This window comes from Carcharodon carcharias, chromosome 2, assembly GCF_017639515.1.
Source record: "Carcharodon carcharias isolate sCarCar2 chromosome 2, sCarCar2.pri, whole genome shotgun sequence".
In the NCBI taxonomy this organism is placed as follows: domain Eukaryota; kingdom Metazoa; phylum Chordata; class Chondrichthyes; order Lamniformes; family Lamnidae; genus Carcharodon; species Carcharodon carcharias.
The window spans coordinates 24,559,050-24,847,407 of NC_054468.1; the positions used below are offsets into that span (position 1 = coordinate 24,559,050).

Consider the following 288,358-nt stretch of genomic DNA (forward strand, 5'->3'; position numbering starts at 1 on the left):
TCATCCAGGCAAGTGGCGAATATTCCATCACACTCCTGACTTGTGCCTTGTAAATGGTAGATAGGCTTTGGGGAGTCAGGAGGTGAGTTACTCATCGCATGATTCCTAGCCTCTGACCTGTTCTTGTGGCCACAGCATTTATATTGCTAGTGCAGTTCAGTTTCTGGTCAATGGTAACCCCCAGGATATTGATAGTGGGGGATTCAGTAATGGTAATGCCATTGAACATCAAGGGGCAATGGTTGGATTCTCTCTCATTGGAGATGGTCATTGCCTGACACTTCTGCATGTGCTATTGTTACTTGCCACTTGTCAGCCCAAGCCTGGATATTGTCCAGGTCTTGCTGCATTTGGACATGCTTCAATAACTAAGGAATCGTGAATGGTGCTGAACATTGTGCAGTCATCAGCGAACGTTCCCACTTCCGACCTTATGATGGAAGGAAGGTCATTGATGAAGTAGCTGAAGATGGTTGGGCTGAGAGCACTATCCTGAGGAACTCCTGCAGTGATGTCCTGGAGCTGAGATGACTGACCTCTAACAACCACCTTCCTTTGTGCTAGTACAACTCCAACCAGCGGAGAGTTTTCCCCCTGATTCCCACTGACTCCAGTCTTGCTAGGGCTCATTGATGCCACACTCGGTCAAATGCTGCCTTGATGTCAAGAACAGTCACTGTCACCTCACCTCGGGAGTTCAGCTCTTTTGTCCATGTTTGAACCAAGGCTGTAATGAGGTCAGGGGCTGAGTGGCCCTGGTGGAACCCAAACTGAGTGTCAGTGAACAGGTTATTGCTAAGCAAGTGCCGATTGATAGCACTGTTGATGACCCCATCCATTACTTTAATGACGATCAAGAGTAGACTGATGGGGCGGTAATTGGCCAGGTTGGATTTGTCCAGCTTTTTGTGTACAGGACATACCTGGGCAATTTTCCACATAGCCCAGTAGATGCCAGTGTTGCAGCTGTACTAGAACAGCTTGGCTAGGGGTGGGGCAAGTTCTGGAGCACAAGTCTTCAGTACAATTGCCGGAATATTGTCAGGGCCCATAGCCTTTGCAGTATCCAGCACCTTCAGCCACTTCTTGATATCACATGGAGTGAATCAAATTGGCTGAAGACTGGCATCTGTGAGGCTGGGGACCTCCAGAGGAGGCCAAGATGGATCATCCACTCAGCGCTTCTGGCTTAAGATTGTAGCGAATGCCTTATCTTTTGCATTGCTGTGCTGGGTTCCTCCATAATTGAGGATGGGGATATTTGTGGAGCCTTCTCCTCCTGCGAGTTTAATTGTGACAGGACTGCAGAGCTTAGATCTGATCCATTGGTTGTCGGATCGCTTAGCTCTGTCCATCGCTTGCTGCTTATGCTGTTTGGCACGCAAGTGGTCCTGTGTTATAGCTTCACCAGGTTGACACTTCATTTTTAGGTATGCCTGGAAACAAAGTAAAAAAGATAAAGTTGAAGGGGGGGAAGGGGGAACACTCACTCGATAATAAGCTGTATCGAAAGGGAAAAAAAATCATCTAAGACTAGGGATAAATTAGGAAGTCACACTGAAAAATTACAGACTAGGGAGGTACCTCATGTGAGCCAAATGCAGCACAGATTAGCGAAAACCAAGACAGGCTTGGGCATGGAGGGTAGTACGAACATTAGAGAGTAGGCCAAGGAGTACTGTGGCAAAAGGGAGTACTGTAAACATCAGCTCCCCTGAATCAAGCATCAAAAAGGTGACAAGTACTTTAACAGATGTTCAAAAAGTATTGTTTTTATATAAGATTTCAGAACCTCAAGACTTACATAACATAATTGGAAGGTTACAATAGGCTCCAAAAATATAAGCAATGTGATAAAAACTATGTGAACTGTCAATACGGAGTTGCATTTCTTTAATAAATACTCTGCTTCTGGTTTTAAACAATTAAAATTTGAATAAAAGTAATAAAAAGCATTACATTTCAGGCTGTAAGTATAAGCAATTGGGCCCAGTAGTCTATCAGTTTGAATTCCTGGTCCGTGTTGCCTTAGTTGATCTGAGCCAGTGTGGAAATAGGTGTGTTATAATTGGCTTTAGGAAAGTGGGAAGTTATCCAGCTCCAGATAGATGACCAGGAAATCCTTTTGAAAAGATGCAGGCTGAGGAAATAATCAACCTTAGATATGATATTCTACATGGTCAAATAGCCTATTGACACTCATGTTTAGACTCTCAAATGAAAAATAACAACTTGGTTCGGATAGTCTAAGGTGTCCATGAAACCATAATTCTGAGAGAGAACACTGTGTGAGGGAATAAAGTTCAAAAATACGGCTGGTAGATTGAAACACTAGTATGGAGATAGTACCACATTTCACTATTATTCACTCAAGCAAATTTGAATTTAATTAATAGTAAATTAATAGCAACTCTGTAAAAAGTAATTGGACAGGTTTTTACAAATTCTGTTACTGTAATTTGCTGTGTTAATTATGAGCTCTGGCTTTGCTCCTGCACTACATTTCAGTCCATGAAGAAACAGGATGTCCTTCAAATATAATAGCTGCACAGTGGAGCAACTCAACAAAATTGTATGCTGAGTTTGACAACCTATGTTCTGGCTCTCCCTGAGATTGTTGGTTTCTAATCGTTCATCAGCTTGAGGTGAAAGCGCAACTGAAATGGGAAGGAGAAGAATGCGGATGGAATCAAATGGTGAACTCCACACATCTGTGACTGAAAACAAGAATATTAGCAGAGATCAAGTAGGCTCAGCACTGGCAGTACAGATTATTGATGGGGCAAATTGGGGTCAGAGTCAGCAAGGCTGCATTAATTTAGCATCGCTACAAAGTTGAGGTTTAAATCTAGACTCAGCCTGGCTTGAAGAGATTCAAGTTTGAAATCTTATGGAATTCCAGTGCAATGTAGAAAAGGATTTAAAAAGTGGTAACGTTTCTTTGACTTGTTGGATGTTTCTTAAAGCTACGACAGTTAATTTATATTTTTAGAAACTGAACACTGCCACCTGCATTTTCTAAACCTATAAATTTTAACTGCTAATAAAGAAGCGTTGTGCAATAGCAGAAGAATAGTTGTGCTAGTCATGCAGTGTAAATAAAGCACTGCCTAAGGGAACACATAATAGAACTGCCAGTCTCTGTATGAAATAGAAGGTAACTTATTCAAAAATATGGATTTCTGCTTTCCAAGGGCAGCACCCACAAGAACATTTTAATAAGTAAAGTTTTATTATATGAATCCACCTTAAGTTATAAAGACAACTTTTGAATGAAAGGCACAGTGAGTCAAACAAATATGATAGAATATAGAAACTAAATGAGAACATACAAAAAAAAGTGAAGACAACATTTTCCAGCATTTACAAACCTCCAAAAATCCCCATCTGGAGTAAACCATATCATCACTAACAAGTTGTAAGTACACAATAAAAGCTACATTTGCACCTTTAAACAAACTATCATCTGATTACTTCAGTGTCTGAGGATTTTTTTTTTAGAAAAAAAGAAAAATAAACACTATTGCTTTCTACTGTATTTTGTGGTGATATTGCAGCATTCAATTCCCTGCAATGAAGCCAACTCAAGCTAGTTTTAGAATCAAAAGCATCAGCGTGATTTAAAATGGCATTTAAAGTCACAAAATTACTTTATGGGGAACAGCTTAACATTTATCCAGATTGAACCACAAGCATGAAAGTAGCTGGCAATGGTGTCACTGCTGCACTCCAGCTAATCAGCAAGAAAAGCAGATTTTCCACCCCATTTCCACGCAAACCATGAGGCTTTTTGTTTAATGTGCCAAACACACACAACTGTTTTTTTTAAACTGGAAACAAATTAATATAGTTTAGTTAAACAAATGGAAAACGCTCACCCTAAACTAAATTCAAATTACAATACTGTACCAACATGTAATATGGAACAGAACGCAATTGCCATCTATGTCAGCCCAGTATATCAATAAAAAAACCAGTCAAGCACATATAGCAAATGTAAACTTGTGACCAAAAACCTTATCCCAGTTTTAGTTAATGCATTTTTAATATATAAATAGCCATTGAAAGACTTGCTCATTGTACTTTCACTGGTGTTTCAATTAATAAATAGGTTTCTTCTCTTCTACCAAGGGAAGGGTAATTTTGGGACAATTCTTATTCTTTGGTATATGCTCAAATACTAGACGCTTTTCTGTCTGCCTCCTTCACCCCTCTTGGAAAGAAAGTTCTCCTAATTTTATTTATAGAATAGTCAACTTGATTCTCTTTGAAGTACCCTCTAAAGGTCCTCAAATGATTATCCTGGTCTTTTAGTTTAATGTTGCTGCTTTGAAACAAATTAACCTCATGTCACTATTTCATGCTCACTGATGTCTTGTACAATAATTACAAATAATGAGGTTTTTCCTCTTCCTATCCTTTGCAAACATGAAATTATTGCTTAATGGTGATGAGGGAATGGTTTAAGGTTTTGGACAGTATACCCCAATGCCATATTTTCTCAGTGCTTCAGTTCACAGATAAATTAGAAATATGTTCACATATTTGAAAAGGAGTATGGGCAAATGTGTATCAAAATTTTGCACATTCATTTTGATGGCAGTATATGTAAGTTTTTTAATACAAACTGTTTTAATACTTTCCTTATTTAAAATATAGACAAGATCAAGACAACATCAGTAGGTTAAAGCCTTTAAACAGACTTTCAAGTTAAGCAAGGTTTCCTCAGTAAAGGCATCAGCCTCACAAATTGTGACAGTAATGTTGTGTTCTGTCAATTGCCCTTTGACACATGTGCAATCATTCAACCTGTCAGGGTCTATTATCTCCAGTGACCTGCTGGTCTTCATCTGAACTACTCTGCAGGCAATCAGAGAACAAGTCAATAATAGCTCAATGCTCTAATCAGATAATCAGTCCCCCACACTGGTTTGCAGATGTCCATTGTTGTTCCAAGCATGAATTATAATGCTATGCAGTGGCATTTCTGCGTTGTATTCTTCAAAATACGTTTACATTCTACACAGGAACAGCTCTCATGTTCAATTCAAATCTCAAATCTATAGTGCGAAAAACAACAGATCCCATATTGAGCTACCTTACATTATTGTTCAGCTTTGCAAGGTAGTCTCGCAATTCTCTTGCTGCCTGGAAACGACCATATTCTTTCTTTGGGTTGGCACATTCTTCAAGCAAGGCCTCCAGTCTGCCAACTCTGACTATTTCTATTGGAGGATTATGCAGGAGCCCTCCTGTTGTACCACGCCAGGTGGCATATCTAGAGAGCAGGTTCTGACAAATAGCATAATAGTTATGGTCAACTGTAACACGAGAACACAAAACGTCCTTTGAAAATGACAGGCAGGCTTCTTTTCCACAATCGTCAAACTTGCTCTCGTACCATATGTCCCAGTTTTGAGGCTTATCTGCAGGGAACAAAATTGAAGAAACTTAATTACTACTTTGTGAAAACTTTGTTTATTCTAATTTTATCATTAGCATTATAACTTCAGTTAAAGCTATATAGCTAACACTAACAACCAAAAATTAGAACCTAAACGGCGTTTCTTTAGCATGAAAGAAGAGAACAAGTATGCATAACACTTAAAGTGGTAACTCTATCTGCAATACTGTGGGAGATCTGCTAGCAGTTATTGGAACCTGCTAACAGTTAAGAGTGCACCTATATTTAGTTTGGCATAGTGATATCTTAACTTTCCAATGTCATTTTAGATTATATCAAATTGCTAACATGTACAGATAAGGCCCACATTTAAATAAGTACATCTCAACTGTGCATTAATTTTAAAATAGGGTGCAGCTAAAAATGTTGACAACCTGATTCCTGTGAGTTTTCCCACCATGAAGCCTTGCTTCCTGATCCAAAGCCATATTTCAGACATAGTAAATTCAAGCATTGAATATCCTCATAATAGCTGCTTATCCTGTTGGATCACGAATCCAGCTTCAGTGAAAAATCAATTAAGAACACTTGATTGCCTTTTAGCTAGTTTATGCAAAAGTCCCAACTCCCATATAAATGAGTGTGGATATAAAGCAGACTATGGTAATGGTGTGTGGACAATCAAGGTTTGAAGTGTCAAACATTGTCAGATTAAGTGAGATCATAAATCACAAGTTATGATGCAACAAGGTATCTCAGTTATGGGAAACTGAATCAACAAGATCATTAATTCAATCTCTGGTGCCCTTGTTTAATTAATAAAGCAAAACAAAAGGAAAAACAAAAATGTACATTAATGATCATTAATGGGTGCTAGGAACATATTTTGGAAATGTCATTTAGACTATACACACTTAAATGAAATTAGATTCAGTCCTGATTCAGTGTTATCACTAAAAATATAGTATTGGGAGTGTCTGAAATGTAATGACTTGGTTGAAGGAATCTTTAATGTAGCCAAATTTACTGATGATACAAATATAGGTAGGAAAGTAAGGTGTGAGGAGGATGCAAAGAATCTGCAAAGGGAGATTAAGTGAGAGGGCAAAAATTTGGCAGATGCAGTATAATGTGGGAAAATGTGAGGTTGTCCACTTTGGCAGGGAGAGTAGAAAACCAGAATATTATTTAAAAGGAGCGGGATTGCAGAATGCTGCAGTGCAGAGGGATCTGGATGTACTGGTAAATGAATCATTCACACCACTCACGTGTCAGGCGATGACCATCTGCAACAAGAGAGAATTGAACATCGCTGCTTGATATTCAATGGCATTACCATCCCTAAATCCCCCACTATCAACATCCGGGGGGGGGGGTCCACCATTGACCAGAAACTGAACTGGACTAGCCATATAAATACTGTGACTACAAGAACAGGTCATAGGCTAGGAATCCTGCAGTGAGTAACTCACCTCCAGACTCCCCATAGCCTATCCATAACCTACAAGGCACAAGTCAGGAGTGTGATGGAATACTCTCCCCTTGCCTGGATGAATGTAGCTCCAACAACACTCAAGAGGCTTGACACCATCCAGGACACTTGATTGGCACCTCATCCACAAACATTCACGCCCTCCACCACTGACGTACAGTGGCAGCAGTGTGTACCATCTACAATATACACTGCAGAAACTCACCAGGGCTCCTTAGATAGCACCTTCCAAATCCATTCAATAAGGTCATGGTTGATCTGATTGTGACCTTAACTCCACTTTCCTTCCTGCCCCCAAAACTCGACTCCCTTGTAGATTAAAAATTTAACTCAGCCTTGGACATATTAATGATCCAGCCTCACTGTGCCTGCAGCAGCCCCTCTTGTTTGCTTTATTGGCACAAGCCAGCAGGAGCAGGACAAGTACCACCTGATGGAGGAACAAATGATAAGGAAGATGTGATCTCTGACTATGAAGCTATCCTGGAGTTTCAATTTCAGCACTATCATATTCAGGTCAGGTATTTAAAATTACAGCTTTCAATGGCAGTCAGTGGCATCCTCAGCAAAGTATAGATATCAAGCCATTAAGTAAATGCCATGGCATTTGCAGAATGCAGTGAATGTTGTCTAACTGAATCCTCTGCAACAGGTCCAACTGGCTGTTGCAATCCTAAGTAGATGCAAAAGTGTAAGTAATGATCTTATTGACGTATAAAATAATTGGTTTGAAACTCAGCCCTGAGTTAAAGATGTACTGAGCTAAGTACTGAAATGAAAACTAAATACTGCAGATGCTGTAAATCTGAAATAAAAACAAAGTGCTGGAAATACTCAGCAGGACTAGCAGCATCTGTGGAATGTGAGAGTAACATTTTAAGTCAAATATAACTCATTTTCAGAAGTCATATCTGACTTGAAATGTTAACTCTGTTTCTCTCTCCACAGATGCTGCCAGACTGGCTGAGATTTTCAAACACTTTCTGTTGTTATCCAAGGTACTGCCTGGTTCAGTGCAAGTGGCATCCAGGTAAGTTGATGGAGTTGGTGACAAGCATGCAAAAATTTTGATGAGGCTCAAAAGCAATGGCTTGATTTTCCTGATGTTCAGTATCAAACAGATGTGGTCATGGGTCAAGCAATGTGGTAAATATCTAGAGCCTGGGCATCATCAGTATCAATATGGATATTGACTGCATGCCTAAAATTATATTGCTGAGGGGTTGCATGCATTTGACGGAGGGAAGTAAGCCAAGAATGGATTCTTGAGGAACTCCAAATAGGACCAAGTGGGGGATGAGGATAAGTCACTGCTGGAGGCACAATGACTGCATCAAGATAGATGTGATGGAAAGCATGCAAAAGATTGTCCAACTGAGATTGATCATAGAGGAGAGATGGAGGGGAACAAGGTGGGACAACATCCCATGGTCACAGTCAAAGAGGATGACATTGGTTCCTTTGACCAGGGTGGTCTCAGGACTATGGGAAGGGTGGTAGCTATACAAAGGAACTTGAAAAGACTTGTGAGAGAGATGAATATAGAGTTGGGAGGTGATTAGAGAAGTTAGAGATGAAGTTGTAGTTGAAGAGGACCAACAGGTCGAGGGTGGGCTTTTTGAGGCAACAGACGACGTGTCTGGTTTTCAAAAGCAGGACGGTGTCAGACAAAAAACAGGTCTTTTTATTCATTCATGGGATGTGGGCGTCACTGGCTAGGCCAGCATTTATTGCCCATTCCTACTTGCTCTTGAGAAGGTGGTAATGAGCTGCCTTCTTCAACCACTACAGTCCATATGGTGTAGGTACACCCACAGTGCTGTTGGGACAGAGTTCCAGGATTTTGGACCAGTGACAGAAAGAATGGTAATATAATTCCAAGTCACGATGGTAAGTGGCTTAAAGGGGAACTTCCAGGTGGTGGTCTTCCAATGTGTCTGCTGCCCTTGGTCTTCTAGATGGTAGTGGTTGCAAGTTTGGAAGATGTGTGAAAGGGGCTTCGATGAATTCCTGCAGCACATCTTGTAGATGGTACACACTGCTGTCACTGTGCATTGGTGGTGGAGGGAGTGAATTTTTAAGATGGTGGATAGGGTGCCATTCAAGCGGACTGCTTTATCCTGGTTGGTGTTGAGCTTCTTGAGTGTTGTTGGAGCTGCATTTATCCAGGTGAGTGGAGAGTAATCCATCATACTCCTGACTTGTGCCTTGTAGCTGGTTGACAGGGTTCAAAAAGTCAGAAGGTGAGTTACTCTTCGCAGAATTCCCAGCCTCTGACCAGCTCTTATAGTCACAGTTTTTATATGGCTGGTCCAGTTCAGTTTCTGGTCAGTGGTAACCCCCAGGATATTGATAGTGGGGGATTCAGCGATGGAAATGTCATTGAATGTCAAAGGGCGACGGTTAGATTCTCCCTTGTTAGAGATGGTCATTGCCTGGCACTAGTGTGGCACAAATGTTACTTGCCACTTATCAGCCCAAGAACCCAGGTCCCCAGATCATTACCCTGGGTTTCTGGATTGCTAGTCCATTAACAATACCACTATGCCATTGCCTCCCATAGCAATTAGTAATATGGAGAAGTACTGGTGTCAGGAAAGGTAGCTGCATGCATAGGAATTAGATAGAGAGGGCATTCAAGGGGGCAGGAACTGAGAGATGACAAAGAGAAACTGCAGTGTGGCAGAGTGATTGTGCAGCTGGTGCTACAGCATAAATTACCGTTAGATAACCATATACCATTAATAACACATGCCAGCTAATGTATAGGACATAACCAGTGTTGCAACAAATGTATTGTGCGACACAATTTTTAATCTACAATGAAAATAAGTGATTTAAACTCCTCTGTGTTGGTAATAAAGGTTAATAAGGAGTTTAAGATAGATTTACAATGCCAAAAGCTACAGAAGGTAAAATGGATAAATAATCCTTTGTGTCACAGAATCCTTAAGAAATGAGAAAGACAGAAATGTAGATGGGCAATTCTTAACTTCCACTAGCCAAAGTGCTGATATTGCATAAAGAGTACAGGTACAGATCAGGATGCTGCTGGGATGTGCTATTCTCCAGGCCGAATGCCATTAAGGGACCCGATAATTTAGAATTCAATTTTGAAAATAATAAATAATAAATTTACCTTAACAAAATCTGCATTCTGATTCTATTGTACTGCTGAATTCAAGAAAACATGACTAAAATTTTATGTATATTCATGATCACAGGAGAATGGACACAAACCCCAGTTTATTTTAGTGATCAGTGAGACTGACAAAAGAACTTAGCAAAAAAAGGCATTGAGATGATTAAAGAGACTGATCCTTCAGTCTGGAACGTTGAAAGAAATCTCTAGCTTTCAGTACACCGCATGGAGCCTTTAAAAGGAGATTTTCTACAGGCACATTACTTGCGATAGTGATATGACTCTCAAATCCTTGGACTCATTGATTACCTTGGAATCGGTCAGAAGTGTCATGTTCCTCAGCAGGGAGAGGAAGATGATTTATCCTAGACACAAAAACAGAAGCAGCTGGAAAAACTCAGCAGGTCTGACAGCATCTGTGGAGAGAGAAACAGAGTTGACATTTCAAGTCCATATGACCTTTCTGTGGCTCTGGAGAAGGGTCATACGGACTCGAAACGTCAACTCTGTTTCTCTCTCCACAGATGCTGCTAGACCTGCTGGGGTTTTCCAGCATTTTCTGTTTTTGTTTCAGATTTCCAGCATCCACAGTATTTTGCTTTTATCCTAGGCACATACTTGTTACTGCACTCTGCAATCCATTTCCTGGCTGGTTCACTGGAGTTAAGCTTGCATTACAGGAAAGAATGCTCTTGCCCTCTTTAAATGATAGGAACATAGGACTTAGAGGAGGGGGCCATTTGGCCCTTTGCACATGCTCCGCCGTTCGATAAAATCATGGCGGATCTGATTGTGGTCTTTCCTGTCTGCCTTCCATAACCCTTAACTCCCATGTCTGTCAAAAATCCATCCAGCTCATTCGGTAAACTAGCCCCTGGGGAATCCATGATACAAGGTGCCAGTAAGACTGCAGGGTTTGTACTTCACGCTCTGTGGATGGGCTCAGGCAATTGTATTATAGCAGAGGTTTATCTGTCTTTTCAAATTTGCCTGATATAGGCAAAAAGCTTATTTTAATATTTCTCTACCAATGAGAATGTACTTTAATCCCTTAAGACGTTTATCTTTACAGAAGTGAGTTAAAAAGGCAAATTTCATACTTTTAAATTCTGTACAGTAGAAAAACTGGAAATGGATTTTTGAATAAAACATACAACCTAGAGAAAAACTTACTTTGATTGCTAAAAAAAGTTGTACTGATAAAAGTGAGTTATTTTAATGCTTGGGAATAAACTTCACCCATTTCAGACACCTGGGTCAGCATCAAACCCTCAGATATAGCACAGTTAAATGAGAGTGAAGTTCTCTTTACTCTGCCCCAAAACATGCCACATTCCCATCCTCAGCAGGATAGCCCTACTTCCACCAATCTTAATTTTTTTTCTTCATTTACCGCACCAGCTATCCTTTAGCCTCTCTGATGGAGAGAGCTAATTACTGGCAAATTGGGGGCAGTTTTATGCTGTAATCCCTTGCACATTAGTAACTGGATCGACAATTTCCAAATACATTTCACAAATGACCAGTCATTTTATTTTTAGATTTTTCAGCTCATCATAAGACCTTCTCATAGGCGAGACCCAACTTCCAATGACTTCAACAGTATCTTCAGAAGCCCTTAATGTCTTTATGGTTTATCCTGGCAATCCTTTGGATGGCACAGCATTTATACCTCAATAAAGCTACCAAGATGAAGCACCTTGAGGGGCCACATTGCTTTGCCTTTGCCCACTCCTTTGCTTCCTTTATCTCTGCCACACATAATGGTTTTTCATACAAACGGCAGCTGACTATGGATAGGAACCTGACTGTAATTTGTTTTAAAGCAAATAATGTGGTTTATGATTGAATTAAAGGCACCACCACAAACCTAAAACAAAACAGAACTGCCTCATTTTGTAACAGGACCTTCACACCCAGTGTACAATGGAATTTGTTTCCTCATCAGTCTTAAAAATAAAAATTTCTGGCTATAAGTGAGTCAGCTCCTGCTAAGTAACAGAATAAATACTCTGTTTAATGGCATAAACATTGTCTTTAAAAAATAAAGTCAGTGAGGCCACTGTTGGTTAATTTAGAAATCAATTTGGAATCTTGTATCAAAGCATTGTGGATAACATTTCGAAGTATTTTAACATAGAAGGAAGACAATCAACTAGTTCTGGAAGAATTACCTTGGTTATATTAGAAGAGAGTCTAAAAATAAAATCAGCAGGTTTTAAATGATACCTTTATTTTTTTTAAATATTAATTTGCTTGTTTCATACATTTGTGGCATTTAATTTAATTCCTCTCGTGTATAATTTATATCATTGTGGGATGCAGCTCCTATTTATATTGTACTTTACCTCCACATTGTTCCATCTGATGGTGATCCAGCCAAATAATGTACTGATTCTTGCAACAATCTTGAAATGTATACCTCATTTTACTTCCAGTCATAAACTACATATAACTTATCACCCTGTTGATACCCAACAGCAAGCTAAGTCCCACAATTTTCCAAACTGAGCAAGCAGAGAGGATTAATTAATGACCTCAGAGTAAAGGCACCCCTAGGTAGCAGCGACCATTATATGGTTGAATTTTACATCCAGTTTAAAAGGGAGAAGAGTGGGTCTAACTTAAACTTAAATAAAGGCAACTATATGGAGAGGAAAGCTCAGCTAGCTGAAGTGAACTGGGAAACTAGGCTGGAAGGTAGGTCAATAGAGTAGCAGCGGCAGACATTTAAGAGGATATTTCAGAGTATTCAGAATAAGTACATTCCTATTATAAAGAAAAATTCTAAGGCGAGGACCCACCATCCGTGGTTAATTAAAGAAGTTAAGGAAAGCATCAAACTTAAGGAAAAAACATACAACTCCACAAAGATGAGTAGCATCAGATGATTGGTTAGAATATAAAGAACAACAGAGACTGACTAAAAGGTTAACCAGGAGAAATAAGTTAGAGTATGAGGAGAAGCTAGCTAGAAATGTAAAAACGGATAGCAAGGCGAGAATTTTGACATCAGTGTGTGAGGGCGGGCTTGGCACGCTGATGCGTAAAATGACGCACAGTGAAGTCAGGTATGCGCCCCGATGTCACCGCGTGTCATTCTGATCTTTCATTTGGCGGGCACGTGCTGGAAGCGGCTGCCCGCCCACCAAACCTTTGAAGTCCTATTAAGGCCATTAGGAAACTAATTTAGATAATTAATAGGGCTGCCCGCCCAACCTTAAGGTTGGCGGGCAGGTGAAGAGACAAGCGGCCTTCACGTTTTTCAGGAAACCTCATCCCTGAAAGTTTTACTGAGTAAATACTTTTTTCACAATTCATAAACATGTCCCAGTTCATGGGATACTGTCATATGAGGGGATGTCTAAATAACTTTTTATCTTCCTTTATTTAAAAGTTTCAATATGAACTTAACCTCCCTGAGACAGCTCCATGCTTCAGGAAGATTTCTGCACTCTTGCACGCGTATGCGCGAAAGAGCGCAAGCCCTGACTCTCCCTTCTCCCCCTGCCCGCACAGGTAGCGCTGAGCACTACTGGCGGTGCGTCACATTGGGCGGGCCTTAATTGGCCCGCCCACGTAAAGCCGATCGCAGGCAGCGATTGGCTCCACACCCGCCCACGCCTGCTCCCAACCAGCCTGCCCGACAGGCAGAAAATTTTGCCACAAGAGTTTTTATAGGTATTTAAAAAGGAAAAGAGTAAGTAAAGTGAGTGTTGGTCCTCTAGAGAATGTCAGTGGGGAGTTAATAGTAGATAATAAGGAAATGACGGATGAAATGAACAAATATTTTGCTTCTGTGTTCACTATTGAGGATACAAAAACATTCCAGTAATCACTGCAAATCAGGAAGTAGTGACTTAGGATCATAGTCAAAGATGGCTGCACATTTACATCACTACTTCTATATTCCAAAACTATTAAAATGGAGACAGCTTGTCTGCAAAATAACACCGGGAACAACTGCCTTGAAAGAGATAAATGGTGCTCATCTCCTATCCGATTAGCAAAGCATCCAGGCAATCGCCTGGGTACTCAACTGGGCGGAGACAAACCATTAGACAAAATCACTTGGACAATGGGACCTTGGCTGAAAGAAGAATTCTAGCCAAGGTAATTGGAATACATGAGTCACAACTATATTTGGGACACTGGACAGTGAGTAAGAGGTCATGTGGCAAGCTAGTCCTTTGTGTAATTAAGCACTGGATTTCTCTGCAGACCTGGACAAGCAACTGAGACACTGAAGGAACAAGATCTCGAGTGGGTTCCTCCCGTCTCTCTCTCTCTCTCTCTCTCTATATAACTTGCAAGCTGAACCTTGCCTGCTGATTTTAACTAACCACATGCCACAGGAGAGATTTTAAGAACTCAACCCAATGCTGTTGTCTTTAGAATAGATAAATTGCCTGCCCACAGCTTTAAACTACCTCCAAATGATTTAATCTATCTTCCCCACTCTGATCTGTGTGTGTGTGCTTACTTCAAGGCAGAGTGTGTGTACGCACGTATGCACACTCATGCGTGCAAGTTGGAGTGTTTTTATTATTTATTTAGACCAGGTTGAGTGCAAGAAAACCTATCCTCTTTTTAAAAACTCAACTGTCTGATCGTATCTTTTATGGCCATAGTATGTAAGTAATTAAATATTCACTGAATTGGCAAGTATATCTGCTTTTTTAAAAAACCTGCTGCGGTCAAATGAGGAAAGGGAAGAGGTGGGAGCCATTCGACCCCCTCCTCACCTGATCATAACAATATTTCATGCTTTTGCATTAAGAGGTAGCACCATTTTGGCGATGTCTCAAAAGATGCTTTTGAGGTTCAAACTTTTGTGATATAGAGTTTTCAAATTAATTTCTACAGTGCTGACTGAACATCCACTTGCTTGACATTGGTAAATACACTCCCGAAGTTGTTGCTCAAGCTGCGGATGCTGAGCCTTTCTTCCATGTCCAGGGTCCTTGGCTTGCTTGCCTTGGAACTTCAGCTTGCCCTGAGTTTCACCAACTCTTAACATTTGCCTTGTTAACACTGAATTCCTGCACTGCTGCTCTGTTTTCAGAAACTTCTACCAGCATAAGTTTGAAAGCTGTTGTGTAACCTGCTCTTTCTCTGCCATGCCAATCCTGCCTTGTGTGTCTCAATTACTATGTTTAATTGATCAATAAGTGGAAGTTGGTGCTCAACAAACTAGGGTGGGTACAAACACTTTGGGTCTAATTTAAATGCATATTTCAGGTTATTTTGCCTTATTACAATATCGATTGCAGGTGAGCAAAAAGGAAACTTTAGTGCATTTCTTATGGATAGACACAGCTAGGTCAAATGAAGCACATTCCACCAGGAATTTTTTTAAAAAAATGGACGGAAAGAAACTCATAAGAGAAAACGAAAGACATTGGGAAGAACAATTTTGACTCAAGTAAATTATGCAAAGCAAGCCTTGGCATTTTACATTTTTGACTGTCTATTTGGGTGCAACAGCATTCTATGCTAATTTGGGCCACTTTAACAGTGTCAAGTTTGCTCACTACTTTCGTCAATAAAGGGCCAGTTTGACTGCAGCAATGCAAAAGTCCAGGTGCCTGTTATACACTGTGATAAGGTAATTTGGACTTTTGTTCATTGAAGTTTAAGTGTGTATTATATTTGGGGGTGTTGTCATGAAAATATAATAATTTTCACGATATTATTGTGATTTATTGTAAAAGTAGGTTAATAGTGGGGTTTGGATTAGTTTGTGTGTGGGGGGGGGGGTTTAATTGAATTACAGACAGCTGGTCTGGAGCTTTTGAGTTATCAAAGGAGAAGCTAGGTTTGAAATGCTAAATCTAAACATGGCTGAAGTTTTAGGATGTGAGATGTGAGGAATATTTGCATCTTTAGATAAACCAGAGTAGTTTGAATTTCAAAGAGATGATGAGATGTTACACCTAGCCCTAAGAAGTTAAGCCAAACAGCTTGTTTATTTTTCCCAAAGATTACTGATAATATGAGTACCATGAAAGATTTATATTATGGAAATAGTGAAGTTTCAAAGACATATTGGGACAATGGAATTTACCTTAAAAAGGGAGAAACCTGTATAAAGGAGATGAGGTAATGTGTAAGGGGAAGGCATTTAAGCTGCTGTCTACAGGAACCAAAGCTTCGAAAACGCACTGTGAATATCACTGTTCAGGATATTGTGTGCTTTGCCTGGGTCTGTTGAAATCTATTTTGTTTTACTGTTGCCTTAACGGAGGTGTAACTGGGAGCTAGATTAATTAGGAGAGTTAGGAGTTATAGTAGTGTTTTATAGACCTATGTGTGTACTTTAAATTTTTTCTTCAATTAAAAAATGTTTAATTTGGTTTTGTAAAAAACTTCTAAGACCCGGTGGTCTTATTACAACTGAATTCAAGGCATGCATCTAGAAATAAAAATACAAATTGCAAAACAGCTGTGGCATCTGATTCAAGTTTCCCTCTGGGGTTTGAGCAGCTCATCGTTTACTAACCACTGTGCCATAACAGTGTATTATATTTGGAAAATTACAATAATTAAGTAAACTGCTTGAAAAGTTGCAGTGAATATTAAGTTTAAAAAAAGAACCTAGACAGGAAACCATCTACATTTCAGCATAAAAGTATAAATAGACTAGACATATAGAAAAATATATTTTAGATTAGCAATTGAGAAAAATGTACAACAGACATTTAAATCATGAACTTTTACATTTGAACTAAAATAAAATATTGGATTTTCTTCTGTCTCCATTATACTTCTGCTCAAAACCAGCACATATATTGTTGTCCCTGCTGGGATGCCGCAATTATTTCAGAATATTAGAGTTGCTGTCAGATTTTGACATTGCATTCTGATTTATTATTGGTCCCCAAATACACTAGTCACGTCTTTCTATTACATTCTGTGCTTCAGTGAAGTAATGTTTCCAAGATGTCCTTTACAGTCAGTAATTCTTTCAATAATTAACTGAGCCCATTGTTCAGAAAATAAATCCTATTTACACCATGACAGTATGTCCTTTTATCAGAAATGTTTCTTCCATGGACATATCTAGCTTCTTACAAAACAAGGTCATCCTTCTCTGGACTTGGTTATCAGACAAATCCAGGAACTGCCTCCTTCAAAGGCACAGGGTGCTTACTTGAGATTACAAGGTACTTAATGAAGATGACAAAGTTCTAAAAGGCCTTTCCATATAATGTCTATTACTTTCAGTTATGTATAATAATAAAACAAATCATGCGAAGTCTGTCAGGCTTCACACAATTAGCTCAAATTTCACATTCATAAAACTTTTTCAACAGATTGCAGCTAAGCAGGCAAGGCAAATACATAAAACCTCCCACAAAATTGAGACTTCACTAAAAAAGATCCCACATGCTAAACAGATGGATCACTGAAGGAAAATAATTGCTCCCCATGATGTAAGTATAAAAAATACAGTAAATAAAGCTAATCATTTTCTCCTGGTTTACTTTGACTTGATGATCTCGATAACTTCCCTCAGCGGCAGCAGATAGTTTCCAATTTACCTCAGTGTCCCTATTTACAGCAATTAAACTTTAAGGCCTTGATGGAACAGGCCAGTTAAACATGGGTTCATTTTTGCAGCAGAGTATGTTGGGTGTAACCCTCTGACTAACCATGAGTAAAATCACAGAAGATTCACAAGTATTTTTGTATAACCATGTACAGATTACATTGTCTTGGAAAGGAAAAAAATAAACTATTTTTAAATCATTTTTTCTTCTTGAATTACCACTCTGATATCTTCTTGCTGCAGGTTTTTCAAAAAAGCTGCTGGCTTCACTTTATAGATCACAGCATTACTGTCCATAGAGTATTTACCAATATCCTGATTCACCTCGTGCAGTTCTCCTTCCTGTTATGTATCCTTTAATCTAAAAGATTTTTGCAAGTAGACTGCCACTTCTCACAATAAAAACCTAATGTTTTTCAAAGTTGCCTGGCCTCACATTTAACTCTGAGGACATGCAAGGTACAGAATTGCTGCCAGAAATGACATTGAAATAACACTACTCACATTCCAGAATAATGATTTGACTGCACAAAATTGTAATTCTTCGTTCTGCTGTCACACATTCTTTTCAGTAAAGCACATTCATTTCAAATTTCCATTTATTCAACCATTTTTCAAAATATTTCCTTAACAGTCACTGCTCCAAATCGTGACATGTGTGAAAAGAAAATTCTAGTCACCTATTGGAGTCCTAGTTCTCTAAATGAGCTGTTATTCCTTATTATTTAAGGGATTGAACAAAGGACGCACATGTGTTCCCTTTAAATGTTCAAAATGTCACAACAGTAAACTGATCTCATAAATCTCACTCATTTGAAGTGAGGCATCATAATTCCAGTTTAAAAATGTTACCCATTTTGACATATCTCGCCACACAAAAAAAAATCTTAGAACAAAACAAAATTCTGGAAATTTGAAACAGAAACAGAAAATGCCTCAAACACTCAGCATTTCCGGCAGCATTTGTGGAGAGAGAAACAAAGTTACCATCTCTGGACAATGACCTTTCACCACAATTGAAAAGTCAGACACGTAACAGATTTTAAACAAAAGGAAAGAGCTCAAGGTGGGGGAAGGGGTAGAGCAAAAAGGGAAGATCTTGTTGGAAGACAGGAGAGATTAAAATGACAAAAGGATGGTGCAAGGTGAAAGAGGGTAGAGTAATGGGACAAGAAACAAAAGATGGGTCTGGAAGAGCTGTAAATGGGAATAGCTGGAAATTGTAAAACCCCTCGGACTGTATGTTTGATAGGTAATGAATATTGTAATTATTAACTGTAGTTGCAACGAATAACATTCAGTATTGAAAGAAACTGATTTGTTCTGCATTTTGTAATGTTTACTTTGACTGCTTTGGAGAAGGAAAAGCAAAACTATTCAGAAAAGGCTGCCATGCTTGTCTTAGGCTGCACCAGCGTCCACATTCAACAGATCATTCTCCACTATTTCCTCCACCTCCAGCGTGATGCCAGCACCAAGCACACCTTCTCCTCCTCTCTCAGCTTTCTGAAGGGACCATTCCCTCCATGACACACTGGTCCACTCTTCAATCATATCAAATAAACCCTCCCCTTCCCATGGCATCTTCCTGTGCAAATGCAGATGCAACACTTGCACTTTTGACTCCTCCCTTCTCCACCCAGGATCCCAAACACCCCTTCTAAGTGAAACAGCGATTTACTTATACTTCTTTCAATTTGATTGCTACTCACTTGCAAACTCCTCTAAACTGGACACCCCTAAATGCAGTTTGGGTGATTACTCAGCAGAGTACTTCTGTTCAGTCTGAAGGTCTGACCCTGTATTTCTGCTTAAATGCTCTTTTGAGCTTCTACCCCATTCCCACTCTGACCTCAGCCTCCTATGCTGTTCCAATGAAGGTCAATATAAGCTTGAGGAACAGGATCTCATCTTTTGATTAGGCACTTTGCAGCCTTCCAAACATCTCCGGACTCAATATTGAAATTAATGAAATCAGTTCATAACATCTATCCCCGTTTTTTCGGACTGCAGCTGCTGGTAACTATTCTGCTGTTCCAATTTACACCTCCTATAGATCCACCTTTTGTTTCTTACTTGCCCCAATAACATCCCTTTTTGTCATTGAATGACCCCTGCCTTCCACCCTATCAAAAACCTCCCTTTTGTTCCCCCTTTGGCTCTGTACTTGCTTAAAACCTGTTATATGTCTAACTTTTCCCAGTTCAGACAAAGCTCAATTTGAAATGCTAACTTTATTTCTTTTTCCACAGATGCAGCCTGATTTGATGAGTTTGTCCAGCATTTTCTGCCCAAATTTTAAAAAGCAATATAGTTTATCTCACTTCTAATCCTTGCCTGATTTTGAAAGCTCAGTGTTTCTTATTCCCACAGAAGCCCCTCTTTAAAAGGCGGGAAAGTGCTAGAGTTGGACTCAGTGGCAGCACTTTCACCTGAGTCAGAAGGTTGTGGGATCAAGCCGCACTCCAGGGACTTGTGCATGCAATCTAGGATGACATTTAACTGTAGTTTCTTTAAGGTGCCCTCATGGCCGAGATGTTAAACCGAGACCTTATCTAACCTTTCAGGTGGATGTAAAATATTTTGCAGTACTACATGAAGAGCAGGACTCCAAGCCAATATTTATACCATAACCAAAGACACTAAAATAGATTATCTGGTCATGTAGCTCATTGCTGGATATGGAATCTTGTGGTGTGCAAATTGATTGTCGCTTTTATACATTTCAACAGTGACTACATTTCAAAGTGCTTCATGGCTGGAAAAGAGCCATGGGATGTCCTTGCACTATGAAAGATGCTATTTAAATGCAGCTTCTTTCTCTTCCAAAATGCAGAGAAAAGCACGTATCCTCTTGAGCACTAGCAGCAATGGGTGGAGAAGGTTTTGATGAAAAGTAAGGGAACAGCAAGAGTCAGCCAGCAGGCCTCAAATATAAAAGCCATTATATGCTGTGCCACTGATTTAATGAGTTAGATAGCGTGCAACTAATATAAATAACTGAAATTTCAAAGCAAGTTTGAGTAGAAAAATGGATTATGCAAAAACTTGAATATCCATGTTCGCTGCCAAGCCCAGTTTTTGATGTCATCTCATTGGTTTTGTTATAATAATAGAAAGGAAACCAAGAAACATGAAACACTTCGGTATACACGCATACTGCAGTGCTCTACAAAGCTTCCCTGTGATTAACTTTAACAAGGTCAGGTTTCTCTCCAGGCTAAGGAGAAGCTAAAAAAAAAAACATTGCCTCCCCATCTGACTGCTGGAAAGCACATGGAGGTGTTAGGTGAGGGCAGGGTCAGCCTGGGTTATGATGCTTTTACAGTCTGCCACCAATAATCACTAATCCTCGCACATTAAGAATGGTTACTTCACTGGGGCAATACAGGGGCCTACAATTAAAAATTTCTCAATTACCAATGCCTATGGCACTTTACAATTTATTAGAATACCTCAAGCGTTGGCATCAGTCTTTATAGTTGACACATTGCATGTCTTGGTCATTCAACATTCTATATTGTGTTTACTGCCAAACTCAACTCTATCATCTCATTAGTTTTGCTATAATGATAGAAAGGGAACCAAGAAACAAAATATTTCAGTAGATACACATGTTGCAGTGCTCAATAAAGCTTCGCTGCAATTGAATTTTACAAAGTCAGATTTTGTGAAACTAAAAGTAGAAAGGCAGCTTGTACAACTTTAAATTCTTGCAAAGCAAAACAAGTTGTTTGAGCAGTATTTAATTAGAGCTTGTGAACCAAATGACTGTAAGGCAAACTGACGGCTATGATTAAACAGAACAATGAATGCAGTGGTTTTTGCCTGAATCCATACCTAAGCTCAATTTATTAGCTGACACAGGCTGAATTTATCTCAGCAGCTGTACCCTTGCTCAGAAAGCAGAACCATCTTGTTTATCATATAATGTAAGTTTTCCTGTGGGCAAATGATGAATAATCCACTGACTAAAACCTCTGGTGCACAGGGGTGCCACGATATGTAATTTACACACACTTCAGAGAACTCTATCCACCTATGCAGATTTTCAGATTTTTATTTTATATTTATCTTTATTTGTGGGCGCCATTGGCAAGGCTACATATAGTCACTTCTAGTCACCCCGAGATCAGTAAGAGTCAACTACAGTGTGGAAACTGAATCATACATAGCAAAGAGAGAGTAGGGTTCCAATGCTCCCCACCAGTTGGGCTTTTTTATTTTCTTGGAGTCAACCCACAACCCAGATTTGTTGAATTCAATTTCACATGGTAGGAGTTGAATTCCTAACCCCAAGGTTATTAGTCCAGTACTGCAATCACTAGACTGCCTTATCCATGAAGCATGTCATGACCATTGCTTTGCATTATTGAAGTTTTGGCATTGCCTTCAAGTATATTTCTCTTCATGCTTTGCCTCCCCTTCACATTTACAGCGTTGAAATTGGGACTCAGCACAGTATTTTACTCTCATCTTTTCTAGGACTTCAAAATTAAGACTTTCCTCTTCCCGAAGTTGTTCATTTCTTCTGCAATTCACAAGCTTTTAAGGTGGTGCTAAATATTTACTACTTCATTTACCTCATCCAGCATTGTCAAACATTTAATGCGTACTGGCACATATGTAATCGTGAAGATTGAGAGTAGCTGCGTTTAAATGTGGCCTGCCTCTGGATTTACTGCAGCATCAGCTGTTGCTGAATGTGGCAACAGCTGAGTACAGTTTTTCAGCTGGGCACAGTTTCTTTCTAAAAATGCTGTTAAGTTGAAATAAGTCTATTTGAAATGTAACAATCATAGAATAACTTAAGGACCAAATGGAACAGAGCATATTAAGCACAGACGGCCTTTAACACAGCAACACTGATGTTGGTGTGAAATTGAGTAATCCAAAATGACTCCCTAGTTAATAATTTAAAAAAAATATATTTTTTCCTCTCTAGTCTTCTATGGCATCAAACTGATTATGGTCGACCTGTTGATCTCTTCCCAGGATTTCTTCAAAGATTATCCCTTTAGACGGTGACCACTGCTTTCCCATCCTTTAGCCCTAATTTACCATTATTGTGCTGCCGTGGCTGCATTACTATGCAAACATTACAACACATCATGCCAAATTCACACTCATTAGAAACAAAAACAAAAAGTGCTGGAAAAACTCAGCAGATTGGGCAGCATCTGTGGAGAGAGAGAGAGACAGAGTTAACGTTTTGAGTCCATATGAGATCTACTGAGTTTTTCCAGTACTTATTGTTTTTGTTTCAGATTTCCAGCATCCACAGTATTTTGCCTTTATCACACTCATTGCCTTCCCCACTTTTGTTACAAGAATCTCTTGTGAAGATAGTAAGGCCATCATATCTTCACAAGAGACTATTTCATGCAAAACACCAGGAATCTAGTAATTCTGTAGTATTTTGGATTAATAAACTAATTTTAAAATCTTTTATTTTCAAGGCGATCATTACTGTTTTGGAAGAACACTTGCCTAGCAAAGTCCAGCGTCATTGTAGTCAGAAATGAAACAGTGTCACATATTTACAAACATAACTGGGAAGCATAACTCTGCAAAAGGCTTTTGCAAGCATTTTTATTTTATCAATATTTTTATTATTGTTTCAAGCATTTCTGTGTGAAGTGAATATTGTTTCATCACAGTTTAACTCACTAAGTTTTCGTCATGTAGCTCCTTTTAAGAGCGTGAGAAATCCTTTCATTTCTACTCACCTCTGTGGTTTTCTAGGCCGTGTAAAAGAATAGGTGGGTGGGTGGGTAGCCTGGGATAGACCCTTGCAGATACTGCTCAGGCTCAATAATAGAAGGCATGGAAGAAAACAACACTCTTCTCTTAATTTAGTTCCAGTCACCATTGGGGAGATCATGACATCCCCAATTTGTGACATAATTAGGAATGTCCTACCTACGTCAAGAATCGGCAAGTACGAACTTGCTGTTGAGCTCAGTCTAGTTAGCTTACTTTTGAGGTGTAAGAGGTACATCCGGGAGTGGTTCGTCTTTTGTTGGTCCTCACCAGACCCCAGCTTTCATCTGTGGCTCCAAGCAGTTATTTGCAAGTGACAGCAGTGACACCCCAATAAACCATCTCAACAAGTAGGCAAAGCCAGGTGAGGGTAGCCGAAGTGTCGCCCCATCAGTGGGTTAGAATTTGCCTATCCTTGCATGCGTACTCTTATTCGGTAGAGTGGGCAGAAGAGTTCAACACAAACTCAACAGCCATAAGGGCAAGCAAGTAAATGCTGTGGAGTACTAAGAGTGTGGTTAGGCACTCAAAATACCAATGTCATCCGCAGCATCCAGAATCATCTCCAGCTAAGTCCTGGAATTACCATTCATTAACACTCATCAGTATACTTGTGTCCACTTGTTAAGATGTCCTAAGCATTATTGGGAATGGGGGGCTTCCTAACAATTGTAATAAATGTTGAATTGGTAAATTGAACTGCCAATGGACAAAAGACAGGAGATACAGCCCACAGTTTCAAAGTAATGGAGAACTGAATGCAACATACCACCCTGCCCCACCCATCGACCAGGCCCTTCTCCCCAAATCTCCTGCCACCCTCCACAGCATCCAAAGCTCCACTATCCTCCAGTTCATCAGTCCCATCAATATCACAGAATCATACAGTGCAGAAGAGGCCCTTCGGCCCATCAAGTCTGCACCGACACGTGAGAAACACCTGACTTACCTACCTAATCTCATTTACCAGCACTTGGCCCATAGCCTTGAATGTTATGACATGCCAAGTGCTCATCCAGGTACTTTTTAAAGGATGTGAGGCAACCCACCTCCACCATCCTCCCAGGCAGCGCATTCCAAACCGTCACCACCCTTGGGTAAAAAAGTTTCTCCTCACATTCCCCCTAAACCTCCTGCCCCTCGCCTTGAACTCATGTCCCCTCATGACTGACCCTTCAACTAAGGGGAACAGCTGTTCCCTATCCATCCTGTCCATGCCCATCATAATCTTGTACACCTCGATCAGGTCGCCCCTCAGTCTTCTCTGCTCCAACTAAAACAACCCAGGTCTATCCAACCTCTCTTCATAACTTAAATATTTCATCCCAGGCAACATCCTGGTGAATCTCCTCTGCAACCCCTCCAGTGCAATCACAGCCTTCCTATAACGTGGCGACCAGAACTGCACACAGTACTCCAGCTGTGGCCTCACCAGGGTTCTATACAACTCCAACATGACCACCCTGCTTTTGTAATCTATGCTTTGATTGATAAAGGCAAGTGTCCCATATGCCTTTTTCACCAACCCACTAACATGCCCCTTCGCCTTCAGAGATCTATGGACACACACGCCAAGGTCCCTTTGTTCCTCAGAACATCCTAGTGTCATGCCGTTCATTGAATATTTCCTTGTCAAATTACTCCTTCCAAAATGTATCACCTCACACTTTTCAGGGTTAAATTCCATCTGCCCATTTGACCATCCCATCTATATTTTCCTGCAGCCCAATACACTCAACCTGTTAACCACCCAGCCAATCTTTGTGTCATCTGCAAATTTACTAATCCCACCCCCCACATAGTCATCTATGTCATTTTTATAAATGACGAATAATAGGGGACCCAGCACGGATCCCTGTGGTATGCCACTGGACACTGGCTTCCAGTCACTAAAGCATCCTTCTTTCATCACCCTCTGTCTCCTACAATTAAGCCAATTTTGAATCCACCTTATCAAATTACCCTGTATTCCATGTGCATTTGTCTTCTTTATAAGTCTCCCATGTGGGAACTTAGTCAAAGGCTTTGCTGAAATCCATATAAACAACATTAACTACACTACCCTCATCTACACACCTGCTCACCTCCTCAAAAAATTCAATCAAATTTGTTAGGCATGACCTCCCTCTGACAAAGCCATGCTGACTATCCCTGATCAAACCTTGCCTCTCCAAGTGGAGATAGATTTTCTCCTTCAGAATTTTCTCTAATAGTTCCCCTACCACTGATGTGAGACTCACTGGTCTATAGTTCCCTGGCTTATCTCTACAACCCTTAAACAGTGGAACCACATTAGCTGTTCTCCAGTCCTCTGGCACCTCCCCCGTGGCCAGAGAGGAATTAAAAATTTGGGTCAGAGCCCCTGCGATCTCCTCCCTTGCCTCCCTCAGCAGCCTGGGACACAAATCATCCGGACCTGGAGATTTGTCCACTTTTAAATCTGCCAACACCCCCAATACCTTGTCACTCCCTATATCAATTTGCTCAAGAACCTCGCAGTCTCTCTCCCCGAGTTCCATACCTTCATCCTCATTCTCTTGAGGTGAAGATGGATGTGAAGTATTGGTTCAACACTCTATCGATGTCCACTGGCTCCACCCATAGATTGCCCCCTTGGTCCCTAATGGGCCCTACTCTTTCCCTGGTTATCCTCTTCCCATTGATATACTTGTAGACTATCCTGGGATTTTCCCTACTTTCACCAGCCAGAGCTATCTCATACCCCCTCTTTGCTCTCCGAATTGTTTTCTTAAGTTCCACCTTGCATTATCTGTACTCCACTTATGCCTCTGCTGATTTCCTCCCCTTGTACTGCTAAAAGCCTCTTTTCCTTCTCATCGTACCCTGAATATCTCTGGTCATCCGTAGTTCTCTGGGCTTGTTACTCCTTCCTATCACCCTAGAGGGAACATTTTGAGCCTGTACCCTCCCCATTTCCTTTTTGAACGCCCCCCCCACTGCTCTTCTGTAGATTTCCCCACAAGTAGCTGTTCCCAGTCTACCTTGGCCAGATCCTGCCTTATTTTACTAAAATCCACTCTCCCCCAGTCTAAAACATTTTTTTTTTGCAACTTGTCTATTTCTTTGTCCATAACAAGCTTAAATTGTACCATGCTGTGGTCGCTATCACTAAAATGCCACCACCTCAGCCACCTGTCCAGCTTCATTCCCCAGAATTAGGTCCTGCGCTGTCCCTGGTTGGACCCTCTACATATTGACCTAAAAAGTTCTCCTGTATATATTTCAAGAAATCCACTCCATCCAAGCCCTTTACATTGTGTCTATCCCAAATAATGTTGGGAAAGTTGAAATAATTAGCATACTGTAGTTGTTTTTACATACCTCTGCAAATTGTGCACATATTTGCCCCTCAGTTTCCCGCTATCTGGGGGTCTATAATAAACACCTAACAATGTGGCTGCCCCTTTTTTATTCCTAAACTCTACCCACAAAGCTTCATTCGATGCCCCCTCCAAAATATCATCTCTCCTTACTGCAGTAACTGACTCCTTAACTAATAATGCAATGCCTCCTCCTCTTTTACCCCCTCCCGTCTCGCTTGAAGATTCTATATCCTGGAATGTTGAGCTGCCAATCTTGCCCCTCCCTCAACCACGTCTCAGTGATGGCTACTGTATCACAACTCCACGTGTCAATCCTCAACCTTAACTCATCCGTTTTGCCTGTAATGCTCCAGGCATTAGAGGCCATCCAACCTTGCCTTCCTCCCTTGAAACTTAATGCAGCTGTACTCCCTCTGACTTGATTGTTTTACTGTATTATGATGTGTCCCTATTCTGCTAACATTGTGTCCCCTCCCCCTGCCAAATTAGTTTAAACTCCTCCTAACAGCATTAGCAAACCCATCGGCAAGGATGTTAGTCCTGCTCTGGTTCAGATGTAGACCTTCCCACTTGTAAAGGTCCCACCTTCCCCAGAAATGGTCCCAGTGATCCAGAAATCTAAAACCCTCCCTGCTGCACCAACTCTTAAGCCACGTATTCATCTGCACTATTCTCCTATTTCTGTGCTCGCTAGCACGTGGCACTGGGAGTAATCCAGAGATTACAACCCAAGAGGTCCTGCTTTTTAATCTACTACCTAACTCCCTGAATTTTTGATGCAAGACTTCATCCCTCTTTCTACCTTTGTCATTGGTACCAACATGTACCATGACCTCTGCCTTATTACCCTTCCCCTTCAGGATGCCCTGCAACCGTTCAGTGACATCCCAGACCCTGGCACCAGGAAGGCAACACACCACCCTGGAGTCACATTGACAGGCACAGTAGTGCCTATCTGTTCCCCTGACTACAGAATCCCCAATTCCTATTGCTTCCTCTCTTCCTCCCCTTTTGTACAGACAGGCTGCTTGTGGTGCCAGAAACTTGGCTCTGTCTGCACTCCCTGGAGGAACCAGTGCTCTCATCAGCCTCCAAAATGGAATACCGATTTGCAAATGGTACCCCAGGGGACTCCTGAACTACCTGCCTGTTGCTCTTGGACTGCCTGGTAGTCATCCATTCCCTTCCTTCCTCAAGTCCCTTCAGCTGCGGTGTGACCACCTCTCTAAACGTGCTATCCACGATGCTCTCAGATTTGCGGATGCTCCATAGTGTCCCCAGCCACCATTCCAGCTCTGAAACCTGAGCTTCCAGGAGCTGCAGCTGGATACACTTCCTGCACACATGCTGGTCTTGGGCACTGGAAATGTTCCGGCTTCCCACATGGAGCACACCACAGCTTTGAGCTCTCCTGTCATGACTCATCCCTTTAAATCAAACTTTTTAAATCAATTACTCTAGGGCCCTTCTTTCCTGATCCTCGTTACTACAGAACATACAAACATAAACCACAAGTAAGACCTTAAACTATAAGCGATAAAAGTAGTAAATACTTACCCGACCTCACCCACTACTTACCAGTCATTCCTCTCCCTTGTAGCCTCTACTGCGGCAGCAGGGCAAGACCGTTCTTTGAAGATTTAAGAAGTTCGACAGTAAGGAAAAAATGCAAATAGCACCTGTTCCCCTCTGCACTGAATTCCCACTGTGCACCAAATTGCCAATGCCCACACTCAGTCTGGCTGTGTCTCACTCAGGATGAGGTCTCTCCCCTGCTCGTGTCCAAGCACACTGATCATATCAAAGAAGAGCCAGAGGTATTGGAGGGGAGGGGGTGGGGGGCACGGAGGCAGTGTGGTGGGGGGCATGGAGGCAGTGTGGTGGGGGGTGAAGGGCATGGGAGAGAAGCCAGGGGACCTGCAATTAAAAGTGCGTTAAAGAAAACATTTTTTTTGGTGACAGCTTTCTGTCTCATGAGAGAATGGCTTGCTGTGGAGTTCGAGTCTGTGTTAAGCATCGCCTGGTGGCACTCAGGAGCCCAACTCTGGCATGGCAGTCTCTGCTGCCTTTGACAGTGGGCTGAGAAGGTACATGATTTGCTGGCCTCTGTTTTTTCTGGCCTTTCTTCTCGGCCAACTGAGCTTTCCGTTTCTGCATGCCTCTTCCAGTCAGCCTCCAAAAGTCATGGCCATGAGCAACGGTCCACTAGTTAACAATGTTAATATCCGCCATAGTCATGTGTCACCTGCTGGTGTCCTTGTAGCAGAGATATGGATGGCCAGGAAGTCGTGACCTAATGGACAGTTCACTCTGCAGTGAACTTTGGATATTCAGCAGCCAACCATCCAATGAACAGGGCTGAGCCAGTGCAGACATTAATGGCTTAGCAAGAGGTCCATGCTGACGGAATTAGAATGCTCCAGGGCCTGAGTTGGTGACCTTGTCCTGCCAAGAGATGTCGAGGATACGTCTGAGATAGTGAAGGTGGAAACTGTTCAGCCTTTTCTCCTATCCTACATGTTGTCCAGATATCACCACTGTAGAGGTGTGCACTGAGGAGGCAGGCTTTTCAGACTCGGAGTTTGGTGTTCTCAGTCAGGTTCCGCAATCTCTTACTCAGCTTAGGCAAAGCATCTGCAGTGTTTGCTATGCGTGTGTTGACTTCAGCACCAAGTGACAGATTATTGGTGATTTTGGAGCTTAGATGTGAAGCTAACAACAACCTCCAGTGTCATAATGTCAATGATGACAGACAGTGGTATGTAGTATGGCAACATCCTGGACCATGACATTTGTCTTCCTGATGCTGATGGTAAAACCAAACTCTTTTTACAGACATGAGAGAGTCTGTCCGTTTGCCACTGAAGGTATCAAATGCTAATGTGTCATTGTCAGCATACAGCAACTGCCTGATAAGAACCTGGCAAACCTTGTCCTGGATCTCAGGCAAGCTAGGGTGAACAGCTTTCCATCAGTTCTGGTATGCAAGTAAACACCCTCTGTGGATGGTATGAAGTCATATGACAGCTGCAAAAAGAAGAATATGCCGAAGAGGGTCAGTGCCAGAACACAACCCTGTTTGACCCCACTGTGGATCTAAGGGATCTGATGTTTCCCTAACATAGCTGACATTATCTTAGACGTAAAATCATTAAAAACACTCACCTGTTATTGAGCAGAAGGTAGACCACAAGTGGCTAGCCTTCAGCCGACAACAAAGGGGGTGTGGCTTCATCAGAATTCCCCACTTACCTCACCGATGGGCCCACTTCACCACTGACCGGCTCAGTGTTTCAAAGTTCAACATCCATATTCACCCCAAGAGTAGCCCCGAAGGGAAAAAAGTTACGATGAGATTCAACATCTCAGGACTCAAAATGGATATTGAGACACAAAACCTCACAGAAAGCCTGAATTGTCACCAAGATGGTCTTAAATTTGTCTCAGTGTGGAGGATTATTGATAGCCTTTACAGACATGGTGCACTTCACCACCTAGAACATCTGGGATCCACTACCTGGAAGCACCAGGATTGGTTTGGTGAAAACAATGAGATTCAGTATGTGAAGCCAACTATTAAGAGTCAATGGTCAAAGGTTTGAAGCAGTCAACAAATTTACCTCTGTAGCACCCTCTCCAGAGCAGTTCAATTTGACAATGATGTCAGCCCCAGAATAGCTAACACCAGTGTTGCCTTTGGCAAGCCACGAAAAACTGTCTAGGAGCGAAGGGGAATTAGTTCCTCAAGAAAAGCGAAAGCAGACAAAGAGCGTTTGTCCTTCCTCTTGTATGCTTTTGAGATGTGGACAGTTTATTCTAGAGATGAAGACAAGCTACAGCTACTTGTGGAGACGACTCATGATGAGATGGCAAGCCAAGGTTGCTAATACTGAGATTCTCTCCCTGCCTGACATGCCAACTAACATCCGCACTCTACCAACGAGATAGGCTGGACAGGACATGCTGGCTTGATGAGCACTTGCCAAAAAAGCTCTTCTATGGCAAGCTAATTCAATGGAAATGTTCATTTGGAAGCTAGAAGTGTTTCGTAAATACTATGAATGTCTCACTGAAGAGTTTCAGCATCGCCCGAGACATGGGAGAACCTCACACAGGATCGTTCCATATGGCGCAGTCTTGGCAGCAAAGGCACCACCTTCTATGAAGAGGACAGCATCACACTGACCAACAGGAACATAGCTTTCCAAGTCCTGAGCCTAAAGCACCTCTTTCACACCAACAATACATGCATGTCTTTTCCTGTTCAAACTGGACTGATTAGTCATCTTCGAACACATCACACCTGAAATTTAACTCAATAGTCACCTTTGATTACAAAAGATAAACGAGCAAGTCTACTTTGCTTTCTTTCCTCAGCAAGCATTTTTAAATATACATGTTGCACAAAACACCAACTGCTTCATATTGTATTACACAGTTTTAACTTCAGTTAGATATTTGCAATGGCATATCTTTGGCGTGTAGCCAATATTGCTGCAGTTTACTGTACTCCAAGATGATACATAAATATTAATATAGCATGGCACAGTCAACATTGTTACTGCATATTAAGTGAAACATCAACCAGGCATATTAAAGTCAAACTGAATTTTAAAACCTGGAAAGTCATTCGTAATGCACCAAAGGATTTTACTCTTGACAGACAATTGATTTCTGTGCGTATTTCTGCTATTGGTTCAAAGACTGTGCAAGTAACATTAATTTGTTCAGCTTGTGACATGCTTCTGACATATGGTGCGTTATATGACAAAGCAAATAATAGTTGTAAGTAAAATCTTTTTATTAACTATTCAATACCTGAAGAATGATACAAGCTTCCCCTAATGGTTCACTGGGTAAATGCATCACCCAGGTTAGAAGGATATCAGGATCAGCTGCTCACGGGCCAGGGTGCTGATAGAGAGAGCAATGCGGTTGGTGTCCGCATTTCTGGGTCAGAGAGAGGACAGACCAGCCAGGAATTCCACTCCTGACAAGTTATCCAATGACCCCTGCTGGGAAGTATTTGTGTGAATGTCAGGTGAAAATAGGAGTGTATTCAGGTATGATGTCTGCCGTGCTGAAAAAGCCTGCAGGGTTAAGTTTCTACATGAATAACAGCAATGTGAGCAAGTTATGCCATGTCTTGAGCAACTTAGCCTATTCCTGTTCCTATGTTCCTCCCAGTGCCCACAGAAATACCTCCAAGTCAAAAAGGTTGTAACCACACACCCACACCACTGCAACAGTGAGGGAGTACTTCATTGTTGGAGGTACCATCCTTCAACTGAGGTGTTGAATAGAAACCCTGTCTGTTCTAAAACAAAAGCAGAAAATTCTGGAAAAACTCAGTAGCTCTGGCAGCATCTGTGGAGAGAGAAACAGAGTTAATGCTTTGAGCCCAACACGACTTCGTTGGAACTGGAGAGGGAGGTAGAAATGTGATGGGTTTTATGCTGTTGAAAAAGACCGGGGGCGGGGGGCAAGTACAACAAAATAGGAGATCATGGATAGGTTACAGGATGGAGAAGATTAAATGTTAAAGATGTCATGGAACACAAGACAAAGGGAGTAGTAGTGATAATATTAAAGACTAAAGCTTTGATCCAGAGCAGGTGTTAATAGCAGAATAAAAGTCAGCGTTGCATGAAAGCAAAATAGAATGTGCTTATAGCAGAAAAAGGGTCAGCGCTGTCTGAAAGCAAAAACATGAGAAGAAGATACACACTGACACTTGGAGGAGAAAAAAATTCAAAATGGAGGACAGAGTCCATGGTCTGAAGTTGTTGAACTCAATGTTGAATCCAGAAGGTTGTAAAGTGCCCAATCAGAAGATTTGTTGCTGTTCCTCCAGTTTGCATTGGGCTTCAGTGGAACATTGCCAAGTACAAAAACGTGAGCATGAGAGCAAGATGGTGAATTGAGATGGCAAGTGACCGGAAGTTTGGGGGTCATGCTTGTGGACTCAGCGAAGGTGTTTTGCAAAGTGGTCACCCGGTCTACTTTTGCGCTTCCCAATATAGAGGAGACTGCATGCAAACAGTGAATACAGTAGACTAAATTGAAAACACATACAAGTACATCGCCGTTTCATCTGGAAGGAGTGCTTGGGGTCTTGGACAGTGATGAGAGAGGAGGTAAAGGGACAGGTCTTACACCATCTGCAGTAGGATGGGAAGGTGCTGTGAGAATGGGATGAGGTGTTGGGGGTGATAGAGGAGTGAGCCAGGGTGTCACTGAAAGAACAGTCCCTTCACCTTTGGAGTGTTGACAGGGCAGGGGAAGGGAAGATGTATTTGCTGGTAGCATCATGTTAGATTTGGCAGAAATTTGGAGAACGATCGTCTATATAGGGAAACTGATGGGGTGGAAAGTGAAGGCAAGGAGAACCCTGTTGTGATTCTGGGAGGGGCAGAAAGGGGTGAACACAAGAACATAAGAAATAGGAGGAGTAGGCCATTCAAACCTTCGAGCCCACTCCAACATTCAATGAAATCATGGCTGATCTTCTACTTCAATACCATTTTCCTGAACTATCTTCATATCCTTTGATGTTTTTAACATGTAGAAATCTATCGATCTCAGTCTTGAATATACTCCTCTACAGGGTGAGGACAGAAGTGTGGGAAATGGATCGGACACAGTTGCAGGCCCTGTCAATAATAGTGGGGGAGGGGGTGAATCCTTGGCTGAGGATAAAGGCAGACATGTCGCAAATGCCTTTGTGGAAGGTCGCACCATCAGAACAGACACAACGGAGACGGAGAGACAGGGAAAATAGAATGGAATCCTTACAAGAAGCAGGGTGTGTGGAGGTGTAGTCGAGGTACCTGTGGGAGGCAGTGGACTCGTAATGAATATTGGTAGACAGTCCATCACCAAAAATGGAGACAGAAAAGTCAAGGAAGGGAGGGGAAGTTTCGAAGGTGGACCATGTGAAGGTCAGCAAGGATGGAAATTGGAAGCAAAACCAGTTAATTTTTCCAGTTCCAGAGAAGGGCATGAGGGCACTGATACAGTCATTGATGTACCGGAAAGAGAGTTGTGGGAGGGGGCATGAGTAGGACTAAAACAAGGATAGGAGAGTGTGAAAGGAGGACACTTGGACAGTCAGCAGCACCTAAAGAGCAGAAGAGCTTTAAAAACAACACGAAAAGTGGTGGGAGTTCGAAACAGAGGTGACTGCGGGAGTTCGGTAAGGACAAAGGAGGTACTCATTCCCTTTTTTATCTTTCCTCAGGAAGAAGAGCGGCGACCTTGGTAAGTAGGGCCTGGTGAGTAAATTAGCAAAGTGTAATATTTTTAACCAAGTTACTGTACTTGGGTTTAACTGAGAAGCGCTAAGAATAAGGGAAATTTATATCTAATATAATAAAGTAATATAAATAATCCAAAGTAGGATAAATGGAAGTAGAGGTGAGACACGGCAGGGCAGCTCAGTTGAGTGGAATGCGTGTCCTGTAATGTGTGTGAAGTCATCGATGCTACCAGTGTCCTGGACGACATGTGCAGGAAGCACTACCAGCTGCAGAAACTTGAGCTCCAGGTTTCAGAGCTTGAGTGGCGGCTAGAATCACTGTGGTGCATACACAAGGCTGAGAGCTATGTGGATAGCACATTCAGAGAGATGGTCAGACCGCAGCTTCGGGGCCCGGAGACAGAGATGGAATGGGTGACTACCAGGTTGTCCAAGAGAAGTAAGCAGGTAAGGCAGGAGTCCCCTGGGGTCGCACTCACAAATCGGTTTTCTGTTTTGGAAGCTGGTGAGGGTGCTGATTCTTCAGAGAAGTGCAGTTAGAGCCAAGTTTGTAATGCCACGAGCGACTTGGCTGCACAGCTGGGGAGGAAGAAGAAAGAGCAAGCAATAGTGATAGGGGATTCATTGGTCGGAGAGCAGTCAGATGTTTCTGTGGCCATAGACGTGACTCCAGGATGGTATGTTGTCTCCCTGGTGCCAGGGTCAAGGACGTCATAGAGAGGCTGCAGGGCATGCATCTGGGGAAGGGTGAACAGCCAGAGGTCGTGATCCACATTGGTACCAGTGACTTAGGTAGGAAGGGGGATGCGGTCCTGCAATCAGAATTTAGGGAGCTAGGTAGAAAATTAGCAAGCAGGACCTCTAATGTAGTCATCTCCAGATCACTCCCAGTATCACGTGCCAGTGAGTACTGAAATAGGAAGATAAGGCACATGAATGCGTGGCTGGAAAGATGGTGCAGGGGGAGGGATTTAGATTCCTGGGGCACAGGGACAGGCTCTGGGGGAGATGGCACCTGTACAAGCTGGACGGATTGCACCTGAACAGAGCTCAAACTGAGCTCCTTGCAGGGCATTTTGCTAGTGCTGTTGGGAGGGCTTTAAACTAACTCAGCAGGGGTGTGGGAACCAGGAGAGAATATTAGCGAGAAATACCAGGCTGCACAACATACTGGGAGGGACAGATAGCACTAATACAGAGAATAGTAAATTAATAGGTGAAATCATGGTGAGGGAGAAAGTAACAAAATCTAAATCAGGGTCACTATGCATGTATGTGAATGCACGGAGTATAGTAAATAAGATCGGGGAGTTACAGGCGCAGATTGCCATGTGGAAATATGATGTTGTGGCGATAACGGAGACCTGGCTTAAGGGAGGGCAGAACTGGGTGTTAAATAGTCCCGGGTACAAGGGTGCAATTACATTGCTGTGTGTAGTCTATAGGCCGCCAACTAATGAGAAAGACATAGAAGAACAAATCTGCAGGGAAATCACAGAAAGATACAAGCATTATAGAATAGTTATAATGGGTGACTTTAATTACCCGAATGTAGACTAGGATAGTGGTAGTGAAAAGGGTGGAGAGGGGCAGAAGTTCCTACATTGTGTTCAGGAAAATTTTCAGCACTGTGTGTCCAATCCAGTAAGAAAAGATGCACTGTTGGACCTGGTTCTCAGAAATCAGCTGGGACAAGTAGATCAAGTGTCATTGGGGGAACCTTCAGGAGACAGTGATCATTGTGTTGTACATTTTAGGATGACGATAGAAAAGGACGATAGGCAATCCAGAGTAAGAATAGTTATCTGGACGAGAGCCGACTTCCAGGTAAACTGAAACAAAAGATTGACAGGAAAAACTGTAGCTGAACAATCGGCTACTTTCAAAAAAAAATTGGTTTGGGCATAGTCAAGGTATATACCATCGAAAGGGAAAGGTAGGGTAAACAAAACCAGAGCTCCCTGGATGAAAAAGGAGATAGAAATTAAGATAAAAAAAGAAAAAGTGTGCTTATGACAGGTGTCATGAAGAAAATACAATTGAGAACCAAGAGCAATACAGATGGTTCAGAGGGGAGGTGAAAAAGCATGTTAGAGAAGTGAAGAGGGATTGTGAGAAAAGACTGGCAGCCAACATAAAGGGGAATCCCAAAGTCTTCTATAGGTACACAAAAAGGGTAGTAAAAGGAGGGGTAGGGCCAATTAGCTAATTTACACCTGGACGAAAGGGCCATGGCTAAGGTGTTAAATGAATACTTTGCATCCATCTTTACCAAGGATGTAGATGCTACCCAGGCCATGGTGACAGGCAAGGAAACTCTGTCACTAGAAGGGTTCAAAATTGATAAGGAGGAAGTGTTGAATAGGCTGTCGGTACTTAAAGTTGACAAGGCACTGGGACCAGATAAGATGCATCCAAGGATATTGAAGGAAGTGAGAGTAGAAATTGCAGAGGCACTGGCCATAATTTTTCAGTCTTCCCTAAATTCAGGGGAGGTGCCAGAGGACTGGAGAATTGCAAACATTACACCCTTGTTCTAAAATGGTTGCAAGGATAAGCCCAGCAATTACAGACCAGTCAGTTTAACCTCAGTGGTGGGCAGGTTTCTCCGAACAATTATTCGGCAATGAATTAGTAGTCACATGGAAGAATATGGGTTGATAAGGAACAGCTAACATGGATTCCTAAAGAGTTGGAGAGAGTGCATAAGAGGTTTACAAGAGCGTTTCCAGGGATGAGAAATTTCAGTTTCAAGGATTGTTTGGAGAGGTTGGGTCTGTTCTCCTTGGAGAGAAGGTGGCTAAGAGGAGATTTGATTGAGATGTTCAAAATAATGAGGATGCTGGACAGAGTAGATAGGGAGAAGCTGTTCCCGCCCATAAAAGGATCAAGAACAAGAGGGCACAGATTTAAAGTGATTTGCAAAAGAAGCAAATGTGATGTGAGAAAAACTCTTTCACACAAGTGGTTCGGGTCTGGAATATAGTGCCTGGATGTGTGGTGGAGGCAGGTTCAATCCAGGCATTCAAGAGGGCATTAGATGATTATTTGAATAGAAACAATTTGCACGGGTACAGGGAAAAGGCAGGGCAATGGCACTAGGTCATAATGTTCATTTCAAGAGCTGGTGCAGACACGATGGGGCAAATGGCCTCCCTCTGGGCCGTTAAAATTCTGAGATTCTGTGAACAAGGAATGTTCCACCTACCCCACAAAAAGGCAGGCATAACTGGGGCCCGTGTGGGTACCCAGAGCCACACCTTTAATTTGGAGGAAGTGAGACAAGTTAAAGGAGAAATTGTTCAATGAGAACATAAGCTCAGCCAGGCGGAGGAGGCTGGCGAAGGATGGGAATAGTTCAAGGAAGAAGCAGAGAGCCCTCAGACCGTCCTGGTAGGTGATGGGAGTGTAGAGAAGGTCAGATATCCATTGTGAAGAGGTGATGGTTAGGGCCAGGAAACTGGAAATTGTTGAAATGACAGAGGGCACCAGAAGAATCTCAAAGGTAGGTTTGATGAGGCTGGACAAGTGGAGCAAAAATAAGAGTCAAGATAGGAAGAAATAAGCTCAGTGGGGAAGGAACAGGCTGAAACAATGGGTCGACCATGGACAGTCCTGTTTGTGGATTTTGGGAAGGAGGTAGAAGCGGACTGTGCAGATTGGGAGATTATGAAGTTGGAGGCAGTGGAGGGAAGATCTCCAGAGAAGATGAGGTCAGTGGCAGTCCTGGAAACAATGCATCAGTTTTCGGTAGTGGGGTCATGGTCCAGGATCAAGTACAGAGTTGAGTCTGAGAGTTGGCGCTCAGCTTCTGCGAGGTACAGGTCAGTACGCCAGACAACAGCAGCACCGCCCTCACAGCAGGTTTGATAACAAAGTCAGGGTTGGACCTGAGAGAACGGAGTGCAGCAACTTTAGGGGGAGGCAGGTTAGAATGCTTGATGGTGGTGGTGGTGGTGCAGGTGGGGGGGGGGGGGTCGAGAAATTAAGACGGCCAATGTCATACTGACAATTTGCAATGAAAAGGTCAAGAGCAGGTGACCATGGAGGCGAAGGCAACGGAAGAAGACTCAATGTCGTGCCGAGCCTGAAATTTATTGAGGCAGGGGCATAAGGGGATAAAACTGAGTCCTTTGCAGAGCACAGGTTGTTCGGCATCAGAGAGGGGAAGGTCAGAGAGTATAGTGAATACACGGCAAAAACTGGGATTAGGAAGAGGAATGGGGTCAGAGAGAAGGGAAGAGAAGAAGGGGTCTGGAGAGACATCGGTACCAATAAGATTTTGAAGCTTGTTTTCCTTAGTGTTAAAGTGGCAGATGAGATGAAAAATGTAATGGAACTGGGTACAAGGACAGCTTTGAGATGGGGTGATTCGGTGCTGCTGGAGGGAGGGATTGAGTACGTACATATGGCAGTGCATGACATGGATCTCAGGATGTAGTGAGAACAGCAGTCCATGGAGTGTTCTTGGAGATGCCTGTAATCCTGGGTGGATTCGAAACAAAGGATGGAACTTCAGTTGAAATCCACATGGGGTAAGTGTATTCTAAAGGTTCATGCATTTTGTGTCTGTTCTAGTGGGTCAGATGGACTTTAAATAAACCTAGCATTATTCAAAACAGAGTTTTTTCCAATCTCGCGCACAACATCCCACCCTCAAGCAACATCACTAATTCATTTCATCCCTGTTTCTGACATTTGTGATGCACAACATGGTTGTCATGTTAGCCCATGAAAGAAATTAATGCATTATTCTTGAAGCATTTAATACATTTCAGAGAGCTGCAGTCAAGTCAGATGCTACATAAACATAATTTTTTTTTTCCATAAACCAACACAAGTCAGCACTTTCAGAAAAGGATTGGAAACAGACACTATAAAATGTTAAGATGCCTGTAACATATAGATTCTTAAATTATTTAAAATCCTTGAACAATAAATCAACTAAATGCCAACTTTTATGGAGTCCATTTCAAACAATTTGAAGATAATTTGACTTGAGAAGGATTTAGTTCAGTAGTCAAGCTAATAGCAATATCAATAGCTTCATGACTAACACCGGTCATCTTTTTACCTGTTATAATGTACTTGGTTACTGTTTCACTCTTTCACATAGTTCCAACTGGGAACGAAATCAACATTGCTGTTTTGATTTATTACCGCACTACAATGAACAACGCATAAATGAAAACCTGATTCAGTCCTGACACCACGAAGAAACTATTTCCAACAATGCTAATAAGTCAGTTCCTGCAGGGCCAGTTAGAAGTCACCTTTTACACTGTGCTTCTATTTGACTAGAAAAATGGAAACATTATTAAAAAGTTTTGCTTTTGATCAATGTTGTATATGAATTGAATCAATATACATTTAAGATCCCTGGAGCAAAATCTGTGATCTGTCAGCAAAAACAGTTCAATATGGTATAGATTGCAACAAAAGCACATAGGAATAAATGAGAAATCAATATTTTGATAATGGTTAGACCAATCGATATTCCCAGAAAATGGAATTCAATTATGTTGTAATGCTGGCTGTAAATGATTGTAAATAGACAGTAAAAAGATACATTTTAATATGTTAGTCACACAAGCCATGCAGGCATGCTCACATAGATGTTACTTCAATTCACTGCCTCTTCCTTAGTCTTGTATAATTTGCTGAAATGAATATTTTCTTCCATTAACTTTTCTGTCCAAATTTGTGTCTTACAAAAGCATCAGCTGATAGGACCGAAAATAAGCTGCACTAGGAAGTGGGGTCTTTCCATGTGATACAACTGGGAATATGGCAACGTTTTTCTCCAGGGTATTGAGATACAATTCACTTACATTTCACTTGGCTATTTTGCAGATTCCCACAATCAACAAGTTCCCATAAGCAGGGCCCAGGAGAGGCGGGTGCAGATGGTGCCAAACACCAGGGCCCAGGTCTGGGGGAAGGGGTGGTGCCAGGCTCAGTGTTTCAAACAGTTTTGTGTTGCCCACGCTGAGCAGCCAAAGCTGCAGGCCTGAAAGACCAGCTGAAAAAAAACGGGTCTGTCAGGCTGAGTGTTCTGATTTTTTTCAGCTGGTCTGTCAGTGTCAGGTCATTTTCACTAGTTGCTGCTGCTTCCGAACTTCAGGCAGCTTTGCAATTCTGATTTTTTTTTTAAAAGCCTGCCAGGAAACCATGAACCTGTACGAAGGTGAGAAGCGGCAGCAGCAGCAATTGAAAATGCTCGTGCTTGAAAAATAATAAGTCAAATAATCCCTGTAATTTTGCAACCAATTGGATACAATGCAGGGGAGTTGGGAGTTTGGAGGGGAGATTGGAAGGGGGTTTGAACGGAGGTTGAGGCGGGTCAATTAGAATTGTTTTCGTAAATGTAATGATTTCTTTGTAGCCACTTTCCGAACATCAGTTGATTGCTCTGTGATTAATTATCCTTGGAGAATCAGCATTTGGCCTCCAATTTCACCATTGTTACAGTCACTCTGCCCACGGCATGCAGATGTAATGAAAGAAAGACAAGACCTACATTTATGTAGCACTTTTCATGATGTCCCAAATAGTTTCACAGCCAATTAAGTACCTTTGAGTTGTGGTAGTCACTGGTATAATGTAGGGAATGTTATCAAATGGTAGTGCAGGCTCGAGGGACCAAATGGCCTACTCCTGCTCCTAATACATATGTTCGTATGTCATTCTGGAATGGATGAGATGAACTGGGCTAGATGGTCTTTGTCATCCATAACTATCTTGCGAACAAAGGATGGAATTATGGCTGGAGGTCTGTTTAGTTTGTTGCGAATGGAAGTTTACTGTGAGCAGGCTTTATGGGGTGAGATTACCAGGATAGGAGTGCACGATGGGCTCCGAGTGAATCAGCAACCTGTTTTACACTGCATAAGATTCTCAAGTCTTTTTCATTGACTTCAATCTTTCCCTTTTGTCTACTTACCTATTATCCCACTCTTATATTGGAGCTTTTTATGAGTTTTTTGAGGTGTTGAAATATCGTGATAAAGTGTTGCATGATACTGAAAATATATTGCAGTGAGAAGTAGAAATCAGCAGGGTCTTCAGACTTGTTGACCACGAAACAGGTACAACTGTGAAACATTCAGTCTTTGTTCTCTGGCCTCTTGAAAGTTGTGTTGCAGGGACACCTGCAGGGCCTGGAAACAGGAGACGAGCCAGGGCCCATGATTTCTCACCAAAGTCTGTTTCTGGGCAGGGCCAGGGACTGGAGGAAACTGAAATCTGCATCTTTATGTTCTGTTGCTCTTGGTTAGCATAGCCCAAGACTATTTAAACCTAATCACGATAAATTGCACAGGAGTATATATGGGATGTTCTCGGTCTGCTGTCATTCAAAATGATGGAAACTATAAATACCTGTAGACCACACCATGCATGTTAAATTGCTGTTCTGGATTTACTTACAAATAAAGTAACAAACAAAAGCAAAAGGCTGATGGAATACGAAACAGTATAATACTTTCATGGGTGAACAGGGACAGATGACCAGGGTTAATGTAACTTAAGAAAGTTGATTCTTCATAGTTTCTCATAATATGACAATCCTTACAGACAAATCTTCATACACCTTCTACAATCTCAAGATGTATCTTTCAGGATAAAATGTTACACAACCTGTATCTATGGAATGGCTTCAACTTAGAAAAATATCCCAGGGTACTTCGGAGAAGGGGAGGGATTTGGCTAGGTAAAAGGTTGGCAAAAAACTGATTTATACCGGGCTTTTCATGAACACCGGATATCCCAAAGCACTTTACAGCCAATTAAGTGCTTTTTGAAGTGTGGTCATTGTTGCAATGTAGCACAAACATCAATGTGACAATGACCAAATAATCTGTTTTTGTAATGTTGACGGAGGGATAAACATTGGCTAGGACACCTGGGATAACTTCCACTTTGAACTAGTGTCATCCACCCGAGCAAGCTTTTGGTTTAATGCCTCATTTGAAAGACAGCATATCTCCAACAGTGCAGCACTCCCTCAGTACTGCACTGGAGTATCAGTCTTAATTTTTGTGCTCAAACGCTGGACTGCGACTCGATTATGGAACCTTGTGACTCAAGATTTGATAGTGCTACCAACTGAGCCACAGCTGACACAAAGAAATGTATTTACAATATGCATGAGCCTACAGCGCTCAAGAGGCCTGCACTTGTTTATTTATCCTCTGGAACCTTCTTGATGTAATCTCAGTTTTGTTTAAAGTCAACAAGCAAACAAGATACCAATCAGCACTTCACATGTTTGCACATAATGGAGTAATGCACTATTGCAAAGCTATATTTACTTTGCATTTCTCTTGGATTATTTTTAACACATGACCTAAACTAGAAATGACAGGAATCTGTCAATGTTACCTTAATTAACATTTTTAAACATACTGATTGTTATCAAACTATCTTTGCTTCAACAAAATCCCAATCAAAACTTCTGCTTTCACATATTGGGGCTGCTTGCTGTCCTTCTTTCCAGCACTGAATAACACTGGAGTATAAAGAGCTAAATTATGAGGGCAGGTTGCATAAACAACTTTAATTTCTAAGTTCAAGAATCTATGTCAAGGGATGCGACAGGGTAGTTGCAGAGAAATTATTTCCTCTGGCGCAGAAATTCAGAGCAACAGCACGTAATGTTAAAATCAGACATAGGCCACGTAGGAGTCAAGTACAAAGCACTTTTATTTATACAAAAGATAGTCCAAATCTGGAACTTTCTTCCCCAAAAGGGCATGGATCCTGGGTTAATTGAAATTTCCAAGACTGAAATCGATTAGATTTTTATGAGATAAAGGTATCAGGAGACATAGAGTAAAGGTGCATAAATGGAGTTTAGGTACTGCATTTTAAATCTGTTCCACAGAAGAGTCATATTCGACTTGAAATGTTAACTGTTTCTCTCTCCAGATGCTGCCAGACTTGAATTCTTCCAGCATTTTGTCTTTATTTCAGATCTTGAGTATCCACAGTATTTTTGCTTTAATAAATTATTTCTACATGAATTAAATGAACATGAAGTATTTTTGCATGACTGTCCAAACATCTTTCCCACTTTTTAAGCATGGTTAAAAATGTTTTTTCCTGTTTTCTTCATATTCTGCATCATCCCCAAAACTGGACAAACAGCTCTTTAGGCCTTCAGATCACTGATCATGCATCTTTCAGCTGAATTAAAAAATATCTAACTTATATTTGGTACAGAGATAAAAACAAAAAACTGCGGATGCTGGAAATCCAAAACAAAAAGGAATCGAAACATCAACTCTTTTCTTCTCCACCGATGCTGCCAGACCTGCTGAGTTTTTCCAGGTAATTCTGTTTTTGTTTTATATTTGGTACTGTAGGTTAAAAAGAAAAGATGGACCGAGTGGCATTGACATAAAGAAAATGCGTCCCTTACTGTCCACCCATCTATGTCACACATAGATCTGCATAATTGACCAGGTTTGCTTCAGCAAATGGCAATGTATTTGTGAGCATGTGGGAGAACACTTAACATGAGTCCTGGGCATGAAGTATGCTGATTGGCTCAAAATCACATGCTTGCTTAAGGGCACTGCAAACACTCCATCTCCCTCTAAGATCCTTAAGACCTTCCATATAACTTGTTGACCAAACATTTGATCGCCTCATCAAACAATCCTCTCTTACCTCAGCATCCAATTTCCTTTACTCTAACAATCAAACGCAGTGGTAAAACTTTCTAATCCTCACTGGATGCTGGTGTGGTGCTGGAGGATTGGAGAACTGCTAATGTACCTTTGTTTAAAAATGGAGCAAGGAATAGACCAAATAATTACAGGCCGTTAGTCTAGCCTCAGTAGTGGGCAAATTATTGGAATCAATTCCAAGAGACAGGATAAACTGTCGCTTAGAAAGGTATGGAGTAATTAAGGACAGTCAGCATGGATTTGTTAAGGAAAGATCGTGTCTGACTATCCTTTTCTCCAACCCCCGCAGCACCACCCTCCACAAGGCCATCTGTCACTTTTTTATATGTTGTGCTTTCACAGAGCGCTGACCCTCATTCTGCCATTAACATATTCTGCTATCTTACTTTTATGCCACTCTCAGCACCTTCTTTTATTCTTTAACACCACATAAACACTCCCTTTGTCTTGTGTCCATGACTTCTTTGTCAATCCCTCCTGAATTCCCACCTATCCCTGACCTTCCATTTTGCTCCACCTGCTCCATCCCCCTCTTATTAAACATTATAAAATCCATCGCATTTCCACTTCTCTTTAGCTCCAAAGAGTCATACAATTTGAAATGTTAACTTTGTTTCTCTCTTCACATATGCTGCCAGACACGCTGAGATTTTCTAGCATTTTGTTTTTATTTCAGATTTCCACAGTATTTTGCTTTTATATTATTGTGTCTGACTAGACTTGATCAAATTTTTTGGAGGTAACAAGTAGGAAAAGGGTAGTGCAGTTGATGTTGTCTACATGAATTTTAGCAAGGCTAAACCAGTAGCAGACTGGTTAAAAAAAATAAAAACCCCGTGGGATTCGGGGCGATGTAGCAAGCTGGATATAAAATTGGCTCAGTGGCAGGAAAGTGTAATGGCTGACAGGTGGTTTTGAGACTGGAAGGCTGTTTCCAGTGGGGTTCCACAGTGCTCAGTACTAGGCCCCCTGCTTTTTGTGGTACATATTAATGACTTGGATGTAAATGTAGGGGGGGGTGATCAATAAGTTTGCAGATGATACAAAAATTGGCTGCATGGTGGATTGTGAGGAGGGGAGCTGTAGACTGCAGGAAGTTATCAATGGACTGGTCAGGTGGGCAGAAAAGTGGCAAATGGAATTCAACCCAGAAAAGTGTGAGGTGATGCACTTGGGAGGACAAACAAGGAAAATGAATACACAATAAATGGGAGGATACTGAGAGGTGTAGAGGAAGTGAGGGGTCTTGGAATGAATGTTTACAGATTCCTGAAGATAATGGGGCAGGTCAATAAGGTAGTTAAGGCATATGGAATCCTTTCCTTTATTAGCCGAGGCATAGAATATAAGAACAGGGAGGTTATGCTACGGCTATATAAAATACTAGTTAAGCCACAACTGGAGTCCCGCATGCAGTTCTGGACACCTCATTACAGAAAGGATGTTCGAGAGAGGGTACAGAAGGAAGTAACGAGGATGTTGCCAGGACTGGTAAATTGCAGCTATGAGGAAAGATTGGATACGCTAGGATAAAAACAAAAAAACTGCGGATGCTGGAAATCCAAAACAAAAACAGAATTACCTGGAAAAACTCAGCAGGTCTGGCAGCATCGGCGGAGAAGAAAAGAGTTGACGTTTCGAGTCCTCATGACCCTTCGACAGAACTTGCGTTCGAGTCCAAGAAAGAGTTGAAATATAAGCTGGTTTAAGGTGTGTGTGTGGGGGGCGGAGAGATAGAGAGACAAAGAGGTGGAGCGGGGGGGTTGGGGGGGTGTGGTTGTAGGGACAAACAAGCAGTGATAGAAGCAGATCATCAAAAGATGTCAACGACAATAGTACAATAGAACACATAGGTGTTAAAATTAAAGTTGGTGATATTATCTAAACGAATGTGCTAATTAAGAATGGATGGTAGGGCACTCAAGGTATAGCTCTAGTGGGTTTTTTTTATATAATGGAAATAGGTGGGAAAAGGAAAATCTTTATAATTTATTGGAAAAAAGGGGGAAGGGGGAAACAGAAAGGGGGTGGGGATGGGGGAGGGAGCTTACGACGCTAGGGTTGTTTTCCTTGGAACAGAAGAGGCTGAGGGAAGATTTGATTATGGTACTCAAGGTTGTTCGGGACCTGAATAGAGTGGATAGGTAGGACCTATTTCCCATAGCAAGGAGGGAGAATAGATTTAAAATGATTGGTAGGAGGATTAGAGGGGAGACGAGGAAACATTTTTTTCACCCAGAGGGTGATAGAGGTCTGGAACTCACTGCCTAAAAGGCTAGTAGAGGCAGAACTCCTCAACTCATTTAAAAAGTGTCTGAACATGCATATTGAACATGTAATCTCCAGGACTATGGTCCAAGTGCTGGAAAATGGTATTAGGCTGGGAGGCTTGTGTCTCGGTCGGCACAGACACAATGGGCAGAGTGGCCTCCTGTGCCAAAAATGTTTCTACATTTTCTAAATATCTGAAAAGGAGGAATGTGCATGGGTGTGGGGAGAGGGCGACGAAATGACAGTGTGCAAACTGTTCTTTAGCGGAGTCTGCGTGGAAATGATGTGTTGAATGGCCTTCTTCTGTGCTGTAATGATTCTATGACTCCAATGGCACTAAATCAATGCAAGATGGTGCTCCTGTTATGCAACAAGGAACAAGAGAGTTGCAGATACAGAACAGATAGCAGTATGTAAAGGAATAGAGAATCATTTAATACTGAAACAAATCCTCTTCAAGGACCTGCTAGAAGTGCCTTTGAGAGAAAATATACAGAATAATTTAGCTTTATGGTTTTTGGATTTACAGTATAATGCCATTAAATCTTACAAATTGGAATTATCAGGTGATAGAAATTTCCTTGCATAAACACTGAAGATGATTGATTGCTCTGATGTAGTGGGTATTTCCACTGAAATGACAGGATGAAAAGAAGAAGAAAGATGGGCTGAAATGAAGTATGCCTTCAGGAGCAGCTACAGTTGTTATTTAGGCCAGTAATATGCACAGGAAGAAATGTGACAGCAACCTATTATCCATTGTTTAGATTCATGGCACTGAGTACTGAATTTCCTTTGATGCACATAAGGAAGGATTTTGTTGGTTTCCACATGAATAATGCCTCTGTGATGTTACACGGCTTAATTATACAAATGGGAATTAATTAACATAAAACAACAGTGTTATTATACCATATTTAGAATAAAATTCTAAAATGACTTGTAACTGACTAAAAATATTTCTGAACAGTACAAAATATTTATTCAGGCTTTACTGATCTCTCTCGGGTCTGCAGAAATAGAAACTCTGAACATTGCTTCATGTCAACGTGAAAAGCAATCGAAACTTCAAGAGGTGTTGATGGTGTGCAGCCAATCCTCAGAAAGTGACAGACCATCATAAATTCTAAGAAAGCACAAAGGATGCTCCTCTTCCACAGAGAAAGCAAAGGAGAGATAATGGAATGCATGCTCAAAAAGTTGTTTTTTGTTAAATAAAAACAAAAAATTCTAGACATACTCAGCAAGATTGGCAGCTTCTGTGGAAAAGAGAAAAACAGAGTTAATGTTTCAAGTGGATGACGACCTATTGTCAGAATTGGTTAAGAGTAGAGAAACTTCAAGGTGGGCACTCCTGGAAGAGAAAAGTGGCAGTGAATTATTTTCTTTTATTTCAGATATCTCGCATCAACAGTATTTTGTTTTGGTTTTTTTTGAAGTTTGGAAGAAAGTGAAAACTGCTCGATTGTATGGGGTTAACCTCAGCAATGTTGTTAAATTACGTAAAATTAGCAGAGTGAAAATAACTAAGAACAAAGTTATGAAAATTCTGAAATAACAAAGTAAACTGCCAGAAATACACAGAATGGTCACCAATACCCAATTAGAGAAATTACAGACCAACAACAGATGTGCAGAGTGCTAGCCACAATTCACCTCTTTTCCTCCAGATGATGACAAACTCACGTGTCCCAAGCATGCCCATCTTTTAAGGAAATGAGAGATTGGAAAGGCCAGAAATTGCTAACATCAATATTCAGACTAAGTGACTTCAGAGTCCAACAGGTAATGGTACTCCCAAACAGTACAGAAACCCAAAGGAGTTAACTATTTGGGTTTAGGAAAGGGGAAAATTTGAATTGGTGAGGCATGAAAAGGCAGAATCAAACTTGCAGACATAATGGTGGTGCTTAGCAAACATTCATCCAATTTGCATTTGGTCTTCTCAATACAGGAGAGCACATGCCACTAGATTGGAGCAAGCAAAACAATTTGCCAGCTATTACAAAATGCAAATTTAGATTCCTGGAAAGTACAAAGAGTAGGGCAAGATGCACTTAGTACTCAGATAAGGTTGTCAATGTCAGAAATACGAATATACGAAATAGGAGTACGCCATTCAGCTCCTCGAGCCTGCTCCGCCATTCAATAAGATCATGGGAGATCTGTCTGTGTTTCGAATTCCACATTCCCACCTATCCCCAATAGCCTTTGATTCCCTTGCCTAACAAGAATCTATCTACCTCCGCCTTAAAAATATTCAATGACCCCACCTCTACCGTCTTCTGAGACAGAGTTCCAAAGTCGCACAGCCTTCAGAGAAAAAAATTCTCCTCATTTCTGTCCTAAAAGGGCAACCCCTAATTTTAAAACAGTGTCTCCTAGTTCTGGGCTCACCCACAGGAGTAAACATCCTTTCCACATTCACCTTGTCAATACCATTCAGGATCTTACATACTTCAAACTCCAGGGGAAACAAGCCCAGGCTGTCTAACCTTTCCTCATAAGACAACCTGCTCATTCCAGGTATCAATCTGGAAAACCTCCTCTGAACCATCTCCAACGCATTTACATCCTTCCTTAAATATGGAGACCAGAACTGCACACAATATTTGAGATGTGGCCTCACCAAAGTCTTGTACAACTGAAACATAACATCCTCTTTTTATAATAAAAACAGAAAATGCTGGAAAAACCAGCTTAAAGGATATTACTTAATCAGATGGGTTTTTACAACAATTGGCAATGGTTTCATGGTCACTTTTAATTCCAATTTTTAAAAAATTCAAATTCCACCACCTGCCATGTGGGATTTGAAGCTGGGTCCCCAGAGGATCACCCTGGGTCTCTGGATTACTAGACCAGTGACAATACCACTATGCCACTGCCTCCCCCTTGCATATTAACTTTTTGTGACTCATGTACTAGAACGCCTAGATCCCTTTTCATCTGGGATTCTGCATCCTTTCTCCATTTAGGTAATACTCTGCTTTTTTATTCTTCCTGCCAAAGTGAGCAACTTTCACGGAAAATGAGGCAGGTTATAGTTTGCACATAGTATGTCACAGAGGCAGCTACACACATAAAAGAGCAGTTGCCTTCAAACAGATGTAATTTTCATTAGTCCAAAACACGATACTTGGCTTTAGACATTTGAGTAAAAGGTCTAAAGCTGCCAGAGTTATTTGGAGAGGTAGGGCAGGTGGAGTGCCCCTTTGGGAGAGGCCAGGTGCCCCTTTGGGACAGGCCAAGTGGAGCGCCCCTTTGGGAGAGGTCAGGTGCCCCTTTGGGAGAGGTCAGGTGGGGTGCCCCTTTGGGAGGGGTCAGGTGCCCCTTTGGGAGAGGTCAGGTGGGGTGCCCCTTTGGGAGGGGTCAGGTGCCCCTTCAGGGTTGTTAAAAGAAGCATGAGTGTGCATGAAAAATGGATAAACTCAGTGGAACTGTCAATGTATTAAAATACCCCAACTCTTTAGGTTTTTGAAAACAGCCTGCAGATGAAAAAAAATCAGATCTTCCAATTTCTTCTAAAGAGAGAAGGAGGATTGTATTTTATGAGGAGTAGGATGGGGTGAGGGGGAGGGAGACTGCTAAGGTTCAGGATCAGGCTTATAGGATATACAGAAATATTGTAAGAGGCTCAATCAAACTACGAGATGGAGCTTGAAAGAGTTTTCAAGAAAGCACTGGTTTGAAGGTTTGATTTTGTAATCCTCATATTTCTAGCATTCAACCCTGTGACTTCCCAAAGGCAAGCTTCAACCTTGGCCAGACTATCAAAGGAAAATTCTGAGCAAAGGACAGAATGAAAAGTGAAAATGGAAAGAGCAGCATGCTTGCAGGCTCATGCAGGTTAGCTGCCTTCATTCTAAATTGGCAAATCATAATCAAAACTGAGGAGAAGAAATACATTAACATTTTTAACTTGCAATCCATTCACATCAAAATAATTTGTGAATTGATTTATAATACTTCTTTCATCTTTGGGACCTGGTTTCAAATCCAGCCCAGAGTGCTCGGATGAAAATCTCATTGATGGAAAGAATCTGATGTTTGGCATTCAACAGCTCCCTGTGGACGAGACCAATGCACCAAACTAATTGCCAAATAATTCAGCACTAACTGGCATTAAATTAGACCCTCTCAATTACTCTTGCCTTAAGGGTTCAGACTGAAAATGGAAACACTGTGCACACGATACAGGTGATGTTTTGACGCATTGTTGGAATGCACACACGTTATTTGAAACTGCATCCAACCCATAATGTATTTCTCAGTTTATCACTGCTTTCAGAAACATCTCAGTATTTCAGACATAATGAATAAACAAAAAGGATAATTACATTGCCAAATACACTATGTTTTGAATGGAGGGATGTTGTCCAAATTTGCAGGTAACACTAAATTGAAAGGTGTGGTTAATATAAAGAGTGATTGTGACAAAATACAAGATGATAATAAATATGCAGAACAGGCTTTGAATTGGTAAAGAAATTTCAGTAAATGTGAAGTAGTGCATTTTGGTAGAAAGAATAAGGAGCTATAGACTGGATAGTTTAAATGAGGTCAAGTAGCAAAGGGATGCATGTAGCTTTGGTCACCATAGTTAAAGAAGGATATATTTGCCTTGGTGGGACAATACAAGCAAAGATGAACTAAATTGGTTCCTGGGGTGAGAAGGTTATCCTATGATGGGAGGCTGAGTAAATTGGGCCTATATGCTCTGGAGTCTGGAGAAGTAAAGTGATCTCATTGAACATAAGATTCAGAAGGGGCTTAACAGGCTAAACACAGAGGTTGTTTCTGCTGGCTGGGGATTCCAGAACACAAGGGCACAGTCTCACGATAAGGGGTCAATCATTTATGACTGAGATGAGGAAAAACGTCTTCACTCAAAGGCTGTGAATCTTTGAAATCCTCTACCCCAGAGAGTTGTGTTTGCTCCATCGCTGAATATATGTAAGGCTGAGTTAGGCAGATTTTTGATCTCTTCAGGGAATCGAGGTATGAGGGGAGAGGGTGGGAGAGTTGAGTTGAGGCTGATCAGTTATCATTGTATTGAATAGCAGAGCAGGCTTGACAGATCATATGGTCTACTCCTGCTCCTATTTCGTATGTTCTTATATAGGACATAGACAGGGTGGTGGAATGGGCGATGCTTGGTAGATGAAATCTAATGCAGAGAAGTGTGAAGTAATACATTTTGGGAGGATGAATGAAGAGAGGCAATATAAAGTAAAAGAATACAATTCTAAAGGGGGTACAGGAGCAGATTGACCTGGGTATACATGCACATATTGTTGAATGTGGAAAGGCAGATTGAGAAAGTGGTTAATAAGGCATAATGGGCCCTAGACTTATAAATAGGGGCATAGAGTACCAAAGCGGTGAAGTTATGACACATCTGTAAAAAGAACATTGGTTTGGCCTCAACTGGAGTATTGAGTCCAATTCTGGGCACTACACTTTAGGAAGGGTGTGAAGACATTGGAGAGGGTGCAAAAAAGTTTTGCAAGAATGCTTCCAGTGGTGAGGGGCTTCAGTTGTGTGAACAGACTGAAGCTGGGGCTGTTCTTCTTAGAAAAAAGGTTGAGAGGAGATTTGATAGAGGTTTTCAAAATCATGAAGGATCTGGACAGATAAGACATATTGTCCCGAGGTGTGAGAATCGAGCAGAGGTTTGGGTGCTCCAGCTATCTTGCCATACTGAAAATCTTTCGGTATGTGACCATCTTCCATCCTGCAACCAAGACCGAGCCAGCAGTCACCTCTGCTTGATGAGTGCCCACATACTTGGGAGTTTTGCTTTTGAAAGACTGCAGCATTTGTGATTTTGTCCATCCATGTGGCACCAAGTATGTGCTGCAGTGTTAGGAAATAGAGACAGTTTAAGCAAAAAACAGAGATAAAAACAAAAAACTGCGGATGCTGGAAATCTAAAACAAAACAGAATTACCTGGAAAAACTCAGCAGGTCTAGCAGCATCGGCGGAGAAGAAAAGAGTTGACGTTTCGAGGAAGGGTCATGAGGACTCGAAACGTCAACTCTTTTCTTCTCCGCCGATGCTGCCAGACCTGCTGAGTTTTTCCAGGTAATTCTGTTTTTGTTACAGTTAAAGTAAGTTATACTGATGTTCGTGGGTGTTAGGAATGAGTTTTAGCTTTAAAGTTTAAGTTTGATTTGTATTTCTGTATTTGCGTGTTAAGAAAAGGTCAAGTTGAGTTTTAGTTTCACTTTAAAAGGTGAAGCCTAGGGTTTAGTTTCATTTTTGAGAGACGGCGGGTCTAAAGCTGTTTGTATACCTGCATTTCTAATGACTTTTTTCACAACTCTTGAAGAGAAGCTAAAGCAAACACAAGAGTAGAAAAACTGTGCTGTTGACTAGCAACAGGGGCCCTGAGAGGCAGGCCCCACCCACCTACCCGCAAACACGAAAACTAAAGAGAAAGCAATGTGAGTTCAATTGAAAACTGCTGCCAGGGAGAGACTGGAGCAGAGGGGCAGAAAGCAAGTCCCAAACTGAAGTTAAAGTCAGACTCCAGAGAGACGAGACACTGGGAGAGGTAGCTGCAGAGTGAGAGCAGATTTCCCAAAAGGCCAAGGAGTGAGAGTGGAACAGGGGAAAATCCCAAGAAGACCTTCTAGTCAAAGGAAGGACAGGAACCTGGAAAAGGAAGCAGATTTAAAGCGAGAGGCCAGAAAGATCCAAAGAAACGGCTGAAGGTCTGTACCTCTTTGCTATCGGCATGTGAAGCAGTGGTGTACTAATGACAGCTGAGTCAGTGAGAGAGTGTGCATAGAAGAAAGCTTGAATGCATGTGGTGACCCAGGGAAGAGGAACATTGGAAGGAGAGTTCAAAACCCTTAAGGTGGACCCTTGCGGAAGGTGTCAGAGAAAGCATCAGTGTGCGAGAAAATTCCAAAGCGTGTTCTTGGAGAATGGAGATTGGAAACCCTCATGTGAAACACGAAGTTCAGTGAGACTGGTTGGCTCATGGTGTAACAATTGTCTGGTGTAGAGGTTGGTGGGGGGCAGCTGATGAGAGAATCATAGGTTCTGTTTGGAGTGACATTTGTCACTTGGTTTCAGAGTGTGGTGTGTCTGACCACAAGTCGCCTTTTGGTTTACATGGACTACACTTACTGTGAACATCAGAGTTTAAGATATGCTTGCAATGAGTAACTCACCTCCTGACTCCCCAAAGCCTGTCCACTCTCTATAAGGCACAAATCAGGAGTGTGATGGAGTATTCCCCACTTGCCTGGATGTGTGCAGCTCCCACAACACTCAAGAAGCTTGACATCGTCCAGGACAAAGCAGCCAGCTTGACTGGCACCACATCCACAAACGTTCACTCTCTCCATCACCGACGCACAGAAGCAGTGTGTACCATCTACAAGATGTACTGCAGGAATTCACCCAGGCCCCTTGAACAGCACCTTCCAAACCCACGACCACTACCATCTAGAAGGGCAAGGGCCGCAGATAGATGGGAACACCGCGACCTGGAGGTTCCCCTCCAAGTCACCCACTTGGAAATATAACGTCATTCCTTCACTATCGCTGGGTCAAAATACTGGAACACTGCTCCCAGCAGTACTGTGGGTGTACCTACACCACATAGACTGCAGCAGTTCATGAAGGCAGCTCACCACTACCTTCTCAAGGGCAACTAGGGATGGGCTATAAATGCTGGCCCAGCCAGCGAAGCCCACATCCCGTGAATAAATACAAATAAAAAATCAACATTGAAGAGTTCTCTGATCCAGACGTGCTGTATTTTTGTCTTCTTTCAGTTGTAGGGCTTGCTTTCTGACCTAGTATGCAGTTAAACTCCTTCCATTTTTTGCAGGGAAGGCAAAGGTCAGAAGCATGGAGAAGACAACAAAGTGGGGACCAGGACACACGCTAATCTTCACGCTAAAACTGTCAAAAGTGGGGCTATCAAACTGTATAGCACATGTTGTGATGAAAAGAGTGAGTAAGACCAAGGGGCTTTAGTGGTCAACCAATTTCCCTAAAATCCTGTTGAGTCCTGCCCTGCTGACATTGTCAAATGCTTTAGTGAGATATGAAAGTAAGGTAAAGGGGTATTTCCTGTTCCCCACACTTCTCAGGTTAATAAAGCCATGAGCAAAAGCAAACCAAGTATTGGGTTTTATTCATAGATGGAGAGAATTGAAAAGTAGGGAAGTCATGCTAAATTTGTACAGAACTTTGGCCAAACCACATGGAGTACTGCTTACAATTATAAAAAGCATATAGAGACATTGGAGAAGGTGTAAAAAAAATTTACAGTGTCAGGAATTGAGAGGTTATAACTATCTGAAAAGACTTAACAGAACGAGGCTCTTTTCTGGAGCTTGTGAAAAGAAGGCCGAGAGCTGATCTCCTAGAGATCTTGAAAATGAAATGGTTCGACAATGTAAGCAGAGATGATGTTCACATTTGTCTGAGATTCAAAAACTTGAGGACATAAATGTAAGATAGCCACTAATAAATCCAGTCCAAAATTTAGGAGTAACACCTTCATCCAAATAATGATTAGATTATGGAACACACGGCTGTGAGGAGTGACTGAGGCAACTAGCATAAATGTATTTAAAGGAAGTCTAGATAAGCACAAGGGATATAAGAATAGTAAGATATAAGGTTAGATGAAGAGGGGTGGGAGGGAGATCTTGTGGAGCATCAACGTCAACATAGACCAGTTAGGCTGATTGATTTATTCCTATGCTGTAGACTTAATTTAACTCAATGTAAGACATTGGAAGAGAATTTCTGTATTTTTAAAAAATTGTACCTAGACATCAAAAGCAAATTACTGCGGACGCTGGAAATCTGAAACAAAAACAGAAAATGCTGGGAAAACTCAGCGGGTCTGACAGCATCTGTGGAGAGAGAATAACAAAGTTAATGTTTCGAGTCCGTATGACCCTTCTTCAGAGCTAATCAAAAACACCATCAGACAGATAGGTACCTCCACAATACAGCACTGCATTAGTTTAGATTGCATGCTTAAATTTTGACGCAGATACCAGAATACTGACATACTGGTCATGTTGCACACCAAACTGGGAGCGCTTGTTATAGATAAAAGGAAAGTTTGATTGCCTACCATTAGCACTTGTAAGAACATATGCTTCCTCTTTGAACATATAAGCAAGATTATTGCTGAATAAGGAGTCATGTCTTGCACTCATCAGGACACCTCGCAAGAACACCAACATAAGGGGAAAACAACAATTTATACTGCATGTGAAGAGTTTGCTGTTGGTTGGCAATTGGACTCTGAATGGTAAAGGTGTTGCCATGGAGAATGCACCAGTGATGGTGACTGACAAGTTAACTGCCAAACATTGTTTGAAATTTAAACCAGACAGCTTGACTGTGATTGGTCAAGGCACTGCCCTGAGGAATGAGTCAGTGGATGGCGGTCACTTTATTTAGCTGAAACAGGCACAGTGTGTGTAAATTTGAGCAACAGGTGAAGCTAGCTGTTTCATGCAGTAGCAACAAGTGGTATGCGCCACTAATAGGATGTTGCCGTCAAGCCAAAAAGACTTTCTGCCTATCACACAAATGAGTAATGTGGTATATGGATTTCAGTGCCAGTGTGATGCTAGGGACGTAGGCTGTATCCCAAAGGCTGGTGAATTGTATCAAATAGCACGCCCCAGCCACTGTTTTCAACGGGCAAGGTACAGGCCTACCAACCAGCCTGTGCTTGCAAAACTCAAAACACAGTGTCCAACATTTTTCCAATAAATTATATAGATTTTTCTTTTCCCACCTATTTCCATTATTTTTAAATATTTTAAAATCTTTTATGCTCCCCCCACCCCAACTAGAGCTATACCTTGAGTGCCCTACCATCCATTCTTAATTAGCAAATTCGTTTAGATAATATCACCAACTTCAACACCTGTGTTCTTTTGTCTATAACATCTTGTGATTATCTGCTCCTATCACTGCTTGCTTGTCCCTACAACCACACCACCCCCCTCCACTTCTCTCCCCCCACCCACCCACCACCACCCCCTCCCCCCACCACGCACACCTTAAACCAGCTTATATTTCAACCCGTCCTTGGATTCACCTAGTTCTGTTGAAGGGTCATGAGGACTCGAAACGTCAACTCTTTTCTTCTCCGCCGATGCTGCCAGACCTGCTGAGTTTTTCCAGGTAATTCTGTTTTTGTTTTGGATTTCCAGCATCCGTAGTTTTTTGTTTTTATTTTTATGTCCAACATTAGATGTGATTCTGTGATTGGACAACATTTGCTAAATAATCGTCAGTGAGCTAAGAATTACACTGACAACCAATTTACGATCATCAGTCAGGCTCGCAGTGTGATGGATTTGCAAATACTGGAAGCTACATATATTAATACACAGGGCCCAGTTCTTTGCAGACAGAAAGAACATGTACACACATTGCGCCTGTTTCAGCTAAACAAAATAAGTGACAGCCATTTGCTGACTCATTCCTCAGGGCAATGTCTTGACCAATCAGGATCAAACTGCCTGGTTTAAATTTCAACGAATGCTTGGCAGCTAACTGTCAGTCACTATCACAAGTGCATTCTCCTTGGAAACGCCTCTACTAGAGTGCACCTGCCAATCAGCACTCTCTCCGCATACAGTATAAATTGTTGTTTGTCCCTTATATTGATATTCTTGCAAAGTGTCCTGACAAGTGCAGGGTCAAAAGCTTTGACATGCCTCTTTTTTCAGCAATACTCAAGTTCTGTACTACCCAATGACTATAAGCAAGATTAGGAAGTTCAAATTATGAATAGAGTTATTATAACATTTGAGATTGGCAATAGGAAGTGCACTAATCTCAAGTTATATCCAAAGGGGTAATGTGCAGAACAAAAATGATGATTTTCAGCTATTCCATCTGTGCCAACGAGCACTGCCAGAGGTATAGGCAGCCAAAAACCATAGCTGCACATTGGGTTCAGCAGCTGACATGCTCCTAATTGCCTCTGAAAAGACAGCAAAGTCGTTGCATTACTGCTGCCCTGCACAGATTTATCCTACCCTCTGAAAAAATGGAAGAGAGGAAGAAAATGCTTCAACCAATTTGCACAGAGCAAGGTCCCACAAACAACAAAGAGTTCACAAAGACCAAATCGTTATTATTTTCCTATTGAAGGCAAAAGGCCAAAAGAACAAGGACTGGGGAGAGGTGCGGGGGGGTGGGGGGGTGCAGGGACACTATTCAATGTTGAAACAAAGGTACAGAAGATAAGGACTTGAATCATTGAACTGGCGGTGAAGAAGGGTGGGGAAACTAAAGTGTTGCCCAGGTATTAACGTTATGTTTTAGAGTAGCAAAACATTCTGCACTCCTGAGTTTGGGTTTGTACACTGGATATCTTCTTTGGCCCAGTATCATTGGTCACTCCCATCAGTGGACCACAGAGCATCTGTGATCCCAAGTGTATCCTTCTCTGACCAATCTCTAAGTAAGCAACAGTGAGAACCAGACATCTTAGCAGAGACCCCTTATTTTTTACACCACTTACTGGAAGGTATCATGCTGCCTCATAATGCTCCTCACTTCAAAAGACTGAAGACACACTCTCACCAGACTGAGACCCAGGCTTTCAGCCAAGTGTGTTTACTTACACAAGGCAAATGAATAAAGAATAAAGAGCATAATAGTGATACATGTTCTTTTCACATTATAAATAAAGACACCACTTATCTTCATGCCAAAGAATGAGGAGAAATGTAACAGACTTCAGGAGGACATAGACTGGTGAAATGGCCAGATAGATGGCTGGTAAAATTTAAAACAAAGTTTGAATTGACAAATTTTGGTAGGATGAATGAGGCACAATAGAAGTTACATGGCACAATTTTAATGAGGCGTAGCAACAGAGATCTGGGATGTGAGCAGACAAATCTTTGATGGCAGGGCAAGCTGAAAAAGCTATTAGAAATGCATCACTGGCATTATAAATAGAGGCAGAGTACAAAACAACAACCATTGGATTTATATAGAACCTCTAAATTTACTAAAACATTCCAAGATGCTTTAATGGGAGTGTTATCAAACAAAATTTGACGCTGAGCCATATAAGGAGGTATTAGGATAGGTGACCAAAAACTTGGTAAATGAGGGTCTTAAAGGAGGAGAGAGAACCAGAGGGATTTAGGGAGGGAATTTCACAACTTAAGGCCTAGGTAGCTGGAGGTGCAGTTACCATAGGTGAAATGACTAAAATTGGGGACGCTCAGAGGGCAGAACTGAAGCAAGGAAGCTATGCTAAATGCTTTTTAATACACTGGTTAGGCCTCAGTTGGATTCAGTCTCCCTCTGTGTCCTTCCTACCAAAATGAATCACTTCACGTTTCTCTGCATTAAATTTCACCTGCCACTTGTCTGCGCATTTCATCAACTTGTCCATGTCATTTTTAAGTTCTACACTATCCTCACAGTTCTCAATACTTCAAGCAGTGTTGCACAAAGGTCAACACCAACTACAGAACAAAAAAATGTTGAAAAAAGGTGACATATCAGGAATAAAGAACTTTTGTATTTTTTAAACACCTTTCATATCCTCAAAACATCTCGATGCACCCGACAAGCAATTAGTTATTTTTGAGGTGTAGTTACTGTTGTTTTGTAGGCAAATATGGCTGAATTTTTGCATGGCAGATCCCACAAACAAATGAGATGAACAGAAACATTTCTATTTTTAAGTTATCACTGGAATACAGCAAATTTGTGGAAAATGGACAGAATTAATGTTGTTAAAAGAAAGATCAAGAAAGTACAAAGGTTATTTGCTGGAGCAGCAAAAGTTGAACTTTGAGGCATACATTTTTAATTTAAAAGGAGCAACTTACTATTTGGCCAAAAATATATCTAGCCTTTTGAGCCATGTAAGAACAAAGCACATGCACAGTTACAAACAATCTCCCTGACTATTTAGTTAGCAAATGCACGGAGGCATAAAGATTAAACCAGGGGCCTTCCTACAGATATTGGCATAAAAACTATCTAAAGATTCTTCGGCTTTCTTGATTTTTATCTCTGAAGATAAATCAGTAATGTAATATTCTTTGATTTTCTTTTTCTGTTTCTCCCTTCCCCCCACAACACAGAACAACCATTTTCTGTCAATGACTTGGGTACAGTTCCAGTAAGTGCTACAAAATGTTTTCTCCTTGACTGATCAGAGGTGGGAATTGTTGATGGGGTATTCAACTGTGAAGATGTTAATAGCCACACTCTACCCACAGTTCACAAGTGCACTTTCCACCAAGGATCCTGGATCTTTGTTTTTTCTCCTCCCATCCCACCATTACTCAGAGCTAGCTCAATTCCAGAAATTAAACCAGGGGCCTTCCTAATTTCTGGAATTGAGCTAGCCCTGAGTAATGGTGGGATGGGAGGAGAAAAAGCAAAGATCCAGGATCCTTGGTGGAAAGTGCACTTGTGAACTGTGGGTAGAGTGTGGCTATTAACATCTTCACAGTTGAATACCCCATCAACAATTCCCACCTCTGATCAGTCAAGGAGAAAACATATTTTGTAGCACTTACTGGAACTGTACCCAAGTCAACAACAGAAAATGGTTGTTCTGTGTTATGGGGGGAAAGGAGAAACAGAAAAGGAAAATCAAAGAATATTACATTACTGATTTATCTTCAGAGATAAAAATCAAGAAAGCCAAAGAATCTTTAGATAGTTTTTATGCCAATATTTGTAGTGAGGAATTCAGAGAATGGGCTGCACGCTTAGAAACCACCTTAAGCTCTAAACCTTTTGATTAGATTTGCAATTCATCTGTAACTAACATGCTTGAGATCTCAACAATCACATATTGGGATTCCACTTTGATTGCACTTTTATTTACTTATAGACAGGATTAGTGACTAGAAGCAGACAGCCTCATTGATTCTGGCACAATTTAATCTTGTCGAACCAAACACTGCTGTGCAGAATGCTGCTGAAACTGTGCAAAGATATCTTCTATTGCTTTCATCAGAGTCTTAGCCTGAATGCAGTTTGACGCAGTCACTAAAAAGATCCAGATCAATGCACCTTCATTCTCTAAAGCTCGTTCACAATGTCAGCTAGCTCTTTGATCAAATTCCAGTGATCACCACTTGTATTACACATTAAACATCCTGTAAATTTCACCTGATCAAGCTCACACATATTCCTTATAAGGCTGTTACTAGACGATTAAAAGTAAAATAGAGGTCCAGAAATTTCCCAGGGGTTCTCTGCATCTCCCACTGCATCATCAGTGGGGCATTGGAACAGTGTCTTAAGAAATGGTTGCTTACACCACTTAGAACATGAAGAACGTAAGAAATAGGAGAAGTACACTGTATGACTCATTGAGCCTGCTCTGCCATTCAATATGGTCATGGCTGACCTTCAGCTTCAATTCCACTTTCCCACCCCATCCCATATCCCTTGATTCTACAAAAGACCAAACATCTGCCCATTTCAGCCTTAAATATATTCAATGGTGGAGCATCCACAGCCCTCTGGGGTAGAGAACTCAGGAGATTCACAACCTTTTGAGTTAATACATTTCTCATCTCAGTCCTAAATGATCAGCCCCTTATCCCTAAAGTGTGGCCATCTGATCTTCTGCCTACCGACACTACATTTTTCCTTTATCATTCTTTCCAGCAGCATGGGATGAGAGTGACTGCCCTTGACATCAAGGCAGCATTTGACCGAGCGTGGCATCAAGGAGCTCTAGCAAAACTGGAGTCAATGGTAATCAAGGGGAAAACTCTCTGCTGGTTGGAGTCACACCTAGCACAAAGGAAGATTGTTGTGGTTGTTAGAGGTCAGTCATCTCAGCTCCAGGTCAACACCGCAGGAGTTCCTCAGGGTAGTGTCCTCAGTCCAACCATCTTCAACTGCTTCATCAATGACCTTCCTTCCATAAGGTCAGGAGTGGGGATGTTCGCTGATGATTGCACAATGTTCAGCACTATTCGCGACACCATAGATACTGAAGCAGTCTATGTCCAAATGCAGCAAGACCTGAACAATACCCAGGCTTGGGCTGACAAGTGGCAAGTAACTTTTGCGCTACACAAGTGTCAGGCAATGACCAACAAGAGAAAATCCAACCATCGCCCTTTGACATTTAATGGCATTACCATCACGGAATCTTCCACTTACAACATCCTGGGGGGGGTTTAACCATTGACCAGAAACTGAACTGGACTAGCCACATAACTACTGTGGCTACAAGAGCAGGTCAGAGGCTAGGAATAATGCGACAAATAACCCACCTCCTGAATCCCCAAAGCCTGTGGACCATCTACAAGGCACAAGTCAGGAGTGTGATGGAATACTCCCCACTTGCCTGAATGAATGTCGCTCCCACAACATTCAAGAAGTTTGACACCATCCAGAACATACCCGCCAACTTGATTGGCACCATATCATCAAATATTCACTCCCTCCACCACCGATGCACAGTAGCAGCAGTGTGTACCATCTACAAGATGCACTGTAGGAATTCACCAAGGCTCATTCGACAGCATCTTCCAAACCTACAACCACTACCATCCGGAAGGACAAAGGCAGCAGATGGCTGGGAACACTTCCACCTGGAAGAGCCCTTCCAAGTCACTCACCATGCTGACTTGGAAATATATCGCCGTTCCTTTACTGTCACTCAGTCAAAATCCTGGAACTCCCTTCCTAAAAGCACTGTGGTTGTGCCCACAATATGGACTGCAGCGGTTCAAGAAGGCAGCTCACTGCCACCTTCTCAAGGGCAACTAGGGATGGGCAATAAATGCTGGCCCAGCCAGTGAAACCCACATCCTGTGAATGAATAAAAAAAATATTTTCTATGCCATCGCTTTGTGCCACATGCCTTTTGCCTGTCCACCATTGATAACAATCTGTCCATGTTGTCAACTACCACCTGTTATATTACTCACTCATTTGTAAGTCTATGTCCATTTCACCCTGAGCTCCTTCACAAACAGCAAAGCTCAAAAGAATTGATCTTTTTCCTGTCTATTGATGTGCAGATGTACAATAACAGGACCTAGGATAACATTAGGATCCAAATGGGATACATTTAATTAAGATGCAACCGTAAGCATTATGAATACACATTTTGAAATGAGAAGTTTCTAAATAGATCTGAGTAGAGAGGAAAATTTATTCCTGTTTATATAAATTGAATACCGCCAATACAAAATCACTTTATAACCACTTTAATTTATCATGCTTTGTTGGCAGAAGCCAACACTAATGAGGCAGAGCTGATGCCTCTGGAGGGCTAAGATTAGTAAGTTTGCGGATGACACAAAGATTGGTCGGGTGGTTAACAGTGAGGTTGAGTGTCTTGGGCTACAGAAAGATATAGACGGGATGGTCAAATGGGCAGCTAATTGGCAGATGGAATTTAACCGTGAAAAGTGTGAGATGATACACTTTGGAAGGAGTAATTTGACAAGGAAGTGTTCAATAAACAGCATGACACTAGGAAGTTCTGAGGAACAAAGGGACCTTGGCGGATGTGTCCATAGATCTCTGAAGGCAGAGGAGCATGTTAGTAGTGAAAAAGGCACCTGGGACACTTATCAAGCAAGGCATAATTACAAAAGCAGGGAGGTCATGTTGGAGTTGTATAGAACCCTGGTGAGGCCACAGCTGGAATACTGTGTGCAGTTCTGGTCGCCACGTTATAGGAAGGCTGTGATTGCACTGGAGGGGTTGCAGAGGAGATTCACCAGGATGTTGCCTGGGATGAGACATTTAAGTTATGAAGAGAGGTTGGATAGACTTGGGTTGTTTTAGCAGAGAAGACTGAGGGGTGACCTGATTGAGGTGTACAAGATTATGAGGGGCATGGACAGGGTAGATAGGGAGCAGCTGTTCCCCTTAGTCAAAGGGTCAGTCACAAGGGGACATAAGTTCAAGGTGAGGGGCAGGAGGTTTAGGGGGGTGTAAGGTAAATCTTTTTTATCCAGAGGGTGGTGATGGTCTGGAATGTGCTGCCTGAGAGGGTGGTGGAGGTGGGTTGCCTCACATCTTTTAAAAAGTACCTGGATCAGCACTTGGCACATCATAACATTCAAGGCTATGGGCCAAGTGCTGGTAAATGGGATTAGGTAGGTAGTTCAGGTGTTTCTCATGTGTTGGTGCAAACACGATGGGCCGAAGGGCCTCTTCTGCACTGTATGATTCTGTGAACCCCACTTAGTGAACATGGTTTTTGCCAGGACCTCTGGAAGCAGCCATCTATGGGTGACTGTTGCTTCACTCACCCCTACAGACTAGTGATGCAGTTTCTGATTTGCAGGTCTGTACAGACATGACCCATGCAAGTGAAGAGGCAAGGATCAGTGGGTAGTAAATTAATTCATGAACAACTTGCAAACTACCGTGCATGTTCAATCACACATATATAATTTGATGTCTGTTGATTCGGCGCTGCAGAACTTTTCCCATATTAGTCATGCATCACTGGAGACAGAAATTAAGATAAAGAAGAAAAAGTATGCTTATGACAGGTGTCAGGTAGAAAATACAACTGAAACAAGCAGAATGCAGAAGGTTCAGAGGGCAGTTAAAGAAGTAAATAAGAGAAACAAAGAGGGATTATGAGAAAAGACTGGCAGCCAACATAAAGGAATCCCAAAGTCTTCTATTGGCACATAAATAGTAAGAAGTTGGTAAAAGAAGTAGGGCCGATTAGGGACCAAAAAGGAGATTTACACATCGAGGCAGGGGGCATGGCTGAGTTGTTAAAGGAATACTTTGCATCTGTCTTTATCAAGATGCTACCAAAGGTACAGTGACAAAGGAGGAAACTCTGTCGCTAGACGGGTTCAAACTTGATAAGGAGGAAGTATTGGATAAACTGTCGGTACTTAAAGTTGTCAAGGCACCGGGACCAGTTGAGATGCATCCAAGGATATTGAAGGAAATAAGAGTGGAAATTGCAGGGGCACTTGCAATAATCTTTCAGTCTTCCCTAGACTCAGGGAGATGCCAGAGGACTAGAGAATTGCAAACATTACGCCGTTGTTCAAAAAAACTTGGAAGGATAAGCCCAGCAATTATAGTCAGTTTAACTACAGTGTTGGGAAAGCTTCTAGAAGCAATTATTCAGGAATGAATTATTGGTCATATGGAAAAATGTAGGCTGATTAGGAAGAGCAAGCATGGATTTCTAAAGGGGAAATTGTGTTTAATTAGCTTATAGTTTTTTGAAGAGGTAGCGGAAAGGGTAAATGAGGGCAATGCTGTTGATGTGGTGTACATAGACTTTCAAAAGGCATTTGATACAGTGCCACACAATAGCCTTGTGAGAAAAGTTATAGCTCAGTGCATAAAAGGGATAGTAGCAAAGTGGATACAAGATTGGCTGAGTAATAGGAAACAGACTCTAATGGTCAATGGATATTTTTCAGGCCGGAGGAAGGTTTGTAGTGGAGTTCCACAGGGGTCAATGGTGGGACCTTTGCTTTTCCTGATGTATATTAATGATCTAGATCCTGGTGTGCAGGGGACAATTTCAAAGTTTAGGGATGATATGAAACTTGGAAGCATTGTAAAATGTGAGGAGGACAGTGTAGAACTTCAAAAGGACATAGACAAGTTGGTGGGGTGGGCAGATAGGTGGCTGATGAAGATCAATGTGCAGAAGTGTGAGGTGGTGCATTTTGTTAGGAAGAACTTGGACAGGCAATGCAAAATAAGGGGTGCAATTCTTAAGAGGGTGCAGGAGCAGAGGGACATGCGTGTGTATGCACATAGATCATTGAAGGTGGCAGGAAAAGTGGTGAGCAGTTAATAAAGCGTATAGTATCCTGGGCTTTATCAATAGGGGCACAGAGTACAAGAGCAAGAAAGTTATGCTGCACTCATATAAGACACTACTAGTTAGAACTCTGCTGGACTATTGTGTACATTTCTGGGCACCACACTATAGGAAGGATGTGAATGCATTGGAGAGAGTGCAGATGAGATTTACAAGAATGGTTCCAGGATTGAGAAACTTCAGTTATGAAGATAGATTGGAGAGGTTGGGACTGTATTACAGTATTAACATTTTCTCCTTGGAAAGAAGGCTAAGAGGAGATTTGATAGAGGTGTTCAAAATGATGAGGGGCCTGGATAGAATAGGGAGGGAGAAACTGTTCTCGCTTGTAAAAGGATCGTGAACGAGAGGGCATGGATTTAAAGTGATTTGCAAAAGAAGCAAATGTGATGTGAGAAAAAATGTTTTCTCAATCGAGGCATTCAAGAAGGCATTGTTTCGATTCAAATGATCATCTAATGTGCAAGGATACAGGGAAAAGGCAGGAGAATGGCACTAAGTCATAATGTTCATTTGGAGAGCTGGTGCAGACAAATAGGCTGAATGGCCTCCTCCTGTACCTAACCATTCTGTGAGATTGTACTGAACTAACAGAATTATTCAGCATATTGGAGGCCAAAGACCAAAATACAGATATTTATTCTCTTCATTATGGGATAGATTAAACCAACTGAATGACAAAAAAAAAGCTGTCTGACAGATTCTAAAAGAGAAATGTCTCTGATCATTCTTCCATGTTAAAAAATGCAGAATAGCAAATTAACTCTGCTCCTACGTACCTATTACAGCACATTTTATTTATTTTATTAAATACACAACAGTTTTTAAATAATCACTGGGCATTGGAGACATGCTGAAATTTTATCACCTTGCCTCAAGTCTCTAAATCAAACTGTTGAGAAATCCACATAAGTGAGAATTCCATTTGCCTGACATGGAGTCTATACTTAATGCCATGGAGACATACTACACCTACATACACCAAAAGAATCTGCAACCAGGTTGACGAAAGCTACAGTAACTTGCATTTATAAGGCACATTTAACACAATAAAATGCCTTCATAAGAGTTATTATAAAACAAAATCTGAGCCAGAGACATTAAAGCATGTGACCAAAAGCTTGGTCAAAGAGGTCAGTTCTAAAAAGTGTCTTAAAGGAGGAAAGAGGGATAGGGAGGTAGAGAGGCAGAGGGGCTTAGGGAGGAAATTCCAGAACATAAAACATTGGTCAACTGAAGGCATGGCTGCCAATAGTGGGGCAATTAAAATCATGGATGGCCAGAATTAAAACATTCCAATATAGAGGCTGTAGTAGTAGAAGGATCTAGTACAGAGAGGACAGAACATTGTGGTCCCGTCAAAGTCAATGGGCTTTTGAATGGCTCGCTGCATTTTATGGCCCTGCCCCCACCACGATGGGGCTGTAAAATTCTGCCCAAAGGGTTCTTGTGGGACTGAGTACAGTACCGCCATATAATGATATAAGAAAACACCTGACCCAGAGCAGGGTCAGCCTGGAGATGAACATAGCTGGGTTATGACCTAGAATGGGGTCAATTCCATACCTATACCTTCTATTGTAAATATGTGTATAGTTATGAGGTGTAAAGATTTGTTGTTAACATACCCCAAACTGGACCTACTTTTTGGTGTCCGAAGCAGGATTCTTTATTGTGGCAGCCTTGGGATTAAAATACCCCCATCCTCAAAAGAATGCCGAGGAACCAAGAAAAAGGACACCTTCAATGGATTTTGCACTGAACCTAGCTCCCAACTGAAGCTACAGATGCTGAGAAAATTCACCAGAAAGAAAAAGCTCCAGAAACACAAGGGCCTGGAAGCAGACAAGAAAGGTAGAAACTTTACTCAAGCAGAAGACTCCATTGCACCCCCCCCTTGGAAGTCCAGCTTCAGCAAGCAGCGCTTGCAGCCTGCAAGGGTGAGATAATACTTTAAAATTCCAGGCCAGTTAGTCCTGCAAAACCCCTTTTAAGTCATTAAGTCAGAAGCACTGCTTGAAAGCAACTGGTCGCCAAATGCCATTCCAAGCTCAGAGTCTCAGTGTGTGGCGAGTAAATAATTCATTTGGCCTGCTCTGGGTACTGTGCAGCCGTCAAGGTTCAGAAACAGCAAGCCCGCAGCTCTTTTTTAAGAGCCCTGACTTGTAAGGTGTTGCCGCCAAATTAATTAAGTCGTCAGCCAGCCAATCTCCACCACCACTGTGGTCCCTTCTTCAAGCTGTAATGCGCTACCATTTTGAAAAGCCCACCAAAATATTGGCAAGCGCAGGAAGGTCCTTTGTTCAGCAGTAACCAGCGACACCACCTTGGATGCCTGTAACCTCTTAAAGCTGTACTCACGCTCTTTAAAATGTTTAAAAATGGATTGCAATTCCACACTTCCAGCCCCACTGAGATTCACCCATGGTCCCAGACCAGGCACACAGCTGGAGTCTTTGGAGGAGATGATTTTTAAGATACAGTGTTGCTGCAGGTCTCATTAAAAAATCTGAGGTAGAACAAGTTAGTTGGCCCAATAGCAGATGACATAACTGCTCAACAATCAACTGTCAAATCTGATGATGGTTTGAAATCTTTCAATGTCTATTTCAACTGGAGACACAACAAAATACTGGAGAGAGAGATAAACTTAATAAGAGTCTAGCTCCCTGGGGAGCCTGTCAATTCCTTCTTTAACAATCTCTATAGGGTGGCAGAAGGATGTGAATATAGTGAATTAACGTCGGAGCACATCCGAGATGGAATCGTGATGCAAATAATTCACTCTCTGACCTCCTAATAAGCTAAATATGATCTTGCCCTGACAAGTTATGCAGCTAGCTAGACTGAGCTACGTGAACAACACAGGAGCCTCCAAAGGGGAGAGGACACTTCATGGGGCAGAAACCAACCCTCTGTCCACCATATCAGATCACAAAAACACAGGTCCTGAATCGCCCAGCAGGGTGATCTTGCCAGCACTGCAGTGCGAGGCATCCTCACAGGGAAGATCAGTGTCCTGCGAGTATAGCTCAATGCTTCCCCTGCAATAGAGAGGGACACTTAGGTAAACTCTGCAAGTCAAAACCTCAGCGCCTCACAGACATCACAAAGTTAATCCACAAGGTCGAGACCGAAGACCCAGGAGATGCATAACCATTCTCTTTGGTGACATCGGTTCTTCGTTTTGGAATGCCGATATCCTGGTAAATGGCCATCTAACCAATTTAAAATTGGAGTTGGATGCCAGTTGACAGTCTTGTCAGAAGAGGAACCATGGCTCAAAGGTCACTGGATTCGAACAACAGATACTCCACGGTATAGAGCAGGGGGAGTCCGACTCCCAGTCTTTGGCATGATCCTTGGACCATTGAGGTATGGTGACACTCAAATCTTTGAGCTGATGTATGTCATCTGCAATCAGCATTTCTCGTTTCTGAATGATTGAAAATCTATAAGGTTGCTGTTGCCAAGTAGCTTATTTGTGTGTTCTGACTAAGTGAGTTTTTTTTTGGGGAGGGGGGCCGTAAGATGTTTTATAGGACTGTTTCAACTGTGTAATTTTAATCGTGCGCTTAAATTTTTCTTTCTTGTTAATAAATCTTTTAATGTTTTAAAATCCTAAAGGTGTTATTGGAGTTCAATACTTCTGAGATCAGTAGCTTTTCCTTATCTTTAAAATACGAAAAAAAAGTTTATGATCAGCAAGACAGGTTTCCCCCTGGGATCAGTTTTACTTGGCAAATAACATCGGCTGTGATCGTAACACTACTCAATCTTCTTACCACAGGAACACTCCTCCTCAGCCATAATGAGCTTCCAGACAGCTTAAGCAGAGAAGGAAAAAGAAAAACCACAAGTCAAGTAGACGAATACCATTTTCACCCACGCCGCAAGAAATGGTCAAGAGTAACAGCAGCCATACACTGCCAAACCAACCAGGTGTGGTTTAACCTCAAGCAATAGAAGAAACAGATGAAATCATATCCAAGCACCATTCCAAGCCAACAAGAACGAGAACACCAGAGCATACCATTCTCCCGACAGAATGGCAAACAAGATCTAGAGGGTTATAAAGTCTCCAGACTGCCTGAACCTCTAAATTCAATGACTTGGAGGGAGGAGCTGGGTTGAGAGAATGTTGAGAAAATGTTAATATTAATACTGTAATAGCAATAATGTTAGAATAGCATCAAGGTTGTAACTATAAGATTAAAACACAAGACTTATAACAATGTAAGACTTTGAAGTAAACTAAAGTCACCCTATATCCATGGGATAAAGATTTGGTGGGATGTGTAGTAGAAAGGCCTGGTACGTAATGGGTTAAATGTGGGACTGAGTGCAGTACCGCCCACATAGTGATGTAAGATGACACCTGACCCAGAGCCAAGGTCAGTCTGGATATGGACACAGTTGGGTTAAGACCTAGAATGGGGTCAACTGTGTACCTGTACCTTATAACTATGTACATATTTACAGGAGTTGTTAACAAAGACTTACTGTTAACATACTCCAGGCTGGAAGCCTATTTCATGGTATCCAAGGCAGGGTTCTTGAGTAGCCAAAGCCTCGCGATCTTCTTAGGAATGTTACTGAAAATTAACTGGCTAAAATCAAACAACTTCATGGCTGTTGCCTATCCACTTATGTTGCAGCTTCTGAGTTTTACCAGTTGTCATTCATGTAGGAAAAATGTAGGCTGAAATTGTACCATAATGCACTGAATATCTCTCTGCTGCCCATGCACAATGGTTTAGTAAACAATCGATGCAGTTGCTTCAGATGGAATCCTTCAATTGTCCAGGAGAGAAGAACTTCTTAGTTGTTGATATTGGCTGCAAAGAAATTGCTGAACTAAAGAGGAGGTGGTTTAACTAATGCTGCTCAGCTGATCTGCAGTTTGCTGAAAGCATCTTATTTATGATTCAATTAATAATTTAGCGCAGGTAACATGAGTTATCATTGGGATCAGTTCAACAATACCAAAGTCGTCCAGTTTTCACCCAATAAACAGGTTTCGTTATAAAAACAAAAAACTGCGGATGCTGGAAATCCAAAACAAAACAAGAACAGAAACAGAATTACTTGGAAAAATTCAGCAGGTCTGGCAGCATCGGCGGACAAGAAAAGAGTTGACGTTTCGAGTCCTCATGACCCTTCAACCTGCTGAGTTTAAACAGGTATCTTTGTTCACTTTAATATCGCTGAAGAGAGATATGCTGCAGAAGCTTTACATCTTGTACTTATCAGGACAAATACAAGGCGGCCAAATTTCAGATGATCACAATTTATAGTAAAAGTTGCATTCATTTGAAATTTGACATTTGTCCTGATGAGGACAAGGCAAAGCTTCAGCAACCTTTCTCTTTTCAGCAATATTCTATACTACCAAGTGACTGTTTGCTCACTTTCTAATCTTTTGTGTTTTTCTACACTGTACAGTATCCACTGATTGCTGGAAGAGAAAGGCAAAGCAATCTATTTTCCCAATGCTTACAAAGCAAATCTAATAAAGCTGCTGATAATAGTATATATATTTATCAATGTCTACACAAATGCTGAAATAAATTGGCCAGACCTCAAGTATCACACTGTTTCAAGGTTTTGTTACTAGTTACTAAAGGCACATAACATACATTAAACTACAAAATACATACAAGCTACATTAAAACATGCCCTTTACATATATGTGATGGAGAAGTAGTGTTAGAGATCATTTAAAAATGGCACAATTTCCCAAGGGTAAATAATGGTGCATGGATTTTCCAGGATCAGACTTTGAAAAGTTGGTAGCGAATTTCCATGGAGAGCATCACAACTGTTCATCCTCAGTTTGTCCTGGATTTTCACTGCTCTTCCACCGAGATTACACCAAACAAGAGGATGAGCCTCTGAAAATTCAATCCCAATGTTTCATTGCTCCAGGGCTAAGAAGCCATCATAGTTGCCATCAATCTGCTTCTAGACTGTCGCTCCCTCCTTCTAAATTCACCACTGCAAAAATTGCACTTTTGTGTATTCACAATAGAATTGATGGAATATTAAATTTGGTTGTTTCTTAGTTCATGTCCTATTTTACCTATCTTTCGTAAAGTATATGTGAGAATACGAGTTTCAGTTTTCACAGAAAAACAAACTGATTTGTGAAACATAATTCCAAAGCACTAATGAAATCTGATGCAATATAAATAAATTAAAATTATTCAGTGTTCTGAGGCAATGGCTTTGGTCTTAGGCTCTTTAAAGGGGCTGTTGTTCAGTTGTGTATTTTTTCAAGTTATCATATTCTGAAAAACTGCCAGCTTTTATGAAGCTACTGATCAGCCTTTCTGAACTCTGTAGATTAACACACATTTACTTTCCCAGATCATTCCATTGGTAAAATTCCTGATTTTTAGCCAGCCAGGATCACTTTGCATCAGGGCATTGGCTCACAATGGCTGGATCCAGGAGGGAAGAAACTTACACTCTTATGATCTCTTGAAACGAAGAAAGCAAGGAAGAAGCACTTGCATTTATATCATGCCTTTTATGACTATTGGATGCCCCAGTGTTTTTTTTAAATTTGTACACAGGATGTGGGCATCACTAGATGGGCCAGCATTTATTGCCTATCCCCAATTGCCCTAAGAAAGTGATGAGCCACCTTCTTGAACTACTGCAGTCCATGTGGTGTAGGTGCACCCATTGTGTTATTAAGCAGCTAATGGTGGGATGTGAACCACAGCATTAGCCTGAGCCTCTGGATTACTAGCCCAGTGACATTACCGCTACACTGCATCCCAAGTACAGATAATAAAGTATTTTGAAGTAGGCAGTGTTGTAATGTTGGAAACAAAACAGCAACCCCGACAAATAGCAATGTGATAATGACTAGACAATCTGTTTTGTGATGTTGATTGCGATATAAAATATTGACTAGGAATCCTGGGATCCCCTCCTCTTATTCCAAATCCATGGGAATCTTTATGTCCACCCAACAGGGCTTCAATTTAACGTTTCATCCAAAACATGGCACCTCTAACAATGAAACAATCCCTCAGTAATATACTGGAGTGTCAGCCTTGAATTTTGTTGCCCCAACAAAAGCGAGAATGGCTAGTCAATCATCTGTAGCATTCTGTAAGCACATGACTGATTCATGTATTGGATGGTTAACTAGATGCCAAGTGCAAGATCTTTCATCTTGGAGCCAAATTAATTTTAAACAGAATCAAATGGCTAATCTAGTGGAATAGTTATTTAAGAGTGTATGACAGACCCCCCCCCATCCTCTCAACCATGACTTGACCACTATTGTGTCCAGATAGAGCAAACAGTAAGTCTCCGGTGAAAAGCCAATTTGGTATACTATTGTATAATATCTGCCAGCGGACATCAGCCTCCAGCTGCCTCAAATACATTGTAGAACCAGGTGTTAAATTCTCAGTGAAACAAAACTGGAATTGAGAAAAAATATTACCAGTTTTTAGGTAATTATGAAAAACCCAGCGATTAATCAATATCAAGGCTCAGGAGGCTTTCTGCACACCCCTGCACAGGAAGTCCTATTTTCTCAAAATGCTATTACTATTGTACATTGACATTATTAATGATGGGCTTCTAACTGCACAAATACATAGGTGAAAAGAACATTCCCTACCCCAATGTTGCTTATGATAGGATTGCCTCAATCCTTAGAAGCCTTCAAAGATGCAGATGTTTCTTGGTCAAGCTACTTTATTGTTGTGCCACTTCTCTATCCTCCATTTGCTCCACAACAAATCAAAGTTTCATGTCCTTCTCCAGATAATCTCCTCCAAAACAGCTAAACACAATGGCTCACATTTGTAGTAAAAATAACAATGAGGCTATTCAGGCTCAGTGTTGCTCAGTACCATCCTTCAATCTGACTGATGAAGATAAATATTTGCTTACCACAGTTTTCAGATCCCCAGTAGGGAACCCTGTGCCAAAATGGCTTTCTAATTACAGCAAATTCTTGTGCAAAAGGCCATTGAAAGTCTGTGGCAAGTAGAAGTGTAATGAATGGTGGGCATTCTTTGCAAATGATCCAAAATTTGAGCCAATGTTTCCTCACCCTCCCAAGCCTGAAGATGTCATTTAAAACCAGCGTCTAACCTTATTTCAATACCAAGAGTGGTGTTTTTCCCTTCCTATATCTGTCTCTCCTCTGGTCTCCAGCTTTCTAGTTCTGTCTTCCATCGCCCTCTGTATCACATACTTTCTCTCAGTTTGTCTCTGATTTTTTTTCTCCCTGATTAGGTATCATTATCCTTTTCTCTTCCTGTTATACATCTCTCCACAACCTTTTCCTCTGTTCATATCTTGCATACTCTGGTTCATTCAAACTTCTTTTCTCTGTGCACTGGAGAGCAGATTTTATAGGCTACAATTACTCGTATGTGCTTTTGAGAATCAGGAGCACATATCAAGGCTTCAGATACAGGGGTAAGTGGGCGCTGCAACATTTTTCACCCAGCCTCAAATTTCCAGTAGGCATTCTTGGCATACAAAGTAATATCCTCAGAGTGTAAAATAGAATCACAGAATCAGTATGGTGCAGAACGAGGTCAGTTAGCCCACTGTGCCTGCATCAACTCTCCAAATGAGCAATGCATCTAGTACCATTCCACCAGCTTCTCTCTGTAACCCTGCACATTCTTCCTTTTCAGATAATTGTCCAATTCCCTTTTGAATGCTTCAATTGAACCTGCCTCCACCAGGCGCTCAGGCAATGCATTCCATAGTTTGACAGGCAATATGATCGGCGCAGGCTTGGAGGGCCGAAGGTCCTGTTCTTGCGCTGTACTTTCCTTTGTTCTTTAAACCCTAACCACTCTCAGTGTGCAAAAGCTTCTCTTCATATCACTTTTGCTTCTTTTACTAATTACTTTAAATATGTGCTCTGTCGATCCTTTAATGAGCGGGAACAATTTCTCCTTAACTAATATGTCCAGACCCCTCGTGATTTTGAATACCTCTATCAAATCTCCTCTCAACCTTCTTTTCTAAGGAAAATGGTCCTAACCTCTCCAATCTAGTTTCATAATTGAAATTCCTCATCCAGGAACCATTCTTGTGAATCTTTTCTGCATCCTCTGTAACGTCTTCACATCCTTCCTAAAGTGCGGCACCTAGAATTGGAAGCAATACTCTAACTGAGGCTGAACTAGTCACTTATACAATTTCAACATAGCCTCCTTGCTCTTGTACTCTATGCCCCTATTAATAAAGTGCAGGATACTATCTGCTTTATTAACTGCGCTCTGCACCTGTCCTGCCACCTGTAATGATTTATGCACATAAACATACAGGTCCCTCTGCTCCTGCACATCCTTTAGAGGGTGTACCCTTTATTTTATATTGTTGCCCCAAATTATTGTTTCTCTAAGATTCCCCCCCATCGAAGTTAAACTGACTGGCCTGTAGTTGCTGGGCTTATCTTACACCCTTTCTGAACAAGTGTGTAACATTTGCAATTCTCCAGTCCCCTGGGACCAGGCTTGAGTCTAAGAAAGACTGCAAAATTATGGCCAGTGCCTCTGCAATTTCTACTCTCACTTCCCTCAGTATCCTTGGATGAATCCAATCCAGTCCTGGTGCCTTATCAACTTTAAGTGCAGATTACCTAGGCAATACCATCTCCTTCTTAATTTTAAACCTATATAGTATCTGAATTACCTCACCTTTTGCCATAGGCTTGATCATATGTTCTTCTTTCGTAAAGACAGATGCAAGGTATTCATTTAGTGCCTCAGCTATGCCCTATGTCCCCATGTGTAACTCCCCTTTTGGTCCCTAATCAGCTCTACTCCTCCTTTTACCACCCTTTTACTATTTATATACCTATAAAAGACTTTGGGTCAATCCTTGTAAGCACATAATATATTCACAGGTTTATGATTGCTATATTTAGTGCAGTTGGCAATTGCTTCCCCTCCTCCATGTATTTTGCTTTATGCCTCACATTCTTTTTCTTCTCCCCTCCCACAGAGGTACAAACTTGGGGCTTTAATCTTCAAACAGAGAAGAAATGGCCTTGCTTTTGCCTAGATATTAAGTCATATCTCTCCAATCTCTTCATCTGTCCAATCCTCAAAACCTTTTCAGAACAGTGCAACCACCACAAGAGTCAAGGAAGGGAATGAGCAGAGCAACTCTGAAGGGAGCAAAAAGCTGTGGGTTAAAATAGTAGCTGTTAAGTTAGAAGATGTGTCTTAATATTAACCCAGTGGCAGTGAGAAATTTCTGTACTTTATGCACACAAAAAACAAATAATTTAGTCATGTAAAATTTATCTTCATTCACCAGATAAAAAGTAATTTGTTCATAGCCACAATGGTAGTAGATTATAAACCATGCTCCCTAATTTAGTGGAACATGCTACTACAATGATTCACTTATGTTAAGAGTATGGAGAGGAGTATAAATCAAATAAAAACTGCTGACAGTAAGATACAGGCAATTAAAAAAAACAATAAAACAGTTCATAAAATCTACAGTATCTTTACTGAAATATGAAATGAAGCCTATGTTCGCAGTATTTTTGAACTGTAATTAAAGACAGATAACCTATCAATTTTATAAACATGTTAAACAATATAAATAATTTAATTCTTGTGCTGCAACGTATACACTATTGGTGTTCATGACATTGAGCAAATACACCTCATGATGATGTAGTGGTAATCTCACTGGACTGGTAATCCAAGCTAATGATCTGGAGACATGGATTCAAACCCTAGCATTTATATTATCAATTAATAAAGAGCTGGAATATAAAGCTCATCTCAGTAATCGTGGCCATGAAACTATCGATTGTCGTAAAAGCCCATCTGGTTCACTAATGTCCTTTAGAGAAGGACGTTAGCCATCCTTACCCGGTCTGGCCTACATGTAACTCCACATCCACAGCAATGTGGTTGACTCTTAACTGCTGCCTGCAATGACCTAGAAAGCCACTCAGTTCAAAGGCAATTAAGGGTAGGCAACAAATGCTGGCCTTACCTGCAACGCCCACATCCCATGAAAGGATAAAGAAAAAAAGTTGGTACAGGTTCTGCCCAATGTGGCACAGGGCCATAACAACAAGGAAAGTTCCATGTTTGAACTTTGGTTTGTACTGAGTTAACGGATGCCAGCCAGGTAGCAAAAAAGCTCACAGGGATCTAATCAAGGTGCCTACTTTTCCAGTAAATCCTGCTGGAAAGTGCAAATATGGACAAAATCAGGCTGGGATGTAATGCACCAAATTTTGTACATTCCAACACAGTTTATCACAGGTTAAAATTAGATGCTTAAGCAAGAAGGCTTCTGCTACCCGTGGAATCACGTCCAATTTAAATGCATAGCTTCAGGAAAGGAAGGGAACAAATAGAGTGGAACAGTTTAAATATACAGTGCATCAAAATGATGCAAAACAGGCTTCTGAAATACTATTAATATTTAGGACATTGCCCCTAATGTCAAGAGCCTCAACCATTTCAGTGGCCAGTATATTCCAAACGTTCATTGCCTTCTGTGACCTCAACAATTCAGTGTATTCATGAACAACTCAGATGATGGGATAGAATATCCAAACTTGCCAATGACAAATGTGGGCAGAACTGTAAGCAGCATGGTGGAAGTGTAAAATTGGGAAGAGATATTGACAGATAAAATAGGCGAAACTGTGGCAAATTTCAGTGTAAGCAAATGTGGAATTGTCCACTGCGGACCTAAAAAGCATAAAACAAGGTATTTTCTACATGACAAAAAGATTAAACCAGCGGATATCCAAAGAAATTGGAGGTCCAGGAACACAGTTCATTAAAATACCATAGACAGGTACAGAAAATAATCAAAAATGCTAATGAAATGCTGGCCTTCATATCTAGAAGAACAGAATACAAGGAGATAAAAGTCGAACTTCTAGCTATACAAAGCCCTGGTTAGAACAGACCTGGAGTGCTGTAAGCAGTTCTGGACACCATGCCTTCGGAAGGATATATATTGGCCTTAGAGGGTGCAGTGAAGATGTACTGGTATGATACCTGGATTCCAGGGGCAGCATATTACACGTTGGCGAGCGGGGGCAGGGCCTGCTCACCAGCATGTAAAATGACGCGCGGTGACATCAGGGGGAATTCCCGACGTCACCACGTCCCATTTAAATTTTCAGGAAGGCGGGCACGCAGCAAAATCAGCTGCGCGCCCACCGACCTGTCAATAGCCAACTGAGGCCATTAACAGGGTCAATTAAGTAATTAAAGGACCTGGCCATCCAACCTTAAGGTTGGCGGGCAGGCCAGGAGCCCCGGCGGGAACTAAAAAAAACATAAAACCTCATCCACGGGCTGAATGAGATTTCATGTCGTCTTTTAAAAATTTTAATAAAGGTTTTGTAAAAACTATGGACATGTCCCAACTCATATGACATTGTCACGAGGGGGCATGTTATGGAAATTTTATTTTTCTATTTTTATCTTTTTTACATTTACAGCTGATCTCCCTGAGGCTAAGTGCAGCCTCAGGGAAATGAGTACGCTCTTTCATATGCATGTGTGAAAGAGCGCACTCTCGACTTTGGGATTCCCCCCCTCCCCCCAACCACCCCGCCCGCACAGGGAGTGCACAGCACTTCTATGCAGACGTCATGCTGGGCAAGCCTTAATTGGCCCGCCCATGTAAAATGGCGGCGCACCTCCGATCGGGAGAGCTGATCAGAAGCTCGCCTGTACGTGCCTGCCCTTCAACTTCTCCCCCAACAGGGGGAAAATTCAGCTCCAGTAGTTCAGTAGAGATATTAAACAAATTAGGATTGTATTCCATTAAATTTAGAAAGTTGGGGTGATTGGGTCGAGGTTTTCAAGAACAGATAGGGTAAATTTGGGGAAATTCTTTCCACTAGTTGGGTCTACTCCTGTTTCTATGCAATAGTCATATCTGATCACTTGTTCGTGTTCTCCCATTCTAAGTCCTGGAAGGCTTGCGAACAACTCCATAGGATATCTACAAATTACCTATAAAAAATCTTTTGAAGGTTTTTAAGCCTTTCATCTTTTTCACCAAAATGAATTAATCATTTCAAAATATAATATATTCCCACATGAAAGTTTATTGTAATGTCTCAGTATAACAGTCCTCAGTTCCCCCATCTAAGTACACCATCTAATTTTGAGGTGAAGTCAGAAAGTAACCATAGGAGGAAGTGACCATAATATGATAGAATTTACCCTGCAATTTGAGAGGAAAAAGCTGGAATCAGATGTAACGGTAAGTCGTTGGTAAGATTTTAGAGTCCATTATTAAGGATGAGATTTCAGAATACTTGGAAGTGTATGGTAAAATAGGGCAAAGTCAGCATGGTTTCATCAAGGGGAGGTCATGCCTGACAAATCTGTTAGAATTCTTTGAGGAGGTAACGAGTAGGTTAGACACGGAGAACCAATGGATGTTATTTACTTAGACTTCCAGAAGGCCTTTGACAAGGTGCCACACAGGAGGCTGCTCAGTAAGATAAGAGCCCATGGTGTTAGAGGCAAGGTACTAGCATGGAAAGAAGATTGGTTGTCTGGCAGGAGGCAGAGAGTGGGGATAAAGGGGTCCTTTTCAGGATGGCGGCTGGTGACTAGTGGAGTTCCGCAGGGGTCAGTGTTGGGACCACAACTTTTCACTTTATACATTAATGATCTAGATGAAGGAACTGAGGGCATTCTGGCTAAGTTTGCAGATGATACAAAGATAGGTGGAGGGACAGGTAGTATTGAGGAGGCAGGGAGGCTGCAGAAGGATTTGGACAGGTTAGGAGAATGGGCAAAGAAGTGGCAGATGGAATACAATGTGGGCAAGTGTGAGGTCATGCACTTTGGTAGGAAGAATAGAGGCATGGACTATTTTCTAAATGGGGAAAGAATTCAGAAATCTGGGGTGCAAAGGGACTTGGGAGTCCTGGTCCAGGATTCTCTTAAGGTTAACTTGCAGGTTGAGTCGGTACTTAGGGAGGCAAATGCAATGTTGGCATTTATTTCGAGAGGACTAGAATATAAAAGCAGGGATGTGCTGCTGGGGCTTTATAAGGCTCTGGTCAGATCACATTTAGAATATTGTGAGCAATTTTGGGCCCCGTATCTCAGGAAGGATGTACTGGCCCTGGAGAGGGTCCAGAGGAGGTTCACGAGAATGATCCCAGGAATGAAAGGCTTAACATATGAGGAACGTTTGAGAACTCTGGGTCTATACTTGATGGAGTTCAGAAGGATGAGGGGGGATCTGATTGAAACTTACAGAATACTGAAAGGCCTGGATAGAGTGGACGTGGAGAAGATGTTTCCATTAGTAGAAGAGACTAGGACCCGAGGGCATAGCCTCAGAGTAAAGGGGAGTCCTTTTAGAACAGAGATGAGGAGAAACTTCTTTAGCCAGAGAGTGGTAAATCTATGGAATTCATTGCCTCAGAAGGCTGTGGAGGCCAGGTCATTGAGTGTATTTAAGACCGAGATAGATAGGTTCTTGATTGGTAAGGGGATCAAAGGTTATGGGGAGAAGGTGGGAGAATGAGGTTGAAAAACTTATCAGCCGTGATTGAATGGCGGAGCAGACTCGATGGGCCGAATGGCCTAATTTCTGTTCCTATGTCTTATGGTCATATGGCCAATTATGTGGTAATCTTTTAGATCTGCAATGGGTACTGTGTATTTCATTAAGTTTCCACTCTACACACCAAAGCAAAGGACTACATGTTGAAATTACTGATTGAAACCTGGCCACACAATACCAAACTTTAGGAAAAGCAAACTTGAGTTTTATCCATGTTACACTAAGTAGAAATACAGATACAGTACATTGGAAAATGCTGAAACAAAATTCCACGTGTTACAGTTAAGGATGAAACTTGTGTTTTAAAAGCATAACACCCAAATGTTAAAAAAAATCTAAGAGAGTAGGTAGTGAGCTAGCATTCACGGTGTTTCCTCATCTACTGGAATTAAGAAGCTGTTTGGCAACTTAATAAGCATTTCACAAAAACAACTGATCTCACTCTACGAACAGTCAGAAATAAAACATGAGTCATTGACACGTAAAAGGCAGGCTTGCTTTTACAACAGAGAAGCTGCTGAGGCAGAAGGAACCCAGAAACTCAGGCTCAAAATTGGAATGCATGGGAGCTGATTGTTTTAAGTCAGCCAAAATGATTCTCTGGAATGGCATGCTTTAAGTTAATATGTGTAGATACTTTACGTTGATTCAACTAAACAAAGTTGAACTTAAACTATCGATCTGTATGTTCATTTCACTGTGGAATAAAACAGTTTAATGATTCAACCCAAGCTGTGCATCATCTGATGGTAATTCAGTCCACTTTGTACACATTGAAGAAACACATGTGCCATGACAGAAGATTCTGGTCCAGATCAAAGTCATTGACACATCCTTAAATTGTGTTACTTTTAAGTGGGAGCAGAGTAGTGTTACTTAAGGTCTGTAACGATAAGATTCTCAGACTGCTTAAGAGAGTGAATGATGTAATTGAACTAAAAAAAGTATTTATTTATAACAGACTCGATTTGTAACACCATAGAAAACCATGTAATATATGTGGGCTAAAAGTATGCAATCCAATGATTACAGAGCAGAGTAATTCAAAGTTTACAACAGGGGCTTAAAAGGCATGGCTATCCTGGAAAATTACATCCATTTTTTATATATATATATATATATATATATATACACACACACACACACACACACACACACACATATATAGAGCCTTCAACAAATGACACTGAGTCACATAAGTAGATATTAGGTCAAATGACCAAAAGCTTGGTCAAAGAGGTTGGTTTTAAGGGCTCTCAATGGAGAATGGTAAGATAGAGGTGCATGGAGGGGGAAATCCAGAGCTTGGGGCCTGGGCAACAAAAGGCACAGCCATTTAATGATGGAACAATTAATACTGAGGATCCTCAAGAGACCAAAATTAGTTGAGTGCAGATCTATCACAGGGCTGTGGGGCTGGAGAAGATTAGAGATGGCGGTGGGCGAGGCTATAGGGGAATTTGAAAACATGGATGAAAATTTTTAAATCAAGATGTTGCTCAACTAGAAGCCAGAGTCAGCGAGCACAGGGATGATAGGTGAAGGGGACTTAGTGTGAGTTAGGACATGGGCAGAAGAGTATTGGGTGACCTCTAGTTTATAGTGGGTAGAATGTGGAAGACCAGTCAGGGGTACATTAAAATAGTGAAGTCTAGAGGTAACAAAAGCACAAATGAGGTTTTTAGCAGATGAGTTGAGGCAGGGTGAAGCCAGGCAATGTTATGGAGGTGTAAAAAGCAGTGTATACAGCACAAAGGTCATTTAGCCCAATAGATTCATGCTGGAGAAGAAGAGTTGACGTTTCGAGTCCTCATGACCCTTCGACAGAACTCGACAGAAAGGTCATGAGGACTCGAAACGTCAACTCTTTCCTTCTCCGCCGATGCTGCCAGACCTGCTGAGTTTTTCCATGTAATTCTGTTTTTGTTTTGGATTTCCAGCATCCGCAGTTTTTTTGTTTTTAGATTCATGCTGGTGTTCGTGCTCATTACAAGCCTCCTCCTGTATTTCTAGATCTAAATCCATCAAAGTTTTCTTCTATTTTTTTCTCCTCCCCTCAAATGTATCTGGTTAATCATCTCAATTACTCATTGTGATAGTGCCTTCCATATACTAACCACAATCTCAGTTAAAAAAAATCTCCTGAATTCCCTATTGGATTTATTAATGGTTATCTTATAATTATGGCCCCTAGCTCTGGTCGGTCCAGGAATGAAACATCTTCTCTATGTTTACCCTAACAAACCCTTTCATAATTTTAAAGACTTCTATTAGGTCACTACACAATCTCTTTTTTAGAGAGAGGAGCCCCAGCCTGTTCAACCTTTTCTAATAGGTATAACTTTACAGTTCTGGTTTCATTCCAGTCAATCTTTTTGCATCTTCTCCAGTGCTTACATCCTATGATACTGAGACCAAAACTGTTCACTGTACTCCAAGCGTAATCTAAGATTCTATAAGAAACACAAGCTAAATGAATTTAATTATTTTTAACCAGATTCATGAGTAGGAGTATGCAATAATAGAAGTGGTGGAGCACTGGCAACATTGTATCATCTCCATAATCAAAGTCGTTTACCTATATTGATAAAAATTAAGAAAGAAGAGTAAACAGACATTTATATAGTGTCTTTCACAGTCTCAGGACATCCCAAAATGGTTTGGGAGCATGTCAGTATTGGTTACAATCCCAGTAGAGACCAATTTAAAAAGTGATCTGAATTTTCCAGTAACCAATGCAAATAATCACACAAGGTTTCACACTGAGATTTTACTGCAACAAACAAATGAACATCGACTACACAATATTTAGTAGGCAACTAACACATTAAACTACAGAAAAGGTGTTCCCTATTAACTTTTTAATACAACTGAAAACCCTACATCACGTTTACACATTGTACCACACTCTGCAGAAATATAGTCTTGTTTTAAAAGTCCTAAGCTCCTCCTGGCTTAAACAAGATCTTTTCTCCCTGTCCCACTAGAGTGCATTTTCAAGCGGTCTATTAAACAAAGTCCCCTTCACTCAACCCTTTGAGCATAATCGAATGAACTACCAGTAGCATGGCACCCTTAGTGATCCCATGCTCTTGCATTCTTCATAAATCTTGTTTCTTCAAACTGGGTATCCATATTTGCCAGCCCTTAGTTCTTTTTTCTTGCATGGCAGCACCTGTTGTGGTTCTTCTTCCCCAACTCGCTGTGGCTGACTGCCTCTGAGAGTCTGAGTTTGTGTGCAAGCAAGAACAGCTGCCTTCTCTTTTGTGTCCAGTGTTGAACTTACTTGTGGTAAGTTTTGACCTGGGTCTCTGTCCCATAGCAACCAGGTCACAAGGGCTTGGCTCTGGGCAGATTTCGTAGGATGTCACATCCCCCACTCAACTACTCCATTATACCTTGAATTAAAAGAGACAGTTTAAAACAATCTTATGATGTCCAGCAGTCATGATGCCAGATAATTTGTTTATTTGATGGGGTTGGCAAAGGGGAGTACTTCAGTCACAACACAAGAGAGCTTGCTGTTCTTTTACAGTTTTAAAAATTCATTTACAGTGTGTGGACTTTGCTGACTAAGCCAGCATTTATTGCCCATCCATAATTGCCCTTGAGGTGGTGGTGAGCTGCCTTCTTGAACTGCTGCAGTCCATGTGATGTAGGTACACCAACACTGCTGTTAGGGAGGGACTCAGCAACAGCGAAGGAACAGTGATATATTTCCAAATCAGGCTGGTGAGTGGCTTGGAGGGGAACTTGCAGGTGGTGGTGCTCCCATGTATCTGCTGCCCTTATCCTTCTAGGTGGTAGCAGTTATGGAGATGGAAGGTGCTCCCCAAGGAGCCTTGGTGAGTTCCCACAGTGTAGCTTGTAGATGGTACACATTGCTGCCACTGTTCGTCAGTGATGGAAGGAGTGATTGTTTGTGGATGTGGTGCCAATCAAGCTGGCTGCTTTGTCCTGGATGGCATCAAGTTTCTTCAGTGTTGTTGGAGCTACACTCATCCAGGCAAGTGGAGAGCATTCCATCACACTCCTGACTTGTGCCTTGTAGTTGGTAGACAGGCTTTAGGGAGTCAGGACATGAGTTACTCGCTGCAGGATTCCTAGCTTCTTAACTGCTCTTGGAGCTACAGTATTTATATGGCTAGTTCAGCTCAGTTTCTGGTCAATGGTAACCTCTTGGATGTTGATAGTGTGGAAGACAGCAATGGTAATGCCATTGAATGTCAAGGGGTGATGGCTGGATTCTCTCTTGTTGGAGATAGTCAATGCCTGGCACTTGCATGGCACAAATGTTACTTGCTATTTGTCAGCTCAAGCCTAGATATTGTCCAGGTCTTGCAGCATTTGGACATGGACTGCTTCAGTATCTGAGGAGTTGCAAATGGTGTTGAACATTGTGCAATCATCAGCGATCATTCCCAGTTCTGACCTCATGATGGAAGGAAGGTCATTGATGAAGCAGCTGAAGATGGTGGACAATACCCCGAGGAATGCCTGCAGTGCTGTCCTGGAACTGAGATGATTTGACCTCCAACAACCGCAACCATCTTCCTTTGTGCTAGGCATGACTCCAATCAAACAGGTAGGGGATGTCTTATTCATAGATTGACACCTCACATTTATGCATTCATTAGGTAATGGCCAGACGCTAAGGAGGCTTGAATATATAAGATAGGAAAGCTTAAGATGGGAAATGGCCACTTCGTTGATAAAGTTAATTTTAGAGAACTCCTACTCTTATGACTGGCAAGCAGAGAAGAATGAGGCACCTGAAAAAAATGTGAACAGTTCAACCTTCAGTGCAGCACAAGGTACAGGTATAGGTTAGTAAGAAAACTTACGTTAGAAAGCATTCTTTTAATGCAAAAATAATCAATAGCTGGAATAGTATTCAGGGTAGGGTATTAAGGCAAAACCTCTGGATTCATTCAAGGTAATTAGTCACTGTAATAGTGGTCTTTAGGAATTTAATTGAAAAATTAGGAAAACAGACCAAATGGGCTCCCTAATCTGCAATTACAATTAGAACCATAGAACACTACAGCACAGAAAACAGGCCATTCGGCCCTTCTAGTCTGTGCCGAAATATTATTCCGCTAGTCCCATTGACCTGCACCTAGTCCATAAACCTCCAGACCTCTCCCATCCATGTATCTATCCAATTTATTCTTAAAACTTAAGAGTGAGCCCGCATTTACCAGTCAGATGGTAGCTTGTTCCACACTCTCACCACTCTATGAGTGAAGAAGTTCCCCCTAATGTTCCCCCTAAACCTTTCCCCTTTCACTCTAAAGCCATGTCCTCTCGTGTTTATCTCTCCTAATCTAATTGGAAAGATCCATTTAAGATCTTGGGGAAAACCAACTTGAAGTACACAGAGAATGCAAGAAAGAATTAAAAAGGGATGTTACAATCAATTCTACTGTAACAAAAACTTGCATTTATGTAGCACTCTTAACATAGTAAAACACCCTAGGATGCTTCACAGAAGCATTATTAAAAATAAAATTGCCAGAGGAGAAGATGTTAGGGCAAACAAAGAGGTAGGTTCTTAGACATGTCTTCAAGGAGGAAAGAGAGTTAGTGTCAGCAAAGTTGCAGGAGGGAATTCCAAAAATTAGTGCCAAGACAGCAAGTACGGCTGCAAATGGCAAAAGTGAACTGACGAATTGTCAAAGTTGAAATGTAAACTCCACAGATGATGCAAGACTTGTTGAATATTTCCATGATTTTGTGTTTTAATTAAAATTGATAATGTGCAAAAGGCCAGAATGGGAACAGCAGAGATTTCGAAGGGTTGTAGGGCTAGAAGTGGTTAAAAATGGGTGGGGTGTGGAGATGAAGGGATTTAAAAACAAGGATATGAATTTTTCAATCGAGGCATTGCTGGACCAGAGCCAATATAGGTCAGGGAGCACAGGGCTGGTGGGCGAACAGGACTTTGACCAACTTAGGTTACGGGCAGCAAAGTTTTGAATGAGCTCAAGTTAATTGGGTGGGTGGGGTGGGGTTGGCAATATGGGAAGTCAAGCACAAAAGCATAGGAATAGGCAAGTCTAGAAGCAACATAGGCTTTAATGAGGGTTTCAGCAACAAATAAACTGAGGCAGGGGCAGAGTCAGGCCTATTGCTGAAGTAGAAATAGGTGGTCTTGGTGATGAATATGATTGCAAACAGGCTGGTTCTATCTCAGACAGCTGCCGGGGAGACGGATGGAATCAGAGGCTAGGGAACTGCATTTCTGCTGAGGGCCGAAGACAATGGTTTCCCAATATTTAGTTGGAAGAAATTTCTGCTCCCCCCAGTAAGGAATTTGGACAAGCGGTGTGAAAAGTCAGAGATAGAGGAGGAGTTGAGAGGAGTGGTGGTGAGGTACAGCTGGGTTTCATTAGCTTACATGTGCAGCCTTACTTGTTTTCAGATGTTGTCACTGGGGTGAAGTATGTAAATGACAGATAGGGGTTGTTGGGGGGGGGAGGTGGTCAAGTTTAAGTACTTTTGGCAGTGGGGGCGGGGTGTGAACTTGAGATAACGGTTGCAGAAGTTGGTTAGAACATACAATTTGCTTCAACAACAGTTTGTGGGAGATAAGTCCATGATTATTTTAAAAGGAAATTAAGACAGATTCTAAAGTAAGAGGAATATTGAAATGAGCAAGTAAGACAATGGGATTAGATGAGGTGGCTCATGTAGAGAAAAAGAGATTTGATAGGTCAAAATTACCTTTTTCTGTGCTAGAACATTATGAATCGGCAGAAATGGTTTGATGTTGCTGTGTAAACGCTCAAACATATAATCTTTTGAATGCACTGATATATATAGAAAGTTTTTTTTAGGCGTCTGCAGGGCTGCCCCATGCATCATTTCCTTAAAGGGCAATTCTCAATAGAAAGCTATCAACTGGCAATGTTATATTTTGTGGGTGACTTTGTTGCTACAAGATGTAATTTATATCCAGAGCAAACATATTCAGAGTGAAAAAAATAACTTTATTTGGGTAACATCTCTTGCTGGTTGATATTAAAGATTGTACAGAATAATATTGCATTTTGAGCTTGTCTCACAGTTTGCAGATGAATCCACAGGAACTCTGGAGAGCTAATCAATCATATAATAATACAAATTTATTCTTTATTCCCTCAGTAATTGTTATTGAACTACAAACTTAAGCAACTTTTTAATAATATTATGAACTAACTTAAGTGTTTGAGAAGCTGGGTAATTTGATGTTAAAACTGGATGAAAGGAAGATTTCACTGCATCTGATAGATTATCAAGTAATTTTGTTGTTGGTGCACAGGAAATTTAAGAATTATAGTTGCTTCCTCTACTGTAAAACAGCAGCTGCCAAGTAGCATGAAAAATAGCACATCTCCACCTGTCGTTATATAAAAGTACATTATTTATTCATCTACATACAACAGAAGAAATTAAATGAATTTGCAGTGACAGCTAAATATAGCAGCTAAAGAGGAATTATTGGAACAGTATGCAGGTGCTGTTTCTAAAGCTGTCTACAATGAATTATGGCTTTTGCTTTGCAAAATTTTGCTGCTCATAGCAATAGCTGCAAAAAGGGAACTTTTTATATTAACTCTTCAAACAGAGGAGCACCCCTCATATATCGGTTGAATGTTAATATTAACATGTAGGAAATTGGGCATTGAACTTTAGCCCAAGGCATATAGGGGTTATAGTATGAATTTGGTCAAGCAAGAAGAGCTGACTGTATTCTTCTCACCACAGAGATACCTCAACTAACACTGTGGATATGCCTAAACCACATGGACTGCAATGGTTCAAGAGAGCAGCTCAGCCCCACCTTCTCAAGGGGAATTAGGGTTGGGCAATAAATGCTGGCCTCGCTAGCGACACCCATGTCCCATGAACAAATACATTTTAAAAAAGAGTTTTCTCTCTGCCTACCTCGAATGTTCTAAGGCCATTTTTAGTGCCCCTACTGCAATCTGTTTAGAGCAGCTAGCTCAGCACAGGTCAGGGAAAAAAGCTCATCTTCCTTACATGAAAAACTGCAATACATATAGTGCAATCACCTACTCAATCATCAAGAGATCCTTACAAATATGCTTGCACTTAAAAATAAAACAAGTTGATTCCAGGCACATAGCTAGAAGATGCTCAAAGGGTTATATACGTCTGAACCAATATTTCCTGCTCCATAACAATCTGCAAGTTCCCGTGCAGAAATTAGTCCCTTGAAATTAACACATGTAGATGGCCAGACCAAAAAAAGGGTCACGCAGTTAAACAAACTGCTAATGTGCCTCCACAAAAAAACTGGCAGGAATATTGGACCAAAGTAGTGAACGTTACACATTTGAAATGTTATACATTTATAAGTCACTTGCATTTTTTAATGTACGAAGAGGACCAAAATATATTTGTGTGTTCTTGACCTTGGACCAGTGTTTGCAGAAAGAAAATAGATGTTAAAATTCAAAGTCATTAGTTCAGTCATTATCAATACATCTATTTCTTTGTGACTGAGAACAAAATTTCCACCAGTCTCATGATGTTATTTGGCCTCCTTAACAAATACATCCCTTGTTTACTACTTTTGATAAACAGATCATTTAGGCTCATGTTTTACTATACCTAACTCCCATCCTTGGATGTCAATGCAATTTGGTAACAGATTGTAGCACCAGCACAGCCTTTGAGAAACATTGTTTAAAAATTAGTCAATATGCTACAGTTCTTGATTGCTGAAGTTTGCACATGTCTGAATATACAAGATGAATATATTTTGATGTAAAAGTTCTGAATAGAACTATGAATCAAGAATTAGACTTTGGAGGAAGATTTTTTGATGATTGGGAGGAAAAAATTGTACAATTTCCAGAGAACCAGCATTCTGAAGTGACCATTCCGTCTGTGACGCCCTGGTCCATTTTTTCATCACCATCAGCTCCCCTTGCCCCATGAACACAAGATGCAAACACCTGCCCTTTCACCTGCTCCCTTTCCACTGTTCAGGGCTCCAAAATCAATTAACATAAAATTGTATCTCCTTTTCGATTTAGTATACTAGATTCACAGCTCAGAGGGTGGTCTGATTTACACTGGGGGGGATAGAAGCAGACTGGGTGACAATTTTGACAAACATTTTTGTCCAGTCCATAAGCATGATGCTGAGCTTCTGGACACTTCAATTCATCTCCCCAATCATACCACGGCCCCTGTCCTAAGCTTCCTACACGATTTAATAAAGTTCAATGCAAGCTAAAGGAACAGCACTTCATTGTTCAGTTAGACACCGTACAGCCTTCCCACCTCAGCACACTGCCATTTTCTTGAACAACAGGCAATAGTAATGGTCCTGCAGCAAACATTTACACCTCCTTTGGATCTATCTTTTGTTTCTTTTTGCCCTATTCCCTTGTACAACAATTCCCTTTTGTCATTTAATCACTCCTGCCTCCACGCTATTACAGACCTTCCCTTCTGTGCTTTTTGCACCATCCCTTTCCTTAGCTCTATACTTGCCTATACACTGTTAAATCTCTAATTTCTTTCAATTCTGATGAAAGGTCAATGACATGAAACGTTAATTGTTTCTCTGCCCAGATGGTGCTTGACCTACTGCGTGTTTCCGGCATTTTCTTTTTTTATTATGAGATTCATTTATTTCTTGAAAACATATACAGCAGTTTTAAAAATATACCATTTTAAGAGGGGTTTCAACAGCATTAAATTTCAACGTAGCAACAATATTGCAATTCACAAAGTGATAACATTAAAGCATTGTGAATGTAGTGTGTGTGGAAAGTACTTGAAAGGAGTGGGTCACAAGGACCTGGTTTTGGATTTTAAAAATCAGATTTCTTGTTCCTTTATCCTGGATCAAAGCTTCTCTGATCAATGCCCAGATGGACACTGCCTTAAACAAGCACAGTAACTGTCAGTCAATCACCAAAGGTAGATTGTTATTAAAAGTACAAAGTGATTGATGCACTCACATAGGCAGAGTACACCTTATGTGAAACAGGTGATTTTTTTTTTTTATCATTTTGTTGTGGGGGAGGCAAGTGAGAAAGCCACACAAAAAAATCAAGAGAGGAGAAATGAGAAGTAAAAGAAAATAAAAGCAAGAGAGCAATGCATGCAAGCTCGAAGTATATTGTTATTTTTGGCTTCACTATGCCCTTTTTGGTTTTTAGTCTTACATTTCCTCCACTGTCAAAGCTGCTCTGAACAACTTGGTTTCCTCTCTGTCAGTAGATAATTCAGAAACTCTTCACATCTGTTATAGAAAGCCCAAACCAAAAGTTCCCCTTTATCTAGGAAGTTCCATCTTTGCACAAATGGGCAATCCTCTCACTGCAGCCTTCAGCTAGTCCTCCTCGATTTTATCACTACCACAATGGGAAATACTTTAGGTTTCAAACATGGGAATTGTCACCCCTAAATTCTGCTCTGCTCTGTTATATTAAAAACATGCTCAGCAGGGGGTAATTAGGTTTGTAAATCTACTGGTCCAAGGCCTGACACAGGCAAATGCCACCAGCCCTTAAATCACTTAAAAATATCGCTTCAGTGCTCAACTTTGGAAAATTACCAATAGAGGCCTTCTACAAACAATTAATCCTGAGATCCCTCTGAGAAGCTGAACAATGGTACTGCAGTATTTTCTAATTTTATCAACAGGAATCAGAATCTGACCATGATCACTACCTACCCCTCTTTCCCACCAACACCTTCAGATTTCGGAAATATTCCAAATGGAATGTGAACTGGATTATAAATATTACTTTCAGCTGTGAGAGACTTTCTTTTCACTCATCTGTCAAGAATGGAGGTTAATGTTATTGGACAGGCAATCTAGAAACCTGGGGTAGGATTTTACCCTTGGCGGGGATGCTCAACGGGGAGGGCTGGAAGCCGAGTGCCGCCTGCAATTTCGCACAGGCGGGCCAATTGAGGCACACCCTGAGTGGATGGCGAGCAGCAGCGCTGAGCACTGCCTGTGGGGGCAGGGGGAGGAAAGGGAGCACGCAAATTGCTCATGCACGGAGCTGCCTCAGGGAGACTGAAGAACTGTGTAAAAAAAAAATGAAGAGAATAAAAATTTAATAAAACATGTCCCCTCATGTGACTCTGTCACATGAGCTGAGACATGTTTTTAATTCAAAAATAAAGTTTTTATTTAATGTTTATTTGCTTTAGGGAACCACATCTCGCTTGTAGATGAGGTTTCCTAAAAAATGTAAAGGCCGCTTGGCTTTTTTGCCTGCCCGCCAACCGTAAAATTGGACAGGTAGTGTAAATTTGAATTTGATTAGATTGTTAATAGCCTTAAAAGGTTTTTAAATTATCGCTGGGCTCGCAGCCAACTCTGGCGTATGCCGGCTGAACGAAATATCTCGAGACTGCACGATGACGTCGGGCTGCACGCCCAACGTCATCGCGCATCATTTTACGCGCGGGTGTGTCGGGTGCGCACCCGCATGCTGAGCAGAATATTTTGCCCCTGGACTAATTAATCCAGGGAACAAGCATTCAAATCTGGAAGTAAAAAGCTCAAAAGTGACTACGAAGCTGCAGAATTGCTGCAGAAACATATACACCAGTAAAAGTCAACTCGTGTTTATGTTACTAGTCCCACAACAACATGGTTGCCTGTTAACTGCCCTCTAAAGCAGCTTAGTAAGCCATTTAGTTGCATCAAATTTTCTAAGGACAACTAGCAATGGATAATAAAAACGGGCCTTGCCAGCAATTATGACAGCCTGAGAATTCATTTTTAAACATACTTCACACTAGTGCTCAAAATTTCTTTGCAGGATATTTAGTTGGCAGAGTTCCACAAAGAATGATTAATTTGTCAGAAAGTGTACTCTGCCAATATTTAGTTGTGATCCATTCAATAAGTAACACTGTAAACTTACTTTGACGAAAACAAAAAAAGTATATAACAGTATTTTCATTAACCTCTCTCAGGTGGCTGCAAACTACTCAAATCTGTATACTCAAATTATACCACTTGCAATGTTTCTCCCTTTTAAAAGTTTCGCATAAATACACTTGCCTGGTTTGAGTTCTGGATAGCAAGTTGATCTTTAGGGCCAAGTTTAAGACTGGTGTTCTCAGCACCCTGCTCTACGATGGTGAAATATTGATGACTTACAGCTATCAAGAAAAGCTCAACAATTTCCATCTTCACTGTCTGTGGCAGATTATGGGTATATCATGGCAGGACAGTTTTTCTTTTATTCCTTCATGGGATTTGGGCATCGCTGGCTAGGCCAGCATTTATTGCTCATCCTTAATTGTCCTTGAGAAGGTGATGGTGAGCTGCCTTCTTGAACCACTGCAGTCCATGTGTTGTAGGTCCACCCACAGTGCTATTAGGGAAGGAGTTCCAGGATTTTGACCTAGTGAGAGCGAAGGAACAGTGATCTATTTCCAAGTCAGGATGGTGAGTATCTTGGAGGGAACATCCAAGTGGTCGTGTTCCCATCTGTCTGCTGCCCATATCCTTCTAGGTGTTAGTGGCTATGGGTTTAGAAGGTGCTAAGGAGGCTTGGTGAGTTCCTGCAGTGCATTTTATAGATAGTATGAACTGCTGTCGCTGTGCATTGACGGTGGAGGGGGTGAATGTTTGCGGGTGGGGTGCCAATCAAGTGAGTTTTTTTGTCCTGGATAGTATCAAACTTCTTTTGTGTTGCTAAAGCTGCACTCATCTAGGCAAAAATCACAAATGCAGCAGTTCTCTCAAGGGCAGGGCTCCCAAATTTGTTGGCACTCATCAACCAGAGGTGATTTTGTTGACTTGGGCATGTCTGCTAAATGGAAGATGGTCAGATGTATGGTGAGGTAGCTGACAACCAGTTGGATGCCCAAAGCTCTGCTTCAAGGATCTTTGCAAGCATGACACGATGGCCTGAAAAACATCAACTATCGCACCTTGGGGTCACTAGCTGACGACAAAAGAAAATAGAAACACCTCCTGTGGGTAGCATGCACCACTCCAATGATAAGTGGCTACAGCGGCTTGGCAACAGATGCTAACATGGAAAACCACCCACAACACCACCTGATAGCTTCATGTGTGGCACTTGTAGTAGAACCTGTCTTTCAAGGATTGGCCTCTTCAGCCATCAGTAAAGGTGTGCCATATGAAGACACTCCTTCTGAAACGGATTGTTTGTTACATCTTTTCTAGGTGGAAGGATGCCAATGAGAGATAGCATTAGGTATTTCTGGGGAACTGTTCTAAATTAGAATTCTCTAGCCTTTCCTGGGAAAATGAGAAGTCAAAATAATTCAGAACCTTGGTATTCCAGAAGCAATTTTGTCTGCCATCACAGTCCAGTAATCTAATCAGTCCCACTATTTCTGGCCATTGCATTTAATTAAAATTGATTTCCTTGAACTATAGCAAACCACAAATAGCTTTTCAGGAGCCTATTATGCAGCTACACAAAGAAATATTGAAAATACTCAGTACGTCTGGCAGTATCTGTGGAGAAAGAAACAGCATTGATGTTTCAGGTTGATGGCCGTTGCTTATGAATACGTAGCAAAGGTTCAATTCTAATGCATGAAAACAGTAATGTTACAAATTCAGTTAAGTATCTTTAGGAGATGAAAAAAACTTGCAATTACATAGTAACTTTTCACCTGAGGAAGTCCCAAAGGACTTCACGGCCAATTGAATTTTTTCAAGCTATCTCCACCTAACATAGGAAAATGTAGCAGCCTATTTCCATACAGCAAGGCCTCAGAACCAACAATATATAAATGATTAGGCAATTTGTTTTAATGATGTTGGCTTTTTTTTCTTTATTCTTTCATAGGATGTGGGCGCTGCTGGCAAGGCCAGCGTTTGTTGCCCATCCCTAACTGCCCTTGCTAGGTCATTTCAGGGGGCAGTCAAGAATCAACCAATTTGCTGTGGGTCTGGTGTCATATGTAGCATGGCAGATTTGCTTCCCCAAGAAGCATTAGTGAGCCAGAAAGGTTTTTATGACAATCAGTGATACCCTCAGTAATGGTGACCATGAAACTAACTTTTAATTCCAGATTTAGTAACTGAATTCAAATTCCACCAGCTGCTATGGTGGGATTTGAACCCACGCCCCAGAGAATTAACCTAGTTCTCTGGGTTACGAATCCGATGACATTACCACTATGGCAACATCTTCCCCTAAATGATGAATGTTGGCAAGGACACCAGGGGGAACTCCCTCATTGCTCTTTAAATAGTGTCATGGAATCTTTTACGCCACCTGAAAGGGAGACAGGGCATTGATTTAACGTTGCATCTAAAAGGCAGTACCTCTGATAGAGTAGTACTCATTCAGTACTTCACTGGAGAGTCAGCTTGGTTTACATGCTCAAACCCTGGAGTGGAGCTTGACTTAGACAAGAATACTATCACTGGGCTAGGGGTGATTCACAAGAATTTGTTCCTGTCTTAGACGTAAACGGTAAAGTGACAAAATATGAATCTTGAGATCTGTTTTCACGTAAACCTATTGTGACTGTTTCTGTTTAACAAAAGGCCTAAATTAACTTATAGTGATAACTGAGTATCTGAAATCAGTGAACAAAGTTTCAAAACAACGTTCCTTCTAAGCTGCGTGTCAACACTTAAGACAACTCTTAAGTTATGGCCCTTGCACGCCCATGCAAAAAAATGAAAGGGCTTGCACACTCAAAAGAGTACATTGGTCACGAGGCATTTTCTTTTAGTACAAAGCACAGCTACAGTTACCAGTCATACTAGATAGCAATTCGAATAATGTGCACAGATGTCCCACAAGCAACTTTTATTGTGGCCTTATTACAATAACAAATTCCTACACTGCAGCCCTAAAGTGAAAAAAAAAAACTCTTGGGAGGAATTCAATTTTGGAATACAATGTCAGGGGCCCAGAGGTTACTAAACCAAACAAACTTCACTTTTGTGGTTTATAACTTATCTGAATAGCTTAGCTGTGCAACAACCTCCTTGCTATCTCATCTATTAGTTTACCAAGTTCTATTATATTGTGTCAGTGCATTGGTGTACTGGCTTCTCTTGCATTGTGCTTTCAATATACATATAATAAAATATCTTTAATCATAAGCACTCTGGAGTCAGGGAGTATAGAGTCTTAGGAACATAGCTTCCAAAGGTCAATCATTTTTTAATATGCAAAGTGGTCTATCGCCACAATCCTTTTAGTAAATATGCAGACACTTTCTGACTTGCCCATCCATGCTCAAGAACTAATCACAATGTACAATTTAAAATACGTGGCACTTCCATCTTAAAATAAGCCAGAAGTTCTTGCTGAAATGCAAACTGCCTCTTCAATGTGTGACAAAATGTAATTACATTTCCTTGCATCCAATTATGACTGAATGACCTGGATGATGTGCATTCTATATACTTTCATTAAACAGATTGCTGAAGCAGAACAAAAATAATTTTGTGGTGGTTCACCTTAAACCATAAATTGTTCCCATGCGACTGAGTCTTGTAATGCTACATTCACTGTTAAATTATAGTACTCGCTATGCAGTTTACTTCCTTAGATATTTAAGTATTTCTTGGGATAATCCAATTTACTCATTATTTAGTCATCCTACGATTAGTTAATGAGAAGTGGAGGTGTTCACAGTAAATGAAAGACCACGAGAGTTACAGCACATAACAATTAATACAGAACAATTGTACTCAGTGGATTTTAACATATCACAAAAGTGCCTCAGTCAGTTGGAAATCCTTACTTGGGATTACATAGGATATATGATACAGAGACAGCTAATGACATTACCATTTAATGATATTACCATTGCCGAATCCCCAACTATCAACATCCTGGGGATTACCATTGACCAGAAACTGAACTGGACTAGCCATATACATACTGTGGCTACAACAGCAGGTCAAAGGTTAGGAATCCTGCAACGAGTAACTCACCTCCTGGCTCCCAAAGCCTGTCCACCATCTACAAGGCACAAGTCAGGAGTGTGACAGAATACTCCCCACTTGACTGATGAGTGCAGCTCCCACAACATTCAATAGGTTTGACACCATCCAGGATAAATCAGCACACTTGACTGGCAGCCCATCCAAACCTGCACTCCCTCCAGCAACAATGCACAGTGAGAGCACCATGTACAAGATGCACTGCAGGAACTCACCAAGCCTCTTTAGACAGCACCTTCCAAACCATGACCACTGCCATCTAGAAGGACAAGAGCAGCAGACAGATGGGAACGCCACCACCTGGAAGTTTCCCTCCAAGCCTCTCACTATCCTGACTTGGAAATGTACTGCCATTCATTCATTGTCACTGGGTCAAAATCCTGTTGCTCCCTCCCTAACAGCACTGGGTGTACCTACACCACATGGATTGCAGCGGTTCAAGAAGTCAGTTCAACACCACCTTCTCAGCGAAATTAGGGATGGGCAATAAATGCTAGCTGAGCCAGCAATGCCCACATACCATGAGAGAATCAAAAATAAAATTCCACCCAACTAGTCCATGCCAGCTTCACCAGAGCCTCTTCCCATGTTTCCTCATCCAAATCTATCATTGTAATGTCATGATCTCAGCTGATGTTACTACTGAACAAGTCGGATCCCAGGGTGGAACCTGGCTTGATAGATCCTAACTTTAAATTTTTGTTTAGAGACATGGAGGATAGCTACTGAACAGAGTCACAGGACTCAACTGATGAACTTTTAACAAAAGAACAAAACATTTCTTAAACCAGAAAAGAGAGCCATATTACAATATTCCTTCACCCACATCTATACCTTTACAGATATATACAGATTCGTAAGGATAACACAAGTTTAAAAAGCTAGCTTATACTCCAATGTTCACAGTAAGTACACAGTCTATGTAAACCAATAGGTGACCTGTGGTCAGACACACCACACCGAAACCAAGTGACAGATGCCACCCCAAACAGATGCTATGGATCCCTCATCAACTCCCCTTGGACACTTGCCACACGGTAAGTCAACCAGTCCCACTGAACTTTGTCTTTCACATGAGAGTTTTCAATCTCCACTCTCGAAGAACTTGCTTTGGAATCTTCTCCCAAACAACACTTCCTCCTGGATGCCTTCCACAAGGGTCCACATCCAGGGTTTAGATTTTTCTTTCTGATGTTCTTCTCCCCTGGATCACCACGTGCATTCAAGCTTCACCTTCCACGCACTCTCTCTCTCTCAGATACTTAGCCATGCCAACAGAACACCATTGCTTCACATACCTATAGTAAGAAGTCACCAATCTTTGGCTGTCTCCTCGAATATTCTGGCTTCTCGCAAGCCCACTTTGTCTCGATTCTGCTCCCCACAGCTTTCTCTCTTTAATTTGGAGTCTTTTCCCCTGCTTCTTAATTTAACTTCACTGAACAGGATCTGTTCCAGATTCCCTGTCTCTTGACTTAGCTGATGTCTTGGGGCCTTTTCCTGTCCCCATTCCTGGTTTTTAGGCTTACTGCTTTTCTTTTTGGACCTGCTGCAGCTCCCTTCCTGCTTGATCTGGCAGTCTGTGTGGAATTGCCCGACCACCTGAACTCAAACTGCCTGTTTCTTTCTGTCTCCGTGTCCCTGCCCTGTTGCTAGGCAATAACGCAGTGTTTCCTACTTTGTTTTAACTTCCCTAAACCACTTCAAGAGTCATAAAACCTCATTAAAAAGCCAGTACACAAACAAACCCACAGACTTGCAGGCAACATTCTCCCAGAGAAAACTCTAAATGAAACTAGACCCAGGTTTCACCCATTTAACCCACAAATGAAACATATAAATTAAACTTAAAGCTTTTCTTTGCTCCTAGTGCCCACAAATACAAATATAACTTAAAATTATCTCTATTTCTGAACAGTAAATATTCTATTTTCTTCTCCCTCATATGCCTGTCTATTCACCTTCTCCTTAAATGCATCTAACACTATTCATTTTAATCACTCACTGTGGCAACAAATTCCACATTCTCACCAAGCTTTGGGTAAAGGAGTTCCTTCTGAATTCCTAATTGATTTTTGGTTACAATCTTATATTGATGACATCTAGTTATGCTGCTCCCCACAAGCAGAAACATTCTCCATGTATCCATTTGATCAAAACCTTTCATAATCTCAAAGGCCTCTTTAGGTCAGCCCTCAGCCTTTTTTTCTCAAGAAAATGGAGAACAGTTTATCAGGTTTTATTTTAAAGGGAAAAGAATTGCTAAAACAAGTGTTCTGATTTTCAAGTGTTAGCCAATAGCTTTAAAGCATAACTTCACATAACCCAAACAATGAAACAACATGTGGTAATTTAGGTAATGCAACAATATCAGGACCCAAACATGGGAAATGAGGTTGAGGATGCAAAAACCTTAGAAGAGGAAGACATCACAAATAAATGAGATAACAGATGAAAAGATGATATTGAGTTGTGACTAAACGTGAGGTAGAGCCTTTGTTTATAAGCCAAGAAAGAAAAGCAATTCTGTCAGGACTAGATAAGCAACCAAGTAACTGATTCACAAATCAATTGTGCACAATTTACTGCAGAATCAACTTTTTGTGTCATGACAGAAAATGCCAATTACCAATATTTTTGCAAAGGATAAGATAATTGTACACGTCCTTACTAAGGTTGACTGTGGGGCAGAAGTAGCAACATGGACTTGATATTCACCCTAAAGTTGGACTTAATACAGCTGTTCGTGGACTATGTTATTTCGAAGAAATAGAAATATCTGAAGAAAAGAACTTAGGATGTTAATGCAAAACCACCTGGAAAAATCAAGAGATCATTATAAAGTTGCAGCATCAGAGAAGATGGTATAGTAATCAAACAATTCGAAATTAGGATAGAAAATTTGAGTACAGTCTTCCTACAGTTTTAGTATTAAAGGTGATTACCTTCACAGCCAAAGACCAAGAGGGATAGATTCTTTGCACAGGGCTACAAAGAATCTAACTCATAGAAATGAGCCATTCGGCCTAACTGGTCTACCTATGCCAGCGTTTATATTCCACATTGACCTTCTCCACAGTGCTTAAGAGCCTTTCCTTCATATATGCATGAAGCCTCCTCTTAAATGCTGTGACACATTCTCACCATTGTGTAATGAAATTCCTTCTAAATTCTTTATCTAATTTGCTCCTGGCTATCTCATATTATGTCCCATGACTCAATCACAGATGGTAATAATTTATTCACCCACCCTTACAAATCTCTTCAAAATTTTACAGATCTTTAACAAGTTCTTTTCATCTCCTTCCCAGAGAAAAAAAGTTGCAAATTATTCAATCTTCACCGATAGTTGCATCCTTGTACATCTTTAACATATATCGCCAGTGCCTCACTATACTTTTCATAGAATGGAGACAGGAACCAAATGCAGTATTACAAGTGAAGTTTAATAAAGATTCTAGTAAAATTTTAACATTACCTGCCTGCTTTTGCATTCTATTCCTCTAGAAATGAAGCCCAATACCAGGTATATTAGCATAGTACTTACGCTAGTGGTCTAGCAATCCTGGAGCCTGGATAAAGCTACAGAACATAAGAACACCATGGCAGTTTGGGTACTTGAATATTACTGAAAAGAGAGGCATGTTGCAGAACTTTTTGTCTCGCACTTAGGACAAATACAAGAATGCCAAATTTCAAACCATCACAATAATTTATATTAGAAGAGAAAAGGGTGCTGATTGGTTTGTAATTCAATTCTGGTTGGCCAAGATGTTGCAATGGAGAAAGCCATGGGAACTATAGGCTCCACAAGCTCCCAGGTAATTCAAAAAGATTCAAGGCTTAAACATATTCCTTTTGTTTGCAGAGAACACGCCCCTGCGTATGAATGTTTTTCACTTCTAACAAATGTAAATCAGCCATGTTACGAGTTTGACTAATTATCTTAAATTAGTTGTTAGTGTAGCTATTAGTGCACTTCGACAAATGCTGCCCATCCCTAACTGGCTTGAGAAGGTGCTGGTGAGCCCCATTCTTCAACCACTACTGTTCCAGGATTTTGTCACAATGACAATGAAGGAACGGTAATATATTTTCAAGTCAGTATGGTGTGCGGCTTTGCAGGTGGTGGTCCAATGTTCTGTTGCCCTTGTTCTTCTAGGTGATAGAGATTGGGGGGTTAGAAGTTGATATCCAAGAAGCCTTGGTGAGTTGCTACACTGCATCTTGTGGACAGCGTATACCGGTCACTGGGCACTGCTATTATAAGGTAGTGCCTCAGGTGTCAATTAAATGGTCAGTTTTGTCTTGGATGGTGTTAAGCTTCTTGAATGTTGTTGGTGCTGCACTCATCCAAGCAAATGGAGTGTTTTCTATCATGCTTCTCACTTTGTGGGGGGAAGGCATGTGTTACTCACCCCAGATTATCCAATCTCTCACCTGCTCTGCTCTTGTAGCTACAGTATTTGTTTCTGACTTTATGATCTCTGGAATGTTGATAGTGAGGGATTTGACAATGTTAATGCCATTGAATGTCATGGGGAGGCAGCTATATTCTCTCTTGCTGGAGACATTCATTGCCTGGCAGTTGAGTGACAAAAATTATTTACCACTTAGGAACCCAAGCCTGGATGTTGTCCAAACCTTGCTGCACCTGGCATGGACCGCTTCATTTTCTGAGGAATTATGAATAGAACTAAACACTGTGCAAGCATCAGCAAATATTCTCACTTCTGACCTATTTAGCAATGTGTGAATATCAACAAACAGGAGGAATTGGAAGCAATAATTAGAAGTGAGCAAGTAGATGTAATAGCGATGGTAGAAACGTGGCTGCAGACAGAACAAGATTAAGCTACACAAACATATCCTTAGCAGTTTCCTTGCACCCTCCTCACCACTTGCTTTACCACCTAACTTTGTATTGTCAGCAAACTTGAATACATTACACTTGCTTCCCCCCACCCAAGTAATTGATATGGTTTGTAAGTAGTTGATGCCCAAGCATTGATTTTTGTAGCACACTTCCAGTTATAGACTGCCAACCTGAAAATTACACATTTATTCCTTGTTTTCTGTCCATTCACCAATCCATAATCCATGCTAATACATCGACCCTCAAACCGGCGAGTCTTAATTTTGTCTAGCACTCTAAGGAACCTTATAGATTACTTTCTGAAAATTCAAATAGACCACACCCATGGTTTCCCCCTGTTAGCTACAACCTCAAACAGATTTTTTCCAAATACTATTTCCTTTTCATAAATCAGCATTGACTGTGCCTAATGATATTATGATTCTCTCTTTGGCAGCCTTCCATCTTGAGACAATGGTTTACGCCTTGGTTATCAATTCATGTTAAACATTGCTTGTTGTGACTTTGGGGTCCCCTTCTGGCATGGCAGTCACTGCCGCATTTGCTGCAGATTAAAACAGGAGGAGCTAAGAAGAAGTACAATTCTGTGGGCTCTCTTCGTGCCCAGCTAAGCTTTACATTTCACCCCGCCTCTTCCAATGCCTCTCCAAACAGTCAGCCTCCAGAGATGATGGCCATAAGTCGCTGTTTCCCCGTCGTCAGTGTCAATGTCAACCATATTCAGCTTGTCTTTTTTTATTTGTTCATGGGATGTGGGCATCGCATTTATTGTCCATCCCTAATTGCCTTTACTCAGAGGGCATTTAAGAGTCAACCACATTGCTGTGGGTCTGGAGTCACATGTAGGCCAGACCAGGAAAGGACAGTAGATTTCCTTCCCTAAAGGACATTAGTGAACCAGTTGGGTTTTCACGACAATTGAAAATGGTTTCATGGTCATCATTGGACTTTTACTTCCAGATTTTTATTGGGTTCAAATTCCACCATTTGCCATGGTGGGATTCAAACCCAGGTCTCCAGCGCATTACACCCTGGGTCTCTGGGTTACCACTCCACTGACAGTACCTCTACACCACCTGTGCTCTAGGTGTCTTTGTAGTTAATGTATGGATGCCCAGTAGGACATGACCTCATGGCCAGTTCATCATATGAAGGCCTTTGGGTGTCATCATCCAATGAATGTGGCTGGGCAGACATTGTTGATTTCGCAATGAGTGTATACTGATGGAATTATTATGCTCCAGAACCTCTGAGCTGGTGACCTTATCTTGCCAAGAGATGCCAAGGATATACCCGAGACAGCTGTCACCGATAGAAAATATCTGCTCTCTTACTGCCCATGATCACTATATTTAGAGTGTATATTCCAATTAAATAATTCAGCAAGCTTTTGAGAGTTTAACAATGAAGGTTACTTCTTCTTACACACTTACCTCGAATTAAATAAAATGTCCAATGCACTGGTTCTCACATTCACACAGATTAGATATAGATAAAGGTCATACGCTTCTACAAATTACAGATATCTCAGTCTCTAGTTTACAATTTCCAGTCTTTCATCTGACAGGCCTGTAGTTTCTTGGAGGTTTTGATGCTTTCAAGTCGAAGGGAGGGTCTTGTAAAGCAAAGGTTCACAGTAAGTTATAAGGTTTCTTATAGTTGAATAACCAGGAAGTTGGTTCTCAGGCAAACTGTAAACTGGAACAGGTTGGGCGTGTGGGGGGTTGGTCCTCTTTGTTAGGATCTCCCACTTTCAAGGTTTTGCTGTTAATTACCTTAGCTGCTTGCAGACCTGCAGCTAGTTTGTGGTCTGGCTTCCTGACCAACTGATGACTAACTGCAAAGAGCTCTTAGTTGATTTTTAAAAGCAGACAAAAGCATGAGTGCCTGCATGTAGCTTTTCACAAGTTCAAGTCATTTTCCAAATAAGGGTGGTGTTGATTCCACGTTCTGTATTGTGGGTTTTGATTTTCCCTTTTGGTGAGACATGCAGAGAAGCAGTTTGATAATTTCATAGTCTTTTGTGTTGGCCCATCGTTAAACAAAGATGTGTGAATTCCCCGGATGGCTGTGGATGTCCATATTTAATTAGGTATTCAACTGTGACTTGCTACTGTCTGTAGCTCAAGTGCCAAAGGTCACAGGGTTGAGCCATTTTAATAGCTCATGCCCAATTTTTTAAAAAGTGCTTGGCTGAAATTCATAACATAGTGGGCATGACGGAGCAAAGGTAAAAACTGTTCATAAAAGCAAAATACTGCAGGTGCTGGAAATCTGAAATAAAGAAAGAAAATGCTGCAAATACTCAACCAGTCTAGAAATATCTATGGAGGGAGAAATGGAGTTAATGTTTCAAGTTAATTATAGCTTCTCCTCAAAACCCTGAAGAATCATGTTCCAGTGGAAACTGTTCAGCCTATTTTTCCTGCCTAGCAACTGTTGTCCAGGTCTCACTGCAGTAGAAGAGTAGAGGATGCGAGTTTGGTAGATTTGCAGTTTGGTGTTCTTGATCAGGTTGCTATTTTAATGAATTTGGACATAACAGCTCCAGCTTTTGCAATACACATGTAGATTTCAGCATCAAGTAACAGATTGCTGGTGATTGTGGAGTATGGATAAGTGAAGCTATCAACAACCTCCAATGCCATATTGAGTGTGCTGGCGGCATGTCAACATCCTTGGCCATTCCTGACATTTGCCTTCCTGATGGTCAAACCAAACTCTTTACAGGTGTGAGAGAGTCTGTTCATTTACTACTGAAGGTATGTCTCAGTATGGGCTGCTAGTGTGGCACCATTAGCGTAGTGCAACTCCCTGATGAGGACTTGGTGCATTTTTGCCTTGGATCTCAGGTGGGCAAAGGAAAACAGCTGTCAGTTCTAGTATCTAAGTAGATATGCTCTATGGAGAAACTGAACAACTATGTCATTAACAAAAAGAGAAAAAAATGCCAAAAAATGTCAGGGGTTAGAACGCAACCCTGTTTGAACTTACTGCGGCTCTCAAAAGGTACCAATGTTGCCCTGTCATAGATGACCTTACCAATCATGTTATCATGGAAAGAGGAGAGGTTATGCTGAGCACCTTCAGTGGGCAGCCAATTTTCTTCAGTGAATTAAACAGGCAACTTCTGTGGCGAATGCTTTGACAAGATGAACGAAGGTGATATACAGTCGTCTCCTCTGTGAATGGAATTTTTCTTGCAACTGCCAGATTGAGAAGATCATGTCAATTGCGGATCTTCCACTCCTGAAACCAGGCTAGGGTTCGGGATAGATGCATTCAGCCAACATCTGCAGTCTGACATGGGCAACATGGGCAAATACTTTTCTCTCAACGCTCAGCAGAGTGATCTCAATAGATGTTGAAATAATTGTGGTCACCCTTTGTTTTTGAACAGGGTCACAATCTTTTGAATCACGTATCCTGAGCCACTGCCCCCTTCCTCTAGTTGAGACAGTTCTTGCAGATGCTGGAGTGCAGGTTTCCTGTGCTTGATGAATCCAGGCCTTACAGCATCAAACCTGGAGCTTTGCCAATGGCAAGCAAGTCAATTGCTTTGCTAAGCTCCTTCATCACGGGTTCAATATCCGGCTCTTCCATGACAGGCAGGCTTTCTAGGGTGCCGAGAGCTTCCTCAGAGACTATATTCTCCTCGAGTACAACTCAAGGTAATGTTCATTTCTCTCTCCAATTTTGATTGCAAGCACTGATGGCCTCTCCTTTCCTTTGTTACCAATGGAGCTTTTTTGGTGGCTGGTGGGCCTATTGCCTTTTTGATCCCATTATACATACCCCTAGCATTTCTTATGTTGAAGGACATCTGGATGTTCCAAGTGCTCTGCAACCGCATACCTACTAAGAGATTCTAAGATTTTTCCTAACACGGATGTCAAGTTAACTAGCCTATAGCTACTTGTTTTCTCTCTTCCCTCCTTTCTTGAATAATGGATTTTGAGTTTTATAAATGGGGACATAGAATACAAGAGGTAATGATAAGTTTATACTGAAGCGCTGGTTAGAGTACTGTATACAGTTTTGGATGCCTCAAACAGGAATTAAAGCCAAAGTGCATAAAAAGTAGAAAAGCAAAGTACCATGGATGCTGGTACTCTGAAATAAAAATAAAAAATGCTGGAAAAAACTCAGGTCAGGCAGCATCTGTGGAGAGAAACAGAATTAATGTTTCTGGTCCAGTGACCTTGCATCAGAACATCATACATTATCAGTTCTGATGAAAGGTCACGCAACCCGAAACTAATTCTTTCTCTCCACAGATGCTGTCTGACCTGAGCTTTTCCAACAACATCTGTTTTTACTGCATAGAAAGTACTTTCACCTGGATGATACCAAGGATGGGAGTACATAGTTAAGTGGACAGACTTAAGATACTCCGATTTTAGATACTTCTAAAGGTTGAGCAGATATCACAGGGGAGTTTAAAATTATGGAAGATCTTGATAGGATCAATAGAAAACTACTTCCTCTGGAGAAAACAGTGATTAATTTAAAATTGTCACTAACACTGAAGAGTAAGTTGAGAGGAAACTTATTTATCCAGAGAGTTCTTTCTTGAGCCTGGCATAAAAACAGAAAGGGCTGGAAACACTCCGCAGATACACAGAACTCTTTTGAAGGAGAGTCATATTTGACTTGAAACAATAACTCTGTTTCCTTTGCTGCAGATGCTGCCAGGCCTGCTGAGTATTTCCTGCACTTTGTTTTTATTTCAGATTTCAAGCATCTGCCATATTTTACTTTTATGTTTTTGAGTTTGGATTGCTTTTGCAAAAGGAGCAGCTGAGGCAGTGAACATTGCATTATTTAAGTGAAAAGATGATAAATAATTTAAATCAGCAGCAGATACAAGCTCTAGGGAGTCGGGTGGCGGGATTAGTTTTGGATTGCTCTATCGAAGATCCAGCACAAACTCAACCTGCTGTACAGGGTGCTTCTGCACTGTATAAAACATATTAGCTGTGTTTTATTTCTTATTCAGCTGTAAATATCTTAACTTTTCAACTTCATGCCTCCATATATGGAACTTTAAAAATGGCATGTCTTAGATAGTTAAAGTCAACACTCAAACTCATTGGGAATGGTTCAGAATCAACTGGTTTAAGAACTGTTCATGTCAGAAGCTGTTTAAAAATAACTATATAAAATACTTCAACATCTTCTTACACGAGACAAAAACTGAAAATGGCTATTTGGGCCATGTCACATATGGGATCAATTCACATTCAATAATTCATAGATCAATTTCTGTGCAGAGTCTAGCGTAAGTAGTTATTCAACAAACACGTTAAGAATGTACCTTGACCATTTTGGATTTCTGGTGTATGTACTGGCCAAATTTCATAGATTGAAACAAATAGCTAGCATAAATAATATGGTCAATATATTGCTACCAAAAATCCATCCTTTAGGATGGGTTATGTTACAACTAAAGAGCAGCTTTATGCCTGCCAAAATCAAGGAAGTTTTATCTCCGGTCAATAATTTATTCTGTTTAATGTTGCAATTCTGACTGTACTAACGAGATTGATCTCATCTTACCTTTGAAGTAATTGGTCCAAATAGAAGGTAAGTTGGAATGAGATCTTTATTTTTCACCCAATTTGTTGGTGAGAAAGCAAAACTCTTTTAAACCATAAATCAATGACTGCTATTAAGAAGCTTTCCAGCAATTGATTTAATTAATATGTTATTGAAGTTATGTCATGAATTTTACATGCAAGTGTATGGGATGTCCTGATGGGATTTAAATGCATACAAGATAAAAAATATAAAGAAAGGAAAATTCTCCCCAGTGGAGTTTTTTTTCTGGATTATGGGCACCATTGGTAAAGCAACATTCATTGTCCATCCCAAGTTATTATGAGGGTGTTAAGTCAACCAGTTAGTGTGGGAACCAAGTCAGGTAGGCTAGGGATGGTAAAGTTGGCAGTTTTCCTTTTTTCAAGAATATTAGTAAAGCAGTTATTAAAAAGTAAACTATGCTCCATCTTATTTGGATCTGGATAGTCTCTTCCTTTTCTTTTAGGTCTTTTTTTTTTGTTTTGCACTACTTTCATTCCAGCTAATTTGCTCCAAAATATTGCTTTTCTTCAAGTATTTTCCAAGATAGACCCTGGGAATCTTCAAATACCATATCTAAACAGTTGTATTTACACTTCTTACTACAATTTGCTCACGGTCTGATTGTTTCCCCAAAGTGCTTTTGTTAAGTTCATGTTTGTAATAACTAGCTCTCCTGAGGCTCTGTTCACCACTCATCCAAGGCACTGGCTGGGAACTACAGTAGATACTTCGAGTGCTATAGCTACATTAAGGTGAATGGTCCATTAATTCCAACATTTTCATTTTGGCTAAAGTTTCCTTTCCCTTATTAGAAACATAATAAAAGCTATTAATTCTACAGTGCTAATTTATTCAATTATCAAACATTTGCATAAACATTTCCATTTTTTGAATACTACTGACAGCCTAAAACAATAAGGATAGCCAGAGAAATGTTTCTGTAAAATCACCACCCAGTACATTTCTTTAGTATTCTGACCCACACATGTTGTTACTTCACAATTCAAGCCAGGAAGCAGGTACACTTCAAAGTTTTATGTTCCACTGCTGTGGTGAACAATCAGATTCATTAATCAAGAATCTACTTCATTTTTTGGTCAATGTAACAGCAGTCACTGCAGTTCAAAAAATAACATTACATCAAATGCTCTGAATCATTTCAACATGGCCATGTGCTGTATTATTTAATTACCATGAGATCAAGTGCCCAACAGTTAACGCAGGTAGATTCACCCCATTATAGCTTTCACAGAAACTGAAAGCAGCAAACCTATAGTCATGATGAAATAATAAAAGCAAAATACTGCAGCAGCTCAGGCACCATCTGTGGACAGAAAAATAGAATTAACGTTTCGAGTAGAACATGACTCCTCTTCAGAACAAAAAAAGAGAGAAATATGATGGGCTTTATGCTGTTGCAAGGTGGGTGGGGGAGGGGGGAGGGAGAGGAAGAACAAGAGCTAAGGCCTCAGATAGGGTGGAAGGCAGGAGAGGTTAAATGGCAAAGATGCCATGGAACCAAAGGAATGGAAATGGTTGTAGTAACAGCCAGATTTTCCGCACATGCCCACCGCCGCGATCTTCTGGTCCCGCTGCAAGCCAACGGGCTTCTGGCTGGGGGCGCCGCCTCGTCCGGGGCAAGTGTGAATGGCAGAATAATGAACAACTCTGCCTGAAAGCAAAAATTTGAAAAGCAAGATTCAGACACTAACATGGCAAAAAAAAATTCAAAATGGAGGACAGAGCTCATGGGTTGAAATTGTTGAAGTTCAGCAGACATCAAAGTGCCTAATCCGAAGATAAGATACTGTTCCTCGAGCTTGCCTTGAGCTTCACTGGAACATTGCAGCAGGCCAAGGTCAGAAACGTGGGTGTGAAAGCAAGATGGTGAATTAAAATGGCAAGCAACTGGAAGCCCAGGGTCATGATTGTGGACTGAGCGGAGGAATTACACAAAGTGGCAACTCAAACTGCATTTGATCTCTCCAATGTAGAGGAGACCACTTTGTGAGCAGTGAATACAGTATGCTAAATTGAGAGTAGTACAAGCAAATGATTGCTTCACCTGGAAGTAGAGTGGGGCCTCAGATGGTGAGGCGAGAGGAAGTGAAAGAGGCGTTACATCTCCGCCAATTGCATGAGAAGGTGTTGGGAAGGGGACACAATGTTGGGGGTGATTGAGGAGTGGACTAAGGTGTCACAGAGGGAACGGTCCCTTTCGAATGCTTACAAGGAAAGGGAGGGGAGGATGCGTTTGCTGGTGGCATCGTGCTGAAGGTGGCAGAACTGGCAGAGAATGATCCTTTGAATGTGGAGGCTGGTGGAGTGGAAAGTGAGGGCAAGGGGAATGCCACTGAAATGCTGGGAGGGAGGGGAAGGGATGGGAGCAGAAGCGCAGGAAATGGGTTGGACACAGTTGAGGGCCCTGTCAACCACATGGGGGATGCTTGGGTCAGGAAAAAGGATAACATCTCAGAAGCGCTGTTGTGGAAGGTTACAACATCAGAAGGAGAAAATGGGAGAATGGAATGGGGTCCTTAAAGGAGCAGCATGTGAAAAATTATAATAGAGGTAGTTGTGGGTGTCAGTGGGCTTACAATGAATATTAGTAGACTGTCTCCATTTCTGGGAATAGACCAAGGAGTCATGGAAGGGAAAGGAAAGGAAGGGAAGTGAAGTTTTGGAAATGGAACATGTGAAGGTGAGAGAAGGGTGGAAGTTGGAAGCAAAATTGAGGAAGTTTTCCAGTTCCGGGCGAGAGCAGGAATTGTCACCAATAGAGTCATCAATATACAGGAAAAAGAGATGGGGAAGGGGGCCTAAGTAGAACTGGAACAAAAATGTTCCACATGCCCCACATAAAGACAAGCATAACTAGCAACCTTGCCGGTACCTAGAGCAACACCTTTTACTTGGAGAATGTGAGATAAGTTAAAGGAGAAATTGTTCCATGAGAGAACAAGTTAAGCCAGGTGGAGGAGGGTGGAGATGAATGGAGACTGGTTGGGCCTCTGTTCAAGGAAGAAGCAGAGAGGCCTCCTGGTGAGGTTGGAGCTGTAAAGAGATTGGACATCCATAGGGAAGGAGGGGGGTTAGGGCCAGAAAGGTGGAAATTGCTGAAATGATGTAGGGCAGCAGAAGAGTCATGAATTCATTCATGGGATGGAGTCACTGGCTAGACCAGCAGTTATTGCCCATCCCTAATCGCCCTTGAGAAGGTGGTTGTGAGCTGTCTTCTTGAACTGCTGCAGCCCTCATGTTGTAGGAGCACCCACAGTGCTGTTAGGGAGCTCCAGGATTTTGACACAGTGACAATGAAGGAACAGCGATATAGTTCCAAGTCAGGATGGTGCGTGGCTTGGAGGGCAAATTGCAGGTGGTGGTGTTCCCATGCATCCGCTGCCCTTGCCCTTCTAGGTAGTAGAGGTTATGGCTTTGGAAGGTGCTGTCGAAGGAACCTTGGCGAGCTGCTGCAGTAGACACTGCTGCCAGCTCTTTTGTCCATGCTTGGACCAAGGTTGTAATGAGGTGAGGGGCTGAATGGCCCTGGAAGAACCCAAAGAGGAGACTGGACAAGGGGAGAAAAAAAAAGTCAAAATTGGAAGAAAAATAAGTTCTGTGGGGCAGGAACAGGTTGAAACGATGGGTCTACCAGGACAGTGCTGTTTGTGGATTTTGGAAAGGAGGTAGAGAGGTCTGAGGTGGGAAGCTGTGGCAGGAAGATCTCCAAAGATGAGGTCAGTGACAGCCCTGGAAACAATGGCTTCATGTTTAGTGGTGGAGTCATGATCCGTGGGGGAGTTAGAAAGGTTGGTGCTTAACCTCTGCAAGGTAGAGGTTGGTACACCAGACAACAATCACCACTTTTGTCAGCAGGTTTGACAATGTCGAGTTGGACCTAAGAGAACAGAGTGCAGCAAGTTCAGAGGGAGATAAGTTAGGATGAGGGGTGTTGAGAAATTAAGGAGGCCAATGTCATGCCAACAGTTCTCAACAAAAAGGTCAGGAGCAGGTAAGAGGCCAGAGGGAAAGGTGCAGTGGAGGAAGAATACTAGAAATGGGTGAAGCTGTTTAGGGGGAAGACTCCTGGCCGAAGAAGTGAGAACAGAGGCGAAGGTGACAGAAGAAGTACTCATCTTCGAGCTGAGATCAAAATTCATTGAGGTGAGCCATAAAATAATAAAGCTGAATCCTTTGCTAAGTGCCGATTGCTCAGGGTCAAAGACTGGAAGGTCACAGGGTATTGTGAATACACAGCAAGAAATGGGATGGGGTCAGAGGAAAGTGAAAGGGTAGATCTGGAGGGGCATTGGTACCCATGAGTTGTTGAAGCTTGTGTTCATTGACATTTGAAAGGAAAAGAAAAGTTTTTTTTGTTAAAGTGTCAAATGAGACGGAGGATGAAATAAAACTGCAGACCAGGTTGGCTTTGAGATAGGGTGAGCCAGTGCTGCTGGAGTGAGAAAGATCGATTGCATACAAATGGCAGCACATGGCACTTGGTGTGGAACTCAGGATGCGACGAGAACAGCAGTCTGAGGTGTGTGGATATACCTGCAATGCTCGGTAGATTCAAAACATGAAGGATGGAACTTCAGCTGAAATCCACATGGAATAAGTCAGAGCCAGAGACAGTCACTGAGGAAGATGTGGCTGTGAAATTGAGTTTTGGTAGACATCTTATCAAATACCAGGAGAGAAATGGAAAGCAATGAAGGTGAACAAGGTAAAAGATATAAACGGAAATCCTGTTGGAGAGAAGACAACTCCCCCCATGCCCCCAAAAGGTCAGCCTCCCTGGAAGAGAAGTAGCAGTGAAGATAGTTATGATTACAGATTTGCCTGATAAAATATATAGAACTTCATACTACTGATCCAAATTCTCAGCAGTTCTACCACAAATTCAAGAGCCAATTGAAATTTCAAGACTCTACTCTTTCTGTATTATATATAATACTGCCTGAAATTAACGTAAAGGGCTGTATTTTTCCTAAATTGGATCTCCAATAGCCCCCTTGTTAAAACACCAAGTAACTTTTAAACAAACAATCCCAGGAGCTAAAGTTCTGGATTAACGCAAACTGCCCTATCAAAGCTGAAGTTATTTACACTAACTGTAATTTTAATATGATCTAATGATTTAAATAATATATTCCTTGATCAAATATATTTAACTTTTGTTATTAATAGCCAAACATGAACTACATAACAAAACTGAGGTGGGGCAAAAGAAGGGGAAGACATTACATTAGAAGTTTAATTATTTTGTTAGCAAGTATAAGATGAGAACCCTAATGCTTTCAAATTAAAGTCTCAGAGGGATATTTTTTCCCTTTGGGAGAACTCCATAAGTAAACTGAGCAGAAAGCTATAATGTACAATTAGTCTTCTCAAAGATCCGCAAAGATCTTGTGAGCAGCTAAAACACCTACAGCCATGAATCCTCAGGCTAAAGCAAAGGCCAACTGGAACAAATCAAATACTCACTTCTTTATTCTCCTGTGCTAGCAATGCAGAAGTCCCCACTGTTACCTTCCGTACTGCTCCTGTCAATTTGAGAATACTTGAACAGCAGCATTTTCTCGAATGCTTTGTAAGCAAAAAGGTTCAATACAGACATAATGGCCAAAGAGCCCTCTTCTTTGCATTATTCTATGATTGTACATGATAAGCAAAGTTACATTATGATTATGACGTCTGTTTAAAATCATCTAGGAAATTATTACAGAATCTAAGGTAGCATCATTCCTGCTTTTCTTAAGTCTTACTGGAGCAGGGACAGGAAAGAGGAGTAAGGATTTTAAAGGCAGCATACTGTGCCTATTACTAACTGGTCCCAGCCTAAGAGTGCAGATAATTTGTAAAATTTTATTTATTTTACTATATAAAGATTAGTTTTATGGTAATAACCTACTTCCATCTCTACAGTAAATCTGAATTTTATAACTCTAATTGCGTTACAGTAAGTGGCATTCAATGCTTGTTTCATATAATTTTCTGATTGCCTGTGGTGGTACAGTCACCAATTCCATTCCATCATAGAGTTCCTTAATAATGTTTATGTACTTCTACCTTAATCTCTAATGGTGTAACATTTGCCTGACTGTAACAGGTCTATCATGGTTACAAAAGGCCACTCCAAAATCCCATGAATTAATGTTGAAGCTAACATCTGATTTATTCACAGCTGAGTCCAGAATATGAGAATATAACGATTGGTTTCATTGCATGGCTTTCAATTCTATACCCAACTTGTGCTTCACATATTCTACTGAGCACAGCATCACTAATCCTATTCATCATGATGTTAAATATCTTTTCGGGTATTGTATTTAACAGAGCCAACTACATGATTTTATAAAAAAACTTCAAGGCAAATAGCAAAAGGATGCCTCAAGAATTTAAGGCACAATATTAAATAAACTGTCAACTTACCACACTATTGCTTCTCCATGATCAAACTTACTTGATCACACAAGCCTACAGCCCTCTGAAATACCTTCACTTCTGGCCTCTTCAGTATCCCCAATTTTCATCGCTCCACCATTTGCAACCATGCCTTCAGCAGCAGAGGTGCTAAACTCTAGATTATTCTCCCTTAACTTGCGTCCTTCACCTCTTTCGCCTCATTATGATGTTCCTCAAAACCTATCTTACTGACATAGTCTTCGGTCATCTCTCCTAATATCTCATGACTCAAAATTTTACTTGAAGTTCACTCCAGTGAAGTGCCTTCGAATGTTTTGCTATGTTAAAAGCACTATATAAATACAAGTTTATGTTGCTGATAGCACATCTACCTATCCCAATGAATTTAGACAATACCTCTCTAGCAATGGCCCCTCCCTCAGTCCCTTCCTCCCTCCCTCTGTCCGTCCTTCCCTCCCCTCCCATGATCACACCCATGACCAGCTCAGGGTTGTCATGGTTGCCATCTTAACATCAACTCAGATGATCCAGAACTTATTCTCAATGTTCACTAGGAAAATCAAAACCTTTGTTTTACTTCTACAAAATCTCTTCACCCTTCGCCAACTCTTTGCACCTCAATTTCTTTGTCAGGGTGAACCAAGATAGTATTCAACTTTCATGTCTACTTTTAATACCATGTTTTATCCATTACCAATAATATTTACTTCCAAGTTTGCAACATTGCCCACTTCAACCCCGTTGTCACTGAAAACATTAATTTATATTACCTCCAACTCAATTTTTCCAAAACATTCATTCAAGCTCTGTTCTACAAAAACTGCAACTTGTCCAAACTACTGTCACCGGCATCAGCCCTGCATTAAATCCTGCACATCTTAACATTTTTGTCCCCTCAGCATTCATTAAAAATTTTCAACCTCACTTACAAAACTTGCCCTTTCCCTGTCAGTTCTTGCAGCCTGAACTCCCAACCCATGCCTTTCAAAAGCAAGAAAGAATTTGCACTTTTAAAGGGCCTTTCACAATCTTGAGATGTCCTACAGCACTCTACAGCCAAGGTACTTGTGAAGTGCAGGCACTGCTGTAATATTGGAGCAAACTGTGCACAGTGGCCTACAAACAATAATAGGAGAATAACCTAGTAATCTTGTTTTTTCAGGGATGTTGGTTGAGGGATAAATATTGACTAGGGCACCAGAAAGAATTCTCCAGCTTGACCTCAAATAGGATCTTTTACATCTGCTTGACAGGGCAGACTGTGACATCACCAGTGAAAGATGGCATCTGTGACAATGATCACTCCTTTAGCATTGTACTGAAGTATTAGCTTAGAGCATGTGCTCAAGTTTCTGGACTGCGACTCGAACCCACAACCTTTTCACTCACAGCTAAGAGTGCTAGCCATTGAGCCAAGACTGATGCACATTTGCTCTCTGGTTCTGGACCCAATTGCATTTCCCCTTTTTCCTGCTTGGGTTTCCAGTCTGGGGAGCTCCCTCCCTGAAAACCTCATTATGGCATTCCCCTCTCAAATCAATGGTCATCCTGCTCCACAGCTGCAGGTAAGGTCTTTAGCCACCTCAGCTGTACTCTGGAACCTTCTGCCTAAAGCCACTACATTTCTCCACTTCTCTCTGGGTTCTGGGAAAATTTTTAATGTCAAAGTGTTCAATAATTCCTCCTAACTCTCACACCACACTTGGTATCTGCTCTTTTAACTATTTTTTCCTTCCTCCTCATATACAACACTGGAAACATTTTCTATACTGAAGCAGGCTACATAAAAACAAAATGAAACTCTTACTGCTCATGTTGCCTGACTACTTAAAGTCCTTCCTTTAAAAGTCTCCTCCGAACCATCTTTTTGGCCATGCTTTTCATCAACCTTCCCAACCCTTGTACTACGGCCAGCCATTTGTTTTGTCCTCTGCAAAATGCCTTGGGTCATTAATTTATATTAAAAAGACAAGATAAGTAAAAGTTGTTATCCATTGACTTAAGTTTAATGCAAAAGTGGGATATGCCGTGTCTCATGATGATTGTCAATGTAGTACATGATCAAATAGAAGTCTCCTGCTGACAAGTCAACATTGCAGATACGAAATCACTAAATACAATACACTTTGAACCTGCCCGATGAGCTTCAGTAACTTGAGAGCAAAACAGACAAGATACAGATAATTAATTTTAAACAATAGGTCATCTGTCAATTATGTGTGAAATATACACAAACAGGAAAGAGCACAACAATTATAATGGGCCATCTAATGCATCCTTCCAAAGAAGTCTTTGCAATATCTATTTGGTTCTTAAATATTTCCTCTATTCAGATGCCCATTCCAAACATTCACTGAAGACTTTCTTGATAATCACTGCTAAATCTACCTTTTGTGTCCCCTTCTCTGCTCTTGCAATGCAAGTTTCTGAACTTGCCTTTTCCATATTATTTACCAAGTATAAACCTCAGCAACAGCATCTCTCAGGCTTCTCTTTGCAAGGCTGAAATGACAAAGAACTGTTATTTATGTGGCACCATTCATCCTCAAGATGTTCCAAAGTGCATTATGGCCAAAGAATTACTTCAAAATGTTCTTACCACTATTGTGTGGGTAAATGCAGCAGCCAGTGTATAGGAATTCTCCACAAACAGCAAAGAGAAAAATGACTAGTTAATCTATTTTGGCTGTGTTGAGTTGAAGGTTAAATATTGGATAGAATACCAAGCAAACTGCCTTGCTCTTCTTTGAATCATGCCATGGAGCCTTGACATCTACCCAATCAGGAGGAGCCTGAGTTTAACTTCTCATCTGAAAGATGGCAGTTCTGACAACAAAACTCTTTAAGACTACACTAAGTTGTTGGCCTCAATTAAATCATCAATTTCTGCAGTGAAGCTTGAGCCCACAACATTGACTCAGGAGTGAGTGTAAAACTATGACACCAAAGTCCAAGCCTCTCCAATCTTTCCTCATGCATCTGACATTAGAAATCAGCCATTTCACTCTACTGGGCACTGCCTCTCATATCTCCCTTATTTCTCAGTAGCCAGAATCGGAAAGTATAATTTAATGTGCAGTCCAACCAAACAATTTTACAATTTGATCACAAGTTCCTCTAACTTTTTCATCTACATAGTTCAACATTCTATGTGTTTTGTCAACTGCTGCTCTGCATTGGTAGTCATGTTGAACTTTGAGTCTACCCTCAACTTTATCCTCAGCTATTTCAATACCTTTATTTGATAAAGATGTGAGAGGTCACAAGTTTGGAAGGTGTTATTAAAGGAGCCTTGGCAATTTGTTACATTACATCTTGTAGATGGTATACATTGCTGCCACAGTGTATTGATGGTGGAGGAAATGAATGTTTAAGATGCTTTGCCCTGTATGGTGTTGAGCTTCTTGTGTGCTATTGGAGCTGCACTCATCCAGGCAAGTGGGGAGTATTCCATCACCACTCCTGACTTGTGCCTTGTAAATGGTCAACGAGCTTTGAGGGAGTTAGGTGTTACTCGCCACAGAATTACTAGTCTCTGACCTGCTCTTTTAGCTACAGTACTTATATAGCTGATCCAGTTAAGTTTATGGATATTGATGGTGGGGAATTCAGTGATTATATAAAGGCATTGACTGTCAAGGGGAGATGGATAAATTCTCCTCTGTTGGAGATGGTGATGCCGAACACTTGTGTGGCATGAATGTTACTTGCCACTCATCAGCGCATGGGTGAATGCTTTCCAGGACTTGCTTCAGTATCTGAAGAGTTATGAACAGGTTGAACACTGTGCTATCAGCAAACAACACTACTTCTCCCCTTATGATAGAAGGTGGGTCACTGATGAATATCTGAAGGTGGTTGAAACTAGGCCACTACCCTGAGACACGCCTACAGTGACAGCCTAAGGCTGAGATGACTGCCTCCAACAACCATAACCATCTTGTTTTGTGCTAGGTATGACACTAGCCAGTGGAAAAATTTCCAATTCCCATAGATTCCACGTTAAATTTCATTAAAAAATAATTAAGTGGGCCAAACAAAGGCCGATGGAACTGTCTTCAACAACTTAAAGATGAGAGTAGGTGAAGCCAAAAAGGAATCAGGTACACATTATAGTGCAAAGCACAGCTGCTTGAGTTGGGAAAATTATAGCACTTTTTATGACTTGTGTGAAATTCAAATGCTCCTAAGCAAATTCAAATGGATGGAACTATTGGACTTAAGTGCATAGAAACATTAGTTTTATCTTCACCTTCTATTGCCATCAAAAGCTGTTAGTATGGACTTCATCCTGTATTACATGCACTAACAACAGAACATGACTATGCTGGATTACATACATGTAAAGCAAAGCAAAGATGACAGAGTAGAGGTGGTCAGAAAAACATTTCAAATGGCGGAATTCCACCAAAAGGTGGAAATGTTTCATCCTTGACAATTCCACTGTCTGTCCTAATTTGGTATAATCTGAAAGTCTGAACAATTTGCAAGTATTTACCTCAGTAATTATGGTTTAGAAATTCAAGCAATGGTGGTCCCAACATCTATCTCTTGGGCATCTGATTACCACTTCCCTCCAACTCAACATAAATTTGCCAACAAATATGAATTGGTTTCTACCCTTCAGCAGATTCTTATTCATTCCTAAGTTTTATCCCGAATTCTCACAGCCTTGAGTTTAACTAACAGTCTTTCATGTGGAACTTTGTCTGCTGAAAGTCAAGGAACATCATGTTGTAAAGCTTAGTTACTTTTGCTCATCACTTCCTTAAAGAAGCTCGATCAGAAATTATCTCCCTCTTATGAATCCCTATTAACTGCTGTTTACTCATTATTGTATCTTCAGGTTGCACCTGATCCCATTATTTTACACAGATTTATCCACCTTGATGCAAAGATTATAAGGTAAATTACCCATGTCAAGGTTTCTTAAGGCTACAAAAAAGTGAAAGACTTAAGAATCTCATTATCTTCACCACTCTCAATGCTGAAATGATGAGGTCTCAGTAGGACTGCAGGACAGTGAATGTGGTACCATTATTCAAAAAAAAAAAGGATAGTAGGGATAAACTAGGGAATAAACCGGGCCAGTAGTAGTAGGGGAAACTACTGGAAAAAATTCTGAGGGACAGGATTAATCTCCACTTGGAGAGGCAGGGAATAATCAGGGATAGTCAACATGGTTTTGTCAGGGGAGATCATGTCTAACAAATTTGATTGAATTTTGAGGAGGTGACTAGTTGTGTAGACGAGGATAGTGCAGTTGATGTAATCTACATGGACTTCAGTAAGGCTTTTGACAAGGTCCCGCATGGGAGAATGGTCAAGAAGGTAAGAGCCCATGGGATCCTGGGCAATTTGGCAAATTGGATCCAAAATTGGCTTAGTGGCAGGAGGTAGAAGGTGGCTGTTTTGCGATTGGAAGCCTGTGACAAGTGGTGTACCGCAGGGATCATTGCTGGGACCCTTGTTGTTTGTAGTGTAATTAATGATTTAGACGTGAACATAGGAGGTATGAGCAGTAAGTTCGCAGATGACACGAAAATTGGTGTCATAAATAGTGAGGAGGAAAGCCTTAGATTACAGGATGATATAAATGGGCTGGTAAGAAGGGCAGAGCAGTGGCAAATGGAATTTAATCCTGAGAAGTGAGAAGTGATGCATTTCTGGAGGGCTAACACAGCAAGGGAATGCACAATGAATGGTAGGACCCTAGGAAATACAGAAGATCAGAGGGACCTTGGTGAACATGTCCACAGATTCCTGAAGGCAGCAGCACAGGTAGATAAAGTGGTTAAGACGGCATATGGGATACTTGCCTTTATTAGCCGAGGCATAGAATATAAGAGCACGGAGGTTATGTTGAAGCTGTATAAAACGCTAGTTAGGCCACAGCTGGACCACTGTGTGCAGTTCTGGTCGCCACACTATAGGGAGGATAAGATTACACAGGAGAGGGTGCAGAGGAGATTCACCAGGATGTTGCCTGGGGTGGAGCTTTTCAGCAAATGAAGAGAGACTGGATAGGCGAGGGTTGTTTACCTTAGACCAGAGAAGGCTGAGGGAAGACCTGATAGAGGTATACAAAATTATGAGGGGCATAGATAGGAAGAAGCTTTTCCCCTTAACGGAGGTGTCAATAGCCAGGGGGCATAGATTCATGGGAATGGGTAGGAGGTTTAGTGGGGATTGGAGGAAAAATCTTTTCACCAGGTGGGTGGTTGGAATCTGGGGGTCATCTTAAATGTTGTGAGGGTTCCTGCCTCTACTGCCTGAGGGGGTGGTAGAGGCAGGAACCCTCAACATTTAAGAAGTATTTAGATGGGCACTTGAAACACCATGACATACAGGGCTACGGGCTAAGTTCTGGAAAATGGGATTACGTGCTTGATGGCCAGCAGAGACATGATGGGCTGAAGGGGCTGTTTCTGTGCTGCATAACTCTATGACTCTAGGAGGTAGAAAAATCCTGCACAAGAACACAAATAGGAGTAGGCCATACGGCACATCGAGCCTGTTCTGCCATTCATTACAATGTTTGATCTTGAGCTTCCTGCCCGCTCCCAATTTCCCTCAATTCCCTGACAGACCAAAAATCTGTCTATCCAGCCTTAAATATATTCAATGATGGAACATCCACAACCTTCTGGGGTAGAGAACTGTAAAGATTTCAAAGATTCAAATTCTTTGAGTGAAGTAATTTCTCATTTTGTTGTAAACGATCAGCCCCTTATCCTGAGACTGTCACCTTGGGCAGAATTTTGCCCTTGTCGGGTGGGCTCAGTGGGGGCGATCAGGGCCGGACTGGAAGCCAACTGCCGCCTACGATCGGGGCGGAACTGTGATTTCACGCTCAGCGCTGTTTGTGCGGGTAGGGGAGGAGGGTGAGTGCGAACTTCGCGCATGCACACAAGTATACACTTCAAAATCCCCAAGGCACAGATCTGCCTCTGGGGGATTAACAGTTTTCAAAAAAATTTTTTAAATGTAATAAAACGTGTCCCCGCTCATGTGACTCTGTCACATGAACAGGGCCATGCTATAAATGAAATTTAAAGTTTTATTTTATTTTTATTTGCTGCTGGAAACCTCATCCCACCCGTAAGGTTGGATAGGCAGTGAAAATTTTAAGTTAGCCATCTTTTTAATGGCCTCAATAGGACTTTTAATTGTCAGTGGGTGTGCTGCCAATTCCCGCGCGCGCCCACTGACTGAAATATCACTCGACTGCAGGTTGACATGGGGATGCTCATCCGATGTCAATACGCGTCATTTTATGCTCGAGTGGGTCGGGCGTGTGAGCGCCGAAGCAAAAATTCTGCCCCTTGTGTTTTAGATTCCCCGACCAGCAGAAACAAACAATCTCTCAGCGTCTACCCAATTATGCCCCTACAGAATTTCCCATCTTCCATCTTGTTGCCACTCACCTTGTCTATGTCTCTTTGCAGCTTCTGTGTCCTCCCCACAGCTCGTTACCATCAGCCACCTTAGATACATTACCCTGCCTCTTCGGCCAATTCATTAATATAGATTGTAAATAGCTCAGGCTTCTTCGCTGATCCTCGTGGCATTCCACTAGTCACAGCCTGTCAACTTGAAAATGCCCCATTTATGCTCACTCCATGCTTGCTGTCCATTAGCCAATTTTCTATCCATGCTAGTATACCCCCAACTCCACGAGTCCTTATCTTGCCTTCTATGTGCAATCTTATTGAACATTTTTTGGAAATCCAGGTAAATTATATCTACTAGTTGCATCCTCAAAAAAAATACAATAAATTAGTCAAGCAGAATTTCCCTTTTGTTAAAACCATGTAGACTGTGATTTATTCAATAATACATTCCAGCATTTTTCCAATAACTGATGTTAGGCTAATAGTCTACAGTCCTGGTTTAGAGTCAGCATCGGTACCAAAAGTCTGTTGCAAATTGTGTTTTTTGCCACTTCATGAGGCTATGATATAAAATGTCATTACAGTATCTGTTTAGAAAAAAATCCATGACAAATGAACAGCTGATAACCAGCATACATATGGTATAATATAGCAATTCATAGGGATTAAATTGATTAAAATCCTTTACATTCAATTGAGATGCTTGCTTATTGCACTGGTGAGGGGGCCCATGTGAAAATTATGTAATTAAATGTCATTCAGAACAGTACAAGAATTGCAGTGATTTATATCAGGATACTAGATTAATATAATGTAAATGAGGGATTTGCCATATAATTTCCAAGTAATGTTTGCAATTGCTTGCTATCATTTTTTAATGACAGTCTCAAGCTAAATGGTGATCAGAGTAATGACTGGTATATTTTTTACATTTAAAAACAGACTGCTGAAATAAAACCCAACCAACAGGTGTCATGACCATGACTAGAAGTGTCAGAAACAAATCAAAAGGCTAGCCAACTTCAAACAATAACATATCAATACTGTATACACTTTTCCCTTGGTAAAAGGCATGCAGGCATGCCTTCATGGATTTATTGATTGAACACATTACAATGTACTAAATGGTATGATATTGAATTGTACAGACATTCATCTATGCTGAACTAGTTGATCACAGCCAAAACAATGTTGGTAAGCTATGGAGGAGACAGATACCATTAAACTAGGCAGGATTCCCAATACCGATAATCATCTAATAATCTCAGTCAGAAAGTATGCTTGTGCGGCTGTCAGCAGAGGAATGAATCAAGCATAGCTGTGATTGTCCTCTCTAGCGAGAAGCCTGCAGATATACGATGCACATAACCAAGTTTCCATTCATGTATTAACGAGACACAAAGTCTCCTGGTACCAAGCCCTAACAGCATGAGGTGCCACCTTCAAATGAGCAGCAAAGAAAATTATTTTGGCAGTTAATTTTGGACCAATAAAAGAATCCACAGCTACCAAATTTTGTTTTTTAATATTGGTGATGAAATAAAAGTCAACATTTGGGGAATGAAAGAGTGCATTTGAACGAGCAGCAGCAGTAAGACCAACATTTACACAAACTACAGTGTGAGCCAGTTCCTTTGTAAGTGACTTTCCATTTGCTTAACAGAAGTCACCATAACTCATTTGTGACTTTGTGCATCAACTTTGCTCAGTGGTGGCACTTTCAACTGAGTCAGGCAGGCATGGCTTCAAGCTCCACACCAGAGATAGCACATAATTTAGGCTAGGATTTCAATGCAGTACTGAAAAAGGTACAACAATGTCAGGGGTGTCATCTTTTCAATGAGATGTTAAATTGAGGCCCTACTTGTTCATTCTTCTCAGGTGTCTGTTTAGGAAACAATCCATGCCAAATGTACAGCCGATAACCAGTATACATTTGGTATAAAATAGTAATTCATAGGGATTAAATTGATTTATGGTACTAAGTAAAGGATTAATATAATGCAAATGAGGAACTTGCCACACAATTTCAGAGTAATGTTTGTGGGAGCTTGCTGACAGGAAATTAGCTACCATGTTTGCCAACAGTACAACAGTGATTACATTTCAAAAGCATTTCATGAGCTGCAAAGCACTTTGGAATGTCAGGAAGGCAGGTGAATTTCTTCCTCACTTTTTTTCCTATTTAAAAAAAAATTACAATTTTCATCCACGGAGTAAGCCTTCCTGCTATCTAAATGTGCTGATCCAATAATTCTAAAATTCTATAGTTACTGCTTATGCACGGCAGGCCTGAGTAGCAACTTAAAAAGGGCCAGCTTGTGTGCAGCTGTGCAATGTAGAGGAGTTCGCAAGATGCTGGTTGGCTGTTTGGGGTCGAGATAGGAATTTCCACACTCAGTTGGGAGTCATTGGAATTCTCTGCTCTGGAGGGCTGTGGATGCAAGGCTGAGATCAACAGTTTTGAACTTTAAGGGAATCGAGGTTTATGAGGGAACAGACGGAAAGTGGAGTTGATGTCAAAGATGACATGAAACAGCAGACAGCAGGCTCGATGGGGCATATGCCATACTCCTGATCCTATTTCATAAATCATTTATCTCAAAGGAATAATTATTCTGCCAGAAACTGGCAAATGACACTAATGCTGAAAAATAAATGCTTGTGCAGTGAATCTGGTAACGTTATTTAAATATATGTATAAAATTAAAGCTGAGTACCTGATTCAAAAAATTAAACTTGAAAGTATTTGAAAATCCTAATTGGCAAAACGTTGATCCACCTTGTTTTTGTGATGCAGTTAAATGAACAAAATTTTATGGCACATTTTAAAGTTCAGTGGAACACGTTTATAAACAGTCAAATAGGTTCAGGATTTTAAAAATAAGTTACAAGTCAATAAAAATAAAACATTTTTTTTTAATGGGAAAGAACACTGTCTCTTCATCCAATTCATTGCTACAGATTTAAATAGCTAAGGCGCCATCACTGATCCTTGTGGTATTCCACTAGTCACAGCCTGTCAACTTGAAAATGCCCCATTTATGCTCACTCCTTGCTTGCTGTCCATTTTATGGGAATTATTGTAATACATGACACCTAAAATTTAGCTGCCAAGTCAAGTTCCCTGTAAGTGAAAGCATACCAGGTAACTTCACCACTAACTGTGTACACTTAAAACCTATGGCTATTCAACTGTGAGATACAATAATCTGAATTGCTCTTTCAAGTGACCACCACAATGCTTGAGTGGATCTTAACCTGACCAAAGGAATGTCTCCTTACCACATGACTAAAATGCAGCTTGCAAAAACTCTGCAATCCTTGTCATTTTATTTGCTCAGACACCCTCAGACATGGCACATAGTTCAGCTGCACTTGTGCAACAGAGTAAGAAAGGGGGATTTCTAAAGACTTGAGAGTTAGTACAAATTGGTTCTAAAATGGCTGTCCACAAAGAGGAGGAAAATGAAGGACCTTGAATAATTCAACCATTTAGTTTATGAAATACTTTCTTGATGGATAATTTCTAGGTCTTCAGCCATCTAAGCACTAAATTGTTTAAATTATAACTTATTCAACCAGTGTAAAAGGCTCAAGGGCATCTGTTCGAGGCAACTTCTCTCTCTTGTACAACGCATTGTCCAAAGGTTTTGCTGTTCAGAGATGTTCCCATTGAGAATATGATTACCACAGGCTTTGCAGTTCCATATGCTATGACAAAATTTTACATGAAAATCTACAATTTAATCTCAAAGTGTGGTAATTCAGCAAAAATCTTGGTATAAAAAAACTGGTTAAAGACAAGGAAACAGAAGGCACTTTTTGCAGAAACTACGATAAGTGCAAGGCTCAGGGTAGGGGTAGTGCAATGCAGTATGAACCACATGGGTTTATGGCGACAATCCAGAAGTTCCAGGATAGTGGAGGATGCCCAAGGATCAGGACTAGAATTGCTACCGATTCTGATTTAGTCAATGAATATGAACATATGACAACGAAAGGCAGGAAAGGATCCACCGGTTCAATCAGCCTGCTCCACACAACTACAATGGATGTCGTGTATTTGGATTTTCAAAAAGCATTTGACAAAGATGCCACACAAGAGATTATTAGACAAAATTAAGACTCACGAGGTTGGGGTAACACCATAGGGTGAAGATTTGTTAATGGACAGAAAACAGAGGTGGAAAAATCTGACCATTTTCAGGTTGGCAGGCTGTAAATGGATCAGTACTTGGACTCAGCTATTTACAATCAATTTTGTTGATGGACCTGAATGCATTGTATCCAATTTTGCTGACGATACAAAGTTAGGTGGGAAAGTAAGCAGTGAGGCGGACACAAAGGGGTTGAAGGGGGATATATAGGCAGGTTGGATGATGGGCAAGAATATGGCAGATGAACTAGAATGTGGTGAAGTGTGACATTATCCACCCAAGTAGGAAAAATAAAAGAGAACATTTTTGAATGGTGAGACAATGGTAAATGCTGCATTAAGTGGGGCCCGAGTGTCCTTTCAGATGAGTTAACAGCAGAGACAGTGGTGTAGTGGTAATGTCAATGGACTAGTAATCCAGAGGTCATGGGTTCAAACCCCCGCCACGGCAGTTGACGGAATTTAAATTGAATTAATAAATCTGGAATTAAAAGCTAGCCTCAGTAATAGTGACCATAAAACTATCAGTTGTCATAAGACCCATCTGGTTCACTAATGCCCTTTAGGTAAGGAAAGCTGCCATCTTTACCTGGTCTGGCCTACCCTACCCTACCCATGACTCCAGACCCACAGTAATGTGATTGACTCTTAAATGCCTTCTGAAATGGCCTAGCAAGCCACTCAGCGGGCAACAAATGCTGGCCTTGCCAACAACACCCACATCCCAAGAGCAAATAAATAAAAAGGTACAGAACGTAACTTGGAAGGCAAATGCTATGTTAGTTTTTACAAAAAAGGTGGAGTTATGGTCGATCAGCCATGATCTTGTTGATTGGCAGAGCAGGCTCGAAGGGTCAGTGACCTATTTTTTTTATGCTGATTGCTGGTCTTTATCCCCCCATTTTTTTTTGTCAAGAACGAATAAATAGGAACCGTATTGCTTTATCTGAGATTGTTGCACTTTAAGTGGTTTTTGATTGCCCACTTTATTTAGAAGGTAGCAATTGCTCCCTTATGGTTTTGAAATATATTGTGGTTGGTTTTACAAAATCACATAGCATATCGCTATATAAAGAAGTGACACTTCAGAGTCTGGTGCTAGAACTTCAGATGCCAGAGACAGTTATTATATGGAATACATGTTCTGATTATAAATTACACATATTAAATACTTGTTAGTGATATTAGCCATCTTACAACTTGTTAACTTTATTTAATCTACGCTCTCAAAGTCATAAGCTGCTCTGAACTGCACTACCTCTTTCTCCAAGAGTTAGTAGTGGCAGCTCAGTTTTGTTTTTTTATAGTGATCATAACCTTAACGTAGAGAAAAAGCTGCATTAGATGGCACCCTTGGGCAGGCGCAGGCACAGTTCGTGTTCTACAGTGATATGTCACTGCCAGCGAGAAAGACAGGCAGCAGCCAAGGTGGCACTGCTCATACCTTCACCACTGTTTTTAATTTCTAATTGTTATATCTAAAGCAGATTGGCCGGAGCACCTGTGACTCGGTGAGGGAGGTGGTTTCTGGGGCATGGCCTCCATTGGGCTCCATTGAACCTCATGCGGAGAGTTTTGGGTGAGTAGGAGTGAAGTGTGGTAGGCGAGGGTGGTTAAGGAGAAGGGGGTTTGTGTGCCTGCACCGACTAGTGTGCATGCACAGATAGCTATCGGTGGCTATGTGTATTGCTGGTGCTGATTTCCTAATTTGGTCTCACATGGTGTGCAGAATAAGCAGCTAAAATCTTTATAGAATCTTATTATTCTTATTCTGGACATTAAAAATAACCAGATTTCCCAGAAATAGCAGGGTTAATGAAATTCCACAGTCTCCTGCTAGTTATGTCATGGTCATGTCTTATGCTTGTAAAGCTAATTGGAAGGTGGGTACTGCTTTTTAAAGGCAGCCTGAAATATGGACAAAAATTGCCTTCACAAAATGGACTCCATGGAGTCAAGTGACTTCTTTTGTGCTTTCTATACAGACAGGGACTAACATGGCTGAACATGTCTCTGAAAAGTCATTAAAATAGAAATGGCCTCCCAAATGTTGATGGCCACCCTCTCCATTTCAACTGAAGAAACCTAAAATAACAACAGTAGTTAGATTTGCTGGCTGGTCCCATGAAGATGGGATTTCAAAAAGACAATCAGAAGCTACTCATGGCTGGAATGTTTATAGGATGTCTTTAATTCTCCATTGTTTTTCAATTACATTTGCTATTAACTCATTATGTGGTTAGTGGAATACATCGATACTGTTGTCAAATGACTGAAACTGGCGGAAGACAGCCAATATCTTGTTTATCCAGCAAGGGCAGCCCAGTGAGTCAGTCTGGGATATGAAGGGAAGAGGAAAGCAATCTCTTGCCCAGCATTAGGAAGCACCCTGCATCAAAATTACCATAAGCGAGAATTGGGGCTTATTTGTTTTACCTTCAAGATGTATTGTTCTTCACTGCTGGGACTCAGCCAACTTAAACTGGAAATCCAGAAGCTTGCTGCTATTTGGCGTGAACCATTATGAATCCATCACCAGAAATCTCCAATCTTTCATTTGTCTTCTGCGCATCAAGAAAGAATCTTTCAGGCTTCAACTATCATCTTGTGGGCTGATTTATAGTCACTTTTTTAAAATTCTAAGATAATTAGGAGCATGCTACATCTTTAGGAATCATTTTGTGTGTATTTAATGTGAATGCATTTATATCTTAGGTGTTGTGAAAAATAAACACATTCTTTTGATTAAAAAAACCCTGTTTTGTGCCCATTCTTTAAGAGTTACAGCACTCAAGAGGTTAAAACACACCTTCTCAAAAATATATCTGATTTCAGTCAGCCAAGATATGAGAAAAGGGGAAAACTATCCCACATCTCTCACCTCATCTATAACAGTTACATATTATTTTCTGCCAAAGGAAATTTGATATCAAGGAATATGGGACTGAAATGGGGAAATTGCACCCAGAATTTGTTTGTCACTGCACTAGTTTTGGAGCAAACTCATTAGTATATAACCCAACGTAATAATGAATCAGCACACACTAGCATTGTAATCAAACATAATTGTTTTGTGACCAGAATAGACCCAATGGTGACTTTAGTTAGGATGAAAAAAATTTCCCTTCAGAGTGAGGCTGCAGACCACCAGGTAAGCAGCACTTCCCTCTCTAAACGAATTTATGATTTCTGCAGCAGCAGAGCAGACTTCATTTGACTGATCAGGTAATTAACGTTGGATTAATCTGTCCAATTGTGCAAGTCCACGATATGATGAACTTTCTCCCTGCTCCACTACCATCCCAAGAGAGTGCTATAGATGAAATCTCACCTCACACCTGGAAGTGTGAACGGTTTTGCAGGTGGGGACTGGATCGGGCTAAGTGTCTGATGAACTAGCATAAAATATCTCTAATTCAGTTTCTGGTCAATGGTTACCCAAGAACATCGGTGGTGTGGGATTCAGCAATTATAATACCATTGAATGTCAGGGATGATGGCTAGGTTCTCTCTTGTTGTAGATGGTCATTTCATAGACTTGATGTATCACTCAAGTCACTTGCCACCTATCAGCCCAAGCCTGAATGTTGTCTAGGTCTTGCTGCACATAGGCACGGACTCCTTCAATATCTGAGTCGTTGTGAACAGTGAACACTAATTATCAGCAAGCATCCCCACTTCTGGCCTTACGATGGAGGGTAGGTCTGTGATGAAGCAGCTGAGGATGGTTGGGCCGAGGACACTGCCTTGGGGAACGCCTGCAGCGATGACCTGGAGCTGAGATGTTTGACCTCCAAGTACAACCATCTTCCTTTACATGCCAGGCACGAGTCCAACCAGTGGAAGGTTTTTCCTGATTCCTAGTTACTTAAGTTTTACTAGGGTTCCTTGATGCCACCCTCAATCTAATGTTGCCTTGGTGTCAAGAGCAATCACTCACCTCAGCTCTGGAATTCAGATTGTTGTTCATGTTTGAACCAAGGCTTTAGTGAGGTCTGGAGACAAGTGGAACCCAAACTGAGCAGGGAGCATGTTATTAGTGAGTAATTGCCACTTAATGGCACTGTTGAGGTCAACTTCCATTACTTTGCTGACAAGGGTAAACTGATGGGGCAGTAATTGGCCAGATTGAATATTTCTTGCATTTTGTGGACAGGACATACTTGGACAATTTTCCTCTGTTGGCAAGATTCCAGCGTTGTTCTAGAGCAACATGGCTAGGAGCACGGCTGGTTCCAGTGCACAAGCCTTCAATGCTACAATAATATAAAAGCAAAATACTGCAGATGCATTTTTTTGTTTTTATTTCTCTTTGGTGATACAGCTGGGATGTTGAGACACATAGCCATGGCTGTATCCAGTTCGCTCAATCATTTCTTGGTAACACAGAGTGAATCAAACTGGCTGGATCTGTGATGTTGGGGACCTTGGGAGGAGGCAGAGATGGATCAGTTTACCCTTGTCAGCAAAGTAATGGAAGCTGTCCTCAACAGTGCCATTAAGCGGCATTTATTCACCAATAACACGCTCGCTGCTCAGTTTGGGTTCCACTAGGCACTCTGACTGAAGGCAGCTGCAAATGCCTCAGCCCTGTCTTCTGCATTCACAGCTGGGCCCGCCACCATTGAGGATGGGGATTACGTGGAGCCTATTTATCCTAGTTTAATTGTCCAGTAACTTCCACAAATAGATGTGGCAAAGCTTTGATGTGATCAGTTGCTTGTGCTGTTTAGCATACATGTAGCCCTGTGTTGTAGTTTCACAGTTTAACATCTCATTTTTAGGTATATCTGATGCTGCTCCTGGCACACTCTCCTACATTCCTCATCGAACCAAGGTTATTCCCTGGCTTGGTGGTAATGGTACAGCGAGACACATGCCAGGCCAGAAGCTTTCAGATCGTGGTGGAATATATATTCTACTGCCACTGAAGACCCATAGCACCCTCATGAATGCCTACTTTTGAGCTACCTGATCCATACCTGTCCCATTTAGCACAGTGGAGTGTTGCACAACACAATGGAGCCTTCAGTGCGAAGACAGGACTTCTTCTCCGCAAGGACTGTATGGTGATCACTCCTACCAATGGACACGTGTGTCGGGGGAAGGTAGATAATGAGGACAAAGTCAAGTAGGTTTCTCCCTCTTGTTGGTTTCCTCACCACCTGCCACAGGCCCAGATAAGTCCTTCAGGAATTGGCTAGCTTAATCAGTAGTGGGGCTACTGAGCCACTCCTGGTGATGGATATTGAAGTCCCCCATTCCGAGTATATTCTGTGCCCTTGCTACCCTCTGAACTGCTGCTTAGAAAAAAATTCAAATATTGAAAGTGATTGCTGATCTAACTTGAGTTTATAAAAATTCTACTACAAAATGCTTGCAGTTTGAGTTTGTGTTGGTTATATTTGAATTTTTCACTTGATTTTTTTGAGTCAACACCATTGTAGCTCTGTAAGCTTCAACTTTATCTTTAGTGTCTTGCCATTTTCAACTGGGGATATGAGATATTATTTCAGCAAAGGATTAAATATGTATTACAATCATGAATAATACAGGAATTTTCAACTTTAGTGCTAGTCTTATCAAGTGTATGACATGTGAAGAGGGAGTTTTTGGCTATCGCAGAGAATCCTAAGTGGGTTACTGTAAAATTCCTTTGTTTTATTGTTTCAGTTTTTTTTTGAAAAAGTGATTTACCACCAAACTTTCAAGCCTTTTGTTTTCAAGTTGTTGGATTGTTATATCACAAAACATTAACTTTAATGGTAGATCGATTGATAAAACAATGTGTTATCCTGATGGAGAAGATGAATGTATGACTGAATTGTTTTACAGCATGTTTTTATTACCTACACGCTTTAATTTAATTTGCATTTTAGTTTTATTGGATCTCTCCACAATCCAGGTATGATTTCATGCAGTTTTAATTTCAAAACAAAGTAAATTTGATTCAGTTTTTGCTAAGCAAGTACAGAAACTTGCAAATGTTATGACGTGGCAGATGATGTGCGCCAGGCAGACCAAATTCACAAGGGAAACTTGGCCACGCTATCACAACGGTTTTGCGATTTGTATTTATTATGAGATGATGTGTGCAATGAATTCAGAAGTAATGAGTCCACCAAGACCTTGAGATTTTAAAAATTAAATTAAAATATTTATTAACAAAATAAAAGATTTCAAGCACATACATATGACTACAATTACTTAATACTATAATAAATCCTAAAATTCCTAATCGCCCTGACTCCCAGTTACACACTTGGCAGTGGAATTCCAAATGGCTTTCCCCAACTTTAGTTACTGGACACAACAGACTTACAAACAAATGGCTGAAAGCTTCTTCGCCACACTCCTGTTAGATCTTAAATGGCCCCTAACACAGCCTTTCATTCTCCTTTATATATGTTTCTCTTAATGTAAATTTCATTGTTCCATATGTCTTTGAAACTGTACCTTTCCCAGAAAGTAAAAAACTGTCATGTTGCTAATATTGTCAGTAACCTTTGGGGGAAAATAAACACACTGCTTAGCCTTGCTTATCTGGCTAGTTATAAACTAACATCCCTTTGAAATCCAAACAATCCCTTCACTTATCTAAAACTGCAAATTGCCGTCACACCTACATTCATGTTTACTCATAAGCAAGTACATTTCTACACATAGCTTTTTTTGATAATTTCAAACCTAGTCTACCTGACTCCAAAAGTAATTAAAGCACACATACGGAATATCTACACTTGCACTCATAAACCTACTTTACAACAAACCAGATAAATATTATGAAAATCATTATACCTTCGTAACAATAGCTTGTTTATTTTGATTTGAGATTGACATAAAAATATGCTTAGAGGGCTCAATTATATCTAGATACACATATAACTTAGTTGCATTTATAAGCTGTTTTCTAATTCAAGTAATTTTTTTCATTTCAAAATTTCATTAACTAGTCATTCAAATTAAAGAGTAAATTACGCAAGTTCAGTGTTTAATTCACATAATTCAAATTACAACTATAAATTAAAGGTAATCTGTATATCATGTAAAGGTACAGCATCGGGGTATATCCATTTACGAACATACATGCCAATTAGGAGTAGGCCACTCAGATCCTCAAGCCTGCTCCACCATTCAATAAGATCATGGCTGATCTGAACGTCGCCTCAATCCCACATTTCTGCCTCTCCCCGATAACCTTTCACCTTGTTAATCAAGAATCTATCTAGCTCTGCTTTAAAAATATTCAAACTCTTCTTCCATCACCTTTTCAGGAAGAGAGCTCCAAAGACCCACAACCCTCAAGAGAAAAACTTTTCATCTCTATCTTAAATGAGCAACATCTTATTTTTAAACAGTGACCCCCAATTCGAGATTCTCCCACAAGACGAAACATCCTCTCCACATCCACCCTGTCAAGACCCCTCAGGATCTTAAAGTTTTCAATTAGGCCACCTCTTACTCTTCTAAATTCCAGTGGATACAAGCCTAACCCATCCAGCCAGGAGGATAAATGAACTGACCATGGCACCATGATACAGGGAGACATTCAAGTTGGGGAAAGAAATAGGCATGTGGTAATGGTAGGGGACAGTATAATTAGGGGGGTAGATACTGTTCTCTGTGGCCATGAGCATGAGTCCCGAAGACTATTGCCTGCCCGGTGCCAGGGTTAAGGACATCTCTCCTCAGGGCTGGAGAGGAACTTGGAGTGTGAGGGGAGGGATCCAGTTGTCATCGTCCACGTTGGTAGGACTAGAAAGGAGATTCTGCTGAAAGAATTTTAACAGTTAGGGGCTAAATTAAAAAGCAGTACTTCCAAGGTAATAATCTCGGGATTACTACCTGATCCACGGGCAATCTGGCATAGGGTAAATAAAGTCAAGGAGATAAATGCGTGGCTCAAAGATTGGTATGGAAGGAATGGGTTTCAGTTCTTGGGGCATTGGCACGAGTACTGGAGTAGAAGGGAGCTGTTCTGGTGGGATAGGCTTCACTTGAACTGTGCTGGGACTAGTGTCCTGGCAAATCGAATAACTAGGGCTGTAGAGAGGCTTTAAACTAAATAAAGGGGGCAAGGGTTCAGGAGCAGGGATACATGGGTTTACAAAGCTGAACAATATCGCAGCATTGCAGGACAGCTATTTAGGTCATGAGGCCCAGAGTATAACAGGCAGGGATAGAGTGTACAAACAATAAAAAAAAGCAGTAAATAGAGTCAAAGGGGGGAAAAAATGGTAAAAAAGGCAAAACTAATCATTCTTTACTTAAATGCACGTAGTATTCAGAACAAAATAAATTAACAACATAAATAGAAGTTAGTGGGTATGATCTTATTGCTATTACAGAGGCATGGTTACAAGGTGGTCAAAGCTGGGAACAAAATATTCAGGGGTGTATGGCTTTTCGAAAGGACAGGCAGGAAGGAAAGGGTGGTGGGGTATTTTTGTTAGTACGAGATGGAATAAGTATGGTAGCAAGAAATGATCTTTGATTGGATGATGTAGAATCTATATGGGTGGAGGTAAAAGCTAACAAGGGAAAGACGACACTGTTGGGAGTAGTCTATAGGCCCCCAAACAGTAGCTATACTGTATGGCAGAGAATAAATCAGGAGGTAATAAGGGCATGTAAAAAAGGTAGTACATTAATCATGGGTGACTTTAATCTTCATGTAGATTGGGAAAATCAAATTGAGAGAAGTAGCCATGAGCAAGAATTCAGAGTGTATTCGGGACAGTTTCCTAGAACAATATGTTGTGGATCCAACCAAGAATCAGGCTATTTTGGATCTGGTAATGAGGAAGCTTTAATAAAGGATCTGAGAGTAAAAGATACCCTAGGAAACAGTGACCATAACATGGTAGAATTTAGCACTCTGTTTGAGTGAGAGAAACTTGGGTCAGAAACAATGGTGCTAAACTTAAATAAGGGTATTACAAAGGAACGAAGACAGAGCTGGCTAGAGTGGACTGGGAAAGGATTTTAGCAGAAAAGGTAGTTGAGGAACAATGGCAGCCATTTAAGAAAATCGTTCATGACTCACAATAAAGTTATATCCCAGTGAGGAAGGAGGATTCTAGGAAGGGGATAAACCAACCATGGTTAACCAAGGAAGTTATTGATAGTATCAAATCGAAAGAAAAAACACAATGTGGCAAAGATTAGTGGTAAGCCAGAGGGTTGGGAAAGTTTTAAAAACCAACAAAAGATGACGATAAAAAAAGGGAGAAAATAAACACAGACTAAACTTGCAAGTAACATAAAAAGACAGTAAGCGCTTCTTTAAATATAAAAAGGAAGAGAGGCCAAAGTGAACATAGAGAACGAGGCTGGGGAAATAATAATGAGGATCCAGGAAATTGCAAAGGAGTTGAATAAATACTTTGCATCAGTCTTCACGGTAGAAGAGACTAATGGCATTCCAAAAATGCTAAATAATCAAGGGGAAAAAGGACAGGGGGAGGGGGAGGAAATAAATACAATAACTATCACAAGAAAAAATGTACTAGGGAAACTAACTGGCCGAAAGGCCCCTGGACCTGATGGGTTGCATCGTGGGATAATAAAGGAAGTAGCTACAAGATAGTGGATGCACTGGTAGTAATCTTCCAAGAGTCCTTAGATTTTGGAAAAGTCCCAGAGGATTGGAAAGTTGCCAATGTAACACCTTTATTCAAAAAGGGAGGGAGACAAAAAGCAGGTAACTGTAGGCTAGTTAGTTTAACATTGGTCATTGGGAAAATGTTAGAGTCTATTATAAAGGATGTAATAGCAGAGCATTTAGAAATGCATAATATAATCAAGCAGAGTCAGCATGGCTTCATGAAGGGGAAATCATGCCTGACAAATTTATTAGAATTCTTTGAGGAGGTAACATGTAGGATAGATAAAGGGGAATCAGTAGATGTAATATATTTGGATTTCCAAAAGGCGTTCAATAAGGTGCTGTACATAAGACTACTTAATAAGGTAACAGCCTATAGAGTTGGGGGTAGTATATTAACATGGATAGAGGATTGGCCAACTAATAGAAGACAGAGAGGGAGGCATTTTCAGGATGGTAACCTGTAACTAGTGGAGTACCACAGAGATCAGTGCCGGGGCCCCAATTATTTACAATATATATTAATGACTTGGATGAGGGAACTGAATGTACTATCGCCAAGTTTACGGATGACACAAAAACAGGTGAGAAGGCGAGTGGAGGATGACAAAGTCTACAGAGGGATATAGACAGGTTAAGTGAAGGGGCAAAAACTTGCCAGATGGAATATAATGTGGGAAAATGTGAAGTCATGCACTTTGGCAGGAAGAATAAGGAGCTGAATATTATTTAAATGGATAACGGCTGCAAAAAGCTGCAGCACAGATTTGGGGGTCTTCATGCATGAATCACAAAAAGCTAACATAGGTTCGGCAGATAATAGGGAAGGCAAATGAAATGTTGACCTTTATTTCAAAGGGAATGGAGCATAAAAATAGGGAAGTCTTGAGGAAACTATACAAGGTACTAGTTAGAACACACTAGAATAGTGTGAATAGTTTTGGTCCCCTAATCTAAGGAAAGATATTCTGGCATTGGAGGCAGTTCAGAGAAGGTTCACTAGGTTGATCCCAGGTATGGAAGGATTTTCTTATGAGGAGAGGTTGAGTAGGTTGGGCCTGTACTCATTGGAGTTTAGAAGAATGAGAGGCGACCTTATTGAAACATATAAGGTTCTTAGGCAGCTTAAGAGGGTAGATGCTGAGAGGTCATTTCCCCTCGTGGGAGAGTCTAGGACCAGAGGGCATAATCTCAGAGTAAGGGGCCATCTCTTAAAGACAGAGATGAGGAGGAATTTCTTCTCTGAAGGTAGTGAATCTGCAGAATTCTTTACCATAGAGGGTTGGAGAGGCTAGGCTGTTAAATATATTCAATCGAGGGTTATGGGGAAAAAGGCAGGAAAGTGGAGTTGAGGATTATCAGATCAGCCATGATCGTGTTGAATGGCAGAGCAGGCTCGATGGGACAAATGGCCTACTTCTGCTCTTATATCTTATGGTCTTAGCCTTTCCTCATAAGGCAACCTGCCCGTTCCTGGTATTACGCAATAAACCTCTGAACTGCTTCTAATGCATTTACATCTTTCTCTAAATAAGACAACCAGCGCTGTACACAATAATCCAGATGTGGTCTCACCAATGCCCTGTACAACTGAAGCATAATCTCCCTATTTTTGTCATCAATTCCCCTGATAATAAATGATAACATTCTATTAGCTTTCCTAACTACCTGCTGTACCTGCATACTAATCTTTTGTGATTCATGCACTAGGACATCCAGATCCCTCTGAATCTCAAAGCTCTGCAATCTCTCACCACTTAGATAATAAGCCTCTTTAGTCTTCCGCTCAAAATGAACGATTTTCACATTTGCCTACATTATACTCCATTTGCCAGATCTTTTGCCACTCATTTAACCTATCTATGCCACTTTGTAGCCTCATGTCTTCTTCACAATTTAATTTCCTACCTATCTTTGTGTCGTCAGCAAATTTAGCAACCACTCCTTCGATTCCTTCGATCCCTTCATCCAATCCACTTACATAAATTGTAAACAATTGAGGCCCCAGCACTGATCCCTGTGGCACACCACTCATTACGTCCTGCTAAGCAGAAAAAGACCTGTTTATGCCAACTCTCTGCTTCCTGTTAGCTAGCCAATCTTCTATCCACGCCAATATGTTACCCCCATACCATGAGCTTTTATTTTTTGCAATAAAATTTATGTGGCACTTTATCAAATGCCTTCTGGAAATCTAAGTACAGTACATCCACCAGTTCCCCTTCATCCACAGCATGTGACTCCTTCAAAGAATTTAACCTATCATTTTAGATTATTCCACTTTAAGTAATCCTGCACTCTGTGTCTATATGTATTAAGGTGCATAACACCATAATCCATTCTGATATGGCAAAAGTATTTTGTCACTATAAGGTTCCCTAATATAAAGACAAACATTAATTATGTATCAAATTATACTTTCAATTGAATTCTTTTGGGGCAAGTGGAATGAAAGAGAAGATGAAAATAGAAGTAAGAGCATCTGTGTTCGCTACAACTGAGGATGAACAGTAGCTTTGGGAAATATGTATCCTATTCTTTTATCAGCTGCTTCTTCTACCTTTATCACAACCTATTTCCCTGCTCTGAAAGCCTACTACTTTCCTATCAATGCTTGCCACAGGACCAGATGTTACAAACATTGTCATGGCTGTTACTAATGCCCAAGATGTTTGATTGAATATTTCAAAATAAGCTAGAACATTAGGATCTGGAGCATTAGGCACCAAAGGATTTGATGTTTGCAAAGTTCAATAGAAGTTTTACATCTTTAAAATTTAAAACAAAAGTGATTTTTAAATTCATGCGTAGAAACAAGTACAACTAACGGTCACATACTAATTTAGAATGGAAAGGCCATACAGCCCATCTTTGTTCATCCACCCTTGCATTTTCCCCACTGCACCATTATTACTTAAATAATTTTAGGTTGCTGCTTCCAAGGTACTTCAAAATCCATTGTGTGTTGGTCACTGAAGGATTTTCTTGCATCATCTTCTAAATTTGCCTTTGACGCGTTTTAAATTTGTTTCTCCTTATTGCCCCTGTGAAACGTAGCTTGCAGTAATACTGAGTTTATCATAATTTCTATGAAATCATCTCAAGGTCTCTTCCTTTTAAAGATGAAAAGTCTTAATACTTTTGTTCAGAGATCTCAGATCTCTGAAGCTAAGGGTCAGTTGTATGGTTCTTCTGTGAACTGTGTTGGTTGCCTTTTATATCTCAGTGACCAGAACCAGATGCAGTACTCAAAATGTGATCTGACTGGTCTGTGCAATTTGAGCATGACTTCCTTTGATTTGTACTATCTTCTTTGGTTGTATACTTCAGCATTTTAATTGCTTTGATTAGTGCTCTGCATTGGTTAAACATGTTGAGTTTAAATCTACTGAAGCCCCTAGGTCACTTTGACTTTTAGGTCGCATTCATGAATTGTTTATATTGCCTATTGTTAGTTATCCATATTGATTTTTATCTGCCATTATTCTCTGACATTTGATATTTGATGATCAACAACCTAGAATCAATTGTTGTTTTTAAAATAACCTGTAGTTTTTACCCAATTGCATTGTTTCTGATTCCAACTCCTTCAAGTGACAGCTAGAACTTTTTCTGGCTAGGGCAGAAATCACCTCATAACATCAAACATGCCAGAGCTGTTTTGATTGCTTAAAAACAGTGATCTTCACTATTTTTCAAGCAAGGGCCACTTCAGCAAAAAACCTGCCATGTGAGAGCTACATCGACTACTAAATGATTATATCATGAAGGAGTAGTAAGCAACGTTACAGGGTGACAGATGTAACTAAAACAAAATCAAATATTATACTTAAAATATAAACACATGTACAATTAAAAAATACAGCATTTATAAACAATTACCAAGAAAATTGAAGGAATTAAAATGTGCCAATGCAAGAAAACATTTTAAAAGTTGAATAATGCAAAACTTACTTTAAAACTGGAAGAGCTAAATTCCTACATTGGTAAATGAAATAATTTTTATATTTTTAAATTTATTTTATTTTGAAAGAAGAATATAACTTTCTACTTAAATTACCTCCTACCTGCCACCAATCCTGCTTCCTGAATCTCCTGCTCCCTGATCCTCCTGGTTGCTGCAGATCCTCCTCACCAACTCTCAGTACTGTGGTCTCTCCCCTTCCCCGACCTTCAAGTTGTAGCCTCTTTCCCCTCTCTGACCCACCCTCTCACAGAACCTCCCACGCCCTGACTCACTCTCTCACCGCTCCCCTCTCCTGAACTTGTGTTCCTATTCAAAATCCAGATCCAGATCCAGGTCCAATCCAAAGCCAGAGCTCCAATATAGTGAAACACAAGAGCTGATGGTGCAGAAGTACCAACCAGGGGCTGCTACAATCCATGTGTTTTTTTTAAAAAAATGCTCCCACTTGCTGCTTCCCTCGCCTGAAGCCTCGCTCTGAGCATGGCAGGGGCAGCTTCAACAGTTATTTTAAAAAGGACATGAATTGTAGCTGACCAGCTCGATACTGCTGCACCATCGGGACTCGTACTTCCACAAATTTGGAGTTCTGGTTTCAGTTCGGATCTGGATCTTGAAGGGGAACGAGGATCCAGGAAAGGGAAGTGGCAAGAGGGTGAGTCAGGGAGCAGAGGTTTGGCGCAAGGGTGGGTTGAGGATAGGGAAGAGGCTGCAACTCGGAGATCTGAGGTTGCGCGAAAAAGGCACCAGTCACACAGTAAATGATGTTAAAACAAATCTCATGAAGCTCAAGAGATTACAAGCCCATTAACTTACCAACATGGAGATGGGGAGCTGCACTTAGTTGATGGGAGCTGCCACTGGCTTGCAGACTTTGCAATGAAGAACAGTGGCTTAAAAGGTGCCAGAGAGAGATTTACTATATTATTCTTCCTAACTGGCCTTGATTTTGTTTGTTTTTCTCTTCTCCCAGGAGATAATATAACTTTCAGGAGAGTATATATTGTGGTGTATAAGGCATTACATTTAACAATATAAAAAATTTGGAGTAGGCTTTTTGAACCTGCTCTGCATTTAACAAGATCGTGGCTGCTCTTCCAACTCAGTGCATCTCCATATCTCCCAATTCCCATTGCACCCAAAAACCTATCAGCCTCTGACTTAGCATCCATCGTTCTCTTTGATAGAAAATTCCAAAGATTTGCAACCTTTGGGGGGAAGAAATTTCTCATCGCAGTCCTAAATGATCGGCCCCTTATCCTGAACCTATGCCCTTTTGTTCTGTTTCCCCTGGCAGGGAAAACTAACATTTCAGTACCCACCCTGTCAACCCCTTTCATCATCTTGAATGTTTCAATGTGACCACCTCTCATTCTTTTAAATTCCAGAGAACCTATGGCTGTGCAGTGTTCCTTCAATACTGCACTAGAGTGCCAGCTGGATTGTTGTGTTCAAACTTTGGAGTGGAACTTGAACCCTGAACTTCTGACTCAGAGACAAGGGTGTTGTTAGCTGCGGCTCAGTTGACACAAACGGCTTTGGGAAGCAACATGTTTAAGGACTTGAGAGAAAAGGAAGATTGGAGAAAGGGCAGCAGTTCGCACTGACAGTAGAGCTCAGGGTGTTATTTGAGAAGCGGGATGATGAGAGGAGTTATGAAAGGCAAGGGGCAATATCTTAGGAGAAAGTGCCAATTACAATATCAACTACACGCAGTCAAGGAGGGAACATACACTTTTCTCTGAGAATCACTGGCAAGTCTTTTCCTCTCTCTCCTGACCCTAGGAATAGAAGTCAATTGTTATGCAACTGCTTGCTCAGCCAAGAGAGCGAACTCAATACAGATCAAGAACTAAACATGGGAGCTTTTGGTCTGAATAGCTCAGTATCACAATGGTTCATTAATTCATCAAGGGAGCTCTAATTAGAGCTGACAGTTTGTAGACAGGTCATTGATTGGCACTTTTGTTTCTAAGGTCTCAATATTCAATGAGATGAGAGTTAATTACATTATTTGTAATTTAAGATTTTATGGCAGTGCTTCTAAACACAGACATGGCAAGCACATTTCTACTATACACAAACCAAAAAACTGATAACTAAATTTGGTGAAAATCAGCCAAAAGCAAAACAAACAGATCACATCTAGTGAAGGTTTCTCACTCATCCATTTTCCAAAGGAGAGAAAAAATCAGATACAAAACAAATATAAAAACCTAGATACCACATCCAAATTAAACAATGTATGGCAACTTCCTCCAACAGTTATTTATAAAGCCAGGCTCCATTACTTGATAGCAAAAAGACATTTCTGAAAGTCATATTTGGAGGGAAAAAGCAGTCTGAGTTTTCACCCTTTTCCCCTCAAGTGCTGATTCTTAACAGAAAACAGTTTCACAGGCAACAGCCACCAGAACCAGTATTATGCTGAAGTGGTCACTCTTCATATGAGCCTAGACAGTATGCAGTAGATACACCATTCAAGTGTAGAGGGCATCTCCAGATAATAACATACACCAATCCTATCTTCACCCAACATCAAAACACAACCTTTCCAATAAGAGTAACTGGATAGCAATAATTCCCTTTTCAAGTACGGGGGCAAGAAAAACTAAGTTCCTCAGTTGCTGCATCATCGGAGAACAAATTACTCATCGCAGATTCAGATCGGATGTAGGGCTTGCTGTAAAGCATGTAATTCTAAATAAATGTAGTACAGCTGGATTAGAATACAACGCAGTAGCTCAGGACAGAATTCAACCAACTTACAGAAATTAAGTGAATCTTTTGACAGCCATGTTACAGTTATTAATTCACAATCTTATAGATCTAACTGGGTTATACCAAGTCAGTAAGGTAGAAATATTTTTGTTAATGAGAAATTACATTGGTTGTGGCACACAGGTATAATCAGGGCATGTCTGTAATTCTGGAATCAATGTGATCATATATCCACATAAAACAATATATAACAATTGCTCCAATAGCAATTCCAATCACCCTGCATTGATCTAATTTTGTACATTTCATTCAAATAATGAGGTCCATGAAAATTTGGCTGAAATTTACTGTCCATTTTATATGTGGAACTGTCCTCCATTTCTAGTGTTCTGCAGATTTTACTTTAGTGTAATTTTTAAAAAGTCATTTTGGATAAGTTGAGTAAGTGTGTGTAAGTACATTGGAACATAGGACTTAGGAAGAGTAGGCCATTCAGCCCTTCAAGCCTGCCCCACCATTAAAATCGATCATGGTCGAACAGGTTGTGGTCTCTACTCCACTTTCCTGTCAGCCCCTCTTAACCCTAGGCCCCCTTGTCTATCAAAAATCTGTCCAGCTCTGCCTTGAATAAATTCAATGGCCCTGTCTCTGCTACTCTCTGGGGAAGAGAATACCACACTAACGACCTTTGAGAGAAAAAAAATTCTCATCGGTCTTAAAAGGGAGACTTATTCTTAAACTGTGTCCCCTATTTCTAGTCTCCCCGAGTGGAAACATCCCCGCAGTATCTACCCTGTCAAGACCTCTCACAATATTACATGTTTCAGTAAGGTCCCCTATCATTCTTCCAAACTCCAATGGGTATAAACTCGACCAGTCCAACCTTCAAATCATAGTATATGCCCTTCACCCCAGGAATGAGTCGAGTGAACATTCTCTGCGCTACTTCTAACGTAATTATATCCTTTTTCACATAAGGAGACTAAAGCTGTACAGTGTTCCAGATGTTGTCCAATGCCTTGTAGAGCTCCACTAAAATGTCCCTACTTTTATGTTCCGTTCCCCTTACAATAAACACCAAACATTCCATTTGCCTTCCTAATCACTTGCTGTACCTATATACTAACTTTTTGTGACTCATGTACTAGGACACATAGGATCCCTCTGTACTGAGCTCTGCAATCTCTGTCCATGAATAGTATAGTGCTTTTCCATTCTTCCTGCCAAAATGTTCAAATTCACATTTTCACACATTATACTCCATCTGCCAAATTTTTGCCCACTCACCTAATCTGTCTAAATCCCTTTGCAGCTTTCTACCTCCTCTTGTGGCACAATGGGCAGACCTGAACAGCTTCAATCCATCTAATTTCATACCTCTCAGCTTTTATATAAGATCTGGTGAATTGCCAGTATTATGAGGGGGAAAACGCCTGTTGCATTTAAAGTAAGTAAATTTTACACAAACAATCACAAGTAGTAATTCAACTCTGCATAGCTGAATACAAATCAAAACGGTGTTCATGCCAACAGAACTTTCCACACAGGCCTTTCTTTTGAATCCAACAGCAACCACTTTAATAATTTAACACGTAGCAAGTGGATAGGATTTTTTGATTCTGCAGCAGCATGTTGTAAACAGTTATGACAAACGACTTGCTAGCTTCAATGAACTCAAAACAATTGTATTAACCATCTTTACAAGAAATCAAAAAAGACTACCAATAAATTACAATTCTTTTTGAACAGAGACAAACAAAAGACTTACTTTGTTTGATTAATCTTTTGTCTGCCACGATTATGTTTTCAGCATCAATGACTATGACTTTTCCATCCCGAGGTCCAACAGCAAAGTTGTCAAAGCTGACATCGAGGAGATAGAGAGCAAATTCAAAATCATTGTTTGTGAGTTGTTCAGCAATTTCCAGCAACTGCCAGGCCAAGTCTACTCGTTTTTCCCAGGGTGCATTATAGAAACTCCAAAGTTCATTGCCTACATAATTTACAGCCACCATTCTCCCACAGGCTCCAAGGTACTTTGCAAAAGGCCATCCTTCATCTGATGGAAAACTCTGTAGAGACAAGGGGGGAAAAAAATGTTCAAATATCATCACGTTGAAGCTTAATAATTTATAATATAGCCTACGGGCTATGTGGTTTTGGACTTTGTTACACCACAGAGGCCAAGGTTCAAGCTCCCATATAGTGCTTGCAATGTTGTATTCTCTCAGCTACACTATATAACAACTGCCTTCAGGAACAGAATCACATATCCCTCAAAGCAAGACTGACTTGCTACATGGTACAACAATGTTACAAAGGAGGTTGCTGCCATTTTCAAGGAGAACGTATGGAAGGAGAAGTAAAAGTATAAGAATGCAAATAACATAATGGAGGGGAGCCTAATCCGTAGGCTAATTTATCTGGAGTTACTCTGCAGTGATAAGAAACTATAAATCCACCAATTGTGCCTCTGTTAGAACCAATTCCCATTTGAAACTATCAACCCTCAACCCATTATCTTGCCTGCTCCTTTGTGCAATAACATTCTTCCTTTTCAAGCAATTATCCAATTCCCTTTCAGAGCAAACTGGCCATTTGGGTAATTGGGAGATTTCCTCAAATGCCCTTCAAATGGTAGTTTATCAGTAACACCTGTCCTTCCCCACATCCACATCTGCCCCAACTTTGGGAGGCTCCTGCACCTTTCATGGAGAGAGGGGCAATCCACACCTTTTCCCTTTTAATAAAATATTATTGCTTCTGCACAGTTGTTACACATTACAATAACCCATTTCCAGCAACCTTACCATTTTTCTAGTTTATTCTTTCTAGTTACTGACTTTCCTCCTATCAGAATCAATCTTCCTCCATTAACCTAATATCTTAAAGAGGCAACTTAATTCTACAGTTAAATATAATGTAGCCCTCCCTGCTGGTTCACTTATAACTCTCCAGAAATCAATGCATAAGTCCTCTGCAGACACGGGTTCATTTCACAAGGTTGTGCTCAGGCAACTCAGATTAAGAGGATTCCCATGTCACAGACCCTTTACCTGGCAGAGTAATAAGTTTATTTTCCTAATTTCCAGACGTTGAAAAGAAAAAAAATATAAAAACTAAGCTCAAACTAAAGTAAATTATTCCATTATAATTAAGGGGATTTGAAGAAGAAATTCTGATCGCAGCAAAAAAAAAAGGCATAAGTTTACAACAATGTAATGCAATGTTCTGCAGGAGTATCTTTGAGGCCAAAACCGTATGATACACAACAAGAGCATGATAACTTCTAGAATCTACGTACAATTCCTTTAAATATGCCACTCATTTCTTATGAAAATTTTTCTTCTAAGATTATCACTGGACCAATACATATTTGTCTTGTATTAAATTCTGAATGAAGTCGACTGAATTATGCACATTGCAAAAGTTAAAACTAATCTAATTCCAGGATTTATTGCAACTTTTCAATTATTCCTCCACAGTCTCACGTCTCCATATTGGTAGAAATGGTGAGTATATCAGTTTTAGATATTGGATGCCACTACCAGAAGAAAGAAAAAAGGAATTTGTATATTTAAATTAGAAGACTGCACTTTACTGCCTAGTCACACTACATTTCCAACCTGGAGAGAGTGCAGTTCTTGGCCACTCACTTGCTCTACTAAATGGTCTAAATGAGGCCAATTCCACAGAAACTTTTAGTGTGTTTGAAACAAAAAATGCTGGAAGTACTTGGCAGGTCTGGCAGCATCTGAGGTGAGTGAAACAGCTAACATTTCAGGTCTGTGACCGCTCACCAGAATAGTTCTAATACAAGGTCATCAACCTAATTGTTAACTCAGTACCTCCCAATACAGGTACTGCCAGGCCTGCTGAAAGTTGCCAGCATTGTCTATTTTTATTTCAGATTTCTGGCATACACAGTATTTTGCTTTTGCAGGACAAGAATACATTTGGGCACTATAAAGTAATGCTTTGCAGCAGTAAGTGCGACAGATTACATTTAAGAAACAAATTTACCATCAATGGCTAATGTCAATCGTTCTGTATAAAGGAATTGTGGCCAAATACACAATTATTTGCTTTGTTCTGCAGGAGTAATTGTCATTCCAATTCCTAATTTAGAGAGTAAAGGCCATCACTATTGGTGCATTTTCATAGATACATATTGCATCATACACCTACAATATGTGTTCTGAGATTGCCTAAACTGACACCAGGTCATTTATTCTACTGGCACAGCATTCACTTAGTGACTGTATTTTAGAAGTAACTCATTGCGTTGAAACTTTTGGCGGCATTTTCCGCACCCGCCCACCACCACAATCTTCCGGTCCCGCTGCAAGTCAATGGACTTCTGGCTGGGGCACTGCCTCGCCCACGATGGGGCCGGAAAATCCCAGCCTTTGACTTGAAAATCAGTATATAAATACAGGTGTCATTAATGCTCTAATTACTTTCATTATCCTTTATAACATTTGTTTAAATTTGAAGTTTCAACATCAAGCATATACATTACCACCACTAGAAACGTAAGCTCAATCAACTGAAAGCGTATAACCATTTATCGCTTTCAGAGACCAATCACTTTGCTGCACATTTGTTTCTATTCCTAATTGGAATATGATGAATTTGGTTGCTATTTTACAGTCTTTTTCAAAGATAAAATTATCTCCGACATTTATCCAAGTGAATACTTGTCTCTTTCTGCCAATGGTATCGTAACCGCACTACATGCTGGGCCAAGATTATGTAGCTGTCGAGTTATTTTTGCTTTGGCAACCAGTGAGGAATGTAACACATTTATGCTTGCCTGTTCAAGCATTGCATATAAATGAAATTAGGTTTCCATTGAAATGACTGTCATGGCTCCTATCACAAAATGATATTTATTTAATATTTGAAAGAATGATCATCACAAATAAATTAATCTTGTACATTAAGAGAACATCTATAAAGAGAGCATCTCTTTAATATCCACTTCATGTAAAGTTTAAATGCTTAAAGACAAGTGTGGTACAAAACAGCTATCTTGCCATTTAAAACCATAACACAAAAGCATTTATGCATGACACCAGTGTAACCTGTTTATGATTGCAAAATTATATTTTTTTTATGTACAGAAGCCCATATTACACCGTTATATTTGCAAAATCTTTAAGGTAAGTCAATAATTTGCCATGTTTTTTGGCATTGGTGTACAGCCAAGGATTTAGAAACAGCTGCAACTCTTGGGAGAATCAATCACTTTCCAATTGACCTCAGGATGTAACCAAGAGGAATTAGCTTCTAATTGTCCTAAAAATGTGCTTATATGCAACAATTAAACCTGTCTGCTTCAAGAAAAACAACTTCACTTTCACAACAGAATAACACATTATGACTTACTCATCATTATAAAGCGCCTATCCACTGAATTACCACATGCAACATTTTAGAAGATTTGCTCAATGCAGATATTAGAAACCAAATCCATTGCCAGAACAATTCTAACCAACAAAATGCTAATCCAATTTTCTTCCATCCAGACATCGACAGGCTCCTAGGCATTTTAAATATTTTCTGTCACAAACCAGGTATGCTTTGAATTGTGTTTAACTTAATTTCCCCCCTCTCCAATTCAATTTAATAGTTTTTCATTCCTTTTATATAAAAATCATAAAATGTGACAACACAGATACAGACCATTCAGCTCTTGAAATGTGTGCCATTTTTCTCCAGCCACTTGTCCAAACACCCTCCTGCTCACTTCTGGTAACTTTTAATATCTCTGTCAAGCATAACATAAGAAAAACGAGCAGTAAGCCATAAAGTCCTTTGAGCCTACTCAGCCATTCAATTAGATTATGGCTGATCTGATCTTGGCCTCAGCTCCACTTTCTGGCCTATTCCCCATGACATTTGACTGCCTTCTACCTCAGCCTTTAATATATTCAAGGACACGGACTCCATAGTATTCGGAGTTAGAGAATCTCAAAGATTCACAACCATCAGAAGAAATTCCTCCTCAGCTCAGTCTTAGATGGGACTCACCTTATTCTGAAGCTGTGCCCCCCCTGGTTCTAGATATCCCCCCATTATAGGAAACATCCTTTCAGCACTGATCCTTCAAGTTCCCTCAGGATCTTATATGTTTCAACCTCTCATTTATCTAAACTCCAATGAGTACAAATGCAACCTGCTCAAGCTTTCCTAATGAGACAATCCCTTCATCACAGGAATCAAACTCGTGAACCCTTTTCTGCCCCGTCTCCAATGCAACTACATCTTCCCTTATTTAAAGGAGACCAAAATTGCAAACAGTACTCTAGATGTGGTCACACAAACACCCTGTACTGTTGCAGCAAGACTTCCCTACTTTTATATTCCATTCCCTTGCAATAAGGGCCAACATTCCATTTGACTTCCTAATTACTTGCTGCACCTGCATACAGTCTGTGTTTCATGTACAAGGACACCTCTGTACCACAGCTTTCTGTATCTCTCTTTAATATTTTGTTTTTCTTCTCTTCCTACCAAAAAGGATAACTTCTCATTTTCCACATTATGCTCCATCTTCCAAATTTTTACCCCTTTACTTAACCTCTTTTTGTATGTTCTATCTATAACCTATGCAGATTTTGTGTCCTTCTTACAATTTGCTTTCCCACCTTTGTATCATCAGGAAATCTGACTACGATGCACTTGGTCCTTTCATCCAAGTCATTATTATAGACTGCAAATAATCAGAGACCCCAGCACTGACCCCACTATTTACAGTTTGACAAATGAAAAATTACCCCTTTATCCCAATCCTTTGCTTCCTATTAGCCAACCTTCTATCCATGCTAATATATGATCCTGAATACCGTGGGCTCTTGTGTAGTAATTTTAGGCAGCATCTTCTTGAATGCCTTTTGGAAATCCAAGTACACCACTTCTACTTGTTCCCCATTATCCACCCTGCTTGTTACATCTTCTCAGAACTCTACTAAATTTGTCAAAAAGAATTTCCCTTCAGTAAAACTGCGCTGACTCTGCCTGATTGCGTTATAATTTTTTTAAATGCCCTATTATCCCCTTAATAACAGATTCCAACATCTTCCCAATGACAAATGTTAGACTAATTGCCCGAGGGTTCCCTGTTTTCTGTCTCTGTCCTTTCTTGGATAGGGGTGTTACATTCTTAGCTTTCCAATCCACTGGGACCTTCCCAGAATTTAGCAAATTTTAGAAGATTACAGCCAATGCACCCACCATCTCTGCAGCTACTTCTTTTATGACCCTAGGATGCAGGCCATCAGGATCATGGGACTTGTCAGCCTTTAGTCCCATCAGCTTGTCTGGTTTCTCCTCTCATGATAAGTTTCTCCCTCTCTTTTGCTTCTGATTTTGTATTACTGGAGGCATTAAAGGGGGATAGAGAGCCAACAGGGAATTATAGACCAGGCCACCGGACGTCAGTGGTGGGGAAAATTCTGGAGTCCATTATAAAAGATTTAATAGCTGAGCACTTGGAAAACAGTGGCAGAATCGGACAGGATCAGTATGGATTTATGAATGGGAAATAATGCTTGACAAATCTAGTGGAATTATGCGAGGATGAAACCAGTAGAGTTGATGAGGGAGAGCCAGTGGATGTGGTTTATTTGGACTTTCAGATGGCTTTCGACAAAATTAAAGCACATGCGACTGGGGGTAGTTTATTGAGATAGATAGAAAACTGGTTGGCAGACAGGAAACAAAGAGTGGGAATAAATGGGTCTTTTTCCCAATGGCAGGCAGTGACTAGTAGGGTACCGCAGGGATCGGTGCTGGGACCCCAGCTATTCACAATATATATTAATGATTTAGATGAGAGAACTAAATGTAATATCTCCAAATTTGCAGATGACACAAAGTTGGGTGGGAGGGTGAGCTGTGAGGAGGATGCAGAGATGCTTCAGTGTGATTTGGACAAGCTGAGTGAATGCGCAAATGCATGGCAGATGCAGTATAATGGATAAATGTGAGGTTATCCATTTTGGTAGCAAAAACAGGAAGGCAGATTATCTGAATGGCTATAAATTGAGAGAGGGGAATGTGCAATGAGATCTGGGTGTCCTCGTACACAAGTCGCTGAAGGTAAGCATGCAGGTGCAGCAGGCGGTAAAGGCGGCAAATGTAAGTTGGCCTTTATAGCCAGAGGATTCGAGCACAGGGACGTGGATGTCTTGCTGCAATTATACAGGGCCTTGGTGAGACCACATCTGGAATAGTGAGAGCAGTTTTGGTCTCTTTATCTGAGGAAGGATGATCTGAGGAAGGAGTGCAGTGAAGGTTTACCAGACTGATTCCTGGGATGGCGGGACTGACACATGAGGAGAGATAGAGGGGGTTTGATAGAGCTGTTCAAAATCATCAGGGCTCTGGACAAAGAGAGAGAAACTGTTCCCATTGGTGAAATGGTTGAGAACCAGAAGACACAGGTTTCAAATAAATACAAAAGAAACAAAGGTGACATGAGGAAAATTTTTTTTTAAATGCAGTGGGTGGTTAGGAACTGGAATGCACGGTCTGAGACTGTGGTGGTGCCAGATTCAATTATGGCTTTCAAAGGGAAATAGGATCTGAAACCTTTTACAGAGTTACAGGTATAATGCAGGGAGTGGGACTGAACAACTTGCTCTTGCAGAGAGCCAGCATGGACATGACAAGCCACATAGCCATCTCCTATGCTATAAGGACTCTATATTTTGTTACATACTTATCACTAACATGGACAAACTGCAATGAAGTTCACTGGACCATTCACTTCAACCCAGATCTTTAATAAACCAAACTTTAAGTGATAAGCTGGTTTTTCATTTATTATATTTTGTAAATAACGTCAGATGCTTTTTCTCAGGGCTGCAAATAACTATTGAAAATTTATGGCACAGAAGGAAGCCACTTGGCCCATCGTGTCGGCGCCAGCCAAAAGAAAAGAGCCACGCAGCCTAATCCTACTTTCCAGCAATTGGTCCATAGTCCTGCAGGTTACAGATCTTCAGGTACATACAGAGACACCTTTTAAATGAGTTGAGGTTTTCTGCCTCTGCTACCCTTTCAGGCAGAGAGTTCCAGACCTCTGCCACCTCCTGGATGAAAATTACTTTCCTCATCTCCCCTCCATTGTATAAATACAACCAATATTTCCCCCAAGCTGAGGCCACAAACAAGTCTGCCCCTATAATTTACTAAGCAATTTAAAGAGGCTGTGTACTTAGTAAAAAAAAAAAACCCCATGGACTCAGGAAAAAATATTGCTGGTATGTTGATTGCAACCATGAGATTTATTTTAGAACTGAGTCAAATGTCTATTGTATTCGTTTAACTGCATTTGATATCTAATAAGCTTGCATTAAAAATTGGAAAAACAACAATATGGGAGGAGTAAAACAAGACTACCACACACATGACAGTCCAGTGCGCAGCACAAAAAAAGAGATCTCACTGAAGCCCAATGTCCTTACAAGTTGTATCCCGTAACACATGTATATTTAAACTGGTAACGCAATGGCACAACTGGTTATTCATTTTCTTTAATAATTGCTTTGCAAAAATTATGGCTCCATGTAAAGAATGCAATTCCACCTATAAAATTTTAATTTTCAATTGAGTCATTGACCAAATATTTTTTCAATTAAAACTAACAGCAAGGAAGGAAATTTAAAATCTGTAAAATGACAGACACAGAAAACTTAATGAGATGCAAAAATCTCTCCCAACAGGAGGTTAAAAAGAAAATTAATTATTGTACATTTAAGAACCACATCTGGTACACATGCATATGATTCATAGAATGTCAAAAGGGTACAAAACATCTCCATAGTAAAGTAATAAGGCAGTAGTACAACATGAAATCAATTTTGTACACCCCAGGAGGCATTTTGTTTCAATCTCAATATACTCCCCACTTACAGCATGAAAGAGATTTAATTCCCAAAATTACTCACCATTATCAATTCAATTCATCAAAATACCTCTGGAAATACTTAAGCAGTTTTTGCAAAAGCTGAGGCTACTTGCATTAAGCTTATGCACAGGAAGTACATGCTGAAGTTTGAAGGCAGTCTACTCCAGTTGACTGGAGGGACAAACAAACAGTCTTGGCTCAAAACCAAGCAGTATTTCAGAACACAACATAAGGTATATTCATATAAATTATAAAAACAGGGTAACCAAGGAAAGTGGGCCCCAGATATGAACTGAAAAAGAGAGCAAGAGATTCAGGTGAGAAAAAGGGAGACATACAGACAGGCGCACAGAAGACAGAAAATATGCATAAAATAGAGAACAGGAAGAGATAAAAGTGAGAGAGTGGGATAAGACAGAGTAGGGGAGAGGGGTGAAGATTAAGTACAGAAAAAAGTATACAAGTTTCCTTCATTCGAATTTGATGTCCTGGTTTGGAAAAGAACAAAGTGAGGTGTCAAAACAAAGTCCTTCTGAGGAAAACAAATGGTCAGTGTAGGAGGGAAACTGGATGATGGTGAGAGGTTTTCTGTTCTTTTGACACCCATTATTCCGGAGATCAAACGGGAAGGTTAAGAGCAAAGTAAGTTACAGTGGAGCAGGTGGGAGGAGGCAAGTAGTCAAAGGGAGAAGAGATTGGGGTAGGCAAGTCTTTGGGGACATGGAATTAGTAATGTAACGGGTGGGTAGGGGAATAGAAAGGGAGCCACTGTAAGTCACATTTTCCTGCAACCCCCATTCCAAATGCAGGCAGCATTTCCCCCATATGCTGGCATACCATGTCCCACCCAAAAGGAAGAAAAAAGACAGAGCAGAAGATGAGAGCAAAGAAGCAAAAATAATCAGACAAAATAAGTGAACAGACAGAAGCAAAGAGCAATACAAATTTCAGAGACAGGTAAGATTACAGCAAGATGGAAGCCAAACACTGGATGCTAGAAATCTGAAAACAGCAAACGCTGGAAAAACTTAGCAGGCCTGGCAGCATCTGTGGAGAGAGAAACCGAGTTAACATTTTGAGCCTGTATTGTTCTTCTTCAGAGGTTATAGTAGATTACAGAAAGTCCTCGTTTTAATTCGCCCTGCTTTAAGTTGTTTTGCTTTAGACCCATTTTCCGCGATTTCAGTTGCAACTTCCTCTGTAGAGTCATTGCATGCACATGATCGCACATCATCGCCACCTGTTATGTACCATTGCCATCTGTTGTCAACACATCAGATCCCGCAACCCAGTCAGCTCCATTGTTAAGGATCCTGTTTGTACTGTACTTGAAGCAACATCGATTTTCAAAAAAGCTCAGAGGCATCCAAAGCCAGAGTTGTTTTTTCAAGCAAAAAAGTTAGATTTAAATTTGATACCAATTTTGAAGTTTCAGGAGTGCCTGCTGTGGGTGAGCCTTTTAAATTATTTTTAAACATGAGCAAGAAACATCCATTAAGTGCTGGTAGTGTGCCTGCTGCTGCAAAGAAAGCAAGAAAAGCCATCAGCCTAGCAGTGAAATTGGGTGTTTTAAAACTGCTCAAGGCTGAGTGTTACCTAATTTGAAATTAGAAAATTTATTTTATATTTAGTGATTTATTTTGTTTTGCAAGTTATTTCAGCCAGGAATGCACAGTGCTGCACCCGTATGATACAGTATTTCAATTTCTCCATTGGTTCCTTTGGAAACCTTTCACCCAGAAAAAAACAAACTCCAGCTTTAACACTGTGAATCATGGGTTCCCATAATTCACAAAGTTGTTTAAGTTGTGATTTCCAGAAACACAATGGCAATTTAAAATGAGACTTGCTGTAGTCTTGTCGCATTGTATGTTATATAGGATATATTGCTCAGAAACAGGCCATTCAGTCCAACCAGTCCGTGCCTATGTTTATGCTCCACTCATGTCCCTTCCCAGCTTTTCTCATCTAAATCTATCATAACAATGTATTCCCTTCTCCCTTGTATGCTTGTCTAACTTCTCAAATACATCAATACTATTCATTTCAGTCACTCCCTAAGGTAATGAGTTCTACGTTTTTACCACCCCGTGCAACGTTTCTCTGAATTCTGTACTGGATTTCTTGGCCATCTTATATTGATGGCCTCCAGTTATGCGCTTCCCCACAAGAGAAAACATTCTTTCTGTATCCACGCTATTGTTATGGCACAGCGGATGGTAAAATGGCTGCTCAAATCCCAGAGGGAAACTTGAAACAAATGCCACAACTGTTTGGCAATTTGTATTTTTATTTCGAGATGCAGGCCTTGAATTCAATGATAATAAGTCCACCAAGTTTTAGGGTTTTTTTTTTTACAAAACTCACTTAAACATTTATTAATAAAATAAATAATTTTAAGCACATATCTAGGTCTACAAATTACTACGATAACTCCAAGCGTCCCTAATTAATCTGGCTCCCAGTTACACCCCCATTAAGGCAACAGTAAAATCAAAATAGATTTTAACAGACCCAAGCAAAGCACATGATACCCTAGACAGGGATGTTCATAGTCGCTTCAGTTCCTATAGGCAGCTGCTCGGTACAAAGAGGATGGAGGATTTTCACACTTGTTAGATCTTAGAATGCCCTTTCCTTACACATAACCTCATCACTCATACATATTTCACCCTTTTTAATGTAAATCCCACTGTTCTAATATGTTTTTAGACTTTACCTTTCTAATGATAAAATCCTTTCATAGAACCAATTTTATCAGTAAGCTTCGTAAAAAAAATAAACACACTGTTTGGCTTCTTCTGACCAAGTGTAACATTTCACCCTTTCTTTTGAAATTCAACTATTCTGGTTCATCTAAAATTGCAATTTTTTCTATACACCTCTCATTCTAAAACTTCAGCCATGTTAACTTATTTAGCATTTCAGACTTAGCTTCACTTCTGATACATCAAAGCCTTCAGACCAGCTGTTTTTAATTCAATTAAATTCCACACACAAAGACACAGGCAATCCAGGCCCCACTATTCTTACTTCGAAATAAATACCAATAACGTTTTGAAAATTATTATATTTTCATGACACTATCAAAACCTATCATAATTTTAAAGACCTCTATTCGGTCATCCCTCAGCCTTCTTTTCTCAAGAGAATGGAGTCCCAGTCTGTCAATCTTTTCCTGATATGTATAGTCATGCATTTCTGGCATCATCTTTGTAAATTGTCTCTGTACCCTATGTGCCTTTATATCCTTTTATAATATGGCAATCAGAGATGCATGCAGTGGTCAAGCAAAGGTTCAATGCAGGTTTAGCACAACTTCCCTACTTTTCTAGGAGGTAAAACGTAGTGCTTAGTTTGTTCTTTTATGGCCTTGCTATGCTTGGCACACCTATTAAGTGATTCAGCATTATGCATTTTCTTCTTCCATGGGATATGGTCATCGCTGGCAACCCCCAACTGCCCTCGAGAATGTGGTGGTGAGCTGGCTTCTCAAAATCGCTGCAGTCCACCTGTTGCATGCACACCCACAGTGCTTAGGGATGTGCGAATACAAATTAGGAATGGTAGGTGGCCATTCGGCCCTAGTCTGCTCACCAATTAAGCAAGATTATAGCTGATCAGATTGCAGTCTCAACTCCACCTTCCTTCCTATCTCCGATACTCTTCGACTCCCTTGCTAGTCAAGAATTTATATACCTCTGCCTTAAAAATATTCAATAACCCTACCTCCACCAGTCTCTGGGTAAGAAAGTTCCACAGATTCATGACCCCAAGGTAAAAATCCTCCCCATCTCACATCTTAAACGGGAGGCCCCTTATTTAAAACTGTGCCCCTTCCCAGTTCTAGTTTCCCTAGGAAGGAGTTCCAGGATTTTGACCCAATGACAGTGAAAGAACAGCAATACAGTTCCAAGTCAGGATGGTGTGGAACTTGCAGGTAGTGGTGTTCCATGTATCTACTGCCTTTGCTCATCTAGATGCTATTGAAGGAGCCTTGGTGAGTCGCTGCTGTGCATCTTGTAGGTAGCATGCTGCTGCCACTGTATAAGAGTGAAGTGAGTGCAATGTTTAAAGGTGGTGGATGGGGGTGCCAATCAACAAGGCTGCTTTGCCTTGTACGGTACCAAGCTTCTTGACTGTTGTTGGAGCTACACTCATCCAGGCAAGTGGAAATTATTCCATCACACTCCTGACTTGTGCCCCGTCGATGGCTGAAAGGCTTTGGGAAGTCAGGAAGTGAGCTACTCGTCACAGAATCCCCAGCCTTTGACCTGCTCTTGTAGCCACAGTATTTATATGGCGGGTCCAGCTCAGTTTCTGGTCAACAATAACCCCCAGGATGTTGATAGTGGGGGATTTAGTCATGGCAGTGCTATTGAATGCGATGGGGAGATCGTTAGATTCTCTCTTATTAGAGATGATCACTGCCTGGCACTTAAGTGGCAAGTAACATTTGTGCGACACATCAGCCCAAGCTTGAATATTATCCAGGTCTTGCTTCATACTGGCACAGGCTGTTTCAGTACCTGAGGAGTTGTGAATGGTACTAAACATTGCTCACTGATGATTGTACACCACTTCTGAATCTTGGATGGTGGGAAGGTCATTGATGAAGCAGTTCAAGATGGTTAGGCCTGGGACACTACCTGAAGAAACTCCTGCAATGATGTCCTGGGACTGAGATGATTGACCAACAAGCATAACCTTTGAGGTCGATATGACTCCAACCAATGGAAATTTTCCCCGATTTTCATTGACTTGAATGTTGCCAGGGCTCCTTGATGTAACACTCAGTAAAAATCTTGCCCTGGTGTCAACAGTAGTCACTCTCTCATCTCACTGAGCTAAAGTCTTTTGTCCATGTTTGGAACAAGGCTGTAACAAGGTCAGAAACCAAGTGGCCCTGGCAGAATGCAAACTGAGTATCAGTGAGCAGGTTATTGCTTTGTAAGTGCTACTTGATAGCACTATCAACAATACCTTCCATCACTCTGCTGATGATCAAGGAGATTGATGGGTGGTAATTAGCCGGATTGGATTTGCCCTGCTTTTGTGGACAGGATGCACCTGGGAAATTTTCCACATTGTCAGGTGGATACCAGTGTCGTAGCCATATAGGAACAGCTTGGCTAGGGGAGCAGCTACTTGTGGAGCATAAGTCTTCAGTACTATTGTCAGGGTGTTGTCAGGTCCATAGCCTTTGCAGTATTCAGTGCCTTCAGCTGTTTCTTGATATCGTGTTGAGTGAATTGAATTGGTTGATGATCGCTATCTGTGATGGTGGGGACCTCAGTAGGATGCAGAGATGGATCATCCACTTGGCACTTCTGGCTGAAAATGGTTGCAAATGCTTCAGCCTTCTGCACTGATGTGCTGGGCCTCACCGTCATTGAGGATGGGGATATTTTGTGGAGCCTTCTTTCCCATTAGTCTTTTTTTAAATTGTCCATCAACATTCATAACTTGATGTGGCAGCTTAGATCGGATCAGTTGGTTGTGGGATCATTTAGCTCCATCGCATACTGCGTCTGCTGTTTGGCATCTAAGTAGTCTTGTGTTGTAGCTTCACCTGATTAACACCTCATCTTTAAGCATACCCAGTGCTGCTCTTGGCATGGCCTCATGCCTTTTCATTGAACCAGGGTTGATCCCTTAGCTTAATGGTAATGGTAGAGTCAGGGATATGCCAGGCCACGAGGCTCCAGAAGTACTTTTACCAAGCCACTCTTGATAAGACATTGAAGACCTGACCCATAGTAAATTCGGTGCTCTTGCCACCCTCAGTGCTTCCTCCAAGTGGTGTTCAATATGCAAGGGTGCTGATTCATCAGCTACGGAGGGCAGTAGGTGGTAATCAGAGAAGATTTCCTTGCCCTTGTCTCTTGCTGAATCCCAGAGGAAAATGCCTGTTAGGAAATAGAGATAGCTTAAGCTATACTGGTATTTGTGGGTGTTAGGGATGAGTTTTTAGTTTTAATGTTTAAGTTTGATTTGTACTTCTGTATCTGTGTTAAAAGGTCAAGTTGAGTTTTAGTTTCACTTTAAATGGTGCCTGCATTTCTAATGAGAGTTTACGACTGTAAGAAAAGTTAAGCAAACACATGAGCAGAAAAACTGGGCTGGTGCCTAGCAGAGAGGCAGGTCCATCCCACAGACACACAGAAGAAACTAGAAACAGCAAATTTTGAGTTCAATTTTTGAAGACAACTGCAAAACAGAAGCAACCTAAAAGGGGCAGATAGCCAGTCCCCAAGCTAAAGCTGGTTGGAGTTAGCTGCCAGGGAGAGACTGGAGCAAAGGGGACATATAGCCAGTCCCAAGCTAAAGAAGAAAGCCCCCAAGAATCCAGGGATGTGGAACAGGAGAAAGCCCCAGGCAGACCTTCTAGCCAAAGGGAGGACAGGAACCTGGAAAAGGTCCTGTTAAGTGAAATTAAGAATGAGGAGCAGAGAAGGCTCCGAACTTTAAGCTTAAAGATAAAGGCTTGTGAGAGGCCAGAAGGTCCGAAGAGGCAACTGAAGCTCTGTAACTCTTTGCTATGGGCATATGAAGCAGTGGTGTACTGTTGACAGCTGAATCAATGAGGGGGCGTGGAGGAAAGCTTGAATGCGTGTGTTGACCTGGGGAGGGGAACATCGGACGGAGAGTTCAAAACCCTGGAGGTGAACCCTTGCGGAAGGCGCCTGAGGGAAAGCGTCGGTTTGGGAGAAGTGTCCAATGTAAGTTCTTGGAGAGCAGAGATTGGAAACCATCATGTGAAAGACAGAGTTCAGTGACACTGGTTGGCTCAGAGTGTAACCAGCATCTGCGGGGGGAAGTTGCTGAGATCCTTGGCATCTGTCACTTGGTTTCAGAGCGTGGTATGCTTGACCACATGTCACCTAGTGGTTCACATGGACTGTATACTTACTGTGAACACTGAAATATAAGGTAGCTTTTGTAACTTGTGTTATCCTTACAAATTTGTATATATCTGTAAATATATAGTTGTGGGTGAAGGAGCATCATAATATAGTTCATCTTTTCTTGTTTAAGAAATATTTTATGCTTTTGTTAAAAGTTCATTAGCTGACTCCGGTAACCCTGTTCAGTAGCCCCTCTCCATGTATCTAAAACAACAAATAAAAGTTAGGGTCTATCAAGTTGGGTTCCACCTTGGGATCCGACTTGTCCAGTGGAAACCTCAGCTAGGAATCATTACATTGTGGACAGAAGCGGGATTTGGGGTGCCAATTATCGCTGCCGGGCACCTAAAGGCACAGTCACTAATACTCAGGCAAGTGGTTGGAGGTGGACGGGGTAATCCCATAGTTTCCTTCTGGGACCTGGAGGGACACCTCTGCTTCATCTGGCTGACAAGGAAGCAAACAAATATAACATTATCTCAGATCTGCAGCTTCTTCCCATCTCAGTTCTTCTTGCAGCCAAGGCTGGCCTGATGACGAAGGTATGGCCACTTCCTCTCGTAAACCTTGGTTAAAATAGCAGTCGGGCTCCCGCATTTATAGGAGCCAGAGAGTTTCCAGCATGCATCTGTTCTGTCTGCTCAAAAATAAATTGCAACTTGCAGGAATGCAGTAGAATTGGTGGACAGCAAGTAGCTGCAACAATTGTAACTGCCTGCCCATGTGCTTTCAAGCAGGGGTGAAAGAAACCATAGAACCATATGGTCCTTCATGGTTCATTGTACGAACAGGATAAGAGTCTCTGCAAAATTATGTTTTTACATCCTCAATTTAGTAAAATTGTCAAATGTATTTCCAGAGACGTGCTAGCAGTAAAGATGGCTTAAGTTATATAGCCACCATGGTGGAAAACATATCCATGGATTTAATAGTCAAAGCCAACCTCCCAATTCCCTTACAAACACTGGCAACTTGCCATCACTGACAAAGGTAATGATATGCATGCACAATTCTGATTGTTGTACCACTGTGAAATATTGTGGAGGGCAACTAAATAGATACTGAAGATTCAGCACTTGAACTACAAATAGAGCCTGAATGGCCAGGAATTTTTACACTAGAGAAAGGAAAGCTCAAAGGAGACTTTGAAGTATTTCAAGACTCTAAAGGCTATTGATTAAACTGAATTGTGATAAATTGTTTAACAGAACCCAAAACTCAATAACTGGGGTCACATACTCAAGCTCAGAAAAGGGAAGAAATTTAATTATTGCACACATTAGGTGGTAAATCTATAGATCAGACTGTCCAGAGAGATAATGGAGATGGATAGTGTCAGCAAGTTCAAGAGGAAGGTGCAGAGTTTCTTCTGGTAAAATCAGCCGAAGGGTTTAAAGGATATATGATCCTTTTCAACTTTAGGATGGACCTGATGGGTCACAATGATCTTTCTCCATCCTATGGGCATGGTTGTCACTGTGATCACTTTTTACTGTTAGGCAAAAAATAATCACTCGCTTAATTCTGTATTGTAAAATAGCTTTGCAACTCCCCATTGTAACTAATACAATAGTTAATCATTGTCACTGTAGATTAAACTGTAGTTTAGTCCCCTAAAGATTCGTTTTATATATAGAGGCAATATATTCTAGAGTTTCCTGTAAAGTAGGATTTATTGTGTGTGGTGTACAGTCTTGGCAGCGGAGGGCTTCTCTTTAGATCAGTAACACCGTGGATGACACGACAGATGCTGCTTGACGTGCAAAATGGCATTTGTGGAGTATGCAAATACTTTTGGGGCAAGTTGCACCACTTATTGGTGGTGAATGCATTAGCAGGCACAATGAGCAGCTGCCAAAAGTATGTAGAGCACACAACCCACGACATCAATCAGCTGGCAAAGTTTACTTAACCCAGCTAACATACTCAACATTGCAAAGTCCGACATGTGAGAAGCAGCAGGAATGATCGGAGGCACCTGCGCTTCAGTAAAGAAATCTGCCATTTGCTGCAGCCATGACTCCAGCTGATCTGGGCAAGGATTGCATTGCCAGTAGCCATGAAAATGATATGGTAATGAATCTTTTATATGTCTGGCTCCTTCTCGACTGGAGCTACCTGTAACACGTCACAGTTTGCTATCTGCTGATATTTTCTATTCAGAGCGAACTACATTTTATTCTCACGTTCTAGAGATAAGTAGGTGAAGCAAGCATTTGGTTTTGCTAGGATTGGAGCCCCTGGTACAGCATGCCTTCATTCATTGTTCTTGGGATTTGGACATCAATGGCAAGTCCAGCTTTTATTGCCCATCATTAATTGTCCTTCAAAAGGTGGTGGTAAACCACCTTCTTGAACTGCTGTAGCCCATGTGGTGTAAGTACACCTGCAGTGCTGTAGGGAAGAAGTTACAAGATTTTGACCAAGTGACAGTAAAGGAAAGGCAATATTTTCCAAGACAGGATGGGGGGGGGGGGGTGTTGCAAACATTGTTCCCACGCACCTGCTCCCTTTATTCTTCTAGGTGGTAGAGGTTGTGGGTTTGGAAGGTGTTGTCAAAGGATCCTTGACAAGTTGCTGCAGTGCATCTTGTAGATGGTACACACTGCAACAATGGTGCATCTGTGTGGATGGGGTGCCAATCAAATCAGGCTGCTCTGTACTGCATGCAGGTTTTCACTCAAACTTGCCTTTAAATTCCTACATTTCTCCAGACAAGAACAGCACATTTCTTCACTGGGCTACATTTTAATAAACTGTTAAGACCCTGCTTTTATAAATTGCTGCTGCTCCCCTTGTTATACTGATTTTCCGCTTCAGTTTGTTCCTGGCCAGAAAATAATTTGTCTGAGTCAAAGCGCGAACCACTGCTGCTTCTTGATTTTATGGTGACCTCGAAATTCGCCACCACCCTTCTGAACCTGCAACTAACTCTTACATCCTTATTCCCATAAAAATACCTCCATCTGCACTTCCTCCAACACTCTACCCTCAAACACCCTCTGGACTTCACTCGCGACACCAGTTTCCCAAAGCAGACAACAGCTCATTGATGCACCATGTGTATCGCACCATACCTACATCAACTGTTAAAACTGTTAGCCCACCACAGGACCTCTTAACTTCAACTCTGAACTGCTTCCTATTACCTCCTATCCATGCCCATTTGCTATCAGGTCGTGTATCCTAAGTTTTTTGTAACAAGGCCAATTTTACTTGAGCTTTCAGAGTCCATTTGTGCAATCATTTTGGCTGTTGCTCCAGGTCCAAGCCCATCACACTGTTTCACATTTTCTCTTTTTTCAAAAAGTTTTTCTCTTTACACCTCCTAGACCCCTCCATTTTATCATGCCTTCTTTCACTTCTCCGATCTCAGACATTCTGCCTTCCCAATTCCTTACCTCAACCCTTCGGCACTCAACCTTCCTGCTCTCTTACTGCCATCTCTGGGTCAGCTACCATCTTAGATAAACCTACAGCTTCCATCCATAACTCTCTTGGATTCCTCAGAGTACAAGCTTGCCAATCTCTTTCCTGTCTAATTCGCCCCTCCTACTGTTGACCTTGTGGAATCTGCCTGCAATTCACCACCCCTCCTTATACCTCCCTCCAGAATGTCCATGCACTAGTGAGCAAAGCCCTTGCCATCCATTAAATTATTGTGGATAATTGCATTGACATCATGCTCTTAACAGAAACCTGGTTGAGGATGATTACACCTTTTCACTTAATGAAGCCTCCCTACCTGACTATATCTTCCACCACTTTCACTATCAACACCGTCATGGGGGCAGTGTGGTGTGCTCAGCACCAGATCCCACCTTGGTCTGACCCACATTCCTCTGGCACTTTCTCCACATTTGGGCATCTCACCTCGTTCTACTCCCTTCACCCCTCATTCATAATTATCATTCTCTAACCCTCCCAAATACTATAAAGATTTTCTCAAGTATTTTCACTGCTTTTCTCCCTCAGCCTCTGCACCAAACAACTTCTCATCCTTGGTAGTTTCAAACTCATCTCCATTCTCTCTCAAGTGTGTTCATCGCCCTCTTATCCTCTCTAAGTCTCTCCTTCTTTGTAATCTCCCCAACCCATATTCACAGCCATCCCCTTGACCATGTCATCTCATGTGGTCTTGCTAATCCTATTGTCACAACCATAAATAAAGTCATCTCTGATCACTTCCTTGCATCGCTTTCAATCCACATCCCCCTTCCACAACCCAACCTTACCTCCTGTACCTGCCCTCGAAAAAGCTGTCTCCAATTCACTTAAAACTGCACTTTCAAAATCTCAACTACATAGCCTTTGGCCCTCTGTTTGTCACAACATTTCTACAGCTAGATTTGCTCAACCATATTTCATCTCAGCTCCACCTTTGATTTCCTAGCTTCCTCCCACCAATCCCCCCAAAAAACCTCTCACCCTGGCAGTTCCTTCCTGAAGGCCCTCATCTCCACTCCCTTAAGTCCAAGCAATGCAGACTTGAAGGAAATGGTGGAAAACTGGTTTAGCCTAGGCCTGGACAATGTAAAGCATTTTTAAGGTCCTGCTTTCATCTGCCAAAACAGCTTACTATTCCAAAATTATCCTGCAACATCAAGATAACTCCCGGCTTTTCCTCTACTGAAAATTGTTATCTTAATTCCCTCTCCCATCCACACGACCCTCACCTAAAACAATTTCAGTTTAAAACAGCGAGAGGAGAGCCAGGGTTTTTACCATTTAAAACAGCGAGAGGAGAGCCGGGATGTTCACAAATTAAAACAGCTGAGAGGAGAGCCAGAAGCACACAGAGAGCGGACCTGCGTGAGAAGGGCAGTGGAAGATAAAACCAGCGGCAGAGAGCCCCTTCAACGTTTTTCTGCCTGTCAGAGCTAAAGTGTGACGTCACAGGAACACAGGTAGGTGATTGGTAGGTATCTCTTCCCTGTCTCTTTTGATTGGCCAAGTGGTTTAAATCAGGAGATATTATTACAGCTGTATAGTTAAGAAATTCACTTAAAATATTTAACATCCAAATTAATTAAATAGAATAGAGATGGCTGGGCAGGCAATGTGTTGCAACTGTAGTATGTGGGAGCTGGTGGACGCTGGTGAAATCTACGGTGACCACATTTGCAGCAAGTGTTGCCTGCTCAAGCAACCTTGACTCAGAGCTGATGAGCTGGAGTCCGAGCTGCAGGCACTGCGACACATCAGGAAGAGGGAGTGTTATCTGGACATTGTTTCAAAAGGCAGTCACACTCCTTAGATTAATTACATCAAACTTGGTCCATGGTCAGGGACAGGCGGGTGTGACTGCAAATGAGGGAGGTATGGGGATCCAGAATTTAGCTTTGGAGGAGTCCCAGCCAATGCCCTTGTCTAATAGGCATGAGGTTCTTGCTCCCAGTGCAGACTGCAGAGAGGAAGAGCGAGCTAGCCACAGCACCGTGGTACAGAGCACCATTCAAGTTTGGGAGGGGGGGAGAAAAGAGAAATGTAGTAGTAATAGGGGATAACATTGTTGGGGGAAATAGACACTGTTCCCTGCAGCAAAGACAGAGGCCCGAAGGCTGGGTTGCCTACCTGGTGACAAGGTTAGGGGCATCTCATCTGGGCTGGAGAGGAAGGGTCCAGTTGTCATGGTCTACGTAGGTACCAATGACATGGGTAGGACTAGGAAAGAGATTTTGCTGAGCAACAAAGGGCTAAATTAAAAAGCAGAACCACAAAGGTAATAATCTCCAGATTACTACATGAGCCATGTGCAAATTGGCGCAGGGTAAACATGATTAGAGAGGTAAATGCATGGCTCAAAGATTGGTGTGGGAGAAATGGGTTCCAATTTGTGGGACACTGGCACCAGTACTGAGGATGGAGAGAGCCGTTCCGTTGGGACAGGCTTCATCTGAATCATAAAAACAAAAAACTGCGGATGCTGGAAATCCAAAACAAAAACAGAATTACCTGGAACAACTCAGCAGGTGTGGCAGCATTGGTGGAGAAGAAAAGAGTTGACGTTTCGAGTCCTCATGACCTTTCAGCAGAACTGGTTAAATCCAAGGAAAGGGGTGAAATATAAGCTGGTTTAAGGTGTGGGGGGGGGAGGAGGAGGAGGAGGAGGAGGAGGAGAAGTGGAGGGGGGTGGTGTAGGGATAAGCAAGCAGTGATAGGAGCAGATAATCAAAAGATGTCACAGACAAAAGAACACAGAGGTATTGAAGTTGGTGATATTATCTAAATGAATGTGCTAATTAAGAATGGATGTAGGGCACTCAAGGTACAGCTCTAGTGGGGGTGGGGGGGCATAAAAGATTTAAAAATAATGGAAATAGGTGGGAAAAGGAAAATCTATATAAATTATTGGAAAAAACAAAAGGAAGGGGGAAGAAACAGAAAGGGGGTGGGGATGGAGGAGGGAGGTCAAGATCTAAAGTTGTTGAATTCAATATTCAGTCCGGAAGGCTGTAAAGTGCCTAGTCGGAAGATGAGGTGCTGTTCCTCCAGTGTGCGTTGGGCTTCACTGGAACAATGCAGCAAGCCAAGGACAGACATGTGGGCAAGAGAGCAGGGTGGAGTGTTAAAATGGCAAGCCTTCTCCTCCCTCCCAGAAACATGATAGGGTCCCCCTTGTCCTCACTTATCACCCCACCAGCCTCCGCATTCAAAGGATCATCCACTGCCATTTCTGCCAACTCCAGCATGATGCCACCACCAAACATATCTTCCCTTCACCCCCCGCCCCCGGCAGCATTCCGTAGGGATCGTTCTCTCCGGGACACCCTGGTCCACTCCTCCATCACCCCCTACTCCTCAACCCCCACCTATGGCACCCCCCCATGCCCACACAAAAGATGCAACACCTGCCCCTTCACTTCCTTTCTCCTCACCATCCAAGGGCCCAAACACTCCTTTCAAGTGAAGCAGCATTTCACTTGCATTTCCCCCAACTTAGTCTACTGCGTTCGTTGCTCCCAATGCGGTCTCCTCTACATTGGAGAGGCCAAACGTAAACTAGGCGTCTGCTTTGCAGAACACCTGCGGTCTGTCCGCAAGAATGACCCACACCTCCCTGTCGCTTGCCATTTTAACACTCCACCCTGCTCTCTTGTCCACATGTCTGTCTTTGGCTTGCTGCATTGTTCCAGTGAAGTCCCACGCAAACTGGAGGAATAGCACCTCATCTTCCGACTAGGCACTTTACAGCCTTCCGGACTGAATATTGAATTTGACAACTTTAGATCTTGACCTCCTTCCTCCATCCCCACCCCCTTTCTGTTTCTTACCCCTTCCTTTTGTTTTTTCCAATAACTTATATAGATTTTTTCTTTTCCCACCTATTTCCATTATTTTTAAATCTTTTATGCCCCTCCACCCCCACTAGAGCTATACCTTGAGTGCCCTACCATCCATTCTTAATTAGCACATTAGTTTAGACAATATCACCAACTTCAACACCTGTGTTCTTTTGTCTGTGACATCTTTTGATTATCTGCTATCACTGCTTGCTTGTCCCTACAACCACACCCCCCTCCCCCAAACCTTATATTTCACCCCTCTCCTTGGATTCACCCAGTTCTGCTGAAGGGTCATGAGGACTCGAAACATCAACTCTTTTCTTCTCCGCCGATGCTGCCAGACTTGCTGAGTTTTTCCAGGTAATTCTGTTTTTGTTCATCTGAATCATGCTGGGGCTAGTGTCCTGGCGAACTGTATAACTAGGGTTGTAGATAGGGCTTTAAACTAATTAGCTTGGGGGAGGGGGCAGTGTTCAATTGAAGGGAAGTTTAGAAAATCAAAAATAAACAAGAGAGCAGAGGTGCAGGGTAATCAAAGTGTGGCAGGAAGGGGCAGAAAATATAAGCAGAAGAGTGCAGCAGAAATTAGAATGAGAATGAGTAATAATGGTTAAAAAGTCAAAACTTAAGGCTCTTTATCTGAATGCACACAGCACTTGTAACAAGACAGGTGAGTTAACAGCACAAATAGAAATAAACGGGTATGACTTGATAGCTATTAGAGACCTGGTTGCAGGGTGACCAAGACTGGGAACTCAATATGCAGGGGTTTTCGACGCTCTGGAAAAATAGGCAAAAAGGAAAAGGAGGTGGAGTAGCTTTGTTAATAAATGAAGGTATCAGTGCAGTGGTGAGTAGTGATATGGATGCAATATATCATGATGTTGTGAATCAGTTTGGATGGAAATAAGGAATAGCAAGGGGAAGAAGTCACAGGTCGGAGTCGTATAAAGGCCCCAAAGAGCAGGGAAAAGTATAAATCGGGAAATAATGGCGGCGTGCTAGAAGGACATCACAACTGTCATGGGTGATTTTAATCTGCATATTGACTGGGCAAATCAGATTGGCAGGGATAAAATGGAAGACAAATTTGTAGAATACATCAAGGATTGTTTCTTAGAGCAATATGCTGCAGAACCTACCCGGGAACAGGCTATTTTAGACCTAGTAATGTGTATTGGGGTAAGATTAATAAGAGATCTTGTAGTTAAGGATCCTCCAGGGGTTAGTGATCACAACATGGTAGAATTTCAAATTCAATTTGAGGGCGAGCAACTCGGATCATATGGGCAATTACAGAGGTATGAAGGGCAATTAGAGGTATGAAGAAAGAGTTGTCTAAAGCGGGCTGGGAAAATAAACTAAGGGGAAGGCCAGTGGATGAGCAGTGGCAGACATTTAAGCAGGTATTTCATAACGTTCAGCAAAAATTTATGCCAGTCAAAAAGGAGGACTCGATGAGAAGGATGAACCACCAGTGGTTAACAAAGGTGGCCAAAGAAAGTATCCAATCAAAAACTAAGGCATACAAAGCAGCGAAAACTAGTGGTAGGCCAGAAAATTGGGAATTATTTAGGAACCAGCAGCGGATGATTAAAAAGCTAATAAAGAGGGAGAAAAGTGATGAAAGTAAATTGGCAAGAAATATAAAAACAAACAGTAAGAGCTTCTACGGTTATATAAAAAGAGTAGCTAAAGCGAGCGTGGGACCCTTGGAGGATGCAACTGGAGAACTGATAATGGGGAACAGGGAAATGGCAGATAATTTAAACCAAAATTTTGCATTGGTCTTCATGGTGGAGGACACTATAAACATTCCTAAGATTCAGATAAGCAGGGAGCTAATAAGAGGAAAGATCTTTTAACAGTCTCTATCACGAGGGACAAAGTATTTGGCAAACTAACTGGCAGATATAGTGTATTTGGATTTCCAGAAAGCATTTGATAAGGTGCCACATAAAAGGTTATTGCACAAGATAAGAGCTCATGGTATTGGGGGTAATGTATTAACATGGATTGAGGATTGGCTAACGCACAGAAGAGAGCTGGGGGTTAACAGGTCTTTTTCAGGTTGGAAAGACGTAACTAGTGGAGTGCCACAAGGATCAGTCCTAGGGCCTCAATTATTTAGTATCTATATTAATGACTTGGAGGAGGGGGCAGAATGTAATGTATCCAAATTTGATGATACAAAAATAGGCAGGAGGACATGTTGTAACGAGGACATAAGGAATGTGCAAGAGGTTACAGACAGGTTGAATGAGTGGGCAAAAACTTGGCAGATGGAGTTTAATGTAGGAAAGTGAGGTCATGCACTTTGGTAGAAAGAATCAAAAGGCAGACTATTATTTAAATAGAGAGACACACCAAAAAATAAAGTGCAGCACAGAGGGATCTTGATGTTCTTGTGCATGAAACACAAAGTTAGCATGCAAGTGCAGCAAGTAATTAAGGCGACAAATGGAATTTTGGCCTATATTGCTGGGAGGTTGGAGTTTAAAATAGGCAAGTCTTGTTACAACCGTGTACAGTTTTGGTCCCTGTATTTAAGGAAGGATATACTGGCATTGGAAGCAGTTCAAAAGAGATTCACTAGGCTGATTCCTAGGGTGAAGGGGTTGACTTATCAAGAACAGCTACACAGGTTAGGCCTTTATTCCTTAGAGTTTAGAAGAATGAGAGGTGATCTTATTGAAACATACAAGATTCTGACAGGGTTTGACAGGATAGGTGTTGAGATGATGTTTCCATTAGTGGGAGAATCTCAAACTAGGAGACACAGTTACAGAATAAGGGTGCACTGAATTAAAACTGAGATGCAAAGGGAATTTCTTCTCTCAGGGGGCACTGAATGTCTGGAATTCTCTACCCCAGAGAGTTGTGGAGGCAAGATCACAAAGTATTTAAAGAGGTGATACATAGATTTTTGAAATATCGGGCAGGTGCAGGCAAGAAAGAGGAGATGAGGCCTAGGGCAGATCAGCCATGGTCGTATTGAATGGCCAGGCAGGCTCAAGGGGCTGAATGGCCTATTCTTATTTCTTATGTAATAAACGTAAGAAGCTCAAGGACTTCTTTGTCCCCAAGATCGAGACCATTCAGCTGCATTTGCAGCTTCCCTTCCTTCACCCGATTCACTGGGCCAAACTTGCTCTCAAGCTTTACCCTGCCCAAGCCCTGAACTTGCAATTTTTTCCTTGTTTCTCTCCTATTTTCCCTTCATGAGCTCTCTCAGCTCATATTGTCCACAGGACCCATCATCTGCTTCCTTGACCCTATTCCCACTAAACTGCTGACCACTCAACTTCCCCACCTGGGCCTCATGTTAAGCTTACATTATTCGTGGCTCTCTCTTTAAGATGTCACCATCACAACTTGACCCCAAGTCCTTGCAAACTATCATTCCATCTCCAACCTCCCTTTCCTCTCAAAAGCCTTGAACAAATCTGTGCCCAACTTTCCTGGAGCTCCATGTATGAATCCTTCCAATCAGGTTTCTGTCAATGCCCGGGTATCAAAACCCTCCCATCAAAGCCACAAATGACATCCTATGAGACTGCAACCTGTCTGAGCCTTCAATGCAGTTGACCACAACATCCTCCTCCAACACCTCTCCACTGACCCCAGCTCTCAACTGGCTGCAACATTCTAAGGCTGCCATCTTACCTAACCGTAATCGCAATACCACTTGCAATGGCTTCTCTTCCTATTCACACACCATTACCGCTGGTGTCATCCAATGACCTACCTTTGACCCCCTATTTCTCAAAACTTCATGCTGCCCCACGAGGGGAATCAACCAAAAACAGTGTTAATTTTCGCATGCATGCTGATGACACCCTGCTCTACCTCACCACCTCTCGACAGTGGACTGTTGCTAAATTATCAAAGCTGCTTATCCGACATCCATTACTGGATGAGCAGAAATTTTCTCAAACTGAGTATTGGAAAAACCGTAGCCATTGCTCTCAGATCATGCTATAAATTTTGCTCTCTAACAATGACGCCATCCTTCTCCCTGGCAACAATCAAGACTAAATTAGTCTGTTCGCAACTGTGGTATCATATTTGGCCCCGAGATAAGCTTCTAATCACATATTTGCACTAAGACCACGTATTTCCACCTCTGGAACATCACAAATTTCACCCATTTCAGTTCACCTGCTGAAACCCTTAGTCATACTTTTGTTACCCCTTGGCTTAACTATTCACTCAAAGTCATCCAATAATCCGCTGCTCATGCCTTAATCCATACCAAGTCCCATTCATTTTAGCCTGTGTTCAGTGACCTACAGTGACTCCTGGTCAAGCAATGCATTGATCTGAAAAATCTCATCCCTGTTTTCAAGTCCCTCCATGGCCTCACCTCTCCCAATCTCTAATCATCCGCAAACGCCAACCCAACCTCTCTCTCCTCCCTCCCCGCCAATCTGCCAGGGTATCTGCAGCCCTCTTAACTCTGGCATCTTGTGCATCCACAATTTTAATTGCTCCACACCACTGGCCACATCTTCAATTATCTAGGCCCTGAGCTATGTAATTCACATCCTACACTTTTCAACCTCACTTTCCTCCTTGAAGACACTCCTTAAACCTACCTCTGACCAGACTTTTGGTCATCTGAGCTAATATTATCTTTTGTGGCTTGGTGCCATATTTTCTTTTATGTTGTTACTACATAGCCTCAGAATCTTGCTGGCATGCCTTTGTCCCATCAGTGACAATGCAGAGGTTCCACTTATTCACACAAAACATTAAGCTTTAAACCTGAGCTGACTGCAGAGCTAATCACTGACTGCCATTCCAAGTAATTTCATATGAATTCTTCAGCACAGGCACTGGAAAATTAAATTCAATACATTTTGCCAGGAACACAAAATCCACATTTTAACAAATTCAGGGCTGTTTTCCAAACCCAAATATACACAAACTTACAAAGATAGCAATATCTCCAAGATATTTCCAAGCTGAATGCCCCACAGAACAGCTAATAACCACAGAAAACATATTAAAGCAGCCTTCATTATAAAACATTTTACAAAATACCCAAAACTACACTGAGAAATAAGAAGGGAGCTACAACAAAAATTAGATAACAGAAACATAACAGGAGTAGGCCATTCAGCACATTGAGCCTGCTCCGCCATTCAGTATGATCATGGCTGAACATCCACTTAAATGCCTTTTTCTCCTCACTATCCACATATCCCTTTATGTCATGGATATTTAGAAATCGGTAGACCTCTGCTTTAAACATTCTCAATAACTGAGCTTCCACACCCCTCTGGGGGAGAGAATTCCAAAGGTTCTCAACCCTCTGAGTAAGAAAAAAAAAAATCCTCATCTTAGTCCTAAGTGGCTTCCCCCTTATTTTGAAATTGCGCCCTTCTGGTTCTAGACTCCCCAAGAGAAACTACTTAGCTGCACCTACCATGTCTATCCCTTTAAGTATTTTGTAGGTTGCAATGAGGTCACCTCTCGTTCTTTGAAACTCCAGAGAATACAGGCTCAGCTTCCCCAATCTCTGTTCACAAGACAGTCCTGCCATCCCACGAACAAGTCTAGTGAACCTTCATTGCACGCACTCTATGGCAATAATATCATTCCTAAGGTAAGGAGACCAAAACTACACACACTATTCCAGGTGCAGTCTAACCAAGATTCTATACAATTGAAGCAAGACATCACCACTCTGGTACTCAAATCCTCTTGTAATAAAGGCCAACATACCATTAGCCTTCCTAATTGCTTGCTGTATCTGCATTAGCTTTCAGTGACTTATTGACTAGGACACTCAGATCCCTTGGTACACCTAGACTTTCTAATCTCTTACTTTTTAAAAATTACACTGCACAGCTGTTCCTCCTACCAAAGTAGGTAACGTCATATTTTTCCACATTGGATTCCATCTGCCACGTTTTTGCTCACTCACCAAGTTTGTTCAAACCCCCTTGAAGTCACTTTGCATCTTCCTCACAACACATCCCCACCTAACTTTGTCATATTCACAAATTTGGAAATATTACATTTAGTCCCCACATCCAAACCACTGATATATACTGTGAACAGATGGGGCCCCAAGTACTAATCCTTGTGGTACCCCACTAATCACAGCCTGCCAACCTGATAATGATCCACTTATTCCCACTGTGTTTTCTGCCTGTTAACCAATCCTTAATCCATGCTAGTATCCTCCTATGCCATGTGCTTTAATTTTGCTAACCAATCTCCTGTGGGGGACATTAAAAGCTTTCTGAAAATCTAAGTATACAACGTTCACTGATGCCCCTTTATCAATTCTGTAAGTACCATCCTCAAAAAACTCCAACAGGTTCATCAAACATGATTTCCTATTCTGGGTGTCCATTTATCAAGCCCTTTAGAATAGATTCTAGCATTTTTCCTACTACAGATCGAAGGCTAACAGGTCTGTAGTTCCTCGTTGCCTCTCTCCCTCCCTTCTTAAATAGTGGGGTGACATTTTCTACCTTCTGCTGTGCGCAACGGGCAAGGTATGGGCCGTACCCAACCAGCTCGTGCTTGCAAAAACTCAGTGTGTCCAACATGAGATGTGATTCAATGGTTGGACAACATTTGCTAAATAATTCTCAGTGTGCCAAGAATTACACTGACAATCAACTTAATATTGCCTGTCAGGCTCACAGTGTGACGCATTTGCGTGTACTGAAAGCTACATATATTAATACACAGGGCCCTGTTCTTTGCAAGCAGAAAGAACATGTACACATTACACCTGTTTCAGCCAAACAAAATAAGTGACAGCTATTCACTGGTTCATTCCCCAGGACAATGAATTGACCAGAGTCAAGCTGCCTGGTTTAAATTTCAAAGAATGTTTGGCAGTTAACTATCAGTCACTATCTACTGGTGCATTCTCTATAGCAATGCCTCCACCAGTGTCCACTTGCCAACCTATCAGCAGTCTCTTCTCATACAGCATAAATTATGTTATTTCCCCTGACATTGGTGTTTTCTTGCAAATTGTCTCGATGAGTGCAAGGCATAAAGCTTCGACAAAAAAAAAATCTTTATTCAGCAATATGCAAGTTCTGTACTGCCAAACAACTATCTACTTATCTACCAAAAGCAAATCAACAGCAACTCACCAAGGCTCCTTTGACAGCACCTTCCAAATCCACGACCCGTACCACCTAAAAGGACAAGGACAGCAGATGCATGGGAACACCACCAAGTTCCCAACCAAACCACATACTTGGAACTATAAACCATTCCTTCACTATCAATCAGTCAAAGTCCTGGATCTTCCTTCCTAAAAGCACTGTGCGTGTTCCAACAACATAGACTGCAGTGGTTTAATGCAGCTGTCCACCACCACCTTCTCAAGGGTAATTAAGGAGGGGCAATAAATGTTGGCTTAGCCAGCGATTCCCACATCCCATGAATAAATGAAAAAAGCCTCATGCCTTATCCATTAGAATCAAATACATTAGTAAAAAGTAAAAGGTCCTTCCCAAGTCCCATTATTTCAGTATTAGCATAACACATTTTACTTATATAAGGGGAGGAATCTCTTGTATTTATTTCAGTTTCTCTTCTGTCATTGATATTTCATCTTCTTGCTCTATTATGAAAACAAAGAAAATATTAATTTTCTACCATACCTTGTCTATTGCAGGTGATAGTGTAACGTCACTCGAATCAGGAAGAACTTTTTCTACATGCCTGTAGAAATCTGGAGCTCACTCACCCAAAAGGCAACTAGGACAGTTGAAGCTTTCAGAACTAAGGCAGTCGATTTTTGTTTGGTAAGAGAATTAAACAAAGTGCAGAACAGCTATAATCTTAATTGAATGGTAGAGTAGGTTTGAGAGGCTGAATGGCCTCCTTCTGCTTCTATGTTCTATTTGATCTTGGGCAACACTTCATTACCAAATATTGTGCACGCCAAACTCATGTTATCTGGTTACTAGAATATTACATAACTGAGTAACTTTTTGCCACTTTAATTCAAGGAAAAGGAAGTAGGCTATTTTAAAACAAATACAAAAATACCTGGAAAAACTCAGCAGGTCTGGCAGCATCTGTGAAGAGGAGCATAGTTAACGTTTTGAGTCTGCATGACTCTTCAACACAATTGTTCTGTTGAAGAGTCATGTGGACTCGAAACGTTAACTATGCTCCTCTTCACAGATGCTGCCAGACCTGCTGAGTTTTTCCAGGTATTTTTGTTTTTGTTTTGGATTTCCAGCATCTGCAGTTTTTTGCTTTTATCTTAGGCTGTTTTAACCCTGGTCATATCACCCACTGCTTAGCTTTCAATGGTCGCATCCTTTAAGGTGCTGCAAAAAGATTGGAGGCCACTTTTCGTTTTGTAGCCTCCACTTATCACTTCCCCTGATGACATTACATATATCAGGAATTTGGTAAATTAGGATGCAGGTCAAAGCGGCATTTCGCCAGTGTTCAATACAGCCTCTTGGTGCTGCGACCTGCAGTGTTACATAGTGTTCTGTGATTTACATTCTCTACTTGGAAACATGTATTATTACCCACTGACATTCCATCCACCAATAAAACCCTGAGGGGTTGAGCTGTCATAGCACATACCATGCCAAAGCTATTCTGCATTTACAGAAAATATTGATTTAGTCCTGTTGTCAAGGCAACCAAGAACACCAAGGCCAAAGAAAGGTGGGAAAGAGTCTTCAATCATTTGTCAGAGAACAAAGGTTGGTGAAAACAAGAATTGGCAGCAATTCAACTTTGGTAACCTTCTACGCAAGCTGCTTCAAGTGACAGCACCATAAAGAGAGTGTCTATTTTCAGACTAAAGACACAGGTTTTAAAGTGATCAGAGTTTTAAATGAGAAAAAGGATCACAATTGGAGATGTTTTATCTTAGCAACTTTTATCGAGGGCAAGTATGCCTAACCCAGTGCAAGTTTGAAAGTCAATTGCTAATTTTACAAGAACGTGATCTCCATTCTGATATCCACAGTACAGCGATGTATTTAAAATGTAGCAATGTTCACTTCAACACGACATTATTGTGTAACATTAATTTCTGCAGATCCAACTAGGTACAGAAACCCTGCTGCTACCACCAATTACCAATATACTACATTAAACCCTTATTCTGACCTCCCATCAGCCATTGCTGACCATCACTAGCTGAGGTGGAAACATGTTTGAAAAGTTACTGATCACTGAGTTGAATTTACATCATTTGAACTAGCTTTTTATTGAACAGTAACCCAAGAAAAGACAATGTGGATTAAAAACTACTTGACATGAAGTTCTGAACCAGAGAAGCATATGGTACAGAGTCAAAAAAAAAGCAGAAAGAGCCCAACTCTGAATCCTGACCCATGCTGTATTAGCTGGTCTTAGCTAAATGAAAGGTAAATGATCCTGCTCTTTGGAGTTTTGTTTTGGAGTACTCAGCTTTGCTACTCAGCAATCTCTGCTGGAAATTCTGCAAGTGTGCAAGTCAGTGGAGAACAGAAACATACTTGGCAATAATGTTCCCACTACCAAATAGATTGCTGGCACTGATTATCTCAGCCTGGGCATGAAAAAGACACCTTAGACAAAGTACCAAAAGATGGTTGGAACCTGTGGAAACATACACAATCATGTGTCAGTGTCTTCAGGATAGAAGTGGGCAGAAAAAAGGGACAGAAAATTCTGGGAGACAGTCACAGGATGTGGGCTTTGCTGGCTGGGCCAGCATTTATTTCTCATCCCCAGTTGCCCTCGAGGGCGAGCTGCCTTCTTGAACCGCTGCAGTCCATGTGGTGTAGGTATACTCACAGTGCTGTTAGGGAGTTCCAGGATTTTGACCCAACGACAGTGAAGGAACTGCAATATATTTCCAAGTCAGGATGGTAAGCGACTTGCAGGGGAACTTGCGGGTAGTGGTGCACCCATGTGTCTGCTGCCTTTGTCCTTCCAGATGGTAGTGGCCATGGGTTTGGAAGGTGTTGTCTAAGGAGGCTTGGTGAATTCCTGCAGTGCATCTTGTAGGTGGTACACACTGCTGCTACTGTGCGTCGGTGGTGGAGGGAGTGAACGTTTGAGGACGTGGTGCCAATCACGTGGGCTGCTTTGTCCTGGATGGTGTCAAGCTTCCTGAGTGTTATGGGAGCTGCATTCATCCAGGCAAGTGGGGAGTATTCCATCACACTCTTGACTTGTGCCTTCTAGGGTGGAAAGGCTTTGGGGAGTCAAGAGGTGGGTTACTTGTGTCGCACCGTTCCTAGCCTCTGACTTGCTCTTGTAGCCACAGTATTTATATGGCTAGTCCTTTTCAGTTTCTGGTCAATGGTAACCCCCTGAATGCTGATAGTGGGGTACTCAGTAATAGTAATTGAATAAAAAGTTCCTTTGATATAAACTGATTTAGTGCAATTATAAACTAGAATAATCCCAATGATCAGGTCTGATAAAACAGGACACCAAAGTGATATTAATCAAATAAAAAATAAGACATGAAGCAAAAGATGAGAAGATGAGGGTAGGTATGTTTTGGGTAATGGACAGTAATCAACTAAGTATGAAGAGAACTTGGAGACATAAAACAAAATTTGAGAAGGAAGAGTTTGTTTAGACACCATAACTACCTTTTCTTTTCCCCTTACAGCTTTTGACCAGAGATGGTCACAATGATTTTATTGTAGTACATCAAAAGGAAGTTTTGAGCATGGGACCAATCACATGATGTAAAAGACAAGTGAAGGTTGGAATTATTGGTGAGGGCTTCTGATTCAAAGGAGAGTGCTAGCACTCAACCAAGCTTTCTCCTGTGGTACAGCATACAGCCATCATCAATTAACACTTACCTGTCACCATAGTATTCATTAATCAACACTGCCCCCAGATTGATTAGATTGCATTAGGTTCCACCTTCCGCTCTTATGAAAGACGACAAGTGTTGAACCTATGTGGTATCATTTAATTTCTAGCACTTCCTCAGTAGACTAGAGGTTAAAAAAGTATTTTATAATCATAGCCAGACAAGCAGCGGGGCACCAAGGCTCCACTTCAAGGATTCTTGCAGTGGTGAGATGAAGCCGCTAAACATCAATTATCGCACCTGGGAGTCACTAGCTGGTGAGAGGGAAATGGTGACACCGCCTATGATCTGATGTGCACTACCATGACGACCAGCTGCTACAGCAGTCTGACAAAAGGCGCCAACACTGAAAACACTTCATCACTTGGCAGCTTCATGTGCGGCACTTATGACAGAAGCTGCCTCTCAAACATAGGCCTCAACAGCCATCAACAAAAGGTGCACCAGAAGAAGGCATCCCACTTCAATGAATTGTTTGCTGGGTGTCCATTATCTCTTATTGATGAAAGGGTCCAGCAGGTAAAAATACATTAGCCATTTCAACAACAGTTACATTCACTACCTTGTGGGGCACAGGAAAAAAGGACTCATTATAATTTCATCTGCTCTAACACAGCTTCTTGAACATTTACTGCCACCAACAACAGCAAATACCAATTTCCTGCTATTATCAAATGAATTTCAGCTGCCCATGAGAAATACTTCTTCACATAATACATTTTTAAACTACTAGATACCCAAAATTACAGGAGCTTTTGTTATTCTAAATTATAAAGCTGTGGCTAATTGGCAGCAGCCCTGTCTCTGAGTCAGAAGACTGTGGTTTCAAGTCTGCCTCCAGAACTTGTGCACAAAAATCAAGGCACACTTCAAAGAAAGCTGCCCGCAAAGATCTAACAATTTCTGTGGCATGAATCTCCTGTCAATTTCATTCTGGCACTTATTATAGGGGATCCCTGGCATCCAACAAGTGGTGTCATCAAGTAATCATATTGAAGAATTCTCTCAGACAGCAAACCAGGAAAAATAAGGTTTTATCATTCACATTTTAAGAACCAAACAGAAAGCAAAATACAGATTAAGACATTCACATGGGATTAAGGTATAAACTGAATTATGAAACAATTTATCAAAACTATTAAATTGTGAAATTTTTAGTATGAAGGAGAAACTTGATACTGTACAAATATAAAATTTGCATTACAGGGTCATCGAGATTGTTTAAAATCAATTATCACTTAGTACATCATTAAAACTCAGTAAATCTCATAAGTCATAACTTAAGGGTTTTTACAGAATGCAAATTGTGTAAAAGTGGATTTTCATAGAAATTAGTTAAATTCACTGATTTGTCATCTTCAAAGATTTCAATAGTGCACCATGTGGTGGAGTGGGATCCACTAATAGCTTTTGGATTCCTACTTTTAAACATATATCAATAGACACCAGAAGTTGCTGTCAGTTTCAGAGCAAGAATGGCAACCACAGAAGGTTCGTCATTGCAACTGAAAAATCTAGGTCACAAAAACTCAAAAATCCTACTGGAGATTCAGTTCAAAGCTTAGCTATGACCCAAGCATAGAACACAGGTGAAATTAATAACAAGCAGAATCTAAAAGAAAGCAATACCTAAATGTATTGCCAAGAAAAAACAAAGCAACATGCCCTGAATGGGGCCAAAAAAAAGGCAATGTTTTAAATTTAATTTCTCCACATTTGCACTAATTGCTATAAAAGGCAAGGTTCCCCCAATTTATGATCCCAGATGAGGTGCCCAATTTGTTACACTCGCAGGTGAAGAGGGATGAACTGGATCCCCTCCTTCATTCAACCCCCTTGGTTGGTTGCAACAAGGTTAAGTTGAAAAGGATCCCTTCCCTCGTTAATACCTTTTCCCAGTCCACATGTATTTATGATTTAAAGAGAGCCAATTTAACCAGGCTGTCTCGAGTCAAAGAAAGGGTGAGTTTATTGGTTACTAAATGTGAGGAAAAATAATAAAAATGCAATACATTGGAAAGAGAGTCCAAAACTAAAAGTTAAAAATGATTTACAAATCAGTTCATTGGCTTGCCTGTGAGGAGCAGATAGCTGGGGTGATTCCGGTAGCACTGACTGTGGCAACTGAGCAGTTGGTTTGGAGATTCTTAGTTCTGCAAATTTTCTGAAAGGAGTTGCCCTGTTTCCTTTTCAACTGTGACTTTGCTGACTTTCTCTCTGCTGGAAACAAGTCACAAGTGTTTTTCCACCTGCAAGCGCAGGGATACCCAGTTGGTGTTCTTCAGCTGTGACCGTCGCAGCGTGCACACACACGCCAGAACAGAACATCAGACTAGCACGCAGAAGTAGGAATGCAGCTGGCTTTTTTTAAACCCATTTCCTTATGTATTCCTGGAAGGAAAGAAACAAACATGTCTTTCGCCCAGATCTGTTTTCTTTCTAATGTAGTTCATGTTCATAGTCTGGGATATTACAAATGGTGGTTTCGGCTGAGATGGTAATCATTTTTCCATGATCTTCACAACCACAGGAGATTACAGTTCAGTTAGCATTGTATCTATTCCTTTGAAGTGCATCTGTCTGAAGTAGGCCAGTCACACCTTATATGTGCAACATTCCGTTCTCTGAACTAGTTGGTCAAGTAATCCACAGGAATTTTCCAGCAAGTGGTTAACTTACAGTCTCAGCTAGCTTTTGCTTGTATGAGCTTTTTTAAAAAACAGATGTCCTACTTAAAAGTTCAATATGCCCATAGGTAATTCGGGGATAGGATCCGTGGTCATGACACAATGAAGAACTTGCCAGCTTAAAATTACATGCCACATATCCTGCAAAGGAATTTGTGACTTGAGATTACATGAACTTTTTATTCATTCTTTCATGGGATGTGGGCATCAGTGTTGTTACAAGTTCAAAGAGCAGCGTGCTTCTCGTGCAATGTCTAGTAGAAGTCAATGTAACATGGCTGCCCCCCAGCCTGTGCCTCACGGCAGAGGTCACATAACTACAGCAAGCCAGGTAGAACTTTTAATACATGACTGCATTTCAATCCCAAACACCCCCCTTTTCATAAAGGAACAAAAGGCAAATTTGCATGTACTATATGCAACTGAGTTACCCAAGTTATCCACTACGCACCCACTGTACTCATGCATTTACAAATTATTATTCTCATCAGTCTCTGCAGATACATTGCATACTTGTTAAATTGTGCAGGTCTCTTAATGGTACACATGCGTGTTCTCATTGGCTATTTGTCTGGGTGATGTACCCTCTCTGGGGAGTGTGTCATTACCGTGGCGCTAGTTGCCTTGGTAATTGTTGTTGCTGTTGTTCCATTTCCATTGAATGGGACCAGTAGACCTTCGTGAGTGATGATCATTTTGTACTCTGTGCAGCTGGTGAGATCTCATCTTCCTGATCTGCAGCAAAGGAACATCTTTTCTCGTTTCTATATGCTTGTGGTTATGCCAGTATATTTGGTTGTTCATGTCCACCACATACAATCGAGGTGACAACTGCTCTATGCATGTCCCAAGTTTCCACGTGGGCTGATTACGGTTGAGTACTGGAAGTTTGTACCCCGACTGGTTCACCAATGCTCAACTCTGGCAACGGTTCAGCGGTTTTGTCAAAATGAAATTTGGCTTTGAGGTTTCACCTTGAATTTTCCCACTTATGTCTGTCACTACTTCGGGCTTCAGGTGTTTTTTTTTTTGCTAATGGAAGAGTAGCTTGGGTGCAATGTGACATTAGTCTTTGTACTGGACTACTTTCTATGCATTCAGTCGAGGTGTTTCTCCACTCAAGGATTGCTTTGTATACAAATGTGCTGGATTTGCACAATTTCTTGATCCCTTTGGCAATTTTCAGGGCCACCTCAGCCTTTCCATTCAAAGGGGGATAGGGTGGAGATGGTGTGTAACTTTAAATTTCCCAATCACTTTTGAAGCAACTTAGTTCTTCATTCCTGAACTGAGGGCCATTGTCACTCATAACAATGTCTGGAATGCTGTAACGGACTGAAGTGTGCTTTGAAGCATTTCACAATCTCACCAATAGCCATTGAATTCAGCAGGTCTAACTCCTAGTGATCACAACAGTAGTCTACAGCAATAAAATAATCCATTCCTGCTAGCGAAGATGTTTACTCCCAGCTTCATCAATGGTCTGGGATGTCGTGCAGTATCAGTGGCTCTCTAGCTTGCTTCACTTGGTACGCAGTACAAGGGTAATGAGTGCCAAGCGAAGCAGTGGCTGATGTGATCTCTTAATTTCATTGCTCATGTTTGGCCAGTGGAGCACTTATTTTGCCTTCCTCAGACTCGACTCAATTTCTTGATGACTTGGATGGCTGTGCTTCAGCATTTCTCACCTCCTTAGGGATAATGACTATTTCCCTTGTACAAGATGCCATCTTGAGCTGTTAATTCATCCCTGTATGCCTAACACGCTCGTGATCACAACTGTATCCTTGATGCTCTCAAGCCATTCTTTCATCACTACTTCTTGCGGCACTTGGAGAGTTGCATCTTGTTGGGCAGTTGACTTGAGCAAGGCACTTGTCTGCCAGATTCAATGTCTCTGCAAAGTTAATAACTTCCAGAACACGTTAAACTGCTGGGTTCACATTGAATCTGGAAGATTTCATACTCTTTCAGCATTCTCAATTTTCTTCACAAGGAGTGCTGCTCTCGACAGCACGTCAGTGATTTACATCCGTTTCCCTTGCTTGTATGTCCAGATGATATCTCTGTAAATGAAGTAACATTCTTTGTAAACACTTTGGAGCAGATAGTAGCATTTTGAGGCAACGCTTTAAAGTGGCTTGTGGTCAAATTCCATTGTCACTTTGTCTCTGTCAAGCAGGTATTAATGAAAATGCTCACAAGCAAATACAATAGCCAGGCGCACACTCAATCTGAGCATAGCACTGTTCAGTTTGCATTAACACCCACTGTGCAAATGCAACTGGTTGTTCTTGCTGCATGAGGGCTGTTCCAAAACCTGTCATGTTAGCATCACACTGCAAGGTGACTTCATCATTGACATCATAGTACTTCAGCATTGGCACTGTCGCCAGTTGTTTGATTTTAGTGAATGCTGCTTGTTCTGTGCCCCACTACCACTGCATATCCTGGCAGTGAGCTGGCATAATGGTTCACACACAGGCAAATATTAGCAAAAGTTTTGCTCAATAATTCACAAATCCAACAAATCGTTGCACTTCTTTCGCACCTGTTGGATGCTGCATCGCTTCTACAGCTCTCACCTTTTCAGGATCTGGGCTTTTGCTGTCAGGACATGACCTATATACTTGGCTTCAGGCATTTTGAATTGCAGTTTTTTCTTGTACAGTTTCAGGTTTATCTGTTCTCTAAGTAGTCACACAAGATTCTGATCAAAGTATATGGGGAGAAAGCGGGAGCAGGCTATTGAGTTGGATGATCAGCCATGATCATGATGAATGGCGGAGCAAGCTCGAAGGCCAAATGGCCTACTCCTGCTCCTATTTTCTATGTTTCTATGATTCCATTGTCTCTCCACATCTGTAGACTAGCAGGTCAATCACCATAGCGTCCACTCCAGGAAGATCACTGACTATCTCATGTTGCCTATGTTGATACTCTTCTGGAGCTGTGGAAATGCCAAATAGCATACGTAAACATCTGTACCTCCAAAAGGGCATCCAGAATGTTGTTAGAAAACGGCTATCATCCAGCTTCACTTGCCAGTGACCATCCTTTGCATCTAGGGTAAAGGTCTTTGTCATGGCAAATTGTGGCAAAATTCCTTTGATGGTTGGCATAGGATAGTGAGATCTCAATACTTTATTTAGATCCTTTGGGCCGATGCATACTCTCAATTTTCCTGGTTGTCTCACTGCTATGATGCTGCTAATCTAGTCTGTAGGAGTTGTTACTTTCTTGATTACTCCCTTCTTTTCCAGCTCTATCTTGATTTTTTTAGGCTGGACTTGAGGGCAGCTGGAACTCTTCCCAGATGCTGAATTGGTCTTACATCTCATCTACTTTGGAGGTGCTATTCCCCAGAAAGACATCCAAACCTGTAAACACATCTTTGTACTCCTCTTGGATCTGTTCAGCAGTCAATGGTTCAATGTGCTGTGACATGCTGTTAAATCTCTTTTGGCATGTTTAGGGTAAAGCCCAAGCTTTAGATTTGCTCTGGCTGAGATGAGTGGCTTTGGCTTACTATCAATGATCTGGAACTCCAGGTCTTCATTCTTGCCATTGCATAAGGCTCTCATTAATTTGTCCTCTCTGTACAAGCATCGTGCCATCATATAGTCTGAAACTTACTTTCAAGGGCTCCAATTTTGGATCACCATATTAAACCAATTCGCAAAGGTCTGTGAAGGTCATGATGCTGTATGACGTATCAGTGTCTATTTGACAATTAGCGTTCACTTGATGCTCTCCTTCTGCGGTCATCATTCTAAAAGTCACAAACCATTTATCACCTCTTTATTTGACAGAACCAACCTGTTGTATGGTACAGTGACTCATCAGGCTCTTGGGTTGATATCCCTCCAATGGCCATCTGTATAGTTTTGTTTTGCTTCTTTCTATCCAAATGCTTGTGCGCAAAATGATTTGGCTTCTTGCAGTTAAAACACTGCTTTTCCCATGCTGGACAAGCCTTCCTTTCTTTTGTGTGATGTCCTCAGCAGTATTTGCATCCTGCCCTTTGTCAGTAATTGTTCTGCTCTTTCAGCCTGGAATGCCTGTTATCAGCACAATGCAAAGCCTAGTCTGTTCTGCCATAGATATGCTCTAGGCTGACGTTTTACAACTTCTGCACAGATCGATCACATTCTTGATTAGGTTTCTCCTCTCAGTAGACTTGCTCTCATTGCGGGATTTCCTATGCCTGAGACAATCCTATTTTTAAATGAGATCATCTTTAAGTTGCCCGAATTCAGATGGTTCTGCAAGTTGTTACTGCAGTCATATATTGATCAATAGACACTCATCATCTTGAGCCCTGATATCAAACACATAGCATAAGTTACATTAACTTGAGGTTCAAAGTGTGCCTTCAAAATGTGCCTTTTTTTCTGCTCTTCAGAGAGATTTAGGGTGGAATACAATTTGTAACAATTTCTCCCCAACAGAGTTGTGTTACTACTCATGTTGGCTATGGTTTGTTAATTAAATATGTTGCAATCTGGTCGCTTTGTCATTGGAAGTGAAAAAAACTGCTAGTTCTGCCACATATCGCCTTTCTTTTCGACAGGATTCGGGGGGGGGGGGGGGTGGAATTAACAGCCATTTTGACTCACCCAGTGATTTACTTGTAGTTTATATGCTTTCCGTTTCAATGGCTTTTTCAGCAGCTCTGAACTTGGTATTACTCTTTCGGCAGCTTTCTCTCCAGCTCTTCAAAATTCAATCTCAGCTCCACTTCTAAACACGCCACATGAATACAGCAAGCCAGGTAGGACCTTTAGCACATGATTGCATATCAATCCCAAACTTTATGCCTTTGAGAAAGTGGAAGGTCGAACTTGATCATTATTAATTCGACGCCCCAGACAGAGGGGAACTGGAGTACAATCCATCTCCTCCATAAAACCAACACTGGTCAGTAACTAGACACAAGTAAGTGAATGACGCAGGTAATGCAACTTTCCATCCATTACTGAGAGAAAGTACATCAACAACTTTTTTTTTATTTATTCATTCATGTGATGTGGGTGTTACAGGCTAGGTCAGCATTTATTGCTCATACCTAATTTCTCTCAAGGAGGTGGTGGCAAGCCACCTTCTAGAACCACTGCAGTCCATGTAGTGCAGTATACAGACAGTGCTGTTAGGAAGAGTGTTCCAGGATTTTGACCCTGCAAAAGTGAAGGAACGGCTTGTGGCATGGAGGGAAACTTGCAGGTGGTGGAGTCCCATACATTTGCTGCCCTCGTCCATCAACGTGGCATGGGTTGCAGGTTTGGAAGATACTGTCGAAGGAGACATGGTGAGTTGCTGCACTGCGTCTTGTAGATGGTACACACTGCTGCTACTTTGTCAGTGATGGAGGGAGTGAATATTTAAGTGCTGGATGGGGTGCAAATCCAGTGGGCTGCTTTGTAGAGGGTGGTGTCGAGCTTTGCACATTGTTGGAGCTGCACAAATCCTGGCAGGAGAGTGCTCCAACACACTCCCAAATTGTGCCTTGTAGACAGTAAAAAGGCTTTGGGGAGTCAGGTGGTGAGTTACCACAATCCATTTGGGCCAGTACAGTTTCTGGTCAATGGTACATACCTCCCACCCCAAGATGCTGATAGTGGGGGGGGGTTCAGTGATGACATTGCCATTGAATGTCAAGGCGAGATGGTTTGATTCTCTCTTGTTTGAGGGAGAGATTGTCTGGCACTTGTGTGGTGTGAATGTTACTTGTCACTTGTCAGCCCCAGCCTGGATATTATCCAGATCTTGCTGCATATGGACACAAACTGCTTCAACATCTGAAGAGCCACAAATATGCTGAACATTGTTTGCTGATGACTGCACATCCTCACTTGTGACCTGATGAAGGAAATTCATTGATGAAGCAGCTGACACTGCTGAGGAACTCCTGCAGTGATGTCCTGGAACCAAGATGATTGGCCTCCAACAACCACAACCTTTTTTTGTGCTAGGTATGACTCCAATCAGTGGATGGCTTTCCCCCACTAATTCCCATCGACTCCAGTTTTGCTCGGGCTCCTTGATGCCACACTCAGTCAATGCTGCCTCATGTCAAGGGCAGTCACTCTCACCTCACCTCTGCAGTTGAGCTCTTTGGTCCATGTTTGGCCACAGGCTGAAATGAGGTCAGGTGGTAAGTGGCAATTGTGGAACCCAAACTGAGTCCTAGTGAGCATGTTATTGCTTAGCAAGTGCCACTTGATAGCACCTTCAATGACCCCTTCCATTACTTTACTGATGATAGAGCATATACTGATGGGGTGATAATTGGCCTGGTTGGATTTGTCCTGCTGTGCATGTCCAGGACACACCTTGACAATTTTCTACATTGGGAAGTAGGTTGTACCTCCTCCCAATGTCGTAACTGTACTGGAACTGCTTAGTTGGGGGAACGCCTAGTTCTGGAGCACAATTCTTCAGTGCTATTGTTGAATGTTGTCAGGGCTTGTAACCTTTGCAGTGTCCAGTGCCTTCAGCCATTTCCTGGTAGCATGTGGAGTGAATCGAATTAGCTGAAGGCTAACATGCGATGCTGGAGACCTTAGAAGTTGGCCTAGATGGATCATTTCACCACTTTTGGCTGAAGGTCACAGCAAATGCTTAGCCTGGTCTTTTGTACTGATGCATTGGGCTCCATAATCTTTGAGGATGAGGATACTTTGAGCCTCCTCATCCTCTAGTTAGTTGTTTAATTGCCCACCACCATTCACGACAAGGTGTGGCAGAACTGAAGAATTTAGATCTGATCCATTGGTTGTGGGATCCCTTAGCTCTATCACATGCTGCTTCCACTGTGTCATGTTGCACCTCCATCAGATTGACCCCTCATTTTTAGATATACCTGGGTGCTACTCCTGACATACCCTCCTGCACCCTTCATTGAACCATAGTTGATCCCCTGGCTTGACAGTAATGGTAGAGGAATATGCAAAGCCATGAGACTGCAGGTTACAACTGAATACAAGTCTGCTGCTGATGACCCACAGCACCTCATGGATGCCCAGTTTTGAGTTGCTAGATCTGTTCGGAATCTATCCCATTTAGCACGGTGGTAAGCCACACAACACGATGGGGGTAACCTTAAAGTAAAGACAGGAATGCACTGTGCAGCGGTCACATCTACCTATATGGTCACTGACAGATGCATGTGTGACAGGTAAGATTGATGAGGATGAGGTCAAGCAGATTTTTCCCTCTTGGTTCCCTCACCACCTGCCAAAGACCCAGTCTGGCAGTTATACCCTTTAGGACTCAGCTGGCTGTCAGTACCAGTGTAACTGATCCATTCTTGGTGATGGACATTGCAATCCCCTACCCAGAGTACGTTCTGTGCCCTTGCCATGTTTAGTGCTTTTTCCAATTATTGCTCAACATGGAAGAGTATGGACTCATCAGCTGGAGGGAGGAGAAGGGGGGTAGTAAGTGGTAATCAGCAGGAGGTTTCCTTGCCCATGACTGGAGTCAATGCTGAGGACTCCCAAGTCAACACCCTCCCAACCGAATACTGCTGAGCCTCTACCTCTGGTGGGTCTGCCTTACCGGTGGGACAGGACATAATCCAAGGATGGTGATGTTGCAGTCTGGGACAGGGTCTATAAAGCATGATTCAGTGAATATGACTACGTCAGGCTGTTGCTTCACTAGTCTGTGGTCTGCTCTCCCAATTTTTGCACAAGCCTCTAGGTGTTCTTAAAGAGAACTGCAAGGTCGAGAGGGCTGGGCTTGCCATTGTTGTTATTTCTAGTGTCTAGGTCAATGCCAGGTAGTCTGTCAGTTTCAATCCTTTTGGTGGATTTTGTAGTGGTTTGATACAACTGAGACACTTACTAGGCCAATTCAGGGGCATTTAAGAGTCAACATGTAGACCAGACCAGATAAAGATGGGAGATTTTCTAAAATGCCATTCATGAACCAGATGGGTTTTTACAACATTCAACAATGTTTTCATCATCACCATTAGGCTAGCTTTTAATTCCAGATTTTGTTAATTGAATTTAAAATTCCACCAACTGCGATGGTCAGATGTGAACCCAATGTCCCCGGAGCATTAGCCCGAGACTCTATATTACGAGTGACGTTACTACTATGCCAGCCCACCTTCCCGTTAATCCAAAACTAAGAGGAAAATAAAACAGGTGCTCCTATCAATGACATGTATACATCTTTCGAATTGTTTTGCAGCAAAACAATCTTTGCTAACAGTAGTTTTTATACATTATACTCTACACTTTATATCTTTAAGAAAAACTTGACTTATCCTAAGTGAGATCCGCCAATTAGGTGCCCAACTCTTACACTTGTGCTTGGTTTACAAATTAAATTATTTAAAAGTCGTAATGGATTTGACAAAGGTATGTCAGAAATCCTCTAAAAAAGATAAAAGACTGCTGTGAGATTTGTTTAGCTCTTGGAAGCAAAATAATTGCCCAAGATAGTCCTACCTATTTAATTTGGGAAAGCATAGATATGAAATTCAAGAAATTTGATTAATTTCTCAAAACATTGCATCCACTAACAGTATGTGTATGCTAAATAACAATTTATTCACTATTTTACTGGAGCCTCTTGTATTATAGACTGAACAGCAGCAGCTTGCCAACAAACTGCAAAGTATAGCTGTAGGGTTTAATGCCACAATTTCTTCCAAACCATCATCCAAAGCAAGCTCACAGAGAGAACTGCAGCGTCGCAATTTAATTTTGCTCTTGGCTTCGGGTTAACTCAAACTTTCATGCAATGTCAAGGACATTATAGATTCTTTCAGAAAAGGCGTGTTCTTGAACAATCCAGCTTTTTTTCTCCACAGAGAGCACTGTTGCTTTACCTTTTATCTTATTACAATAGGTTTTGTTAAACTCGTTCAGATCTTTCTCTTCTATGATTCATGTTATAAATTTCAGGTTCTGTAGCAGATATTGTCACGGTTAAGGTCACTCACATCCCGATTATCTAGAGTACACCTTATGCTGCTGTAATCTAATCAAAAGACAGCACGATCAAGGGCTGTTACATAGAATCTTTGCTGCATATACCACTATAGCAGCATATCATTGGTACCAAGTTATGGTTTCCTGTATTTACAAAAGACAGATTGGAAAAGCATCTTAGCAAGTCAAAGCACAATTGCAAACCAAAGAACTTTATTTTAATATAAAACAAAGACTTGCATTCATGCAGTGCCTTTCACGACCACAAATCATTACAAAACACCATGTGTAGGCAAAATTGTATTTGGGAAACACAGTAGCAAACTTTCACAAAGAAAGCTCGACAAATATCAATGTGATAATGACCATAAAATATTCTTGTGTTAATTGAGGGAAGAGCATTGGCCAGGATAGTGGGGAGAATTCTCCTGCTCTCCTTTGAAGTATTCCCATGAGATCATTAATATCCGAGGGGTCGGATGGATCTCACTTTCAAATCTCACCCAAAAGATGGCACCTTTGACAGTGCAATACTCTCTCAGCATTGCACTGGAGTGTCAGCCTTCATGTTTGGGTTCAGGGCTGGGTTTGGGACTTGAACCTAAAACCTTCGGACTCAGAAAGGGGTGCTACCAACTAAGGCATGGCTGACAACTGCATGAACCAAATAGTTTTTACACTGTCAGTAATTTTCCTACACGCTTCATTTCATGAGAATATAAAAAAGATTTGCATTTATATAGCAGATTTTACGAAGACAGGATGTTCCAAAGTTCTTTACAGCAAATGAAGTACTTTTAAAGTGTAGTCACTTTTGTAACGTACAAAACACAGCAGTCAATTTACACAGCAATTTCTTGCCAGCAGTATGGTAACATCCAGATAAATTGTCTTTTTCCTGATGTTGATTGAAACATAACTATTATCCAGGACACCAGGGAGACCTCACCTACTCTTCTTCAAAACAGTGCCATGGAATATTTTACGTCCACCTGATGGCACAGATGGGGCATCAGTTTAATGCCTCATCCAAAAGACATCATCTCCAACAGTGCAACACTCAGTGTCAGCCTAGATTCTGTACTCAAGTCTCTGGACTAAGACTTGAACCCACAACTTTGACTTAAAAAGCCAGAGTGTAACCCGCTAAAGTGCAGCTGATACTATGACAAATAATAAAGATATACCCAGAGTGTCAATTAGTTGTATGTCCACTATCTCACTTTTCAGAAGCAACTTGCTCCTAATTTATGTTCCAAATTTGTCCGACCCTTAGAAACATGTGTAAGCCATGCCATTTTTTTCCAACTTGCCACCCCTGGAGTAAAGCCAGTGTGCTGGATCAGCCAGCTGTCATGGAAACTATTGCTACTGAAATCAGTTGGAATAAAAATCATGCTGTTTAGTTTCCATATCAAGAAATCAATCTGCAATGCCAGTTTTACATCAGGATGGCAAAATAGCCATCTACCCCATGCCTGCTGTTGAGTATAAACAGCCATTGTTTTTATTGAAAATATATTTACTGGTGGTCTCGGATTTCGATCAAACGATCCTTGGAGATTTTTTCCATTGGCTCAAATTTCTTGTAACTTTCATAAACAAGCAATTTTGATGCTAACAACTTGGGTGCCACGGACCTCCCTGTGTCCCCCATCCCCAGTGACATGAATTATTCCATCATCATGAAGGGAGCTCCTTGCGATGATATGAAATGACGTCTCTCGTTTCAACAATTGCTATTCAAAATCACTACTATTGTACAGGTCAAGTATCCTTAATCCAAAACCCTTGGGGCTGACTGCATTTCGGATTTCAGATCATTCTGATTTTCGGATACTGCATGTAAACTTCCATGACAATAGCCCAAGCCTAGGCTTTAGTCTAAAGTATGCAAAATAGCCAGAAAAGTAAGTGCATCACTGAATAATGAATACAGGATACCTGTTAGAAGTTTCTTTTTGACATGTTCACTGCAAGAATCGCAAAGGTAAACAGAGCAGGCAAACAACTAGACTTCCTGTGCTAAACACAGATAAGGTTCAAGAAAAGTGCGACTTTTGGATGTGCTCAGTTTTCGGACTTACAGATAAAGGATATTCAATCTGAAATAAGAATCAAACAGCTGGTCTCAAGTTAAGAAAAGGCATCGTATGTGCCCTGGGAGTTAACCTCTATAAACTGAACATTCCCTAGCAATATCATTTTTAATCCAATACAAACTAAAAATTCTGTTAATTTTTTTTTTTCTCTCTTCTGATTCAATGTTCTCAATTTACTGGCACTCCATAGTTAGCCTAAGCCACATGCAGAGTTTGATAGTAAATACCAATCATGGTTAACCAAAGTTGCAACATAAATCCTTGTAATAGCAAAGTCAAACATGACTAACAAAAGATTATACATGCACAATTGCTCTCAATCATGCACAGCTGTTCCTGAGTTGCCACAAACCTAACGCTGTTCGTCATTATTTCACTGCAAACAATTGTGTAGTATAAATGGAAAGAAAGCTTCGACATTTAATTGAACTGTGTTGCTAAAAACTGTCAGCTACTTTTGTTGCATGATTAAGTTTTCTCCTGTAAATATGAAGACCAGGAGACTGTTCATTACTTAAAAATTGGGATAATCAACAAAATACACAGCCACAAAGCATGGTAATTTTCTGAAATGCCTTTTTGGTATATAAAGCTTAGAGCAAATTTTTTTGCAGCTTTAATAAACGTTACAATCAAGAAAGAAGTGTTACACTAACCACTAGTATTTCCATATACAGTAACTTCTAACTAGTGGTTGGATTATTATATTAAAGGCTGAACAAAGTCACCACTGCATTTTGTGCATCTTAATTATAAGGGCAGCACAAATATGCAGCAAGTGAAACCATCCATTTTCTCTCAAGATTATATTACAACTGCAGAGGTCAAAACAAAAACCGGGAGATCAGAATTCTACACACAAGTCTGTAAATTTGAGAGAAATTGCTCAAGCATTGTAAAACTCTAAAAACTATCAAATATGATACTTCAAATGAGGCATGTGGAATTTGATCACTTATATTCAAGGGAGTTACTAAGCGTGGAAATGGCTGAATATTTAAAACGAAATGAAAAATTATTTTTATAGTCTACTAAAAATAAAGACCCATTTGCATTTTTTGTAGTTTTCAACAACACAACGTGCTGTACCAAGGAGTAAGAGGAAGGTCATTTGCATTTAGCACTATGTGCTAACTACAGTTACGACACCAGAAATATGGCAGGAATTAATCCAATACTCTGGATTACAAGAGGAATCCAAAGGACAATCAACAAGTAATTCTCTCACCCCTCAACAGCCAACTTTCAAGTCTGGAATCCAGCTTCTCTCCATTCTTTAGGCGAGGGACAGTGTTTGGTGTGGAGAAATGCTGGAAAAGGGAAAAAAGAGAAAATACGAAGAAGGAGGGCTAAGCGATAGAATGGGTCTAAAAATGAGATGTATAATTTGTCACAATAAAGGGAGCAGGTGAGAAAATTTCAGGTGCTTTAGTCATAATATTCCAAGGTACTCTCAATTCAGGAATTATCCCTTTCAAATTAGAAAATTGCAAATTGAACTTGATTTTTAGGAAAGGGAAACTACAAAATTCTAAACTGATGCAACCAGCAGCAGGAACGGGCGAGCGGGCAGGGTCTCAGGAAAGCAGGACCGGCAGGAACTCCGAGCAGGCCCAAGTGCGAGAACAGGATAAATGAGCATAACCAAGAGCACCACCGGTGGGAGGAATAAAGGAGATGGGGCAGAAATTTTCGCTCAGCGGGCAGGTGCACATCCAACCTGCTCAAGCGTGAAATGACACATGCTGAGGTTAGCCAGGCGTGCCTTCAACGCGCAGTCGCGCAATAGCTCAGTCGACAGGCACGCACCGAGCCAGCAGTGCGCCTGCCGACAATTAAAAGGCCTGTTAGGGCCATTGTTATCAATTAAATTAAAATTTTCGCTGCCCGTCCAACCTAACGGTTGGTGGGCAGGCGAAATGGCCCTCAGTTTTTTTAGAAACCTCACCCATGGACAGAGTCACATGAGGGGACATGTTTTTTTTTACATTTTTACTTGTTATTTTTTATACCCCTTCAACCCTGAGGCAGTTCTGTGCCTCAGGGAGATTATGCAGTGCGCACTTGCGCGCATGCGCAAAGTTCGCGCTTGGCAGGCTCGCACTCCTCCCTCAGCGCTGCTGCTCACATTTCATGCAGGGCGGGCCTTAATTGGCCTGCCAGTGTAAAATCATGGTGCAGTGCCAATCGTAGGCAGCGGTCAGCTTCCTGACCGTCCCCAAGTGCAAAATTCTGCCCCTTGGGTGGGCTGTGGTTGCCAAACGGACATGCTGCATTCAAAAATAATCAAGTGTGGCATCTCAAGAAGGCAGGGAAATGATTGCTTGATGGGTATTCCTCATTTTCCCTTGGGCAGTCAAATTTTGAACTAGGAAATTCAAAACTTCAAGTGGGGTTAGTGTAACAGTAAGCGAATTAATAACAGTAAAAGCACAGGCCATGTCTAAAACTATTACTTTTAATTAATGCCTCTGAACAGGTGACTAACTAGACTGTAAAAATGGCAAGGGGGTGGGAGATTTGCATAATAGATGGTATCGGAAACCTGGTGCTCACATTTCCTGCATCATGTAGGATCTTCAAGTCACTGCAATGTTTTTGGGGGAGTTTGTGCGTGCAGGAGCGTCTCCAGTCCCGCCAGCTTTAGCTCAGGATTTCCAAGTCGAGGGGAGCTGGGGTTACTGCGGAGAAGACAGGATGAGTGTATTTCCTAGATTGTACATTCCAGGCCATCCAACATTCAGACGGGGGAGGGGAGGGAGCCATAAGTTGTAGTACACATCAACACCTGTGACTTGTAGGGGACAGATATTGGAGGTCCTACAGTTAAATTTTCAGGAGTAAGGAGGTAGTTAAAAGGATGTCAAGATAGCAATCTCTGCATTGCCCTCAGTGTCATCCCATGTGAAGTAGAAATATTGGCTTGAGGCATGATGCAAGAGGCAGGGCTTCAGACTCTTGGCCCATCACCCAAACCATTTGGATTGTGAAGACAGGATTTGATTTATCTGAGATATAATGCTTATTCCATAATAGCATTCACACTCTGGCACAGCATGGGGCCTGTTTTTCTAAAACTAGCTTAATGAATAGGCTTCAATCAAATGTGGAAAACTGATTTTATTTCTTATTACTGAAATTCCAAAAATTGGTGTTGCAACTAAATTCTCTGATCAGAAATGCAATATCCTTACCGAACTTCTGAAAGGGTGGGGTTGTGGGGGGTGGGCTGGAAATGTTTTTTTAGTCCGTTCATGCGATATGGGTGTCGTTGACTAGACCTGCATTCATTACGCATCCCTAAATGCCCTCTGAACAAAGGCATTTAAAGAGTCAGCCACAATGCTGTGCTTCTGGAGTCTCATGTAGGCCAGACCAATTAAGGCTAGCAGATTTCCTTCCCTAAAGGACACTATTGAAGCAGATGGGTTTTTACAACAATCAGCAATGATTTCATGGTCATCAAACTTTGAATTCCAGATTCCCTTTTACTGAATTCAAATTTCACCATCTGCCGTGGTGGGATTCAAACCCGGGAATACTCATCACTGACAATACTACTATGCCACCATCTCCCCATGCAGAATAAAACAATTCCATTTTTTGTGATAAATGGGGTTACAATTCATCGCAAATGAACCATCCATTTACCAATGTAAAATTAGTCTGAATTGTGTATTTCAATATAAATTAGGACTCAATGTCATGGATTAGATCTCATGTTGGTACCAATTCAGTTAAAACATTTCAGATGTGCACATGTATCACATTTCTTTCCCATGAAGTGACAGTACCTAACCAATACCTGCAAAAAAAAATTGACATAGCTCAATGGATAAATGTACACATTGCACACATGCTAGAGGAACACGCGAGAGGACGACGCTGGGACAGGCAGTGAGCAGCACCTAGAGGACAGCAGATGAACTATAAAAACAGCACAAGTGGCAAGTGTTTGAGAGCAGAGGTTACTGAGGGAGTTCGGTGAGGAGGAAGAAGGTACTCCTTTCCTTTCCTAACTTTCCTCAGAAAGAAGGGCAGTGGCTTTGGTAAGTAGGACCTGGTGAGTAAATTAGAAGTGTAGTACTTTTAAAGAAGTTACTGCACTTGGATTTAACTGCGAAGCACCAAGAATAAGGGAAATTTCGGGCCCATATCATAAAGTAATATAAATAATCCAAAGTAGAATAAAGTTAACAATGGAAGTAGAGTTAAGACATGGCAGGGCAACTCAGTCAAGTGGAAAGTCCAAGATGACCACATGTGCAGGAAGTGCTGCCAGCTGCAGAAACTTGAGTTCTGTGTTTCAGAGTCCGAGTGGCAGCTGGAGTCCATCTGCAGGGCTGAGCACTACATGTAGAGAGGTGTCTCACCGCAGCTTAAGGGTCTGGAGACAGAGGGGGAAATGGGTGACACCAGGCAGTCCAAGGAAAGTAGGCAGATAAATTTGGGATGGAGGATGGAGTCCCGCTCACAAACTGGTTTTCCGCTTTGGAAGCTGGTGAGGGTGCTGGTTCTTCAGAGGAGTGCAGTCAAAGCCAAGTTAGTAGTACCACAAGCAACTTGGCTGGGCAGCTAGGGAGGAAGAAGAAAGAAAGAGCAATAGTGATACGGGATTCATTGGTTAGGTGGGGCACAGGCGTTTCTATGGCCATAAACGTGACTCCAGGGTGGTATGCTGCCTCCCTGGTGCCAGGGTCAAGGATGCCAGAGCGGCTGCAAGGCACGCTTCTGGGGGAAGGTGAACAGCCAGAGGTCGTGATCCACATTGGTACCAATGACTTAGGTAGGAAGGGGGATGCAGCCCTCCAAATCAGAATTTAGGGAGCTAGGTAGAAAATTAGCAAGCTGTAATCAAATGTAGTCAGCTCCAGATCACTCCTAGTACCACGTGCCAGTGAGTACTGAAATAGGGGGATAAGGCATATGAATGCATGGATAGAAAGATGGTGCAGGAGGGAGGGCTTTAGAGTCCTGGGACAGGTTCTGGGGGAGATGGCACCTGTAAAGCCAGAGGGTTGCACCTGAACAGGGCTCAGATTGAGTTCCTTGCAGGGCGTTTTGCGAGTGCTGTTGGGAGGGCTTTAAAATAACTCAGCAGGGGTGTAGGAACCATGAGATAATATTAAAGAGGAATACCAGGGTGCACAAAATACTGGGAGGGACACAGTATTATTATAGAGAATAGTAAGTTAATAGGTGAAATCAGGGTGAGGGAGAAAGTTACAAAATCTAAATCAGGGTAACTATGCATGTGGGTGAATGCACAGGATATAGTAGGTAAGATTGGGGAATTACAGGCGCACATGGAAATACGATGTGGTGGCGATAACAGAGACCTGGCTCAAGAGCAGGCAGAACTGGGTGTTAAATATTCCTGGGTACTGGAATTCAGAAAAGATAGGAGAGATGGGGTGGCTGTCCTAAGGAACAAAAAGGGTGTAATTACATTGCTCGGTGTAGTCTATAGACCGCCAACTAGTGAAAAAGACACAGAATAACAAATCTGCAGGGAAATGAGAGATGCAAGCATTATAGAATAGTTATAATGGGTGACTTTAATTACCCAAATGTAGACTGGGACAGTGGTAGTGAAAAGGGTGGAGAGGGGCAAAAGTTCCTACATTGTGTTCAGGAAAATTTTCTACAGCAGTATGTGTCCAATCCAACAAGACTTGGACCTGGTTCTTGATCTACCTTGGCCCACCTCATTTCCAAGCGTCAGTGGAGGAACATTTAGGAGACAGCGATCATTGTACTGTACGTTTTAGGATGATAATAGAAAAGGACCATAAGCAATTCAGAGTGAGAATAATTAACTGCACAAGAGCCAGCTTCAATGGAGCAAAAACAGAGCTGGGCTAGAGAGACTGGAACGAAAGATTGGTGGGGAAAACTAACTGAACAATGGAGTACCTTAAAAAAAAGAATTGGTTCGGGCACAATCAAGGTATATACTATCGAAAGGGAAAAGGTAGGGCAAACAAATCCAGAGCTCCCTGGATGAAAAAGGAGATAGAAATTAAGATAAAAGAAAAAAAAGTGCACTTATGACAGATGTCATATAGAAAATACAATTGAGAACCCAGGAGTATAGAAGGTTCAGAGGGGAGGCGAAAAAGCATATTAGAGAAGCAAAGAAGCATTATGAGAAAAGACTGGCAGCCAACAAAAGGGAATCCCAAAGTCTTCTATGGGCATATAAATAGTAAAAGGGTGGTAAGAGGAGGAGCAGAGTCGATTAGGGATGTAAAAGGGAATTTACACATGGACAAAGGTGGCCATGGCTGAGATATTAAATGAATACTTTGCATCTGTCTTTACCAAGGAGGTAGATGCTACCCAGGCCATGCTGACAGGCAAGTAAAATCTGCCACGAGAAGGGTTCAAAATTGATAAGGAGGAAGTGTTGAATAGACTGTCAACGTTGACAAGGCACCAGGACCGGACGAGATGCGTTCAAGAATATTGAAGGGAAAGAGAGAGGGAGATTGCAGGGGCACTGGCCATAATTTTTCAGTGTTCTGTAGACTAGGGTAGGTGCCAGGGGACTGGAGAATTGCAAACATTATGCCCTTGTTCAAAAAAGGTTGTAGGGATAAGCCCAATTACAGACCAGTCAGTTTAACTTCAGTGGTGAGCAGGATTCTAGAAACAATTATTCAGGATAGAATTAGTAGTCACGTGGAAAAATAGAGGTTGATAAGGAAGAGGCTGCATGGATTTTTAAAGGGGAAATTGTGTTTAACTAACTTGCTGCAACTTTTTGAAGAGGTAACACAAAAGGTCGATAAGGGTAATGCTATTGATGTGGTGTACACGGGCTTTCAAAACACATTTGATACAGTGCCACACAGACTGAGAAAAATTATTCCATGACCTATAAAGGGGACAGGAGCAATGTGGACACAAAATTGGCTGAAACATAGGAAGCAGAGAGTAATGTTCAATGGATATTTTTGGGGCTGGAGAAAGGTTTGTAGTGGAGTTCCCCAGGGGTCGATATTGGGACTCTTGCTTTTCCTGATACATAATAATGATCTAAATCTTGAGGTATAGGGAACAATTTAAAAGTTTGCAGGTGATACGAAGCTTGGAAGTGTTGTAAACTAAGAGGAGGAGTGTGTAAACTTCAAAAAGGACATGGACAAGTTGGTGGAGTGGGGATATAGGTGGCAGATGAAGTTCAATGCAGAGAATTGAGGGGTGATACATTTTGGTAGGAAGAACTTGGACAAACAATATAAAATAAGGGATGAAATTTTGAAGCGGTTGCAGGAGCAGAAAGACCTGGGTGTATATGTGCAGAGATCACTGAAGGTGGCAGGACATGTGGAGAGAACAGCTAATAAAGCATATAGTATCCTGGGCTTTATTAATAGAGGCATACAGTACAAGAGCAAGGAGGTTATGCTGAATTTATATAAGACACAGCTGGAGTATTGTGTACAGTTCCGGGCGCCAAATTATAGGAAGGATGTGGACATACTGGAGGGAGTGCATAAGAAGTGTACAAGAGCATTTCGAGGGCTGAGAAACTTCAGTTACAAAGATTGTTTGGAGGTTGGGACTATTCTGCTCGGAGAGTTAGGACTGTTCTCCTTGGAGAGAAGGCGGCTAAAATGAGATTTGATAGAGATGTTCAAAATCATGAGCAGGCTGGACAGAGTAGATAGGGAGATGATGTTCCCGCTCGCAAAAGGATCAAGAACAAGAGGACACAGATTTAAAGTGATATGCAAAAGCAGCAAATGTGACACGAGTAAAAAGTTCTTCTCAATGAGCGGTTCAGGCCTGGCATGCACTTCCTGGCAGTGTGGTGGAGGCAGGTTCAATTGAGGAATTCAAGAGGGCATTAGATGATTATTTGAATAGAAATAATGTGCAGGGATACAGGGAAAAGGCAGGGCAATGGCACTAGGTCATAATGCTCATTTCAAGAGCTGGTGCAGACACGATAGGGCGAATGGCCTCTTTCTGTGCCATTAAAATTCTGTGATTCTGGTACATGGCAGAGAGATCAATAAAGTCCCAGATTCAATCTAAGGTTTGCAATTATAAGAATATTAGGAAATAGCCCACTTCATTCAAATTCCATGTATGATTGTTACATTACAAGCATCCCTTTCGTTCAGTCCACTGATTCCCTATTTTCAAGAATTAATTTCTTTTCCCTCCCTCCCTGGTAAGAAAGAAAATCAGTTGTCACTGCTCAAACCCTTTTCTCAATCGTGGACTTGTTTATTTATTCAAACTTCATACATATTCTTTTCTGCTATCACATGTCATGTCTCCCTCAACTGAGCTCAGAACATTAGACAAATTAATGATCCTGAAATTCAAACATTCGTAGCTTAAAAATCTCAGGATTTCAGGACAATGGAACACAAAAAATAACAGAATGAAATTCACCAAACCAGTAGCAGCAGAACTCGAGGCGTTGCAATATTCTATGGGTTACGAAGCCAACTGGTAGTTCAACCAAAGATCTTCCAATAAAGATAAAGAGCATTGTTGAAAATACACCATGGTCTTCATGTAATTCTTGCTTGCATACAGAAAAAAATCAATTTGCCATTCAATATGTTCTGTCCCTCACCGGAGAGGAATGTTACTGGAAGTCAGTAAACTATAGAAGGAAACAAAACAAGAATAGCTGGAAAAACTCAGCAGGTCTGACAGCACCTGCGGAGAGGAACACAGTTAACGTTTCGAGTCCGTATGACTCTTCATCAGAACTAAAGAAAAATAGAAATGAGGTGAAATATAAGCTGGTTGAGAGGGGTGGGACAAGTAGAGCTGGATAGAGGGCCAGTGACAGGTAGAGGCAAAGAAGAGATTGCCAAAGGTGTCAGACAAAAGGAAAAATATATTTAAAATGTTTTAAAATATTGAGAAAAATGGGGATCTGAAAGGGGGTGGGAATGCAGGAGAGAGTTCATGATCTGAAGTTGTTGAACTCAATGTTAAGTCCAGAAGGCTGCAACATTGAGTTTAACAACTTCAGATCACGAACTCTCTCCTCCATCCCCACCCCCTTTTCCCAATAATTTATAATTTTTAATTTTTTTTTTATATATTTTTCTTTCCCACCTATTTCTATTATTTTAAAATTTATTTCCATCTATTGTTTTATCTCCACCTTTCAGTCTATTTTGATCCTTTCCCCCACCTCTCCAGGGCTATCTGTCACTTGCCTGTCCTGCTTCTACCCTTAATGTCACCATTAGCACGTCTTTCAGCTAATATCACTACCGTCAACACCCCTTTGACCTTTTGTCTATGACAGCTTTGGCAATCTTTTCTTTGTCTCCACCTATCACTGGCCCTCTATCCAGCTCTACCTGTCCCACCCCCCTCAACCAGCTTATATTTCACCTCATTTATATTTCCTCAGTTCTGATGAAGAGTCATACAGGACTCGAAATGTCAACTGTATTCCTCTCCGCAGATGCTGATGGGCCTGTTGAGTTTTTCCAGCTTTGTTTTTGTTTCAGATTTCCAGCATCTGCAGTATTTTTGCTTTTAACTATATAAAAAAAATGGTGATGAATCACACCAAACCACAATGTTGCTACAAGTGTAGGGCTGAATGTTACAAGGCATTCTTCATCCTCCATCCTAAATTTACCCAATGAGTCCAACTGCAAAGTCAAAGGTGACCAAGCTGAATGTGATATTTGTAACTACAGCAATAGTGAATGCAATGTCACAATACCAGCATTTACATAAAGATAATGGGGGACTCAAAAGCATCCACCTTTTAACTTCTAACATTAGCACAATATCAGTCTTCAGATTAAATAGGTTTGAAATGCCAGTTGAGTATCCTGTGAAAAATTAATATGCTTCAAGAGAAATGCTGGGCAAGTATGTGAATAAGAACAGGCTGCACACCATATTGGAACATCTTAATCTCCCTTTAAAAAAATGCTAAAAATCAAACGCCTCAGTCCTTATTTCTCATTACATAAATAATGGATCCACTTCAACCAAAATGGTTGCCCCATCTCATCATCACGTGTTGCCAGTAAGTTTGTGGTCAGTTGGCTCTCTTAAAATATATAAATTAGAAAGCACGCACTTAAGAAATGTAATAAGATCAAACAGATTAATCATTTAAGTGATACAGCTTTAGGACCCATAACCTTGCTTCAAATGTATGCATCGATGATCTTTTCTTAATCCATGCATTTGTCGTGAAATAAAAAATGTCCATTTTGTTGAAATGAAAAAAATCTCCATCGCTCAACAAAAAACCTTCGGATGCCACAACAGCAGTGCCAATGTCAGTAATCAAGCAAAGGTGAAAAGAGTCACTTCAGCAGCTGTTGCAGATGGCAATGCGAACCCCCTTTCCCAGTCACCTACCTTTGCCGTACCAAATACCAATATCTTTCTGGTAATGGTGTGAAAAGTGTACTTTTCACAGCAAATGGAAGCCTACACACGGGGATCCTATCTACATCGATTATTGCTTATCCATAATATTAGCTTCTGTTGAGACTTGACTGGCTTTCAGCACCTGAGGTCATTTTCATAAAACTTCATGCTCATCTTGATGACATTCTTAATTTTCAGAAAAACCTTTAAAAAGCTACATTACATTTGTCTTCTATTATAGACTATTGGAAGTTAATGTTTCAAAAGGCTAGCATGCCAACTGAGTATGTTATGTATGATATGTATTTACAAAGTGTTTAATCATTAGATGTAGTTTCTTGTGGATATTAAACAGCAGAGCAAGCAAATGTGCAACTGTTGCCAGTCTGACATTTGTCATTTTTATCAGATATGCCTATAATGAATTGATGCTTACTGTAGCTGAAACTACAAGCTTTACAGAGCTGACTACGGCAGAAGTTCCCTACTACTGTAGATGTCAGCATATAGGTCACCCTCTGAAGCCTCAAAAAGTGACTCCAAAAACGGGTCAACTTATATACCAAGTATAAAAGTGAACTGCAGGCACTTTGAAATGTCATTGGCATCCAATGCAAAGGCATCTTAAACTTCTGTGCATCTTCACAGGACAGTCCACATCACTTGCTTGATCCCATGCATCCAGTTTTAAGGTGCCAGCAAGAAAACCATGCACCGTGGGGGGGGGGAAATTGAGGCTGACTACTAATGAGAGTACTGTGTGTCGTGGCTAACAAGGGGTGGGCGGTGGTAGGGGATGCCAGGTATGTGCAGTAACGATTTCTGGGGCCAGAAAAATAGCTTTCTTATATGCTGCAATTTGTGACACTATTTAATAATTTACAGAAAGAATAATTGAGAAATATTCACACCACATTATTACCACACAATGGTCACCTCCAAGGAGAGAGAAACGAACCATTGCCCCATGACATTCAACAGCATTATCATCGCTTTATCCTGCAGCATCATCATCCTGTGGATTATCAGTTGCAAGCCACAAATACAGCAGCTACAACAGCAATCAGAAGCTAGGAACTTTGCTGTGAGTAATTCACCTCCCAACTCCCCAAAGCCTGTCCACCACCTAAAAGGCACAAGTCAGGAGAGTGCTGGAATACTCTCCACTGAACTGGATAAGTGCAACTCCAACAATACGCAAGCAGCTTGACAACATCCAGGACAAAGCAGCTCGCTTCATTGGCATCCCATCCATCCATCACCTTCAACATTCACGCCCTCCACCACCAGTACGTAGCAGCAGCAGAGTGTACCACCTACACTGCTGCAACTCACCAAGGCTCTATGGCAGCACCTTCCAAACCGGCAGGCTCCTCCACCTAGAAGAACAAGGGCAACAGATGCATGGGAACACTACGACTGCAAGTTTCCCAAGTTACATGCCATCCTGACGTGGAACTATATCACCATTCCTTCATAAGTCTCTGGGTCAAAATCCTGGAACTCCCTCCCTAATAGCACTACAGGTGTACCCAACACCACATGAACTGCAGTGGCTCAAGGTGGTGGCTCACCACTACCTTCTCAAAGGCAATAATAAGTGTTGGTCTTGCCAGTGATACCCACAACCCATAAATATAAAAATAAATTAAGACAGGTGAGAATAGAATCTCAGATTCAATCATCATGGTTTCCCTTTCCCCTTATTTCTTTTTTTGGACACAGGAAAAAGAGCTAGTAACCCTGGATAAACAGAATACCGCTTCGTTAAAATCTTCTGGATTTCACTTCTTTGTACCACCCACTTGCTAACATATGTCATAATGACAAAATGTGGCAGGCAGCTATCCATCTGAGCTTTCAGTCTCTTGCATTACAATTTTTAAAAACTTGAATAGTTTTTTTTTACAAACCTACTTTGAACCTTAGTTACATTACTTCATTTTTGGCACCCACATTCCTATTAACATTGCTCGTCTACCACAAGAATATGTGCTTGTTAAGTAATGTGGTGAAATATACAGGGAAGATATAGCTTTGAAAGTCATAACTTATGACTAACAGAAACGAGATGGCAGTCCCAGATTAGCTGAACCAACTTAAAATACAATTGAACCCAAAGATTGATCATAATGCTCAAAAAGACTAACAAAGAACTGCAGGACACCAAGAACTGTGAGGGAGTTAAGGACAATAGTTAAGTACCAGTGGATTGGAAACTGGCCAATGTGGTAACAATATTCAGAGTGGCAAAGCAGAGACAGGTGCTGCAGGCTCATTAATCTTACTGAAAATGTGTGTAAAATAGTGGAATCAATGAGGAATAAACTTGATAATTGCATGTTCAACAACCTAATAAGCAGTAATCAAAATGGTTTTAGACAATGAAGAGCCTGTCTGATTAATCTCCTTGATTTCTTTCAGGAAGTGACAACCTAAGGGATAAACGTACAACCCTAGACATCCAAAAAGCATTTGACAAATTTCCACACGAATGATTACATGTTGTGGAGATTTAGGCCTGAACTGACTCTCCCCGCCACTCCCACCCTGCAACCCTGCCTCCCATCTGCCTTTATTATTACAACTTCAAACATTAGGTTTATCAGCCATGCAAAAAAAAACAAATGACTGCAACAGTTTTCCAAACAACGGAGTGCAGCTTTAGGCAACGCTCACCGGGTAAATTCACAGTTGAAATGCAAGGGCTTTTTCAAAAATCAAAAACGGGTTTTCATTACAGTCATCAAAGACTTAGATACTCAGATGTCTTGTAAGCTTTTCTTGCTTTCATTTCTTTTTAAATGAACAGTTTTGCTCCAGTAATCCTGCCTGAAGCTTCAAGCTGTTCATTAGCTCAGTCAAGATTCCAACTGGCTAAATGAAAACTGAATTGAAATTTCTATTCACAACTGATTAGTATTGCTAAGCAGTGACTTATCCAATTCTTGGCCTCTGAATCAATCAATAAACAATAATCTGAAAAGACCACAGAAATGAATGTAGTTCCAGAGTCAGGGCAGATTGTTAAGGGAGAACTGATTATCGCTTAAGATATTTACACATTCTGTGCACGAGAAGTCCAGAAAAATGTTTCTCCATTAAATTATTTTCAAAACTTTTAATTCAAATGCCAATACAATATCTTACAGAAGTAGAATTTAAGATAATGGATAAGGAATATAAAAGAGATCCAAAATAAAGATTTTTTCTCAAATCTACAGTATGTTACGAGTCACGTGTCTGGAGGCAGCCAGGCTTTCCACTACACAAGATGCATAACATTTCATCCCCATCAAAATCTAATGCATTCAACACCAACATGGAGGAGATAATAAAATTAATTAATCTCAATGTAACTGTTATTTATTAAAGACAAAAGCTAGAAAGCCGAAGTGCCACAAAGGACTGCCTCAGACGAAATGTTCTGGCAGCCAAAATGGTAACCCCAACCCCAAGTTTACATAGCAAGGTTCATATAGAGACTTGCACCTTTTAAACATGTACTGGTTTTCTATAGCTGGTGGCATTACTGCTTCTCTTCTTACTACAGTAATTTATTCCCAAGGCTTCACTTTAACCACATGTTAAGTAACATAAAACGTCAGATTTCAGTTTGCTCCCTGCAATCAGCAGAGGATCATGGCATCAGGTTAAAGATCAAGATACCTTCCTTCAATTTACTTTTCCCCAGAATTATCATCAATTCTGATGCCATTCATGACATAATTAAAAGCACGTGCTTCATTTGAAAGGCTGAAGCATATCATATTACAAGAGCAAGAGGCAAAGATCAAGGTTTATATAGCCATGGTGCCTGGATGTGAGAAATGGACTGAACAAAGCCCATTTCTAAACATAATCTCAAAATTTACTGTACAAAATGAGTCTTAGTAATCTCATTTTGTCCATTTGGGCATGTCCTGACTAACAAAAGTTGAGCCATCAATATGATGGTTTATCTGAGCATTTGTTTCGCTTAAAATGATGTCACAGTAAAATTCATAGTACTACTAAAGTATACTGTTAAGTTACGATCCTTGACCAGAACCCCAGTTTTTGTTAAGATTTGGTTAGGGACCAATAACTTTTGTTTAAAAAGTAGACAAAGTTTTGGGATTCAAGGCACTTAGTGAATAAAGCCTGATGGACTTTGAACAAGCAAAGCTAATTTTGACTATACAAGTCAGAAAGATAAAACAACTTGCAATATACTCTAACATTCAGGGTTAATTTGAGGTACGTGTGAATTAACAAGCAAACTGCGGTCAAACACACCACACTGCACACTAAATAACAAATGTGACCAAGAGACAGTCCACAGATTTCTCAACAACCCACCCAGATGTCAGTAACACTGTCAGTCAACTAGTCTCACCGACACCCTAGTCTCACGAGGAATTCTGGTCTTTGCCTTTAAAGATCTAACCTTGGAATTCTCTTCAAAAGAAGTCTCAACTTGGACAGCCTCAAAGACGGCTCACCTCACAGGATTTCAATCCTGTCTCACAAGATTCCGTTCCTCCAGGTTCCCAAATCTGTACTCAAACATCAACTCACAAGCACAACTTCAGCTCTTTGGCCACAGCCAACAGAGCATTATTGCTCCAAAGGGCTACCTTTGCCCCCGACGGCCCACAGCACAGAGTCAATCATCTACTAGCTTCTTGGATCTTCAGGGCTTCTCCTTAGCCCACTTCATTTCAAGTCTGCTAACCCCAGCCCTTTTCCTACTTATTAAACTTAATTGAGACCTCTTCTTGTCTCTGTCCCTATCTGGGGTTCTTTTGAGACCTTTCCCTGTTCTGGTCACTTGGCCAGACTGTTTGTGCCATTTGTCTTCATCAACAGGCACTTGGACCAAAGGACTCAAAAATACACATGTGCAACCTGCTCCTGTTCTGCACATGTGTCAGATTCATGCCACACAAGTGTTAGGCAATGACCATCTCCAATAAGAGAGAATCCAACCATCGCCCCTTGATGTTCAATGGCATTACCATCACTGAATCCCCCACTATCAACATCCTCGCAGTTACCATTGACCAGAAACTAAACTATTTCATAGAAATACTGTGGCTACAAGAACAAGTCAGAGGCTAGGAATCGTGCGACGAGTAACATCTTGACTCCCCAAAGCCTGTCCACCATCTACGAGGCACAAGTCAGGGATGTGATGGAATAATCTCCACTTGCCTAGATGAGTGCAGTTCCAACAACACTCAAGCTTAACACCATCCAGGACAAAGCAGCCTGCTTGATTGGCGTCACAGCTACAAACATTAACTCCCTCCACCACCGATGCACAGTAGAAGCAGTGTGTACCGTTTACAAGATGCTCTGCAGGAATTCACCAATGCTCCTTCAACAGCACCTTCCAAACACACTACCACTACCATCTAGAAGGACAAGGGCAGCAGATAGATGGGAACACCACTACCTAGAAGTTCCCCTCCAAGTCACTCACTATCCTGACTTGGAAATATATCGCCGTTCCTTCACTGCCGCTGGGTCAAAATCCTGGAACCCGCTTCCTAACAGCACTGTGGGTGTACCTACACAACATGGACTGCAGCAGTTCAAGGAGGCAGCTCACCAGCACCTTCTCAAGGGCAACTAGGAATGGGCAATAAATGCTGACCCAGCCAGCGAAGCCCACATCCCATGAAAGAATATTTTTAAAAATCTATCAGGATTTGGAGTTCTCAACCTCCCACTCTCCAACGAGGTAAGTGTAGCTTTTGTGACATAGTTAAAAGGAAAGCAGTATACTATTTAAATGGAGAGAGATTGCAGAACTTGGTGGTATAGAGGGCACCTGGTTCATGAATCACAAAATTGGTATGCAGGTAAAGCAAACGATTAGTAAGGCAAATGGAATGTTGGTGTTTATTGCATGGGAAATGGAATAAAAAGTAGGGATATTTTGCTACAATTGTATAGGGTGTTGGTGAGACCACATCTGGGGCACTGCGTGCAGTTTTGGGCTCCTTATTTGAAAAAAAAAATACAATTGCGTTACAGGCAGTTCAGAGAAGGTTCACACGTGTCATTTCTGGGATGAGGGGCTTATCGTAAGGTTGAACAGATTAGGTCTATACCCATTGGAGTTTAGAAGAATGAGAGGTCATCTTATTGAAACCTAAAATCCTGAGGGGACTTAAAAGAGTGGATACCTGGAAGATGTTTCCTCTTGTGGGGGGAGACTAGAACTAGGGGGACACAGTTTAAGAATAAGAAGTCTTTTAAGACAGAGATGAGGAGAATTTTTTTTTGAGGGTTGTTAATCAGTGGAATTCTCTTCTCCAGAAAGCAGTGGAGGTTGGATCATTGAATTTATTCAAGGTGAAGTTAGGTAGACTTTTGATGGGTTATGGAGGGCAGACAGGAAAGTAAAGTTGAGGCCACAACCAGATCAGCCATGCTCTTATTGAATCATGGAGCAGGCTCAAAAAGGACCAGATGGGCTACTCCTGCTCCTATGTTCCAATCTCACCTAAAGTAAGGCATTTGGGTTACTTTTTTCAATGTTGTTAGTTTTTCTTTCCTCCAAATAAAAACAAGGCCAATATAATAGTAAAACAAGTTAACAGGACTGACATTTGAAACAAAATTAAGATACTTAAGCAAATCTGAAAACATTTAGAATCAATAGTAAGCAGCTAAGAATCAAATTTGACAGACATAAAACTAACTTTCCAAACGAATACATTAATTCATATTTAGAACACATCTACACGGTAGTTTAGAATGCACTTATCAACATCAACATTTTTATACATGCACATCCACCCAGTGCATACGACTGAGCAATGAAGTGGGCATTATTCTATTTAAATATGTAAAGAATCAAAGCTGACAGGTGATATTCATTACACAATATGAATCTTTGGGCAATCACATCACAGAAATAGATTATAAACTAGAATTTTAATATTTCACTGTAGTAATTAGTATTTAAAATAAAACATTCAAATAACCCTTTTTAATTTGAATCCAAATCCAACAAAAAATGCTACATTACTAACCACAGTGAAACAGATTTTCAATAAAAATTAGTGTATTGTGGAACATTAGAAATGCAGTTTGAGACTTAACATCCAACATTCAATTTTCTCCATCATATTCCAATAGTTTCAAGAAATGATTTGGTCCCAAGTTTTAGAATGAAGGTCGTTCCTTCATGAACAGAGTAGTTTCACAATAGTCTGTGAAAGCACAAGACAGCAAGCACAGATGCATTACAAGTCAAAGCCTTGTCGGCAGACTCTGAAATCTTACTGAAATCCAACAGGTGTCATCGCAATACTGTAATCATAATTAATGGCCATGATGTGATGCTGATGAAACAACGAACTGTATGAAAGATAAATCATTTATGTCAATTCATTAAGGAGACTGCTCATAAACAAGAGAAAATAAGGGACAAAGCTAGTCCAAACTAAAGCACTTTTCTGCAAAGTGTGGACTTTCACTGACATTCTTTGAAGAGCTGGATTCAGCAACTAGAACAGGATATACAACTTCAACTTACAAATTTGGTTATTTAAGAGAAGCTATTGTGAATTGTGTGTGCAAATGGCCAATCTAAACTGCACAGTTATAAGATTCCATGCAGAACTTGTGACAACCAAAACTGAAGGCAATTTGACAAATTCTCAGCAGTTCCAGAAACACAAGAAATTCAGGAACCAAAGCTCTCAACGGGTCAGCCAGATGCTTATAATGCAGTTCTGCATCAGAGACATTTCCTACTTGGAAGTACATATTTCTTGAGCACAGGGAAATAGTGCCATGGGATTTATGAATACCCAAGAGCGCAGATGGGAATTCAGGTCTCATCCAAAATAAGTCACCTCCAACTCCCTCCACACTGCACTGCAGGTTTTTGTACTCATGCCTGCAGTGGATCTTGAATCCACAACCTTTTGATTCAGACAAGAGCCTAAGCTGACTACTTGCAGCTGAACAAAAAGAGCATTGCTTCATCCTTGGTCTTCTTCCATCTCAAATCTGTCATGTTCAAATTATATATAAGATTAACTAGTAATATCAGGCAGCAAGGATTAATATATTAGCTTCAGAAAACAAATTTATATAGACCTTCTGTATTAACCGAAATTCAAGTATAATGGAGAGTTTCACATTATTTAAACCAACTGCTTTTGGCCTCTTGTACAGAAAACAATTGTGTCTCGAGTCTTAGAATGTAACCTATGGTTATTACTTTTAATAAAGCTGCAGACTGGATAATTAACTGTAGAAACTAATATAAAATCTGTCACTACCCTTTTAACAAAATCAATTTCAATCTGCTCATATTGAGTATTTCTTTTGATAAATTGCAGTGTCACAAATGTAGGGCAAGAATATATTTATGCATTCAATGAAAACCACAGTACAAGATAGTGTAATTTGAAAGGAAACAAACAAGGAATCCTTTTTGCTGCCCAACTAAACCTCAAGAGCCATCAAAAATGTTTGCCTATTTTTGGTATAACCTTGCTACTAAGATTCAAAGCTGAACAACTTTTATTGCATTTCCCACCAACGTTGCAAAGTGCTTCACATACAGCAATCACTTTTAATGAAAGCTTAAGAAATAGATGATCAAAAGGCTCCTCAGCCTGTTCCAACTTTCAGTATTATCATGGCTGAACTTCTGCCTCAACTCCATTTTCCTGCCTGTTCTCCATGAAGCCAAAAATCTGTGTCTATCTCAGCCTAAAATATATTCAATGCTGATGTAGCCACAACTCTCTGGGGTAGAGAATTCCAAAGATTCACAACCCTTTGAGTGAAGAAATTTCTCATCTCAGTCCTAAATGATCAGCCTTTTATCCCTACACTGTGCCCCCATGCTCTAGATTCCCCAGCCAAGTACCTTTCAAGTACCTACTCCTTTCAGAATTTATGTTTCAATGAGGTCACCATTCTCTTCTAAACTCGAGAATGTATTGGCTTAATTTACACAGCCTATCATATGTCAACCCCCCCCTCGCCCCAGGAACAATTTAGTGAATATTCACTGTGCCATCTCCAAGACAGGCATATCCTTACTTAAATATGGAGGTCAAAACTATGCACAGTATTCCAGGTGTGGTCTCACCCTAACTCTGTACAATTGTAGCAAAATTTCCTTATTCTTGTTCTCTAATCCCCTCGCAATAAAGGTCAACAGGCCATTTGCCTTACTTATTGCTCGCTTTACCTGCCTACTAACTTTCTACGTTCCTTGCAGGAGTACATTCAAGTATCTCTAATCAACAACATTTACAAGTCTCATGTATTTTGCTTTCCAATTCTTATAACCAAAGTGAATAACCTTACACTTCCCCACATTATACATCATCCGCCATCTTGTTACTCATTCGCTTAACCCATTTATAACTTTTTTCAACAGCTATGTCCTCCGCACAGTTTACATTCCCACCTAGCTTTGTATCGTCAGCAAAAAGATACTTCACTTTCAGGGCTACTATAATGGAGACAAACATGACAACAATTTGTGCACAGCTAGATTCCATAAAGCATAAGATGTTTCAATGCTGTGAACATCAAAACATGGCAGCCACAACTATTCTTCTACAAATAGAATCATAAAAGTTTATAGCAGAGAAGGAAGCAATTCCTACTGGCTTTATCAGTTCTTTGTTGGAGCAACCCATATTAATTCCATTGCCATACTCTCCTCTCACAGCTTCCTCTGCTTCAAATATTTACCCACTTTTCCCCTACAAGCGGCAATCTTGTCCAGGACTCAATCTGGGCTCTGTAAAAGTCACAAACTGAAATTAACCTGGATATAGCAATAGAAAGGATTTTATCAAAAATATCTCCTGCAGAAGATTTAAAATTTCATCACACCAGCAGAGTATGGTGGAGACAGACACAAGAAAAGTGCACACAGAAAGCGGGGCAATCTCGGCCACAAGCAATTCCAAACAGTAGTGGGTCAGAATTTATTGTCAAGGTACCGACGAAGCTAGTGGCATCCACAAATCACACAGCAACTTCAGGTGAGGGAAGTTCCATGTTTGAACATGAAAATCTAGGAGTTGACATTTGAGATGTGCTCTCTGCTGTTAGCTTCATGATAATGGCATCTCACTATTCAAATGCATTGAATTGCATGAATATTCTGCATATGCTAGTTACAAAATGAAACCGCCACAGAAAGCTAGGTCTTGTCCGTTGCAATTCAAGAATTTTTGTTAAAAAAAAGTGCTAAGTGATAATCCCTAGCTCCCCCAATTAATCTGACTCCCAGTTACACCTCCGTAAAGGCAACAGTAAAACATCATAAAACAAAAACACCTGGAAAAACTCAGCAGGTCTGTGAGTTTTCCAGGTATTTTTGTTTTTGTTTTGGATTTCCAGCATCTGCAGTTTTTTGCTTTTGTCTTAGTAAAACATCATAAATTGCAACAGACCCAGACAAAGCACACAATAGCCTGGACAGTGATATTCAAAGTGAATTCTCTTCAGTTCCTGTATACAGCAGTTTGGTACATCGAGGGTGGAGGCTTGTCACATTGTTAAATCTTAGAATTCCTTCCCCCCTACAGAGAACTTCATCTCCTTTCCATGTTTTTCCCTTTTTAATGTAAATTTCATTGTTCCAATATGTTTTTGCAACTTTACTTTTTCCATAATATTAACCTTTCAGTGCTCATTATCAGTAATCTTTGGGAAAGATAAACACACTGTTTGGCTTAGCTTCTGTTGGCTAGGTGTAACACCTTACTATCCCTTTGAAATTCACAACTCTGGTTTATCTAAAAATGCAAATATTCCTCACACCTCACATTCTAAAACTTCAACCATGTTTACATATTTAGCATTTCAAACCTAGCTTCTCTTGATAACTCAAAAGCTCCAGACCAGCTGTCTGCAATTCAGTTAAAACCCCTACGCACACAACCTCACACAGAGAAACTAATCCAAACCCCATTATTAACCTACCTTTACAATAAATTACAATAATATGAAAATTATATTTTCATGACACACCCGAAACAATGGCACACTGTGCCCAGTCAACCCTGTAAAGTCCTTACTAACATCTGGGGCCGGGGAGCTTACATCAAAATTGGAAAAGCTTTCCCATAGGCTAATCAAGTAAACACCTGATATCGTCATACTCAACAAATCATACCTTACAGCAAATATCTGCAAATGTCCCAGGCTCAATCACTATCCCTGGCTATGTTCTGTCTCACTGCCACTGGATTCCACCCTTCATGTTTTTGATCCACCCTAGGATTACAGGTATGTCCTAGACATTTAATGTTCCTTGGGCTGCTGTTCTCACCACATCCTGAGGTCCACACTTAGGTTGATTATTTATGGAATTTTCTCTTCAGCAGCACCAACTCACTATCTCAAATCTTTCCTGCTCAGCAGTTCCGTTTCAGCCTTCAACTCATCCAATGCTGGAACAAAAAAACTCTTCCTTTCAGGAGAAAAGGATCGCAAGCCCCAACAAGTCGTGGGTCCTGATGCCCCTCCAGATCTCCTTCCCTGTACTTTCCTCTGACCCCCACCCCATCTTCTAATCTCACTTCTAGCAGTGTATTCACACTATCCTCTGGCCTCCCCTCTGACAGTGAACGATCTTGCCCTTAGCTAAGGGTACAGCTTCATTCCCTTATGCTCCTACTATAATGAAAGCTCAGTGTAATACTGAATTCTTCTTCCATCGCCTTCGGCTCAGTGTCCACTTCTTAGATATGGTGTCCTCCCTCCACTCAACAGGACCCTTCGTCTGTTTCCAATATACTCCCTCCACCTGCACACCTGCCTCTGCCCTCTTATCTGCTTCTGATCTTTTCTTTGAGAACTACCAAAAGGATATCGGCCATCTCAATTTCTCTATTCCCCTCACCCTTTATTGCTAAAGGATGAGTACAGGAGTAGCAAAGTCTTGGTTCAATTGTATAGAACCTTGGTTAGATCGCACCTGGAGTACTGTGCAGTTTTGGTCCCCCTTCCTTAGGAAGGATATTAATGCCATCGAGGAAATGCAAAGGGTCACCAGGCATTTCTGGGATGGTGGGACTTAAGAGAGAAAATGGGCCTGCATTCTCTAGAGTTTCAAAGAATGAGAGGTGATCTAATTGAAACCTACAAAATACATAAAGAGATAGACATGGTAGATGCAGGTAAGATGTTTCCCCTCGGAGTCTAGAACAAGGGAGCACAATTTCAAAATAAGGGGGAAGCCACTTAGAGCTGAGGAGAAACTTTTTTGCTCAGAGGGTTGTGAATATTTGGAATTCTCTACCCCAGAGAGCTGTGGAATCCCAGTCATTGAGTATGTTTAAAGCAGTGACCGACAGATTATCAGCTAATATTTATTATAAGCCCAATGACTCCTTGAACTACCTCAACTACATTCACTCACACCCTGTAAGGATTCTATTCAATTCTCCCAGTTCCTCAATATCTGTTGTATCAGTCCTATGATACAATCTTCCACAACAACAGTTTTGAGATGTCTTTTCTCCTGAACTGAAGGATCCCACTGCACTTGACATGATCCTCAACCACGTCTGCCACATTTCCAACACTTCTGCTCTCTCCTTTCCCCTCCCCTGCAGAACCATGATTGGGCTCCTGTTGTCCTCACATTCCACCCCACCAGCCTCCACATTCAATGGATCATTTTCCACCATTTCGGCCACCTCGAGTGCGAAGCCAGCAAATACATTTTCCCCTCTCCTTTTCGGATTCCGAAAGGACTGTTCCTTCTATGACATCCTGGTCCACTCCTCGGTCACCACTAACACCCTGCCCCATTCCCACTGCACCTTTCCATGCAAATACTGGAGATGTAACACCTCCTCTCCCCTTACCATCCAAGACCCCAAACACTCCTTCCAGGTGAAGCAGTGATTTACTTGAACTTCTTTCAATTTGGTCGTCTGTATTCACTGCTCACAATAGGGCCTACCTCTACACTGGTGAGACCAAATGCAGATTCAGTGACCACTTTATGGAACACCTCCATACAGACAGCTAGCATGACGCCCAGATTTCATGGCTGTTATTTTAATTCGCCATCATGCTTACATTTGTCCTCGGCCTGCTGCAGTGTTCCAGTGAAACTCAACACAAGCTGGGGGAACAGCATCTCATCTTCTATAAGGCACTTCTGAGCTCATTCAGTTCAACAATTTCAGACTATAATCTCTGCTCTGTGTTTCCTTTCTTTTGCCAGTTTCATTTTATTTTTCTTTCGGTCAGTAGCACACCTGCTCCAGACACACCTTTTGTTTTTCAAATACCATTCTCTTTGGCCCTGGAAGAATAACTCTCCTCATTCAACCTCTCCTGTCTCCCACCCTTTTGCCCTTGTCCCACGCACCCCTCGCTCAAAACCTAGTATATCTCCACAGATGCTTCAATAACCTGCTGAGTATTTTCAGCATTTTGTTATTACATAAACTAGGGTTTTATTCCTTGGAATTTAGAAGGTGATTTGATTGAACTTTAAGATATTATGGAGAACTTACAGAATAGAGAAACTATTTATCCTGGTTGGGAAATCTAGGGCCAGGGTCCTGGTATAAAAGTTAAAGCTAAGCCTTTCCAGAGTGAAGTTAGGAAACACTTCTACAGGTGAAGGGTGTTAGAAGTTTGGAGCTCTCTTCCGCAAACAGAAGTTGGCACTAAGTCAATCGTTAATCGTATATCTGAGATTGACACTGTTTTGTTAACCAAAGGGATATTGGGCAAAGGTAGCTAATTGTAGTTGGCCATGATCTCACTAAAATGGTGGAGCAGTCTCTGGCTAACTGGCCAAATTCCTGTTTCTATATTCCAACACTTTTTGTTATATATATATATATATATAAAAAAAAACTCACTTTCAACTATTGTTTATATGCATCAATGGTCAAAAAAAGTCTTGAGCAAACTGCACAAACTCATCTGAAGCTGTGAATTTATTTCTTCCCCAGTATTGAGAAAATTCAAAAAAGACAGCTTGAAAAAGGGCAGACTAGATAACTTATTACTACATCATTGAAAGGAAATAGGCTAAGTTTTCAGGATTTCAACTCAATTTATAAACTGTAATGCTGTATAGTACATAGCATACAAATGACATTTTCCCATTTCACTTGCTGGTGAGAATGAAGTGAAAACAATATATGATTTTTCTATCTCCCATATTCCTCCACTTAAAATGCCTGAGAGATAAAATTCTTTGACATGCAGTTCTCTCTCATTTCCCATTTTAACTAAGCCAGTGATAAAGTGCAGGTTAATTTTCAGGTGCAATCTGCTGGCAAGTGCAGTCAATGCTTTTCCATTCCAATATTTGTTTGGCATTTCTACAAATGGATAAATTCTTCCACACCATCATAATGGGTCAATTGATATTGGCATACAAGGAGAACAGTACTTCAAAGGCTGAACTGCTTTTTGAACTTACTAATTCTTAATTCGATCCCCTGAAGAGAGAGGAACTGGCACACACCACATTTCCTGGATAAAACCAATACCGGTCAACATCCAAATACAAGTGAGTGAATAATGTAGATGATGTTCCCTCCATTACTGTGGGGAAGTATATCACTTCAACACCAATAAGTTTTCTTCTTTATTTATTCTTTTATGGGATATGGGTGCTGCTGACTAGACTAGCATTCATTGCACATACCTAATTTCCCACGAGAAGGTGGTGGTGAGCTGCATCCTAGAACCGCTGCAATCCACATGGCGTATGTACACCCACAATCCCTTTAGGGAGCAGTTCCATGAATCTGACCCAGTAACAGTGAAGGAATGGCGATATAGTTCCAAGTCAGGGTGGTGTGTGGCTTGGAGGGGAACTTGCAGGTAGTGGTGGTGTTGCCATTCATCTGCTGCCCTTGTCCTTCTAAGTGGTAGAGGTCACAGGTGTCAGAGGAGCCTTCATTCGTTGCTGCAATGCATCTTATACACTGCTGCCACTGTGTGATGGTGGTAGAGGAAGTGAATGTTTAAAGTGCTGGATGGGGTGCCAATCAATGAGCTGCTTTGTCCTAGATGCAGTTCAAGCTCGAGTGCTAATCAGGCAAACGGAGAGTACTCCATCACACTCCTGACTTGTGCCTTGTAGATGGTGGCTAGGCTTTGGGAAGTCAGGGAGTGAGTTACTCACCACAGAATTCCCAGCCTCTGGCCTGCTCTTGTACCCACAGTATTTATATGGCTGGTCCAGATCAGTGTCTGGTGAATGGTAACCCCCAGGGTATGCTTAGTAGGGGATTCAGAGCTGCTAATGCCATTGAATGTCAACAGGGGATGGTTAGAGCATGGCACAAATGTTACTTGTCACTTATCAGTCCAAGTCTGAACGTTGTCCAGGTCTTGCTGTACATGGACACAGATTGCTTCAGTATCTGAGGAGTCATGAATAGAACTGACATTGTGCATCAGTGAACGTCCCTATTTCTGACCTTAAGATGGCGGAAAGGTGAAGCACTGAAAATGGTTAGGCCCAGGACACTACCCTGAGGAACACCTGCAGTGATGTGATGGAACTAAGATGATTGGCCTCGAATAACTACAGCCATCTTCCTTTGTGCCAGTATATCTCCACCCCGGCCCCCCGATTCCCATTGACTCCAGTTTTGCTATGGTTCTTTGATGACATACTCTATCAAATCCTGCCTTGATGTCAAGGGCAGTCATGCTCACCTCACCTCTGGATTTCAGCTCTTTTGTCCATGTTTGTACCAAGGCTGTAATGAGGTCAGGAGCTCAGTGGCCCTGGCTGAACCCAAATTCAGCATCAGTAAGCAAGTTATTGCTGAGCAAGTACCACTTGATAGCGGTGTCAATGGTCCCCTTCTATCACTTTGCTGATGGTCAAGAGTGACTAATGGGGCAGCAGTTAGCCAGGTTGGATTTATCCTGCTTTTTGTGAACAGGACATACCTAGGCAATTTTCCATTGTCAGGTCGATACCAGTGTTCTAGCTGTACTAGAACAGCATGGCTAAGGGTGCAGCGAGTTCTGGAGCACTAGTCTTCAGTACTATTACCAGAATGTTGTCAATACCCATTGCCTTTGCAGTATCCAATGCCCTCAGCCATTTCTAGGTATTATGAGGATTGAATGAAATTGGCTGAAGACTGACCTCTGATGTTGGGGAACTCAGGAGGCGCCAAGATGGATCATCCACTTGGCATTTCTGGCCGTAGATGGTTGCAAATGCTTCATCCTTGACTTTTTCACTGACGTGCTTGGAAAGGCATCAACTTCAACACAGAAAAAAGACCCCAAGGAACTATAGGCAGGCAAGCAAAAAGAGGAAACACTGGGGCGAGCAGCTAAAAGTTTGATCAAACCGATGAATTTTGAAGGAGATCTTAAAAGAAGTGAGAGATGGGTGGTGGAGACAGAGGGCTTTGGGGAGGGAATTACACTGTTTAGTAGTGATCCAACAAAAGTGGGGTGAAAGGAGCTGCCAGGATGAAATGCAGAGCTCCTTAAAGCAATGCAGTGGTTTACAGATAGAGAGGGGCAAGGCCATGAATGGATTTAAGCATGAGAATTTTAAATTTCAAGTGTTGGAGTACCACAAACTAGTGAGCACAGGGCTGATGGGACTTGCTGCAGTATACGATATCAGCAGTAGAATTCTGGCTGAGCTGATGTTTATGGAGGGTGCAGGTTGGCACGCTGATCAGGGGAGCATTGAAATAGTCAACTCTAGAAGTAACAAAGGTATGGGTGAGTATTGGTAGCAAATGGAGAGGTTTTGAGTTGAAAGCTCAGGGGGTTAAATTGGATGTCACAATAGCAAATAAAGTCTGGTTCAATCTGTGGCAGTGGCCAAGGGGAGGATGGAATTGATGACAAGTTATGGGCTGTATGGTGAAACATGACGCAAGTGGCTTCAGCCTTTGATCTCTAAAATGGGGAAAAGTTTGGTTTGTCCAAGACTGGATGATGGACACGCAGCCTGACAAGGTAGAGACAATTGAAGGGTTGAGCAAAGCAGTGATGTAGAGTTGGGTGTTATCAACATACACATTGAATTGGAATCCATGTTTTTGGATAACATTATCAAAGGTTAGCATGAGTCCTGCAATAACCCTTCTGGACAACAGATAGAACTACCCCAAAGGGTCTGTGAGGCATGAATACTAGCATAGACCAAAGGCACTGTGAATTCAAATAAACTAATGCTAAAAGTTTAGAATATATTCTGGAACGTTTTCTGCCACAACGATTTTTATAGCAACACTTAACTACATTTCTCCATTATAAATTAATGGTAAAAGCTGCCTGCTGACTTCATGATCTTAATTTGCAATAACTCAATGTGTTAGATAAATATAAAATCAATCACAAGCAATTATTGCTGAAGGTCTCAAATTACTTTGTTAGCACATTATATTCTCCAAAAACTAAAAAGTTCCAAGGTTCTATTACTATTAGATCCTATAAACATAACAGGGAAATTAAAAAGCAATGATGTGTAAATTAGGTTACCAAAATTGAATGGACTAACCACAAATTATGTTGTTTGAACTAGAGAGGTGGAGCCCAAGATCCAGGCTTGAAGGGAGCAGAGAAGCAGGGACTTGGTTGCAGAATAATAATCAGGTATAGAGTATAGGGACTGGTCCCTGATAACCTAGCCAGTGATACTGTATCTCATATTGACATGAACACTAATGAGCAAAAAAATTCTCTCTCTAATAGTATGTCTGCCAACAGCTTTCTGGTTGATCGATCAATAGAGCCTAGCACATATGGGGGCATGTGGATTGCACAGAGAACTGGAGTGTGTGACATGTGTGGTTGTCAAACTTTGGGCGGGGGGGTGGGGGAATTGGTGGAGAGAAAAATCAGTGCAAGGTAAGGGGAGCCCAAAGTTAGCCTGGAAGAAGGGGTTAAAGCCAGGAGAGGAGGGCAGAAGCTCTGTGGGCATATGAAGGAGAATGAGGGAGGGGATGGGAAGGGAAGGGAAGGATGAAATGACATGAGATAGGGATGGCATGAGAGTGAGGTAGAGGATTTGGCATTGGAGTGGTGGCATGGAATTGGTTAAGTATACAAGTTTTTCCACAGGTGTTTTGTGGGTCTCTTTTAGTTAATCAATATTATAAAATTAAATCACATAAGAATTAGGAATCTAGCTACATACATGGTTACAAAAATGACAACTAGATGAATATGTCTAATATTGTTAGTCTAAACCAAGGAGGAAAGAGTGGGAAGAGAGCAAGCTCTATGTTCAAAAGGCTTTTAAAGCAGAGACTGGCTACAAAGATTAGGAGAAACGGAGACAAGCTAATGCAGCGAGCTGTAAAGTGAAAGTTTGTCCCAAGCCTGAGGCAACGTGCAATGGCAGCAGGACGGAGACTAGATCGCATCAACCAAGGAAAAGCAGATCCAGATAGATGACCGAATGTGTCCAGGGAGTGAATTAATGTGGCAAGTCCAAGAAATCAGCTATGTTTGGATCAATAGCTGAGGGACTGCGAACTAAATGTTCAGTATACAGAAAAATCATTGGAGAGACAAAGAGTGAGGCTACCAAGGTAGAGGCCAATAAGCCTCAAAAGCACCTCAGTCAATTATGATCCAAGAAAATTTTGTGGCACATTATTTCACTTATACGGATGCAAAAATAAAGAAAGGAACTAACAGGGTCTCCGTATCTGTGCACTTCCTTGTGCATTTATTCAAATTGTTCCAGAAGTGGATAGGCCAAATTGATGACTACATTGTACTGGGGAAGTGTTCACCAAACCTGGTATAGTTCACCAGTTGGAGAAATTAGAAGGCAAGATAGGTACACTTAGCTGTCCTCACCCAACTGAATGAGATATTTTTCAGTGTGGCATACACACTATTTTTAAAAGGTATAAAGTCAGAGAGGAAATGTCATAGCAGCTGTATCTCGTACATTTTTTTTGCTTAAATTTGACTGGGATGATTTTCTAAAAGGATGTTACGGAGTGGCATTGTAAAGTGAGGAGAAAGATTTTGCAGTTGGTTGGTGAATAACAAGTAAAAAAAAAACAAGGATTATGAAAATAAAAAAAAGTTGCATTCAACATCCATATAATTATAATGGATTTAATTTCACATTATTTCATGCAAGCTACAAAACAATAAAGGCGTTAGGCTACACCGTAGAACAAAGCAGTGGGGACTGGATTTGACTGGAATTGTACTAAGTTTGACTGAGAACACTTCTTTACAACAATATATGCCAAAAACTGACAGAACAAGTTTAAATTTGCTTCTAAGCAACCAGGAGAGCATATATAATGATCATGGTTAACCACAGTGTAAGTGGAGTGCTAAAATCAAATATAAAATCATTCCTGTCACATGTTAAATTCCTTGAGTGTATAATTGATCAATGTACGGTACCAAATTGACAAAAGTTTTCACCTCCTGTTTGAAAACTGGACACAGTGGAAAAGTACACTGTACACACGGAACTCCAAAAGCACTCAGTTTTTCTCCTCTTCTTTTCCTTCCTCTTCTGAAGATGCAGACTCAGGCTGGGGTATGATTCTGTCAATGAGTGCACCCTTCAAGTACCACATCCCCATGGCCCTTTGGCTGTGAAATCCGAGATGCAAAGTGCAACCAAGTGAGATGTCACAGTCAAATCTAATCTGTCTTCACACAACATCCACTTTCCAACTGGAGCCACTGAAGAGCAATCTGGAGTAGGAACCCTTGCTAATTTCACCCCCGCCCTCCCCACCCAACGTGAAACACTGAGGTAATCTGCAACATCGCACCAGATCACTATTAACTATCAAAAGAATCTTTCAGACCAAGATTATCTGTACTTGACATGTAATTACTATTTAATTCAAAGGGCAGTCTCTTTATACCAGCATATTAGACTGAATGATATTTCTCCATTTCTGAGGGGCTGTGGGGGAGAGAGCAATTTCATAAATATGTTCAAAGTCTTTTACATAATTAACCATCTTAGCTAAACTGACCACAATTTGTAAAACAAATCTACCATATATTGTTAAAAAGGAAGATCTTTCTATGCATTATAATGACAAATACTGCATAACTCAAACTGGACTATGAGTACCAACAGCAAAACACCAATCCTCATGTAAAACAACTGCAGGAAAAAAAAAATCAACCACCACAGGCTACGGCTGTGACAGGTTATGTAACAAAGCTGTCTTGAAATTATTGACATTACAGATCCAAAAATCTGAAAGCAAGTTTCTAGCTATACTTGCAGTTTTGCAAAGCACACTTTATTCAGTGCCTTTTTTTGCTGATTGAAACACTTTGTGGAACATCAGATGACATCATGATCCCAGCAGCTGCTTGACCTAATGCCAATTTTTGTTTGAACATGCACTCACCCCTGCTCAAGAACACTGTAGCAATAACAATGCTGCTGCCCGGGAAAATATACCAAAAAGCATCCATCATGCCATTTCATTTTTTCTGAATACAAGGCTTTATTCCTATTGGTAAGAGTTAATTATCAATTCTGTTTCCAGATTCAGTAAGTATTAATCCTATCAAGCTGGCAAAAAGATCTGCAGCAATTTTGTTTTGCATTTTGCTGGGATCAAAAGGAAAATTATTAGCCTAAGTCTTAAACACAGGACTCTCAGCTTTCTAATTCTATTCTGTCACAGTGGATAAACTGAAGAAATTCACTAAACTGACCGCAAACAACTATATTCTAGGCATTGATCCAAGTAGTACAATTCGGAGGACAGTGAAACGTTATTTATTTATTTACACAAAATTATGTATCCGATGGCTGCAGACAGAAATTAGTTCAACTTCTACATCTTTATTGCCAAGCATTTTTAAAAACTAGGGCCTACAACTCATGAAATAGGAACCAATATGGAAGGATGAGATTGCTCTACTAACTCTCAATAGTATCAGATGGAAAATTTTAAATGGTTCCTGAGGCTCATCTATATCATCTTCGGAGATAACCCAACAGCAACACAGACACACACACACAGACACACACACACACAGACACACACACACACAGACACACACACACACAGACACACACACACACAGACACACACACACACAGACACACACACACACAGACACACACACACACACAGACACACACACAGTGGCAGCTGAGTCAGAAGGTTATGGGTTCAAGTCCCACTCCAGAGATTTAAGCACAAAAATCCAAGCTGACACACCAATGCTGTACTGCAGGAGCATTGCAGTCAGAGATGAAACCTTAAACCGAGGCCCTGCCTGCTCTTTCTCAGACTGACATAAAGATCCCATGGCACTATTGTGTACAACAGCAGGGGAATTATCCCCAGTGCCCTGACCAATATTTATGGCTCAATCAGTATTACCAAAAAAAAAAACCAGATTATCTGGTCGTTATTACATTCTTGTATGCGAGCTTGCTCTGTATAAAATGGCTGTCACATTTCATACATTACAACAGCATCGACACATCAGAAGTATTAAGCTTGTCAGTAAAACACTTCAACAGGTCCTGGAATTCTAAAAGGTGATTTATAAAAGGTGGTTTTCTCTGTAATCTATTTTCCAGGGGTCAAAGGGGAAAAAAAGTTGATGCAGTAACATAATCCTGCACTTATCTACATTTTGTGAAGCATACTTACTTAGCGAAACATCTAATTGATGAATACTAATACCCCACTAGCTTTAATAAAGAAACACCTAAACAGGACTCTCTGTGCACGATGTCGTTCGAACTTTTAAATATCCAGGGGACAACACTGCAACATCGTCCAGAGCTGGGTAACCTACAAACAAACAAAAAAGGGACTTGCCCCTTTTATTTTTGCTAACCATGCCTGAGAAGTATGCAATGCTTTAGATTGTTTCTCCCGAAGCCTTGCATACAGGTGTGGTAAGGCGTTTGTGCTGTAGGTTTCTAATGCAGTTAAATTAAAAAAAAACATGCAACTGAGACTCCCTAGTACAAAAGTCATAAATAGGAATTCATTTTCTGGATTATTTAGATAAATAAAAAGCATCTTACTGCTCTATGAAAATGACAAAACCATCTAGTCTCAATGAGATAGATGCAATTTAAATTGCATCTCATTTCTCAAAAAACAGGAAACTTCAAACCTTTTGCTCAAAACTGAGACAAAACGAGTGCTGTCAGTTAAGCATTTCCTTGTTTGTGGTAATACATGTACCAATTTGTATCTACACAATTGATTTACAAAAAGCTTAATCAATTTCATTTCATTTTGAAAGTCATATCACAAACCAATACCTAATGTCTTGCTACTAACAAGCTAAAATAGTGACATTCCATACCTCACCATTTAACTTCTGTTCAGTAAAAATGAAGCTTACCTAATCAGAACACAGCTTTAAAGAAACAAGGAGGGAGGTCTGATGATAAGGGTCTTCTACCACTCAACTACAGATCATTGGGTTGAACTCTTCTACAGAATTCGCAAACCCTTTCATAATGTAATGTGTCCTTCAGTTTCAGAAAAACGTTACTCTCATATTTAATCTGGTGAGGCCCTCACGGTTAATCTTGGCATGGTGGTTGAAAAGACAGAGGGTGTGAAACTTAAGAGAATGGATTAGTCCTTGAAAAACAATAACCTAGTCTCTTTCCATTTTACTAATTGACTCATTGGCACTATTTAGGTATAGTATGGGGTCCGGAGTCCCAAGACTGGCAGTTTGCTCTGCTTGAAAGCAAAGCAATTGACTTGCCTAATTTTGCTTCCTATTTCTCAATTAGTTTCACACTTAAAAAGACAATTACTTTCCAATTAAATAGGTAGTTTGTGCTGAAGCCATTCTTGACTTAACACTGCAGCAACAAATTCAACCCTCACCACCACCACCCCCGCTTTCCTATGACTAGTGTATTAGCAGCTTATCATTTATCCTGCTATGGGACCTCAAAACATATATCCTCTGGTTACATCAGGGCAGTCACTTGCAGTGAGAAGAAAGATCCCTCGCCCCCATCGAAGTCAGAATTCCAATTTAGTACATTAAACTGGAGAAACAAATTAAAAAGAAATTGAAGGAGATTCTATCACTCATGCCTCACAGTTCCTCTTGTGCAGATTTGGTTATGGTACAATGATGGGAACTACAAATTTCATGATGCACTGGCCCCTACATGTAGAATTGACCCACAGTTACTGGAAATTACTAATACCCAAGACATGTACTCTGGATATTTAACAAGATTCTCAGTGATGTCCACTTATTACCTCAATGAGGGGGGTAAGTCATAGTTAAAAATTTGTGTCTCTTCAAAATGAAGAATGAGCACTCTGGGGAACACAGCATGCTCTGCTTTCCACATTTAGCATCACCATTAGTCACTCAAATTAGGTAAATGGCAAGTCACCTTTAAGTTAAAATCCCTCTGGAATGTATCAACAGTATGCTTAATCCAAACCTCAAGTATTTGTTCCACCTATATATTTCCTATTCATTTTCCTCAGCCATCTTTCAGGTGCCAGATTGAGAATATCCAATTGTGAATCCGCTCAGTTATGACTCATGTCCATTATGGAACTTGCCTAAAGCAGTCCAATTTCATTGAATTATGCTAACAATTGTAAGAATTAGTAGGCAAGGTTGGATGTAAAATGGAAATTCTAGCAACATTTCCCTATTTTAAGCAGCATCCTCAAATTCTTCCCCTTTCTAAAAGTGCAAAATGCTTGATTGTTATTACCAACAATAAACAAAAGACTGAACTAACCATTACATGTAAAATTCAGGGAAGCAATATTCTATTATGTCATGTATAATCACTAACCGCTAACTAAAATCCCAATATAATCAAATTATAAATGTCTATTTACAAACTTTACATTTTTAATTTGTGACAGCTTCAAGATACAGCAGATGTGGACCATAACACTGCTTTGCAAAGAAAATATTTAAAAACTTCAGACTTACACTATGAAACCTTGAAAGTACATAATTGCAGTTTGCAATATGAAACAGCTACAATCAGTAAATTTGGTTCATAGACAAACCAACTTGGATTAGTTTACCTTCCACATTAATAAAAATGTTTTTTTTTTCATGCCAGGGTAAGGCCAGCATTTGTTACCTATCCCCAATTCAATGGAATAGGAAATATTCATTTACAAATCATTCACAAAAAGGACCCAATATTTTGCAAGGTGTTCTGTGCCACTTTGGATTAGGCAAATCCAAGAGGGGAAAAAAAATCACTGTCTACAAAATTTTAATGAAAAATACATTCCATATAAAAGACAAAATTGTTAAGGTGGCACAGAATTACCATAATTTCAGTGTTTAATTGACATTATCAATGTACTCAAAATCTGACATAATTCAATTGAGAGGTTCAGGTTAAGTGTACACATCAGGGCAAAGGTAAAAGAATGATTCTATAAAATTGGTTACAAAGACAAAATAAACAACTTGCAACTGAATCAACTTTTGCAGTGAACTACAAGGTATAACACCCACTACCCATCATACCTGGAGAACCAGAGGCTCTGGGTTAAAAGCCAACGTCAGAAGCAGCTGCATACGCTCAGTGTCTTTCAAATTCTTCATTAAAAAGCTTCCAGAATCCTTCGTTTCAGCATACCTGCGTACTATTCTGTCTAGGAGTCTTTGTGACGGACAATGCACTAAGTCTGACCATCCCTCCACAACATCTGGGGTCAGTAATCGAACTTCCCCATTTAAACGAGAAAATTGAGTCTTGTAGATAGCTTGGGTAACATCACAACGGGAGCGTCCTGTAGCCCGTTTGCAGACCTTGTGGTCCATATCAGTCAGTTCTTGATTAGAACCCAAGCGTTTGAGAACAATACGCCTCGCACCTTCTCTTGGTTCCCCATACTGAGCAAAGTAGACATTTTTCACATTCAAAAAGTCCAGAATTCGCAGACGGCCCCATGTTTCAAAAGTGATTTGGCCATTCATAAACTTACGACACCAGCTTGTACCAAAACAGGCTGGGCACTTGTTGAGGCTAATAAAGCGACGATCTGCAAGTTCATTCTTCTGAAATGAGGCAAATAATGAATGCGTATTCAACAACGTGAAAACCAACAGACTCACCACAAACAGGAACTTCAGACAACGGTACAAGCGGCCAAACTTCAGTGTAAGTAATCGCCACATGGTTCTGCCTGCACTCAACTTTAATTACAGATTCAGTAACTCAGGGTTCTTTATACCAGTCCATATCAACAAGCCACATGCCCTTACATACTCTGTTTGGGTTTTTTAATTTGAGGTAAGCAAGCAATTATAAGGGACCGTGTGCCAGTTCCATGGATCATATGCCTCATATCTTCAAGATCAAATCTGTCCAAAGAACTTTCCGTACTGTAGGTCAGTCTAGAAAAGGAAAGGAAAGCACATTATTTGCAACAATAAAACTGCTTAGCCACATAACTATAAAATTTTAAATAATCAATTTTCAGTTGCATTACATATGGAGTCAAAATCAAGCAGCAAAGTTTACAGTTTGGGAAGCAGAGTTGATGAAAGCATAAGAGTTTATCTGTAGTACAGGCCAAGGAGCCGGGAGATGGTACACTGAAGAGCCAGAGTGGTCAAATTTAGATAAACATATTACAAATGAGAACAGAAGAATTTTTTTTAAAAAATCTGATAAAAGAAGCTGAGAAATTGAAGTTTGGTTGTGTATGGACATTGTCACAATTGTGTCAATTTTTCCTATTATAAATTCACAATCCATGCCAGCCTGTATTTCACCACAAAAACTACATTTCTCAAATTTTCAAAAAAATGATACTGCACAGGAGGCCATTCAGTCTACTGTGTCTGTGCCAGCTCTTTGGTACAGCTATCCAATTAATTCCATCCTCCATCGCCCTGTAAAATTTTTATCCTTCAAGTGTTTATCCAATTCCCTTTTGAATGTTACTACTGAATTTGCTCCCATCACTCTTTCAGGCTGCAAATTTCAGACAACAACTTGCTATGTAAAAAAAAAGCTACAAGTAATCCGGAGAGCTCTCTTTGCTTTTGTATTTACTGGTTAGTTGTCTTTTTTCTTGAACCGGAATCCAGTTGCTTAGGAATAAAATGCTCAACAGTTGCCTTCAAGGAGTGATGCAAAGACAATGGGTAGAATTATGCAAAGAAACAAACTAGTTTGCAAAAATATTACTTTAGAGGAATGGTGTAAATAAAGCTTTAGGGTTTTTCATTGAATTTAATTTCTCAACAAATTAGTCTAATATCTTTATTATCAACTCACATGAGCAATAAGGAAATAATCTAACTACGCCCTCAAAACACATGATTGGTATAACCTTATGAAAAAGCAACCCTTGGTGCATCAGATTTACTCTTACACATTGTCCGTTTTCTGATAATATTAGAGTTTGTTCTGAGTACAGTTGATGATACTAATCACTCTCTCAGGTCACTGTGCTGTCAACCACCTGCTTTTTTTCCTCCCACACTGATAAGAATAGATTAGATTTAGACCTAAATTACTAGATTACTGCAGCAGGTAGAAAATTCTGTCGAAGGGTCATGAGGACTCGAAACGTCAACTCTTTTCTTCTTCGCCGATGCTGCCGGACCTGCTGAGTTTTTCCAGGTAATTCTGTTTTTGTTTTGGATTTCCAGCATCTGCAGTTTTTTTGTTTTTATAGAAAAATCCAGTGATCTGGTGTTCTAAGTGCAACACTCAACTAATTTTGAAAAGGAGCTCAAATCTATCCCCATAGACTATAAACCACTCAGTCATTGGTTCCTAAAACATCAAGAATAAAGAGGAGAAACTCTCAAATTACAAGGCGGCACCAAAGTTAAATCCCAAAAGCTAATGTATATGCTGTCCACAAAATCTAACGCATGCTGAGCAATTTCTCAAGTTTATACACACACTCTTCAAATGATCGTTTAATGTTTTTATTTTGAAATGCAAGTAACACTAAACAACAATTGCCATATGAGGTCCAAAGTAGGTGGTACTCTTATTGTAATCGTGCCGAAATTCTATGAATGCCTGTTTGGCCTCCAGAGCCAGCCTCCAGAGTGTTGGCAGGACCAACTTGAGCAAGCTGCCAAGTCACAATGGTCCACAATAGGTGGGAGCTAGTGGGTGGTGGTGGGGGAGGGGCAGCAGATCATCTGACATTTTCCCCTCACTAACTGAAATTTCTCACGTCCAAAATTAAGAGATCAAACAAAATAAAAATGTTTTTTAAAAAATTGTTGTAATTAAATTTATCCAAGAATGCCTTTGGGAGCCTTTTAATGCCTTCATTATAGGTAGCAGCCTTGGCTTACTCTCACCTCTTGTCAGGAGGTTGAGAGTTCAAGTCCCACACCAGAGATTAGAGCAGACTATCCAGGCTAACAAATTATATTGCGCTAAGCAAGTGCTAGGCTGTTGCAAACAGTCTAACAGATGAGAAATTAAACTGAGGCCTTGTGTTCTTCCAGATGGTCATATAAAATCTCAGAACACTATTTCAGCAGGGCCCTCTATGCCCTGGCCAACATTTATCCTTTAACCAATACATAAAACAGATTATCTGAAACATTTATTTGCTGTTTGAGAACGCTTGCTGTGCACAAATTGATTGCATTTTCTAAATTACAATAGTAACTACACTTCAAAAGTGCTTCATTGTTCATACAACACTTTGGAATATCCTGAGGTCACAAGAGGCGCTAAATAAATGCAAGTCTTCCTTTATGTTTGATTTGAAGGCTTGAGTCTCTCTCAAAAGTACAATCTTGGACCTCATTTTATTGGCCAGATGTCTTTAGTTGAATTTAGATTTGTGCAGTGTACTGAATTTTCCAGATGCATCAATACTGTCCCTTCAGCTAAAATGATTTTTCTTTAGAAAAGCAAAATCCTGTGGATGCTGAAAGTCTGAAATATAAACAGAAAAATGCTAGAAACACTCAGGTTTAGCAGCATCTTTAGAAACCCTGTTTCCCTCTCCGTGAAGCTGCCTGACCTGCTGAGTTTTTCCAGCATCTTCTGTTTTTACTTATTTTTCTTCAGCTTCTGGTCAGATCTTCAAAATTATTTGAAGAAAAATTAGAAAACACTTTTCAAAATCTAATTGTTAAATTACAGTAAATTTAAAACACAAACTCAGTCCAGGAAGGAGAAAATGAGTATACATACTTGAAAACATTTCAAGTTGCAAGAACTCAAGTGAAGGCTCTCTGGGCATTTTAACAGAACGGAACTAAGTTAAAATGCTCAGAGTCAGTTCAGACATGATGGACCACCTCCTCCTACACCGTAACAATTCAGTGGTTCTGAAAGTCACGACAGAAAGCATGGCATACAACAAGAACTTACAGTAACATCCAACAAAAACATTTAATTATTTCACCTGTGCCTTGATGAGAGATTAAAACTGCAAAAGTAATTACCACCATCTAGGACAGGGCAATTTTAATTGCTAACACCTCAAATAGCAAGAGCGACAGAAACATTCTCTCCAGTTTAACTATAATCATTTATTTTCAAGAAAAAGTTAAATTCTGAAGCAAATAACGTCTGTGAAGAAGATAGAAAGGCAAGTTGGAAGAAGACAAGGAAGGAGGAACAGAATTGAATATTGCTGAAAAGAGAAACATGTTGCCAAAGCTTTTTGTCTTGCACTCATCAGGACAAACACAAGAATGCCAAATTTCAAACAATCAAAACAATTTATACTGCAGGAGAAAAGGATGTTGATTGGTTGGCAAGTAGACTGAGTGACCGAGACACCCCATTGCTTTCTCCATGGCAACGCTTCACCCAACATATTAAAAAAAAATCTCATGTTGCTACTGCACAGTAGCAGCATGAAACGGCTAGCTTCACGTACTGCTCAACATTTAGAGATACCTTACCCTTCAAGAATAATTTAAGGTAGACTGGGTACTTTTCACATCTGAATGTGGCAGCCTTAGGCGATACACAGCGAGCAATAATCTGATCGGGATAGCCATGATCTCACAGGATCTCACATGATCTCTGATACACTATTTCGGCGTCAAGCTCACATGGCGATCAAATGGCTTGGGTCAACATGAGTGGTATTTTCCACTCACCAAATGCTGTCATTAAGCCAAAAAAGACATTCTGCCTACACAGAAATGAGTAATGCAGTATATGAATTTCAGCGCTAGTGCAATGCCAGGTATGTAGGCCATACATCCCAATGATTGGCAGATAATATCAAACACCACCTTCCTTTGGATGTTCACAATAGGCAGAGTACTGACCGTGCTTGCAAAACTCAGAACATAATATCTAACATTAGATGAGATTCCATGATTGGATAGCACTTGCTGAATAATCCGGAGTGTACAAAGATTTACACTAACAATCGATATAAGATTATCAGTCGGGTTTGAAATGTGGCTCACTTACGCTTGCTAGAAGCTACATATATTCATATACAGGGAGCTCTTCTCTGCAGGCAAAAGGAAGATGTCCAGGTGTCGTGCCCTCTTTGAATTAAACAAAAGCATGAGGAGCCACAGTTCCCTGATGCATTCTCCATGGCAACACCTTGACCATAGTTGACTTGCCAACCAATCAGCATCCTTTTCTTGTGCAGTTTAGATTCTTGCTCTCATTGACTTTTGGCTATTGTGTCTGATCTGATGAATGCAAGATGTAAAGCTTCAGTAGCATCTCTTTTTTCAGCAATTTCTTTTTTAAAAAGCAGTGTAGGACAAAATTACACACTTGCTGTGGCTTTTATTTGATGTGCTAGAACTTCAGGAAGCACATTAAGTTCGGAGAGACAGTAGAACACGCCTCAACTCACTTGGAATCCATATTTCAAAACAAAAAGCTCAATTGTGAAGCAATATCTGATTACCACCATCAGCAGTATAATGGCCACAGTTAAGAATGTTAATGTTCTAATTAGTGATATAGCGGAAGATATGTTATATATTAGCTGGAAAATATGCCTATGTTAAAGGAAGTACTGAGGACTAAGGGAGTAGCGTACAGCTCAAAATATCTAGCTTTCCATGCCTCATTAAACTTAGGAGTCTTTCAAAAGGAACTTGTTTGATGACTGTTAGGAAGTAAAGCCTTTGGACACATGCCACTCGGATTGATCAACTGAATGGAAAGGATTTTTCTTTGAAATTACAATATCCAAGAGGCTGCTTTGTACACTTCACCGAGTCTCTTTATTCAGTTAGAAGCTTTCTTTTGTCTGCATGATGGAGGTTCTCTTTGTCCATTTTTGTAGTAATCTTTACCTAGCAGATGTAAAAGGACACCTTTACTAGAACAACGCACAGACTGAAGAGCAGCCAGTTATAAGCAGAGATAAATGGGACTAATCGCAGATGTTGGCTGTAGAGGTCAAGGATAGTAAAAGTTGAGCTAGCTAACTGTGCAACATGGACTCAGCCTGAACAGACAATCCCATTATGAAAGGGACTTAATATTACAGAAGCTATCACTACCATTCCATCTACTTGTACATGGTCATATAGCTCAGGAAACATTACTAACCACCATTACATGGGGTCTTATTTATTAGACTGGCCATCCATCCAATGGGGCTATTTCACCAATTTACATCAATTTTCACAATACACTGAACTGACTATACAACATCTAAAATTCATTTTGTTCAGAAACAGTTATGTTTTTAAAATTGCTATCTGCAACTACTTATATCTATTAATTATTTAAGTTGAAGAACAAACATAAGAATTAGCAGAAGTAGGCCATTCGGCCCCTCAAATCTGTCCGCCCATTCAATAAGATCATGGCTTATCTGCTCCAGGTCTCAGCTCCTCTTTTGTGCCAGCTCCTCATAACCCTCAATTCCCCATTATTTCAAAAATCGATCTACCTCCTCTTTGAATACTTTTAGTGATCTAGCCTCCACAACTCTCTGGGGTAGAGAATTCCAGACATTCACTACCCTCAGAGAAGAAATTCCTTCGCATCTTGTTTTAAATGAGTGTCCCCTTATTCTGTAACTATGCCCCCTAGTTCGAGATTCCCCTATTAGTGGAAACACATCTTCTCAAGATCTACCCTGTCAAGCCCCTCAGAATCTGGTAGGTTTCAATAAGATCATCCCTCAACCTTCTAAATTCTAAAGAATAAAGGTCTGTTTAGCCATTCTTGATAAGTCAACCCTTTCATCCCAGGAATCAGCCTAGTGAATCTCTTTTGAACTGCCTCCAATGCCAGTATAGCCTTTCTTAAATACAGGGGCGTAGCAATAATTGTGATGTGGAGTCAAATAATTGTTCATCCACAGTTTGTTTTCTGACTTCTTATTTGATGATTTGACACCAACGGATCAATTCATTCACTCAGTAGCTTGTGGGTACAGTTTCTTAATTGAGAGTTGCTAAAGTGAATTTGTTAAATCTAACCAAGAAAAAAAAATTGGAAATAATAAACAGATAACACAAAGAAAACAAGCAGAGACAAGGGAACCCACTTCCTGTTTTATAATGAACAGACTGGAAAGCCCAGGGCATCTAGTTTTACACAGAAATAATGGCCAGTGACTATCCAGCACCGATGGAACCAAACTATAATGAGATGCCAATAACAATAACATCACAGCACCCAACCCTCTCCAGTGTCTGGAACACTATTTTCTATCCATAATGATTGTGCAACAAGTTTAAATAAAACTGAAGGGATCAAAAAGGCATTTGTCAGTTTTGAAAAGCTACGCAGAAAAACAAATTGTCACTCCTAATAGCAGCAAAGTAGTAAAGAATGAGTGTTATTGTGCACTGCATCTTGCATGATAATTCTAACAGTTTTGATAAATCAAAGATATCTCATCAACATCATACCAAGTGTGATCTCTTAAATTGAAATAAAAATGTAACCGCAGTGACGTAATCAAAAATTGGCTGTTTAAATAACAGAGGCAATGCTTCAAAAAACAGAAGATCAAGTTGATGTTACAATGAGGAGCAGGAATGGAGTAGGGACATTGAACAGAATAAAAATAGAAACAAGAGACTAAGGAAGGTTGGCAACACAAAGCCACCCAGTCCAGATAACACATCCTAGGTTGCTGAAAGAAGCTTGGGCTTGGGACAGGGGAAGGGGGAAGCAGTGTTGGTGAAAAGTAGCAGAAGCTTTGACCATAATTTTTCAATCCTCAAATTAACTTTAGAGTGGTCAGAGGACTGGAGGATTGCAAATTTTATAACGTCATTCAAAAATGGGGAGAAAAAGAAACTTAGTAAGTACAGGCCAATCAATCTAACATTAATGTTGAGAAAACTATGAGAGGCCATTGTCAAGGATAAGATTAGTTCTCACATGGAGAAGCAAGGGTTAATAAGGGACAGTCCCAACATGAATTTGCAAAAGGCAAATCATATCCAACTAAACTGAGTTAAATGATGAATTAACAGGCAGTTAGTAAAGGTCGACATTGGGTATGGACTTTCAAAAGGCATTATCATAAAGTATCCATAATAGATTTATTTGGAAAATAGAAGCACATGCTGTAAATGGGGCAGTGGTGACCTGGATACAAAAATGGCTAAAAGATAGGATGCAGAGAGTGGTGGTGACCAGATGTTTTCCCGGCTGGAAAGTATGCATTTGGGGTCCCCTGCAATCAACACTAGCAGCACAACACTTGGGTACAGGAGTACAATCTCTAAGTCTGCAGGCAATACAAAAAAATGACAATGTTATAAGGCATAAACAGACTGATTAAAAAAAAGGACAGATGCATGGAAAATGAAAGTTAATGCACCTAAAATGTGAAGTTATAGATTTTGTAAGAAACAACAAGGAGAGACAGTATAATCTAAAATGCTATTTTGAACAAGGTGTAATATTCACAAATTTTTAAAGGTGACAGGGCAAATTGATAAGATGGTTAAGAAAACACACAGGGTATGTACCTTTGTAGGGGCATTTAATACAAAAACAAATCAAGTAAGTCCACTAAACCTCTGGTTAGGCCTCAGCTGGAGTACTGTGTACAATTCTGGCAAAGGTACAGAGGATGCTTACCAGAATGATATCAAGGATGAGTGAGATCAGTAACGTGGAGAAATTGGAGAAGCTGGGATTGTTCCCCTTAAAGCAGAGAAGGTTAAGGGGAGGCCAAATAAAAGGTATTTCAAGTTATAAGGGGCTTGGAGGGAGGGGTTAGGGAGAAACTCTTTTCTCTGCCAGTAACCAGAGGATTAGAAGTAAAATTATTAAAAGAACTAGGAGAAACGTCTTCACACAGAGGGTTAAGGTCTGGAACACTACTGGAAAGAGTGATGGAAGTAAATTCCACAGGAACTTTTAAAACTTTTAAGTGCACATGCACTTAAATAAGGTTAATTTACAAAGATATGGGAAAAACATTGGGGAATGGGACAAAGCTGAACAGCTCTTTCAAAGGACCAATACAGGCATAACTGGCCAAATGGCCACCTTGTGTGTTATAAAATTTTATGATGTGAAAAGTAAGTCATTGGCTGTAAAGCTCTTTGGGGCATCAGATGGATGTGAAAGGCCCTATATAAATGTACGTTTGCACTAGATCACTATTTGATTATATAAATGTACTTTGAAGGAAGGACTCCTTCGTGCAATTAATGCTTCAGTGTCCTGCTTGGCATACAATATTTGCCAGAATAGTTCCTCATTGTAATAAAACATCTCCATTTTCAGTAGTTAATATCAAGATATTAAAAAGCTCATTTTTCAAATACAGGGTAGTATTGGCTTAGAATACCAACCAATAATGATCATTGCTATACAAATGCAAGTTACTTCTTTCCAAAAACTTTCATATCTTCTAGACGTGATCTCCTATACTTTAAACTTAGATATTTGTAAATTGCACAGTGACTTTATCAAGGAAATCTAAGTCAAAATGTGCACGTAGGAGTTAAATTTATATCATGGTTTCATTTAAAATAGAATTTAGTGTCAAATTATGACAGCAGAAAGTCAACAAATATATAAAATGGATATTGAGTACAGTATGAGAGATGTTAAGGTCAGTCACCCACTTCACGTTGGGTAGGAGATTGGACATAGCATCATAAACAGTACTCAACTCACTGCAGTGCCAGTCTCCCACATCATTTATATAACATCCATCTCCTGCCTCATGCTATTCAATGCTGTTTATTTTTTGGTTGGAAAATAATCATTTTGCAGAGGTCACAATATAGATGAGGCAATATGATGGAAGAGGCAGTGGGTATTCCATATAGATTCCCATTAGACTCATCCTCAGGACATTTTCCATAATTTTTTCCAGGAGAGACAATATTCGATTCTGAACTGAAATTTCATCACATCATCCCTCCTTTCCAGGACCGTTTAGAGCCTAAACCAATAATTAAATACCATTCAAAACCAACATGTCAAGACAGAAAACTACACAGTTAATATTTAAATAGGATATCATAGTTAACACTACATATTTTATTGATGTGTAATAAGGTTGACTGACCAAATTCTACTGGAAGGTGGTGAGGGAGATTATGTAAAACATGCACTTAAAGACACTTGTATCTTTAATAAAATGTATACAGGTAAAAGTGTCTCAAATCCAGCTATCCAAAAACTGGACATTTTTTATTATGTCCTGTGCATTGAGTAAAATTTAAAAAATAAACCAATTTACCTGGACAGTTTGGCTAAGCATTGCATTGGCATGGTGTTATCAACTTCACTGCATCACTATATCCTATGCTCCAAGCAACCCTTGGCCCCAACCCCACGCGGTTTGACCCACATGTTCAGGGCCCACACTGCCCAATCCAAAATCCAGCAATATCCGAAATCCAGCACGGCCTCAGTCCGCAGGTTGCCAGATTTCAGGTATTGTACCTGTAACATATGAAACTAACCTGATGAAGTAATAATCTATTGGTAGTACAATTTTCCATAGTTTCTGGTCAATATAAATTATCCTGCCTGATCGGTCAGCGCCATCTTGGCGATTTTGCAACAGCAAATTACTGTCCTGCTCAGCACACGGAAACCTTTCTTGGGTTTCTTTTATTAATTCTTAAGGTGTTATCCAAGCTCTTTGGCATAAAGTGCAACATTTACTGGTTACTTTCACCCAGTTGCTGCATTTGACTCAAAAGGCTTCACTTATAATTCCAAAATCCAAATGTAAGCCAGTAAAATCAAACCACATTTTAATACTGAGGGCATTAGCAAACAAAGCATCATTCAACCATTTTACCTGCTGCACTGAAAAAATTCTTGACTGCTTATTAATTATTCGCATCATTGATTAAGATACCTCTTCCCCGAAACCTTTGCAATTTTGAACAATTAATCACTTCCATTACAGCTGCCTATTGAACTTTTATTTTAGAAAACGCAATTTTTGTAATTGAGGTAGGGATAGAATGCTGTTGTGCTTTAACGCACAGGGCAAAGCTCCATTGACTCTAGCTTAAACTATATCCACTTCAACTTGCAAGAAGTACTCAGAAATACATCAGTGTGGTTTTGCCATTTCCCACACCAGCCATCCTGGTGAGATTGCCCATCAAGTGCTGAATTAGGGGCAGTTTTGTGCTGTAGTCCCATGTTTAACAGGCCTGGATCGAAACTGCTGAATTTAATTTTCAACAAGATACTGAGCTAGCAGTGTGTAGAGACTTTATTCCCATCAGTATAGCTGGACATGCACTCATGTTCCAGAGGTAAAAGGCCAATATCTGATTAAAATTGAAATGCGAGAATAGAAAAACTGATTGGAAAAGTCTAAAAGAATCAAGTTTCAGGCAGATGGGAGAGCAACTGGGGAAATTGATGGCAACTCAGTTTGTTCAGAGCTTCAATGTTCAACAGGAAAAGGTTCTCACAGGATGAGAGACCATATTTCTGAAGAGACTCCAGATCATGAGATTATTTCTCCTGAAGAAGAGGAAGATTGAGAGATTTAATAGGAGTTTTTAACCACAATGAAGAACTATGGCATAAAGAAAAATATTTTATCTGGTGAAGCTGATGATTTAAAACATGCACAAAAAGAAACAGCATTGCATTTTTAAAAGAAAGCATGGGTAAATATTTTTTTAAATTTTGAACAGATCAAGGCAGTGGCTTAGTACTGGATTATTATAACAAAACTGGTGGAGACAAAACAGGCAAATTTGTGTCTTCCTGTGCTGTTGCCTTTTATCGTTTTATGGTATTGTGAAAGCAATGATGAATAGGCTGCACTTACAACAGTTCGAGTACATATTCTAGCTTAATATGGATAAAAGACCAATTAATGAGTAAGGTGTCGTTATGAAATATTGTGCAAACATTGACTTCTTTTGGCAACCTACTACAGATGGAAACCTCTGCAGATAAAAGCACATTACCTTCACTTAAAATCTCATCATGGACTTGGCTGCTTACAATTTCTCTGGAGCAATCGGTGCTGATTTAAAATGTGTTTGCACCACAGTTAGTTAATAATTATAAAGTTCTTATGATCTAAAGTATCACTGAACTTGCTATTCATCAGCAACTTTCATAATCTTTCATGTTTTATCCCAGCACAATTCCTACATAGCATGGTCCCAATGGATATAATGGGGAATCCAACCACCTCTAAGTAACCTGACTGCATTCTTTGTTGCTGAACTACAATAAAAACAACACTGAACAGACTCTAGATAACTCACTTGCTTTCATTGTTCAAATCCCAGTTTATTTACAAATAACCCTCTCAAAAACAGGTGGATTATAAATGTCAAAAATTCTTATTGCATTCACTAGCCTATTCCTTTAAAGCATCTGGGAGATGCAAGATGAAAAGCATGATCCTAATGACAACGCTGAAAAGGACGGTGCTGCCCTTGAAGCTGCTAGCCTCAGACCAATGGAATGCATAGTGCTCAATATTGTGTGACTGGGGTGTCACTGGCTAGGCCAACTTTTATTGCCCATCCCTAATTGCCCTTGTTCAGAGGGCATTTAAGAGCCTGGAGTCAAATGTAGGCCAGGCCCAGGCGGCAGATATACTTCCCTAAAGGACATTAGTGAGTAAGACAGGAGTAGGCTTGTGAATACAATCAACAATGGTTTCATGGTCATCATTAGATTTTTAATTCCAGATTTTCATTGAATTAAAATTCCACTATCTGCCGTGGCAGTAATCGAACCCAGGTCCCCAGAGCATTAGCCTGGGTCTCTGGATTGCTAGTCCAGCGACAATACCACTACACCATCGCCTCTTCTTAGGGGATTTTGCAATGTAATAGATAAATTAACCCTTCAATTAGCAATACATCCATGGAAACAGTTTAATTAATTGGAAAACAATGGTTGCATCGGGAGGCTAGATTGATCTATCTTGGACATGGTTCACATCTTCAACATCACTGTAAAGCAGGAACCACTCTGCAACAATGCTAAAGATGATGTATGCATGCACCCTTAGAAAACTAAATATGCAACTATACAACAAATTCATGAGCTGTTAAGCGCCTTGGGATAGTGTGAAGACATGAAAAGTGTTTTGCAAATTAATGTTCTTTTCTTTTTAGATGACAATATTCCAGTTTACAATAAAACAAGTAGCTACGGTGATTTCCATACGCAAATTGCACAGAAGAGGCATTGGCTGAGATTTGAAAGTCACAGAACAAGGATTGGTGAGATTCAGTAATAGATGGAGAAACAAATTGAAAGGGAATGAAAAACAGCCTGAGAATCACAGAAGAGTTGGGAAAGCAAGGGAACCAGTAACCATTTATTTTCTTTTTCCCCCCAAAGAAAATTTATGGGCTCAGAGGCTACCACAGTCTAAATAATACCAATATATAATCTACACAACAAAGGGATAATTTTAAATTTCAAGCTTTAATTAAGAAAATCCAAAAACGAATAGGTCCAGCAGCATCTGTTGAAAGAGAAACAGAGTTAACGTTGAGTCCAAAGTGACTCTTCCTCGAAATATGGGGCTCCAAAGGAGTCATGTTGGACAGCAAAGGTTAACTCGGTTTCTCTCTCCACAGATGCTGCCATACCTGCTGACTTTTCAAACACTTTTTATTTCAGATCTCCAGCATCCAGAGTATTTTGCTTTTATTAAAAATAAATAGTGTGTGTTCAAGGAAGGTGAATGTCTAACTCAGTACACAGATTTCCTGTCCTACACTATATAACACTATCCAACAATATATCAAGATCCTGACCTTTGAACATCATCCTGTAAAGCAGTGTAATACTTATTTTTATCAAGATGGGTGAGATTTAAGACATCTGTAAAATAAATCATTTTTGGCAGTTAACAAATATACAAATTCCAAAAGACAAAGACATTCAGTACTCAAAAAAGTTAATCTGCTGTTTCTGTTTTTGTGATAACCTATTTTCAACAATAACTTGCAATTTTACAGGGCCTTGAACAGTGAAATGTCCTAAGGCGTGTCATATTAGCTTTATCAAACACTATTTGACACCAAGCCACCCAAGATCTTGGGGGACATGAGCAAATGTTTGGTCAAGGTAGTATGTTTTAAGGAGCCTCTTAAAAGGAAGAATGAGGAATTTAAGGAGTGAATTCCAGGGTTTAGTTCCTTGGCAACTGAAAGCACAGCTACCAGTGCTGCAGCAATCAAAAAGGGAGTTTTGCAACAGTCCAGAATTGGAGGAGCACAGATATCTTGTAAGGTTGTATTGACCAAATTGTACCAAATTAGCAATCTTGAACATAAAGGAACTTTTAAAATTCTACTTGACTGTACTGATTCAGGGCACATTTTACATTCTGATATACAAGTGAGTTTGAATGGAAGCTTGAGGGAAAAATATTCTTCAAACTATGTTATGGGCAGGAGGAGGGTGCTGTCAATTCTAGCCGCACTTCTCCACATCTCGCAACAATAGTTTAAATGTTTAATTCAACCACAAAACTGGCAAATTGTTTAGCTTTGACACTGTTATTCCCAGCATAAAAAGGCGTAAAACAAGTTAATAAATTGGTTAACACAAGTTGTAGTTTAGAAGTGTACTGATTTTTTCTCCCCTTTTTAAAAAAAAAATATTTGAACCCATATACACACATACACAAATAAAACAGGACAAAACAAAAGCAGGCCTCTGCAGAAGCTGGAGTTTGGGAACATTTCTTTTAAAAGGATAAAATTCAAAAAGATCTCGATGCCATTGACCTAACAGAATTCTGGTCACAACAGATCTGTAAGTTCTTTCAGATAGATTTTTGGTGAAACTGTCCTTGATGACTCTTATCACAACTTTGCAGGCTTTCAAAAACAGAGGAGTTATTCTGATGAGACATTAGTGAGAAAAGTTTAACTCACTCCAGACCGCATGTAACACAGAGGTGGGGCACAGGGACGTCTTCTCGCAGCCTGCTCCAAGGCGCGCGCACACAGAGTTTTAAAGAATATGTTTAGAGAATACTTGTCTCAGGCCAGGTGTTTTTAACCAATCAGCAAGAGTATTTAGTCTGGCAACAGCAGTTCTTTGTTAACTTAGATATACAAAGTATCTCTTCCCTCTCCAGGTCTTCCCTGCTGGAATCTACCTATCGACCAGTGGTTTCTTGAAGAACGGCATATTCACAGCCCCAAAATAATCTTGCAGACTTTTAAAAATAACTCAGGAAGGAGAAAGTCCAAAATTCAATGTTCTTCAAATTTTCCAAAAACAGGTTTCTCACAACTAATTTACACTGGGTGCAATTTGCACGCAGATCACCTATCATACTCCAAGTGGAAACTCCAGGCCTAGGTGTACAAATAACTTGGAGATAGAATTAACTAACAAAATGAGTAACAGAGTTCATAACCACAGTTCAATTGCATCAGAGTAAAGTGATCACCAGCATACCAGTAATAACTAACTGCCTGACTACTTATTTCAGGCTGACTACTTAGATAGCTGACAAACTAACAACAGTCTTTGGACAGGTTAGGAACTATTTACTGATAGTCAATTTTTCCAGGATGTACATGATTTGTCTTTAGGCAGTGTGGGGTTTAGCCGAATATCTCACCTCCCCTGGTTCACTTGAAGTGCAGAGTCTCGCCCCATTGCATGTTGCACTCAAGTTGGCTATGGTGGGGCAGAGACCGTTGTTCGCCTCCTTCTGAAATGTGCATTTGCAAAGAAGGTTTTGCAAGAGATGCAGCGGCTTTTGTCAAAGTTCATCATGAGCAGTTCTGTGATGCAGGACTCTGCGCTCAACGGGCTTTTCACAGGGGGACACACCAAGACAACCATCAACTGCAGCTGTAGGATCATCAACTCAGTGAAAGACGTTCTGTGGTATGCCCAAAACCTGGATTCCAGTGCAAAGAGTTGTCCATGACCTAGTATTGCAGTCTGACACATTCCTAGGTCCAAGACATTAAAGCTTGGGACAGCCGCCACAGAGGTGCAATGGGGAAAGGTCACTCTCTAAGGCCCTTCAGCCATTGTACACTGAGGGGCTGGAAACTGTATAGGATCCCTTGGGCTGTATGCCTCACATTGAGTGTATATAGTAAATATTACATGCATCAAAATTGTATTGAAGCACCTGAATGCACCATGTAGAAAATGTGAATATCATTGCAATCTCTGTAATGATCTTTTGGATATTTTATGAATAAAGTATATTTTAGCACAAAAAATGTAGTGACGTTATCTGTTCCTCTTAGGTTCTCTGCTCAAGGGCAAATTCACTTTATGTCCTGCTAACTATACCTGGATGAGGTATCTTAAAATTTCACCTCCCTTCATAAAGATTAAGTACTACAGGTGCAGTATAAGCATCTTAATCAGTGTCAGGTCCAACACTTGGAAGTAACCTTAAAAAGCTATATTTGTTGGTTATTTGCTGCAGTCAGTTTCTTAGTAAATTTAAAGTAATATATTCAAAAACTTTAATACCGTTCATTAAAACATTTTTGGCGGAAGTATGTTAGGAGCCGCTCAAAGGTTCACAGGTGGCCACAAGTAGCAGAAATTTACAAGAGTGATTAATTCAACTGGCATGGCCAGTTTTGGCAGTAGGGCATATTGTGCATAATTTTTGTTAAGCTAGCACAAAGATCACGAAAACTCAATTTGTGCCGAATGTAATTTCCGCTTGAAATTCCAAAATCGTGCATGCTAGTTTGGCAGAATTGCACTCAAAAACAGCACAACCTTGCAGAAACTCTAGGCTACGAGGCTTAAGTTTAAATGGTGCTAATTATGACTCTGAAGTTAATAAATAATTGTCTAACTACTTCTGCTGATTCCCAGTTCCTATGTCTCCAAATTGGAGGTTGGTAAAACCAATACGTATATAATGCAAACTTTATTTAATCCAAGACAGTTCAGCAAGCTGAACCAAGGCATCCTAATTTTAGACTGGGCAGGAAACTTCATGACAAGGTTCCTTGACTTGAAGATAAACTGAAAGGGTTGAGGATTCCTTTCCAGTAAGATGCTGTGTGCCAAAAGAAGTAAACAATATCATTCAGGATTCTGAATGCTTGCAACAGGTTTAAAACAACAGCTGTATAATTCAAAATATTCAGTCATTCATTTCCTTAAGGAAAATGCTGGAAGGAGATTTACAATACTGAATAACCTTACAAAACCCATTGAGCATTCTTATCAAAGCACATAGAAAGATTTTGCTTTATAGCTCCTTAAAAAAAAGTCACTGTACTCATTTAAGGAATCAAGCCGGAAATAACATTCTTGTATAATTAAAATCTACTTACAAATTAGAACCTTGTATAAATAACACACTTGGTAATGGGAAAAGTCTACCGACAAACTCTTGCTGTTGGCAACATGCAGGTCCCAGACCAGTTTTCACTGAAGTATTTTGGCACACACACTTGATGCCACACAATACTGATTATAACTTTTGTATAATTGTCTAAGAACCTGCTAGACATTAGGACATTTTATAAATGAGCTGACAAAGAGCTCAGAGTTATTTTAACTAGCGTTTTCTTACTGGAGGCTCAAATACACCCCACCCACCCACCCACCCAATGGTGAAGTTTGAATTTAGATCAGGCATTAAAGCCCACTTTTTGGCAAATGAGTCCATCAGGTCCAAAATAAAATCGTCCAATAATAATGGTCTCGAAATGCACACTTTTTGTAAAGCCATATTCCCACCAGAATGTCAAAGTTGAGTGCAAGTTTGATGAGCACCAATCTTCCTATAGTCTTTTATCACAAAATATCGTCGTCACCTATGTTCAATGTCACCAAATACTAACAGCCTATCACAATAAAATCTAGTGACCTAACTGGATAGTAAAATTATCACGAAGCTAGTCATCAAAGTCATTTTAATCTCTGCTAATTTTGCACTGTAGGCTTTCGCATCTGTTTGAAGAGAGCAAGCTTGCTGATTTCTATTCTAACCAGTGAAGCAATCAACGAAACCCCACGGTTACATGTAAAACAAGATTCACATATACGCTTAATTGACTCAATATCACAAAGTAAATTTTAAGCCCCAGTTTTAGACTAAGTAATCTTTTAGCACCTAAATTTCTAGTGTGAAAATGCGTCCCTAGACAGAATTGCCTATTTTTCTGACAAATTAATTTTCGAAAACATGTTTGCGTTTCCCATATTTATAACTGATCGCAATGTGTCCAGAATCGACGATATCGTATCTGCTGTACAACAATGAGACTGTAACCTAAGCAAACATTTCTTCTCGCTGTAAACCTAAATCACTTTCGAACCGAAAGGGTGAGAGAGAGAGAACTGGCTTACAGGTATAATTCATAGCGCACATAATTTTATGATCTCCTGAGCTGCGATTTTGAAGTCAACTAAAGAAAACCAACATTTAAATTTCAAATAAGATCAGTTGCAGGGACAAAAGAGGCCCCTCTGCAAATCAATCGACTCCAGTAATGAACCACACATTGGGCTTTCATTGTATTCTACTATTTCTGCCTCTAAAAGCCAATCAGCATAACAAACGAGCAGATTTTACCAAATCTGATCGAACTACTACTGTATTAAAAACAATCCGAGTTTCCCCCCAGAGAAGAGCTCCTTGCAAATAGACTAATATCAAGACACACACATTCAATTTACTCACCTAATCAAAATTAATTCCCAAGATAAAGTTAAAAAAAACAATTCCAAGATGAAAAAGGGACCCAGGCTAGAGTGCGTGCAATGAAGAGCCTCGGTAATGTTTAAAGTTTCAAGTCCTCAGTCCCAGGGCTCCATCTCTTGCTGAAGGCAGAAACAGGAAAGAGAGGGAAAAAAATGCAATGGTCACAGTTTGGATTGTGCGCCCTCTTTAGCATTCAAAAAGCACAGGACCTCTTCGTCCCTCACTTCTTCTCCTCCACATCGGTATTGTTGTTTAATTTGTTGTAGGTTTAAAAGCCTCCCTTTTGCACCCCCCCCCCCCCCAACCCTGCCAAGTCCGGCAGCAACAAATAACCCAGGGGAGAAAGCGGCAGGCGCGCTTGGGAAAATTGACTTTCTTCGGGCCGGCGGCGGGGAAGAGAAAGAAACAAGCCCAAAACAAAAAAATTAAAATCTCGGTTAGTTTTGACCGGGGGGGGGGGGGGGGGGGGGGAAGAAAGCAAATCTTCGAGAAACTTTAATCACTGAACTATAATTCAAAGGCAAAAACAACGGAACCCCCCCCCCCAACAAAACCAAAACAAAAAACCCCTGCACTTTCTACCCCCAGAGGAGCAAATACTTCTTGCACCTGGACCAAAATTATAAAACCACCCCCCCACCAAAAAAAAAGCTGTATTAAAAAAGACAAAAAAAGGAAATATTTGAGGAATGGATCCGCCGCTGAAGCGTTTTCACCGAGAATGCCTGAAAGAGGAACTTTCTAATTCTCTTCTTCTCCTTTCTTTTATTATTAGTGTTTTTTTCTCTCTCTCTCTCTCTTTTAAATTCCCTCCAAGGCGCCTATTCTTTCTTTTTCCCCCTCCTCGTTCGTTTTCCCTTCCACCTCTTGCGAAGCTCGGCTATTTTATACGCAGCCGCCTACTCCAATCTAAGGGGGGGGGAAGGGAGGGAAGGAGGGAGGCGGGTGAAGTAAGAGTCGATTTAAATTTAAATAAAACTCCTCCAATTTTTTTTTTCCCTTCCTCTCAGGCACCAGCCCCAACAACAGCCAGAGCTCAAAGCCCGAAGCTCGTAGAAGGGAGGGAGGGAGAGAGGGCGGGCGGAATAAGGGGGGAGGGGGGGGGGGGGGGGGGGGGGGCGGGGGGGGAGGTGGGGAGGGATCAAGACAAGCGGCTTCCCAGCGGAAGTCCCGCCTCCGCCCACCAACCAACCAACCAACCAAGAGCCGCTCACAGCCCCCGCCAGCCTGTTGGAGGGGGCACCCCCCAAGAGCCGCGTCAGCTCGCGCTTTCCGATTGGTCGGCCCCGCCGTCGATCAGCTTCTAGAGGTCCCGCCCCCCCCCGCCCCCGCCCCCAGGCTCGCCGGCACTTCCGTTGCTAAGGAGAGCTCCTTCGTGGTGGCGAAGGCTGCGGGCTAATTTCCGGTCGCTAGTCACCTCATTCTGCTCCCTGGCAACACAGGACATTTACAAATTTTTTTTTGTATTTGCATTCCCTACCCCCTCCCCCTTTCCTCTTTTTGCAAAAATAAAATTCTAGAAATGCCTCGGCATAGATTCGTTTTCCCTCTGAAATACCCTAAAGGGGGAGTGGGGGGAGGAAGAATCTATGCACCGCCATCACGAGGATCCAGGTTTAGTTCCGTTTTTGCATCTTTAGAGGGTTTGAGGGGTGGGGGGATCTGGATTAAAAGATGAGGCGATGCCTTCGGGGAATATCTTGTTCTATGGTGGGTTTAATGCTTGTTTTATTTTGTTTCCCCGTTCCTGTGTGGGGATCCCAATGGGTTTCCGCCGGGCGGGATGCCACCTCTTTTTAAAGGAGGCGCCACGCACACGTACACACACCCACACACACGGGAAGCGGGAGCTGGAGTCGGAGCTCAGGTATTTATCTATTGATGCTTTTTTTAAAAAAAATTAAATAACCACGTCCTCCTCACCTTTAGAAATGACCCCCCCCCCCGCCCGCCCCGCTGCGCCCGGAGGCGGTGGTGGTGTTGTTGGTGCCCGGGGTTCGCATTCGGTGCTTGGGGCCACCCGCCTCGCCGGGGGTGTGGGTGGGGCAGCTTGGCCTGGCTTCGGCTTTTCAGGCCAAGCCCGGTGCGCGGCCAGCTCCTATCATTGCCCGGTTTCTCATGTGCTGCTTGCTGATTTATCCCTTTCGTCATAAAGTGCATTTTCCTTTTTTAACATGTTAACTTAACATGCAGGGGGTGGGGGAACTTCAAGTTGGTGATGGATTATGTCCTGGGTTACGGTGGGATGCAATAAAGCTGCAACGACTTGCATTCATGTAGCGTCTTTACTGTGATTTTAAAACGTCCCCACGCGCCTCACGGATGCATTATCCAACAAGATTTGACACCGTGCCACATAAGGCGATTTGGGCAGTGGGCAGATGACCAAAAGCTTGGTCAGAGAGGTAGGTTTTAAGGAGCTTCTTAAAGGGGGAAAGTGAGGTGGAGAGGTATATGGAAGGTATTCCGGAGGATAGGACCAAGCCCAATGTGTAACAATTTAAGAACAATGGAGGCATCAAGAGAGGTGGCAGTGAGGTAGAGTTGGTTGTTGACTGACACTGCATTTGGATGATGCTGCCAAGCGGCAACATGTAGAGGAGTAAGTATCAATCTGGGACATAAGGAGTAACGGTGCGGGAGCAAGAATCCATTGCAAGTAACTCTCTGGTTTCATTAAGATAAATAAGAATTAAATCTGCGAATGCAGTCTCATCCAGTGTTCTCCTCAGTGCCACTTCTTTGATGTGATCAACTGTGCCAAGGCTGCAGAAAGGCTGAGAAAGACAAGGAAGAATAGCTATCTTCTCTCACAGTCACACAGGATATAAGTTTTGACTCTGATAAAAGCCATTTCTGTGCTATGGCAGGAACGGAAACTTGATTGGAGGGATTCAAACAGGGAGTTCTAGCAAAAGATAGGTATGGATTTGGGCCTCCACAACAAGTTCAAGGACTTTGGAAAGAAAAAGGGGGTTGGTAGTTTACAGGAATGGAGTGGTCAATGTTTGTTTTCTGAGAGTAAGTGTGATGACAGCAGATTTGAAGGAGGGGGATACTACCGGAGGAGAGAAAACAATTAACAATATCAGCTAGCATGGAAGTCAGGAAGGGCAGTTGGGTTGGTAAGTTTAGTGGGAGTAGGGTCAAGAGAGCAGGAGGTGGGTCTCATGGACAAGATGAGCTCAGAAGGCATGAGGACAAATAAGAAGAAAAGTTGAGAAACTTGCAAGTTTAGGGCTGGGGGAACCTTCGAGGAAATTTGGTTCATTGGGTTAGGTGAGAGGAGGGAAATGGCAGAAGCAACTGATCAGATGGCCTCTATCTTCGGGACAAAGCTCTTGTTGGAGAGGAGTGTGGAAAAGATATGGGAGAGGGATTTAAGAAAGTTGTTTGCAATAGAGAAAAGAAACCAGGAATTATCTTTGTGTTCTAGGATGATCCTGGAATAGTGAGTAGTTTTGGTAGACAAGAGCAGGATGAGGTTTTTTTTTACATGGTCCAGACAGATTTGATGATGAATGGCTAAACTAGTTGTTAGCCATAACAAAAACAGAATTACCTGGAAAAACTCAGCAGGTCTGGCAGCATCGGCGGAGAAGAAAAGAGTTGACGTTTTGAGTCCTCATGACCCTTCGACAGAACTTGCGTTCGAGTCCAAGAAAGAGTTGAAATATAAGCTGGTTTAAGGTGTGTGTGTGGGGGGCGGAGAGATAGAGAGACAAAGAGGTGGAGGGGGGGGTGGGGGTGTGTGGTTGTAGGGACAAACAAGCAGTGATAGAAGCAGATTATCAAAAGATGTCAACGACAATAGTACAATAGAACACATAGGTGTTAAAATTAAAGTTGGTGACATTATCTAAACGAATGTGCTAATTAAGAATGGATGGTAGGGCACTCAAGGTATAGCTCTAGTGGGTTTTTTTTATATATATATAATGGAAATAGGTGGGAAAAGGAAAATCTTTATAATTTATTGGAAAAAAAAAGGGGAAGGGGGAAACAGAAAGGGGGTGGGGATGGGGGAGGGAGCTTACGACCTAAAGTTGTTGAATTCAATATTCAGTCCAGAAGGCTGTAAAGTCCCTAGTCGGACGATGAGGTTTTGTTCCTCCAGTTTGCGTTGGGCTTCACTGGAACAATGCAGCAAGCCAAGGACAGACATGTGGGCAAGAGAGCAGGGTGGAGTGTTGAAATGGCAAGCGACAGGGAGGTTTGGGTCATTCTTGCGGACAGACCGCAGGTGTTCTGCAAAGCGGTCGCCCAGTTTACGTTTGGTCTCTCCAATGTAGAGGAGACCACATTGGGAGCAACGGATGCAGTAGACTAAGTTGGGGGAAATGCAAGTGAAATGCTGCTTCACTTGAAAGGAGTGTTTGGGTGTTAGGGACTTTACAGCCTTCTGGACTGAATATTGAATTCAACAACTTTAGGTCGTAAGCTCCCTCCCCCATCCCCACCCCCTTTCTGTTTCCCCCTTCCCCCTTTTTTTTTCCAATAAATTATAAAGATTTTCCTTTTCCCACCTATTTCCATTATATATATATAAAAAAAACCCACTAGAGCTATACCTTGAGTGCCCTACCATCCATTCTTAATTAGCACATTCGTTTAGATAATGTCACCAACTTTAATTTTAACACCTATGTGTTCTATTGTACTATTGTCGTTGACATCTTTTGATGATCTGCTTCTATCACTGCTTGTTTGTCCCTACAACCACACACCCCCACCCCCCCCCTCCACCTCTTTGTCTCTCTATCTCTCCGCCCCCCACACACACACCTTAAACCAGCTTATATTTCAACTCTTTCTTGGACTCGAACGCAAGTTCTGTCGAAGGGTCATGAGGTCTCGAAACGTCAACTCTTTTCTTCTCCGCCGATGCTGCCAGACCTGCTGAGTTTTTCCAGGTAATTCTGTTTTTGTTTTGGATTTCCAGCATCCGCAGGTTTTTTGTTTTTATCTCTGTGTTTAATTGACTGCCACTGCTCTTCAAGAAATGCCTACCTCCTTGAAGAAGTTCTGTTCCTCTCTGCGACAAGATTTCCGTATCTCTCTGTTGTCTTGCTCACCTTCTTTGCTTTCCATTTCCCTCCTAGTGTTTGACAAGGTGTTTACTAAAACCCGCTTTCACAGCCATATCTCCTTTCTCAGTGACTGTCTCCGTCTCCGACTTACCCCACGTGGATTTCAACTGAAATTCCACCCCTCATGTTTCGAACCCACTCAGGATTACAGGTGTCTCCGGGACATAAAACGTTTCTCGGACTGCTGTTCCCGTCACATTCTGAAATCCACACTCAGTGCCATGCGCCGCCATATGAACACACTCGACCTCTCCCTCCAGCAGCACCGCCGTACCCTTTTTCAAAGCTGCGCGTGCCCCCAGTTTCATTTTATCCTTCGGCTCATCCGACGCCTCAACAAGAAACTTTTTCTCTTTCTCTCAAGTGCTAAGGAACGCAAGCTACAACAACTCATCGACACCAACACCCATCTAGGACCCCCCACCCCTGCCTGTTCCTCCGTCCCCACCCTTTCTTCCAATCCCAACCCCAGCCGTGTATTCACTATACCCCCTGACCTTCCCCTCTCCGATGCTGAACGTTCAGTGCTCAGCAAAGGACTTAGTTTCATACCCTTACGCCCTCACCTCAATGAATTTCGGGCTCGGCATGATACTGAATTCTTCTTCCACCGTCTTCGTCTCCGGGCTCACTTCTTTGGGCAGGAGTCCTCTCCCAGTTCAACGGATCCTTTTACCCATCTCCAATATTCTCCCTCCACCTGGACCCCTCCCTCTGGATTCTTACCTTCTCTCGATCTTTTCATTGAGAACTGTCGGCGCGGCATTAGTCGTCTCAATTTCTCTGCTCCTCTCACCCATTCTAACCTGTCTCTCTCTGAACTTACTGCACTCCATTCTCTCAGGTCCAACCCTGACATTGTCATCAAACCCGCTGACAAGGGTGGTGCTGTTGTTGTCTGGCGCATTGACCTCTACCTCGCGGAGGCTGAGCGTCAACTCGCAGACACTTCCTCCTACCTCTCCCTGGACCATGACCCCACCACTGAACATCAAGCCATTGTTTCCAGGACTGTCACTGACCTCATCTCCTCTGGGGATCTCCCTCCCACAGCTTCCAACCTGATAGTCGCCCAACCTCGGACGGCCCGCTTCTATCTCCTACCCAAAATCCACAAACAGAACTGCCCCGGTAGACCGATCGTCTCAGCTTGCTCCTGCCCCACAGAACTCATTTCTCGTTATCTTGACTCCCTTCTCTCTCCCCTTGTCCAGTCCCTTCCCACCTACATCCGTGATTCCTCTGACACCTTACGTCACATCAACAATTTCCAGTTCCCTGGCCCCAACCGCTTCCTCTTCACCATGGACGTCCAATCCCTCTACACCTCCATCCCCCACCAGGATGGTCTGAGGGCCCTTAGCTTTTTCCTCGAACAGAGGCCCGAACAATCCCCATCCACCACTACTCTCCTCCGTCTGGCTGAACTTGTTCTCACACTGAACAATTTCTCCTTCAACTCCTCTCACTTCCTTCAAATAAAAGGTGTGGCTATGGGTACCCGCATGGGCCCCAGCTATGCCTGTCTCTTTATGGGGTATGTGGAACATTCCTTGTTGCAGTCCTACTCCGGCCCCCTTCCACAACTCTTTCTCCGGTACATCGATGATTACTTCGGTGCCGCTTCATGCTCTCGTCGGGACTTGGAAAAATTTATTAATTTTGCTTCCAATCTCCACCCCTCCATCATTTTCACGTGGTCCATCTCTGACACTTCCCTTCCCTTCCTTGACCTCTCTGTCTCAATCTCTGGTGATAGACTGTCCACCAATATCCATTACAAACCCACCGACTCCCACAGCTATCTCGACTACAGCTCCTCACACCCTGCTTCCTGTAAGGACTCCATCCCATTCTCTCAATTCCTTCGCCTCCGTCGCATCTGTTCCGGTGATGCTACATTCAAAAACAGTTCCTCTGACATGTCCTCCTTCTTCCTTAACCGAGGTTTTCCACCCACGGTCGTTGACAGGGCCTTCAACCGTGTCCGGCCCATCTCCCGCGCATCCGCCCTCATGCCTTCTCCTCCCTCCCAGAAACATGATAGGGTCCCCCTTGTCCTCACTTATCACCTCACCAGCCTCCGCATTCAAAGGATCATCCTCCGCCATTTCCGCCAACTCCAGCATGATGCCACCACCAAACACATCTTCCCTTCACCCCCCTTATCGGCATTCCGTAGGGATCGCTCCCTCCGGGACACCCTGGTCCACTCCTCCATCACCCCCTACTCCTCAACCCCCTCCTATGGCACCACCCCATGCCCACGCAAAAAATGCAATACCTGCCCCTTCACTTCCTCTCTCCTCACCGTCCAAGGACCCAAACACTCCCTTCAAGTGAAGCAGCATTTCACTTGCATTTCCCCCAACTTAGTCTACTGCATCCGTTGCTCCCAATGTGGTCTCCTCTACATTGGAGAGACCAAACGTAAACTGGGCGACCGCTTTGCAGAACACCTGCGGTCTGTCCGCAAGAATGACCCAAACCTCCCTGTCGCTTGCCATTTCAACACTCCACCCTGCTCTCTTGCCCACATGTCTGTCCTTGGCTTGCTGCATTGTTCCAGTGAAGCCCAACGCAAACTGGAGGAACAACACCTCATCTTCCGACTAGGGACTTTACAGCCTTCTGGACTGAATATTGAATTCAACAACTTTAGGTCGTAAGCTCCCTCCCCCATCCCCACCCCCTTTCTGTTTCCCCCTTCCCCTTTTTTTTTCCAATAAATTATAAAGATTTTCCTTTTCCCACCTATTTCCATTATATATATATAAAAAAAACCCCACTAGAGCTATACCTTGAGTGCCCTACCATCCATTCTTAATTAGCACATTCGTTTAGATAATGTCACCAACTTTAATTTTAACACCTATGTGTTCTATTGTACTATTGTCGTTGACATCTTTTGATGATCTGCTTCTATCACTGCTTGTTTGTCCCTACAACCACACACCCCCACCCCCCCCCTCCACCTCTTTGTCTCTCTATCTCTCCGCCCCCCACACACACACCTTAAACCAGCTTATATTTCAACTCTTTCTTGGACTCGAACGCAAGTTCTGTCGAAGGGTCATGAGGTCTCGAAACGTCAACTCTTTTCTTCTCCGCCGATGCTGCCAGACCTGCTGAGTTTTTCCAGGTAATTCTGTTTTTGTTTTGGATTTCCAGCATCCGCAGGTTTTTTGTTTTTAGTTGTTAGCCATATCCATTGAAGTCTGCATCCCTTGAACTTAAGGCAGTGGAGGTGAGTGCTGTACTATGGAAATGGTCAGATTGAGAGGAAAGTAATGGGGACATGGGCATCAAAAGTGGAGGTGAGGGTATGGTAGTTGAGCAGGTCGGTAGCTGCAGAAATACATGTCAGTGAATGGAGGACCAAAGGACTGACATTTTGAAAGTGCAGTTGTAAGTGAATTGTGAGAGTTTTTCCTTTCACCAGGGGCAAATATAGAAGTAGAATTGAAAGGGGCTGGTGGTGGAGAGCAGTACAAGAAAGTGGTGATCAGAGATGGCCTTATTGATGGTTGATAACATGGGAGTAGCAAGACCAAATGAGATAACAAGGTAAAAGGGCTGGCCATAAATGAAAATTGGGAGATTACATGGAGGGAGAGATTAAGGGATGATAGGAGGGCATTGAATCCAGAGCATGATGAATTAAGATGGAGATTAAAATCACCAAGGATGAGGAGACAGTTAGTGCACAGACTAACGGAGGAAAGTAATGAAGATATCTTGGTGAGAAATTTTTTTATTGTACTTGGGTTGGTGGCAACATTACAGAAGGACTTAATTGATTGTAAAGCGCTTTGGAATGTATCAAATTCATGAAAGGTGCCATGTAATTGTAAGTATTTTTATTCCCCTTTAGAATTGTACCCTTTATTTTAGATTGCCTCTCCCTGTTCTTCCTACCAAAGTGGACCACTTCACACTTCTCTGCAGTAAATTACATCTGCCACTTGTCCACCCATCCCACCAACCTATATGTGTCCTTTTGAAGTTTAATACTATCCTATTCATAGCTCACAATACTTCCAAGTTTTGTGTCATCTGCGGACTTTGAAATTGTGCCCTGTACACCAATATTAATATGTCAAAAAGAGCACCTAACACCTAACAATTGACCCTGAAGAACTCTAAACCTTCCTCCATTCTGAAACACAGCCATTCACCACTACTCTTTGCTTCCCGTCAATCAGCCAATTTTGTATCCATGTTGTTATACTGTCCCTTTCATTCCATGTGTATAATTATTGATGTTTGTCTGCTTCTATATGTTTACAACATATTATCTGTAAAAATTAAACCAAGTAAATTGATATGTTTTACACTTCACAGCAAAACCTTTATCACCGTAAAATTATAAGTCCCAAATAGTTAGTTTGAAACAATTACCCTGCAGTGATGAGAGAAAATCACTGTTGTGGAGACAAAAACAGTAATTTGTATATGTTTGTCATTTTTTTACAGAGAGGGAAAGGAAACTTTTATGTCGTTCCAGCTTATATGCAAATCTATGTGACACAATAATGTTATAACTTGATGTGCTGCCCAATCAATGTGTTTCGTTGTAATTCAGCAACAACTATTTCCTAACTTATGGCTTTTGTTGTCACAAATGTTATAAAAACAAATCAATCACCCTGGCATAATCGCATAATATTGGATAGTTTTATTCTGTTGACCAGTATCCATTTAAGTATTGCATATGCATGTGTTTGAGTCATTAGATTTATCTTTCTACAAAGGCAAAATATTGCAGTTGTTGGAATCCTGAAATAAATACAAACATGCCAGAAATATTCAGCACGTCACGTAACATCTATGGAGAGAGGAATTGTATTAACATTTCAGGTTAATGACCTTTCCCATTTGAGTTGAAAGTGTTACAATCCCCTTCGAGACCAAAACTTTTAAAAAGACATTTGAACTTCCAGTTAATAGCTGAAAGGATGACATAACAATATTTCACATTAAGACTTTTACTGTAACAAGTAAACTAAGTGCAATGTGACTAAACACTTTGTGTAGACAACTTAAACTTTAAACCACTGAACGGAACTTTCCCCTTTTACTTAACAAACCAAAACTCCCTCTTCACAATTATAATTTACCCTTAAATAGACATTCAGTTCCCTTGGAACCAGTCCAAAGTGATTCTTAGCTTCAAAGGGTTTATTTCCATTCCTTTCCCAGCCTGATAACCTTTAATCCCAGAAATGTCTTTCACGGTGAGGGTTTTTCCTGGTAATTCCCCTTCTAGCACAAGCTAGGTAAATCTTTGAGACATGTTTCAAATCCTTCCAAATTTGGTCGTTTCAATCCGAGCATGAGCTCCCACCCACGTTCCTGCACTGAATCATTGAGACTTTCAGCCTCTGCTGCTCTCGTTCTCCTGGACCCTGGCAGACTGCCTCTGCCTGTGACTTTCAGAAATATCTTAGAAATCCTCCCCTTCTCAAAGCCCATCTCCATGGCAACATGGGCAATATGGGCCTGGTGTCCAGGTAGAGATACCGATTAGCTATCCTTTAGACCCTGACTCTTTTATCTTGGAAGTAAATGGACAACATAGATGTTCACAGCCAGACATCAATGATGGTCTCCAGCCCGGATTAATAGGGGAGAGTTAGCGGCAGGAAGGTCATTCAGCTGTAAAACCACATGCCAATAACAAAAAAAGATGGTTGATGTGAAGGTGATCAACCAACATTGTGCCATCTCCATGTAACATGGGAAAAGCTGAAAGAGGAAGGAAGAAATCCAGGTAGTGAACCAATTATTTAGTCGAGAATTTTCTGGACAAAAAGGAATACTATCCATGGCTGTCCCACTTCCACCGGGTTCTAGAATTGAGTGGGCGGAGATGTCTGGCAGCAAGTGTCATTAATGCTGCTTTCACAGAGATGAAGCATTAAGCATAACAAATTGCTCTAAGGCAAAATTTCTTGCTTTCCCACAATTGTACTGTTGACCATAAATCAGTGTGTTTTCAAGTAATGGAAGCCCATCTCACAATTACCTACCACCTTGAAAGCTTTGCCCTAATATGGATTTTGGTCATTTTAATACTGATGTTGTCTAAGTTAGGTCCTTCTGGATTTTTCCTTGATGAATCATTTGTTATTAGCTTTGAGACTTCCAAAACTTTTGACAGCATTTAGCTCTGTAAAACTTCGAAACAAGTTACTAACCTAAGATCTTGCACCAAAACCAATTGCATGGTGATCTAATTTCTTATTATGTCCACCATTGCTGACTTAACCTTTGAATCTTTATCCCATATTCTTGGACATTTATTCCTTCCACGTATTAATGACCACCTGTTATCCAATGATATCTTGTCTTTTGCATATGATTCCACTCTATGTTTATCAACTTCTTTCAGATCATAGATGCTCAATACATAATCTACAATGCATAATCTCCAGTTCCACTGACATGCAATGGCTGAATAACTACATCTTATCACTCACAAACACTTCAATTGGGTAGTGAAAAATTGTGTTTCTTTCAATTCCTCAAGGACTTTTCTTTCTGTTTCTCATCAATCTAATCAATAGCTAGCACCTTTTTAATCTTGATGTCTCCATCTTGCACTAAAGAACAGTTGGGTTTCTTCTTTCATATCAAACACTTCTTTCCACTGAACAAAAACAAAAATAACCTGAAAAAACTCAGCAGGTCTGACAGCATCTGCGGCGGCGAACACAGTTGACGTTTCGAGTCCATATGATCCTTCACTGAACAGCTCCTAACTCTTGATGATGCACAAGCCTGTTAAGACTTCAATACCACTGTAATCCGGCACCCCTCTCACATACCTGAGCGGGATACAAGAACAATCTGGTCAACTGATTCTCCTCTCACCTTCAGCCTCCAACCTCTCTTCATTGCAACATTTCTTACCTGAGCTTTAGCAGTGCTATTGTCAGCATGCCATACTTTTGTTTCTTGTTCCTATTAAGAAACAATGTCCTACCTGCTGTTGTTTTTGCTGTCACCTTCCATTCATTGAAATTAAGAGTCAACACTTCATCGCTTTTGCCAAAAACCTGTGAAACTCCGTACTTTCTTCAGTTTCTGTCTCCTGCAACCTTTAGACTGTTAAAATCTAAGGTTCGCATCACCTCAACACATCAATTACCTTGACTTTTATTCTTTTCATTCTTAGCAGTGTTCTTATTTTTCAGAGTTTAAATTTAAAAATCTAGTAGAAATTCTCCACAGTTCGAGACCATTTTTATTCCTGCACTTTCTGGATGAAAGTCCAATGATCCACTGTCAGTGTTACTGATTCAAACACAGGAGAGAGTAAAATGTTCTAACATAATTTCAGGATTACATTATTTCCCTTGCAGTTAATCTATTTTATATGTTACAGTAAAATGCAATTTTAGATTGTGATTGCAGCTGGAAAAATATTCATAGTTGATGTACTCAAATTGGATGATTGTATTGTTCACTCATTGAATCTTATTTTACTATAGACTTGAGTGCTGTTAGCTCAGGTATATAATGAAGGGCTTCCTCAGTGAAATTGCTTGTGATTAGAGTGTGAACAAAAACTCTCACTAGTTTTTTTTTGGATTTATTATATAACATCCTGACAAATAATCTTGCAGCCTCACTAGTTGTGGCAGAATGCCAATTTCTTGATCTGCTATCACAAGGAAGTTGGTCAGTGTATAGAAACAGGAACAGGGGTATGCCATTCGGCCCCTCGGGCCTGCTCCCCCACTCAGTATGATCATGGCTGATCCTCTATCTCAACGCCATACTCCTGCTCTCTCCCCATACCCCCTGGCACCTTTAGTGTCTAGATATCTATCTATTTCCTACTTAAATATATTCAATGACTTCTGCAGTAAGGAATTCCTCAGGTGATTATTAATCATGTGGGACTTTTGTATGTTATTCCATAGAGTCCAGGTCCTGTTACAGCAAAAACAAATCAACATTCCTGCATTACTGTGCTGTCAGTAACCTGCAGGACATTGGAAGCCATTGAATGTACACGAACTAATAGTCCTGCACAGGAGTTTTAGTGCGCAATTGTGAGCCAAATCCATTTTTTCCATCTTATTGACCAAATGTTTCATTATCTGAAGCTTCAGGCTTTTTCTAATTTTAAAGATTTCTCAGACATCAATGTTAACTTGCTAAAAGCAAAAAACTGCGGATGCTGGAAATCCAAAACAAAAATAAAAATAAAAATACCTGGAAAAACTCAGCAGGCCTGGCAGCATCTGCGTTCCTCTCCGCAGATGCTGCCAGACCTGCTGAGTTTTTCCAGGTATTTTTATTAATGTTAACTTGCTATTTGACATCATGCCCATTCTTATTTTGGCAAGTGATTCTGTACATCTGCATCCTTGCATGATGATGCTATCTTGTATCACACTGCAAGCTCACCAATGCATTGATGTAGGGTGCCTGGATCTATTAATATGGTCTGCACTACTGTTGGCTGTTCAGATATCGTTCTTATTATGCTTGTGAGTGCTTTCAGTGGTGTTAGATTCATGCATCTGTCCTTGAAGTAATTCAAGTGTGATAAAATCTCCCGCAATTATAGATTCTACATTTTGTAATTCATTTACTTAGATTTGTTAGCTGTTGTCTTTGGTTGCCTTTTATCTTTTCATTTTAAAAACAATACAATAAAATTCAAAATGAAAGCCCTGCATCCCTATTTGTTACGTAGTTAGCCGAAGGAAGCAGTAGAGCTGTCTTCGCCGCCACTTCTGTTATCTTTAGGATTCAAGTGTTTTAAGTTCACATTCACATGTTTAAAATAAGGAACAAATGAAATAGTGTGGGAAAAAATAATTGCTTTAAATAGATGAGGGGTTATGTCCTGCCTAGGATTGACTTGTAGACCTAGAATTTAATCAACGGTGTCAGATCTAAATCATAGTTGTCAGATTATGCTCTTCATCAATAAAAAGTGACATTCGAGTAATAACTACTATACTTGAATTTCAAGAGTAGTTTACAGTTTTGAACATTTTGTTCATTCTTATTGAGTTTTGCTCCAATTTTTAATATGCAGGTCATTACTTGTGACATTATCAGAAAGGTTGTAATGAGTTTTAGTATGTGTTATTTTACTGGAATTGCAGGATCTCTATTTTTAAACACAAGAGCCCACTGGAGCTTTTCACAATTTTGTATTATCAGATGATGGTTTGGCTGCTGATTGGCCCTTGAGTGCATTGATCTTTGCTTGCTTTACGCTGTAATGACATTAGTGATAAATTAGCATACTTTTTTTGGCGCCTGCCTGTTATATGCTGCCTCCTGCTGCTGGATGGGTAGGTGGTCAGGCGAGGTGCATCTCTGCACAACTTTGATGCACAGTGCTGCTTTTTGCTTAACTGTCAGGGCGCAATTTGAAGCTTGTTGCACAGTGAGAGTTGTCGTTCCTTCCTCTCCTGTCACCAGCATCTAACAAACTTGATAAAAGTCATCCCCAGTGCAGTTGCTATCAATGCCAGGTAGTCCTAAAACTGGAGCAATTAATTGCAGGTTTAGGAGGTAATTGCTATGCTTTTGGGGAAGAAATGTTAATGTTCAAATTTAAAATTTTAATCTAAATGTACAATTCGAAATTAAAATGGAAAGACCATATTTTGTATTTATCAGACAACTTATATGGTAACATTATAATTTTTTATAATTTTTTGGGCCGTTATTAAAAACAATTTATTTCAAAGTTGCCAAATTTAGATGACAAAGATCTAAGCAACAAGTTTTAAATTTGTCATGCGAAAGCATTATTTTTATCAGTACAAGTCTGGGCGTGTTTGATTATTTCACAAACAACCGAATATTGAGTCAATGGGAAAGTGCCATCAAAAATACTCCCCAAAGATGAATTCTAAGGACATGCCTAGGGATCACATTTTATTTTTTTGACAGATTATTTACCACCATTACAGTGTATGCCAGTTCAACACCAAGACCGCCTACTGCCACATGCCCAACCTCACTCTCATTACTCCTGAAAATTTAATCCCTGCCTCTTTCACCCTCAGCCCCAATTTTTCCAAAACTCTTCTCACTGGCCTTCCAAGCTCCTCCCTAAAAACTCCAACTCATGCAGAGCTCTGCCACCTACATCCTGTCCCATATAATATCCATCTTGCTATCTTTGCTGGCCTCCAACTGACTTTGTCAGTGCATTAGCTTTAATATTCTAGTCTTTAAATTCTCCTAAGCTCTTGACCCAAAGGACAACATTGGCAAGTTCCTCCATCCTTGTGTCTCTGTGCAAACCATCCGCTCTTCTAATGTTGGTTACGTATGTATTCTTTCCTTTGCTCTACGGTCTACCATTGGCAGCTTGGTCTTCAGCCATCAATCCCCTACATTCTAGAACTCTCTCATTGCACCCCTTCGTCGTGCTTCAACCCTCCAACTTCAAAATCCTTCTTAAAGCCCATTTCCTCAACAGCATCTTTGGCATCCTCTCTATAACCCCTCTTTTTCTCTTAATTGAGTTTAACTTACCCACTGTGAAGCAGTTTGCGTTCTTTTCTTGGTTTGAGCACATTTTAAGTAGAAGTTGTTGTTATTTGTTCTGGATGACATTGAATTTCAACACCATGGTCTCGATCTTGAGTAACTACTTTTTTTATTTCTGTGCAATCTCTCTCTTCAGTCTTTGATGGTGTCTAAGAAATCTTCTGTACATTCCCTAATGATATGTGACATTAGTTTCTTTAAAGGTCGTTCTTCACTATTGTTGCAATCAGGCAACATTACCTGCTACATCTGTAGCAAATTACAGTGCATGTACATGCACCGAGTCAACAATTTGTGCTTCAGCTCAGTCAATTCATTAGATTCCCTTACAGTGCAGACAAGTAATATTAGAATTTAAAACATAAATGCAGAAAATACTGTAAATGCACAAAACAATTACAGATACAGAAGGGTACTCCGCTCAGCTTAGCTCATCCATCCAACCAGAACGATCCTAGATAGTTCCCGTTGCAGCATCAAATTGGTTCTTAAGGATACTCAACTCCACACTTTTATCCAGGAGTTCAAATGCTGATCCCTCATCATGTGAAAACCTTTCTGGTTTTGGTCCTGTTTTTGCACATTCTGATTTTAAATCTCTGACATTTCTCTGACTCTCTCAATTTAATTTAAAGTACTTCTCTAGATTTTCTAGATTTATCTTTTCCAAATCATTTATAATGTTGCATACTATAAGATGACATTTCAGGCATCTCCTTTCAGAATTGAAGAGCCCTAGTTTCTCCAGTTTGTCTAAGACCAAGGGAAGGTTAATAATTCAGGTGTGAGTCTTCATCAGACCATTTCTTAAATTAGCCATTTCTTCCATTTTTTTATGTTAGTACCATCAGTGCAGTGCCAGCAAGAGGCTCACAGCATGCACTTATCCCTTTAACAAAATTAGCTTCTATGTTTCGTCACCCTGCCACATTGCCAGGACTGACACTTTGGAATCTGGATAATCTATCTGTTTGAAAACGTCATATATTTAACATTGCATGATGGAAGCTTTTTTAAGATACCAGTTTTGTTTAATTGACTTTGCAAGACTTTGGTTTGGCTGAAACTTCATCTAAACAAAATATGGCATATTTAGAGTATGAAGTAGGCTAGAGCTTCAAGTTTTGTCAAAGGGCTATTGAAGTAAATGATCTTAAGTTGTCTCTGCATTTTTCTATATGTATTGTTGTTGAGAGTCTTTCTCCAAACCTTTCACCATTGGTCTTCCATTTACAGGGGACTTAAATGGCTCATTCTCACTTGTGCTGTTCTTTGTCGTTAAGGTAAATGCGACAACGTTTTATTTATTTAAATGGAAAATAAAGTGATTTATAAGGTTTGTAGGAAATAGTGAAAATGATGTAACTGAGAATTTCATTGCCTTTAATTTTAAACCAGCTTTGGATAATCAAATCATTAATCATCTCTTAAAAAATTAAAAGATACACCTCAGGAAGTGGTTTCTTAAAAAGAGACTTCAAAGGGCTGAGAGTTATATAGCTCATAAGCAGCAGACTGCAACCTACCCATTCTCTGCTCATATATTTATGCGGAAAAATGTGTATATATTAAGTTTTTCATAAGTATTGGTTGGTCTTAGAAATGCACATGCCATGATAGATTGTAGAATGATGTGCTGTGATGTCATTTGACATATTTAGCATTACTCGGGTACAATCACTTGATGATTGCATCAGTGATCTTCCAGGAATTATTAATTAGTGATGTTATTAAAAAATTGAGTACAGCATATCATACAATAAGCTATGATTTAAGATTGAGGAACTACTTGAGCTTGCACTTATTTTGGCCTTTAATGTAGCAGAATGTCTCAAGATATTGTACAAAGGAAGGATGATGTGGTGTCAGATATTAAACTGAAGAACACGTGAAGATTCTTGTGTTATAAGAATATAGCTCCCTTTCACATCCAATCAATTTCTTTGAAGATGATGTGATTAAACTCAATTACAGTGAGCACATGCCAGAGTGGGGCTCCTGATCCACACCAGGCAATGTTTAACATAGATTTGACCACCACAGCGCACCATCATCTTATAAGGCAGAAGGCTGCCACCACAATGAGCACCCACAGCAATGCAGTTTGCTCTAGGATAAAAGCAAAATACTGCAGATGCTGGAAACCTGAAACAAAAACAGGAAATGCAGGAAAACTCAGCAGTTCTAGCAGCACTTGTGGAGAGAGGAACAGAGTTAATGTTTCAAGTTCATATAACCATTCTTCAGAGCTTTCATGCGTATGACCCTTCTTCAGAGTGTCTGAACAAGGATCATACAGACACAAAACGTTAACTCTGTTTCTCTGTCCACAGATGCTGCTAGACCTGCTGAGTTTTTCCAGCAATTTCTGTTTTTGTTTCAGTCTTGCTTTATGTCAGGTTTGGGGATGTTTGATCATGTTATGCATTGGGAATTTTTGACTTAAATTATAACATATCACTGATATAAAGTTAGATTCAAGATTTTAAGAATTCCCAAACAGCCAGTATGTGCTTTCTCAGTTAAGACTAGAGCTGCTGGAACAAAGAGTTACTGAGAATGTCAATGCACTGTCTTTAAAGGAGGTGGTTAGCTATTAAAGCTACTTTCCATGTCAGTCTGAGACAATGAAGATGAGGTGAAATATTTTGGAAATAGAAAGAAAATATTGGAAATATCAGCAGGTCTGGCAGCCATCTGTGCAGAGAGAAAAATAGAGTTAACATTTAGAGTCAAATATGACTTCTTCAGAACTGAAGGAAGGTAGAAATGTGATGGGTTTTATGCCTTTGAAATGAGGATGGGGAGGAAAAGCAAAAGGGAAGGTCTGGAATAGGGTAAAGGATGGGAGCGATTAAATGACAATAAGGTCATAGAACAAAAGGCAAAGGCAGTGGTAATGGTTGTAGTCAAGAAACAAAACATTTGTCCAGAGTGAGTGTGAAGAATAATGAACAGCTCTGTCGAAAAGCAAAAATATGAATAACAAGATTCAGACGGGCACATGGCAAAAACTAGAATTAAAATGGGGGACAGAGTTAATGGTCTGAAATTGTGGAACTCTATGTTGAGTCCAGAAGGCTGTAAAGTGCCTAATTAGAAGATGAGGTGCTGTTCCTCCGGCTTACATTGAGCTTCACTGGAACACTGCAGCAGGCTGAGGACAGGAATGTGAGTGTTGAGAGCAAGATAGTGAATTAAAATGGCTGGAAGCTGAGGGTCATGCTTGCGGATTGAGCAGAAGTGGTCACCCAGTCTACATTTGGTCTCCCCAATGTAGCAGAGACCGCATTTTGAGCAGCAAATACAGTATGCTATATTGAAAGCAGTACAAGTAAACCACTATTTCACATGGAAGGAGGGTTTGAAGCCTTAGATGGCGAGAAGAGGGTGGGTAAAAGGTGTTCCACCTCCTGCGTTGTATGGAAGTTGCCATGGGAATGGGACAAGGTGTTGGGGGGGATTAAGGAGTGGACCAGGGTGTTGTGGAGGGAACGATCCCTTCAGAATGCCGACAGGGGAGGGTGAAGATGTGTTTGATGGTGGCATCATGCTGGATGTGGCAAAAATGGCAGAGGATGATCCTTTGAATGTGGAGGCTGATGGGATGGAACATGAGGATAAGGGGAACTCTATCACAGTTCTGGGAGGGAGGGGAAAGGGGAGACAAAGAGCAGAAGTGTGGGAAATGGGTTGGACTCGGTTGAGGGCCCTCAACCACAGTCTGGGGGGGGTGGGGTGAATCCTCGATTAAAAAAAGTCATATCAGAACCACTGTTTTGGAAGGTTGCATTATCAGAACAGATGCAGCAAAGATGGAGAAACTGGAAGAATGGACTTGGAGTCCTTACAGGAAGCAGGGTGTGAGGAAGTGTAGTCGAGGTCGCTGTGAGAGTCAGTGGGCTCATTATGAATATCAGTGGACAACCTATCCCCAGAAATGGAGGTAGAAAATTCAAGGAAGGGAAGTTCAGAAGGTGAAAGAAGGGTGGAGTTTACAGTATATTGGAATGTTTCATTCAAGTCAGCATAGAGGGTGGTGGCAATCAGGTGCCCTTATCTAGGAGGACAGTAACTAATTGAGCAATTGTTGTGCATGGAGAACCTGAGGAGAATCAACGACCAAGGTTTTGATTTCAAGCTAGCAAAGGACAGGAAATTTGCAAAAATCATTAGACATTGAGGGTTGAATTTAAACTTTCTAAGCTGCTCTCGTCAGGGGAACCTGGAAGTTGCACCATGTGTTTATCAGTGGCTTTTTAACCCAGCAACTGCATTGGCATCTGATCTCCCAGTTTCCCAATCAGTTCGAGTGAGCAGGCATGATGACGACCCACATCTTTCAGCTTAACTACTTAAAAACAAAACGCTGCAGGGATCAGACTTGGAGCATTGAAACATTCTTCAGACAGAACCAGAATCTGAAACAAAACTGCACCGCACTTCAGTGACGCTTCTCTGGAGATGATGGAGATTCTGTTTCTGCCTGCCTCAGACAATAAGATGACATGGCTGAAAGTTGCTGAGGAGGTCAGCAATAGGATTGCAGTGCCATACTGCTGGCTACAGTGTCGGAAGAGATTTACTGACCAAATCAGGGCAGAAAAGATGAGTCATTCGTCACATTCAAGCATACCCTGATGTGCACCTAACCCCAAACCCCCTCACCCTGCCTTCTTTACTCCTGCATACCAGTCTTCATATCAACACACCTTGAAGGTGCACCATCTCTCTCTACCTAGGGACTTCCTCATCTCCTCACATCCCCATCCACCACTGACACTCACCCTCATCTTAATGCAATGTCACACCCACCACGCACTATGATCCTCTATAAATGTCCTCCTTCCGTCCTCTGAACACGTTAAATTTCTCAAACCGGGAAGTCTCTTCTTTCCCTCATTGCGGGAGGAGAGTGCACGGAACACCACAAGGGGAGACGTGAGAGATAGCCGAATCATGACATGCCTTGGCATTGGATGTGGAGAGATGGGAGTCTCCCAGCTACCACTTTTTTCTTCAGTTCCCTGCCTGAGGGCAGGTCTGACCTACAATCCCACAATCTCCACCACAGATAGGGCATGGAGGCAAGTCCTGAGTCCACCCCATCCAGAACGGGGAAAGAACTTTGTGCTGTTGGGACCTATCAGATGCACACAGCCATCCAATCAACTGAGCCAACCAATGCCCTCCCCCGCAAGAGTCTTGAGTTGTTGTGGCAACATGCACTTTACACGTATGTTGTAGCCTGGAGCTATGGATATTGATGGCTGAGGCTTCCCAGCTACCTAGTTACAGCATTATATATCACATAACACTCACTTATGTTGACATAAGTGTCAGTTGCCACTGAAAAATGATAATGTGCGCAAAAGATCACTTAGTGCCCTCTTACCTTGACATGTCTTTCATCTCACACAAGCATACCACAGGAGCTGGTGCAGGAGGAGGATGAAGACTCCTCAACATGTCTTGCAAATGCCTTTGCCTGTCCTCGTGCTCCTACACTGTTACTCCAGTGGCTGCAGCATGTCTGGTGGAAGGCTGCTGGTTCTCAATGAGGAAGACTGCTGATGTTCTTGCAGAACACATCAAGCAGCTCTGGGCCTTGGTGGCCCAGCTTCTGACTGCACTATCTCAGCATGAGCAATAATGGCAGAGTAACAGTGGCAGGGACACAAAAGCTGTCATCCGGAGAGAGGATAGCGGGTTTGTGTGCCATCCTCCCAGTGGGAGTTAGGGGCACCTCAGCTATCCAAGTAATCTGTTGGAGAACATTTGGAGTGCCATGAGACCCAGAAAGCCTCTTTGTGGACTGATATCCACAGCCAAGATGGCAGCAGTCTATGCCTGCATGAACCAAGCTGAGCTTGTACGATAACAAGCTGAGATTTCATGACCTCAGTATGAGTTTCCACTTCAACACTCAGGAATTATGTGGCTTCTGCTTGTGTGGCAATGGAAGCTGAGACATTGGCCATCAGACATTATCTGATGATTGGGTCCACAAGTGTTCTCATGGAGCTGGCCACCACTTCCACACTGGAAAGAATGAGCTCCAGCCCCTGCCCAAAAAGCTGTGCCAAATTGGAGCCCGACTCCTCCATGCTTCTTGACAATGACAGCAGGCTCTCTGACAGGCCTGCCAGTGTACCAAGCAGCTATTTGTGCGTGCCCATCAGCCATTTTTTACACACCACCCCATCAATTTCTTCATCTGAGTCCACTGCAGCAGAACCTCTGTGCAACTTCACTCTCCAGGGACCTGACACCTACAAGATCCTTTCCCTCTGTCTTAACGGCCCACTACTACTCACCACATGCAGATCCCACCCCTCTGCTACCCTCTAAAGTAAGCACAGTGCCAGTATCTGAGCTGGTGGCTGCAAGAGTCAATTCAAATGATGGTGTTTCTTACTTCTTAGTCTGTCCTTCCACTCTTCTGGCTAGCCAGGGGCAGCAGGTCTTGTGTGTCTGAAAGCATAAATGCACAAAGGCAGAATTGGTGTAAAGGCAACGGGAAAAGGGAGAGCATGATTACGCCATCTGCAATGGGTGCATCATAACAGATTGCTAGATGATGGTGGAGTAGGTTTGAGAAGCTGCATTAGGCAGGAACATATTGTCATTATCAATAGTTTCAGCCATGCCATTGGCCCTGGTCTCAGGGACAGCCTATCCAATTAATCCCATGCAGTTGTACAGGCTAGCTTTAAGTCATAAAAACAAAAAAACTGCGGATGCTGGAAATCCAAAACAAAAACAGAATTACCTGGAAAAACTCAGCAGGTCTGGCAGCATTGGCGGAGAAGATGAGCTTTAAGTCATGTTTGGCTCTTAGTGCTGGGCTACAGACTACCATAATTTTAATGAGCAGGCAGCACAAAGCAGGATAATTGCGCATCATGGTCCGCATATCTAATTTCAGGGACTATCTAATTTAGCTTCCTTTATTCTTGTCACATCAGGTTGCACTCTAAATATTTTCCAACAGCTTCTTCATCTCATCTTTGCAGAGACGTTTGTTCTTTTCTCTTGAGTTTGCCATGGCTTTTCCAACATAAGGTAAATACAGTTAAGCAATTTTAAGAGATGAAATACCTCTTGTCACTAATTTTAGTGAAATTAGCTGTCAGAATAATACAGGAAATCTGCTAAACTTTTGAGTGAAATTACTAACAGGCTGAATTGCACCCTTTCAGTTGTTTCTCCACCAAACAATAAGTAGCCAGAGGTGACTCCCCTAAAAATCCCATTTTAATTCCCACTCTGTAACACTGAGCATAATTTCAGAGATTTTAGGGGGTTAGCTATTGTGCCTGTCACTATCTGAAGTAAGAATGCCATTAAAATTTGTCACCTGTCTGTGCATATGTACAGAAAAAGGCCAGATGGCCCACAGCTCCACACAAGCCTCCCCCCACCTTTCTTCACCTTCTTTATAAGCATAATGTTGTAATCCTTGCTCTATCATGTGTTGATCAAGCTTCCCCTTTAAATGCATCCATGAGATAATTTCCTGTACCGATTTATTTGTAAGATTGTTCACAGATTACTGTAGATACAGATAGATGCTTTATTTTGTGCCATGAGGAGCTGTACAGCACAGAGAAAGTCAACGAGCTGACAGATGGAGAAACGAGCCCTTTAAAGAGAAAAGTAGGCAGCATCGTGGATGCACCAGTAGATACATTAGCATGCTGTGCCACTGAGACACAGGAGAGTCCCACGCAGTGACTTTCTGTTCTAAACTGCGTCATGGGGACAAGGCCAGCTACCTCCCACCAAGAAAGCAGGAGGAAAAATCTGAAGGTGAATCACTCAGGATATTGTCATGTACTGATTAGAAATTGGCACCAAAGTGACCATCCATGCCCGAGTTGTTAAACTGTTCAACAGACTGCCAACTGGCACTCTGAATATAAACGTACATTGAAAAAGTGGCCGAGGTTCTGTTTGAATGGAGCACATAGCATTATGAGCTCAGGGACAACTCAGAAGGACAAGATGAAAATGACAGTTGGATTTTGCTGACAGCCCTGAACAAGCAAGACAGCAAAATAAGCTGAACAATGTTTTCTTCTTTTGCATCACCTGGTGTTCTTGTGCTATCGGCCTGCTCACCTTCTTGGCCAGGAAGGAGAAGATACATTTTTAAAAAGCAGATTAAAAACCTTGGAGAATCAAAACTAAATGGGTGGCGGATTAAGTGTAAACAACTGCTCCAAGTAGCTGAAGGAGGAAAAATCTACCTTGGTTAATGCTGAATTTTGAATTCTCTGAAGCCTGCTGATTGGCAAGCAGAACTGAAAGTAATGCCAAACCCTGCTTGCCTGAACAGAGTTACTTGCTGCTGAGATTGGCAACTGACTATTCACTGTTCAGCTAGAAACCAAAAACAAGGGTTTTCAAAATACTGTGGTGGGATCATTAATACTGATCCCTTTCCTTTTAATAAATGAATCCTCCCCACCCCACCCCATACACCCCCTAGAAATTACACAGCACTGGAGGAAATAAAAAAAGTTAAACACCTGTCCTAATTAAAAAAGGAGATATGTTAAGGCAGAGCAATTAGTTGACCACTTGACTCCTGACCAGGAACTTTAGGACTAGGATCTTCAGGCTGTCTGGCAATTGTTCATCAGCAAAATACTGAAAATCTGAAATGAAAACAGTAAATGCTGGAAACACTCAGCTGGTCAAGCAGGGAAAAGCAGAGTTAATGTTTCAGGTCTGTGAACTTTCATCTAATGATCAAGCTAAAACAGGTAATAATAAATACAAATATAAGTACATCAATGTTAAAACACTCATTGAATACCAACAACATGAAGAAATAAGTAGAGCTGCAATTACTCAAATAACTACTTCCTGGTACCAGGAAACTGAAAACTGCAGTGTAATTCCACAATGAATTGGGGAAGAAAGTTCAGCACTGCAATAGTTTGAAAAAGAAAAGATGAATCTTCTGCCCTTTTGTGCACCTTCAGGGTGAGGAATAGCTTATGTTAAGACAGCTATTTGCTGGGAACTCTTGAGTATATTGTACCAGGGCCAATCTGGGACATCACACCTAGAGGAGTTGAAGTGCAGATTAAGCTATATCTAATAGAGAAAAAAAGCAGGTACCATGTATATTGTGGGCATATTGAATAATTGAACCTGATATCTGTGCAAAGCTTTACTTGCATCACCGTTTATTTTACAAAGGGCAAGCTTTTGAATTGTATCAAGCGACTGATCCAATGGGAGCACCATTCTGTGTATTTTCAACTCAAAATGTATCTTTATAATAATATGAACTGAGATTATGACCTTGAACTCTTGTTCCATTCCCAAATAAATGCTTAACAGTGATTGATCCTCTTTAAATAAGCAGAAACGTGAAATTAACAGTAAGAAGTTGCACACTTTTTTATTGTAAACTGAATTTACAGTTTATAGTTGGATTTTATATTGATATTTTAAATAATTCTGCAGAATTTTGCATTCCTTTTTTCTTTTGCAATAGGTTTCTTGAATTAGAAATTGTTAAATTATATTATTATTTATTTTTTATTCTTTCTTGGGATGTGGGTGTTGCTGACAAGGCCAGCAATTGTTGCCTATCCCTAATTGCCCTTGAACTGAGTAGCTTGCTAGGGCAGTTAAGAGTCAATCACATTGCTATGGGTCTAGAGTCACATGAAGGTCAGTCCAGGTAAGGACTGAAGGTTTCCTTCCTTACAGGACATTATTGAACAAGATGGGTTTTTACAACAATTGATGATAGTTTCATAGTCACCATTCCTGAGACTAGCTTTCAATTCCAGATTTTATTAAAACCCCACCAGATGTCATGGTGGGATTTGAACCCTAGTCCCCAGAGCATTAGCTTGGGCCTCTGGATTACTAGCCTGGTGACATTACCAGTAAACCACATCTCCCTCTTTAATCAAATGGGCAGATGTTAAAGTAGGTGTGAAACTGCAACCTAACTTGATTCGACAGTTTCAGGAGAGGAGATAAAATTGAGAAAAAGTATGTTTTGAAAGGTTAAGCAATATTCAATCAAATGATGAATAATATGTTACTTTTTTTTTATTCTTTCATGGAATATGAATTGCTGCTAGGCCAGCAATTATAGCCCTTCTCTAATTGCCCTTGAGAAGGTGGTGATGAACCGCCTTCTTGAACCACTGCAGTCCATGTGGTGTAGGTACACCCACAACACTTAGGAAGATTGAGTAAAATATATTACTCCTTTATTAAATACTCTTTACTGCTGCTTTGTGGTGTATCCAAAGTAATTATACTCAGTTTTTGTCTGTGCAGAATGTTTTGATTGGTCAGTTTAAGGGATGCATCTGTTGGCAGGTTTATTTGGGTCATTGGAGAACAAAAACAGCGGAAGAGTAAGGGAGTCCAACAAACAGACTATATCTAAGAAATAAAAACAGAGTTGGAGAGATTGTTTCCTGAGTGATGGGATGGGATTGATGGGAGGAATTGGGATGGCATGGGAGGGATGGATAAAATGGGATGGGGGATGGCAAGAGGAGATGGCATGAGAATAGCACGGATTGGGGAATGTATGTTTTGGGAGGGGTGGCACAGAAGGTTTGGATGATAAGATGGAATTGGTTAACAGTAGCAAAATAGCATGGACAATTATTTGATAAAACTTATTGTTCGAAAGCTATTCTTTGTACTTAAAAATGAGGATTTACTAGATTTAAATGAATGTTTTTAAAAAAACTGTAAGGTGAATTAAAAGATAATATCATTGTTGATTCTACAGTTGAAGAAGGTAATAACAGCCAATACCCTCCAAATTTTCTACACAATCTAACTCCAACGGCCGTGCCATCTCGCAAACTTAGACTCAAGGAAGGACTAGTTTTAATGTTGCTACAAAACTTGAATCCTAAACAAGGACTTTTTCATGAAACAAGATTGGTAGTTTGGAAGCTGTTTTCTTTGATGCTGAAATTATAACAGGCAGATGTCAGGGCAATAGTGTTCATTCCTGGAAAAATATTAATGTAAACCTGCCAGTTTAACTCAGGAGCAAACAATTCCCAATTAGATTTTTATATTCTATAACTATAAATAAATAGTAAGGCTAGACTTTTGACATTTTTTATTTGTATCCCTAGGCCTGTTTTTTATACATGGGCAGCTTTTATGTAACTTTTTCCCGAAGGAGAAATTTTGATTCCGTTTAAAGTCTGTAGTGAAAGAATAGGTAGAAATCCTGTATTTAAAGGAATACTGTTGCAGTAAAGATACTAATTTGACCACAAATATTTTGTGGATCTCAATGCTAGTTATATATTACTGTTTGAGTTAATACTTTATTCCTGGTGACATGTTGACTGAGCACCAAGAAGGGAGTGAAGCCTTCCTGGCCTTTCACAGTTTGACCAGCTTGAATTATGTGTCCTGCCAGTTAATCATGAAGTGGCATTCACAGTGACTGTGGAAACCTCCAGAGAGATTTCTGACAGTCTCACCTCCAGGCTGGAAGAGGGAGAAATATGAGCATTGTTCTCACATTTATTTGTAGGTCATGCATGTCAGTAAGTACTTATTACTGTACTGGGCTCTGGGAATACTTGGACTACCTGCACAGTTCTTCTTCACAAAGCAAATTATGTGTGCCTTTGCAGCAACAAAATATGTAATAAACTTGTTTGTGTGGCATTGGCTATGTCTAAGAAATAAAACCAGAAAATGCTGGGAAATGCTCAGCAGGTCTGGCAGCATCTGTAGATAGAGTTAACATTCCGAGGCTGTGAGCTTTCATCAGAACTGGGGAAAGTTAGAAATATAATAAGTTTTTGAGCAGGGGGAGGATGGGAAGAAGAACAAAAGGGAAGGTCTGTGATAGAGTTGAGGCTAAAAGAGATTAAGCGAATAAAGGTTTTGTTGTGCTATGTATAAGGATGTGCATATTGCATTGACAGTGTAATAATGGCAAAGTATGTTAGAGTTCCATTGGGCCAAGAATGTGTCTGTGTTTGCACTTGTAACGACATAGGGTGAGTTGCAGATCATAGCCATATCACTGTGAAGAGATAAACAAACCCTTAGCTCATTTTCAGAGAAAGATGGAAAATTGAAGAGAATTATTCAGGATGACATGCTTATACCCCCCCTTGAATAGAATGAATGAATACAAAGGCGTGTGAAGGAGCTTATTTATAGGACTATTATAAATAACCAATGCATTTTTATTTGGTTTCCAGTTATCATCATCATGCTCTAAATTATTAAAATTTTTAGTGTTGAACCTTCCTACACTGAGGTTCCATTTAAGAAAAAATATTCCAATTTACATCACTTTGCATTATGTTTTATGAATGTTTGTGTTTCTGAAGTGAGAGATATCATCTAGGATGAATTTGCACACAATGCACATTTGACTGGTAAATACAGAGTAAAGCACCTTGTACTCTGCTCAGAAATATGCTTTAGGCTTAATCACAGAAGGTCATTTCCTACTGCACCATTGTGAACTCTTTCACTTCCTGTCTGAGAGGTTGTCAATGAATGTTATGCTCTCAGCTCTGTGCCTAGCAGGATCTGAGTTGAGACTGCCAAACTCATTTCAGAGAAGACTGTTCCAGCTGTCGCAGGAAACCTTCAACCCATCAGTCTGGACTAGGTTCAAAGCCAGATCCTAGAGGAATAGGACATTGTTGTGAGTCAATCCTCCACCTAATTGCTAACTTTATCACGGATACTATTTAGATGAGAGCTATCTTTATAATTGTCAAAAGGAAAATATCCACAGACTAATTGCTTCATACACGTTCAGTGCATAAACTCATATTCGAAAACGTTAAGCCATATCTTATAGTTAACAACAAAAAGGGATATTTTCAAGGTTGCAAATCTAATCTCATGGTTAAAATTATTTTTATGACTGTTGCTAACCCCAACCCCTTTGCTTAAATTGTGATTATATAGTCATCCCCTATGATATTATTACTCCATAGCCAGGCAAGGGATCATAAATAAAGCATATCATTTTCAATGAGGTTCACTCCAAAATGCAATTTAACATTTGATGACTTTGTTACAGGTTTAGACGATGCAGACGTTGTTTAAAATTCATATGCTGCCCTGATTAATGATCTGTATTTCAGTTCATTAGGTATTCCCAGCAGGTGGCTAAAATTAACTTTTTTGGCTCTGATGCAAATACCCTTAAATCAAGATAAATTAATTTATAATTCTGCATCTGATCATAAATCAGCGTGCAAATGGATGCACCAAACAAATTATACAAGATTTTGAATGTAATAATCATGTTCACTGAACAAATTATATGTGTTGTACAGTGTAGCTATGAATTCAGCGCTTTAATTAAAAGGAAGTAAATCATAAATGAGATTCCAAACAGTAGCTCCATTGGTGCATCAGATAACAAAGAGCTGCAAATTGCTGTCATTTTACATCAGCAATGTTTGAATTTAAAAATAGCACCAAGGAAAATACAGAATCAAAAGGTATCTTGATAGCACTTGAGCGCTGCTATTACATTTCTCAATTTGCTCGGTTTCCGAATCACTTTCTTCATCTTCGACAGGAGAGCCCAAAGATCTAACATGGGGGTTGGGAGAGCACGGTTCACAAACGTTGTATTAAGGAGAGACCAACAATCTAAACATTGCAATATATTAAGGATTAGAGCATATGTAATGAAACTAGTGTCTAAGCATATGAGTTAGCTTGGCATCCTGTGACAGAAACAATCTCTTGTAATTCAAGCAAGGTGATACCACAAGCCTGAAGTATTTACGAATTTTGTTTAAAGCTTGAGAGTAGTAAGTGGATATCAGAGCATCAGCTAGTTCAGCAACAAAAATCACAAGCACAGATGAGAGGAGCCATTTAACACATTCAGCTCAACTTTCTTTAAAATTTCAGAGATCCCTTGCTAGAGGCCAGTCCTTCGCTATGAGATAATTCCTTTAATTTTGTATACACTACTTTTCCACTTGCAGCCAATTCTTTTTTTTTAACTCATTCTCTGGATATGGGCTTCACTGGCTGGGCCAGCATTTATTGCCCATCCCTAGCTGCTCTTGAGAATGCGGTGGTGAGCTGCTTTCTTCAACCGTTGCAGTCCATAGTGCTATGAGGAAGGGAGATCCAGGATTTTGACCCAGCGGCAGTGAAGGAACGGTGATATATTTCCAAGTCAGGATAGTGAGTGACTTGGAGGGGAACTTCTAGGTGGTGGTGTTCTCATCTATCTGCTGCCCTTGTTCTTCTAGATGGTAGTGGTCATGGGTTTGGAAGGTGCTGTTGAAGGAGCCTTGGTGAATTCCTGCAGTGGACCTTGCAGATGGGACTCACTGCTGCTACTGTGCATCAGTGATGGAGGGAGTGAATGTTTGTAGATATGGTGCCAATCAAGTGGGCTGCTTTGTCGGTGTCAAGCTTCTTGAGTGTTGTTGGAGCTGCACTGATCCAGGCTAGCAGGGAGTATTCCATCACACTCCTGACTTGTGCCTTGTAGATGGTGGACAGGCTTTGGGGTGTCAGGAGGTGAGTTACTCGTCGTACAATTCCTAGCCTCTGATCTTAACCATCTCTAAGTTTAATCTAGGATACCCTCTACCTTAATCATTTGTTATCGCCTGTCATCTGGATTTTTTTTAATCAAAGGAGGAAATTGGCTTTTGTGTACAGAGATAGCAATGGTCTTCCTTCGAAGGTAGTCAGTTGGGCCCATTGATCCAAGACAAGCCTTCATTTAAGCATAACATCCTCCTATTAATACTTGTGTTATGCCTGTGCAAGCATGAAGATTACAATTTTTTAAAAACTGTATTTTAACGTTATGTTTAAAAACCTTGAACTGATTTTAAAAAGACAATATCAAAATGGCTACAAGCTACCTGATGGATTTATGGATTGGACTGTGTTTATCTTTCAAGAAGGCAAAGACAAACTGACTCACTGGTCTCGTCCAGGAGATAACAAAGATTTTTGATGCCTCATTTTAAGAATATAAATTTTGCCTTGGCCAGAACAAAGCTTAAACCACAGGTGCAAAAAGACTTCAGAGTGCTAATTTAAATTATCTCATTGCCTTATTTGGAAGATGACTTGGCATTTGTTACAGGGCCACTTGATACAGCCGCCATCTTTACTCCCCGTTGAAAAACAGAAAACTGCAACAAACTAAGCCAGAACTCCCAGGCAGAACTCCAACACAGAATTTCATCACACAAGGAGAGAGGGACCAACAAGCACAGTCATCGAACTGTTGTAATCAACAAGGCTAAAGTAAGGCCGCACAGCAGTTCCTTGAAAGAGAAATAAAGAACTTTTTCTTTCTCCCCTATCTGGTTCAATGTTCAAGCTTACCTGTGAAACCTTCTGGCGGATCAACTAAATGAGCCATCGAAACTGCTGAGACAGCTCTGCAATTTCAGTGCCTTCACTTCTGACAATGTAACTGCAAAATAAGCCTGCATTGAAATAGAAACTCAGCTCCATTCCAGTTTTAGAAGCATTGTTTTTGTTTTCATCTGTACTTAGTTTTGGTTTGTGTGTGAGAGAGTGAGTGATACGTAGTTTCTTTGGTAACCTCCAGGGTAAGGATGCAAAAAATAAACTAAACTTTTCCTTTTTAAAAACAAAAAGCTTGTTGCTGTGCTATTTAAAATTGACTCTTTCACTCCAAGGATAAGAAATATGCACATCGCAAATACAAATATAACTGATCATGGCCAATAAAAAGTAACACCTTAAAATTGTCAGTAGATCACACTGATGTGGTGGAGGATGTTCTTCCAAGGTTGGGGATAAGCCATACTGTTAAAAACAGGAGGGATTGTTTTACTCTGTACTCTTGAGCCAATAGTGGAACAGATTTTATCCCTTAATGTTGACACCCTAACTTTGGTGAATTGGAAAATGCCAAGAATTGAAATTTTAAATCAAAAAATTACATACACTAAAGAAGCTAATCAGAAAATACAATAACAGACTGGTTAGAATTGTAATAATGGCCCAGATCTTATAATGACCCGGCTAGTAGGAGACCAGATGTACCCCCCCCCCCCCCCAAAGATACACAATGGGACCCCTCAGAAGTCCCAACGCAGTGACTCCGTGGGAATTGCCCAGGAACTTTGAACTTCCATTGACCATTTCCCCTGCTCCCCGGGACCCTCTGAAGAAGTCTCCAACTCTGAGTTACATTGGACAGTTCCAACTTACTTATTTACCCAGATAGTTACCCAGGAAATGTTCGACATTTAAAACTTTGTCTAAAACCTGGATAACTATACAACTGACCACTCCACCCCTGACTCCCCTGACCTGACCTCAGCACCCTACACAGCTGCCAACCCAGTACCTCACCCACCCTACCCCCTTACCCACTTAGTTTACCCATCCCTATGCCCACACCCATCCTACCCACTTAGCTACACCAGCTCCTTACCCACTTACCTCACCCACCATACACACTGACCTTGCTTCATAGTTTTTCAAAGAAGCTTTGGGACATTTAAACTCTTGACTTACCAGAATATGGCAGTTAGTGTCGTAAAAAGGCTTGTCTTCCAGCACTGTGAAGAAGCAGTTCCATTTCAGGTATGCGCTGCATTTCTGGAGAGGTTGGGTTCAGAAATGTAGAGCTCTGATGTGACACAGAAAAGTAAGAGTGGAGAGGCAATCAGACGGTGATTACCACTCCTTGGAAGATTCGGGCCAGTGTGTTCCACTGTTCGCTACACTACTGTGGTAGTGTTTTTATAGCTTCACTGTGAGCTTTAGAAGATTAATTTCTTTCATTGAAATGGCTTTTTTCCCTCAGTTTTGGATTTTTGCCCTCAGCTTCCTCCCATCAGTATTGGAACAGGAGGGATCTGTACCATTGGGACTGTCTCCACCTGAACCGGTCTGGGACCAATGTTCTAGCGAAAAGGATAAATAGGGTGGTTAGCAGGACTTTAAACTAGAAAGTTGGTTGGGGGGGGGCAGAAGGGTAAAACTCCAAGAAATATGACTAATGGGAAACAAAGCAGCAGGTTAGCGTGTGGGGGTGGGGGGGGTGGATTCAACTTCATGGAAAATTATGAAAAAACTGAAAAGAAAGGAGAGCCCAGGAGAGGCTATTAAAGTCCCCAGAACACAAAATAGGACAGAGTGTTTGGAAAGGGCTAGGAATCTAACTTCAAGCAAATCAGATAAAGGGACGACAATGAGAAAGGGGATGGGAAATACAGGACTGAAGGTGTATCTGAATGCACGCAGTATACGAAATAAGGTAAATGAGCTTGTGGTACAGATTGAAATTGGCAGGTATGATGTGGGCATCACGGAGACTTGGCTGCAAGGGAATCAGGACTGGGAGCTAAATATACAAGGATATACATCCTATCGAAAAGATAGGCAGGTTGGCAGAGGGGGTGGGATTGTTTTGTTAGTAAGAAATGAAATTAAATCGATAGCAAGAAATGACGTAGGGTCAGATGATGTAGAATCTGTGTGGGTAGAGTTGAGGAACCGCAAAGGTAAAAAAACCATAATGGGAGTTATGTACAGGCCTCCAAACAGTAGTCAGGATATGGGGCACAAGATACACCAGGAGATAGAAAAGGTGTGTAGGAAAGGCAAGGTTACAGTGATCATGGGGGATTTCAATATGCAGGTAGACTGGGAAAATCAGGTTGGTAGTGGATCCCAAGAAAAGGAATTTGTGGAATGTCTACGAGATGGCTTTTTGGAGCAGCTTGTGGTGGAGCCCACTAGGGAACAGGCAATTCTAGATTTAGTGATGTGTAATGAGGCAGATTCGATAAGGGAGCTTAAGGTGAAGGAACTCCTAGGAGGAAGTGACCATAATATGATAGAATTTACCCTGCAATTTGAGAGGAAAAAGCTGGAATCAGATGTAATGGTATTACAGTTGAGTAAAGGCAACTACAGAGGCATGAGGCAGGAGCTGGCCAGAATTGACTGGGCGATGAGCCTAGCAGGAAAGACAGTGGAACAGCAATGGCAGGACTTTCTGGGAGTAATTTGGGAGACACAGCAAAAATTCATCCCTAGGTAGAAGAAGCATACTAAAGGGAGGACGAGGCAACCATGGCTGACAAGGGAAGTCAGGGACAACATAAAAGCTAAAGAGAAAGCAAACAATGCGGCGAAGAGCAGTGGGATTGGGAAGCCTACAAAGACCAACAGAGGACAACTAAAAAAGAAATAAGGAGGGAGAAGATTAAATATGAGGGAAAATTAGCCAGTAATATAAAGAAGATTGCACGAGTTTTAAATAAATAAAGGGTAAGAGAGAGGCAAAAGTGGACATTGGGCCACTGGAAGATGACGCTGGAGAAGTAGTAGTGGGCAACAAAGAAATGGAGGAACTGAATAGGTACTTTGCATCAGTCTTCATGGTGGAAGACACGAGTAACATCCCCAAAGTTCAAGAGAGTCGGTGGGCAGACGTGAGTATGGTGGCCATTACCAAGGAGAAGGTGCTAGGAAAACTGAAAGGTCTGTAGGTGAATAAATCACCTGGACCAGATGAATTACACCCCAGAGTTCTGAAGGAGATAGCTGAAGAGATAGTGGAGGCGTTAGTGGTGATCTTTCAGGAATCACTGGAATCAAGGAGGGTCCCAGAGGACTGGAAAATTGCTAATGTAACCCCCCAGTTTAAGAAGGGAGCGAGGCAAAAGACGGGAAATTACAGGCCGATTAGCCTGACCTCGGTCGTTGGTAAGATTTTAGAGTCCATTATTAAGGATGAGATTTCAGAATACTTGGAAGTGTATGGTAAAATAGGGCAAAGTCAGCATGGTTTCATCAAGGGGAGGTCATGCCTGACAAATCTGTTAGAATTCTTTGAGGAGGTAATGAGTAGCTTAGACAAGGAGAGCCAATGGATGTTATCTACTTGGACTTCCAGAAGGCCTTTGACAAGGTGCCGCACAGGAGGCTGCTCAGTAAGATAAGAGCCCATGGTGTTAGAGGCAAGGTACTAGCATGGAAAGAAGATTGACTCTCTGGCAGGAGGCAGAGAGTGGGGATAAAGGGGTCCTTCTCAGGATGGCGGTCGGTGACTAATGGAGTTCCGCAGGGGTCAGTGTTGGGACCACAACTTCTCACTTTATACATTAATGATCTAGATGAAGGAACTGAGGGCATTCTGGCTAAGTTTGCAGATGATACAAAGATAGGTGGAGGGACAGGTAGTATTGAGGAGCAGGGAGGCTGCAGAAGGATTTGGACAGGTTAGGAGAATGGACAAAGTGGCAGATGGAATACAATGTGGGCAAGTGTGAGGTAATGCACTTTGGTAGGAAGAATAGAGGCATAGACTATTTTCTAAATGAGGAGAGAATTCAGAAATCTGGAATGCAAAGAGACTTAGGAGACCTAGTCCAGGATTCTCTTAAGGTTAACTTACAGGTTGAGTTGGTAGTTAGGAAGGCAAATGCAATGTTGGCATTTATTTCGAGAGGACTAGAATATAAAAGCAGGGATGTGCTGCTGAGACTTTATAAGGCTCTGGTCAGACCACATTTAGAATATTGTGAGCAATTTTGGGTCCCATATCTCAGGAAGGATGTGCTGGCCCTGGAGAGGGTCCAGAGGAGGTTCACTAGAACGATCCCAGGGATGAAAGGTTTAACATATGAGGAACGTTTGAGGACTCTGGGTCTATACTCGATGGAGTTTAGAAGGATGAGGGGGGATCTGATTGAAACTTACAGAATACTGAAAGGCCTGGATAGAGTGGACGTGGGGAAGATGTTTCCATTAGTAGGAGAGACTAGGACCCGAGGGCACATCCTCCCCAGTAAAGGGGAGACCTTTTAGAACAGAGATGAGGAGAAACTTCTTCAGCCAGAGGGTGATGAATCTATGGAATTCATTACCACAGAAGGCTGTGGAGGCCAGGTCATTGAGTGTATTTAAGACCGAGATAGATAGGTTCTTGATTGGTATGGGGATCAAAGGCTATGGGGAGAAGGCAGGAGAATGGGGTTGTGAAACTTATCAGCCATGATTGAATGGCGGAGCAGACTCGATGGGCTGAATGGCCTAATTTCTGCTCCTATGTCTTATGGTCTTATTTTAGGTGTCCTCGTGCTTCACACCATTTCTCAACAGAGAGGCTGTGTGAGACATGCCCAAGCCTCTGTTCATATTACTCCTAAAAGGGTGCCACAAATAACATGGTTGCTGTTTGATTTTGTATCCTTCTCTGCAGGGAAATGTCTAACCTGTTTACCCTTTTCACTCCGTTGCCTTGACCAAGATTTTCGCTGTAATGTTGATGCTTCAAACAGCCCACTGCCCCCCATCTCCACATTGTACAACACATTAGTGCAACAACATGCTGGCCCCTTGAGCCAGAGCTCTACTTATATTTTCATTCCTGCAGGCCTTTGATCTCTGCCCTGTTGTACATTCCATATCGAGTATGAAAGATGAGGACGCTCTATTTTCAGAACACCAAATGGCGGAAACATCAGAAACAAGTTTCTTTTGTTAAAATCCCTTGAACAGAGTTAAGCTACAGTAGACAAAGCAGCTTTATCAACCCAACTGGATGTCACTTTTAAATCAGTTTCATATGACCTGCTTCAAATAGCCACAGAGTTGAAAGAGCGATTGGAAAAGGGATGACAGTAGAAAAGGTAGTTGCAGCAATTTAGGCAAAAGATAAATGAACAGTTGTTGGCAATTTGTTACAGCCTGCAATGCCAGCCTATTTAAAGTAGAAGGAAATGATCCTGTTTCTTTTGAGATTAGAGTTACAGCTCAGACTATCAGCAATCAGACCAGCAGAGCAAGATGTTTTATGATCTCTGGCCAAACCTGCTTTTCTTGTTTTCTTCTCAATATTTTCAATAAATTGACTTAACAAATACAAGAGTAACATTGTACTGGGAGGAGAAGCTTCTTTTCATTTTGAAGTACTGAAAAAATGACATTGCAGCGCTTGAATGAAATTTAGAGTTAATCTGCAAAGCATTTTACTTTCAATACAGCATTATGAATGGATTTGAATTGTGGATAAGTCTGGATAGGGCAAGAAATATATAATCCTGTTTATTATACTGTGTTAAACACAAGAATAGTCTGGATTGTCTCGATTATACAATTTGAAGAATCTTTATTCCATTCTGTTTTTTTAAAATTGCACGTTTATAATCACTTTATTGTGCCAGGAAGTGTAGGTTTTATCTCCTTTTGAAACTTCCTTCATGTCAGACTTGGGTTATACCCCCATTTTTTTAATACAAACAATGTTATAATCATGTCACCATAATATAAAAGGTATGGCAGTAATTCTTGACCCAGAGAGAGAAGGGAACAAGGTTCATTAATTAGCACATAAAATAATGAATTATGGGGCGTAGAGAAAACAGAGTGTTACGGACCAGAGGGAGATTAATTTAAACAGCCTGGATTTCTTTTCTCACCACCCGTCCGTAAACAGGTGATTTTGATTTCTGATTTCCTCCTTTATAAGTGGTGGCATATTTTCCCCAACCCTTCAGTTTGGAGTGATCCAATCCTCTATTAGTAACCCCAAAATACACTCAAGATAAGGTAAAATAAGAGGCTTTGTTTATTTTACACACAAAACGCAGGAAGGGATTTCACAATGTCCACCCCTTTTTACACTCATATAATACAAGAGGGATAAGGGAAAGAAGGGGGCACAGAGCAAGGTCATGATAAAAATAAGAGTCATGGTTTCACTTGAGTCCAGAGTCAGAATCAAAAGTCTCAGTGGCGTATTCCTTCAGCAGTTAACATGCTGAAACTGTTACTGGCTGATCTAACTTTCCAGAAGCGAGGAAGCAGGCACGATGAGATGAATTAGTCTTGAAGGCACAGGTACAGAATTTCCAATGTTCTAGTAATTCTCAGTGTAGATGACGGCCAGGCACTTCACGTGTACAAAGCTCTTTCTGCTGCTACCTGTTAGATGATAAAATGGCAGACTGCCTGGGTTCAGCTCCACATGGCAATATTACAGATTCTGGCAGCTTGGTGGAGATCATGTGACATGCCTCCCCCCTTCCTCTCCTGGGTCTTGATCAAAGGATGTATTTTCCCAGGGTTAGAATCTTGAGGTGTTTAATAGAGGAGTCAGGCTCCCTTTTATCCTTTGCAAACATACTGTCTCCGTTGGCCAGAGCTCTGCCATAGAAATGCAAAGGGGTTTGATGCATAAGGGGGTTCGTGCATTTCTTTGGAATTTGATTGTTGTCCGAAACAGAGGACATTAGCATCTCTTTATAGATAACAAGGTCCCTGCTGGTTTCTGAAGGTTAGAAATTCATCTGGTATGAGTTATGGCTAGTATTTATGGCTAGTCAGGTTAAAGCCTTGTCCATTTTAAAATAAAAATAATCTTATAAAGTGGCCAGGTTGACGTAGGTATATATATAATATATACATAACATTATATATACATTTATTTTTCTTTCCTGTCTTCTTGCCAGGACAAGAGCTAAATCAAAATTCAGAGCCTTGTTACTTGTTTTCCTATGCTGGAGATATTTCAGTATTCCTGAAACATGCAAAATTTCACTTCATGTTTTTATAGTCGTCTACAGCACAGAAAAAGGCCTTTTGGCCCATCGAGTCTGCGCCAGTCAAACAAGAACCTAACTATTCTAATCCCATTTTCCAGCACTAGGCCCATAACCTTGTATGCCATGGCATCGTAAGTGCACATCCAAATACTTCTTAAATGTTATGAGGGTTTCTGCCTCTACCACCCTTTCAGGCAGTGAGTTCCAGATTCCCACCACCCCCTGGGTGAAAAAATTCTTCCTCACATCCCCTCTATACCTCCTGCCCCTTACCTTAAATCTATGCTCTCTGGTTATTGATCCCTCCATCAAAGGGAAAAGTTCCTTCTTGTCTACTCTATCTATGCCCCTCATAATTTTCTACACCTCAATCATGTCCCCCTCAATCTCCTCTGCTCCAGAGAAAATAGCCCCAGCCCATCCAGTCTCTCCTCATAACTAAAACTCTCCAGCTCAGGCAACACCCTGGTAAATCTCCTCTGCACTCTCTCCAGTGCAATCACACCCTTCCTATAATGTGGATTCCAGAACTGCAAGCAATACTCTATCTGTGGTCTAACCAGCATTTTATACAGTTCCAGCATAATCTCCCTGTTCTTATATCCTATGCCTCAACTAATAAAGGCAAGTATCCCATATGCTTTCTTAACCACCTTATCGACTTGTCCCGCTATCTTAAGGGACCGGTGGACATGCACACCAAGATCCCTCTGATTCTCGGTACTTCCTGGGGTCCTACCATTCATCGTATATTCCCGTGCCTTGTTTGCCCTGCCCAAGTGCATCACCTCACACTTATCCAGATTAAATTCCATTTGCCACTGATCAGCCCATCTGACCATCCTGTCTATATCCTGTAATCTAAGGCTATCCTCCTCACTATTTACCACCCCACCAATTTTCGTGTCATTCGTGAACCTACTGATCAACCCTCATACATTCAAGTCTAAATCGTTTATATATACCACAAACAGCAAGGGACCCAACACCGATCCCTGTGGAACCCCACTGGACACAGGTATCCAGTCACAAAAACACCCCTCAACCATCACCCTCTGCTTCCTGCCACTCAGCCAATTCTGGATTCAATTTGCCATATTGCCTTGGATCCCAGGGGCCCTTACCTTCGTTATCAGTCTCCCATGTGGGACCTTATCAAAAGCCTTGTTGAAGTCCAAGTAGACCACTTCAGATGCATTGCCCTCATCTACACACTTGGTCACCTCTTCGAAAAGTTCAATCAAATTGGTCAGACATGACCTCCCCTTAAAACCATGCTGACTGTCCTTGATTAATCCCTGCCTCTGAAGTGTAGATTAATTCAGTCCCTCAGAATTGCTTCCAATAGTTTCCCCACCACTGAGGTTAGACTGACTGGCCTGTAGTTCCCTGGTTTATCCCTTCCTCCCTTCTTGAATAACTGTTCCACATTGGCTGTCCTTCAATCTTCTGTGGCCAGAGAAGTATTGAAAATTATTGCCAGCACACCTGCTACCTCCTCCCTTGCCTCACTCAACAGCCTGGAATACATTTCATTTGGGCCTGGAGATTTTTCTACTTTTAAGCCTGCCAGACCGCTTAGAACCTCCTTCCTTTCTATGCTAATTTCTTTAATTATATCACAGTCCTTCTGCCTGATTTCCATACCCACGTCATCCCCCTCACTTGTGAACACTGACACAAAGTATTCATTTAGAACCCCACCTATGTCTTCCAACTCCACATACAAATTACCACTATGGTCCTTAATGGACCCTATTTTTTCCCTAGTTATCCTCTTACTCTTAACGTACTTGTAAAATAACTTTGGATTTTCCTTTATTTTACCTGCCAATGTTTTTTCATGCCCTTTTTGCTCTCCTAATTTCCTTTTTAAGTTCCTCCCTAGACATTCTATATTCCTCTAGGGCTTCCACTGTTTTGAGCTCTCAGTATCCGCCACAAACCTCTCTTTTTCTCTTTATCCGTATATCCCTCGACATCCAGGGTTCCCTGGATTTGTTGGTCCCACCCTTTGTCTTTACTGGAATGTGTTGGCCTTGTACTCTCCCTATTTCCTTCTTGAATGAGTCCCACTGCTCTGATGTAGATTTACTTAAAAGTAGCTGCTCCCAGTCCACTCTTTCGAAATCATAGCTGACCTTACTAAAATTGGTCTTCCCCCAATTTTGAGCTCTGATTTCTGACCCATCTTTGTCCTTTTCCATAACAACCTTGAATGTAATGGAGTTACGGTCACTATCTGCAAAATGCTCCCCCACTGATACCTCTACCACTTGCCGGGCTTCATTCCCTAAAATTAAGTCCAGGACCACCACCTCTCTTGTAGGACCTTCTACGTACAGGCTTAAAAAGCTCTCCTGGGTACATTTTAAGAACTCTGCTCCCTCTAAACCTATCACACTATGACTAACCCAGTTAATGTTGGTGAAGTTGAAATCCCCCACTATTACTACCCTATTATTTTTACACTTCTCTGAAATTTGCCTACATATCTGCTCTTCTATTTCTCTCTGGCTGTTTGGGGGCCTGTAGTACACTTTCGCTTTGCGCAATGTCAGCAGCCAGGAATGTTATGAACTATTCTTAAAAAAATGTTTTCATTGGGAAATTGATCATTAACTGATGTTGCTATGGATGGCACAATGACTTCATTGTGATGAATTTTAAACGTATTTGTGTAAACTTTAGCTTAGCACTGGCTTCATGAAGTTAGTCATAGTATTTAAGAAAGTAAAAACAAGTTTAATTCACAGAGCTTAACTCAATACAATTCTGTGACACTTATTAGTTGCCAGTTGTTTTGCTTGAGAGAAACTTCAACCATTCAATTCAAATGCAAACATTTAGTCAGATATCTATCTAATTTAAAAATTTTGATTTGACAATTAAAATTCATCAAGCCCTATTACAGAGAGGTTTAGTAACCTACCTCATTTTAAGTCAGTGACTTTAATCTGGAGCCTTCAAAGTGAAAATATTGTGCCTGGAATTTCCAAAGTGAGTTAGTTTGAGGTACATAACTACCACAGATGTCCACTTTCAGTAAAATAGGCCCTTTCAGAACCAACTTAGGGTCTATCCAAGTGTTGAAGAGCTCAAGCATTGTTTGTCAAACTTGTCTGGAGTAAGTTTGTTCAAAACCTGTCTGACTTTCCAAACTTGTGTACATCCGACATCCTGCATGGAGCATTATTAAGGTGTAAGTGAGACAGCAGCTACCAATGGCCACACATGGACAGTGGACAGTTAAAACTGGAAATTAGAAAGTCTGATTTGCCCTGCTCCCACAGAAATTTCGCTATAACAGCATTTCACCCAAAATGTGGCATCCTAATCACAGCATGTTCCAGTGCAAAATCCCATAGAAAGTCTGTGGACAATTGTAGATGCTAGCAAAGGCTGACTGCAAAATTTGATCTGTAGTATTTATAATATTTGTACTTAAGTTGCAAACAGTTTAATATTTTATACTATATGCGAAAACCTCATTTTAATGTTATTCTACCGCTTCTTGAAGACAAGGAGGATCTTGCGGAGGCACAAGATAGAATCAGTAGCTGAAATAATTAATTAAAAAAACAAAGCATCACTATATTATCCAAGATATTGTAATATTTTACCTGGAAATTATGGTAACATACTCGAGAATATTCACTTAAAAAAGCAGTTTGCAACACAAAAGCTAAAAACATTTAGAGTAAAAACGGGTCAAGGAACCTGAAAACATAACCAATATTCCATGGAATGAATGTCACTCATATGCTTTCATTGTGACCCTGCTAGATTAAAAGCAAAACTATGTCATCTTTAGTGCTAGATATTCTACTGGAGCTCATGGCGTGCTCAGTAGTACATCACCCATGTATGTACTGGAAGAAGAATCTGCTTAGAGATTCACTTGCATCTTTAAATTAACTCCCCTGTGGGCATCTGTTCATATAAATGGGTTTGATATCAGGAATTAGTACTGTCTTACAAACTAAATGCTCTTCAACATAGAGATTTGCTGTATAATAAAGAACCCATGAAATATGAAATTATTTCACTACTCCCAATAAAGATTTGTGGGGGTGCATCCAAAGGCTCAAATTGAATAGAGAAATGTAGAAACTGAAAGAGAATTTAACAATAGTAAGAACAAAATCTCACACACAAAGCATTTCTATGTGTCAGCTTGCCTCAGTGGTAGCAATTTAATCTCAAATACAAAAACCACAGGTTCAAGTTCCTTGCTCGAATCTGAGCACATCATTTGAGAAAATATTTCAACGGGGTACTGCATTGTCAGAGGTACTACCTTTAAACCAAGGATCTATCTTCTGTTCATGTGAATTTAAATAAGTGTGCTGGTAAAGATTTATCCCCCAACCCAAATGTCTCTGAATTAGATTAACCAGTCACATCTCATTTGCGGTTTGCAGAATCTTTTATTTGCAAATTTCTGTCGTGTTTGCCAACACTATGACAAGTGGCTATACACCAGAAGTACTCCATTTGCTGCACAGAGCTGTGGAGGTGTGAAAAACACCAGCTATGCAAGTTCTTTCTCTTTCTCATTTCCATGAACGCAATATGTGAAAGTTCATAGCGTGAAACAGTTCTCGACTTTCTAAAGCCAACCAACAGCTAGGGGAAGTGAGCCTGCAAGAGAAAGGAACAATCGTGGCTTTATGTACATTGGAAGAAAAAATGCAATTTCAACAAGTAATATAAGGGCTCTCTAAATTGCAGAAAAGTATTTCTGACAAAAATACCCTGCCAATATCCATTAATAAATGGAATGTAATGCATAATCCACCACAGAAAATTAATTTTTAGTAACAATTTAACTACTTGCTGCGTAGATGGATTGCGTGAAGGAATCCTATTAAACGCCTGTCTAATAAACCTGACCAAAACAGTTAGAAGTCTAGAGATAAAAGAAAATGTTGAGAGTCCAGAATTGAACCAACATCTTGTCAACATCTCCAAACTGCCAGTTTTTAAACATTAATTCATGGAATGTGGGCTTCGCAGGCTAGCCCAGCATTTATTGCCCATCCCTAATTGCCCTTGAGAAGGTGGTGGTGAGCTGCCTTCTTGACTTGCTGCAGTCCATGTGGTGGAGGTATACCCGCAGTGCTGTTAGGGAGGGAGTTCCAGGATTTTGATGCAGCGACAGTGAAGAATTGGTGATATATTTCCAAGTCAGAATGGTGGGTGACTTGGAGGGGAACTTCCAGGTGCCGGTGTTCCCACGTGTCTGCTGCCCTTGTCCTTCTAGATGGTAGTGGTCGTGGGTTTGGAACGTGTGAAGGAGCCTCGGTGAGTTCCTGCAGTGCATCTTGTCAATGGTACACACTGCTGTTACTGTGCTTTAGTGGTGGAGGGAGTGAATGTTTGTGGATGAGGTGCCAATCAAGTGGGCTGCTTTGACCTGAATGGTGTCAAGTTTCTTGAGTATTGTTGGAGTTGCCTTCATCCAGGCAAGTGGAGAGTATTCCATCACACTGTGCCTTGTAGATGGTGGACAAACTTGGAGGAGTCAGGAGGTGGGTTACTCGACACAGGATTCCTAGCCTCTGACCTGCTTTTGTAGCCACAGTATTTATATGGCTCGTCCAGTTCGGTTTCTGCTCAATGGTAACCCCCAAGATGTTGATAGTGGGGGATTCAGCGATGGTAATGTCATTGAATGTTAAGGGCGATGGTTAGATTCTCTCTTGTTGGAGATGGTTATTGCTTGGCACTTGTGTAGCGCAAATGTTACTTGCCACTTGTCAGCCCAAGTCAGGATGTTGTCCAGGTCTTGCTGCATTTGAACTGTTTCAGTATCTGGGGAGTTACGAATGGTGCCGAACATTGTGCAATCATCAGCGAACATCCCCATTTCCAGTCTTTCCAGGGAGGTCATTGATGTAGCAGCTGAAGATGGTTGGATCTAGGATACTACCCTGTGGAACTCCTGCAGTGATGTCCTGGAACTGAGATGATTGAGCCCAGCAACCATAACCATCTTCCTTTGTGCTAGGTATGACTCCAACCAACGGAGAGTTTTCCCCTGATTCTTCAGTACCATTGCCGGAATATTGCCAGGGGCCCATATCAATTGCAGTATCCAGTGCCTTCAGCCATTTCTTGATATCACATGGAGTGAATTGAATTGGCTGAAGACTGGCATCTGTGATGCTAGGGACCTCCAGAGGAGGCCGAGATGGATCATCCACTCTGCACTTCTGACTGAAGATTGTTGTAAATGCTTCAGCCTTACCTTTTACACTGATGTGCAGTGCTCCCCCATCATTGATTATGGGGATATTTGTGGAGCCTCCTTCTCCAGTGAGTTGTTTATTTGAGCACCGCCATTCACGATTGGATGCGGCAGGACTGCAGAGCTTAGATCTGATCGGTTGGTTGTGAAATCGCTTAGCTAGGTCTATCGTATGCTGCTTATACTGTTTAGCATTCTGCTGTGTTGCAGCTTCACCAGGTTGACACCTCATTTTTAGGTTTGCCTGGTGCTGCTCCTGGCATGCTCTCCTGCACTCTTCATTGAACCAGAGTTGAATCCCTGACTTGGTGGTAACAGTAGAGTGGGGGATATGCCAGGCCATGAGGTTACGGATTGTGATTGAGTACAATTCTGCTGCTGTTGATGGCCCACATCAGTTGCTAGATCTCGAAATCTATCCCACTTATCATGGTGGTAGTGCCACGCAACACGATGGAGGATATCCTCAATGTGAAGACGGGAGTTTGTCTCCAGAAGGACTGTGCGGTAGCCACTCCTCCGATACTGTCATAGACAGATGCGCAGTTGTGGACCACTGCCATATCTTATCCTAATGGATAAGGCGCTGTTTGCTGGAACTAGGGATTCTGGTTCAAATCCCATCAGTGGTGTGCCTGCTTTTCTCCGTTGGACAGATTTTTGATCCTCCAGGGAGTCAAAGGTTATGGTGTTTGGGGCGGGGGGGGGCGCAGGTAGGAAAATGGATTGAGGCCACAATCAGATCAGCCATGACCTCATTGAATGGCAGAGTGGGCTCAAGGGGCCAAATGGTCTCCAATACTCCAATTTCTTATGTTCTAATATGATTTAGTGCCCAGGAGCTAGAATAATATTTGCACTTGCCAAGTTTAGTTTACTTTAATCGCTAAAATTGGATTGAGCATTTTAGTTCACTTTGCATAAGTTTCACTTTTGTGATTTCATAGTAAATAGTGAACTTTGCAGGGTTCATGCTCAAACATACAATTGATAGGTTATGATGTGTTTTAGTAAAACTGAATGCTGCAAAATTCAAGCTAGTGAATACAGTCCATGAGGGTACCCCTGCTTGTCATTTGAACACATTTGCATTGAAAGCCATATAATGCAAAGTGTGACTTCTGGACCCTATGGTCTAGATTGCAAGATTGGATCACATCGTCAAAGAGATGCTTCTGGTCTGAGTGGTTTACCAACTTTGGGATCATTTGCATCATTTCTGCAGGATCCCCCTGCCTCTGATGGGGAATGTGTCTGGAGTTGGGGTGGAGAATGGCCGCAGCAGGTGTCGAAGGCTTGCCATAGCATTATGTTGTTGGTAGTCTCAGTGACACTGGTACAAGTTCAAAATAAATTCAAAACTTTTTTTTGCATTTAGCACCAAGGCTGATACGCAGTAATTTTATTGCAGAAGGTTTTGGACCATAGCAATGCTGGGTGGCTAGGGATCAACAACTGATCCTTGCATCTAACATTACAATGGATTAAATAATGCAAAATACTTTTGAGTAACTTTGTTCTGTCATTTGACTGTGGTGTTGTCAGGAAAATGGAGTCAGACGGACTAATTCTGCATCCCCATCTGGCCCAGTTCTGCCCAGAAATTGTCCAGGGAACGGGGGAGACCTGAGAAAAAAATCTCATATTGAAGGCTTTAAACATATATTTGTTTTCTTTAGCCTATATCAGAGTATTACTTTTGTTGTACATGCACCAGGAAAGCATTTCTCTTAGGTGGCATGATGCACTGTGGTA

The 288,358-nt window shown here is 41.1% G+C and overlaps 1 protein-coding gene across 3 annotated transcripts; it reads right to left on the reverse strand.

Moving 5' to 3' along the window:
* Positions 1–1,752: 1,752 nt before the first annotated feature.
* On the reverse strand, positions 1,753–242,438 carry dipk2ab (divergent protein kinase domain 2Ab). 3 transcript variants are annotated; one of them, XM_041175698.1, is made up of 4 exons: positions 242,124–242,438; positions 223,576–224,448; positions 141,791–142,094; positions 1,753–5,426 (listed from the first exon to the last, which is right to left on the reverse strand). In XM_041175698.1, the coding sequence occupies exons 2-4, from the start codon at positions 224,227–224,229 to the stop codon at positions 5,095–5,097; spliced, it is 1,290 nt and encodes a 429-aa protein (XP_041031632.1). In that variant the 5' UTR covers positions 224,230–224,448; positions 242,124–242,438; the 3' UTR covers positions 1,753–5,094. The 3 variants fall into 3 exon arrangements, with proteins under 3 accessions (XP_041031632.1, XP_041031640.1, XP_041031648.1); XM_041175706.1 differs by lacking the exon at positions 223,576–224,448; XM_041175714.1 differs by lacking the exons at positions 223,576–224,448; positions 242,124–242,438 and adding an exon at positions 177,047–177,233.
* Between the last annotated feature and the right edge of the window lie 45,920 nt (positions 242,439–288,358).

Coding starts and splice junctions, on each gene's coding strand:
- dipk2ab (XM_041175698.1), bottom strand. CDS start 224,229: ATGTGGCGATTACTTACACTGAAGTTTGGCCGCTTGTACCGTTGTCTG. Junction 142,095..223,575: donor CAGAGCCTCTGGTTCTCCAG/GTATGATGGGTA, acceptor TTGTCTCTACAG/AGTTTTCCATCAGATGAAGG. Junction 5,427..141,790: donor CAAAAGATTAATCAAACAAA/GTAAGTCTTTTG, acceptor TGTTCCCTGCAG/ATAAGCCTCAAAACTGGGAC.